The 218,078-nt window shown below is 37.2% G+C and overlaps 27 protein-coding genes, 2 long non-coding RNA genes, 4 other non-coding genes and 13 pseudogenes across 49 annotated transcripts; 23 read left to right on the forward strand and 23 right to left on the reverse strand.

Moving 5' to 3' along the window:
- Positions 1 to 1,164: 1,164 nt before the first annotated feature.
- LOC104698910 (uncharacterized) lies at positions 1,165 to 1,607 on the reverse strand (annotated as a pseudogene).
- Positions 1,608 to 4,769: 3,162 nt separating this feature from the next.
- Positions 4,770 to 12,396, forward strand: LOC104698911 (putative receptor-like protein kinase At3g46340; annotated as a pseudogene). The gene is made up of 12 exons (XR_015560429.1): positions 4,770 to 4,851; positions 5,065 to 5,608; positions 5,690 to 6,168; positions 6,248 to 6,392; positions 6,477 to 6,548; positions 6,634 to 6,705; positions 6,785 to 6,862; positions 6,966 to 7,456; positions 10,500 to 10,626; positions 10,706 to 10,771; positions 10,973 to 11,161; positions 11,541 to 12,396. The product of XR_015560429.1 is annotated as a putative receptor-like protein kinase At3g46340 (transcript).
- A 377-nt stretch (positions 12,397 to 12,773) lies between these two features.
- Positions 12,774 to 13,234, reverse strand: LOC147942582 (uncharacterized). Its single transcript, XM_087453753.1, has one exon. The coding sequence runs from the start codon at positions 13,188 to 13,190 to the stop codon at positions 12,807 to 12,809; it is 384 nt and encodes a 127-aa protein (XP_087309879.1). The 5' UTR covers positions 13,191 to 13,234; the 3' UTR covers positions 12,774 to 12,806.
- A 4,716-nt stretch (positions 13,235 to 17,950) lies between these two features.
- On the reverse strand, positions 17,951 to 18,445 carry LOC104790862 (histone H4). The gene has a single exon (XM_010516659.3). The coding sequence runs from the start codon at positions 18,387 to 18,389 to the stop codon at positions 18,078 to 18,080; it is 312 nt and encodes a 103-aa protein (XP_010514961.1). The 5' UTR covers positions 18,390 to 18,445; the 3' UTR covers positions 17,951 to 18,077.
- A 310-nt stretch (positions 18,446 to 18,755) lies between these two features.
- On the reverse strand, positions 18,756 to 23,241 carry LOC104790863 (putative LRR receptor-like serine/threonine-protein kinase MEE39). The gene is made up of 12 exons (XM_010516660.2): positions 22,990 to 23,241; positions 22,064 to 22,598; positions 21,411 to 21,889; positions 21,133 to 21,280; positions 20,977 to 21,048; positions 20,774 to 20,845; positions 20,604 to 20,681; positions 20,379 to 20,533; positions 20,058 to 20,263; positions 19,839 to 19,965; positions 19,427 to 19,685; positions 18,756 to 19,323 (listed from the first exon to the last, which is right to left on the reverse strand). The coding sequence occupies exons 1-12, from the start codon at positions 23,072 to 23,074 to the stop codon at positions 18,903 to 18,905; spliced, it is 2,637 nt and encodes an 878-aa protein (XP_010514962.1). The 5' UTR covers positions 23,075 to 23,241; the 3' UTR covers positions 18,756 to 18,902.
- A 1,505-nt stretch (positions 23,242 to 24,746) lies between these two features.
- On the forward strand, positions 24,747 to 29,919 carry LOC104698912 (putative receptor-like protein kinase At3g46340). Its single transcript, XM_087453008.1, has 10 exons — positions 24,747 to 24,861; positions 26,945 to 27,486; positions 27,588 to 28,066; positions 28,156 to 28,300; positions 28,453 to 28,524; positions 28,613 to 28,684; positions 28,799 to 28,876; positions 28,971 to 29,137; positions 29,218 to 29,468; positions 29,571 to 29,919. The coding sequence occupies exons 2-10, from the start codon at positions 27,185 to 27,187 to the stop codon at positions 29,613 to 29,615; spliced, it is 1,611 nt and encodes a 536-aa protein (XP_087309134.1). The 5' UTR covers positions 24,747 to 24,861; positions 26,945 to 27,184; the 3' UTR covers positions 29,616 to 29,919.
- A 5,830-nt stretch (positions 29,920 to 35,749) lies between these two features.
- On the forward strand, positions 35,750 to 35,856 carry LOC147942583 (small nucleolar RNA R71). Its single transcript, XR_015560532.1, has one exon. It is a non-coding gene; the product is annotated as a small nucleolar RNA R71 (small nucleolar RNA).
- A 17,081-nt stretch (positions 35,857 to 52,937) lies between these two features.
- On the forward strand, positions 52,938 to 58,115 carry LOC104698913 (putative receptor-like protein kinase At3g46340). 2 transcript variants are annotated; one of them, XM_087453009.1, is made up of 13 exons: positions 52,938 to 53,133; positions 54,091 to 54,634; positions 54,730 to 55,205; positions 55,295 to 55,439; positions 55,536 to 55,607; positions 55,682 to 55,753; positions 55,834 to 55,911; positions 56,020 to 56,180; positions 56,312 to 56,529; positions 56,644 to 56,770; positions 56,858 to 56,923; positions 57,175 to 57,364; positions 57,524 to 58,115. In XM_087453009.1, exons 1-13 carry the CDS (start codon positions 53,049 to 53,051, stop codon positions 57,930 to 57,932), a joined length of 2,643 nt encoding a protein of 880 aa, XP_087309135.1. In that variant the 5' UTR covers positions 52,938 to 53,048; the 3' UTR covers positions 57,933 to 58,115. The 2 variants fall into 2 exon arrangements, with proteins under 2 accessions (XP_087309135.1, XP_019102058.1); XM_019246513.2 differs by having other exon boundaries at positions 52,976 to 53,133; positions 56,020 to 56,176; positions 56,284 to 56,529; positions 57,524 to 58,054.
- A 1,670-nt stretch (positions 58,116 to 59,785) lies between these two features.
- LOC147942584 (uncharacterized) lies at positions 59,786 to 63,442 on the forward strand. The gene is made up of 7 exons (XM_087456129.1): positions 59,786 to 60,046; positions 60,192 to 60,404; positions 60,581 to 61,193; positions 61,279 to 61,725; positions 61,812 to 62,834; positions 63,013 to 63,164; positions 63,263 to 63,442. The coding sequence occupies exons 1-7, from the start codon at positions 59,786 to 59,788 to the stop codon at positions 63,440 to 63,442; spliced, it is 2,889 nt and encodes a 962-aa protein (XP_087312255.1).
- Positions 63,443 to 64,771: 1,329 nt separating this feature from the next.
- Positions 64,772 to 66,153, reverse strand: LOC104790864 (uncharacterized). 2 transcript variants are annotated; one of them, XR_768827.3, is made up of 4 exons: positions 65,914 to 66,153; positions 65,313 to 65,527; positions 65,176 to 65,240; positions 64,772 to 65,074 (listed from the first exon to the last, which is right to left on the reverse strand). It is a non-coding gene; the product is annotated as an uncharacterized LOC104790864 (long non-coding RNA). The 2 variants fall into 2 exon arrangements; XR_015559011.1 differs by having other exon boundaries at positions 65,989 to 66,136.
- A 311-nt stretch (positions 66,154 to 66,464) lies between these two features.
- Positions 66,465 to 76,600, forward strand: LOC104698915 (putative receptor-like protein kinase At3g46340; annotated as a pseudogene).
- Positions 76,601 to 83,628: 7,028 nt separating this feature from the next.
- LOC109133430 (putative receptor-like protein kinase At3g46340) lies at positions 83,629 to 85,252 on the forward strand (annotated as a pseudogene).
- Positions 85,253 to 86,743: 1,491 nt separating this feature from the next.
- On the forward strand, positions 86,744 to 87,804 carry LOC104790865 (ATP synthase small subunit 6-A, mitochondrial). Of its 2 annotated transcripts, XM_019246714.2 has the most exons (3): positions 86,744 to 86,980; positions 87,145 to 87,187; positions 87,510 to 87,804. In XM_019246714.2, exons 1-3 carry the CDS (start codon positions 86,860 to 86,862, stop codon positions 87,511 to 87,513), a joined length of 168 nt encoding a protein of 55 aa, XP_019102259.1. In that variant the 5' UTR covers positions 86,744 to 86,859; the 3' UTR covers positions 87,514 to 87,804. The 2 variants fall into 2 exon arrangements, with proteins under 2 accessions (XP_019102259.1, XP_087309140.1); XM_087453014.1 differs by lacking the exon at positions 87,510 to 87,804 and having other exon boundaries at positions 86,775 to 86,980; positions 87,145 to 87,194.
- Positions 87,805 to 88,062: 258 nt separating this feature from the next.
- Positions 88,063 to 90,787, reverse strand: LOC104790866 (UDP-glucuronic acid decarboxylase 5). Its single transcript, XM_010516661.3, has 11 exons — positions 90,551 to 90,787; positions 90,347 to 90,449; positions 89,843 to 89,929; positions 89,670 to 89,757; positions 89,416 to 89,572; positions 89,247 to 89,335; positions 89,085 to 89,162; positions 88,890 to 88,983; positions 88,658 to 88,788; positions 88,522 to 88,562; positions 88,063 to 88,436 (listed from the first exon to the last, which is right to left on the reverse strand). The coding sequence occupies exons 2-11, from the start codon at positions 90,422 to 90,424 to the stop codon at positions 88,254 to 88,256; spliced, it is 1,026 nt and encodes a 341-aa protein (XP_010514963.2). The 5' UTR covers positions 90,425 to 90,449; positions 90,551 to 90,787; the 3' UTR covers positions 88,063 to 88,253.
- A 1,188-nt stretch (positions 90,788 to 91,975) lies between these two features.
- On the reverse strand, positions 91,976 to 95,382 carry LOC104790867 (uncharacterized). Of its 2 annotated transcripts, none has more exons than XM_087453010.1 (7): positions 95,044 to 95,382; positions 94,502 to 94,955; positions 93,822 to 93,973; positions 93,541 to 93,636; positions 93,180 to 93,436; positions 92,873 to 93,093; positions 91,976 to 92,751 (listed from the first exon to the last, which is right to left on the reverse strand). In XM_087453010.1, the coding sequence occupies exons 2-7, from the start codon at positions 94,844 to 94,846 to the stop codon at positions 92,365 to 92,367; spliced, it is 1,458 nt and encodes a 485-aa protein (XP_087309136.1). In that variant the 5' UTR covers positions 94,847 to 94,955; positions 95,044 to 95,382; the 3' UTR covers positions 91,976 to 92,364. The 2 variants fall into 2 exon arrangements, with proteins under 2 accessions (XP_087309136.1, XP_087309137.1); XM_087453011.1 differs by having other exon boundaries at positions 95,073 to 95,214.
- A 327-nt stretch (positions 95,383 to 95,709) lies between these two features.
- Positions 95,710 to 97,402, reverse strand: LOC104790868 (ubiquitin-conjugating enzyme E2 13). 2 transcript variants are annotated; one of them, XM_010516665.3, is made up of 6 exons: positions 97,013 to 97,402; positions 96,824 to 96,926; positions 96,546 to 96,643; positions 96,354 to 96,454; positions 96,156 to 96,233; positions 95,710 to 96,022 (listed from the first exon to the last, which is right to left on the reverse strand). In XM_010516665.3, the coding sequence occupies exons 1-6, from the start codon at positions 97,233 to 97,235 to the stop codon at positions 95,945 to 95,947; spliced, it is 681 nt and encodes a 226-aa protein (XP_010514967.2). In that variant the 5' UTR covers positions 97,236 to 97,402; the 3' UTR covers positions 95,710 to 95,944. The 2 variants fall into 2 exon arrangements, with proteins under 2 accessions (XP_010514967.2, XP_087309138.1); XM_087453012.1 differs by having other exon boundaries at positions 96,136 to 96,233; positions 97,013 to 97,252.
- A 4,878-nt stretch (positions 97,403 to 102,280) lies between these two features.
- Positions 102,281 to 102,387, reverse strand: LOC147942585 (small nucleolar RNA R71). Its single transcript, XR_015560579.1, has one exon. It is a non-coding gene; the product is annotated as a small nucleolar RNA R71 (small nucleolar RNA).
- A 478-nt stretch (positions 102,388 to 102,865) lies between these two features.
- Positions 102,866 to 107,227, forward strand: LOC147942586 (uncharacterized; annotated as a pseudogene).
- A 22,060-nt stretch (positions 107,228 to 129,287) lies between these two features.
- LOC147942587 (E3 ubiquitin-protein ligase RSL1 pseudogene) lies at positions 129,288 to 130,370 on the reverse strand (annotated as a pseudogene).
- A 4,277-nt stretch (positions 130,371 to 134,647) lies between these two features.
- Positions 134,648 to 136,408, forward strand: LOC104698916 (uncharacterized). Its single transcript, XM_087456130.1, has one exon. It carries the CDS (start codon positions 134,648 to 134,650, stop codon positions 136,406 to 136,408), a length of 1,761 nt encoding a protein of 586 aa, XP_087312256.1.
- A 1,877-nt stretch (positions 136,409 to 138,285) lies between these two features.
- On the forward strand, positions 138,286 to 138,933 carry LOC147942588 (secreted RxLR effector protein 161 pseudogene; annotated as a pseudogene).
- Positions 138,934 to 140,941: 2,008 nt separating this feature from the next.
- LOC104790869 (kihadalactone A synthase LFS) lies at positions 140,942 to 143,318 on the forward strand. Of its 3 annotated transcripts, none has more exons than XM_010516666.3 (11): positions 140,942 to 141,232; positions 141,348 to 141,543; positions 141,631 to 141,729; positions 141,805 to 141,856; positions 142,039 to 142,160; positions 142,250 to 142,347; positions 142,428 to 142,486; positions 142,589 to 142,645; positions 142,754 to 142,799; positions 142,899 to 142,978; positions 143,069 to 143,318. In XM_010516666.3, the coding sequence occupies exons 1-11, from the start codon at positions 141,125 to 141,127 to the stop codon at positions 143,151 to 143,153; spliced, it is 1,002 nt and encodes a 333-aa protein (XP_010514968.1). In that variant the 5' UTR covers positions 140,942 to 141,124; the 3' UTR covers positions 143,154 to 143,318. The 3 variants fall into 3 exon arrangements, with proteins under 3 accessions (XP_010514968.1, XP_087309145.1, XP_010514969.1); XM_010516667.3 differs by having other exon boundaries at positions 140,994 to 141,232; positions 141,817 to 141,856; XM_087453019.1 differs by lacking the exon at positions 143,069 to 143,318 and having other exon boundaries at positions 140,990 to 141,232; positions 142,899 to 142,993.
- A 3,275-nt stretch (positions 143,319 to 146,593) lies between these two features.
- LOC104790871 (uncharacterized) lies at positions 146,594 to 147,904 on the forward strand. The gene is made up of 3 exons (XR_768829.3): positions 146,594 to 147,054; positions 147,480 to 147,551; positions 147,632 to 147,904. It is a non-coding gene; the product is annotated as an uncharacterized LOC104790871 (long non-coding RNA).
- Positions 147,905 to 148,315: 411 nt separating this feature from the next.
- LOC104790872 (kihadalactone A synthase LFS) lies at positions 148,316 to 150,747 on the forward strand. 2 transcript variants are annotated; one of them, XM_010516671.3, is made up of 11 exons: positions 148,316 to 148,560; positions 148,667 to 148,856; positions 148,963 to 149,064; positions 149,130 to 149,181; positions 149,375 to 149,496; positions 149,588 to 149,685; positions 149,757 to 149,815; positions 149,932 to 149,988; positions 150,107 to 150,152; positions 150,275 to 150,354; positions 150,430 to 150,747. In XM_010516671.3, exons 1-11 carry the CDS (start codon positions 148,444 to 148,446, stop codon positions 150,473 to 150,475), a joined length of 969 nt encoding a protein of 322 aa, XP_010514973.1. In that variant the 5' UTR covers positions 148,316 to 148,443; the 3' UTR covers positions 150,476 to 150,747. The 2 variants fall into 2 exon arrangements, with proteins under 2 accessions (XP_010514973.1, XP_010514972.1); XM_010516670.3 differs by having other exon boundaries at positions 150,444 to 150,747.
- A 2,818-nt stretch (positions 150,748 to 153,565) lies between these two features.
- LOC104698917 (U-box domain-containing protein 13) lies at positions 153,566 to 157,024 on the reverse strand. Its single transcript, XM_010414294.3, has 4 exons — positions 156,194 to 157,024; positions 155,814 to 155,930; positions 155,135 to 155,578; positions 153,566 to 155,042 (listed from the first exon to the last, which is right to left on the reverse strand). Exons 1-4 carry the CDS (start codon positions 156,461 to 156,463, stop codon positions 153,906 to 153,908), a joined length of 1,968 nt encoding a protein of 655 aa, XP_010412596.2. The 5' UTR covers positions 156,464 to 157,024; the 3' UTR covers positions 153,566 to 153,905.
- Positions 157,025 to 158,475: 1,451 nt separating this feature from the next.
- Positions 158,476 to 160,808, forward strand: LOC104790874 (actin-12). Its single transcript, XM_010516672.3, has 5 exons — positions 158,476 to 158,818; positions 158,987 to 159,056; positions 159,143 to 159,536; positions 159,631 to 160,244; positions 160,336 to 160,808. Exons 2-5 carry the CDS (start codon positions 158,997 to 158,999, stop codon positions 160,399 to 160,401), a joined length of 1,134 nt encoding a protein of 377 aa, XP_010514974.1. The 5' UTR covers positions 158,476 to 158,818; positions 158,987 to 158,996; the 3' UTR covers positions 160,402 to 160,808.
- Positions 160,809 to 161,258: 450 nt separating this feature from the next.
- On the reverse strand, positions 161,259 to 164,505 carry LOC104790876 (disease resistance protein RPP13). Of its 2 annotated transcripts, XM_010516676.3 has the most exons (2): positions 161,846 to 164,425; positions 161,259 to 161,755 (listed from the first exon to the last, which is right to left on the reverse strand). In XM_010516676.3, the coding sequence occupies exons 1-2, from the start codon at positions 164,069 to 164,071 to the stop codon at positions 161,507 to 161,509; spliced, it is 2,475 nt and encodes an 824-aa protein (XP_010514978.2). In that variant the 5' UTR covers positions 164,072 to 164,425; the 3' UTR covers positions 161,259 to 161,506. The 2 variants fall into 2 exon arrangements, with proteins under 2 accessions (XP_010514978.2, XP_010514976.2); XM_010516674.3 differs by having other exon boundaries at positions 161,259 to 164,505.
- A 597-nt stretch (positions 164,506 to 165,102) lies between these two features.
- LOC104790875 (uncharacterized) lies at positions 165,103 to 166,599 on the reverse strand. Its single transcript, XM_010516673.3, is given in 5 exon segments — positions 165,103 to 165,251; positions 165,253 to 165,715; positions 165,824 to 165,985; positions 166,137 to 166,259; positions 166,348 to 166,599. Coding segments are annotated over 5 exon segments (933 nt in total). The 5' UTR covers positions 166,494 to 166,599; the 3' UTR covers positions 165,103 to 165,212.
- An 822-nt stretch (positions 166,600 to 167,421) lies between these two features.
- LOC104790877 (fasciclin-like arabinogalactan protein 4) lies at positions 167,422 to 169,395 on the reverse strand. The gene has a single exon (XM_087453020.1). The coding sequence runs from the start codon at positions 168,910 to 168,912 to the stop codon at positions 167,635 to 167,637; it is 1,278 nt and encodes a 425-aa protein (XP_087309146.1). The 5' UTR covers positions 168,913 to 169,395; the 3' UTR covers positions 167,422 to 167,634.
- Positions 169,396 to 170,792: 1,397 nt separating this feature from the next.
- LOC147942589 (mitochondrial import inner membrane translocase subunit TIM9 pseudogene) lies at positions 170,793 to 171,118 on the forward strand (annotated as a pseudogene).
- Positions 171,119 to 171,274: 156 nt separating this feature from the next.
- Positions 171,275 to 172,514, reverse strand: LOC104698918 (glucan endo-1,3-beta-glucosidase pseudogene; annotated as a pseudogene). The gene has a single exon (XR_015560317.1). The product of XR_015560317.1 is annotated as a glucan endo-1,3-beta-glucosidase pseudogene (transcript).
- Positions 172,515 to 178,686: 6,172 nt separating this feature from the next.
- On the reverse strand, positions 178,687 to 179,516 carry LOC104790878 (plant UBX domain-containing protein 12 pseudogene; annotated as a pseudogene). Its single transcript, XR_015560191.1, has one exon. The product of XR_015560191.1 is annotated as a plant UBX domain-containing protein 12 pseudogene (transcript).
- Positions 179,517 to 181,069: 1,553 nt separating this feature from the next.
- On the forward strand, positions 181,070 to 182,631 carry LOC104790879 (methyl-CpG-binding domain-containing protein 5-like). The gene is made up of 4 exons (XM_087453022.1): positions 181,070 to 181,219; positions 181,317 to 181,581; positions 181,924 to 182,049; positions 182,154 to 182,631. The coding sequence occupies exons 2-4, from the start codon at positions 181,405 to 181,407 to the stop codon at positions 182,406 to 182,408; spliced, it is 558 nt and encodes a 185-aa protein (XP_087309148.1). The 5' UTR covers positions 181,070 to 181,219; positions 181,317 to 181,404; the 3' UTR covers positions 182,409 to 182,631.
- Positions 182,632 to 182,835: 204 nt separating this feature from the next.
- Positions 182,836 to 182,907, forward strand: TRNAG-UCC (transfer RNA glycine (anticodon UCC)). The gene has a single exon. It is a non-coding gene; the product is annotated as a tRNA-Gly (tRNA).
- A 1,887-nt stretch (positions 182,908 to 184,794) lies between these two features.
- On the reverse strand, positions 184,795 to 186,022 carry LOC104698919 (putative F-box protein At1g50870 pseudogene; annotated as a pseudogene).
- A 755-nt stretch (positions 186,023 to 186,777) lies between these two features.
- TRNAG-UCC (transfer RNA glycine (anticodon UCC)) lies at positions 186,778 to 186,849 on the forward strand. The gene has a single exon. It is a non-coding gene; the product is annotated as a tRNA-Gly (tRNA).
- A 2,375-nt stretch (positions 186,850 to 189,224) lies between these two features.
- On the forward strand, positions 189,225 to 192,891 carry LOC104790880 (telomere repeat-binding protein 2). Its single transcript, XM_010516680.3, has 10 exons — positions 189,225 to 189,770; positions 190,218 to 190,376; positions 190,475 to 191,075; positions 191,145 to 191,288; positions 191,379 to 191,441; positions 191,541 to 191,620; positions 191,700 to 191,896; positions 191,990 to 192,289; positions 192,374 to 192,437; positions 192,528 to 192,891. The coding sequence occupies exons 2-10, from the start codon at positions 190,296 to 190,298 to the stop codon at positions 192,705 to 192,707; spliced, it is 1,710 nt and encodes a 569-aa protein (XP_010514982.1). The 5' UTR covers positions 189,225 to 189,770; positions 190,218 to 190,295; the 3' UTR covers positions 192,708 to 192,891.
- A 61-nt stretch (positions 192,892 to 192,952) lies between these two features.
- On the forward strand, positions 192,953 to 195,457 carry LOC104790882 (scarecrow-like protein 30). 2 transcript variants are annotated; one of them, XM_019246719.2, is made up of 2 exons: positions 193,409 to 193,704; positions 193,797 to 195,457. In XM_019246719.2, exons 1-2 carry the CDS (start codon positions 193,634 to 193,636, stop codon positions 195,322 to 195,324), a joined length of 1,599 nt encoding a protein of 532 aa, XP_019102264.1. In that variant the 5' UTR covers positions 193,409 to 193,633; the 3' UTR covers positions 195,325 to 195,457. The 2 variants fall into 2 exon arrangements, with proteins under 2 accessions (XP_010514984.1, XP_019102264.1); XM_010516682.3 differs by having other exon boundaries at positions 192,953 to 195,457.
- On the reverse strand, positions 195,426 to 197,731 carry LOC104790881 (protein LOW PHOTOSYNTHETIC EFFICIENCY 1, chloroplastic pseudogene; annotated as a pseudogene). Its single transcript, XR_015559014.1, has one exon. The product of XR_015559014.1 is annotated as a protein LOW PHOTOSYNTHETIC EFFICIENCY 1, chloroplastic pseudogene (transcript).
- A 1,838-nt stretch (positions 197,732 to 199,569) lies between these two features.
- Positions 199,570 to 200,228, forward strand: LOC147942590 (uncharacterized; the record flags this gene model as incomplete). The annotated part of the gene is made up of 1 exon (XM_087456131.1): positions 199,570 to 200,228. A coding segment is annotated over one exon (471 nt), but the record flags the coding sequence as incomplete, so codon positions are not given.
- Positions 200,229 to 201,720: 1,492 nt separating this feature from the next.
- Positions 201,721 to 203,706, reverse strand: LOC104790884 (E3 ubiquitin-protein ligase RDUF1). The gene has a single exon (XM_010516683.3). The coding sequence runs from the start codon at positions 203,080 to 203,082 to the stop codon at positions 201,859 to 201,861; it is 1,224 nt and encodes a 407-aa protein (XP_010514985.2). The 5' UTR covers positions 203,083 to 203,706; the 3' UTR covers positions 201,721 to 201,858.
- Positions 203,707 to 204,092: 386 nt separating this feature from the next.
- On the reverse strand, positions 204,093 to 205,694 carry LOC104790885 (protein DCL homolog, chloroplastic). Its single transcript, XM_010516684.3, has 3 exons — positions 205,160 to 205,694; positions 204,635 to 204,749; positions 204,093 to 204,407 (listed from the first exon to the last, which is right to left on the reverse strand). The coding sequence occupies exons 1-3, from the start codon at positions 205,471 to 205,473 to the stop codon at positions 204,237 to 204,239; spliced, it is 600 nt and encodes a 199-aa protein (XP_010514986.1). The 5' UTR covers positions 205,474 to 205,694; the 3' UTR covers positions 204,093 to 204,236.
- A 492-nt stretch (positions 205,695 to 206,186) lies between these two features.
- On the forward strand, positions 206,187 to 210,798 carry LOC104790887 (transcription factor LUX). The gene is made up of 3 exons (XM_010516688.3): positions 206,187 to 207,534; positions 208,349 to 208,543; positions 209,200 to 210,798. The coding sequence occupies exon 1, from the start codon at positions 206,455 to 206,457 to the stop codon at positions 207,481 to 207,483; it is 1,029 nt and encodes a 342-aa protein (XP_010514990.1). The 5' UTR covers positions 206,187 to 206,454; the 3' UTR covers positions 207,484 to 207,534; positions 208,349 to 208,543; positions 209,200 to 210,798.
- Positions 209,034 to 210,797, reverse strand: LOC104698920 (flavonol 3-O-glucosyltransferase UGT76E12-like; annotated as a pseudogene). The gene is made up of 3 exons (XR_015559015.1): positions 210,657 to 210,797; positions 210,139 to 210,558; positions 209,034 to 210,052 (listed from the first exon to the last, which is right to left on the reverse strand). The product of XR_015559015.1 is annotated as a flavonol 3-O-glucosyltransferase UGT76E12-like (transcript).
- Positions 210,799 to 210,880: 82 nt separating the features above from the next.
- LOC104790886 (UDP-glycosyltransferase 76E6-like) lies at positions 210,881 to 212,518 on the reverse strand. Of its 2 annotated transcripts, XM_087453023.1 has the most exons (3): positions 211,945 to 212,486; positions 211,720 to 211,871; positions 211,485 to 211,643 (listed from the first exon to the last, which is right to left on the reverse strand). In XM_087453023.1, the coding sequence occupies exons 1-3, from the start codon at positions 212,423 to 212,425 to the stop codon at positions 211,629 to 211,631; spliced, it is 648 nt and encodes a 215-aa protein (XP_087309149.1). In that variant the 5' UTR covers positions 212,426 to 212,486; the 3' UTR covers positions 211,485 to 211,628. The 2 variants fall into 2 exon arrangements, with proteins under 2 accessions (XP_010514987.2, XP_087309149.1); XM_010516685.3 differs by having other exon boundaries at positions 210,881 to 211,871; positions 211,945 to 212,518.
- A 2,172-nt stretch (positions 212,519 to 214,690) lies between these two features.
- On the reverse strand, positions 214,691 to 216,311 carry LOC104790888 (UDP-glycosyltransferase 76E6-like). Its single transcript, XM_010516689.2, has 2 exons — positions 215,753 to 216,311; positions 214,691 to 215,656 (listed from the first exon to the last, which is right to left on the reverse strand). The coding sequence occupies exons 1-2, from the start codon at positions 216,231 to 216,233 to the stop codon at positions 214,797 to 214,799; spliced, it is 1,341 nt and encodes a 446-aa protein (XP_010514991.2). The 5' UTR covers positions 216,234 to 216,311; the 3' UTR covers positions 214,691 to 214,796.
- Positions 216,312 to 218,078: the final 1,767 nt, after the last annotated feature.

Consider the following 218,078-nt stretch of genomic DNA (forward strand, 5'->3'; position numbering starts at 1 on the left):
TTAATAAGATAAATCAAAAGTTTTAATGGTTCATCAAATAAACAAAATTTGCCGTGGTGTAATTAAAAGGTTGCAACAATTCATTTAAATATATTTTAGTTATTTAAAACTAATAAATAATAATTTATTAAGAGTTTATCCAAGTGATGTGATCTTAAATATTAAATATACCAATGTTGTAATGGTTCAGTTAAACGGCTAAAATATATTTTTAATATATTAAAATTAATAATTTATGAAGATATATACCTAGAGACTGAATATAATTAAATATAAAAACGATTACCAAAATATATCAAACTGTAATAAATTTCTCCCAGTGATAATACGTCATTTCTAACAAATTCTCTTTTAACTAATACAAATATAAAGAAAATTTGAATACAATGATGAGAGGTTATTTATATATAAACTTCTAAAGATGTGAACATTTGAATAGACACAACTGTTTGTAAAATACACAATTCTATATTCAACAGACACAACTTTTTAGAGAGACGCAACTGTACAAATTTTCTATCAAAAAATTAAAATAAAGAAAATTTGAATACAATGATGAGAAGTCACTTATATATAAATTTATAAAGATGTGAACATTTGCATAGACACAACTGTTTGTAAGAGACACAACTCTACATTTAACCGATGAAACTTTTTAGAGTTACAACCGCTGAAAAAATATATATATTTTTACGAAAAAGTACGACGAAAAAACGCAACTGTTGTTGGCATTTATTCAGATTGTTAATATTATATAGATTAGGGTTTGTCTTGGAACAGCATAGGTCCGGTTCCGTTGGTTTGTTTGTTTCATTCAACCACGACCACGTCTTGAACTACGGTTTCTTCTTCTCCAGTTTCAGAGTTTAGCTAGTAACAAACTCTGTTCATCCGGGAAATCAATGGGTTACCAAGCCGACTTGGTTTAACCGCGGGTCAATGAATTCTAATTTTAACAAGTTCAGCAAAAGCCAAGATAGTTTCCGATTACGTTAAACACAATTCACTACAACAAAATTATGAATTAATTCAAATTTCTTGATGTTTTGAAGCAAATTTTCATGAATTATAACATTTGTGAAACACGTAAATGATTATTTGGTTTACTTGGTTTTAACGCGTAGTATAATATAACCAGACAGGATTAATTTACTATGTTATTCTCATCTCTAATGGATAGTTTTGTATCAATCGTCGATATTGGTAACCTTAGTAGTGGACGCACAAGACAAACATTTCCATACTAGTCTGAAAACAAACCCCCTACACGACGACCTTTGGTTCTTCTTCATAGCTTTGTTCGCCGTCTTCTTTCTCCCTCCTAAACAACTCCGATTGTTTCTTCGGTCGACGGCTTCGCCACCACCTTCACCACCGGCCTCTTCGGTCTCTTTTGTGGTAAAAGTGTAGCTTCTAAGGTACATTTGTCTACAAGATATGCTGTCAACCACCGTGGAGCGACGCTTGCTACCGCCGTGTGTGATTGACCGTAGGAACTCTGCCTCCGCCATTGGCCACTTGTAAACATTTCAGTAAGTCATAAGCGGCCGGACGCCAACGGTGTCGCTTGTGATAGTTACACAATCATCTATGCATTTGGAGGCCATGGTTGCTTTTTGGAGGGTACTTCTAACTTGTAGTGTGTACTCGTTATTTTTGTTGTGAACGTGTTGGGTTTATGTAGCTTTTATATATATTCATAAATCCTTATCTTTATCAAATATATACTGTATAACTTTTATTTTATTGTAGAAAATACCAAGTCAGAGAAAAAACTTGAGAAGTTTTCTCAACTTGATTCTTGTATACTTGTCAACTATATAAGAAGAAGCATTACCCAAAAAAGAGAACGTCTCTAACATCCCTAAAATATCTCCCCATATCCCTCTTGCATTCTCAAATCCGTTCACTCTTCCGGCTTAAAATCTCTATCTCTCTCTCTCTTAATCTTTCTATATACTTGTTGTAATGACCCTCGCCAAAGGGTAAAATCTAGAATGAAAATTCTTGGGCCAAGGACGTGCATTGGACACGAATGGGAAGGAAATGAGGAGAGTAGCGGAATTACAGAAGTAATGTCCGAGAAATTCTAGACGGATCGGGAGATGGCCGATGGTACCATGTACCATGTATCAAGTGCCGTACCGTACGTATGTACACGGACGGACATAGCGGACGAACGCCGAACGGTTTAGGAAGCGTATGGACGTGGACTAAAGACGGAAGAGGATCCACTAAGAGAAGTGATTATTTTAATCAAAGTGGAATCTCTACTAAGATTATTTTAATCAAGTGGAGTTTAGTGGAAGATTATTTAAATCTTGAAGAGATAATGGGGTTTAGTGGCCAAGTGTTGATGTTAGAAGCTCACACTTGTGAACTCACATGCACTAAGAGGAGAAGAAGAACTCGCATGCATTGGTTGCTTCCACCACCCAAAATTCTCTATTTAAGGGACCTCACTTCTCTCATTTTCGCACAAAGTTACAAGGGGTAAGGAGAGACTTTGAGAGAAAGAGTGAGCGAGAGAAGAGAAAAGGTGGCGAGTTGTTAAGGAGAAGAAGAGAGAGTTCAAGACAAGACTATCGACCGCAAGTTGAAACGATAAGGAAATCGTTTTCAAACCAAGGAAAGGATCAGGGTATGCCGTGAGAAGAACTCAACAAAGGAGGCCGATCATCGCCAGTTTACTGTGAGTTCAGGCACATGTCTTGCCGGCGTAGATGGAGAGTTGAAACTCCTATCTAGTGCGCGGATCTGCATGTTTATTTAGTTGCATGTTTTACCGGTTTAGATGGGGGATTAAATACCACCATTTAGTACGCGGATCGCATGATGGTTGTGTTGCATGTTTTACCGGTTTAGATGGGGGAGTAAAGACCACCATTTAGTACGCAGATTGCATGATGGTTGTGTTGCATGTTTTACCGGTTTAGATGGGGGAGTAAATACCTCCATTTAGTACGCGGATTGCATGGTTATTGTTGTTGCATGTTTACTTGAATGTCTTTGTGATTTTCTTGTTTAAACACAAGCGCGGTGAGGTTACACTGGTTGTTAGTTCGAAATGTTCTAATAACCAGGGTGGTAACATGATAGGATACTTGTGAAATTATGGGTTTAAAAACCATGTAAATTTCAAGTATCAAAAATTGGTGAAGTCTTAATGCATTTGTCCTTGTGAAATTCCGGCTAAGCATGGTAAGACTTGGTATGGCTGTCCTTCCTATTCCGTACCACATGCAACCGCGACATGTAACCCATGTGCGTGTGTTGTAGGGCTGGTTACGAAGAGCTCGTAGGTCATTGGGTTCGCTACCCTGGCCGAAGCTGTCTACACGATGGTGTGACTTGAGAGAAGTCCGGTTACATGCTTTTGTGGCTGTAACGCGGTTGTTCTAAATGGGGTGAAGGAGAGGAAGCATACCGGGCCCTAGAAATAAATTTGTTTAAAACTTGCGTGTTTTAGTACAAGTTATGTGTTGTTGTTGATGCATGTTTATGCATGTTAGTGAGAATTGCATGATAGCTTATTTGTTTAGCTCATTGTCTTCCGCATGCTATCTCTGGTTGTTGTGGTTGTTGTATGCTTGCGTGCATGTTGTTTGTTGATGGGGTTATAGAGTTGGGGATTAACTCTCTGCAGGAACCCTGAGCTCACTAAGTAATCTTTGATTACTTATGATAAATTTTTGTGCTGCAGGTAACCCTAGAGGGAACTAGAGGCCGTGGTGAACGATAGGAAAACCGGAGTAGTTTTGTTTTTGGTGTCTATTGTAAAATACAAGTACGTTTTCTTTTTGTATCAAACTTTGGCTGTAGGCCTGGTGCAAAACTTTAAGACCTTCTGTTTAATCGGTTGTAATTAATGTTTTTTTTTAATCAAAGTAATCGGTTTTATTTTAATCGGGCGAGTGGTACTGATATAGACTTTGTCCGAGTCGGCTCAACACACGGCACGTCTGTAGGGTTGTAAAGCCTTAAGGATAGGCCTTGTGGTCGGGAACCTCACCGATGGACTGGCCAAAAGGGTCTTGATTTGTTCTTGTACTCGGCCGGACCGTCGATGAATGTTCCCATAGTAGCGTCCCGGTGCGGTCCGTGGTCCACCCGGCCATACGGCGGTCTGGGGGCGTTACAATTGTATTTATGAGTCACTTCACAAGCATCAATAGTAGACTACAAATTGTATTTTTGAATCACTTCAGAAGCATCTTTCTATATCAAGTATATATATAGTAGTTTAGAATTGGCAAAAAAATTAAAACCAAAGATAAAAAGGACTGTTACTCGGGAAAAAATTGAGATATGTTGAGATGACCAAAACTTTGGTGAATTAGATGTTCAGCTTATTCCATGAGATCCACAACAAATAACACCTTACTGTGTACCATCAAAAGTTTGGCGTTTTCCTTGATACTCGGGTTCAGAAGAGTAACTATGCTAAACTCTTCATTCGTTGGATTCCCACTAGAAAGGCTAGCTAGTTCCATGATTCCATCTCTCTTTCTCATAATTTATTCACGTATTGAAAAGTTCTTTAAAATAAATAAAGAAGCCAAGTTGAATATTTTTCTGACCAAAAAAAAACTAACAAATAAAAAGTGTTACCCACTATAGGACTAGGAGACGTATAACGTATTGACTCATTCGTCACCTGAACAAAGACATGTTTTCACGTTTTCCGAAGCGTTACTTGGTAAGCTCTCTTGAAATGTCCTCCCATTGTTTATAACCTTTTCTGTTATGGTTTTCTCTTCGCAGAGAATATGGAGAGTTCCCATAGGTTTTTGTTGATGGCACTAATAGTACTAGCCTCCTTTTTTGCTCACCATGTTCAAGCACAAACAGGTAACCCCACATTTTAATTCAAACGTTTAGGATAATTTTCGTATACCTTTTGAAATGAAGAAATATGTTATTAGACCCGTAAAATTATTTGCATGGTCTGTCGTATTAATTGGTAATGCTTGTAAACTATCTACAAAAAAAAATCTGATACGTAAACTAATTAATGCAATGGGTTTGAACAATACAATTAATCTCCTCTATCTCTTTCAACAGAGTTCATCAGTTTGGATTGCGGATTATCCCCAAGTGAACAGTCTCCTTATATTGAGGTGGAAACTGGATTAAATTTCTCATCAGATTCAAGCTTCATCCAAAGTGGGAAAATTGGTAAAATTGATGCAAGCTTAGAGTGGAAGTACCCAAAATCACAGACAACGTTGAGATACTTTCCAGACGGTCTACGAAACTGCTACAATCTGAGCGTGCACAAGGGAACAAATTATTTGATCAGAGCTACAAGTAACTACGGAAATTACGATGGTCAAAACGTTTCTCCTAGATTTGATTTGTACATAGGCCCTAATTTCTGGGTAACAATAGATTTGGAGAAGCATGTAAATGGTGATACATGGGAGGAGATCATTCACATCCCAAAGTCAAACTCGTTGGATGTGTGTCTCATTAAGACAGGCACATCAACGCCAATCATGTCGGCCTTGGAACTTAGGGCTCTACCAAATGATACTTACAACACAGGGTCAAGTTCTTTGAAGTCAATACTGAGGTCCTACCTAAGTGAATCAACAAAAGTTGTAAGGTAAATCAGCTTTAAATATTGATGGTTACTAATTCGGTTGTTGATGGTTACTAATGCGAGATTATATGAACCGCACTGCAGGTTCCCAGATGATATACACGACCGAATATGGGTTCCACACTTTGAGTCAGAATGGAAGCAGATTTCCACAGCTCTCAACGTCGATAACTCCCTTAATAGCTATTTTGTGCCGAAAGAATTGCTCATGACCGCCGCAATACCTGCTAATGCCAGTGCACTTTTGAGTTTTACTAAGGATCTTGAGTTCCCTAATGATAAATTAATCATATATTTCCACTTCAGTGAGGTACAAGCTTTACAGGCCAACCAGACTAGAGAGTTCAGCATTGTGTGGAATGGAGAAGAAATTTATCCCACTATGAGGCCTCAATATCTAGGGGTCACCACTGTTTACACCCGGGTACCATCTCTTTGTGAAGTAGGAAAATGCTTGTTACAGCTTAAAAGAACTCATAATTCAACTCTCCCTCCTCTACTTAACGCCATTGAAGTTTTGACAGTTATGAAGTTACCACAGTCTGAAACAAACGCAGATGATGGTACATTTTTTAAAAATTAAATTACTCAAAACATAGTGTATACTAAAATTTACATGTGCGTCGGAAAACTTTATGACAGTGATTGCTATAAAAAACATCAAAAACGCCAACAGATTGAGTAGAATCTCATGGCAAGGAGACCCATGCGTACCACGGCAGTTTCTATGGGAGGGTCTAAGTTGCAACGACACGAATGTGACTACGCCACCAAGAATCACTTCCTTGTGAGACCTCTATAACATAATAGAAAACATTTTTCTAACTATCTCACACTTGTTTATTTTTTTTTTACTTGGACTTTTAAACAGAAACTTGTCTTCAAGTGGTTTAACGGGGAATATAGCAACTGGAAATTAAAATCTTACCCATCTGCAAAAGCTGTAAGTATGTTTATTAGATACCGAAAGGAAAACTATTTAGACATGCCAGTGACATTTTTTTTTTTCGATTTATTACAAACTTCAGGGACTTGTCAAATAACAATTTGACCGGATTGGTGCCAGAGTTTCTAGCTGACATGAAATCTTTGCTGTTCATGTAAGTTTGTAGTATGTTATAGTGGGTATTCTCATGGATCATGTTCACCTAAGTACGAGAATTTTTCTTTTAAAAACAGAGACTTAAGGAAGAACAAACTGAATGGTTCAATACCAAAGACCCTACGTGATAGAGAAAAGAAAGGACTACAGCTATTGTAAAAGCAAATCCGTCCATACATTTTCATTCAAGATCCCTTGACTTGTGGCACAAGGCTTGTGCATATAGAATACTTAAAGATCAGTATATTATTTTTGCAGTGTTGATCGAGATGACAAGAAGGGCGATGGCAATAAATGTTTATCCAGTTCATGTGTCCCAAAAAAAGAAATTTCCAGTGATGATGGTTGCATTGGCTGTTTCCGCAGTTGTGGTCATCGGAGTGGTACTGATTCTCATTATCTTGTTCAGAAAGAAGAAGCAATCAAGTCCAGGTTTTGGCAGAGACTCATCAATCAATCAACAACTATAAACTATAAGGTGTCAATGATATGGTTGTTTTTACTAAAGTTTTCTCTATACATTATCTTTGTTCCCTTTGCTAGTTGCTATATCGGAACAGTTGATTGAGACAAAAAGGAGAAGGTTTACTTATTCAGAAGTTATGGAAATAACAAAAAACTTCCAAATAGCTCTAGGGGAAGGAGGGTTTGGCGTCGTCTATCATGGTTATCTGAATGATTCAGATCAAGTAGCGGTTAAAGTACTCTCGCAGTCATCATCACAAGGCTATAAACACTTCAAGGCCGAGGTATGATATGCCATAGATCTTCTAACAAAATAGCCAAAAAAAAACACACACAATATATGAAGTATGATCTATATACCGTAAAACCTCATAAATTAATAATATCGAGACCACATTATTTTTATTATTTTATAGAAATAGAAATGATCGATAAACTAATAATTATTAATTTTAAAAGATTAACCTAATTTTTGTATATATTTTTTTAAAACAAATCTAATCAAAATAGGAAACTCTGATAAAATTTGTATTTTTCTAAAGTTTCTCAATTTTTGGATGTAATTCAAAATAAAAACACCAAAAGTTTATGATGAAGTAAAAAAGAATAAATATGAGTTACAACAAGAATACAAATTTTAAAATAAATAAAAACAACACTAGAGTCATGTTTACTTAATTGTCTTAGTTATCTCTGAATAATCTATATAATAATAGCAATCTGAATAAATACGAAGAACAGTTGTATCTTTTCGTTATACCTTTTCATAAAATATTTTTTTTTTTTTTTTTTTAAATTATATGGTTGTGTCTCTTTAAAAATTACATATGTTGAATCTAAAGTTGTGTCTTTTACAAACAGTTGTGTCTATTCAAATATTCACATCCTTAGAAATCTATATATATGTTATTCTTTTGTGAAAATTTCATACTTTCTTTTCAATTCAAAGGTACACATCTTTAGAAATTTATATATTTATTTCTCTTTTACAAAATTTTCAAACTTCCTATTCAACAAAAAAATTTCATAAATCTGAATAAATTGCAAAGAACAGTTGCATCTCTTCGTTATACACTTTCATAAAATATTATATATATATATATATATATATATATTTCTTTTTAGACAGAAACTTCTATGATTGCGTCTCTTTAAAAAATTGCGCCTGTTAAATGTAAAGTTGTGTTTCTTGCAAACAGCTGTTTCTATTCAGATGTTCACATCTTTAGAAACCTCTATTTTTTCCTTTTTTGAGAAATATTAAAAAATCTATATACATGTTCTTCTTTTGTGAAATTTTCAAACTTTCTTTTCAATTCAAAGGTACAAATCTTTAGAAATTTATATTTATTTTTCTTTTACAAAATTTTCAAACTTCCTATTGAACAAAGATTTTTCATAAATCTGAATAGATACGAAGAACAGTTGCTTCTTTTTGTTACACATTTTCATAAAAAAATTTTAGATAGAAACTTCTACGGTTGGGTCCCTTTAAAAAATTGTGTCTATTGAATGTAAAGTTGTGTCTCTTACAAACAGTTGTGTTTATTCAAATGTTCACATATTTTGAAATCCATATATATGTTTTTTGAGAAATCTTTAAAAATATATGCATATTTTATTCTTTTGTGAAATTTTCAAAATTTCTTTTCAATTTAAACATACACATCTTAAAAAAATTATATATTTGTTTTTCCTTTACAAAATTTTCAAACTTTCTATTCAATACATATTTTTTCATAAATCTGAATAAATGTGAAAAACAGTTGCATCTTTTTGTTGTACATTTTCATCAAATATTTTATGTATTTATTTTTTCACATAAACTTCTACGGTTGCATCTCTTTAAACAAAAGAATCTCTTCATAATATGATGAATCACAATAATTTGAAATTCAACTTTTAAGGTCATTCTCTACTCTATAAATTATTTATCAACATACATAATTTTAACAATGATGTAAAAATGACTTCTCATCACTGTGAGAAATATTGTAATTTTGATTTATTTTATGAATCGTTGTACTCCCACTGTCTCTACTAGATTGATGTTTTGGCCATTTCTCATATATTAAGAAAAAGTTAAAGTTTTATCTATAAATTAATTTCTAATTACTTTTTGGTAGAAAGAAAAATATAAACCTCAGATCACATGCCATGTGGAGAAAATTATAAAGTTAAATAAAAACTATTTTAGGTTTTTAATGTACAACATCAATTTTTTAGGAACAAGAAAAATATTAAATCATCAATCTGTTAGAGACAGAAGAAGTAATTTTTAATTATATTCAGTATCTGAGTTTAATTCTTCATAAATTCTGAATTTTTATTTATTAAAATATATTAAACTAAATTATTCTAACCTATTTAATTGAATCATTGCAACATTTGCTATATTTAATATTTCAAATCACATCACTCGGATAAAATCTTCATAAATTATTATTTATTAGATTTTAATTACAAAAATATATTTAAATAAATTATTACAACCTTTTAATTAAACCTCAGAAAATTTAGTTTATTTGATGAACCATTAAAACTTTCTATTTCTATTTTGAACCGTTGCAACTTTTGGAAAATTTGATATTTATGGTTGTGTCAATGAAACTAAAATATAATTAAATAATTGTTTGTTATTATTTAGTTAAATTAAAGTTATTTGTCAAAAAAATGCAACTTTTGGTTTGTTTTTATCGTATATTTATGTTATGATTGTTTATATTTATAACCGTCTAACATTTCTTTTATAAAATGTCATATTTTCATTACAACTCTTATTTATGTTCTTTTTTATTTAGATATGTGGATTTGAGTACATCAATTTTTATTTTAAAAATGCAATTATGTTTATAGTATTAATCATTATTTATTTAATCTTAAAGAGTTTTCAATCATATGTCTATAGTTTTAATTATTTATTTAATTACATGTGAAGGTAAAGTTATTTTTAAGAATATTTATCGATAAATATTTGAAGAAAGTTTCAAATTTTTTTTTATTTTTTGAGTTTATTATTAAATAACTTAATAAAGATAAATAATTAAAGAAATTTTGTAATAACTATTTTATTAAAATGAGTTCCCTGCGATATCGCGGGGGCTCAATACCTGGTTTATATAATAATTAATTAATGTTAATAATAAGACCATATACAATTTACATATGATTTTCAAAAGAAAAATTTATCTTATTATTTTATCTAATTCTGTTAACTTTTACAGTGGCCCAGTTTGGGACTAAACGAACTTAACTAATTTATAGAGAGTTTTTGTATATGTTTAGCATCATGTTCAATCAATGTGTTTTTTCATTGTTGGTCATTAGGTCGAACTTCTTCTAAGAGTTCACCATATAAATTTGGTGAGCCTTGTCGGATATTGCGATGAAAGAGATCACTTGGCCCTCATTTACGAATACATGCCCAATGGAGATTTAAGAGATCATTTGTCAGGTGAAGTATGCACACACGTATATCTAATAATCATTTGAATCAAAATATATGATTCATACGATAACTAATTCTAATACAGGAAAAAAAGGTGACTCTGTTTTGAAATGGACCACCAGACTACAAATAGGTGTGGATGCTGCACTAGGTTCGGGCTAACTCAAAACAGTTTCACTAACTTGTTTTCATTACAAAAGCGTTCATGTCATTAGTGGATATCAATGATTCACATATATGATTATACATCTTAATATTACAAAAAAAAGTATAATGCTGATTAACAATTTCCTACCAAGTCTTCATTCACCCAAATTTCTCACATCAATTAACATGAATGGGTCTTGCATAGGATTGGAGTATTTGCATTATGGATGTCGACCGTCAATGGTGCATAGAGATGTCAAAAGTACAAATATATTGTTGGACGATCACTTGAGGGCCAAAATCCCAGATTTTGGCTTTCAAAATTGTTTCAAATTGGAGATGAATCTGAGGTTTCAACGGTCCTTGCTGGTACTCACGGATATCTTGATCCCGAGTAAGTACTATTAGGGCATGTCCAACCGAGAAATGGTTGGAGATTCTCAAAAAAATAATAATAATACTTTAATCATACAATAAGCAATGTTGCTTCAATGAAAATTGAACTAATGAAAATGGTCTATAGCCTATAAACAGTAAAGAAACGTTGCTGCAGTAAGCAATTCCAGAAACGTTTCTTTTTTTAGTGGGCCAGCTTTTGAATTTTTTAGTTAAAATTTGGCCCTACAAAAACATGAATAACCCAATAAGTACTCCCAGTGGACTTGGTCTTTGTTCACTCCCTTGATATATACATGTTGTCATTTAAGTTGACATTCATCTTTAGTTCTTTACTGCTTTTACATATAAATCCTACTTCATCTTCTTGTTTCCAGATATTATAGAACATGTCGGTTGGCTGAAATGAGCGATGTATACAGTTTTGGGATTGTATTACTAGAGATGATCACAAACAACCATGTGATTGACCAAGCCCGGGAAACGCCTACAGAATGGGTGGCATTTGTGCTTAGTGAAGGAGATATTACTAGGATTGTTGATCCTAACCTTCACGGTGAATACAACTCTCGTTCAGTTTGGAGAGCTCTTGAATTGGGTATGTCATGCGCAAACCCTTCTTCAGAAAAACGGCCAAACATGTCCCAGGTTGTTATCGACTTAAAATAGTGTATAACTTCTGAAAATTCTATGAAAAGTAAGAACAATGACTCAGACTCCCATGGTTCCCTGGAACTTAGCTCGAGCTTCGATACTGATGTGGCCCATAGTGCAAGGTAGTATTTGCATAGGCCCCTTGCTCGCGTCCGTGTATTTCTGCTGGTGGTATTTTTTCTTTGGTGAGAGGAGTGCTTGATTCTTTTAGACATCACAAATTCACAAGTAAAGAACATACTGCATACCAAATGTTTTGACAGACTTTGCTTCTCTCCGGTTATCTTCCTCACTTGGGAAGTTTTGTTGGCTTGGAAAAAAATTAAAACAGTCTTCTCCTTCCATCTTGAGGATTGAGGAAATATGAACACTATGACAGCTAGAAGGAACCGAAAATCTTTTCCTTACTTGATGGCTCTTAGGATTCGATAAAAGTGACTGCTCAAACAAACAATACACTTGTTCCCCTTGTTTTTTTTTTTAATTTCTTTTCTTGGCAAGGAATCATATTTAGGTCTATTACACTTGTAAAGCCTTAACATTTTCAATATATGGTCATGAATTGATGCTGATTTTTAATTAAGTTTTAAGATTTGTTTTTATAGTTTTTAGATTTTAGAACTTAGTTTTTGATTTTGCTATTAGATTTGTGTTTTAAAAGCCCCCTAAAACCACTTTTTTATTCTAATAATTAAACAACAATGATTATATTAGATGAGAGATTATGGTGAGAGATCCCCATTGCACATGCTCTTATAATACATAAGCAAGCTGCTGTTGAAAATTGGTTAATATCTTATACGTGTGTTGTGTACGATAAAAATTAGTAAACCAGAATATTGTGAAGAGAAATGAAGGATGTATAGTATTGGAACAATCTTCATGATACATGTATAAAATGCTATAAGATTTCATTTATATTGAAACCCATCACTGATAAAATTTTCCAAAACTTAGTTATTATTCATCTCTTTATTGATAAAATTACTTCACTCATTAACATTAATCTTATTAGGGTAACTACAAGGCAAATATTTCTTTAAGAATCTGACCACCAACGCCCTACGCGATGTGGTTTTACTCCTCCTCGTACATTTTTTCGCAACCTTCTTCCTACACCCTCCAAAATATCTTCGATCATTGTCCTCGTTTTCCTCTTTTCTTGAGAACTCATAGCTCCTAAGGTACATTTGTCTACAAGATATGCTCTCAATCGCTGTGGTACGACTCTGGCTACCGCCGTGGCTGATTGATTGTATGAACTCCGCCTCTGCAGCTGGCCATTTGTGAATTTTGGCGAAAGTTGTACCCGGCCGGACCCAAATGGCATCATTTTCGACGTTTACACAGTCACTTGTGCATTTGGAAGCCATGGCCGCCTAATCTTTTTTTTTTCTCTCTCTTTGTTAACGTTAGGTTTGGCTTTGTATAATTAAGATGTAATGTTTTGGTATAATGGGACATATGGATGGATATATATATATATATATATATATATGTTATAATAATGGCGAGATATTTTTGGTAATAAAATTAGTTGACTGAAAAAGTATGACTCAATTAGAGTGACTTCCATAATCAATCCTCCTTAATCAAGAATTGTGTGTATTTACATGTCATCCATAGTCAAGGATGTTTTTTTCAAAATTATTAATTATAATCAGAATTTTGGGTATATTAAAGGAAAGATTGGAAACATTTGACTGACTCCGAACAGAAATGGAAAGATGTGACAACAAATTTATGTCCTGCTAATATTTTGTTGAATACAAAGTATCCAACAACCATACTATATGTGCTGTACACTGACTCACAATAAGAGACATTCTTATTACCCAACCAGATTACTGAAGTTGCTCGGTCAACCCGAAGACCTAGTTATGATATAACTTAAACTTATCAGTCCATCCGAAACATAATTACACAATGACCGTGATTAGTATTTAGCACTAATTGAAAGAAGCATCAGTGATGATATCACACTAGAACTCATTTATGACTGTTAATTATCTTAGTTTCGTCAGAATTGGACTAGCATCATACACAATACTTTTATGACATATTCATTCTGCATAATTACATTGATTTGAAAACTTAGTGGATAGATAAGATTTTAGATTCTTAACCATGTATCTAAATCTTATGTATGTTATGTAATATGTATACTAAAAAATGAAATAAAAGTTGTTAATTGGGACAAAGGCCCTGTTCTTTTTCTTGTAGCTAGCGATCACAACCAGTGACCGATAATTACTCTCTTTTTTTTTTTAATCGCTGGATTTTAGTTTGAGAAAATATCTTCTCCAGATTTCCCTAGATTTTCAGTTGCAGGTGTCGCTCGATATTCTGGCGATCAATTAAACGGTCGCATCGACTCCCAGATCCTTGTCTCTCACCTGAATATAATCGCTTGTTTCCGATCCAAGTTGAAAACCAGTTATTTTTTCAGTCGCTCAATATTGTCGCAGCGACTAGGTAAAAGAACAGGGCTAAAATACATTTAACTTGTCACTTGTAGCCGTTAGATAATAACGGTTTTCTCTAACGTCTATTTATTGTTATCACTTCGAACCTAAGTTTACAAAGTTACAGATAAACCATCAGTATACAATACATACATAATCAATAAATACTCGTCTTAATCAATAACCAACAAGTGTCTTTGTAGGGTAGATAGTTATTTCTGATGGTCAACTGATACTCCTATGTTTCAAACTATATGATGGTTTAGAGATTTTATTTTGTTTCATTATACAAGATGTTTTACAAATTTTTATGCAAATTATAAATGATTTGAAATTTTATGGCTATTTTGATTTTACCGTCATTTTGTAATATATATTGAAATAGAGAGAGTATTATTTAATTACGGCAAGTCTATAAATGGTGGTAAGTGGTTATTTATGAGGGTATATGGATACTACTAATGGTAAGTTATTTCCTAGAAACAAATTGTTTCCTACATTTTTAACGATATTTGCCGTAAGAAATCGATCATTTTCTTATTTACAGTAGCCCAATGTTGATAATATTTCAGTATTTGTCAATTTACCATGCTTAGACGGATCTATTTGTAACTATAGCATTGATACAAAGTAACAGTCTAATAGGAGATACCATTTCCTAATGTCGGCAAGTACCAAAAGAGCAGATATATGACATACAAAGCTATCTAAAACATTGAATATCTAAAAAAGTTGTGTCCCTGTTCTAAGGCAACTAGGATTTGGATTTTGGATTTTGGAAGCGATTATGTTGGATATGGGTTTTATCCAATCTTAACAGGCTTCCGCTCGACCCATATAAAAAAACAGTCAATGAAGTTTATGGAAAAGTTGACTAGCCGAATAAAATCACAGGGGCCGACAAATATGCTCCAGTGGCCCATTAAGCGATCGGCCGACCTAAGCGACGGCCCAAGTACAAATGACCGCTGCCAAGATGGTTAGAATGGGAAACGGTACCACATCAATCCCAAGGCAAAGGAAATGGTATGCCCCATCAACTATAAATAGAGGAGGGCCCGAACAAGCAATGACATGAAGTTAACTAGAATAGGAGTCAGGATATAGTCCGATTCTAATTCTAAGTGCTTAAGTTGGATTAGCGAATTTACAGTTTTGTAATTAGCCGATCGACTTTAATTGATATTGCTGTAATTTTGTCGATCCTTGATAGTTGTAATAAAAAGTCCTCAGTTTTAATTTTTAGCCCTTATTATCTGTCCCGACTAGAAGGGGCAGCGAGAGGGGCGAAAGCCTAGGAACCACTCCAAAATTTGGTAAAAACATTTGAATAGAGGGGACAAAAAAAAAATATTTCTTGGGAAAAGGTCCAAAAAATTCAGTTTATCTACGGTCTAAAATTTATTTGAGACGGGACTCCTTATTGCTAAATATTTCCTTATTCGACAATCTCTCAATCAACGAATATACATTAAAAAGGTCATTAGACAGAGAAAAAGGACAAGAGTAGACAACAGCCTAAGAATAGGCTAAGAGCGATAACCCTCCCCACTTTCAAAGAATATCAACGAGATCATCATTATTTGTTATTTAAAAAGATAATCATCGTTAACAAAAATCATCATTACCCAAGAGTTCATTGTTAGCGGTGACCAATAAACCGGCAGCGAAAAAAATCCCCAAACAGTTTGGCGCTAAAACGAGGGGGCTGAACCTTCGCCCTTCTATTTAGGAAATAGCTATTATGTGCATCAATCCCCTATATATTAATAGAGAAGCATTTTGTTGAAAATGCTGATGTGTCGTCGATAGAGCGATTTGGAGATTTAATTATAATTAAGCATCTAAAGATAAACAGATTTACAAAAATGAGTCTTTTGATTTATTAAATGTGTCATTAAAATATATAAGGAAATCTTTATTTTATTATTATTTACATAAATGTGTGTCATTAGAATATATAAGATAATGTTTCTTTCTATTTGTTTTTTAAAATGAAAGCTTTCATCAACTATTAATATATATATATATATATATATAGTTAATAATTTAATTATCATTTTCATAACATATTTAATGATTTAAAGTAAATTACATTTCATAAACTATTTAAAAACTTATTCATCTATTTAACTTTTTGAAATACAAAACTCATTCTCCGATTTTAAAAAAATTAATGACTATTCAAGTACTCCATATGTTTCACAATAAGTGTCATCCCCTATATATTAATAGAGAAGCATTTTGTTGAAAATGCTGATGTGCCGTCGCCAGAGCGATTTGGAGATTTAATTACAATTAAGCATCTCAAGATAAACAGATTTACAAAAATGAGTCTTTTGATTTATTAAATGTGCCATTAAAATATATAAGTAAATCTTTATTTCATTATTATTAACATAAATGTGTGTCATTAGAATATATAAGGTAATGTTTCTTTCTATTTGTTTTTTAAAATGAAAGATTTCATCAATTATTAATATATATATAGTTAATAATTTAATTATCATTTTCATAACAAATTTAATGATTTAAAGTAAATTACATTTCATAAACTATTAAAAACTTATTCATCTATTTAACTTTTTGAAATACAAAACTTATTCTCCGATTTTTAAAAAAATTAATGACTATTCAAGTACTCCATATGTTTCACAATAAGTGTCATTTTGACACATTTCACACAAATTAAGAAAATATTAAAATATAAATATATGCCCTTATTTAATAAATTTTTAATGGGTTAATTTATTCATAGATTAAGGGTAAATTTAGAAAATCTAATGAAAAATATGCATTGAAAATATAAAATAGTGTATTGGAAATTTAAAATGACACTCTTTGTGAAACAAAAATAAATTTCTAAAATGAAACTCTTTATGAAATAAATGGAATATATATTAAAAATTAATTATTACAATAATCTTAAAAATAAATAACATTATCACAATTATCACAATAATTAACATTATATTCCACATTTCACGGGTGAAATATATTTTTACACAAAATAATTAAATGTAAATTTGAATAAAATAATAAAAAAAAATTATGTGTAAAATTATTATTATGACACTTAAATTCCAAATAATAATTTTACTTGTAATAATTTTATTTAAGTCGATTTATCCTGCATATAGTGCCGTAGAATGATAATGGAGCATCCTAAGTTTGCAACCGAACAATATTGATGCAATTATGCTAAAAATTATGTCAAAGCCTAAAATATTGATGCAATTATGCTAAAAATTATGTCAAAGCCTAAAATGTATCTTCATATATTTCGTATTTAAATTTTTTGGTGTAACTTTTAGGCTATTGATATCCCTTTTGCATGTTCTTTTTACCAATGGACATAAAATGTTCAACCTATAAACGAATCAGGCTCTATGTCATTATTGGGCCTTATACTGGCCCATTAATCGAGCTCGCTTTCAAGAATCGAAAACATGTGTGCCGTTGTTAGTAAGTTAGATAATCTTCACTCAGTCTCTTTGTAGAAGCTACTACATGCGTGCCGTTTGAACATAAATTAATTAACTAAAATCCTTTCATTGTTTAAGCAAACTTCATGTCGTTCTCTTTAAAAAATGGATTTCGAAGCGTTTCTCTCTAACTGGAAGAAGCAATAGCTAAATCTAAAAAATTCCCAAAGTTCACTGGAAGAGAGGTAACAACGCAAACGCATATATTTATCCCAAACAACACTACAAAGCAAAACGCAAACGCAAATTCCAAATGATATCAGCTAAATCGTTCCTAGAAAAAAAAAAAAAAAACAAAACGCTAAAATCCTTAGCCGCCGAATCCGTAAAGGGTCCTTCCTTGTCTCTTGAGAGCATAAACCACATCCATAGCAGTCACCGTCTTCCTCCTCGCGTGCTCGGTGTAAGTAACAGCATCACGGATAACGTTCTCCAAAAAGATCTTGAGAACGCCACGTGTCTCCTCGTAGATCAGACCGCTGATACGCTTGACGCCACCTCGACGAGCCAATCTCCGAATCGCCGGCTTAGTGATTCCTTGGATGTTGTCTCTCAGAACCTTCCTGTGACGTTTGGCTCCTCCTTTGCCCAAACCTTTGCCTCCCTTTCCACGACCTGACATTTTCTCGAGAAGATTTGGATTTGATTTTACAGTGTTTGAGATTGTGAGATTCTGTGAGAGGAGAGGTGGCTTTTATATACAAGACGGATCTAATTAATCTGAGCCGTTCGATGTCTTTTTAGATCTGACGGTTATAAATATCGATCCGCGTGAAAGGTGAGACTACATATGAGCCGTTGATTTATTTTAATCGACGGTTAGTATTATCGATCCGCGTGATGCTTGTAAGTGAAAATTTATGACTTTTCAGTTAAGCGCCATGGACTGAGAGAATAGCGCCAATATTTTTTCATGGCTTTTTCATAAAACTCTAGTAACAAACAAATCATAATATGAAATTTTTTTCCTTATCTAACATTTCACGTATATATTTTACGAACGGGTAATATTCATATTTAATTTTATTCTTTTTTACATTGGAAGAAACAAAATAAAATAAAATTATAACAGAGTTATACATTGATAGGTTTCGACCGTTTGGTTTATATCCCATTAGAGAAAATTTCATATATGCTACCTTGCTATAGGCTTCACGTTGTCGGTATCAAACGTTACAGTCACATTCAGGTCAACCGAGCTATGACTAGACTCCATGTTTTGGTTCCTATTTATCTTCGCGTTTTCAGAAGCAAGACACTCTTTGAGATTGATGATAACTTGAGACATGGTTGGTCGTTTGGCTGAAGAAGGATTTGCGCATGACATTGCTACTTCAAGAGCTTTCCATACAGAGCGGGTGTCGTAATTCCCGTTAAGTTTCGGATCCACGATCTGGCTAGTATCTCCTTTAGTGATCACAAATGAAACCCATTCTGCTATGTTAGGGTTTTCTCGGGTTTGATCAATCACTCTTTGGTTTGTGATAATCTCTAGTAGTAATATCCCGAAGCTATAGACGTCACTCTTCTCAGACAACTCACTTGTTAAGTAATATCTGTTAAGGCAAGAAAATGGATTGAGATTCATATATAGTTTACACTTCTTGAAACACTTACAAGAAATGATTACATAGTAAAGCCATGGTGTAGGTTACTTACTCGGGATCAAGGTATCCTAAAGTACCAGCAACATTGGTTGATACTTGAGATTGATCACCTCCAACTTGAAACGATCTAGAAAGTCCAAAATCCGCAAGTTTGGCCTTGAATTCTTCATCCAACAGTATATTTGTACTTTTGACATCTCTATGCACCATTGCTGGTTTACATCCAGTATGCAAGTATTCTAATCCTAATGCAGCTTCGATAGCTATTTGCAGTCTAGTACCCCAGTTTAAAACAGAGCCACCATGTTTTCCTACATCAAATGATTTTTATTAGTACCGTAAAGCTACACTAAGCATAGAATACACAATCTTGTAAAAATACCATTCTAATTTAATTATTGTTTAAATAATTATCTTCATTTGGTGATCCATAATAGATTCCTATGAGTTATATATGTGTTCACCTGATAGATGCTGATGTAAGTCTCCATTAGACATGTATTCATAGATGAGAGCAAAATGATCTTGTTCATCGCAATATCCGACAAGGCTTACCAAATTTATGTGGTGAACCCTTAGAAGAAGTTCAACCTGGCGGCAATGTAAAGCAAACACACACACATACATACAAACATTGGTATAACATAACATAACATGAGGAACGGTAAAAACATTTCGTATACCTCTGCCTTAAATTCTTTGTAACCTTGTGCTGATGTTTGGGAAAGTAGTTTGACAGCTACTGGTTCTGAGCCATTTAGATCACCATGATAGACAATGCCAAACCCTCCTTCACCAAGAGTTCTTTGTAAGTTTTTAGTCATTTCCATAACCTCAGAATAAGTGAACCTTTTCTTTTTTGTTTTGATCCACGGTTCAGACTTATTTCCTGCAGGCAAAGCAAATTCAAGTATATATATATATATATATATATATATATATATATATATAAGCTAATATATATGAGTGTTTCTTGATTTAAAGAGGTTACAAACATTCCATACTTGATGACATTTTCTTTTTGAACACAAAAAGGAGGATCATTACAACAACGATGGTAGCAACGGAAACAACCGGTGCAACAATCCTCACTGGAAATTTCTTCTTTGGCTTATCTATGCATGTATTGGATAGACAAAAATGTTTGTTTCCAAGGACACTAAAAAAGAGAAGTTAGAATTCATAAGATATTAGGCAGTATAAAGAAATTACGTGAGAATCTTTCTTACTATAACTTTAGTCCTTTCCTTTCTCTATCGCGAAGAGCTTGAGGAATTGAACCACTAAGATTGTTCCTGCTCAAGTTTCTGTCGAAGTAGAGGAAGAAAATTTCATATACACAAAAATAGTTCGTGTGAATGTAAATGTAATTAGTAGATAACTTGAGAAACTTTAGTACATGACCAACAATGATTTCATAGAGGCTAGAAACTCGGGTACCATTCCACTCAAAGTGTTATTTGACAAATCCCTGAGATGTTAAAAAATGAACCATTATTTGCTTTGTATGAAGAACTACGATGGTATCCGTATATAGATTAAACATCTGTGAGAAAAGAAACTTACGGACGTCTTTAATTATTCAGTAATGATCATACTTACAAACTTTCTAGATGAGTCAGATTCTGAAGGTCAGATACTATGGTGCCACTCAAGCCACTCGAAGATAAATTTCTGGTTATTGTAAAGCATATTAAAAGTTCATATTATATAGAAACAAGATCTTTGAGTAAGTGTAAAAGCAAGATTATAACTTACAAAGAAATTATTCTTGGTGGTGAAGATATATCATCTGTGATGCTACAATTTAATCCATCCCACAAGAATTGCTTCAGGGCACATGGATCTCCTTGCCAAGTGATTCGACTCGGTCGATAAGTAGATTTGATTTTCTTGATAGCAACCACTAGCATAACATTTCATGGACAGCGAGAAAAATATTTAATGAATTAGATTTCATGGTTATGTTTAGTTAAATGGTAATTTCCTTAAAACAAGCTAGCAAAGAAAAAAAATAACTAAACTATTTTTGATACCTTCACTTTCAGTTGTTTGAGATTGTGGAAGCTGGAGAACTGAGTAAACTTCAAAAGCATTAAGTAGAGGTGGAAGTGTCGATCTTTGGGTTTTTATCAACTGCATGCGGCAAATACCTCCTTTGCATTGCCTAGGATTTGTTGTAAGCCTGGTCGTTATTTCAAGATACTTAGGACTAATAACTCCGGTTTTAATTGTTTCTCCATTCAATACAAAGTCGAATTCTCTAGTTTCATTAGCCTTTAGGACTTGGATCTCGGAGAAGTGCATGTAAAAGTAAATTTGATCGTCAGGATTCTCCAAACTCCAAACCATCGTTAGTGGCGCATCAAGATTTGTAGGTGTTGCGGCCTGCTTAAGCGCAGCTTGCGGTGGATCATAGTGATTTTTATTGGATACATTTGCAGTTGTTGATATTTGTGTCCATTCGGGTTGAAAATATGGAATCCATGAACGATCATAAACATCTTTCGGGTACCTATTACAACTCACAATCTTTCTCTTAGCATGGTTGTCAAAGAGTAAAATGAGTAAGAATCTCAATTTCCCCAACCTTCTTTTATATCTAAAATTTTAAATGTATCGTGATCATGCACATATTATTATTTAAGATAATAGACTAGTTATGATATATTTAAAGTTGAATACGTACCGAAGAAGAACTGAGGCATTGGTAAGATACATGCGAAAATAATGCTTCAGGGAACCAGATCTAGCGATGTAAGTATCACTCGCCAAACGTCGTAGTTCCAAAGCTGATTTTGGTGTAGTTGCCCCTGTCTTAACAAGACAAATTTGTAAAGAGTTTGATCTTGGGATGTGAATGATCTCCTTCACTGTACCAGCTGGCACTATTTCCATATCTATTGTTGTCCACTTATTAGGCCCGATATGCATATCAAATTCCGGGCTAACGTTAAGCCCGTCAAAGTTCCCATAGAAAAACGTAGCTCTAATGAGATAGTTCCTACCTTCTTCGACCCTTAGATCATAGCAGTTTCGTATTCCATCTGGAAAGTATCGTAGGGTTGCGTACTGTTTTAAATTTTCCAGTTCAAGATTTTTCGGGATTCTACCGGTCTTTCCACTTTGGATGAAATTCTCATCCGATGAAAACTGTATTCCGGTTTCGGATTCTACATAAGGGGGCTCATCTATAGGTAAGCCACAATCTAAACTGATAAAACCTGTTAAGAAATGAAACATATGAATGATAAAAATAAAAAAAAAGTGTTGAGTATATGCATGGGTATATAGCCGTATAGGGAAACAGGTACTAGCTATGTTAGTGGTGCTCAGTACTCTCTACTTCCATATCATAAATCCATGTTGGAATATGGTCCCTCTCCTTTCAGGGGCTTATATGACAAAAATAAAATAATTAAAATGTCACTTCATGTGTTGTGTTAGTAGAAAAACAAATACTAACTAACAAAAATAGGGAAAAACTAAAGATGATAATTGATTAAAAATACCACATTTAAATCAGAATATATTTGTGGCCTCAAAATTTGTTATTAGGTGACGGAAAAGTGTTTATTATGCCTTATGGTCGGACGGGGAAGGAGGCTCGCATACCTTCTTGACTTTGTGCTTCAGCAAGAAGAAGAATGAGAAAAACACCAAACCAATACGCCACTAGAAGCCAACGAAGCCTCTTCATGATTCCGATCACAATACACTCAAAAAATTAAGATCAACGCACACTTATGTACTCACGTTTCACTTGTACACTATATGTAAGGACACACGAATTAAGCTTCTCTTATATGGACACTAAGTTAAACCGAGCTAAAGTCAACCATATGAGAAATTGAGTGACCATGGAATGAATTCTTGATTCAAGAAAAACCAAGTGAAGGAGTGAGCAATGATGTCTTCTAGTTATAACATCACTTTCGCAAGATTAATATATTTTGAATCAAAGCACGCGGAAAGTCTTCATACATGTCTTACGTGCGTATACGACCAGGTCCTATCATAACCTTGAGTAGAGAATTTTCATTGGTGCAATTAAATTTATTTCTTAATTCTTAACTATACAAAATGCAACTTGCTCATATAGATTTTTTACCAAAGACCTTGACAATCTGCGAAATCTTTTTGGGCTTTAATATTCACCACCATTACGCATGAAGAAACGTTAAGAGCGACTTGATTTTAATTAGGGTTGTCAAGACTTGGATATATACCATATTAAAAAAATATCAAGAGCATTATGATTAGATTAGATTAGAATACAAAAAAATAACTTATATAATCTACAAGTCGATCAAACAGTCTACTCATCCAATTAGAAAACATTCATTATAGGGTTGGCACAATTGGCAGTTGTTCGTTACGACTGCCAACTGGCCATATATCCAATATCATACAATACTTGGATTGTAGTTGTGTAATTCATTAGAGAAAACATAAAGATGTTGGCTTATTTCAGTCTCTGCATTTAAATTTTCATTCGGGCCAAGGGAACATGTCAATATGTCATAGCCGAAACGGCATTTTTTGTGTTTCGACCTTTTTCTTAGTATTTTTTATTAACAAGTGAAGTGAGATATTCTTTATGTATTCTTTTCTTTTTTCTCTCTTACATGAATACCATTTGCAGTGTAATATACTTTGAAGTATCTAAGAGAAGAAGGAGAGTACGCAAATGAACGAAATACATGAATTTAACAATCTAAGCTCAAAAATCAAGAGGGTTGGAAATAAGTAGAAGTTACCAAACCATAGAGATATAAACGATACTCGATCAACTTTTAAATGTATCGTAAACATATTATTACCATATAGTCCAGTCTGAAAACAGACATTAATAGATAGACTAGTTATGGGTTATACTTAATTATAAGTTAAATATATGTACCGAAGAAGAAGGTGGTATCAAAGTGGTCGTTGACATGCAAAAGCTGGTTTTCTTTAGACTTCTATAAACCAGGCTGAACAATCAAAGTCAATTACCACTTGAAAGCCTTCCCTCTCCCTCGCTTCTATTAAAACATACTATTATTCCATTAATTAAGTATAGGTTCATATAATTAATTATGACAAGTCGAATCTTTTCTGACCAAGAAACTAGTAACAACTAACAAAAACAATTTCCACTACAAAACGTATTATACTAATGTGTATATTTAGATTGAGATATTGTCCATTTACTAAATTTCATTTCGCCAGTTAATTTTTTTCTTTTTGGGTTTGAACTATGACATGTATTCACGTTTTCAGAGGATTGACTTGGTACTTGGTATAGGGCCATTTGCTTGAAATGTCTAGTGTAGTTTTGTTCCCCTCGTCGCTTATAAACTTGATTTATAGTTCATAAGTTGGAGGCCGTGACTTTCAGAATTTTCTTTGGAAATTAAGAGAATATGGAGAGTTCATATAGGCTTTTGTTGGTTGCCCTTGTAACTTTCGCTACAGTTCACTTTGTTCAAGCTCAGGACGAAGGTATGTATAACCATTTTTATGTTCTAGGAAGTATTCTTTTCTAGTAGATTAAACTTGTCTCTTTTCGCATTCCTATATATGGTCATCTTAATATATATATATATATATATATATATATATATAAAGAGAAGGAATTTTGAGTTCTATGGATTATAATAGTTTGAACACGTTTCTTGGATCATATAGACGATGGATAAACCCTTTGAAGTAACCCAAGATTATTCTGTTTTTTTTTTCTTTTTTCTTGTGCAAGTAAAGAAATTGTATTTTTAAATTACCAAGAACTAGGTGTTGTCCCACGGAAAATATTTTAGAAAGATGTGATTGAAGTATATAATTTTAATATACAAATTATTATGTTCTAAATTAGTAATTAACATAATCAGAACAAGTACTATATATCAATCAATCGTAACAAGTAACATAATTACACATGTAAACCCTTGAAAATTTGTTTTCTTGATAAAGTTTTAAATGTAAGTAAGTGTATAAGATGTGACAAGTATAAAACCAAATATATTCAAACATATAAGTAACAATGCAATTTTGTTAAGTTTTTTTTATTGGTGGGTGAGTTGGTAGTGTATTCATTATTATTTATATATTTGCATGAATAATTTAACTATATTTTAAATTTTTAGTCTTTCAAGAGTTTTAAAATATTACAATTTAATCCCGTGTATACGGGATACCTTATCTAGCCTAGTAGTAATATATAAGTAATTATTAGTTAGAGAATTTTGTGATTGCACGTTTTGTAGTTTTACGGTATGATTTTGATATATAGTTTTAACTAGCTGTGGGCATTCGGGTTCCCGAATACGATCGGGTTCGGGTTTTTGGATTTTCGGGTTTAGGCATATAGAACTTGTTTGGGTTTTTTGTACTTTCGGGTCGGTTTCGGGTATTACCCGTTCGGGTTCGGGTTATTCGGGTATACCCGAATTCAAACAAATCATGATTTTTTTTTTTAATTTTTTTATAAATTTCAGAACACATGTATACATATAAATATTTAACTTTTTGCATTAAGACAAAGAAACTAAGATGGCAAAATGGTTTAATATGCATCCTTAATTGTCCAAGGTACTGGGTTTGATTCCCCCTAGATTTATTTATACATTTAATTCGGATTAGTTCGGGTCTTATTTCGGGTTTGGATATTACTCAAACCGACCCACCTACTTCAGGTCAGGTTCGGGTTCAGGATTCGGGTTCGGATAATATGTCCAGGGCTAGTTTTAACTTTTATCTCATTAAAACTGTTGCTTGAAACTAATAACATTAATGAGATAAAAATTCTTGATATATAAGTAAGATTTTTAAAGAGACAAAACTCATGTTGATATATAGTTTTATCTCATTATAACCACCACTCAGTTTTTTTTTTTAATTAGCTTCTTTGATATGTTTGGGATTGTGTAATATTTACATTTAATTCGGATTAGTTCGGGTCTTATTTCGGGTTTGGATATTACTCAAACCGACCCACCTACTTCGGGTCAGGTTCGGGTTCAGGATTCGGGTTCGGATAATATGCCCAGGGCTAGTTTTAACTTTTATCTCATTAAAACTGTTGCTTGAAACTAATAACATTAATGAGATAAAAATTCTTGATATATAAATAAGATTTTTAAAGAGACAAAACTCATGTTGATATATAGTTTTATCTCATTATAACCACCACTCAGTTTTTTTTTTATTAGCTTCTTTGATATGTTTGGGATTGTGTAATATTTACATTTAATTCGGATTAGTTCGGGTCTTATTTCGGGTTTGGATATTACTCAAACCAACCCACCTACTTCGGGTCAGGTTCGGGTTCAGGATTCGGGTTCGGATAATATGCCCAGGGCTAGTTTTAACTTTTATCTCATTAAAACTGTTGCTTGAAACTAATAACATTAATGAGATAAAAATTCTTGATATATAAATAAGATTTTTAAAGAGACAAAACTCATGTTGATATATAGTTTTATCTCATTATAATCACCACTCAGTTTTTTTTTTAATTAGCTTCTTTGATATGTTTGGGATTGTGTAATATTTCCATAATTCTTTCTTTTGATGAATGTGGTTTTAGATTGAAACAGGGTTTATAAGTTTGGATTGCGGGTTATCCCCGAGTGAACAGTCTCCTTATACTGAGTCTGCAACTGGATTACAATACTCATCAGATTCAAGTTATATCCAAACAGGAAAAATTGCTAGAATTCAGAGAGATCTTGAGGAACCTCACTTACAGCCTCAAACAACGGTTAGATACTTTCCAGACGGAATACGCAACTGTTACAATATTACAGTGAAGCAAGGAACCAAGTATATGATCAGAGTTAGAGCAATATATGGGAATTACGACGGTCTTAATACTTATCCTAGATTTGACTTGTACATAGGCCCTAATTTCTGGATAACACTAGACACTAAAGAGTATGTCCGGAAGGAGATCGTTCACATCCCAAGATCAAACATGTTGGACCTGTGCCTTGTCAAGACGGACACGTCCACGCCATTTATATCGGCCATAGAAATGAGGCCGCTACCAAATAACAGTTATATCACCACATCGGGTTCGTTGAAATTGTTTTCGCGGTATTATTTTAGCAATTCAGAGGACGTACTAAGGTGAGTTTACTTTGACTAAGATTATATAAGTCTTTGATATCTTTTTATCATTGTTCATTCAATGGTGGCTTATAAAGATTTAAAATTGTGGAAAAGAATAGGTACTCCGAGGATGTCTATGATAGAATGTGGAATTCATACAATCAAACAGACTGGAAAGAGATATCCACAAGTCTTACGGTAAACACTTCCGATAGTTTCCGTCTTCCCCAAAATGCTATCAAAACCGCTGCAACATCTGCGAATGCCAGCGAGCCATTGATAGATATCGAGTTTCCAGAATCTGCTAATGATAAAGTTTACATTTACCTCCACTTTGCTGAGGTCCAAGCCTTAAAAGGCAATGAGACTAGAGAGTTTGACATTTCTTTAAACGGAGAATCCATAAAAGATTCGTACAAGCCTTTATATCTTCAGTCCGAAACGTTAAGCAACCCGTCGCCAGTTATCTGTACAGGCCAAAAATGCATCGTAAAGCTGACGAGATCGGGGAAGTCTACACACCCACCTCTGCTTAACGCCATTGAAGGTTTTGCGGTTGCCGATTTTTTTTTTCAGTCTGAAACTGATGAAAATGATGGTACGTACGTAAAAACGCTATAGTGAATGTTTTTGTATATTACAAATTACAATATGCTAAACCTAATGTATCATTAAAATTGTTGGCAGTGATTGCTATCAAAAACATTAAAGCTGTTTATGGAGTGAGTAGAATCTCATGGCAAGGTGATCCATGTGTTCCTAGGCAGTTTATGTGGGACGGTCTAAATTGTAGTAACACGGATGCGTCTACACCACCAAGAATCACTTCCTTGTGAGATTTTTTTTTTTTTTTTTTTTTTTTTTTTTTTTTTTTTTTTTTTTTTTTTAATAAGACACCAGCTTTTCATTTTTTACAAAATACTTTTTCAAAATGTATTTATACTTCACTTGTTTAAATTTTCTTATCTCTGACATTTAAAACAGAAACTTGTCTTCAAATGGGTTGGCGGGAACTATAGACGCTGGAATTCAAAATCTTACCCATCTAGAAAAGTTGTAAGTATACGTATGATCATTTTTGCCTCCAATGCTAAAATCTCTTACATAACAATTTCAATGAATTTTGTTATTTTCCAAATTTCAGGGACTTGTCAAATAATAGTTTGACTGGTGTAATCCCCGAATTTCTAGCTAACATGAAATCCTTAATGATCATGTAAGGTTCTTCAAATTTTTTTTGGCCGTGGTAATCCTTCGAGTAATTTTTTTTTAAGGAATTTTGTGGCGTAGTTATTCATGTATGAGCATTTCTACTTTTTTTTTTCTACAGAAATTTGAGCAAGAACCATCTGAATGATTCAATTCCACAAGCTCTCCGCGATAGAGAAAAGGAAGGACTGAAGTTATCGTAAGCAAAGAACTCTACCCACCTACACAGTTCATTCAAAATTCCCTTGCCTTGTGCATTCAGATAACCTATACAATCTTATCCTTTTTTGTAGTGTTGATGGACATGCTATATCATGTCTACCTGGTTCATGTATCTCAGAGAAGAAATTTCCGGTGTTGATTGTTGCACTAGTTGCTTCAGTGGTGGTTGTGGTCATAGTTATGGTACTGGTTTTCATTTTCGTGTTCAGAAAGAAAAAGACATCAGATCATGTGGAAGGTACCTAAAGACATAAACTCATGTTTAAATCAACCAACTATAATAGGTATCATTCTTTTATTAACCTTTGCTCTCTACAGCAATACCCCGGTCTGTAGTTACTCCACGGGAGAATTTCGCGTCCACTAATACAACTGAGACATCGATCGAGACGAAAAACAGAAGGTTTAGTTATGCAGAGGTAATGGAAATGACAAACAACTTGGAAAGAGCTCTAGGTGAAGGAGGGTTTGGTGTCGTTTATCATGGTTATCTGAACGGTTCTCAGCAAGTAGCTGTTAAAGTACTTTCTGAATCATCATCACAAGGCTATAAATACTTTAAGGCAGAGGTATGAAATGATTAAATCCTCTGTAAAAAATCATAAAACACAGAAATGTGATCTATTTTTGGAAACTAGTATGTAATATGTTACATTATAATTACTTTGCAGGTTGAACTTCCCCTAAAGGGTTCACAGTACTTGAAGATAGTTTAATGGTGCTAAGATCAATCAACATACTTACAAATATTTTTCTATGCTTATTACCATGCATCGATCTAGTTCAACCTCCATCTAAAAGTAAAGAACATCTCTTTCACATTCAATTAAGTGTTTGGCGAATTCTTGCAAATGGAAGGTGAATCAAACTCAATCGGTTTCAAGGGTAAGGCTTTTTAGTAAGGTGGTTTCAAACAAATTCTTTGGGTGTTTTTTTTTTCAAAAGAAGGAATGCTAGACAATTGTGAAAACTATCTAAGATTGAGAACAATTTGGGCATACAAAGCTTAACTCTTGATAATCTACCCTTTTCTCATTCACTTTCTTTCTCTTTTTTTTTTATCAAACCCCTAGAATTATACTACCCACATCCTTGACTTTAACTCTTCTTCTTTTTTTTTTTTTTTACTTCCTAAGGTTTAAACTTTAAACTTCTAGCTCTCTTCGCTCTCTCCTTTTTTTTTTCTTCCTTTGCTAAACTCCTAATATGTATATATGTTTTTTTTTTGTTTCTTTCTAGGAGACTATAACAAACACTTTTTCTCTTATTATATTGTTTTTTACTTAGAGACTTAGAGCTAATTGATTCTAACCTTAGGGACTTCTCTTTTTTTTTTTATATATTCCTCAACCCAACCCCAAATAAACATACTAACCACCTATCTTTCAAAATCGAATCTATTAGCTAGTTCAAATTCTAACTTAGCTAAATCAAGAGGCAGTTCTTTGTCGTTCTCAATACTCTCAAGGTTTCACAACCTATAACACAATGAAAAAGGCCTCACTCAACAATTCATAACAAGGTTTGAAAGAAAGGTTTGGGTTCATGGGTAGGACAAATAAATCGAGTTAAACGAAAAAGATGTGTAAAATGGAGTGCTAACCCGAATTTAGAGTTACTATGAGCAAGTATTCAAGTTCCATAAGCAAGACAATTAAAGTTCAAATTTAATCCAATAATATAGAGATGTTCCAGAGTTCAAACAAGTGGAGGAAGCATTCAAAAAACACAAGGTTCTAAGCAAAGATTTTTTATTTTTTTCCAAAGATTGATCTAGCAACAATGAACTGTGATTAAGAGCTATAGTTTCAATCCTAAGATTTGATTTTAAACAAGGTAATTTTAATCATTGTCCCCTAAGATGCATATGCAACAATCCTATATGAAGCAAACTAGACTCAATCCTAATATGTAAATGCAACTACATGAACACCTTTTTTTTTTATTCTTTTTTTTTTTGGGTTTTTCGATGCACATAGATGCAGACTCCAATGAATAAAACTAGCATGCAAAATTTTGAAATAAGAAAATTAAGAAAATAAAATATAATGTTAAAAATATTCTAGGACTCTCCCCCAAACTTAAATTACACAGTCTCTGTGTAAATAAAAGTTGGAAAGAGAATCCAAAAATCACACAAAATGAAAGAAACTAAATGCAATGTTATTTACAAAGATCGGATGAATTGGGTACCTCATGGGTTGGTGAAGAAGGAGGTTGCAGCAGCCTCCATACTCGCCAACGTGTAGCCAGGATCGTCTCCAGCTTCAGCAGGTGCCGGTGTTTGCTCGTCAGAGAGCTCGATGATATGCACGGACGACTTACTCGGACCAGCATCCGAAGGGTTGATCGAGGGGGGTACCGCGTAGCTCATCGGGTAGGGCATCGAGTAGTATGATGGGTATGGCGGAAGAGGTCCAGAATGATCACCCGTATAGCCACTCGCAGGGTGCATCATATAAGGCATCGTGTATGGCATCTGGTAAGGCGGAGGGAAAAATCCTGAGTGATCACCCGATTGTGTCCTCGATGGGTGCATCGGGTAGTGCATCGTGTATCCCATCGAGTTAGGTGTCGGATAGGCGTCTAAATGGCTTTTCCGTGATGCTTCTGGTCGAGTGACATCTCCCTCTGCTTGGGGTTCGTATGATAATGCTCGGTAGGGCTCTGGAGGTGGCAGTCCTCGAGTTCCTCCTAGCGGTCCGCTCCTCTCCATCCAAGTTGGTGCGTATGCCGAGTTAGGAGATGAGGCACAACTTGCCTTGTCTTGCAGCTCCTTGATCTGACCTCCCATAGTCTTCACCGAACCGGTGAGATCCTTCACCTTTCTCACCAAATACTTGTTCATCCTCTTCAGCCATCCGATTCTCTTGTGGGCTTCCCTCACCCCAACTGGTTGCTTTTGAGAGCACACATACTCCTCAAAATCGAAATCTTCCGAGCTCTTCTCAGCTTCGGACTCCTCCTCCGGGTTGTACAACTACTCCAAAGGCGGTGCAAAGTCGATGTTGTCTCCTAGCCGAACCTTGGTGCATATTACATTGGGTAGGATCATTTGGGCGGCTCTGGCGGTTGGGTGGACGAACTTGAAGAGCGTCATGTCGTTAGGCCTCTCATAGGCCAGAAATCTTGCCAGCAAGAGGTAGTCTATGTCCACCCATCTCGGATTGTGTACCACTCCTTTCAAGGGCACATCGCATGCCACCAAGATCGGTGTGACCAATCCTCCAATGGAGATCTCTCAGCCTCCTTCTCTTCTCTTAACGGCCCATGACTTGAGGTAGAGGAACTGATCGAGCAGCACAAACACCATGCTAGTATCTGCAACATCTCCAACTAGCGGTGTACCATCCCTAGCATTGTCCAAAACTCCACACAATGCAACATACAACGGCTGGAGCTCGTGGTCATTCACATTCCCAGTCTCCTTTCTAGCAAAAAGAGTGCATGCGAGGGACTTGTGAAAATACCTCAAGACAGGGCTCCTTATTTGAGCGGATTTGGAGCTTGTGGACTTGTAGGGGAGCTTGTCTCCTATTGTCAACCATAGGGACCTCATTTCCTCCTTGCTAACCTCCATTCCTTCTCCATTACCAGCGTTGAAACCATACAACTTCTCCATCTCCTTGAAAGTGAGCCGGTACTCCTTGTTTCTCACGGAGAAGGTGATGAACCCGATCCCCCCATCGGGTAGCAAGGTCGGGTGGTCCTCAAAGTAGTGCAGCTTCAAAGTGGAGAGAAAGTGAACCGTCTCCTCCTCATAGGCTTCAAGGTGGGATCGCATCATTTGGCCCAGGTGGCACATGTCAAACAAGAACTCAACATCTCTAGCGATCCCCAACTGCTTCATGGTCTCACGATGAGGGTATCGGGTACCAACAAAGCTCATCTTTCGGAAGACTTTGAAGAGTCTTGCCGGAGTCTCCACCTCCTTTTGCTTCAGCCTCCGCGAGGCTTGGCTTGTTCTCTCTCTCTCGTCCTCTTCTTGTTGATCCTCTTCCTCAGCTGCTCTCTCAGCTACCTTCTCAGCCTTCTTTGAAGTCAGTCTCTTCCCTCTTGTAACCGCAGGTCTGCTCCTTGATTGAGAGGTTTGGATCTCCCTTTTCTATTCTCCACCAGCATTAGAATCGACCTCCATGGGGTCGGTAAGGGTTCTTTCGGACGTAGACAGGTCCCTACGCCGAGGAGATCGGCGAACAGCACTCGCCATTGGACTCGGTGAGCGAACTCGGTGAGCGAACTTGGTGGTCTACTTGATCGGTTGCTCGAGCACCGGATCAGGTTGAGCATCGGGTTGGGGAAGCAAAATGTCCAGCCTACAGTTGGGAATGCGGAACGTTTCCTCTCCCTTGGGACTCTTGAGGTTCAGCGGTATCAACTCCGATTGTAGCAGCGGTGGAGGTTGATCTTCTCCTCTTCCTTTGGTAGGTTTTCGCGTTTGACTCCATGTTTGAATCCTTGAGAAGAAAAAGCTAAGCCTCGAGGTTAATAGGGTTAGTTCCCAAAGAAATCGAATGAGACTTGAGATCGAGAGAGAGTAGAAACTATGGAAACTTAAAGCTTTAGGGTTGAGAGAAGACTTATCGGTGATAATGAGGGAGAAGGGTTTCAAAACCCTTAAATAAGCTAGGGTTGGTGGTTGGGCTTTGCCGAGAGTGGGCTTGCTTGTGGAATTTGGACTCCACTCGCCACCCGAGCAGGGACACGATCAGGCGCGTCGAGTACGGTGTCGGGCTGACCCTCGGGTTCCTCAATTTCCCTTTCTAACTTTTCCATTTTTTTTTTTTTTTTTAATTCGTAAAAAGAGAAAAATAAATAAAAAAATAAACTAGAATTAAAAGATACCTTTGGGACTTCCTCCCAAGTGAGCTTGTTTAAAGTCACTAAGCTTGACTCTTCATGCTCCTTAAGCATGGATCCTTTCAGGGAGAGGTTCTGGAATCCTCTCCACTGTAGTAGGCTGGTTCAACTGATTCTCCAGGTTTTGTCCAGGTTCCAAGGCAAATGCGGTTTTTGACTTTTCTCTGCTTTGTCTTAGTGGAAAAAGCTTGACCATCAATGGTTGGCCTCTTAATCCCCTTCTTCACATCAACCTCCATCTTGAAGTGCTCACCATGCTCAATTCTGATATTTCCTAGCTTCACCTCAATCACAGCGCCTACTGTTGCCAAAAATGGCCTTCCTAGAATTAGTGGATCGTCTGGTTCCTTGTCCATATCAAGGATCATGAAATCAGTAGGAACTTCCACCTTGCCAATCCTGAGTGGCAAGTCTTTAATGATCCCAATAGGATGCCTGACTGTTTTATCAGCTAGAACCAAATACAGACAACTTGGTTTAAAACTGGTGAATCCCATCTTGTTGGCAACTGACAGTGGCATAATGCTAACTGAAGCTCCAAGGTCGCACAAGCAATTCTTGAAAATTCGGAGTCCTATCGAGCATGGCAAAGTAAAGGAGCCAGGATCCTCTAATTTTTCCTCGATTCGCAGATCAGGATCTAAGCACACTCCACTCCTGAGAATTTCAAACCCAATCTCCTTAACAGCCTCCTTAACCTCATTCTCCAGCCGAGCTGCCTCCTTGGCGGATTCCTCTCGAAGTTGGTGTGGTGGCATAAGCTTTGGAGGTGGAGTTCTACGCTTGGCCATACGCTCTGCAAGCTCCTCCAGTTGGATGTTAGTGCAGCATTGAAACTTTCCTCTAGTTCCCCTTCTGCTGCTACAGGTGGTTGAGGCTGACCTCTCGTTTCAACATCTACTCGATGAATCATCCAATCACCCTCATCGGGTAGGTCATCGGGTTCTGCTTCGGGTGGTTCTTCGATTTGTGATCCCCCAACCAGTGCTCGATCATCAACTCGATTAGTCTCCTCGGGTGAAGGCTCGGGTTCATACTCGGATATGTAGTACTTGGCCTCATTTATCATTGAGTGATCCCTATCCTTCCCATCTTGAACATCACTGTCCTCAGTGAGGTAATCCTCATAGTCATCATCAAGGAAGATGGCTTGGGCAGTGGCGTAATCCTTAGGGTTTTGAACTGCTTTTCCTGGGAGTTGGTTGATCTTTGGAGCCGGTTGGTTGTTGCGGTGGCCTTCTAGGTATCTAACCTTAGTATTGAGCGATTCGTACTTTGCGTTCAAATCATTGTATCCTGAGTCGATCTTGTTGCTCATCTCTGCGAACCGTTTTGCAATGTCCATAGATGCTGAAGCCTGATTCTGAATCATTTGCTGAAGTAGGCCGCGTAACTCAGCTTCTTGTGATTGGTTTTGCGGACCTTGAGGTTGTTGGAATCCATGTGGTTGGTTGTAGTTGCCAGAGTACTGCTGCTTAGGTACATAGCCTTGATTGTACTGGACGAAAGGCTTCTGTTGTACCTGGTTCCCTTGAACCGCAGATGGGTAAGTTTGGTCCTGAGGATTGGCAACATTTGGGTTCCGATAAGACAGATTCGGATTGGGCTTGTAGTTGTTGTACCCTTTATTGTAACCTCCCTGATTGTTGATGTAGTGAACATCCTCTATATGTACACTCTCCCCATCTTGTTGTAACTGCTCTTCCTCTGATATTGCATGAACATGCTGCTGCTGGTTGAGGAGCTTGTCGAGCTTGTCATTGAGGGCTTTCATGTCCCTCTTGTACTTGGCATTTCCTCTCCCGTAGATCGCACAGAGCGATCATATTCCTCATTGTTATTGCCATCAGATTAAGCCAAGTTCTCCACTAGGTCCCAACCTTCATCAACATCCTTGTTGAGGAAGTTACCATTGCTTGTGGTGTCCAGCAACATCCGTATCTTGGGGACCAATCCTCTGTAAAGTGTACTCAGAAATGAAGCATTGCTGAAACCGTGATGAGGACATCTGGTAGTGTATCCCTTGAAACGTTCCCAAGCTTCACTGAACGTTTCATTGTTCTTCTGAACAAAGCTGGAAATGTCATTTCGCAGCCTTGCGGTTCTGGAGTTGGAGAAGAATTTGGCCAGGAATGCCTTCTTGCACGCTTCCCAAGTGGTGATGGATTCCTTGGGCAGTGATTTCTCCCAGATGTGTGCTTTGTCTCCCAAAGAGAATGGGAAAAGCCTGAGTTTGAATCCAACCTCACTAACTCCATTTATCTTTGTGAGGCTACAAAGCCTATCAAATTAATCCAGATGATCCAATGGGTCCTCCATTGGCAATCCATGAAACTTATTACTCTGTATCATCTGGATGAGACTACTCTTGATCTCAAAATTGTTGTTCTAGACAGCAGGTGGCACAATGTCATTCCTTTGAGTGTGAGTAGATGGAGCATCTCCTGCTCCTATGTTGGTCCTTGCTTGAGGAGCTGGTGGACCGTTTAGATTGTTCATTGTCTCGTCAATGATTGCTGGTTGCGGTTGAACTTGTTGTTGTCTGAGTAGCCTTGGTCTGTCGATGTTATCAATGAAAAGACTCAGGTTTTGGCTACCTTTGGATCGTGTTTGCATGCACAGGAAAGTAACCGAGTGTGTACACGAGGGTCTACTCGATCCAGGCGATCGAGTGACGGGTCGGGTGGGTGCTCGGGTTGTACTTGAGATTGAAAACAAACAAGAACGAAAGCAAACAAGTCAGACTCCGAACCAATATAAACAAAAGAACTTGATCTAGCGAGTGCTGAAATCCTAAACGTAGCAAAATAAAATCAACCAAATGGCAACGACGCCAAATTGATAGTAGGTTTTTCACCCAGGGTATCAATTCCCTATGCAGTTGTAGTAAAAATGGTTATCAATCCAAATGGTTGTTTATGCTAGCAGGAAGGATGCAATAAGAACAATGCAAGTCAAGCCAAGCAATTATGGGTTTTATCTAACAATCCTAAAATAATAAAAGAAAAGAGTATAAACAAAGAACCACACGACCTAAGCACTCGATGCAAGCATTCGAGTACAAGATCGGGTGGGGGGGATCGAGTAAGCAAATGAAATATGAACAACTCAAGGGGTTACTAGATGCAGGGTATCGTGTACCTCATCGGGTAACAAATCGAGTGATGAATGAAAATGCAAGCAATTAAAATACTAAAGCTTCTAAGGATGGGGTAATCGAATCCTAAGTGTTCCTAACCAGTACAGATGCCTTACATGCGTCAAGCAAATATTTCCTAGACAATGAATCTCTAAAATCTTGTTAAAACACTCTCGTGATAGAAATAATCAACCTTGATCACTCCCCTACCCAACTCTCGTTAGAGAAACATGACCAAGCAGGCATTAAGATCCGGTTCATTATTGTCACCCCTTACTCATCTAATCTCTTAGGCTAAGTGAGTAAACCTCTACCATTGATTGATTCAAGCATCTCATCTACACCTCTCGGTGGTAAAACAACTTAGATCTAATCTCACCCTCTCGGTTTGTTGACAGCATTAAGAACACCAATCTAGAAGGAAATGTATTAAACATATTCAATCAACTAAGACATCCTAACCGATCAAGAACACAAAATCATCTATCCCATCCCTAAAAACTTTACTTCACCACTCGAAAATCATAGCAAGAAACAAAACAACAAATATGAAGGAAAATTGCATTATATTAAACGATAAAGTAGAGGGATAAAAGTACAAGAAAGAAATCTAAAGAAAATGATTAAAAGTTATGAAATAAAATCCAAAACAAAATGGAAAAGTGTTTGAGTCGCTCAGTTCTCTCACAGAAGCTCTCGCTCTCTGGTTTGAGGGTCTGCGGCATGCTCCTTTGCGAGGAAGAGGAGGAGGGGTTTATATATGGAAACCCCTTTGACCTAGCTTCCCAGTGCTGCCCGAGGGTCTACACGATGTGGTACACGAGGATGTGGTCGAGTTCGTCCTCGGGTAGATCCTCGGGTTGTTCTTCATGCTCTTGGATCCTCCTCGATCGTGTTGGGGATCCTCCACGATCGTGTTGGAGACTCCGAAGAAGAAGGACAATGTTGTGACACCAATGTCGGATCAGAGACCAATGTTGGAGATGGAGCCAACGCTAGTTCGAACGTAGCTGGGAGTGATGAGAACCCGAATTCAAATGATAGTGACCATGAGCAGTATCTGGAAGTGGTTGAGATGTTGTCCAATGCTGAGGAGGGAGTACCAACTCTCATTGTGGAGACAAAGAGAAGGCCAAGAGAAGCGGCTATAGAGGGTACGTGACCCAGAGTTGTAGCGGTACCATTACCAGGTCATTTTACATCCATCCATGCCTCCAGCAGCAGCCCTAGAGACGACCAGAGACCCCTACACAGCCGTCAAAGCTTGTTCTCTCTCAGCTCTTCTTGGAAGCCATCGTCGTTCATCTTTGAAGTCACCATCTCACTTTCTACTCTTTCTAAATTATTTCGTTAGTGTTCTCTACTTGTTTAAGGAAGAAGAATCATCTACTTTGTATTCCAGAGAAGATTTCTTAGCCCTTTTCTCATACTCTTAATCTTTTATGCAATATCTTATTCATATAACTTTGATTTGCATGAGTATGTCTGAGTAGTTCTCTTGTTGGGTTTAAGGGGTTTCAAAAGGGGATTCATGGATTGTTGACTAGGGTGATTAGATTTGGGTCTGTTCGTTTATTGTTCTCCATCTAAATAAATCTTTGTTGCTTACTGCTTGATTGACGCCCTAGCTACTGCTTTTAGGATAGATTTAAATCGCCTAAAGTAATTTAGATGAGCAAAGCGTCATAACCAACCAAAAGTTGAGTTATGGAGTTTTGTTTGTGAACTTATCAAACTTGGATTATTTATGTGTATTTAGCTCCTATTTACCTACGGAAATAGAGTAATCTAGGTTGTCTAGACATAGTGATTAGGTTACATGGGAATAGGCCAGTTGCTTAGTCCAAATTTGAGTTCTTGAACGTTAATAATCGAAAATACCCTGTTTAATTTATTAGTATGATTCGATCCATGATACCCTGAGAATTCCCTATTACACAACACTTTGTCTATTGCTATTTACATTGCTTTATTTCTTATTTGCTTTCTATTTTGGTTCATAGGAAAACCAACAACAAACCCCCTCTTTTATTTTGTCTTAGCCATATTTCTTCTTCATAAAACTCGTCGCGTAACTTACTAGTCTATGTGGGATCAATACCTTAAATACTACAATTGATTTACTGTGCACTTGCAGCTTTTTCGTTGTGTTATTCTAGGTTAAAACCTGACACACATCAAGTGGAAATCAACAACGAGGCCTTGACGAGGCGATTGGGATTAGATGATACCGAGAAGGTGAATGAGCATGAGGGTATGGCTGAGGCGGTACTCGAGAGTGAAAGTGTACCTATGGCCGAGGATGAGCCGAGCCAAGATCAAGATGATGCAAACGCGAGAAGTGGTGTGATAAGAATCGGGAGTGAACCCAAAGGGCGTGATGAGGAAACCACATAACGTGAGGAAAGTGTGGCCAATGGTGAACCAAGGAGCCAAGAGGTGGCACATGAACATGAATCAAGAGATGAGATAGTGGGAGGAATGGTCCAAGATCTTAAGGACTTCATGATGGATTTAGTGGAGAAGTTAGCCGAAGAGGGTCGGTTGAGAAAAGAGGTAGTCCATTTGGAACAAAGACAGCCAAGTGAGAAGCGGACCAGGTTGATGAGTGACATTATCGGACCCATGGAGCGTGAGGAGATACAACCACGGAGGGGATTGGTGAGAACCCGTGCACAAGCTAGGAAGAGAGTGACTAACCCTTCCCGAGTGCAGCTGAGAAACACTGTCCATTGCGCGGCATGCGGTGAGAGTGGACACCAAGCTCGTTATTGCTGGAGAGCAGCCTTGTGCGCTCCAGGACCGGGATATGTGGTAGTGTGTTGGGAGTGTGGTGCATTTGGGCATCAACTACAAGACTGTCCGACCAGAACCGTGAGGACGGATGATGGTAGACCGAGTGAGAGTGGAGCCCCAGAGCCTGCGACCTCGACTTCTGTGAACCCGCCTGCTGAACAAAGTGCCGACCAGCCGTCTGAGAGATGCGAGTGCAACTGTAGAATGTGTAAGTTCTTGAGAGAACCCTAGGCACCTGTTAGCCATGTTATAGGGTCTTGTGTAAACCTTTTGGGGAATGTTTGAACTTATTTCCTTTTGGTGTGTAATATTCTATCTAGGTCGTGAGGACTAAATATTGTACCTGGTCGTGTGTTGCTTGCTTGCGTTTTTTTGGTTGTGGTTTTGTGTGATTGCTTGGTTGTGCATTTGTGTGTTTGCATGCATGTTGGTTTAGATTGCATATTGGTTGCATAACTAACCCATTGTTTGAGTTGTGTTGTTTTGGCATGATTGATTAAGGACTCACCTAAACACCGTAAAAATGCGATCTGACAAAAGCAAGACAGCATGAGAGTCATCGGGAGGATACTCGGAGACGCTGAGACAAGATAAGAGAATTGGGTTAAGGAAAAAGAGAGAAGGAGAATTGTTGCAATGACAATATCTATTAAAGGCAAGATGACTGATCCAGGAGGGACGATCAGATTAGGAGAGAGAAAAGAGAGAAGACATTGTTGCAAGGGCAAAATGTAAAACGTCGAACGATTGATCCGGGAGGGACAATCTGATGGGAAAGAGAGAATGCTAAGAAAGTGATGGGCAAGAGACGAAGGATAATTAGTGGAGTAGTTTCAAAATAGAAGGTGTGGCGACACAGTCGGATTCGATAATCGACTAAGTCAAGAAAGAGAGTGCAAGAAAATAATGTGGCAAAGAAAAGAGGGTGCAAGAAGATCATGGATCGAGCACTTAAACCCTATATATGGAGTCCAGTACCAAGGGAAGTTCTGATGAACCAACTTGAGGAAAGAATGGAAGAAGTTCTCAAGAATTCTTAATAGCGACTAAGGAGTATGGAGAAGAAACTCGGTTATGAAAATGAGAGAAGTATGGATCCAAGGAAGAAAATGCTGAAGATGAAGAAGCTCAGATGATTCAAGACAAACAAGTCAATGTCATGTTGTCAAATGAATGATCATTGCTATAATAATCAGGGAGATTTTTAAAGGAGAAGACGCAAGTAGCGATAAGTCATGGACATCACGGTAAGGTGATCGAGGCACTGGAATTCGAGGACAAATTCTTTTAAGGGGGGTACAATGTATTGACCCGTATCACAAAGTACGTATCGGACGTGTACGAAGTACGTGGAGATGTCTCGGACAGACAGAGAAAAGGAAATTTCGGAGAATGGCCTAAGTAACTTGTACCTGAAGTTACCAAGACACAAAAGGTCCAGAACCAAAGAACGGATGGGAACTGTTGGGACATCCGGACCAGTGGTGAATGAATGATCGAGAAACTTGGTGAAAAGACCAAAGGAAGGAAAAAGGAAAGTAATGGCCGTGGAAAAATGGGACGTGGGACGTAAGATGGACCATGGGAACGGAATGGCCTTGTACCAGATGGACGGAAGATGTACCATGGAATCACGGACGGATCGAACGTACATGACAGGACGTCTGAAGAGAGCCGTGAAATACTGATGGCATGGACAAGAGGTCCAAAGAGAGCCAAAAAATACGGGAGTCACGGACAGGAGGACCGAGGACTGCCGAGGAATTGGACTCGCGGACGAGTGAGTCGTCTTTGCGGACAAGCACGGCAGCTTGGGACGCAAGAGATACGAGGGAAGGACGAATAAGTGGAAGAGTCTCTCCATGGGAGAGAAACGCCACATGTCGATGGATTAAGCCTCCTTCGCCAGCGAATGAGATGCACGCGCGAGTGGGGGAGAGTACATGCAAAAAATGTGACACTTGTCACTCGATTTTTGCCACTTGCTAGTCCATGAGATAGATTGAAGTGCTTATAAATAGCACCTCTATTCTCTCATTTTCGACCAAAACCCTCTCTAAACACCAAAGCTTTGCCAAAATTTTCTCTCAAACTTTTGTAAAGAAAATCAAGAGATTTTCGAGTGAAGAGGAAGAAGAAGAGAAGATCTCGGCGGTGAGAGGAGTTAAAGATCAAGGAGAGGTGCTGTCAGATCGGCGTGGTGTGGTGGAGTTCTAATCAAGCCAAAGATCTTCAAAGCTAAGGTGAGTTGTGGTTTTAAGGGGATGGGAGGTGTGTGAGCTCTCTAGCTCTTGGCAGGATAGATTTGGGTCTAGCTAGCTACTAGCCTTAACCGCATGACGATGCGGCACGGTTTACCCGATTGTGTACCTGGGATGGCTGATTATTCAGATGATTTGGGGTGTGTCCGATTGGTTGCCTTTGTGGTATCAACGCGGAAGAGTGTTGGGACAGGACAGAGGATCGATGGGCCCAAGGTTGTGGATTTGTATTGGTTGTTTCCCTAGGTGATTGTGATATCCCTATGTGAAGTTGGAGGGTCAGTCATGGTGCGGTTACCTGACTTTAGGGTCAAGCATGATCAAGTTATCTTGATGCATGGCTAGCTCTTTCAGATTTGGCAGTCATTGCAAAGTAAAGTGACGTGGATGCCAAGTTAGAGTCAAGGTCTAGGCGAGCCGGGTCTTGTTTGTTCCTTGATTGCTTGCTTGATTATTTGGGTGTTACTTGATTGCTTGTTATGCTTCCGCATTGCATGCTTTGATTGTGGAGTAGTTGTGGGGTAGTTGGAAGATTTGAGATAGCATGTTATAGGGAAATAGCATGTTACGGGAAGATAGCATGTTATAGGGAGATAGCATGTTATAGGAAGTTAGCATTTTAAGGGGTTAGCATGTTAGAGGGTTGCCCAACTCACTGGGTAATACTAGATTACTCACCCCTCTCCACAATTGTTTTTCTTGCAGGGAAAGTTAGGAGGGTAGTACCGAGTTTAATGGATCAGATAGGATGTTTTCATGCTGTGTTGCAAAGTCCTTGTTTCTTGTTGTTATTTTTAAATTCATTGTTTCTTTGTTAAGTTGGATCAAACATTTTTGGTCTGTGTTTTTATGAATTTTGTAAACTTAATTCTATATATAATAAATCGTTTATTTTCATATATAATTCGGACAAGTGGAGCTGTTTTCGGAGATATTCTGGGTCCAGCAACGCCGCGTACGGACCGAGGGTTGCAAAGCCTAAGGAATGTACGTAACGGATAGACGGATGCCAGTGGACTGGCTGGGGAACCTAATTCGTTGGTGGAACCTCGGCCAGATCGCAGGCAATTGTCTAGTGTGTGACGACCACCGAGCCGGTCCTCGGTTAGTCCGGCCGTGCGAGCGGTTCGGGGGAGTTACAATCAGATTCATTCTTCATTTCCACTGCCTCTCTCTTAGGTCGTATAGATTGGAAGCGTTTAATTCAAACCACTCAACCGCCCTTCTTTCTCCGCCTCTGTTTTCTCTCCGTATCTCCGATTCACAAGCTTTAGACAACAAAATATTCTCACTGCCGTTTGTTTCGTCATTGAAGAACATAAACAGATCCGACGCCACGAGACCACCGAGGAACCTTGGCGGAAGAAGCATAGCAAGCAACAGGAATCGTTGGCAAATGGAATCTGGTTGCGGCGGCTGAGGCCTCGCTATGGTGATTAGGGTTTTTTTTGGTTGATTTTAGCAGCCGGTTCAACCGTGATTTAGTGGCCGGTTCAATTCTGTATCAATTATTCAATTCTTGGTTTGGGTGGTTTATTAAATATCAATATATATATATATATATATATTAATTTAAAGGAAATTTGTCAAGAAATAATTTAAAAAATATATATATATATATATAAGAATTATATTTTGTTTATTATTTTAATTAATTTTTTGTAATTTTTCTCAATAATGTCGCTAATCTGTGATATCATTATGGTCACAATTTAGTCTCTAATACATGACCATATTATGCTGTCACAAAGTGGTTGTAAATTTAGGACTATTTTGAGACTTACTTATTTTGCGACCATTTTTTAGCGACCATCTATAATAGTTATTAAATAGTCGCAAAGTAGCTGTTTGCGACTGTTTTCTGACGTTTTTGGGAGTTGCAAATCGTGTATTTTCTTGTAGTGTATGCATTAATAATAAGAGGTTAAATTATCCAAGATGCCAAACCCAAAGACTTAAAAATCCCCCTAACAAATTCTTTAAAATAATAAACCATAATAAACTACCAAAAGCCACCATCCTCTCCCTCCCTTGCCTCCGTCACACGAGCTGGTCAGCCACTAAAATCTTGGTCATCAGACCTATCCTTTCCTACGTCCATAAAAGGAGGTGTAAACAAATATGTTTGCTAATTGGAGCACTCATCCCGTCTCACTAGGCTCAGTTCTACAATCTTATCTAACAAAGGGCATATTCAATCGAGTCATGCAAGTCAAAAAATTCACATTGGGTAGTCGCCTAATTCGTTTAGACCAACCACCTTTCATATTGCAATAGAAATCATTAACCATTAACCATGACAAGCAATCAAACAAGATAAAATAACCGCAAGTCAACAGTCCAACCATGGAACTCGGCCACAGTCACGCACTAACCTTCGGTGCTAAACTCTTGGTTCCTACGCCCAATTCTGATCCCCAACTCTACACGGACAGACCAACATTGTTATCAACCGATGTATCAACCATAAACTATCAACGGTTCAAGATGGGAGAACACTTACAGTTCTCTTCTCGATCTAGACTTAGGATTCTCTCGGCCAAGGTCTATGGAAACTCTTCTCTTCTTTTTGCGGCGGTTTAAAGGTTTTTGCGAATACTCTCGAGAGAGTTTAGGGTATATTCTATATATATAGGGTCGACTACCGCCTCGAGTTTCCTCGAAACGATAAGCCCTATCGCTCCCTAAGTTCCCATATTTTTCGCATCTATCCTTATCCGATCAACTTTTCCTTTTTCGTGAGTTTCCATTTCTCTCGGATTTACATTCCTGTGAGTCGGCTTAAATCTCCGCAAGATTTCTGAGTTCCCGGGCCATCCATCGGCCCATAGTCTAATCGATCCATCCTTGTCCATCGGCCCAATCTGTTGTTCACCGACGCGACCATTTCCGGATAGTCCTAGTTCACTATCACTTCCACTATCACTATCACTATCACTTTCACTATCACTATCATCATCTCTAGGACTTCCGTTCCCACTTCCCATTCGGCAACTTACATGCCTGCATCATCTACATGAAAGCCAAGGGTCCCGTTATTCTTCAATTCAAACATCTGCTCACTACTTTGGTAGTCTCGAACTCTCCATTCTTCGGACTCATGGTCAGTGCCCTTCTATCCCATTTATCCGTCCCACGTACGTCCGGATACCGTCCCAATATCCTCCTACTCAATACCGAGGTTCGTACCAAGTACGTCCTGATACCGTCTTGATGACGTTCTAATACTATCATGGTGACTTCCAATTAGCATACCGCTATCGACCCTCTAGTTGTACAGCTATCGACCCATTAGTGTACCGCTCTCGACCCTCCGGTCGTACTGTTATCGATCCATTAGCGTACTGCGATCGACCACGCCTTACGTATCACGTACGTACCAGCTCTCGTACCGCGTACGTACCATCTCTCGTACCGCGTACGTACCAACTCTCGTACCGCGTACGTACCATCTCTCGTACCATGTATGTACCATCTCTCGTACCGCTGCAGCGGGTCGTTACAGGTTAAAGGGTGCCTATGCCGACTTAAGGAGTTCGGCCATAGCGGCTCTCTCTTCCTTGGCTCTGGCGAAATAGATGGACCTATGAAGCGCGTCGTCGAGCGACGAGGGTTGTCGAATAGTGAGTCCTTCTCGGAATTTTGAGGTGTACCACAGGCCGTGTCGGACGGCCGTCAGGGCAACCTCGTCGTTTAAGTTTGCTATCCTGGCCTTCGTCCTTCCCCTGGACTAGAAGCAAGAGGTTCGACTCGGTTACCTTCGCATGGAAGAAGACATAGTACTGTTTCAAAAATGCCGAGGCGAGTTGGTCAAAGTTGTCGATGGAGTTAGATTCAAGAGAAGAGAACCATTCCAACGCAGGTCCGACAAGGTTCTCGGCAAAATAGCCGCAATAGCCGGCCTCGCACTCGTCATCGGTGTGGTAGGCTTTGGTTATTGCCAATCTGAATGCGCGTAGATGTGCTCTGGGATCCAAGACTCCCGCATATTCGGGAAAACACAGCTTGCCCACGTCCTGAAGGTGAACTTTTGCGATTCGATTGGTAAACGGGGTACGGCTCGTTTCTGCGATTGTGCGATCTATATCTGGGGCCGCGCTGGTGGCCAGATGGACTTTGGAGCGTATTTGGGCCATTTTGGCGCCAGTCTTGTTCATGTACTCCATGAGAAATTGGGCGCTTACCGCATCATTCCTTGGCGGGTTGGGGAGGCCATGATTATTGGTCAACGCGAGACGGGGTGTCCCGCTAACGAGTTCCACAGTTAACGTCGGGTTTACCCAGACCAAGGATCCCTGGGCGCGCTGGGAATGGTTGCATCTGGTGCCGCTGAGCTCCCATACCCAAACGATGGCTGGTCGGTAGGTCGTGTGCTCGTATTATCGTTTCATCCCGACAAGCTTGGAGCTCGGGGATGTCCAAAGGAGACAAAAACGGGTAACGTTCTTACCCCAGGTGGTGTAACGGGGACCGCTGCAAAGTCCAAACGCGTCCGAGGGAGCGCTCTTTCCGTGGAATCAGTGAAGAAAGTGTCTGAAGGACACGCGTCTCCCTGGCAGAGATCAGGATTTGAGCGGAGTACGAGCTCTTGCTCATGCCACTCGATCCTGCTCATAAGAGCTTGATTTGTGACGTCCTGAATTTGAGTCTTATCGATCAAGATGGCGAGCATTCCCCGTATCTCGGAGAGATTGGTTGCGCCGTGCACCCCCGGATCGATTTGTTCTGTTATTTTCGGTACGGGGCCATTCCCGAGACACGTGGGTGTAACCCCAATGAGGGCCCCTTGGTTCGAGCTGCCGAGATCCCAAAGCGAGACGGGTCTCTGGCGGGTGAGATCTGAGCAACCCGAGGAACCTAGGTCCGGTGTTTGAGTGTCGCAAAGCAGCGGGTCTGTCCCGGATCTGATCGAACTCGGGACCTCATGCCCGGACTGGATTTGAGTTTGCTCACCCTGTGAGGGGGCGTTGCTAGGGACGAACCCCTGGTGTGTTACTGGTGGTGCGATGTCGCTGGTCGCGTCGCGGCCGACATGTGATTTTACGCTGGCATGTTCGCGAGTGGTTTCTAGCATGGTTGTGTTTGTTGCAGATGGATCCATTTCGCCTTGATTTCTTCAAAGTTTTTTTGAGAATAGAAGAACTAAGTTGGCAGAGGCGGCGTCAAATTGTTGATATTAGAAACAACAATTTAAAGTATTTAAGTGTCATATATGATCTGGGCAGGCTTTCGGTAGAAATCGATATGAACTAAGAAGAAACAACGAATTGGAATTGAGATTAATATATTCTTGGTTGCTTAGTAGGAAATTACACATGTGTTCTCTTAACCAAAACTCTAGTATTTATACGAGAATGGTTTCGAAACTATCTCCTCCGTATACTCGGAGATCTCGCCTCGCAATCCCGTGATCTTTTCCCGGGTTTGATTCGACGTTCTTCCCCGTCGGATCTCCTTACTGGGCTCGCAGCAGGCCCATTACCGCATGCAGCATTCACTTCCTAATGGGCTTCTCCTACGGGCCTATCAATCGTCGAAACCCAACACCAAAAATTACTAACCAAGAATGTACCTCTCCTTTGATCTTGTATATTTGATTATTTTGTAGTATACCTTCCACATTCATTGACTATCATCATGAAATCAGAGCCAATAATTATGGTTACAAAAGCAAACTGTATGGATGGTTTTGTGTATGATGAAACAGAGGGAAAATAAATGATTCCCTTGAACACGATAAAAAGAAAAGTGGCTACAACTCGCACTTGAATATATGTAATTATTAGATTAACATACCTGATGAAACAGTAGTAGAAGGAAAAAATCTCCAATGATGATAGTCACAAAGGATAAATTGGCAAACGTTATAAAAAAAAATACAAACTCACAAAGGATAAATCGGCTCCAAACTCTAAAAGTAAAACCTAGAAACTGGCTTTCAAAACGAATGGGAATTCGCATTCGCCTTTCTCATGGACGATTGTGGACCCTATCTCAACCATTTGAAACCGTTAAATTGTCGTCCACATGTAAGTTAGCGATCGTAGTTGCAAAATCGCTCCCAATAGTAATATTCAATTTTTTTCTGCCAAAATAATTTTTCTGACTAGTGAGAAGCACACATAAAAAACATAAATCTTTGATATTTGCAATACCTGAAAATCATTTCTTGTGAACGTTCTTAAAATTAATGAAAGACAAGTTGAATTTTTTTGACCAAGGAAATAGCAAATAAAAATTGCATTAATTGTCCCGTAGAAAACATCTTTACTCATTCCTCAAATTGAATTTCTTTTTGTAGAAACTGGGACATGTGCTCACGTTTTCATAGGACTGACTTGGTAAGGTGCTTTGCTTGAATAGTTCAAAGGACTTTTGTGGCTCCATTGGTTATAAACTTTATTTATGGTTCAAAAAATTGGGGCAAGGATTTTGTTTGGGAAGTAAGAGAATATGAAGAGTTCCCATGAGCTTTTGTTAACTGCACTTATAGCAACTTTTGCTAATTTTCACCTTGTTCAAGCTCAAAATCAAGAAGGAGATCAGCATATTAACGTTACAGTTTTTTTTTTTAATAATTAAGAGATTCTTAGTCTAGACCGGTACGTCCTTTCATGTTAGAGACCAAAAAACTTTATATAGTCTTCTTTCAAATGCCACTCAAATCGGCGAACTCTAAGCTTTGCCTGATAGTCTTTACTTTTTTAAATTAGCGTTCTTAGTTTTCTTATGGATGGATGTAGTTAATTGAAATGTTTCTACGACTATAGGATCATATACCCTGGTTTGCAGAGACATTTAGAAGAATTGATTTGTTTATCTATGTCACCAAAGTGCAATTATCTTTTTGATCAACGGTCTTGAGAGAACTTCACATTTAAACTTGTTTATGCTGGAATAGTTTCAGAACTGGTGACCTTTTGGAAAGTGATTATCGGAACTGCGCAAGTGTGTAAGAATAAAACAAATAAAAGAACATGTGGTGATTTGTAGGCTCGGTAAACAAGTATTTAAAACCTTCCGCGCGTAGCAAACCAGTCGTCGGATATGGGTGAGCCACGGACCGGGACTAAAAGAGTTGGGTCCATAGGCCGGGAGTGGATATGGGGCCCACTAAAAGAATCGACGGTTGAGGTGTTACATATATGTTGGAATGGTTGTATGCTTTAGAGAAAAGGAAGATTTTATTTTCTAGAAACTAACACTTATTTTTTGGGCTAATAGCACTATTAAGGCCTTGAATAGTAATAGACTTTAGCATGGTTTTTGGTTTATTTTCCAATAAACTTCTTAGAAAATGTAATTTCCATAAAAAAAGATAGGAAATCTAGATTTTGAGAGTTTTTACAAATTCCTTAAAAATATTCTATGAGTTTTTGAAAGTGATACGAGATTTTATTTATTTGCGAAATCTAAAAACAAAAAAAAATCAAAAAAAAAATCTTGAATCTAAGAACGAAAATCTATAATACAAAAACCATTTAAATCTTTTTAACTTTCATGGCTTAAGATTTAATTAGTGAAAATCTTGTTTTTAACTTGTATAGGACAATTTTATCATTATACATAAAAGAATCTATTATTATTAATATGCAATCATATATCGATTGATTACCAAGAGCCATAGCTCAACTAGTAAATCGTTAGTTAATATGCAAAGTTGCATACATAACTAACGATTGATATATGATTGCATATTATTAATATGCAAACATATAATGATTGATTACCAAAAGCCTGAAAATCGTTAGTTCGAGTGCTTTGTGGGACGAGACAATACAACTGCTCTAGTCTGGGATGTACGGGCCCTAGACCTATAACCTCTTAATTATTAATATATATATATATATATATTGATTTGTTATGAAATATATAATTTCTCGGGAGTGATATATCATGATTTTTATGGTTTTTAACCATGATATTAGGAGTCTTTTATAGCCTTTTGATTTGTTTTGTAGGATGTTTTAAAGTCTTAACAGGTTTTCTAGGATTTTGGCAATGAAATGAGCAAAATGGAGCAATTAGAAGGGATTTTGGAGCAATTCAGTTAAAGAGAACTTGGAGCCGAGGAAGGATGAGAGTGTCGATCGACACTGCCTTAGCATCGATCGACACCATGTTTAGCCGAGAGAGAAGCAAGTTTTGGAAATTTTACAAATCAGCCCCAAAGTTTTCCATATTTGCATCATTAGTCCATGACGTGTTTTTGGACATATAAATAGTATTTTTAGGTTTTAGAAACCCTTAAGTTTTATTATAGCAAGTTATTTTCTAGCAGTTTTTTGAGAGAGAGAGATATTGAGAGCTTTTGGGAGAGAGAGATCTGAACAGCTTTGAGAGAAGAATTCATAAACTCCCTCTTTATTCTTTTAATCTCAATTGCTTATTATTCAGAATTATGTTTTGTTCTTCATTGAATATGTCTGAGTAGTTTGTTTGTTAGGTTCAGGGTTTTTCACCGAGATTTTATGATTTATTAGATCTGTTTATTTAGGATTCATTATCTTTCTAGATCTTCATCATAGGTTGTTCTTCATATTAATCCTTGATTGGCCATCTAGAATTAATAACCTAGGAAAATAAATTGATATAAGAATATAATTGATTTTCCTGATAAAACCTTTTGATGAGCAAAATTACTTCTTGGAAAGAGATTTGATTTAGTAATTTTGTGAACAATGTAAACTTGTTTTTAAAGCTGATTTTTAATCTAGAATTTTACAAATAGATTTGGATTTTCTGGTTTTAAATTTAGATAATATTTGCAGTGAGAACTGATTTATTTTACAGACGAGTTTAGAATTCTAGATCTGATTTTTAATTGTTTGAATCCTATTTAATTATTGATTTAATATTTTGTAATTTCCTAAGAAATTCCCTGGACATAGCTTTTTGATATTCTGAATTTGCAACAGTTTTATTTAATATTTTGCATTGCTTTTCTTTATTTAAATCCACTTGTTTAGCTTAATTATAAAACTTTATAATTTATTTTGTAGACTTGAGTACTTGTGGAATTCGACCCCTAAATATTACAGTGACCTCTTAATTTGAGAGAGTAGTTCTAGGGCTTAATTTGAGCATATCACGGAGTTATGAACCAATCCGAATTTCTCTAGTATCTCGCTTCTTAGTATTTTCTCCTGGTTATGAATAGATATTTCCTTTGTATCTATTTGTCCACCAGTCGTTTTCTAGTTATTGTGCCGGTGAAAAGAAAGAAAGAACCAATCCGAATGCATGTAAAATATTTCTGTTGAATTGCATAAGACATCAACTTTACAAACTCTGTTAAGGCCTAGTGGGTAAGTAAGTAGCCTTTTACAGAAGTTGAGAACCAAACTTAAATCATAAAAGCCCCAGGTGGAGTAGGCTAATAGACAATCGACATGGGAGTACACATTTATAATTGCCATTAATTAACATTTTCTCTATAACTTAACAGGATTCATCAGTTTGGATTGTGGGTTATCTCCAACCGAGCCGTCCCCTTACACCGAGCCGGTGACGAAGTTACAATATTCACAGAGGATCTTCTATTTTCCGGATGATTTAGTCGTCATCTTCAGTATAACGAAATTTTTTTTTATCAACAAAGCAAGTGAAAAATGTGCAAGTTTTAATCAGTTTAAGAAAACAAATTCAAAACTAGAAAAAAAAATAACATTATCCAAATAGAAAGAAAAATATTACAAAAGAAGCACAACCATAATTTTTTATTAATTTATCACAAATCTTGGAGATAATGTCAACTCATCCTGTATAGAAATGAGACTTAACTAGGGATCGAAAAAATTATGAATTTATAGTAAATATTAATTTATAGAAGGTTTATTATACTATTTTTAAAAGAGGTTTGATTCAGTGTTTTTAGTCAAGTTGTTATAGCACTATTTCTGCGACCGATTTCACCAAAATTCGATTCCACTAAGTCGAATTACCCCTTGTAGTAGGGATTGGTATTTGTCGATTCAATAATAACAACAAAAAAAAAAACAGGCTGGTTAAGTTTCCAGCTTAATCACCGTCTCAAATCACTGCTGCAGTCATGGTATCCGTCTCACTCCGGTGCATCAAAAGCTTCAGCGTTGTTTTATACAAGCTGATAACAGTTAATTTTTTTTGGACCTTAAATGGTTAATTCAAATCAATTTTAGTAAGATTTCCGTGCATAATTAAATTGAAGTTTGAATTGGAAAATTAGCCAAACTTTAATTTTTGTTTGAATTAATTTCTTTTGTTTCACAAAAGTGCTTTATAATTTTTTTGGCCGTTGCTCTCATTTGCCAACATGTTTGTTTTTCTTACATTTGAACTTAATCACCATTTTCTATATTTTTTTTTTAATCACCATTTTCTATTGTTGTAGAGCGAGGAAGCAAAAAGGAGAACAAATATTGTAAAACCTCCAAACATGTATCATGAATTTTGGAACAGTTAAAAGAAAAAAAAATTGGAGCAGTAGAAAGGAGTAGACGTCACGTAACTCTTACGTTGAACATGAACCAATATAAGTCGTATTTATTTTTATTTCTTGCCTTTATATATCTTTTTCCTGAGGGTCGGATAATTTGAATCCAAATTCGAAACCCGAGAAATTTTCATCATTTGACTTTGCTACGTGGTGAAGGACTTGCCAAATGTGTAAACTATTGGACTGTGAGTTACGTACGCACTGACCCAAGGGCTTTTGACACCCTTTTGAAGTATTTAAACATCAGAACGGTCTAATTCAATGACCAATAGAAAGGCCACTCCCATCTCTCTTTCTCAAAATATCTTCACCCGTCAAGTTGATAAGTTCTTCAAATAAACAAGACAAGTTGAATATTGTTTTGACCGAAAGAAAAACAAAGGAAAGATGTTGCCAACTAAATAACGTATTTACAAATTCGCCAACTGAATTATATTTATAGAACAAAGACATGTTCTCACGCTTTTAGTGGCATGACATGTTTTCACATTTTCGTAGACGTGACTGGGTAAGCTCTTTTTCTTGAAATGTCCAAATGAGTTTTGTGCGGAAAATGCTTATAAGTTATAGCGGCGGTTAAGTGTTTAATCAGTTTTTTCTTGGGATTGAAGAAATCATGGAGAGTCCTCATAGGTTTCTTTCGGTGGCACTTATATTAGTACTGCTTTCCTCTGATATTCACCGTGTTCAAGCTCAAGCAGGTACCGACACTAGTTTTAATGTTCAGCATATAGGATTTTCAAATTTTCATATAACGTTTGAAAAGAAGGATACGTGAATATACCTTCTTTTGATAAAGAGGGTTTATTGATTATATTTTGGAGTTGTTATCAACGAATTTTTAGTGTACCTATCTTCATTCATTTTGAAATACTTCAAATTAAGTTACGGCACCAAACAAACCGTGAATATAATTACGCTTTATTCGGTTAACTGAAATAACCAAAAACCGTGAATATCAAAACGGCACCAAACAAACTAGTTACATATCCAAATGGGTCCTAATAGCCCAAAAAAATGAACTGAACACAAACGGTATCCTTAGTTGACCCATTTTGGTCGACTGGTCGCAGGTCGTAATGTAAGGTTTTTCGGGTTCATGATTATTGGATCTAGAAGTTTAGGATCCCTTCAGATATTTTCAACACTCGGGTCAAAAAAATTTTAATCTAGTACTAAGCAAAATTATTTGAAAATACCTAAAATCTCCCAAAAATAACCAAGTAACTTTTCCTGACTTCACCCAAAAGTAAATGAAATACCTAAAAATATCCAAACCCCCCCCCCCCCCCATACTATTCTGTTAGGCTATTACTAACATATTATTAGTATGTACATGTATATTTTGGTCTTTGGGTATGTTCGAGCACCTGTCCAGATTCAGATACGGATCAGGACCCGATTTTGAAGTTTAGGAACCGTTCAGATGTTTTAAAATGTTGGATTTAGATTTAGACTGAATCAGATCTTTGGATCCTGATATTATTCCCAGACCTAATTTCATGGCATCTTTCTTTCTCATTTTGAGATAGAAGAGAAGAAACTGAAAAAACATATTTGTAAACCACTACTTAGGAGGTTAGATACCATCAGTTCTGAAAATATGTGACCCTAACCATCTGTTAATTACCATTAACCCTTTTTATCACTTTAAACAGGGTTCATCAGTTTAGATTGCGGGTTATCCCCGAATGAACTGTCTCCTTATATTGAGCTGGAAACTGGATTACAGTTCTCATCAGATTCAAGCTTCATCCGAAGTGGAAAGATTGGTAAAATTGATGCCAGTGTGGCGTGGAAGTACCCAAAGTCACGGACAACGCTGAGATACTTTCCAGACGGAATACGAAATTGTTATAATCTTAGCGTGCACCAAGAAACAAAATATTTGATTAGGGTCACAAGTAACTATGGAAATTACGATGGTCAAAACGTTTCTCCTAGATTTGATTTGTACATAGGCCCTAATTTCTGGGTAACAATAGATTTGGGGAAGCATGTAAATGGTGATACATGGAAGGAGATTATTCATATACCAAAGTCAAACTCTTTAGATGTGTGTCTTATAAAGACGGGCACATCAACGCCAATCATATCGGCCTTGGAACTAAGGTCTCTACCGAATGACACTTACAACACAAGATCAGGTTCTTTGAAGTCGATATTGAGGGCAGTTCTAAGTGAATCAACAAAAGTTATAAGGTACGTCACCGTTTAAATTGATATTGAGGCTTTTTTTTTTCTTTTACTCATTTCCGTAGGCCATTGTTGATAATACAAGAGTTTGGGAAGCCCAGGTACCCAAATGATTTCTACGATCGAATATGGGTTCCACACTTTGAGACGGAATGGAAGCAAATTTCTACCAATCTCAAAGTGAACAACTCCAATGGTTATCTTGTGCCGCAGGATGTGCTCATGACCGCCGCAATACCTGTGAATACTAGTGCTCCAATGAGTTTTACGGAGAATCTTGAGTTCCCTAATGATGAACTTTACTTCAACTTTCACTTCTCTGAGGTTCAAGCCTTAGAGGCCAACCAGACTAGAGAGTTCAGCATTTTGTGGAACGGAATAGTTATTTACAGCCCTTTGAGCCCTGAATATCTTCACGCCATCACTATGTTCAACCCGTCACCATCTCTTTGTGAAGTAGGGAAATGCTTATTAGAGCTTCAAAGAACTCAGAACTCAACTCTTCCGCCTCTTCTTAATGCCATTGAAGTTTTCACAGTGATCAATTTTCCGCAGTCTGAAACAAACGATGATGATGGTACTTGTTTTTTTTTTTTGGTCTTTACGAAATACTCAAAACATTTTATATGCTAAATCCAACATGTAAGTCGAAAAGTTTTATGACAGTGATTGCTATAACAAACATCAAAGACACCCACAGATTAAGTAGAATTTCATGGCAAGGAGATCCATGCGTCCCACGACAGTTTTTGTGGGATGGCCTAAGATGCAACGACACAGATGTGTCTAGCCCACCAAAAATCACTTCCTTGTGAGTTGTGAGACCTCCATAACACAACCCCCTTTAGACTTTAAACTTTTCCTAACTACACTTGTTAATTTTTTTCTTGTTTGGACTTATAAACAGAAACTTGTCTTCAAGTGGGTTAACAGGAACCATAGCAACTGGAATTCAAAATCTAACCAATCTCCAAAGGCTGTAAGTATGATCATTTGAGGAAAAAACATTATACACGTCCGCGACTTTTTTCATTGATTTCTTACAAACTTCAGGGACTTGTCAAATAACAATTTGACAGGAGTAGTGCCGGAATTTCTAGCTAACATGAAACCGTTGCTGTTCATGTAAGTTTCCTGACATGTTTTGGTGCTTTTTCTAACGGATCATCTTGACTTAAGGACGAAGATTTATCTGGTTTTTACAGAGACTTGAGGAAGAACAAACTGACTGGTTCAATTCCAAAGGCTCTACTTGATAGAGAAAAGAAAGGACTAAAATTATTGTAAGAAGGAAATTCATCCACGCAGATTTTCATAAGATCCCTTGGTTATGTGTCGGACAAGGCTTTTTATTCAAAATATTCACAAAGATCGATATATTCTTTTTGTAGTGTTGATGGAGATGATGATAATAAGTGTTTATCCAGTTCATGTCTCCCAAAAAAGAAATTTCCAATAATGGCTGTTGCATTATCTGTTTCTGCGGTTGTGGTCATTGCAGTGGTAATGATTCTCATTTTTCTGTTCAGAAATGGAAAGCGATCAAGTTTAGGTATTTGCAAAGAAACCAAAATTAATCACCAAACTATATGATTATAAAGTGTCACTGATATTGTTGTTTTACTAAATTTTTCTCTATATCTATTGTATATCTATTCCCTTTTCTTGTTATGCCACAAATAGGTATTACGTCAACTAGTATATCCGAAGAATCAATCGAGACAAAGAGGAGAAGATTTACTTATTCTGAAGTTGTGGAAATGACAAAAAAATTCCAAAAAACCTTAGGTGAAGGAGGTTTCGGAACCGTGTATTATGGTAATTTAAATGGTTCAGAGCAGGTAGCGGTTAAAGTACTCTCAAAATCATCATCACAGGGCTATAAACACTTTAAGGCAGAGGTATGATTTGCCACATATCGTATTTGAAAATTGCACAAAAAGAAACAAAACAATTATGATCTATATATTTAGCATGATGTGAAACCAATATGTTTTGTCATTGTTTGTTTGTAGGTCGAACTTCTTCTAAGAGTTCACCACATAAACTTGGTGAGCCTAGTTGGATATTGTGATGAAAGAGATCACTTGGCTCTAATCTACGAATGCATGTCTAATGGAGACTTAAAAGATCATTTGTCAGGTGAAAGATGTATATATATATATATATATACATATATACACATATATTTGTAAATATACGACGACTAATTTTGACAACATAATACAGGAAAACATGGTAACTCTGTTCTGAAATGGAGTACTAGACTAAGAATAGCTGTCGATGCTGCGCTAGGTTCGTACTAACTGAAAACAGTTTCATTTATACCCACTACTACTTGTTACTACTAATTAATAATATATCGACATACATATATGTATATACATCATAATATAAGTTAAAACATTGAATCTATATAAACTTTTTATAATAAAGTAATTGCATCCACAACTTACATTTGTTATACACTTAAATTATTTCCCACCAAATTTTACTCTCTCGAATTTCTGACATCATCAGCTAACATGAATGAGTCTCCTACATAGGATTGGAATACTTACATTATGGATGTCGACCATCGATAGTGCATAGAGATGTCAAAAGTACCAATATACTGCTGGACGATCAGTTCATGGCCAAAATTGCTGATTTTGGGCTTTCAAGATCGTTCCAAATCGGAGAAGAATCACAAGCTTCGACAGTTGTTGCTGGTACTCTTGGATATCTTGATCCCGAGTAAGTACCATTAGTTCACTCCCTTGATATATATAATTTGTAATTTAGGTCTCCATTTATCTTCATCGTTTATATTTGTATACATATAAATCCTACTTTATCTCTTTGTTTTCCAGATATTATAGAACATGTCGGTTACTTTATCTCTTTGTTTTCCAGATATTATAGAACATGTCGGTTGGCTGAGATGAGCGATGTCTACAGTTTCGGTATTTTATTACTAGAGATTATCACAAACCAAAATGTGATTGACCAAGGACGCGAAAAGGCTCACATTACAGAATGGGTGGCACTTGTGCTTAAGGGAGGAGATGTCGCTAAGATTGTTGATCCTAACCTTCACGGTGAATACAACTCTCGTTCAGTTTGGAGAGCTCTTGAATTGGCTATGTCATGCGCAAACCCTTCTTCAGAACATCGACCAAACATGTCACACGTTGTTACCGATCTAAAAGAATGCATCTCTTCTGAAAAACCGATGCAATGTATGGACCACGACATGAATTCTAATAGTTCCCTCGAACAAAGTTCAAACTTTGATACTGAGGTGGTCCCTAGTGCAAGATAGTATTTTGCGTAGACACCTTTCTTGCATTGATATATTTGTGCTTGTGGTATTGTTATTTGGTTTGGATCGGAGTGCTTAATTTTGTTTTTTTCAGACATCATAATTTCATTACTAAACAAGAGATGATAAATGCACCACTCCTTTGGTTTTGTATTTGATTTTTTTTGTTGTTTGGAATTTGAGTAGTTTATCTTCCACAATCATTAACAATATGATCATTACGAAATCAGAGTCAATAGCAAATTGTATGTATGGTTTTGTGTATGACTAAGCAAAGGGAAAAAAATATGATTCCCTTGAACATCACAAAAAAGAAAAGTGTTCGCACACATCGTAAAGGGCAGAAAGCCGACAATGATTTCAAGTTTTAATTAATAATCTTCAGGAGTTGTGTGCAATACAACGAAATCATTCTCTAGTGGTTGACATTTTTTTAACCTTGGGGGAGTGATTCTAAATAAGAAAAGTGCGACACAATAGGCAATTCTAGGGTTTTGAGAGTATCCTTCACGCTAGAGTTTCTGTGACGGCCACAGCCGGTGTGCGTACATGTCGGAGTTAGATCCTTCGGGTTCCCCACCGGGAGATGAGTCTTCTTCACAAAATAAGCAACAATCTTATGCAGCTGTGGTGAATAAGCGACCATCGCTTAAAAAACACGAGTATGAAGTTAGTTTGAATGATGTTGTTCTAACAATTGCGGTTCCTGATGCGGTGCTTCAGGATTCGGTTCCCTTATGGGATGATTTTCTGGTGGGTCGGTTCCCTTCTGCGGCTCCACACGTAGCGAAGATTCATGTGATTGTCAATAAGATCTGGCCTCTTGGTGATAAGTCTGTTCGAATAGATGTTTACGAGAACTCTGCAACCTTGGTCCGGTTTCGCATTCGTGATGAGACTATGAGGCTGCGAGTTTTGCGTAGAGGAATGTGGAATATTGCGGGTGTACCTATGATGCTGGCTAAATGGTCTCCCCTTCCAGAAGATGCGCAGCCAGTGATCTCCTCGATGCCCTTGTGGGTAACTTTGAAGAAAGTTCCCCACTCTCTTTTTTCATGGGAGGGCCTTGGCTTCTTAAATAGTCCAATTGGTACTCCTATTCGGCTGCATCCAGACACTGAGCTTTTTCGTAAGTTCGATGAGGCAAAAGTGTTTGTGGAAGTCAATCTAACCAAAACCTTACCTGCTACGTTTAAGTTTCAAACGACAAAGGAGGAGGATGTAACTGTGGAGTTTCTGTATCCATGGCTCCCACCGCGATGTTCTCACTGTCACATGTGGGGGCATGCTAATGATGGTTGTGTGACCGCTCCAGTATCGCCAAAAAAGGTTTCTGCAATTGTTCTTGAAGATGGGGAAATAGCTTCTCCAAAAAAGGTTCAAGAGCTAGAGGTAACACCTTCGGTTCCGGCTGATTCGTCTACAACTCCTGCTCACGAGGGAACGAGTTAAACCACTCCTCCTCAAGAGGATGGTACTGCAGGTTGGTCTGTTGTATCCCCAGGAAAGGGATGTAAGGGTGCTGACAAAGCTCGTAGTCCGTCTGCTGCAGGTCAAGGTCCTATACTCGGTTTTTCTAGATTCTCTGTTTTGGGTGATACAGAGGATGTTGGTGAGTCAGATACTGCAGTTGCAGTGACTACGGTTGACCATCAGATCTTGGCTACTGGCTTGGGTACTGCAGGAACAGCTCTTGTTCCCGTCAAGCAGGTTCCTGCGGTGGACGCCCCAATTCGTGCTTCATTACCGCGGCAATCGAAACAACACAAGGCTACTTCGGAGTCTTCTTCTTAGCAAGCTAGGGGGTTTCCTTCTGGCATATCGAGCAAGAAGAACTCCCGCAATCGTCATTAATGTCAGGTTTTTTCTGGAACATACGTGGCTTTAATAAATCAAAAAAGCATTCTATTGTTCGTGACTGGGTGCAAACAGAGTCCCTGCAGTTTGGATGTTTGCTTGAAACGCGTGTCCAGGAAGATAAGGCCCCTCGGATCATTTCTTCAGTATTTCGTGGCTGGTCGTCGATGACAAATTATGAGTTTAATCCTCTAGGGAGGATTTGGGTGGTCTGGAAGGATGATGTGAGAGTAACCCCAATTTTTAAGAGTGGTCAGGTTGTAACCTGTTTTGTCTTATTATATGGGAATACTATGGATTTTTTTTGTCTCTTTTGTCTATGCATACAATTTGGCTGAAGCAAGAAAATAGCTTTGGGAGGATCTCAGACATCATTTTGATTCTCCCTTGTTTGCTAATAAGGCTTGGTTGATTGCAAGAGATTTTAATGAAATACTTGATGGTGATGAGCACTCTAATTACGAGAATGATCCCTCTGTCACGACTGGCATGAGAGATTTTCAGAATGTCGTTCGACATTGTGCTCTAGTGGATATGCATTCACACGGTCCTCTGTTCACCTGGGAGAATAGGAGAGATGAGGGTCTCGTTTGTAAGAAACTGGATAGTATATTGGTTAGTGAAGCTTGGTGTCGGCTTTTTGTGGATGCATATGGGGTCTTCGAATCTGGGGGCTGCTCCGACCATCTAAGATGCAGATTTTTGGTGGGGAATCAAATTGGTAAGCCAAGGGGACCTTTTAAGTTTCAAATGCTATCCTGTCATTTCTAGAGTTTATGCCCACGTTGCAGTCTTTTTGGGGCAACACAAGCAGTCTATACCATTCTACATCTGCGATGTTTCTTTTTTCTAAGAAACTAAAAGCACTAAAACCACTTTTGCGGTCTCTCGGTCTTCAAAGGCTTAGTAACCTTTCTGAGCAGGTGGAGGATAAAACCCTTTGCGAATGTCAGCTCTCTACACTCACCAACCCAATGGTTGCAGCGGAGGAAACTAAGAAGCAGGCTTTCCAGCTATGGGATTTTGTCTCTGACTTGGAGGAGAGATTTCTGAAGCAACGATCCAAGTTGCATTGGCTACTGGTTGGTGACAAGAACAAAAAGTTTTTTCACAATGCTGTCAAGTCTCGACAATGTCATAATGCAATCCGTGAGATACTCTGTAGTGATGGTACCAATGTCAAAACACAGCCAGAGCTCAAAGCAGAGGCAGTACGTTTCTTTGAGGAGTTCCTACGGCATACACCACCAGATTATGTGGGTATGAGTGTTGATCAGCTAGTGGAATTGGTGACATTTCGCTGCTCCACAGTTGAGCACGAAGGCTTACTGAAGGTGGTCTCAGCAGATGAGATTCGTCAAACACTGTTTAAGATGCCAGCGAGTAAAGCACCTGGACCGGACGGTTACACGGTTGTATTCTTCAAGCAAGCATGTCCGATCTTGAGACCAGATTTTATCACTACTGTTCAATCTTTTTTTCCTCAAAGGTTTCCTTCCTAAAGGTGTCAATTCGACTATCTTGCCTCTTATACCTAAGAAGGCTGATTCTAAGGAAATGAAGGACTACCGCCCTATTTCTTGTTGTAATGTGTTATACAAGGTTGTATCCAAGATCCTTGCTAATCGTCTAAAGGTTATTTTTCCTTCCTTCATTGCTCCAAATCAGTCAGCTTTCATCAAGGATAGACTTATGATGGAAAACCTATTGCTAGCATCGGAGTTGGTTAAAGACTATCACAAGGACTCTATTTCTCCGCGATGCATGATGAAGATTGATATCTCCAAGGAGTTTGACTCAGTGCAATGGCCTTTTTTAATAAATATACTCAAGGCAATTAATCTCCCTAATGAATTCATTCACTGGATTGAGCTCTGCACTGGTACGGCTTCATTCTCTGTACAAGTGAATGGCGAGCTAACGGGTTATTTCCAAAGTACAAGAGGATTGAGAAAAGGTTGTTCGCTGTCTCCATATCTCTTTGTAATCTGTATGAATGTCCCGTCTCTTATGCTCGATAAGGCTGCAGCTCACCGATACATTGGCTACCATCCTCGCTGCAATACTATGAGTCTCACTCATCTCTCTGTTTTGCCGATGATATTCTCGTTTTCTCCGATGGAAGCTCACGCTCTGTTGCAGAAATTTTAGTTGTTTTTAACAAGTTTGCAGTCATCTCTGGTCTCAAAATCAGCTTGGAGAAATCTACCCTCTTTATGGCTGGTTCTTCTCTACAACATCAACAAGACATCCTCCAGCATTTCCCGTTTACGGTTGGCTCTCTTCCTGTGAGGTATTTGGGACTTCCCCTCCTCACATGTTCTATGACACATTCAGACTATTTACCTCTCATTGAGCGTATCCGCCTACGAATCACCTCTTGGACGAGTCGGTTCTTGTCTTTCGCGGGTAGACTTCAGTTGATCAAATCTGTGCTTTCAAGTCTCACCAACTTCTGGCTTTCTGCTTTTCTTTTGCCAAAAAAATGTCTTCAGGAGATTGATAGCCTTTTCTCGGCTTTCCTGTGGTCTGGACCGGACCTTAGCTCGAGGAAGGCTAAGATATCTTGGATTGATGTGTGTAAACCAAAGTCTAAGGGTGGTTTGGGGCTTCGTCGGTTGCGAGACACAAGTACAATGTCCATTTTGAAACTCATTTGGCGACTTGTGTCGGCTGGCAGCTCCGTTTGGGTAAACTGGGTCAGGCGAAACTTGATTAGAACTGGTTCCTTCTGGTCAGTTAATGAGAAAGGTGTTGGGGCTTCATGGATGTGGAGGAAGATTTTGAAATATCGACCAATTTCTGCGAGTTTACACAAGAAGGAGGTTACAACATGCCATGGTACATCATTCTGGTTCGATGATTGGAGCCCCCTTGGTCAGTTGTTTGGGCAGCTCGGGCAACGTGGTAGTATTGATATGGGAATCCCGCAGCAGAGTACATTGGCAGAGGCACTTTCATATCGGCGACGTCGACACCGGCTAGACATTCTGAACCAACTTGAAGATGTGCTTGACTCCTTTCGTGTATCAGTGCAACCAACATGTTATGATCGGCCTCTTGGGAAACAGAAGAACGGCTCTTTTAAGAGCAAATTTCTCTCGCACGATACTTGGGTTTTTATAAGGCAACCAAACCCCACCTGTGACTGAGATGCTGGTGTTTGGTTTCCCCAATTAACGCCTAAGTACTCTTTTATAACTTGGCTTGCTGTCCAAAACAGGCTCTCTACTGGTGACAAATTGGTTCAATGGAACGCTACTGCAAACGGGTCTTGTGTTCTCTGTTAGGGGCATAGGGAAACAAGGGATCATATTTTCTTCTCTTGCACGCACTCCTCTCAAGTCTGGTCTGTGCTGGCTCAAGGGTTACTTGGTGTCCGGTTTACCACGAACTAGGCCGATTTGATCTCTCTGCTTCTTGACTCGTCCATTCCACGGCTTCATCTATTTGTCCTCCGGTATGTTTTTCAGGCTGCTCTGCATAACCTTTGGCGAGAACGTAACGCTCGACGACATGGCAAAGCTCCAACACCACCTTTCAATCTCCCCAAGCTCATTGCAAAGCACGTCCGTAATCGCTTGCTCACTCTCGTAACTGCCTCTGGCTGTGAGGGTGGACTTCAATATTGGTTTCCAACCCATCCCATTTAATCAAGCTCTGGCTGTTTTTCTTCAAATGTTTTAGCTAATTACTTTAACTTTTAAGATGTAACTCTTTTGGACTACAGTCTTTTTTTGGTGAATATATTTTAACATTCATACAAAAAAAATACAACGAAATCGATCAAATGGGGTTTCACCTGACTATATGAACTGCACATAGTTTAAGTTCTCTTCGGATGCAACTTATATAATATGGAGTATTTTTACGAGAGTTATCTAAACGAATTTAGTAGGGTTTTTTTTTCTTTTCTGTTGGTAGGTTTGATTACCAGCAGTTGCATATGCAAAATTTCGATTATAAAGTTGAGAGTAAACAAGGGTATCAAATTGATACTATCAATGAAAGACTTCAGATTTTCAAATTAATAGTAAGAAAATAATAGTTTTAAACATTTTAAAGGAATTTAATGAATTTTGTCCAAATGACAGGTTAAATGGTCGGAAGACTCGGAATTGATACTTCACATGGGAACTTTCTATAATTTTTTTAAAAATGACATTATTATCGAAAAAATCAATATTGAACCAATATTTAACAAAATTTCAAAACTTGATTTATTGGATAAGATTAGAATTTAAAAGAATGTACAAGATTGAATAACACTAAAATTTTACCATGTAACGATTTACTCAATGGTCTTTCCCACCAGAATTTGAATCCACTAAATCACATTACTTTACATAGTAGAGAAATTGGGCCATGCATCGAGTTTTATCGATCCAAAAGGTGTAAAGAAGAAAATAACACTAAAATTTTATGGAAACTTGAATTAATGAACATGAATTTGTAATTTGATTGGTTTATAATATTTATTTCTATTAACATGTACCAGGTTTAGGTTATTGTCCTACAGTTATTTGGTAATTCGAAACTGATGCTTCCTATTGTTATTTTGTAACAAATAAAGTCAAATGTAAATACAAGCACTTAAACATGCATGGGAACTATTTAAGTCAACGACAACTAGACACCCTAACTTTTCTTTCTATATGAACATTTCTTGCGCCCTTCACGTTGGTGACAAGACAAGCTCCTACTTTATACTTATTGAGAAACAAACTAGAAATTTAAATATTATGTGTAAAACTTATGCATTAGAAAATGTATTTACTCATTCGTCAATTAAATTATTTTTGAACTCTTGTCGAAGTAAGACATGTTGATGTTCTCACGTTTCCAATGGAGCAACCCACTAAACTAATGATAGCAACCTACTAAGTACTTAAACCAAAATCATTCCTGCACTAGAGAAACTTTCAAAGTTTTTCAATCATTAAAATATTTATTTTTTAAATTATTGTTTATTAATTATTAAATTTCAAAAGTTATTAAATAACCAATTATTCAATTACTTATATTACATAAAAAAAGAAATCAAAAAATATTTTACAACAAAGAATCCAAAATACAAATATGATATGGTCAAGAAAAAAAATTAGAAAGAAGTTCCGAGTATACCACATACCATCCGTGGCCGTACAAACCTCTTTTGAGTTCAACTCATGAGAAAAGCTTTTGATGTCACCAACAAACCTCTTTCGTGGAGCACTTGTCATACGAAGTAAGGCTTGATAACGTGGTGATTCTGACTCTTTGGGATTTTCCCATTCATATGAATTCTAGAAAGATATATGTCAAGTCACCAAGATCACTTAAAAGTTAAAACTAATACACATAGGAAGAACCACTTAAGAAAATTATGTGATGGAGAATGGGGTACCTCCGGGGTGCAAAAGTCTGAATTTCTGAGAGGGCCAGAGCGACCAGATGACATCTCAGAGCGACCTGTGAAGTACCAACAAAAGAAAATTTGAGAAATAAGAACTAAAAAGGCAAAACTTAGAATCTAGTGTGTACCTGTTATTAGAATCTAGTCTGAATGTTGAACCCATCTCCACACCTCTCTTGTTGTGTAATGTGGCAGATACTGCTTCAACCCTATACCTGCTGCTTCACTAAAAATTCTAGTATTCTTTGGTTCCGCTTCAAGATGTGTTCAACTCCATCGTCCTTGCCTAGAACTGCCGATGTTAGGATCGCCACTAGGTAGAATATCTCTTCCTCCGGTGTTACTGCCGCCAAAGAACATGAGTATGAGCACTAAGCAGTATTAATTCTAAGTAAGCATTAACTCCTTCAGAGATCGAACCAAAGAGTCAAAGGCATAATAAAGCAGCCATTTGTATCTTAAAGCTGAACAACAAAGGAGCTCCAATCTCCAACAAAAAAATCACCTCTGTTCCCAAAACAAATCACAACCAACAAAGAAACTAACCCAAAAAAATGTAAGAGCTTCCTACTCCAAATCAAGAACTAAACAACACCAAATCCCAATTTTGCATGTACTTGTAGTCTTTTTATAAGAACATCAACCAATCCAACATAATCCAGTAACAACAATCAACAATTCCAAACAAAAGCAAGCGGATGAAACAACAATCTAAAACCTAAATCGAACCTATGAAACAACAATCAAGACAATGGACAGAATCACAGATTTCCAAGTTGGTAGTCCAATCATGAGCTAACACACAAGATCGTTGGTAGCTTTATCAACCGCCACCGTCGCCAAAGTTGAACAACTTCTTTGCGAGGCAGCGAGAGAGAGAGACGAAGTTATCGAGAGGATTCCGATTTGGTTCTATTCGGATTCGTTGGCTCGTCGAGGGAGGAAAAAGAGAGAGTCGGGAAAAGGAACGAAGAAAATAAGGGAAAAAAAAATATGTTTTATATTTTAATAACATCCAACCACAAGTGGCCACGTACCGTTTCTTCAAGGGTTCCTCCAATGCTTCTCAGAGCAACGGTTCTCAATTTTTGTGGGCTAATTTTTTAGTTTTTCTTTTCTTTTTGGCTGAGAAATTGTATGAGCACCCCTTAAAAAACACTACTGGACTTGCTCGTAAGGTTTTTTTTGCTTGAAATAGTTTCGAGGAAAATTTTCCAGACGATGTATGTATAAACAATAAAACGAGGACTGTCTTAACTTTGGTTCGAACAAAAGTGAATATGGAGAGACTCAAGAAGCTTTTGCTGGTCGCACTAATAGCGACTTCCGCCATTCACCTTGTTCAAGCTGAAGATCAAGACGGTACTATTATATATCTCAATGTTTCATTAGTTTCGTTTCTTAATTTTTACGATATTCTTTTTATAAGCTTTAGACACTACTGGTGGATACGGAACAAATATTTCATTTTTCTTTTTGTAATTCGTCCGTGCCGCCACCGCCAGGATTGATCTGATCGGTATCTAAACGTTAAAATCGACATATTCAGCTGTATATCCAACCTGTTCGTAAAAAAAAGTAAAAAAAAAAAAAAATCAAAACACGTAGGAAAAGAAGCTGAGATAAAATAACCAAAAAAATAAATGCAATATGCATACCAAATTTTTTCTTAAATTTTAAAATTCTGTCAGCTTAATAAGGTAGGTAGAGAAGATATGAAATTAGATAGGTCAAAAAGAGCTTTACTCAAATGTAAGAAAAATAAATAAAGGAAAGATTAATTTGTGAACAGAAAAGATCAAAAGATAGTAGATTTGATATTTCATAAATGAAAAATAGAGAAAACAACTCTCAGCTTATGTACATTGATGTTACAAACAAAAATTTAGACAAATTTTTACTTGCTAAAATATCTAATTACATGAGCTAATAAACGTTTTCTGAACACTATTATAGATCTACTAAGATGGAATCCAACTAATATATTTACGTTCAAATTAAAGTACGTGCGTTTTACTTTACTACGCAGAACTACTGTTATCCAAATTTTCGGATCAATTCCAAAAAAAAAACATAGTAAAGCGAATAGAATATTTTGACCAGCGTTGCTAGCACATATCAGTTACCATATTTGTAAAAAAAAAGTAATGGCAGAATACAACGTAATAGATTAAAGTTTGATGAGGACTTTAATATCTCTTTAGTTATAGTAATAAGAATTTTATTTCGTAACAGGATTTATTAGTGTGGACTGCGGGTTATCTCCGAATGACGTGTCTCCTTATATTGAGCCATTTACTGGACTACAATTCACAACGGATTCAAATTTCATTGAAACTGGAAAACTTGTTAGAATTGAGGCAAGCCTAGAGCCCATGTACCTAAAGTCGCAAACGACCTTGAGATACTTTCCTGATGGAATACGCAACTGTTACAATCTTACGGTGCAGCAGGGAACAAATTATCTGATTAGAGCTAGAGCTGTGTATGGAAACTACGACGGTCTTAACATTTTTTTAAAATTTGACTTGTACATAGGCCCTAATTTCTGGGTAACAATAGACCTAGGAGAGTACGTAAATGGTAAATGGGAGGAGATCATCTACATACCAAAATCAAATATGTTGGACGTGTGTCTCGTCAAGACAGGGACGTCCACGCCGATATTATCCTCCTTAGTGTTAAGGCCTCTTGCAAATGCTACTTACATTACTCAATCTGTTTGGTTGAAGACTTCAATGCGGGTTTATCTAAGCGACGACTCAAATGGTTTCATACGGTAAGTCTGTTGAGAGTTAAACTTGATTTTTAATCAAAATTAATTAAATCCAAGTTCTAGAGTTTTCTCTAGAAATATCAAGATCTCCACCTCCTTAAAAAAATATCTAGAAGTTCTAGAAAAATGTATCACCTCCTTAAACATAAAAAAAAATCTAGATATTTAATTAGAATTATATAGATAATTATAGTATTATAATCTAAATATTTTGATAGAATAATCTAGATTAAGGATTAAAATATTCTAGATATTTTGTAATATGGAGGCTATAAATACCTCCTCCTACTCTCATTTGTAACCAAGATGTTGTGAAGTTGTTCCAAGTTAAAATCAAAGTAATAAATGCTTTATTTCTAAACTATTCTCTCAAATACTCAAAACACTTTCTCCATCACTTCTAAAAGAATTTAGTTCCAACAAAGTCATCTTTCAAAAAAAAAAAAAACGTTGTTGGGGAATAGGAGAGTCACCAACCGATTGTTGCATGCTCTCTTGAACGTTTCTCTTAGCAACTTTTATGGCTACTAATTCGAAACCGTAATAATTGCATGTAGATATCCGGATGATGTCTTTTATCGTATATGGGGTTCATACTTTGAACCGGAGTGGAAGAAGATTTCTACTACACTTGGAGTGAACAGCTCTAGTGGATTTCTACCTCCACAAAGGGCACTCATGACTGCTGCATCTCCTGCCACTGCTAGTGCACCATTAGCTATTAGCGGTGCACTAGAGAAACCAAATGATAAACTGTACTTGTACCTTCACTTCTCTGAGATTCAAGTCTTAAAGGACAAAGAGAGTAGAGAGTTTGAAATCTTTTGGAATAAAAAGCTTGTATACAACGCCTATAGTCCTGCATATCTACAGACGACCAAGACTCTACGCAACACGTCTCCAGTTACTTGCGTAGGGGGAGAATGCACATTAGAGATGATCAAAACTATGAGGTCAACCCTCCCGCCTCTGCTTAACGCCGTTGAAATTTTCACAGTGGTTGAATTTCCTCAGCCGGAAACAGATGATAATGATGGTAAGTTTTCACTAGTGGCTTTACAATATTTTTATATGGTAAATCTAAATTTTCAAACATTGTTGAATTTATGATAGTGGTTGCTATGAAAAACATCAAGACATCTATGGTTTGGGTGAAGTCACATGGCAAGGAGATCCATGTGTTCCTCGACAGTTTTTGTGGAACGGTTTAAATTGCAACGAAACGACTTCACCTCCAAGAATCACTTCTTTGTGAGATTATTAAAGATATTTTCATAGTATAAGAAAACATTATCCAACTGCATTCTTACATGTTTTTTGTGCCATGACGTTTCTATAGGAACCTTCCTTCAAGAGGGTTAACGGGAAGCATATCAGTTGTTATTCAAAATCTCACCCATTTAGAAAAGTTGTAAGTATGAGGTTTGAGCCTTAGGCAAAAAAATAAAATAAAAACCCACCTACTTTATGAAGGTAACTAATTGAAGTAACTTCTAATTTCTTCCAAACTATAGGGATTTGTCAAATAACAACTTGACCGGAGAAGTTCCCGAATTCTTAGCAAACATTAAATTTATATTGTTCATGCAAGTTACTCTACATATAACAATATTTTGATTGGTGATATTCTTTTTGATCATGGTTACCTAATATATATATGTATGAATATTCCTCCGGTTGAACAGAAACTTGAGCAAGAACAATCTGAATGGTTTGATTCCTAAAGCTCTTCGTGATAGAGAAAATGAAGGACTTAAGTTATTGTAAGATGGAACTTGTCCCTCCTGAAAATTTCATTCAATATTTTACTAAATATCTTTTCCACAAAAATCTGAAATCTTTTTCTTTTTGTAGTGTAAACAAAAATGTGAACAACTGTTCATCTGGTTCATGCAACCAAAAAAATAAATTTCCTGTGGTGATTGTTGCGTTAGCTGTTTCTTCGATCGTTGTCATTACCGTGGTATTGGTTTTCATTTGTATGTTTAAGAAAAAGAAGACATCAAATGTGAAAGGTATTGCCCACACACTCATCATAATTAAAGTACACAAAATTTGTTCATGCACTAAACTGGGCTCTCTAGCTACAGCTCTACCCTCACATTCAATTCACCACAAGCAAATGATACATCCAACAGTATATCAGAAACATTTATTGCGACAAAAAGAAAAAGATTTACTCATTCGGAGGTTTTGGAAATGACAAATAACTTCCAAAGAGCTCTAGGTGAAGGAGGGTTTGGTGTCGTCTATCATGGTTATTTGAATGGTTCAGAGCAAGTAGCTGTCAAATTACTTTCACAATCATCAGCACATAATGAATGGCTATAAAGAATTCAAGGCAGAGGTATGAATTTTTTTCTTAAAAAAATTCAAACACATAATTATTTTTATATTTGTTAGACTAATGTGCTTGATTCATTTTTTTCTTAATTATTATTATTTTAAAAAAACACCTGATTCATTTTTTTTATTTGTATTTTTTGGTTTTTTAAACACTTGATTCATTGTTGTTTTAGGTTGAACTTCTTCTGAGGGTTCACCATATCAATTTGGTAAGCCTTGTTGGATATTGCGATGAACGTAATCAGTTGGCTCTCATCTACGAATACATGTCCAATGGAGACTTAAAACATCATTTGTCAGGTGAAACATGATCTATAACATTAACATTTTAATTAACTTTCAAATATTTTTATTATTAGAAACAGTTTATTTTGATGACTGATTATGAAGATCAGTTACAGGAATGCAAGGTGGTTCTGTTTTGAGTTGGAGTACTCGACTACAAATAGCTGTCGATGCTGCATTAGGTTTGTGCCACCTCATAACGATTTTAGTGACATTTTTTTCATGTGATCACCAGATGTAAATTTTTCAAATATACAAGTAGAGAGGACTCATACGTAAATAAAAAGGACATTTGCAAATATTGATAGGATTGGAATACTTACATATCGGCTCCAGGGCCGGTCCTATAGTTTATGTGGCCTAAAGCAAATTTATAGAAGTTTAATTGTTAAAACTTGTAAAACTTTAACATAGTAAATAAAAAAAAAATTGTTTCAGTAATATTTTTCAAGTTGTATATGTGATTAATAAAAGAATGAAGAAAATGGCAAAAAAAAAACTAAATTTGTGGAGGGAGAAGATTTTGGAAAATAAGAGGTGAAAAGAAAGAAAAAAACAAAACAAAATAGAAGATGGAAACCATGTGGAATCGAAACTGGGTGACTTCAAAGCTGCACCTAATGGTAATAATGTCACTAGACCAATAACATATTCAACATTGTGGTATAAATTTTTTACTTAATAATGTATGGCCTAAAGCATAGGTTTTGCCTGCCTTATGGTAGGGCCGGGCAATGGTGCATAGAGATGTCAAAAGTACGAATATTTTGTTGGGTGAGAAGTTCACAGCCAAGATGGCTGATTTTGGGCTTTCAAGGTCTTTCCAAATTGGAGATGACTCAGATGAGTCTCACAGTTTGACTGTTGTTGCTGGCACTCCTAGATATCTTGATCCCGAGTAAGTATTGTTACTCTACTCATAGATGTTAATGTTTTTTCTTCCATAACTAGGACTTTTACATAGACGTCTAAGTCAAACTAATGCTCCATGTAATCTATAACACGTAACAAATTACTGAAATTTGTGTCCGCATTTACTTTTAGCGTTTAAGAGTGAATCTTTTATCTATTTTCTTACCTTGCCAGTACTACAAAACAAGTCGGTTGGCCGAGACGAGCGATATCTACAGTTTTGGGATTGTGTTATCGGAAATTATTACAAACCAACCTGTGATTGATAAAACTCGTTTGAAGCCTCACATAACAGAATGGGCGGCATCTGTGCTTAGTAAAGGAGATATTACTAGAATTAATTGTTGATCCCAACCTTCATGGAAATTACAATTCTCGCTCTGTATGGAGAGCTCTTGAATTGGCTATGTCATGCGCAAACCCATCTTCAGAAAAACGACCAAACATGTCACAGGTTGTTATCCATCTAAAAGAATGTCTTAGGACTGAAAATTCAATGGGAAGTAAGAATGACATGGATTATCATAGTAGCATGTGCAACGAAGCCTCCGTCGCTTTGATGTATTTATGCTTGTGTTATTGTTCTTTCTTCGGGGAAGCTAGACCAATCGCTTCACAATCGCTTTGATGTATTTATGCATGTTATTATTTGATAAGATTGTGAGTTACAGTTCTCACTCTCTTATCCTCTGAACAGAGACGCAGCTCTGAACCCTAACAAACACACAGGTTTGTTACACACCTTTACACAATGATCACACAGGATGATCCTATATTTTTCCTCTCTACCTTTATTTATACTCTATCCTTCACATGCTTCTTCTCACTTTTAACATGTGCCTCTCACATGTGCTCTCTTATCAGGAAGTGTCATAATTTTAGTTTTTTATAACTATAGTGCTTAACTTTTTTTTAGACATCACAAATCTGTATACTGAATTTGATAAACTCATCGTCGTGATCTGTGTATGATTGGAGGAGCATTTTGGCGCCAGGGAGAGTATCACACGACTTCAAAATATGTTGTTTTTTATATACAAGTGTTGTGCTGAAATGACAAAAAAAAAACTTAGAAATATAAATTAAGGTCGAAACTTTAGTTAAATATGAAACAACAATGAGCCTCATGTCAAGTGAGTTGTCAAGTTGTGAAATGTAATAACGATGATATGTATTAATAGTTATATTTTGATTGGCTTTAGTTTTGTAATGAGGTGTCAACGTCTTATTCTTATAACACAAAATAGTTGATGCGTCGTTACAAGAGAGACACATTCGTTAATGAGAGGACAAATATTCTTTTGATCTCATATTCTCATGTATCTAACGTTATTATTTGAAATTTGAGGAGTTACCGTTCCACATTTCTTAGCTTCTTTATATCAAAAGCAAAGTTTTGGCTACTTACTCAACCGATGCACAGTAACTATTTCTACTAATATAGTTATCTAATTTTTTAATAATGATATATTAGTTATGACTTATGATGCATCATTTATATTTTTGTTGATAACTGTAGTTTCAGATCAAAACATATTTTTGTTTTGTCACAAATAGTTTGATTAGTTTTCGTAAGACAATGAAAGAATGCTTATATGTGTCAGATTAACTTATGCTAGATACTAATCAGCATTTTATACACATCCTTACAAATTAATTTTAAAACAAAATGTGTTATTCTTGCCAATGTCCTTTGAAAACTGAATATAATAATTGTTCGGAACATATTCAAATTATTGCAAAATCGGAAACTAATAAGACTTCAAAGAAAAAGTTACATTAACTTGACTTTTTCTTTTAAATCGGAATATAATAGTTGTTTCCAATGAGGCTTGACTTTTTTTCTTTAACCTTTTTTCTAATAAAAGCTATAAGGCATGATGGCTTGGTAATAAAAGCTGAGATATGACTTAATCAGCTCTTCCACTTAAAATGTCGAAATGACCGCACATAAGCTTTTTTTGTTAACTACCGTTCAGATCTTGCTTGGGAATTTAAGAGAATATGAAGAGTTCTCATAGGTTTTTGTTAGTGGCACTAATAGTAGCTTTTTCTATTATTGGTCTTGTTCAAGCTCAAGCAGGTAACCACATTTTAACTCAAACGTTTAGTATTTTTGTATACATTTTGAAACGAGTGAAATGTCTATCGTATTAATTGGCAATTCTTGTAAAACAGGATTCATCAGTTTGGATTGCGGATTATCCCCTAATGAGCAATCTCCTTATATTGAGCTGTGAAGATACATTGTGTTGACAGAATTGTAAAACTGACAACAAGGCGTAAAAGAGAAACTAGTGAAAAAGATAAGAGAAGACCACGATGACAGAATCCTCTCAAGGTAATGAAGATGCCAAAGTCTCAGTTACAACATGAAAGCTTGAAGATCATCAAATGCAAGTATAAAGAAAGCTTGAGTTCTATAACTCAGTAACAAAGGGAGAGATTGAAGATATATTGGTGTTGTTACTGGTTATAAGACTCAAGAGAGATGATAAAGAAGCAATGGGTAAACCTGATACAACTGAAAGTACAGACACAGATGCAGTGAACGTTGTAGTAAACAAGTCTGACACGATGCAGTGAACGTTGCAGTGAACAAGTCTGACACAAACATATGTTGAGACACATAAGCAGTGATCAAGTTGGAGCATGTTTAACCAGCTACAGACACAGATGCAATGATTCCTCATAGAGAATCAGAGAATCTACCACAGCCAAGACAGCTCAATGTAAAGTCACATGGAATGAAGTGATGTGTTGAACCTTGGAGTCTTATTGAGAAGATCCAAGAAGTGAGAGCTCAACCAATCATGCTTTAAGTTCATGAGAACAAGTCTTCCATTAGCAGCTGAGTAAACCTCAAAGCACAACAGAGCAGAAAGGAGGTAGCAGCTGCATAATACAATAGAGCAGAAATATGTTTTAGCAGCTGAGTTTACTTGAAGCGCAACGCAGAAGAAAACATAACAGACAACATGGAGTGACTGTGTAGTGCAACAGAGCTGATAACAGAGCAGACATTGTGTAGTGGCCGTGTAGTGAAATAGAGCGGAAAAGCTTTAAGTTGCAGCAAACATTGGAGCGGCTGTGTCAGAGGAAAGGCATGCTTGTGTTAGGTGCGACAGGAACAAAAGCATGGGTCAAGTTGACAAAAAGAGAACAAGCTTTTACCCAAAAGACAATAAGAAGAAGCTTGTGGAACCTAGGGTTTGTGGAGAACTCTAAGAGATATAAAAGGAAGAAGTGGTAACAAGAAGCAGTTCACACACCCTAGACCTAAAATTGAGAGAAGCACACATGTTGTGTGTAGTGTTCTCCCACCAGCAAGATAGGGAATCTGCTGGTGGTTTTTGTAGAGGTTCACACTCGTCAGAAAAGACAAAGAGTGATGGTTCCTTTAGTTTATGTAGATTAGAGTGGTAGGCACAAGTGTGTGCTAGATATCATTGACAAATGTGACTTTTGCGTTCTAATTCTAGTGAATGATTCTGGACTTGGTCCCGGAGATGTAGGTTATCTGAACCTCGTTAACAAATCTCTTGTGTCGTCTCTTCACTATCCTTTCATCTCTCTGTTAAGCATCACACATACAGATCTGTCATAAAAGTATGTAGATCTAGCACGCATCTCATTATTTCAAGCTGGAAACTGGATTACAGTTCTCATTAGATTCAAGCTTCATCCAAAGTGGAAAAACTGATAAAATTGATACAAGTCTTGAGTCGAAGTACCTAAGATCACAAATAACGTTGAGGTACTTTCCAGATGGAGTAAGAAACTGTTACAATCTTAGCGTTCATCAGGGAACAAATTATTTGATCAGGGCTACAAGTAACTACGGAAATTATGATGGTCTTAACATTTCGCCTAGATTTGATTTGTACATAGGCCCTAACTTTTGGGTAACAATAGATTTGGAAAAGCATGTAAATGGTGATACATGGGAGGAGATCATTCACATCCCAAAGTCAAACTCTTTGGATGTTTGTCCTATAAACACAGGCACATCAACGCCTATCATATCGGTATTGGAACTAAGGTCTCTACCAAATAGTACTTACATCACATAATCAGGTTCTTTGAAGTCGATACTAAGATCATACCTAAGTGAATCAACAAAATTTATAAGGCAAATCAACTTTAAATTTATATTAAAGTTATGTTACACTTTTTACTTATTCTCTTGTCTAGAACCGACCCAAACCCCAAGATGATGAAGCATTGGGTTGTGGCCATTTATTATATGAGTTAAATTCGGCCCTACAAATATTTACATACAAATAAAAAATGATGCAGTCAATTTTTTACACCTACCTTGTGACCTTGTTAAACTCAGAACTGGCAGGCTAATGATACACAGAATTTTGGTTACCGCAGGTACCCAGATGATTTCTATGATTGAAAATGGGTTCCAGACTTTGAGTCGGAATGGAGGCAAATTTCCACCACTCTCAAAGTGAACAACACCATTAATGGTTTTTTTGCACCGCAAGATGTGCTCATGACGGCCGCAGTACCTGCCAATGCTAGTGCACCGTTGACTTTTACCAAAGATCTTGAGATCCAAGCCTTGCAAGCCTTGCAAGCCTACCAGACTAGAGAGTTTAGCCTTTTGTGGAACAGAGAAGTTATTATTCCAAGTCTGAGCCCTAAATATCTGAAGGCCAGCACTCTTTACAGTGTGTCACCATTTGTTTGTGAAGTAGGGAAATGCTTATTAGAGCTGAAAAGAACTCAAAACTCAACTCTCCCGCCTCTACTTACCGCCATTGAAGTTTTCACAGTTATTGACTTTCCACAGTCTATAACAAACGAAGATGATGGTAAGTTTTTTGTTTTTTTAATGTATATTTAAGTACTTATTACGTAGTATGCTCTTTTGATGAAATACTCAAAACTTCTTACATGCTCAATCTAACACTAACGTCAGAAAAGTTTATGATAGTGATTGCTATCAATAACATCAAAGACACCCACAGATTGAGTAGAATCTCATGGCAAGGAGACCCATGCGTACCAAGACAGTTTTTGTGGGATGTTCTAAGTTGCAACGAAATGAATGTGTCTACTCCACCAAGAATAACTTCCTTGTGAGACATCTATTATTATTACTCAACCCTCGTTAAATATGTCAGAATATAATTTCTAACGACATTAGATTTTTTTCTTTTTCTTGTTTTATTTTGAACCTATAAATAGAAACTTGTCTTCAAGTGGCCTAATGGGAACCATATCAACTGTTATTTAAAATCTTACTCACCTCGAAAAGTTGTAAGTATCATCATTATTAATTGAAAGGAAAATGGTTTGTACATGTCAATGATTTTTTTTTTTAATTGATTTCTTACTAACATTATAGGGACTTGTCAAATAACAATTTAACAGGACTGGTGCCCGAATTTCTAGCTAACATGAAAACATTGATGTTCATGTAAGTTTTCCCACATGTTACTAAAGGTTTTTTTCATGGATCATGTTCACCTAAGTACGAAAATTTATTAGGTTTTAACAGAGACTTGAGGAAGTACAAACTGAGTGGGCCAATTCCAAAGACTCTTCGTGATAGAGAGAAGAAAGGACTAAAATTATTAGAAATAAATCCATATTTATACATATTTTTCGGTCAATATCTCCCTTGTGCATTCAGATTACTAAGAGATCCATATGTTTATTTTATTTTTGTATTTTGTAGTGTTGATGGCGATAATACGTGTTTATCCAATTCATGTGTCCCAAAAAAAAGAAATCCAATGATGATAGTTGCATTAGTTGCTTCTGCAGTAGTTGTCATCATAGTGGTAGTGATCTTCATTTACGTGTTCAAATAGAATAAGCGATCAGTTTATATGGAATGGAAGGTATTTGCATAGATTAATTACTAAACACTAATTTATGTACTGGAAGGTCAAAGGTGTCATCGTTATTGTTGTCTTACTGGATTGTTCTCTACACATCTTTATCCCCATCGCTAGTTATGCCAACAATGGATATTACGTCAAAGAACATATCGGAACAACTGATCAAGACAAAAAGGAGAAGGTTCATTTATTCAGAACTTGTAGAAATGACAAAAAATTTCCAAAAAGCTCTAGGGGAAGGTGTAACGACTGGCTCCCTCGGTACCGACGGTACATGAGATGGTACATACGCAGTACATGAGGTGGTACGTACGCGGTACATGACGTGATACGTACGCGGTACATGAGAAGGTACGTACGCAGTACATGAGATGGTACGTACGCGGTACATGAGATGGTACGTACGCGGTACATGAGAGTGGTACGGCAACCAATGCCGAGAAGTACCGAGAGTGGTACGGCAATCAGTGCCGAGAAGTACCAAGAGTGATATTGTAATGACCCTCACCAAGAAGTGAATTTCAAAAATAAAAGTCCATGGCCAAAGGATCAAAAAGGGCGTAAAAGGAAGGTAAGAAAGGGAGGTAGAAAAAGTACAGAAGAAATGTCCGAGAGATTCTGGACAGATCGAAAAATGGCCGATGGTACCATGTACCATGTGCCATGTACCATGTACTGTACCGGACGTCATGTACTGGACGTACCAGACGAACGCCGAAGGAAATTTGAGGAAGTAAGGACGGACCAAGTGATGGCCGAGCACCGGACGTACTGGCCATGTTGACCGGGACGTACAGGCCGTGTTGTCCGAGACGTACTGCCAGACCCAAGCGGGACGTACCGAGCGATAGTACCCGAGGAGTCAAGAGAACTGTCCGAGTAGTGCCGTAAAGGGAGCGTCCGGGCGAGACGAGAAAGGTCGAGGATGGACGAGGACACTGGACGAAGGGACGCATTCTGCCGGAAAAAGGAGGAGACGTACGCTTTGCGAAAACTGACCAATCGCGTTGCATGCATTCATGCAGAGATAATTTTGGTGTTTTGCATGGAGTGTCGAAAGCTCATTGGGCGGTGAATTACACGCGCCACATGCAAGCAAAGAAGGAGACACTTGTCGAATCGCACTAAGGAGAAAGGAGGAAGAATCGCGCCTATAAATAAGTGGTTTGCGACTTCATTTGATCATTTTCTTCCTTTTGCTCTCAAATTTCTCACGCATCCAAAGTCGTGTTTTCTCTAAAAATCGAGAGAGAGACCGTGAGTAATCGTCGAGAGGAGACCGAGGGAGAGATCGAGAAAGAGATCATAACCGTTCGCCGAGAGAAGACCGAGGAGAGAAGGAGTTGTGTCGAGAACGAGACGTTCAAGAGACGGAGTCTTGTCGAAAGAAATCTCGAGAAGAAGAAGGAGATCCTGTCGAGAAACCCATCGTTAAAGGACGGAGTTTGGTGGAAGAGATCGTCGAAAAGAACCGGAGTTCGTGACAAGAAAGAAAGATTAAGAGCAAGGTGTATCTGGTGATCGAAGAGGGCCGCGGACGAGTTGGCGGTTCCAGACCACGAAGCGAGACGCGGTACGGTTGAGTAAGGACGAGAGCGAGAAGCGGTCGTCGCGAAGATTGTCTGATCGAGTGGTGCGGTGAAGTCCGGCGAACATCAACGCGTAAAAAGGTGAGTTCTGTGGTGATGCATGTAGGTAAGTTCTGCATGTAGGTGAGTACTGCGGTATTGCATGCATGTAAGATTAGTTTAATTTGGTTGCATGCGGTTCATGGTAGACTTTATGAGAAGATAACCATGTGCATGTGAATTATGCGGTAGTGCATGTAGGTGAATCCTGCGGTAGTGCATGTAGACGAGTTTTGCGGTGATGCATGTAGATTATATGCATGAAAAACTGGTTAAATAGGATGCATGCGTAATATGGTAGGAATCATGTTGGTGAAATGTTTAAATGCACATCTAACATGAATCACCATGCGAATGAATTGGTTGCATTTTAAGTAAGATGGACACTTAAAATCTGGTTAAGAGGATTGCATGCATGATTGAAATCGGCGAAGTTCATTTGTTTTATTATTGCGTATTTTCGCGAGAGGTTAGCTTAAAGGCTTAGCGAATCATGAAGGATTAAATTGGTTAAACCGAAATGAACTTGCATGTTAAACCGGACAAGAAGATTTATGAGTTTAAATCGAAATGGCCATGCACGCTTAATCGGACTAAAAGAATTCAGTAGATTGAATTAAAAATTGGCCTTGCATGTGTAAATTGGGACTTAAGGATTTTAAATGGTTAAATCAAATGGTTGCATGCGTATTAGGACTTGTTGCATTTATTTTGCCTAAGTCGCTTAATTTGGTTGCATGCATGTAGAATAATCTTAAGTTGCTTGATTATATTCTTGCTTCTTGTTGATTAATGTATGCTGTAATTCTTGCTTGAGTTCAGGCTTGTTTGCTTGACCTAGCATTGCTTGATTTGTTGTGTGTTTTATTTTAGCTTAGTCTCTTGAATCTGTTTCTCGAGTCTTAGCTACAATAGAAGTCGATATCTGTTTCCAAATGCGGTTGTCACGCGTGAGTTCCCGACGACCACTCACGCGGGGACACTGTCACGGCTAGCTCGCTACTAGCGTGACCGCTACATGACGATGTAGCATAATTGTAGGCTCATTGTTGGTGACCTTTGTGGTCTCGGCATGGGAGATGGTATGGAACCGGAACAGATTATCGAGGGCCCTTAGGTGAAAAGAGTCTAGGGTATTCCAAGTGATCCTTGTAGTATTCTAGATGTCTTTATACGGTGGTAAGGTTAAGGAGTCTAGCGTATTTCAAGTGTTTCTTGTTTATACTAGTCGTCCTTGCGAGTCGTGTAAGAGCTAAGAGTCTATTGTGTCCAAGTGAGCATGCTTACGAGCAGTCCTTGCACCTTTAGTCATCTTTCTCTGTGAGTAGCGAGTCTAGATCGTTCGAGTCGAGTCGTAGTGATCTAATCCCTCTCGCTTGTGTATGGTTTATTTTTGCTTCCGCTATTGTTTCTGTTGCGTTGCTTTGATGTTTGGCTGTGTTTATTTGCTAGTTGGTTTAGCTGCTGTGATAGCTTGCTTGCTTGTTTATTACCTTGCTGGGATAGTCGGGTTGGGAAGTAGAATCCTGTTTAGGATAAAGGGTACCCAGGCTCACTGAGTAAACTTAGATTACTCATGATAATATTGTTGTTTTGCAGGAAGCCTAAGTGAGTCTAGAGCTGGAGCAAACGTTAGGGTACCGGATAGGGTCTTTCTTGTGTTCTTTGTAAAAACCCTATATTTTCATAAGTGATTTATGATTAATTTTCCGACTATCTCTATGTATTGCTTTAATGATTTATTTTAAATGTAATAAACTATTGAAGTAATATATTCGGTTTTCGGAAAAAGCATGGCAAGTTTGCAGATGGTACTCGGCCTTGTCCGGGTCAACACAACGCACCAGGCCACAAAGGTTGCAAAGCCTAAGTAGTCTCGGTTGCGGGTGGAATTGTGCCAGGGAGGACCGGTCGGGAAGTCTGCAGCTTCCGTCCCTCGACTGGATCACCTCGGTACAGTTCCCAAAGTAGCGTCCCGTGGCTGTCCGATGACCTGCGTGGTTATAGAACGGTTCGGGGGCGTTACAGGTATGGTAACTAGTGCCGATATGGATCGATAGCGGTACGCGAATGCGATCAATAACGGTACGAACCTCGGGCCAGAAATAGAACGAATCATGGTCCATAAAGGACGATGGCCATGGATCGCTAGTCCTTGGGACTTGGATAAAATAGAGAGTTTGAGACTACCAAAGTAGTGAACAGATGTTTGAACTGAAGAAAAGGAAGTCTTCGGCTTACCTTGTAGATGATGCAGGCATGCAAGTTTCTGGATGAAAATGGGAAGAATTCTGTACTTAGTCGGAGTGACAGTCCGAGTGATAGTGGGAGTGAAAGTCCTAGTGATGGTGATAGTAATAGTGAGAGTGATAGTGAAGTAGGACTATCCGGAAATGGTCGCATCGGTGAACGATGGACTGGGCCGATGGACGAGGATGAACCGATTAGATTTATGGGCCGATGGGTAGCCCGGGACCTCGGAATTTTGTGGAGATTTAAGCCGACTCACGGGAAAGGAAACCCGAGAGAAATGGAAACTCGCGGAAAAGGCAAAATAAGTTGGATAGGATAGATGCGAAAATATGGAAGTTGGGGGACGATAGTTACAAATTCAGTTTTGATAGCTTTGTCTTTGGTCCTTAAGCGTCGTCTTTTGATTCTAATTAAAATAACACAGTAACAAAATTTTCCTTCAACATTTTCTCACCAAATTGATTCTATCAAACTTAAACTGTAGTTATATATTTTTTTTCTTTTCTATTTATTCTGTTTGGTTTAATGTTCTTTTCCTAAAATTGCAATGTAATAAAAAAAATGTTTAAGAACTACAGTAGAACCTCTATAAATTAATACTCGCTATAAATTAATAAATTTTTCCGATTTCGGGTTGGGCCGGTGTAAAAAATGATACAATTCGATAAAATAATAAGATAATTATTTTTTTTGGAATCCTATGTAAAAATATGGTCCCATAAATATTATAAATTAATAATGATATAAAATAAATATATATATATATATATATCTAAGAAAATTTAGTGAATGTGACTCTATTGTTGTTTGTTTATTCTTGAATTTGCATTCTTGTTTGAGCTTATCTATAATCTTTCCCATTACATCAAAAACATTTTGTGTGGTTTTCTCAAATTGCATCAAAAAAATTGTGGAGCGTCCTAGATGCGATAGTTTCTTCGTTACATATAATTGGTTCTAAAGATACCGCAATATCTTCTTGTAATTCATCATGAAGGATAGTAACAGCGATTTATTCTAAACTTTGAACTTCTACACAATTATCATTTTCACCTGCATAATCTATTAAACTATTGACACCCATTATATTACGATAGCCAAAATTATAAATTAAGAAAACTTTATAAAAGTGTGAATTATAACAAAGTATCTTATTTTTAATAAAAACTGTTCAAAAATATGAAAATGGAAAAGTTCTTCGTAAATTAATATTTTATTATTTTATCGATAAATTAATAAATTAAAACTTCTATAAATTAATAAAATTTTGTGGTTCCGACCTTATTAATTTATAGAAGTTTTACTGTAATATTTGTTTTAATTTTTTTTTTTAGTTTTGTTATACGAAGATGTGATTAATTTTTGTGGACATTTTTATTTATTTAAAACTAAGGTATTTTATTTTTGTTAGCTTCTTATACTAATTAGTCTTCGCACGGTTCTGAGTTAGTGGTTCCGTACTATTATAGCATATACTTTTTTGTTATAAGTAGTATGATAGTATCTTTGTGATAAACTAGACCACTTGTATAAAGTATAAACTAACCAAAAACTGGCTTATCGGCCACTAGAACGTACTTAATCCTTAAATATATTTTTGCATTTTAATCATGTTCTCACGTTTTCAGACTTCACTTGGGAAAGTCTTTTTTTGATATCTCGAAAAATATTTTTGTGCTCCCCACTGCTTATATGTAAACATCATTGATTGTTCAAAACTTAGGCCATTGCATGTATTTTGCTTCGGAACTACGAGAATATGGAGAGTATCCAAGGAAGTTTGCTGCTCGCACTTATATCAGCTTTCTCTCTTATTCACCTTGTCCAAGCTCTAGATCCCGAAGGTACCGACGCTTCTATATTTCAATTTGAAAAACTTTTTTTCTTATAAAAAGATAGTTATATCGCTTTGGCGCCCCCTGATTATGAGACCTATGGGTGGTCGTAGTTAAAAATTATGTTTGCTAAGATCATCTAACACATTGTGTGCTTACTTACTAGCTTCTCCAAATTCAAGCTATAGTTATTTTCAATAACCATTGACATCTTTTAACTTAAACAGGGTTAGTAAGTCTCGAAATTCCGGTTCTCCAAATTCCAATGAAATTCATTGTACTTGCTTCTGCTATTGTGATCATTCTCGTTCTACTAGTTCTCATTTGTGTGTGCAGAAAGAAAAAAACACCAAGTCATGTCAAAGGTATAATTTTAAGAGACTCTCATCAACAAATTATATGTTACAAGGTTATCACATGTATTGTTTTTGTACTAAATATTTCTTTCTACAGACATACCCCCTTCACCAATTCCATCTACTTGTAGTAAATCAGACGACTCGATCGAAACAAAAAGGAAAAAGTTTACTTATTTAGAAGTTACAGAAATGACAAAGAACTTTCAAAGAGCTCTTGGTGAAGGAGGTTTTGGCATTGTCTATCATGGTTATTTGAATGGTTCAGAGGAAGTAGCTGTTAAAATACTCTCCCAAACATCATCACAAGGGTATAAACAAGTCAAGGCAGAAGCATGTAATCCTTTAAACATTCTGCAAAAGTTGTAACAAAAAATATGTATATTTTTATGCATCATGCATGCTAAGTTAATGTGTTTTATATATTTGTTAAATTGTTGGTATCCAGGTTGAACTTCTGCTGAGAGTTCACCACATTAACTTGGTTGGCCTTGTTGGGTATTGCGATGAACGAGATCACTTGGCTCTCATCTACGAATATATGTCCAACGTGGACTTAAAACATCATTTGTCATGTGAAAGATGCATATATGCATATATAACATTACTATTCCTTCGTTATTACAAGAATCATATACAATAACTTATTTTGATGATTTATTGTAGGAAAACATGATGTCTCTATTTTGAAGTGGAGTACTCGATTAAGAATAGCCATTGATGCCGCACTAGGTTTCTACTAACTCAAAATAGCTCTTAGTCACTTACCTTATTTAAACCAAAAGTTTATTGTAACCATTGAACATTCAACTAATACATCTTAACCTAACCTAAACAAGCCATATAAAACATTTCTAATGAAATATTTTCTAAACTCTTATTAATCAAATGTTAGTCACAATTTCAAATTTTTGTTATTGTGGTGTTAGTGTTGAGTTTCAAAATATTTGCATTGTGTAAATCTTAGTTATATGCGCGTTTGCTAATATTTTTAGGACTGGAATACTTACATATTGGTTGTCGACCATCAATGGTACATAGAGATGTCAAAAGTACGAATATATTGTTGGACAAGCGATTCACTGCCAAAATTGCGGATTTTTGGCTTTCAAGATCCTTCAAACTTGGAGATGAATCTCATATTTCAACAGTTGTTGCTGGTACTCCTGGATATCTAGATCCTGAGTAAGTATTTTAGATTACGTACTTTTCTTTATAAGCAAAATTTTTTAGTCGATGCTTAACCATCCTAGATGTGAAACTCACCATTCCATGTTGAATATTAGTTGATGCTAAACCATCCTAGATGTGAAACTCACCATTCCAAGTTGAATTTTAAGTCCATATTCATATTAGTTGGTATACTGATCACATATGAATCATACTGCATATTCTCTTGCCTGCCAGGTATTATAGGACAGGTCGGTTGGCCGAGATGAGCGATGTCTACAGTTTTGGGATAGTGTTATTGGAGATGATGACAAACCAACGTGTGATTGAACAAAACCGCGAAAAGCGACATATAACAAAATGGGTTTCGCTTGTGCTTAACAGAGGAGATATCACCCGGATCATGGATCCTAATCTTTACGGAGATTACAACTCAAACTCTGTATGGAAAGCTCTTGAATTGGCTATGTCATGCGCAAACCCTTCTTCAGAAAAACGACCAAGTATGTCCCAAGTTATTAGCGTACTAAAAGAGTGTCTAACTTCAGAAAACTTGATGAGAAATAAGAATCAAGACATGGAGTACACTGATAGTTCCCTTGAAATGACCATGAACTTTGATACTGAAGTCCCTAGGGCAAGGTAGTTATTGTAAAAGAAGCCTCATTCATCAGGTAACCCACGTTGATGAATTGTTGTATAATCTTTCGTCAATGTTTTTGTTTGAGACATCATAACTAAAATTAAACGAAAAAGCAAAACTCTCTTTTGATCAGTATTGATATTTGTGTGCTGTATTGATATTTGCATAGTTAGTTATCTTCCACATTCGTAAGCTGGTTTTAGTTATAGGTTTTGAACCGATTAGTATTAAAAACATTTTGGTTAACCAAAAAATTCAGTTCAGTCCGGTTCTCGGTCAACCGATTCTTATTTTTTTGAGTAACTAGATTTTTTTTTTTTGAACAGAGAAAACATATAAGACTTGGTAGTTGGTTCAATAGCTAGCTACGAATGAGACTATTCCAATGATGGTGATCGCCCAGAGCAACACACCGCTGTCTGCCCCGGCAAAGGGGTATAGATCTGCTCTGCATATTCTTATTTTGAGGTTGTGTGATGCACCCCCTAGTCGACAAGTTCTGATGGACCAGATCCGGTAAACCAATTCCGGTGGACCGCCCAACTTGTCCACTTTACTAACTAATTTTGTCCATCATGCATATCTTCTAAAGCCGTAAGTGATCGATCAGAAGATAAAACAAGTGATACGTCTATGAAAGACATTGTCCACGATCTAACCAGGTTTACACTGTGGACCACACATTTGGCTGTAGATGGACCATATCCGGTAAACTAGTTCCAGTGGACCAATTATCTTCTTTATTCTGGTTTCATTTAGGGGGAAATATGCCAAAAGAGAATCTAAATTATATTTCAAGATAGTACTATACAAGTCATAAAACTTAGTATCTAAATGTAATTAAGTATAATTTGTCCACAAACAACAAAACCAATTTATCTACTAAAAAAATCAACTTGTCTACAGATCCGGACAAGTAGGAACTTGTATACATACTAATCAATAACGATGTGTCCATAGATCCAACAAATTAGAACTTGTGCATCACAATGAACTTGATAACTTGTCTATATGTTCAACTTGTCTACAGAAAATACCTTCTCTATAAATTCATCAAAAATAATTTATCTACAACCTTAACAAATCGGAACTTGTCTCTATCCATATTAACAAAGAAATTTATCTACATGAATAAACCAAAAAATAATTTGTCTACAGACGCATTTTACAAAACTTTTTTCTTTTTCTCAGCCCAGCGCTACAGTACATTAATAAATGCCAAGTTAGATATATTACAATCTAACCGTATGTTCAATTTTGTGCTCATATAAAGCAACACATTTTCTTTAAATTTCCATCTACTAAACAGAAGGATATTTTCAAGATTTGCAATGCCACTTGTGGTATAATGGAAAATGGCTGGAAAGTTTTATAACAAACTTGGTAGATTAGACTAAATTCTCATTAAAAAAAACAAAACCATGAGAAAGATTAAAATACCTCTGTATTTGAAAACTTATCATGGGCTAGGTATAGGGCTACAAAGCCCACTAAAGAAACGAGTCTTTTTACACAAAAACTGATTCAGATTTGACCTCTCTCCCTGACGCGAGAAGCAGTCATCAGACAACAACAACAACCTGAGAGAAATCGCTTCTGCAGAGAGAGAGATGAGATTGTTCGATCCATGGCCAGTGTTCTTCAAGAGAGAATGGAAACGCTGCTGGCCATTCCTCACCGGTTTCGCCGTCACCGGTGTCCTTATCACCAAGTTAACCGCCGGATTCACTGGTAAAAGTCGTCTTCCTCGGATCCATTAAATTTCTCCCATTTCAGCTGTGTTTACGGATTCAGATCGAGATTTATGCGGTTACTTTTTGTTCATCATATCTTAAATTTTGATTTTGGAAAAACCCTAATTTCCCGTAAAAAAATGTTTGCTTTATATAATGCAGAGGAAGATGCCAAGAACTCCAAGTTCGTTCAGCAACACAGGAGGTACTAACACCAAATTTGAATTACTAGTTTTTTTTTTGGTTAGATGATTTGATCTTTAGAGCATTTTGGAATCAAAAGGGCTGTTGAGGTTTCTAGGGTTGTTGTTATCAATGGATGATTTATTTCGTATTTAGGTTGTCTTATGATTGATTCATAGTGAGAAATGCATCTCTTACCACTAGTTATGTCTTGTTTGTTAGGTTTGTTCTGTTGTTTTTGCGTGATATCGTGGAAGCATTTGGTTGGTTACATTGCTTATTGACTATGCTTAAACTCGTAGCAAAACTCTAAAGGTTTTATCAACTTGTTTTTGTATTTTCAGGTGATGATGATGATTCACGAAAGTGTAGAAGCTAAGAGGCATATTGTTGGATGCTTTAGCTTAGAAACTTGTTCAATAACAAAAAAAAAAAAAGAGCATTCGATATACTCTTTTTCTTTTCTCTGAGTTTTGCAGTTCTTTTTCTGAAACTTAGCGATGCTATGGTTTTGTTCACTGTATCTTCTTCTTCCCATTGGAAATGGATTCAATAAGGCTTTGTCTCCCCCAATGAATATTAACTTTTTGTTCTAATAATCCTGTCAGTGGTTCCAATCTTAACCATTGTCTTTCAAAATGCTTTGCTTTTAGGTAGACTTTAGGTTGTGGCATAAACTAGATTCAGGTTTAGCTTTGGCCTTTGACGATCAATTACATTGCAAATTGTTTTTTTTTTTTGTAACATAGTCTCTACTGGTTTGCTGTGGTGATGAGTGGTTTCACCAAAGTTTTTTTGATGTCTAGAGATGAGTGACTTCACCAAAGTTGTTTACCTCATTTCAAGTTTTGAATTTCAAGATATGAAGAAATGGCTTCACTTTAACAGCGAACACTATGGCAAGAAAATATATATTTTTCCTTAAAATAAAATAAGCATTCGTTCATAATCTTTATTTTTCTCTACGGAGTTTTCCACTGTGGAAAGTGGATAAATATTATATGAAACCAGTCACCTGCGCAATGGAATCTGAAAAGTAGAACTGACTTGTAGGGCATCCACGTTTGCTTTTGATCCGTGACCAAGTTTTATTCTTTGGGGACTCCGAGCCTTAGCCTAAAGTCTTCTTCCATAAGGGGAAGACCTTCACGGAGTTTCACCTTTGGTTCCCATCCCAACACTTCTTTAGCCTTTGTGATGTCCGGCTTCCTCTGTCTTGGATCATCTGGTGTGTCCTCAACCATCTTTATCTCTATGCTCGGGTTAATCAGCTGAAAACAAAGCAACATGTCATTACCAGACACCCAAGATTTTCAAAGCACCTACTCATATCAATCAAGAGACCAAGACACTCACCTCCTTCACTGTCTCAGCTAGTTCCACCATGGTAAACTCACCTGAGAAACCAAAGATTCAGAAACTAAGCATAAGTTCAAGAGATAGGTTGGGTTGAGTTGTATTTTGTGTAATGGAGGACCGTTAGGGGATTTACCTGGGTTACCAATGTTGATGGGACCAGTGTCATCTCCTTCCATGAGGCGCATAAGTCCATCAACCATGTCAGATACATAACAGAAACTGCGAGTCTGTGTCCCTGGTTTCTGAACAGTCAATGCCTCACCCCTACATATTCATGGCAACAACAAGGCCAAGAGATGACTCATGAATCAGATTATAGCTCGCAAAGGAAAATTTGTTAGATGGATTGGTTAAAGTGGGCTCACCGTAGTGCTTGAGCAATGAAGTTGCTTACAACACGGCCATCATCGATGTTCATGCGTGGACCATAAGTGTTGAAGATTCTGGCAATGCGGATTTCTACAACGAACAACAAATACAAGGTAAGCAATAAAGGAGAGAGTCTTGATGAAATTATGAGAACAATGTTGACTCAAGAGCCATGAGATAATACAACTAACCAATTCCATGTTGCCTGTGGTAGTCAAACATCAAGGTCTCAGCCACGCGCTTGCCTTCATCATAACAGCTCCTAACCCCTTTTATCATAGCAACCACGTTATAAGACAGTGAATTGATACAGATAATATATTTATTTAAAGCTAATGAGTGTTTGAGCCTACCAATTGGGTTGACATTCCCCCAATAGCTTTCAGGCTGGGGATGGATCAGAGGATCTCCATACACTTCCGAGGTTGAGGTAAGCAAAATCCTGTTCGGAAGAAGGGTTAGTTAGTCACAAAGGTGAAGATCAACAGAAACAAGGTATAAACAATGGATCAATCTGCAAACCTTGCTCCAACACGTTTGGCAAGACCTAGCATGTTCAGTGTACCAATCACATTGGTCTTGATTGTCTTCACAGGGTTGTACTTGTAGAAGATGGGAGAAGCAGGACATGCGAGATGGTAAATCTGATCAACCTCGATCAAAAGTGGCTCCGTGACATCTGTTAAACCCAAAGCCAAATATAAACGAGGACAACAAATGACAGGAATATTCCATTCTCAACTGAAGCAACAAGCCAGAGAGTTTCGAGACCATACCGTGACGAATAAGCTCAAATCTCGGATGACCGATCCACTTCTTAAGGTTTTCCTTTGAACCAGTGAAATAGTTATCAGCAACAATCACCTGGGGAAAAAAGGTTTACACATCAACCCAAATCACACAAAAAACTATTTATGTATAGGATGGATACATGCATTTCAATGCTAACCTCATTCTTTTCATTTTCCATCAGCTTATCAACAAGGTGAGAGCCAATGAATCCAGCTCCTCCTGAGATCAAGATCCTCACATTGGACTGCACAAATGAAAAAAAAACTAAATCAGTTACCACATCTTATCAATACAAACTAAATCATAGTCATCCGGATGTAGAAGATAGAAGAATCAGAACATAGTACAATACAACTTAACAAAGCTCTCTCACAGACTCTTCCTGTTCTCAGTACAAGATTGTGACAACCTCAGATCTAAGTCAAATATTATCCAAGGAATTCAATCTCAAATGATCCTTGTGACTAATCAAAAGATCCCTAAAACCGTTTGATTCAATACAATGTCAACGAGATCAAATGATCAATTAACAAAACTGAACAAGGATCAAAACACGTGATTCATTCTCCAACCATATAAAAGTAGTAACACCTTTCACATGATTCAACGCATGAAATATAAATGGGTATGGCCAGAATCGAATAAAAATCATAACTTTTACCGGACAAAACTTGGAATTACGGAGAGGTGAAGGTGAAGGTGGAGGCTTTGGGCTTGTTTGTTTATCACTTGACGCCATTGATGAGAGATCACTCCACACAACCCTGAAATTTTTAGATTACAAAAAAAAAAAAAAAACGCATTAAAATTTTAGAAAAATGAAATCTTTCAATAAGAGAAAGAGATGAATTGAGGAGATCGGTACCGAATCGATGAACCCTAAAAAAAGAAAAAAAAACGAAAACTTTGTGATCTGAAGAGTGGGAGAAGGATCGTATTAATACTCTCACACAAGTGTCGGAAACTTCTTTCTTATGTCAAAGTTTGAATATATCTTGTAATTAAGATATTTGTTTTTTTCTGTTTATGAATCCTTTTTTTAGAATTTGTTTAATTTTTTTGTTGGATGAGATAAAGATTATAAAACAGACTTCAAAAACACGAAACGTGGATTAAATACAAAAGAGTAATAATAATGAGTGGTTTAGCTTACTCGATTACAATAACAACGTTTGACCCAAACGTATTATCTGATGTGGCAGTTTCTAAAACTTGTCAAGAAATTATATTTTATTTTCCAATTTTAGCAAAAACAAATTGATTTTCTGTTATACACGTTCCAATTTTTCTGTCTTATATCCATTTTTTAAGATTTGGGTTACGTATAAGCTGGGATATTTATTAGTCGTATTATCTCTTTAGATATTTATTTTTTTTTATAAATCGAAACTTGTTCAAAATTAATTAGAACTTTGGGGAAATATTTATTTTTGTTATATGGTGAATTCTTACATATTTCAAAATTTACTTGTGAAAAGACTGAAATAGTTTTTAAATTGATTTTTTGATCAAAAAAAAGTTTTTTAAAGTTACATATTGAGAAATCTACCATGTTCATATTATTATTATTACTGAAAAATTCTAAAAAATAAATTCAATCATCTAACTATTTTGATTTTGTTTTGTAATTCGAAATTTCTACTTTATTAGAAATAATCTGGATAACATTGTCATTTTTCATTTCAATTTATCAATTTTTTTCAATATTTTTCTTTCAATATCAGAAATATATTTATTGACTATTGAATATACAATAATTTATTTTATTAACATTTAACTTGAAATATAATAAACTTGTTGATCTATCAAAGAAACCTGGTAAAAAGATCCTAAGCTAAAAACAAAAATCTTGAGATATGATCCTTCAGATAAAAAAATTATTACTATTTTAGTATTTTTGTTTTGTTTTTAGAATTAAGAAAAGCTTGTTTTCTTGGCGACATAATCACTACTGATGACTTCAGTTTTGTACATTACCAGTTTAATAATATTTTTGCATCAGTTCTTCGGTTAATCATTTTAAATCGAAAACGTAAACGTTTTTAATCAAGGTAAACAATGAATAATCATTTTTCTTTTAAGAAAGGACAAATGTTAAAATAAAATAAATAATCGATTAAACAAAGTTTATGCACTAACCTATGATAATTTGCAGAAAGCAAAAAAACAAAATCTAATTTGGAAAGGAAAATAATCTTGGATTGAAAAACTATCATGAAATGATCCATGACTTTGGGTTAGCATGAGCTAATCTACTGTTTTACATAATCTTCAATTATTCTTTTCCTAGTTTTACAAAACTACTATTTATTTTTCTTATATATATTTATCATTATAAAGTTTTCAGATACATATTTCTCATCTTGGACAAATCTGACTTTTACAAAACATTACCAACAGTGACCAAAGTCTCAACATGATACTGAACCATAGTTTACTTAACTTACTTTCTCCCAAACGCAAAAATGTACTGAACCACAACCATTATCCCTAAATCAAGACCCATAACTAAGTTGAATCAATTGATTCTTATTACCCCTCCAGTGTAGATGGTTTATTCACTAATGAATATGTATATAACAACGCATATCACACATATACTATCACTATGTATACAGAAGACAGACGCATTTGCCTAAAATTCACTACTAACGACGATGGTTTTTACCTTATGGAAGCTTAAAAGGGTCTGCTCTCAGGATCGGCGAATCCAGCTAGAAGTGCACCGAAGACCCAAATCATGAGCACGAACACTACTGCTGTTCGAAGAACTTGGTTACATATGTTCAGGCTCGATTCATCCTCATATGCTAAATCAGGTGTCTGGACATTGTAACTCCAGTGGCCGTCTTCTAGCTTCTCTGTTTCTCTCGAGCTTCTACTCTTGCTTCTTTGGTGTGTTTGTGTTTGTGGTTGTGGTGGATCTTTTCCGTTGAGATTCGAGCATCTTTTGCAATTGCAGTCGCTGCCAAGGTATGAAGGAAGCGTCTGAAGATACTCAGAGAGAACTCGATGGAAAGTTTCCCCTTCAATTCTCAGCTTCTTGCGTGTGGTTGGTCTAAGAATCTATGAGAGAGGAACAAAATTTTAGGCAGGGGATATGCACCTATCATAGATCCAATTATAGATCCAAAAACGGAGACTAAGAAATCTGAAAAATTGAAGTTAGCTCAGGTAGATATTTTACTTGGATGAAAGTCTGGGAAATGACTCGGACAACAGGAGGGAGGCGAATGATGAATAGACAGCCAAGACGGTTAGGGAAGTGATCTTGAAGAATGGATGAACAAGATCTCATCATCTGCATGGGAATCCTCAGAGGAGATAATCCTTCACAATCGACTAACACTGTCAGTTCTGAATTCTCGGGGGTCAGAAGATGCAAAACGCCGTGCTCTACCTGAGATACTGAAACAATCGCAATACTGGAAAATTAAAAGGATGTCACAGAAAAGAAAATACTGGAAGATGTAGTAGAGCCACTAAGGACGTACTGATTGCTTGAGCAAAGCGAGGTCTTTCATGAGATGGCAACTTTAAGAAAGCAAGCCCCAAGCGGACAATGAGGCAAGGTCGTTGGTTCCTGTCATATCCATGCCAAAAGACTAAACTTGACCACGTCTCAAGTTCTTCTTCAGATAGGATTCTGTAAGTCTCCCTCCACTGGATTGTTTTTTTTATAGAAGATAGTAAGGATGTGAAGTCTCCATTTGACACTCTATAGAATCTATGGAGCTCGTCTTCATTGACTCTACATTAAAATGAGACTGGATGGTTATGATTTAATGCGGAAAATTTAAAGTTAAAACTCAAAGAAGGTAGCTCTTCTTCATATAACACTAGATTTGAGAGTACCTCTCGGGCAAGTTAAGTCTCTGTTTTTCCAGTTCTTCATAGAGTTGTCTAAGCCAGTCTTGTGAAGTTACAGGAAGTGGAGTCTCATCTTCAATTCTACATTTACAAAAAAAAAGTCGAGATATGTAGGAAGATAGAAATATGTAGATAATACTAAAAAAAGACGATGGAGCTTTAATAATTTCAAGGGATCTGCAACACTTCAAGTGCTTTAGATTAAAGTTGTACAGGGTCAGACTATTATAGTACAATACAACATGTAAGACTTTTAGATCCCATACCTTATATCTGATGGAGACTTTGACGTCTGTGGGTCAGATAGTGATTCTGAAGATGCATGAGAAGTGTTACCACCTGGGGTATCTTGCTTTAACTCTGACTGGTCTGTGAGAGCCTCAGCTATCGTGAGGACCAATAATGGCCGAGACAGCATCTGCACGAAGAATACACACAGTTATTGAGACTCACGGCAGATCAGTATGGTGAAAGAAATACAAAACAAGCACATCAAAGGACCCTACACATGTGATATGAGATGATATCTGGCATGACACATAAGCAAGGTTAAGAGTAAAAAAGATCACATAACTACTTGTGAACAGGATTCATCAAACTAGATTATAACACCAATCAATGTGTTGGCACCAAAGCATGATGTAGGAATAACTTCTGATTCAATCAAGTTGCAAAGTACAATGTGAGAAGGACGATCTTTGAAGCACAGAGAAGAAGACAATATATGTTAATTTCATCCAGAAAAATATATTATAAGTGACACATGTAGTTAAAGCGTACCTATACTCAGCATGTCTAACATAATAAAGTTGAGACTAGTGAAAAAAAGCCCAAAGACTTAGGACCTTCGATTCATTTAACAATGCTATGCGTTTCGAAATTTTCATGCTTTATAAACAGTTAGTTATAAAAAGCGACAAACGGAAGAAAAAGCACAGTAGCAAACCTGCATTGCCTTGATCAACTCCTTGAAAGGAGCCCATCTCTGAATCCACTTAAGAGGAGGATAACAAAGACACTGCAACGCCTGAAGACTAGTCCACAAATGAGGACACTTAGCCTTCGAAACCCTTCTAACAACTTCCAAAACAGCAACTTTAAGCAGAAACACAGCTGCATTACCCAAAGCCCCACTTCCTACTCCTCTACCATCATTCCCAAACGAAACATGCTTACAAATCGTCTGCTGAACCGCTCTTGGAATAGCAGCTACTAAGCTTCTCGTAGGTAACAACAACTCTTTCCCAGTTGCCATCATAGAGCTCCTACTTCTACCAGAATTATCTCCCATTATAATAAAATTCAAATCCCACAACACTGACTTCAACGATGAACCAATACGACACGAAAACTCAGAAATAACTCAGATCACACCAATTCCATTTCAAAACAACATCAATCTGCATTAATAAACACATTCCGATCATATGAAACGAAACCAAATCACTAATTTGAAGACGCAATTATAAAAAATTAAACAAAACGAACCACGAAATCTCTGTGATTTCTTCATCAACCTTCGAATTAATCGACGAGCATCAGATCGGTAAGCGGAATCGATGTAGTGATCGGAGAATCACATTCTCACCGGCGAAAGAGAGATTTCATTTTTCTCTCCGAAGTTTTCACAAAGCTCAACGAAGCTTCGAAACAGAAAAAAAATAAAAATAAACACTTAAACAAGAGCAATACGGTGTGGGACACGTGTACTGCTCAACTGTTTTGATAACGATTGATAGGTAAATCAACGGTCCAGGATCGACTGCGTCACAAACCTATTTAATAACGTAGACCCTTGAGAGGCTAACATCATGCTGTTTCTTTATTACTCTACAAAAAACAAAAACGAACAAACTGTACGAAGTTTTATTACGGGAACGTAAGAACGGCGTGGAGTTTTCAGCGTACAAAACAAAAAAATGTAAAACACAAAGGTGCAACAAAGCTTCTTCAGTAGAAAACGTATGAATAATATTCTCTCCGTTTCAAAATATAAGATGTTTTAGCCAAAACATGCATAATAAAAAATGTTTACTTTTAAAAAGTTTAACCAATCAGAAACAAAACTGCATAAAATAAATAATAAGAAAATATAAAAATAATCTAAAAATTGCTTCAAAAATTAAAAACATCTTATATTATGAAACAAGCAAAAACCTCTAAAAACATCATATATTATGAAACGGAGGGAGTATAAATTTTAATGTCAGTTTCCTCAAGAACAACACCCTTTTTTCGAACAAACACTTCCATTTCACGTTGAGGAAACGCGATTAAAAGATGCAAAGACGGGTTTATTGCAAGTAGTGTTTGGACAGTTTTTAAATGAACTTTATGAACTCCAGAAGAAATTGGAGTTCAAAGTGTGAAATTGTTGTTTTTGTGTTGATCACAACATTTCTTGAGATTTTCTGACACAACGGCTCACTTTCTTCTTGAACTCGTCTCTCTTCTCTCTCCATTCTTTCTGCAAGAGGAAAAACACAGCGAGAATGGTTAAACGAGCGCAACCTCTAGTACATAAACCATATGCAAATCCAATGAGACGCAGTGTATAAATCTCATGAGATTATAGCTAACCGATAGAAAAATATACTCACAGCAGCTTCAACGTTTGCTGGAGATTCATCGTTTGGACCAGAGAGCATTGATATGATACTCAACATAATACTCTCAACCTGAAATAAGCATTGTGTTTTCAACTCATCATCAAATCTAAATGACATGATTCTTGTTCTTTAGAAAGTGAGATATGCATTTACAAACAATCATCATATTGGATCATTGTTAAAACGTACTGTGTGAACAGGTGTCCAACGCTCGCTAGCAAGCTCATACCCGCTCGGATCATCACCAGGAGGATGTAGAATAGATATACAAACACGCCCATCAGGATAAACTACAAAAAACCATAACAGAAACAAATTTCCAAATAAACACCTTAGCTATATCTCAAAACAAGATCAATGTCCAAGAGAAAAAGAACTAACCATTCGGATGCCAAATATCTGAAGTAAACCGCACAGTAGGTGGGCTATTAGGATAGTTTTGTGGGAATGACATAATGGCATTGAAAAAACCTCCTTCACTGCATTCATAAAAGTTACATAAAACTCAATAAAGAAACAGATATATAAAGCAATTCAATTTCAATTACAAAACAACAACAACAACAACACTACTCCAATGTATTTACAACTAAATCGATCCATTCAAAAGCTCAAAATCACAAATGGATCATCGAATCAAGAAGATAGAGAAAACGTACTAGAGAGTATCAGGAGGACCGATGATAGTAACGCTCCATTCGAATATATTCTTTTCATCAACTAGACCAGCAGAGAACCCATCTACAGGATGCTTACAAAGATCTGGAACACACAAATCGAATTCAATAACAGAGAACAACAACAAGAAACAGATTTGGTTAAAGAAAGATTCGCGGAGGAGATGGTACCTTTGAGCTGTTTCTGAAGAAGAAGACACGCTTGTGAGGTCATGGTGGATGATTTTAGAAATCGAGCTTGGAGCTTCCCCAGTGATCTGAGAATGAGAGAGATTGGTAAAATTGAATTGAGAGTTTTTTTTATTATATCGATAGAGAAAGGTTTTAGAAAAAAAAAAAAGATGGGATTTTTTTTAATTTGTTTTTCTTTTTTTTGGTTGGCATCGATGTTCATCAAGGGGAACACATGCGAGTGCAGAGATCTGCTACGGACGTGTCTTGTCTACTTTTTAAGATTCTATCCAATAGAAATTGTAATGTTTTTTGGTTCAAAGGTAAAAAACCAAAGTGGCCGACTAAAATCTTTCATTCACCTTTCGTGAACAACTTGCTTCTCTTTTCGTTCATTTCATACCTTGTTTAGTTGTTTATATATATATTTTTGCTAGCTAGGTACCACAAACAAAGAAAATTATGAAACAAAATATTCAAAGTTTTAATCAAGTTTCTCCTCGAAAATTAACCTAAACCCTTGACATGAGACTACTAAGTCACAAGTATTAGTAGTACCAACATAAAGCATTCCCATGGGTTTTGAATTTGACATTCATTGTTTCCCTGCTTTTTCTCAGGGATGATGAAGACATATTCCTGTTTTACATCTATGTACCACCAAGCCTGAGGTTTCTACGCTTCCCAACTATGAAGGTGAAGTCACCATTACTTTGCTCATGAAATGTCACTCCAAACTAGAAGTCTGGTGCATATACAGTCTTTAATTGTCTCCATCTTTATTGATATATATGGCTCTCTCTCCTCCGACATGCAAATACACGTTATAAATATATAGTTTGTTTGATTTGTGTTTAGGCTTTCTGAACAAACGAAAAGAACAAACGAAAAGAACAAACAAGAGCCGAGATAATTGAGGGTAGCCCTCGGCGTTCGGGTACCCGAACCCGATCGGTTTCGGATCTTCGGATTTTCGGATCTTTAGAAATAGTACCCAATCGGGTATTTTATAGAAGCGGGTCGGGTTCGGATTTTATCCAATCAGTTTCGGATAATTTCGGATACACCTGAAGTTCGAAATGAATGTCGGATACCCGATGTATCTCGGGTATTTTTATCCGAAATTGATAAAAATACCCAAGAAATTGGCCTAAAAACCCGAACTCATAGTATAATACCCGAAGCATAATTAACTTAACTATCGAATATCAAAAATTTATGAGAATGAATAGAAATGAAAGTAGAATAACATAAAGATTGAAGTTCTAAATTCTGAAATTTGAAAGAGAGAAACAAGTAGAGAAAGCTAAAGTCATCTTCAAATATCCAAATAGACCAAAACACATAGTCCACACTCCACACTCCAGTCTCAAATCCAGTCTTCTACTCCACTTCTTCACATTCAAATTCTGAAAATAATCAAAGAAAACATTACAAACAATAACTAACTTGTCAGTAAGTAAAGAGATAATAAAAGTTACCTTTTGAAGCTCATCTTCAAACTCAACTTCTGCCAGAATTTGTACATTTGTAAGCACCTTTTCTTCAAACTTATGGGCTGTTATTGGAGATGTAATTTCTAAATCCATATGGAATTGTAAATTCTAGAAATCAAAACACATGGATTTTGAAATAACATGTTTTATCCTTGGATTTGAATCCTTCCATTTTACACTATCAAATCCATTTAAAACATAATGTAGATTTTGAAATCCAAGAACAAATCATTAAATGAATAACATTGGAATTTAATAAGTATTTGTAAATCATAGAACCAATAACACATAATTTTGATAAGTATTTTAAAATCAATGATTGAATAACACATGATTTTTGTTTAGATTTCTAAATCCATTAAAATCATAGAACCAATAACCCCCTCTTAATGTCTTGTTATAACCATTGTTCAGTACACATCAGAACCTCCACCATGTACTGCGTTAGAAAACTTCTATATGTATCTATTATCCTACCACTAGTACTAAAAGCACTTTCAGAAACAATAGATGATACTTGCATCGCAAATAAATCCTTAGCCATATGAGATAGAACAGGGTACCTTGCACTATTGACTTTCCACCAAGAGAGTACATCATACTCAACTCCCATCATCAAATCCGGATTCTCAACTTCTTCTCTCAGATATGTATCCAATTCATTAGTATCTCTAACTCCAATAGTTCTAAGCAATGTATCATATTTCTGCTCCATCGGGTTGTATCCATCAAACTCATCTTCGAGTGAGTCAAATACATCTTGATGTCTCTCTCGAGTACTTTGAGATGAGCATTGAGACTGAGTTTGTTCCGTAGATGTTGCTGCTTCTGCATATCTTTCACTATACTCCTGATACATATCATGCAATATAGCCTTAACTGAATCTTTCATCGCCACATCTTCTACAATATCTACCCCATACAACAAGGTTGCAAACTGCATCTTTTTCTCGGATCAAAAACACTAACAATGATCAACATCCTATTAATGTTCTTCAAGCCATCCCAATACTTATCAAATTTTTGAAATATTTTCTCAATATTTATCTTCACATCTTTATCCCCAGTAGCACAAAGTAACTGAAGCTTTATAGCTATGTTAACTATTTCACCATAACATTGATGTGCATTCATAGTTGTAGAGGTGGATACTACCAATGTAGCCTTACAGAAAACATTAAGGAACTTAACTAACCTCTCAATTTTACGCCAATCCGAGGTTTGAGGAGGTCCAATCCTTTTTACACCGTTCTCATACTCCAAGAAATGATCATTAAAAGGCTTATCTTCAAACTCCATTTTATCAAATGCGTCTTTGAACTTAACTGCCCTTGTCAGCATCAAATACGTTGAATTACATCTTGTTTGCACATCTAGTGGCATGTTACCCCTTGTGAATCTAACACCTTCCACTCTTCGCTGAAACGCCTTTCTTCGGATTGGTCCTGATCTGACATAGGAGATGCCATTACGGACTGTAGTCACACTATCATCGATTTCAGTCATCCAATCTTTCACTATCAAGTTTATAATAGGCCTGGGCACTAATACCCGTTACCCGTATTCGACCCGTTACTCGGTTTGTACCCGTCCCGAAAAAGGGTACCCACAACTTTAGGGTCGAGTAAAGGGTATTATAATTATATTACCTGTGAATAAGGGACGAATATAGAGTATTAGTCTAGTTTTCAATACCCGTCCCGTTACTCGTCCCTTTACCCGTTTTGTTACCCGACCCGTAAATACCCTTTAATATTTTGTATTATTATTATTTATTATTAATTTATAAATATATTATAGAGTTAAAGTTAAAGCCTAAGTTCAACTTAGTCTAACTGAAAATGATATATACGACGTCCAATTGAATTAATATTTTATTTTTATTTTTTAAGTTTGTAATTTTGTAATTTTCTAATTTTTTCTTTTAGGATTTTGGAATATGAAATTATTATTGCGATTATTGACAATTTTTTTATCGGATATTCATTTTTCCGGGTAAGAGTAAAGGGTCGGATGATATGTTACGGTTTTGACTCACTTTGACCCCGTTTATTTGATAGTTTTGTAGTTGTTTGAGTCCTTTTCAGGTTATAATAAGAGGCTAGGAAGCTAAAAGCAAGGATTGGAACAGCAGGAGCAATCAGAGTAGAAAGGAGTTGAATTGGAGCAGAAAAGCTGATTTTAGACCCAGGAGCACATGCTCCCGATTTCCGAGCACATGCTCCCAACTCTACGGTTTCATGACGACACGTGGCAAGCATCTAGGCGCCGATTTCCTGCCTAATTCCCCTTATTTTAGGCGATCCTTTGTGAGAGAAAGAGGGCTGAGATCGCTTTTTAATAGGGAGATTTGAATTTGGAATCTTTCCTTATTTTTCTCTACTTGTATGCTATTTAACCTAGGGTTTTAGGGGAGAGATACTTACCTTTTCTTTTGGTTTTTGGGGGAGCGACGTTTTGTGAGGGAGAGGAAGAGCGGCTACGTTAGAGAAGCGATTCTGAACCCTTGTGATTTTTATATTTTTATGCTATTGAATTTCTCATCTATGTTGGCTATTCATTTCTCTATGTCTGAGTAGTTTTCTTTGCTAGATTTGGGGTTTCAAAAGGGGTTTCATGGGTTAGCAACAGAACACAAATAGGGCTTTATATAATCGATTGTCTTCACTATTGTTAGACTTAATGCTTAGGTTGATTTGATCACCCAATCTATGATTCTAGGTTTATCTATTCATCAAAAGTGTAATAGGTTGCTAGAAAAGACATTAGTGGGCAAATTATCCTAGACCTGTGAAAGTTGATGTGTAGGTGATTTGTGAACTTATCATTCCTGTTCTTTAATGCTTGTCTGCGATTCTGGGCTCAAACGACAGTTTAGGGTTTATGGACCGCCGAGCATGTGCTCCGGATGTCTGAGCATGTGCTCCGCGTTTCCGCACAGAATCGATCAGATAGAGTTATTGATACCACGACAGTGGATCAGTTTATATTTATGTTTGAGTTTTAGACTGGTACTTAATCTATGCCCTGAATAGTTGTTTAGTTGCTATCTCTGAAATTCCCGAGAATTACCCCTGATCTAGTGTTTTGCTTATTGCCTTTTTATACCGTTTTAATCGCGTTACTGTTACCAAACAAACCCAACTTTGAATTGTCTTAGCTTGAAATTGAACCAATAGAACCATAGAGTAAAACTTGGTCTTCGTGGGATTCGACCCCTAAGTACTACTTCTTTGCTGTGCACTTGCAGTAGGAAAATAGGGTTTAAAACTCTGTGTATCATCGGGTATTTAAAGGATCAACTATTCTTTTCCGGGTACCTGTTTTTCCAGGTACTCGTTATTTAAGGGTCGAGTACAAGTAACTTTTTTCTATTACTCGTTAGGGTCGGGTCGGGTCGGGTCAACCGTCCATTGGGGACAAGGACAACCCGCATGTGTTCTACACCAACCGAGCGGCGATTGTTCCTCCCACCATCCAGAGACAAGATTTTGAGATCAAGCCACAGATGATCTCTCTAGTGAAGCAGCACCTATTTCACGGTCTCCCAGCTGAGATTCCGATGGACCACATCGAGAATTTTGAGGAGATATGTAGCACCACTGGTTCAAATGGGATACCGCCAGACTTTCTGAAGTGCAAGCTCTTTCCCTTCTCTCTTGCGGATAGAGCTACACGTTGGCTGAAGTCATTGCCACCTGGGTGTCTGACATCATGGGAACAGTGTAGATCAGCGTTTCTGGACCATTTCTACACCAAGGCTAAGACCGCTGCCCTGAGGAACAAGATTTCATCGTTCCAACAGCACACTGGAGAAGCCTTCTGCGAGGCTTGGGAGAGGTACAAAGAGTACCGTAGAGAGTGTCCGCACCATGGATTCAGTGATGAACAGATTCTGGGCATTTTCTATGATGGAGTTAACTGGGACTACAGAAACGCTCTCAACTCGGCCAGCAATGGGGATTTTATGACAAAGTCTAAGGAAGGAGCATATCAGTTGATTGAGAACCTAGCTGCAAGCTCCAGCAACAAGGCTCCTGAGTATGACAGGTCCGTGAAGGTCAACAGTGTCGATACGCAAAAGATTGACGAGTTGACAGCCAAGGTGAACCTTCTTCTGAAGGGGAGCCAGAAAACTGTCCATTTTGTCGATGAGACTGGAGACATGCCGCTAGCTCAGGAGATTTGTGATGGAGAGGATGAAACGATGGAGGTTAATTATGTGAGTGGGCAAGGTTTTGTGCAGAACAGGGGTTTCAACCCGAACTACAGAAGCCATCCGAATTTGTCCTATAGAAGCACCAACGTGGAGAATCCTCAGGATCAGGTGTATCCGCAGCAAGGAGCTCATAATCAGATGGGTTATCAGAAAACCTTCTCAAACAACTTCCAAGGCAAACAGTTTGTGCCCACTCAAAACCGTTTCCAAGGGGGGAACCAGCAGGCATATACAAGCGCTCAGCAAGCACTGCCTTTCACCAACCAGCAGTTGGGATCTTCATCTGCTAGCAGCTCTCAGGATGAGCTGAAAAACATGATGCAACAACTCTTGGTGAATCAACAAAAAGCTTCAGTGGAAATCAACGCTAAGGTCGATACCATGTACAATGACCTTAATGGGAAGTATGAGGCAGTAATGTCACATGTGAAGAAGCTTGATGTTCAGGTTGCACAGACTGCTGAAGCCGTGAAAAGAACTTCTGGGACTCTGCCCGGAAAAGGGGAAGCAAACCCGCGGAACGAGTATGTCAATGCGATTGAGCTAAGGGGAGGAAAGAAGTTACCCCCTAGAGAAGCACCATCCGCTAGGCTTGACAAGGGCAAGGGTATTGCTGAAGAATACCTTCCTCAACATGCTGCTGAGACTCCACCGTTGAGTCAAAAAGAAGCCGAAGCATCCGGCGAGCATGTGCTCCCACCCAGCGAGTACGTGCTCCCGACTCCCGATCAGACCGTTCCTACTGAGGTACCTCCTGCACGCGTGTACACCCCTAGGGTTCCTTACCCTGTTCCTCCTAAGAAATCTCGCAAGGATTTGGAGGATGCAAAGTGCAAGGAGATGTTGAGAGAATTGACGGTAAAACTACCCCTAGCTGATGCTGTTCAGATGATACCTTCTTTGAAGAGATATGTGAAAGGGTTAGTTTCTGGGAGAGTGTCAGAGGAAGAGAACGTGATGATGGTTTCAAGAGAGTGCAGTGCTGTGCTGCAAAACAAAGTGCTAAAGAAGAGAGATGATCCAGGGCGATTTGTCTTATCCGTGAGAATCGGTAAAACGATTTTTGCAAACTCCCTCTGTGATCTAGGTTCCAGTGTGAACCTTATGCCATATTCAGTGGCTAAAAGGCTGGGATACACGAAGTTCAAGTCTACACGGATTTCGTTAGTATTCGCGGATAGATCCACCAAGCGCCCCATAGGAGTGTTGGAGGATTTACATGTCCAGATAGGGGACACGCTTATACCAGCAGACTTTGTGGTTCTGGAACTTGAAGAAGAACCACGTGACCCCCTGATCTTAGGTAGATCATTCTTATGCACAGCTGGTGCGATTATAGATGTGCAAGGGGGAGCGATCGATCTCCAGCTGGGGGATATGATCGCAAGGTTTGAGATGAATAAGCTGCTCAAGAAACCTATGATAGATGGTCAGACTTTTGTGGTTGATGATGGTTCAGAGGTTGCACATGAGGTTACCGATGAAGTTCTCACTCTCGACCCGTTGGAGGTTGCCTTGACAAAGGCAGAGGGTAAGTATGGATTCTTGAATGAGGAACCTGATGGTTTTACACGCATTTTGGATGCAGGTACACGGTTCCAGCAACTGGTAGCTTACGCCAGCCTAGACGATGAGAACCAATCAGGGGAGGAATCCGCCGAGGGAGCACCTGCTCCGGATTCCGGAGCACATGCTCCAGTAAAGTCAGCGGACAGTCCTTGGAGCGAGTTAAGAGCTCCAAAGGTAGAGCTAAAACCACTTCCAGCCGGGATAAGGTACGCGTTCCTAGGTCCTAACTCTACATACCCCGTGATAGTGAACTCTGAACTAAACAATGTAGAGACCGCTTTGCTCCTTTGTGAACTTAGGAAGTATAGAAAGGCTCTAGGGTATTCACTAGATGACATCCCAGGAATCTCACCAGATCTTTGCATGCATAGGATACATCTAGAAGATGAATCAATGACTTCGGTAGAACATCAGAGGAGGTTGAACCCGAATCTAAAGGATGTTGTTAAGAAAGAGATAATGAAACTTCTAGATGCGGGTGTAATTTATGCTATTTCTGATAGTTCCTGGATTAGTCCAGTTCATGTAGTCCCTAAGAAAGGTGGAATTACAGTGGTTAAGAATGATAAGGATGAGTTGATTCCTACTAGGACAGTTACGGGACATCACATGTGCATAGACTATAGAAAACTTAATGCTGCGACCCGTAAGGATCATTTTCCTTTGCCGTTTATTGATCAAATGCTTGAGAGATTGGCTAACCATCCTTACTACTGTTTCTTAGATGGCTATTCAGGTTTCTTTCAGATCCCAATCCATCCCGACGATCAAGAGAAGACCACATTCACATGTCCTTACGGCACCTTTGCTTACCGCAGAATGCCGTTTGGCTTGTGCAATGCACCAGCGACCTTCCAACGATGCATGATGTCCATTTTCACTGACCTGATTGAGGATATAATGGAAGTTTTCATGGACGATTTCTCCGTCTATGGGAGCTCCTTTTCCGTTTGTTTGTCTAATTTGTGCAGGGTGTTGCAGCGGTGTGAATTGGGAGAAATGCCACTTCATGGTCAGAGATGGGATAGTGCTGGGACACAAGATTTCTGAAAAGGGGATTGAGGTTGACAAAGCCAAGGTTGAGGTGATGATGAGTTTACAACCGCCTAATTCGGTAAAAGGGATCCGCAGTTTCCTTGGTCACGCCGGTTTCTACAGACGGTTCATTAAGGATTTCTCCAAGATAGCAAGACCACTTACCCAGCTGTTGTGTAAGGAAGTGAAGTTTGATTTCGATTCTGCTTGCTTGGAAGCCTTTCACACGATCAAAGGAGCTTTGGTTAGCGCTCCGGTTGTGCAACCACCTGATTGGGACCTTCCCTTTGAGGTTATGACTGATGCGAGTGATTATACCGTGGGAGCGGTTCTGGGACAGAGAAAAGACAAGAAGCTGCACGTGATATACTATGCCAGCCGCACCTTGGATGAGGCTCAGTGCAAGTACGCTACAACCGAGAAAGAACTTTTAGCGGTTGTGTTTGCTTTTGAGAAGTTCCGATCATACCTTGTTGGTTCCAAAGTGGTTGTTCACACTGATCATGCAGCATTGAGGTATCTACTGACCAAGAAGGATGCAAAACCAAGGCTACTCCGTTGGATTTTGTTGCTTCAAGAGTTTGACTTGGAGATTAAAGACAAGAAGGGTATTGAGAACGGAGTTGCAGATCACTTGTCAAGAATGAGGATAGAAGAAGAGCTACCCTTAGATGATAGCCTTCCTGAAGAACATGTTTACTCGATCGGCATCTTTGATCCCGCCGAGCACATGCTCCGCCTGGGAGCACATGCTCCGAAAACCCCGTGCAAGGCAATCGATACCAACAAACAGCCGAGTTTTCCTTGGTTTGGAGAGTATGCAAACTACCTAGCAGCAGAGAAAGAACCTACTGAGTTTGTGGGGAACAAGAAGAAGAAGTTCCTAAAAGACATAAGGCGGTATTTTTGGAAATGCCACTTCATGGTCAGAGACAAGGGAACATCAGCAGGAGGAATGAAATGCCTCAGAATTTCATCTTGGAGGTTGAGGTATTTGATGTTTGGGGAATTAACTTCATGGGACCTTTCCCGAACTCATTCGGCAATGAATACATATTGGTGGCTGTCGATTACGTGTCCAAGTGGGTAGAAGCTTTGGCCAGCCCCAATAATGATGCAAAGACCGTGCTCAAGATGTTCAAGTCGGTTATTTTCCCACGGTTTGGTGTCCCACGGGTAGTCATTAGCGATGGTGGATCGCATTTCATTAACAAGGTCTTTGAGAGTCTTCTCAAGAAGAATGGAGTGAGGCACAAGGTTGCCACCCCTTACCACCCACAAACAAGCGGCCAAGTTGAGATCTCTAACCGGGAGATTAAGAGCATTTTGCAAAAAACAGTGAACACAGCAAGGAAGGATTGGTCTCAGAAGCTAGATGAGGCTCTATGGGCTTATAGAACCGCCTACAAAACACCCCTGGGGACTACACCGTTTCACTTGGTGTATGGTAAGGCGTGTCACCTTCCTGTTGAGCTAGAGTACATGGCTGCTTGGCCAGTGAAAATGCTGAACTTTGACACTAAGAGCGCCCATGAAAGGAGGAAGATGCAACTGCATGAGCTAGAGGAGATTAGGCACCTCGCCTATGAAAACTCAAAACTCTACAAGGAGCGTACCAAAGCCTACCATGACAAGCGGATCCTCACTAGGACCTTTGCTCCTAATGATCAAGTCTTGTTGTTCAACTCTAGGCTGAAACTGTTTCCCGGAAAGCTAAGATCACGATGGTCCGGACCCTTCACCATCAAGGAGATTAGACCATATGGGGCTGTTGTGTTGCTGGACACAAAAGGAGGAGAATTTGTGGTGAATGGACAGAGGTTGAAGCCATATCTTGCTGCCTCTGAGCACGCAAGGGGTGAGACCGTCGCCCTAGGCGATCCTCCTACTGCCTAAGGAGCTTTCGAGTCAAGCTAATGACTTAAAAAAATCGCTGGGTGGGAGGCAACCCACCAGGTATATATTGCTGAGTTTTTCTTTTTCTTTTTAGGATTTGTTTCTTCTCTTTTCGGTTTTAGGAATATTGGAAGAAGACGCGGAGCACATGCTCGCAGGACGCGAGCAACCCGAGCACATGCTCGGCGAACTGAGAACCAAAGAAAAAGAGAAGAGCGATTGGGCCAGGCGATTCCGACGCCTGATCGCGGTTACACACACCATCATTGTCCTATCCGCCTTATTTTATTTTCATTTTTATTGTTATCTTTATTTTTCTTCTTGTCTAGGTCTCTCTTTGGCTTATTTTCACACCGGAGACGGTGTGAAGTAAGTCCGGGGGAGGGTCACCTATGACATTTGTTTTCTTTATTTTTCTTTTTATTGAGTCAGTTTGTCATGTGAGTCGAACCAAAAATTGTGGGAATTAGGACCGAAATCTGTGATGTTTTTAACCATTTGTGAGTTTGACCGTTTTTCCTAGTGACCATTGTTGCAGAACTAAGAGTACAGAGACGAGCTAATACCTCTTCACATTCGGACCCTTCTCCTGGCCAGAAAAGCTTCATCCCATTAAGGTTTCACCGGAAAGACTTAGACTCTACTTTATTGGAACCTAACCGGATTTAAATTCTTCTCGTTTTGGGCATTAGGATAGGGAACGTGTCACATATTCAGGACTTCTTATTCATTTTGCCAATCTTGTTGATCCTGAATAGCTAGCTCGTTTTAAGTTAGTACCCACCCCGAGCCTAACCTCCTTTCAAACCACTTGCACTTGTATTTTTGTTTTCTCATTCTGTGCAGCTATGTGCAAAACGGTCGGGGAGAGCAGGACTGACACAATCTCTAACTCGCTCTTGCTGGAGAACCAAAGAGGAAAGAGCCGGACGGACAGAGCACGTGCTCCAACCCAGCGAGCACCTGCTCCGAAATTATATACATCCGAGTCCGCGAGTTGTTTTGAGCAGAGAGAGAGCCTAGGATACGGTCCGCATGCTCCAGGGGCAATATCAGAAGAAGATCCCCCATCATCCTTCATATGTCTAAAAAAAAAAAAAAAACGTTTAAGGATGATGGAAAGGGACCAGAGCTAGAGTTACACACCCCCGAGCATGCGTTATACCCTGAGGAGAAAAGAGAGTCTGAGTTTGAGAAGATAAGAAGAGGAGAGTGATTAGAGGTTGTGGACATCAATGAGTCCACTCTCCCTTACCATTTTGTGCGATATCCTGCATCTCTTTCAAAGTAATGGTAACCCCTAAACACTCTATAGCTCCACCATTAAAACAGCCTTTTATCTACCAAGCCTCGATTTCACTAGCTTAATGCCCTTAATGAGAAGCTCACGCCAATTTTAATTGAATGTAAAGAGTCTTTGTCTGGAAAGTGATCTTTTTCTGGGTTTGATTGCCAATTATGGTTCTGGTTTTGGAGATGTTTGCTGGAGAAGTTTTTGGTGAGAATCGGTATAGCTTGTTCTAACACATGTGGTCTGCAGGTCATGGTCTACTCACGGTTTCTGAGATTTTTGCGAGTTCCCACCTAGGCTCTCTTGGCGCTTGGTTTGAGTTTGTTTAAGGACAAACAAAGATCTAAGTCTGGGGGAGTTGATATGTTACGGTTTTGACTCACTTTGACCCCGTTTATTTGATAGTTTTGTAGTTGTTTGAGTCCTTTTCAGGTTATAATAAGAGGCTAGGAAGCTAAAAGCAAGGATTGGAAAAGCAGGAGCAATCGGAGTAGAAAGGAGTTGAATTGGAGCATAAAAGCTGATTTTAGACCCAGGAGCACATGCTCCCGATTTCCAAGCACATGCTCCCAACTCTACAGTTTCATGACGACACGTGGCAAGCATCTAGGCGCCGATTCCCTGCCTAATTCCCCTTATTTTAGGCGATCCTTTGTGAGAGAAAGAGGGCTGAGATCGCTTTTTAATAGGGAGATTTGAATTTGGAATTTTTCCTTATTTTTCTCTACTTGTATGCTATTTAACCTAGGGTTTTAGGGGAGAGATACTTACCTTTTCTTTTGGTTTTTGGGGGAGCGACGTTTTGTGAGGGAGAGGAAGAGCGGCTACGTTAGAGAAGCGATTCTGAACCCTTGTGATTTTTATATTTTTATGCTATTGAATTTCTCATCTATGTTGGCTATTCATTTCTCTATGTCTGAGTAGTTTTCTTTGCTAGATTAGGGGTTTCAAAAGGGGTTTCATGGGTTAGCAACAGAACACAAATAGGGCTTTATATAATCGATTGTCTTCACTATTGTTAGACTTAATGCTTAGGTTGATTTGATCACCCAATCTATGATTCTAGGTTTATCTATTCATCAAAAGTGTAATAGGTTGCTAGAAAAGACATTAGTGGGCAAATTATCCTAGACCTGCGAAAGTTGATGTGTAGGTGATTTGTGAACTTATCATTCCTGTTCTTTAATGCTTGTCTGCGATTCTGGGCTCAAACGACAGTTTAGGGTTTATGGACTGCCGAGCATGTGCTCCGGATGTCTGAGCACGTGCTCCGCGTTTCCGCACAGAATCGATCAGATAGAGTTATTGATACCACGACAGTGGATCAGTTTATATTTATGTTTGAGTTCTAGACTGGTACTTAATCTATGCCCTGAATAGTTGTTTAGTTGCTATCTCTGAAATTCCCGAGAATTACCCCTGATCTAGAGTTTTGCTTATTGCCTTTTTATACCGTTTTAATCGCGTTACTGTTACCAAACAAACCCAACTTTGAATTGTCTTAGCTTGAAATTGAACCAATAGAACCATAGAGTAAAACTTGGTCTTCGTGGGATTCGACCCCTAAGTACTACTTCTTTGCTGTGCACTTGCAGTAGGAAAATAGGGTTTAAAACTCTGTGTATCATCGGGTATTTAAAGGATCAACTATTCTTTTCCGGGTACCTGTTTTTCTAGGTACCCGTTATTTAAGGGTCGAGTACAAGTAACTTTTTTCTATTACTCGTTAGGGTCGGGTCGGGTCGGGTAAAGGGTATGAAAAAATTCAAGGATACCCGTCTCGTGCCCAACCCTAGTTTATAATATGGCCAGCACACCTCATATGCATAAAATCTCCATCCATAACCAGAGAATCCTTTGACATCTCAGAGAAGCTACATTTAAACTAACTCAAAGCATTGCTATTAGCAGTAGTGTTATCAACAGTGAGACAAAACACCTTCTCTATCCCCATTCAGCAAGACATTCTAGTAGTGTATTTATGATTGTCTTACCTTTGTGATCTACCACATTCTTAAACCCAATGATCAGCTTCTTCAATCGCCAGTGTTTATCAATATAATGCGCTGTGATAACCATGTAGCTTGAACCTGTAAGATTAAAAAATAGCATTAAGTATAGCATAAATAAGAATAAAAAGCTAAGATCAGAATATTAGTTTAAAAAAAATTGCATGTTACCGATGAAACCCAAATGTCAGTGGTGATTGAGACTCTTTGCTTATTAGCCAGAAACCATTGTTTAAGAGTTGCCTTCCTCTCAACATACATTTTAACAATGTCTCTTGTTGCTGTCCTTCTTGAATGTGTTTTATATAAGTTTACCTAAATGAATAATATATAAGAAAAAAAATTGATTAAATCAAGTGTAAAAGAAACATGTATTAAACCACAACACATAAGAAAATACTAACTAAAATACTAGCTAACCTTTTCGCAAAAGAATTTCAATGTCACCCCTTCAACAAAAGACAATGGCAACTCTCCTATCACCAACATTTGATTACACGCTTCTCTGAAAACATGCTCAGGGACTTTTGCATTTTGTAAATTTCCTTCCTTATTAATCATTTGTTGTCCTCCGGTATCATCTTGAGCTTCTTTCCATGTCTTGTGTGCCTTACATATTTTCATATGATTCCACAATTTCTTCGTCCCTGCTTTTGTATCACATCCTAAATCCTTTCCACAATAGTTACACTTACATCTGTTACGGCTGCCTGATAATCGTGTGAAATGGGTCCATACACCAGACCTTGTGTCTAGTGTCCTTGGTGTCTTGTTTTGCTCAGCATTAGTGCCACCATCAGATCCATGATTTTTTTTCCTTTTTCCTCTTGCTTTCGTTGTCTCCATTTCTTCTTCATCGTTTAAATCATCATCGATATAACCTTCGTTCACTGGTGATGACGAACCCATCTGCAAATCATATAAACAGAGAAAGCTAAGTCAGAGTCTAAACATTAAGAATCAAATTAAGACAAGTATTATCAATGAACCATATAAGAACCTCTTGCTTTCGGTGTCACCATATAAGAATCAAATTGGTTTTGGAGTCTACAATCTAATCATTACAATGGAATTTTAAGATTCTACAGTCTAAACATTAAACAAGATGAAACATACAACATCTAATCAAACCAATTGCGGTTTCAGTTTAAGATTCTACAATTTAAGATTCTAATCAAATCAATTGCAGTTTCGGATTCTACAATTTATAATTCTAATCAAACTAAAGCACTGTTTCAGTTTCAGACAAGTATAAAGTTGCAGAAAACGATCAAAAAATCAAAGGACGATGAGTTTCAAATAAAAAAAACTAACATGTGATATCCTTCGTGAAGTCGCAGAAGGAGGGGAGGATGCTATACGTTTACGATTTCCAACTTGAAGAAATTAGATTAAACTCTGCTTTTATTGGGTAAAAGCAAAAAGTAGCTCGATTTTGAAGCTTGGTAGTCGAGCAGGCTATAACAAGTTCTCAAATCGACAAATACAAACAAAAGAAAAGGGGATTAGGTATTAAGGGGTTAATGGGTTACAAAATAATGTTCGGGTATCTTCGGATCTGATTTGGGTATCGAATATTACCCGAACCCGATCGGGTATCCGATCTTATGAAACATTAAACCCGATCGGGTATTTTACCCTATCTAAAGCTGAACCGAACTGCTCACTTCAGGTCAGGTTCGGGTTCGGGTTTGGGATTCGGTTAATATGCCCAGGACTAATTGAGGGGATATCCATGATTAGAAGTAACACTATGTGGATGGTGGAACCACAAGCTCCATGTAATTTGTGTTGGGCTTTCCAAGCCCAAACCAACTCTCCTATTAGTATTATATTGTCCGTTTTGGGTTCATGTGGCAAAACCCGCATGAATTTGTTATCGGGGTCTTTACCAAAAGATTTTACACTAATTGGAGTTGAATTTGACTTATATGTTAGAAACTTATTTTCTAATCTACCAATGCGAGACGTTCCCAACAATTTGATGTGTCTCTATGTTGTGATTTCACTTGATCTACCACTGTATATATAAAGATCAAACCAAATTAAAACGATTTAACTATATATATATATATATATATATATATATATATATATATTAAACAAGAATTTACATAAGTTCATTTGTAGAATTAAAAGGTTTAATAAGATTTAATCATTTTTATTGGGTAGTTGATAACTTATCATTATAGATTCTGAATAAGCATCATCTTTTAACTTAGTTTTTGTGAAAATTGTGTTAAGCCGCTAACTTTTAGTAATTAAACTATCATACATAAATCCGAATAATCCAAATCAACATGGAGAAGATGAGCCACGAAACGTAAAATTGACAAACCCTCCACATAAAATAAAAAACGACTGTTGTACTAGTTTATGGAGAACACAACAAGGAAGAGATTACCAAAAGACTACCCCAAAAAAAAAAAAAACAAAGAATCAGTAATGTTTTGTCTCTTGTATTTTTCGGTATAAAAATAGGAATTATTGCACTCTAGCAAACTTTTCATACATTTTATTGCATCCTAACACAATTGTTGTCCACAAGGCATTTATTGCCTTGCTTTTACACTGTTCACCCCTTATCTATACAATTTTACCCCTCAACTCCTTCTAACCAAATTATACTTTCTAACTAAAACTGTTAGACCAAAAGAATCTCCTCCTTCCATTGGTAACTAAACATATTTGATCCTGTGGTTGTATGACTTTCACGTGTATTGTTCCTCCAAGTTGATGTTGGCATCCGTATATAATCTTTTGTGTGGATAAGGGAAACACAAAAGGAATAGGGTTTTGGTGAAAAGAACATGGCGGCCCTAGTAATAAATGTCTTTTCCGTTTTTTGGTTGTTTACCGTGGATTGCATCTTTGTTTTTGTATCTTTTCTGTGGTTGCAATTATGTGTTTGACGAAAAACCAATACCCGTTCTTTGTTGCAGGTTGGCCATTGTATTTTCCTATGTGGTGAGTGGGCTTCTTCTGTGGATGGCATTTGGACGTTTGAGGTCGACAAGTTTCTGGTTTTGAGGGTCGTTCCCCTATCCGACAATGTTACTTTAGCTGAACTTGAGGAGGCTGCAAAACTCGAATTCGGCATTTTTAAGAAGAAGGCTTCTTTCAGCTTCTCTCCTCCTAACAGCATGCTTTTCACCACGGGTGAGAGAACTCCTCCTGTACTTGTTACTACTGATGTTGGCTTAGACTACTTCAAGCAATTGTTTAGGGAGAACCGTCATTTAAATATGTTTGTCAACTTCCAAGAGTCTAGAAACAGAGATACAAACACAGATGAGTTTGAAACATGGGATACAGTTTATGATATTTCTGGTTGTCGCATTCCTCTCTCCGGTAAGTCACCTGGATGTATTTTTCCAACAAGTGATGATGAGTTGGCACCTGGAAGCCAACTGGATGATGTCGTCCTCGAACGTATTTCTAAAATGGGGGAAATTTTTAAAATTGGAGTTTCTAATGGTAAAGGTGGGAAGGGTGTGTCTGCTGGAAGTTCAGCTGGTTGTAGTTTCGATAATAGTGGGAAGCGTGGGAGGTGTAGTTTTGATACCAATAACACTTTAATTGATGTTGATGTTGAAATGGAAGGAACTGTTGGGAGGAAATCAACTATCCCCATAATACCTACCACCCAAGTTGATCCATCGCTATTGGCTGAGGTTGATGCAATAGAGTCAAAGTATTGGGAACAAGGTTGTAACAATGAAGACTGGAGAAGAGGTATTGGGTACAAGACTGAGGGTAATGTTAAAGACTGGGGTCATAGTTCTGAAGAAGAAGAAGACGCAGAAGAAGAGGAAGAAGGACCAACTCAGGAGATTCTTACTCCTACAGGCTATGATCGAGAATTTTGGGGAAACTTTGTGGGAGATCATTTTGGTCGTGCTAATCCTGTAGAAATTATGTGTACCACGAATGACTGCTTTGACCATAGGGTTGTCATCAACGGTGGGACATCGTTACCAAAGGATGAGAGATTTGGTATGGATTCAGGTGGGGTTTTCGGTTTGAGTGGTGTCCCAACGGGCAGTGAACCTGTCCATAGTACAATAACCTCGTGGACACATAATGGTGGACAGGAACAGATTCCATCTACATCGATAAGGAGGTTAGAAGATGTTGATGATGAGGAGTTTGATATTCCTCCTCTGTTTGATGACATAGAATATGAGAGGGATGAGATTCCTGATCTTAACATTGACGACGATGATAAAGGCATATACAAGGGCAGAAAATTTGCCAGCAAAGAAGATTGCCAGATAGGTTTAGCCATATATGCAATTAAGAAACAGTTCCATTTTAAACAAACCCGGACGAAGCGAGACTACTTTGTTCTTAATTGTTCTTGTGAGCGATGCGACTGGAGGATTATGGCTAAAGAACTGAACAATGGATACTATGAGATACGTAAAGCATGTTTGGAACATACATGCCCAGTTGAAACAAGGTGCAATTACATGAGGAAGGTGTCATCTCGAGTTATTGCTGCTGTCTTCAAAGCACAATTTATCGACCCATCTAAAGCCCCAATACCAATGGACCTGCAGCAATTGGTCCTTGACGACCTAAAGGTGTCAGCATCATACAGTAAGTGTCGTAGGGCTAGGGGAATAGCTACAGACGATTTTTTTGGCTCTGATGAAGGTTCATATGATCAACTAGCTGAATATTTGCATCTTTTGAAGCTCGCAAACCCCGGTACTGTAACAGACATCAAAACAGAAATCGAGGAAGATGGTAGTGAAAGGTTCTTGTACACGTTTTTGGCGTTTGGTGCATCAATACAAGGTTTTAGTAAGCTCAGACGTGTTCTTGTTGTGGACGGGATGCATCTAACTGGTAAGTACAAAGGAGTGTTGTTGACAGCAAGTGGCCAAGATGGTAACTTTCAAGTATTCCCTCTAGCTTTTGTTGTTGTAGATAGCGAGAATGATGATGCGTGGACTTGGTTTTTTGAAAAGCTTGAACGGATAATCGTTGACAGCAATACCTTAACCATCATTTCTGATAGATGTCAGTCCATTTACATTGCTAAAAAGAGGGTTTTCCCCCTATCTCATCATGCCGCTTGTATTGTCCACTTGGCGCGGAATGTAAATGCCAAATTTTACAACAAAGGTCTTGCAAAACTGGTCACTAATGCTGCATATGCCTACACAGTTGGCTCTTTCCGGACGATGTATGGACAAATTAGAGGAAAAAACATGGTATGTGCTAAATGGCTTGACAAAATCGACGCTGCTCATTGGTCACACGCATATTTTCAGGGAGACCGTTACAATATGATGACCAGCAATATAGCTGAATCGTTGAACAAAGCATTATGGAAGGGTAGGGCGTCACCAATAGTGGAGTTGCTTAAGTTTATTAGGGCTATGTTAACACGCTGGTTCAGTGCAATGAGGAAAAAGTCTACCACACACAACGGGTTGGTAACTCCGAAGGTTGATAAACAAATGAAAAAGAACATGTTACTAGCACAAGGAAGCAAGGTTGCAACTGTTTCAAGTTGGAGTTATGAAATTGTGGGGTTGTTCAACGGGAAGCACCATATCCTTCTGGACCTGAAAAAATGCACTTGCAAACAATACGATCGTGTAAAGATCCCTTGTGGACACGCAATGTTCGCTGCCAACTACCAAGGTATTCCACCAACAACACTAGTAGACGAGTACTATAGGACTTCCACATGGGTAGCTACTTACGCAAGAGTAATCAATCCTGAAGTTAACCCCAATGATCTTAGCATGGCCGATGAAGTTGTTAGGAGGAACATAATCCCTCCAAAGTCCTGACGGCCATCTGGTAGGCCAATCAAGACCAGAATTCCATCTGTTGGTGAATATCCAGTAAGAATGGGCTAAGCTTCATCTATTTATTCAAATGTTTCTCATGCGATTGATCATGTATTAAATTGTATATTTTTTCCCCCCATAAACCTTCAAATGGCACTGCCAGGGTTAATAGGTGTTCAAGATGCAAGCAGATAGGATACAACATTTCTACGTGTACCAATCCTATTTGATGGTGTTTTGCATCTTTTGGTGAAGAACATTAGGTTTAGAGGGCTATGAGTAATTTTTTGGGGCCTTCTTAACCAGACACTTACTTTTGCTCAATTTTAATTGACATCTATTTTGCCTTCAAGGCTGCGGTAACCGATAAGAGTTAGGTATGTGCTGAGTAGCAATTTTTTGGTCCCTTCCAGGTGAGTGCTGGATAAGTGTCGTCAGCAATATTAGTATCACTTTAAGTATTTCATTGTCATATCCATATGGCGTACTTACTTAATGTTATTGTAAACGTTATGAGTTATGAAACGTTCCACTATATATCTCTTTTCCCTTCTTTACATTATTACATATGGACAGCATAGTATAATCCATATGGATACCTAAGTGTGGACAGCTCGAGATGGTCAACTATTTACACCCCTGCTTATACTGGATTGATCGTTCAACAATGGACATCAATAGCTGTTAGTCAACTTCTAATTACCGTCTATATGCGGAATAGGTTTCTACCATAGTCCATCCATGAGGATACCCAATGCTACGAACCCAAAACAATACAATTGTGGCCACCGTCATATACATTTATTACAAATAATCTGCCAAAAATCGGTGGATAGCTCTGTGTAAAGTGGCCCAAACTCATCTGCCAAAAAAACGTATCGTTTCGTTCATGTAGTCTCATTGCAGGTTTTGTTCGACTAGAATCATTGTAACTAGAAGTTATCGTTTGGTTCGACTACTTTCATTGTACCATTTGGTTATCTGTACATTCATTGTGTCGTTTCTTCATTTTCCTTCTCTACAACTCCTTCTTCGATCATTTTATCTATAAATATCCTCTCATTCATCACTGAATATCATCAGTTCTTCCTACATCTTCAACATCCACCTCTTCACGCCGAGTTCTATAGGCAATCACGCCTATTTCTATAAACCAACTTCTCTTCAATTTGTTAGTTCCTTTTTTTTATTTAACTTCACGTCTTGTTTTAACCAAAGTTGGTTTCGGTTGTTTCATTTACAGAATCAAGTTATGGCCGGTGAAAGTTCCAGTAGACGTCGGCCCTTCGATTCAGAGTGGGAAGACATGGACGGCGCTAATCCCGATAAACGTCCAAAACTCAATTCCGACTTCGAGTGGGAAGAAGAAGCACTTGAGACCATTTCTGAGGCCTTTAGTAAGACTAGAGCAGTGGTTGAGGCGGAGACAAAAGATCGCTTCACATCAATCCTCCATATGCTGCATGAGCATATGAAGAAGAAGGAGGAGGCAACTGCACTCCAGCATCAAGTTGAATTAATTGACGCTCAACTCTCCCACCTTAATCAGATTTTGGGTCAAGAACTAGTTGATTTCGAGACCCAAGAGTTAGCGGCGGCTGATGTCGAACAGTGCAAAGTTCCACCTCCGATTGATTGGTGTAAACTGGAAGTGCATTTCCCCGATGTTTAATTTTCTTTTACTATTCACCTAGGGAATACCTATTGTAATGTCATCATGACACCACATTTTTGCTATCTATGATAGCATAACCACATCACCAAACTCCTACGGATACCTAATGTACTTATGTACTTATTTCCTATTTTTTAACAGTTGATACGTAATGTACTTTAATATTCAATATATGCAATATTTCCAGATTCCTATGAATGGATACATTTTCTCGTTTAAATTGTTTATGTTCAATACCTGTATGGTCAATATCTGTAAATTAAGAAAGTACATCCAAGCTAATAACCCAAAAAATCACAATCGTGGACACCTCCATATACAATATCACCAAAAATCTATCCACATAGACAGCAATCTTTTACGGCTAAAAGACATTTACAACATCGCATTTCTTCTCTGCTCTTACGACTGGATTTCTCGTTTAATGATGGATACATTTACCGGGTCATCTAATTTTCCAAGTTTTAAATTATCAAATTAGGGTTCTAGCCACTATTATCTTGTGGATATTCACACATAACAATTTCATACGAGATTAGCATATTTGCCAGGTCATAAATAGAGATCTTACCACATCTTAAAAAGATTTTACATTTCAGTAGTTTCAGAGAATGATAATGCAAAATACAAAATAATACTAAAACCAATATTATTTGATCCTAAGACAAAAGCAGTATATCTCTAGATAGGAAGAAGAAAATACACTCTATACATCTCTCCCCATTGAATTCCTGCAGTGCCTCGTGGTCAAAACAGCACATTGGCACATCTTCAAAGTGCCAAGTATCAGAATATGTCCCCCATCGCTTTGGCCGCATTTTGTGGATGTGGTACATTAGAGAGTCAGCCAGCCTATCAACATCCCCAAATCGAGACTTCTTCTTGTAGTTCCAGTAAAAATCCATATCCAAAGTCCCTTCGCAGCTCTTCAACATTATCCACAACAACTCAGCAACTGGGTACACATGTTTAATGGTACTTACCACTGCAATTGCCTCTTTCAAATTACAGCATTGAAAAGCTAAGAATAAGCTTTTCACATACAAAGCATAAGGATTCTTGGCGTATAAACACATCCCAAAAAAGTCATAGTACACAGAATCGGGTCTTGACCAACTAACAAAATCGTAATCGCCATCCAGCCTAACAGCGGAAAGTGTTTCCGTAGAGTGAACTGCTACTCTACCTGCACGCCTCGCGACAAGCCAGCTCCTCAAATGTTTGATGCCATCCTGAGCTACCAAACTCACAATTTTCGCCAGAATTGATGCTGGAATGTAAAGATCTTTACGTGTAGGAATCTGTAAAAGCAATAACGAGTAAATTCAGCATATCTACCAGATCTATTAATTAAAATCTTTAAAAAACAATAAAACCAACAAAAAAACAAACCTCAGGATTCAGTCGGACAAGAGGCTCAGTGATAGGTTATTCAGTTGGGTAGCGGTCACTCATACGTGTCCGAGCACTATGAGAACGAGGGAAATGTCTTCGTGGTAGTATTCGACCATGACCGCATTTACCATGAGAGCAGTTCTCACAAACGATTTTGTATGTCGGAACCATTTTCAGCAATTTACTAACAGATACAATCTACGTTTATATAGACCAAAATACATTATTAAGACAATACCCAATATACCCCCAAAATCGTTATGTTTCCATGGATATCTCCACGTGGATTATGTATTGTTGAATGCCACGAATCCATGTGGATACTAGATAATGTTCGACTAATCACCTTATAAAGGATTTTCTTAAGCTAGTACAATACACACCCAATAGCTGCACACTATAAGTTTAAAATAAATTGCTAAATTAAGTCAAACATACACTACCACATCCTCAATCCTCAAATTAATATGTCCACATCCTCAACACAATACTCTTTCCTCGCATTAATACTCTACAACATCCTCAATCTTCAACATTTATGTATTACACTTTAGAGTAAGTGGGTAATATTCAGTCTTGTGTTTAGTTACTAGGTGTTGGGGTTATTGGTTAGTGTTTAGGGTTAAGGGTTTAGGGTTTACCCTTTTGGGTTTAGGGTTTAGGATTTAGGGTTTAGGGGTTAGGGTTTAGGGTTTAGGGTTTAGGGTTAACTGTTTAGGGTTTTGTTTTTTTTGTTTACGTTTAAGTGTCCATGGTTTATGGTTTAGTGTAAAGGGTTTAGGGTTTACCCTTTTGGGTTTAGGGTTTACGGTTTAGGGTTTAGGGTTTAGGGTGTAGGGTTAACTGTTTAGTGTTTTGTTTTTTTGTTTACGTTTAAGTGTCCATGGTTTAGGGTTTAGTGTAAAGGTTTTAGGGTTTACGGTTTAGGGTTTATGGTTTAGGGTTTAGGGTCTAGGGTTAACTGTTTAGGGTTTTGTTTTTTTTGTTTACGTTTAAGTGTCCATGGTTTAGGGTTAGGGTTAAGGGTCTAGGGTTTACCCTTTTGGGTTTAGGGTTTAGGGTTTAGGGTTTAGGATTTATAGCTTATGGTTAATGCAATCACTGTTTAGGGTTAATATAGTTCAAGGTTTAGGGTTCATACAGTTTAGGTCTTCTTGTTCATTGTTAGCGATCTATTAATACTTAGTGTTTGACTTTCCTTCAAATAATATACTACTCCAGTCTCCTCGTGGACAACATTAAATATTCTTTGTCCACACATTTGTGAACAAGGAAATATACTTGGACAGATTTACCTCATGTCCATGTTATTGGCTATCTATGTTAACTCTTATAATAACCATTAGGGTTTTCCTCTATACAATAGCCTAAAAGCGGAAGCCACACAAACCTTGTCTACACGTTTTTCAAAATGTTATCCACAAAACTGGACAAAACAGATATCACCTTCCCCTACAGATATAACCTTCCCCTACTGCTGAAAGAAACTCATAAATGCAAAGCTGTCACCTACTTCCCCTACAGTTGATGTACTATACTTTCCAAACATTTTCAAACTACTGGCGGAAAACATCCCACCCTCGATGCAAATAAGTAGCTTTTTAAACTAATAATACTTTATGTCTTCCTCTTCCTCTCCTACATCAAAAATCATAGCCGTCAAGTCCAGTCTTTCACCTTCACTTATTTAGACAGTCTCTCACCTTCTACGTAAACCGTAGAGAATTGTGTTTCAAATGGAGGTAACAACAACTTATTTCTTCTTTCATATCGTCTTTCAATTATTTTTTCCTTAACTATTTCAATATCGGTGCAGGTTACGACCACCACCGACTTTTATATCCCTCCACATTTGCTTGCAAAAATTGTAAGCTTTGTTGCTCAGGATGGGGTAGACGCTTTGAAAAATTTGATACAGGCTGGGCCTGAATGCAAGGATGCAGTCCTCTCCAACGAAACCATGTCAACAGTTCGTCTAGACAAATCAGATCATTTCATCTGGTAAACCATGCCACAGTCAAGCTACAATGCTTTTTTCCAAAAATGCCTTGAAAAACGGAATCCGTACGCTCTGTTGGCGGAGCTTAACAAAGGGTCAGCGTTAGATTTTCTGGTCCATCAATACACTAAGGCGGGTCAATGGGCCCCAGCTTATGCCTTCCCCACAGAAACAAATCTACCAATCCATGATAGCCACATCGATCTACAAGACTTACACCCACCTAAGAGGCAGCCGATAGTGGGTAAACCTAGATGCCCACGATGCAGAAGACCCTCACACCAGCCAAACACCTGTCAGCAACAGTCCCCTTAGGAAAACCACATCGTTGTACTATTATATGTGATATTAGTATGAAAATGATGGTTCTCCCTTGTTCTTTCCATTGTGTAACCTTGTTATGTTTCCAATGTTTCATTATCAAATATACAAAATCTAATCCTAATTAAGAACTTCTATCTAGAAAAATTATGAACACAATTCACTTATGTGATCTGTAGATATGGCCACGTATTTTTGTGGATACCGTAATATATACCCTGTCCACACACATTGTGTTAAACAACCTATCCAAATTTCCGTGGACCTTAAACGTTAAGATCTATCCACACATATTCTCGTAAACACGCAACAAACTCTTAGCTCGTATCCACACAACCTCGGTACTGTATGGTCATCAATGGTGTGGATAAGTCCAACATTTCTAAATTCCTCTCCATGTTAATTAACAAAACAAAATATTGCTTTTACAGATTTTTCGACATAGAAGTTACAAATCTAAAAATAAAGCTTACAGATTTGATTCAAGTCATACATGTTATGAGTAGAACATCATAACAAATAAACACACAAATTAACTGTCTCTAAAGACACGATACACATGATGTACATTAAACTACACAGAACAGCCCAAAAACAAATGCCATTTACTCGTTCTGTGATGTATAGATAGGGGCAACTAATTCAGTGTAGATGTCCATTGCATATTGAGCCCTGAATTCATCAAGAATCTCGTCTGTGATGGCCGTCATTTGTTCTGGTCCATTGTCATTCGCAAGAATCTCGAGAAACTTCATAGTTACCAGGCCACAATCACCGCACCGGTTGTTCACATAAATTCCTTCAAATCTAACCCACTTGAACTTCTCAAATCCATGAGTCTGTGACATGGGTGGCTTGCAAAATTTGTGAATGATGAACGGTAACATCTCCACAACCGGAGCCACGAACTTCTGCACCTTTCTGATATCATACAAATCCACATTTGGAACAAGGATGTAAACGCACCAATTTGGTAGGCTTATGGCGAATCCTACCCAATGCTCGTTTTTCCAGATCATCGACATATATATCGTTTTGATATTCTCAAACCAGTCTGAAGGACTACCTGGGAAATACCGGTCCAATAATCCTCTCCACTGCACTCTATTCTTGTTCTTCGCAACTGAAAAACTTTTGTACTTCTGCAAGAAGTAGTTCCCAAGCCAAGGTGAGGCAAACGTCGAACGCTCCTTCTCTTGCACATATCTATGTCTTTGTCTTAAGAAAGACACCATGACCTCAATATGCTGTTTAAGACAGTAAAACAAGATGTAAATAATCTCAAACCATTAGATATACAGACTAATCCTTCTAAATAGAGCAGGAATTACCAAAGTAGACACCCATTTCTGTGGTTCAGCAAGTTCCAGAAAAAACTTGTTGTCAATGAGGTGACTACAAGGTCTAAGGTGTTCACTGCAAGGCGTTGTCTAATTAGTATACGCCATACATTAGTATCTATTAGAATATTATACCCAAAAAAATCAACGAAAAACATGAATTATGTGTTAGGTGCTTCCTTCAACGTTTTCTCAAAGCATTTAAACAGAGTGGTGTCCAGTTGAGGTAACAAATCATGCCCTCTCGAAGGACTGTAAGGGTCCTTCTTCAAGAACTCAACAACAAGTTTTTGTTCCCCTTCGGTCAATATAGCAACCTTTCTCTCCTGTGGCGGAGAAAAATCACTTACATCTAAAATATTTTCAGGTCCAACTTCTCTCTCCTGTAGGATTATTCAACATATGTTAGCATGCATCATCCCCTCAAACTAAGCATTCAGAGATATATGCCCATTATTTATACCTCCGCTTCATCACTGGACGATCCTTCAACTGCCTCAAGATGTGTCAATGGAACTTCCGGAACTCCCTAAAACAACAATATCAAACAACCTTAGTTAATCCGCATACACATCCACATGTACAGCGCCAAACATACACAATGTACCTGATCGTCGAGCTTTCCTGACACTATTCTCAGTATGGTCTCCGATGCTACCCTCACCTAATTGTTTTATTGTTTTTGCCATTAACACCCACAATAGTTACTTACTAAACATTATAAATATTGAAACATTAAGATTACTGTACCGAAGAAATGTCATTACAAACTATTATTCACCTTATCTTCATCAAACTCCCCTTCAACGTCTGATACATGATTCACCTATACACATACCCATATCCATGTGGACAGTAAAATTGATTTTCGTATTATATCTAAACAATCGTATAGACAGATTAATGCTATGACACAACGTTCTTTAAAATACAACGCTGCATGATATACATCATTGCATACATTCTCTGCGGCTACGCTCATTATAGTCTATGATGCTTCGATGACCTAATAGTTGATAAAAGATAAAACTTAAACGGTATAACAAAACACAATTACAAGGTACCATAATGATAATAAAACCACAATATAAGGTTCCTTAGGACATTTCTACACCTTCTCTTGACAAAGGTGCAGCAGCCGTTGAAGCATGAACCTGACCAAAAATTCGTATCCATATGTTCAGTAAAAAAAACTAACTATAACTGAATGAGGTGTTCATGCTTCAACTAATAAAATGATTATCCCTTGTCCATGAATAAAACCATAATTATGTGAACCCATAAAGCTAACACCAACTAATAAAATCATATTATATGACTACCAATCACCTTCTCTTGACCACTTTCTGCTTCAACGGCTGCTGCACCTTTTATCTGCCAACAAATATGTAGCTATATGTTCAATAACATTAATCAAAGCTATAACTTGTCATATTTATTACTCACATCCATGTGGACATCAACCCCGCTAACTTAACAAATCAAAATGTGGTTCAAAGCCAACTATTCACATTCTCCTGACCAGTTTCAACTACTACTAACCCTCTAACCTATCCACAAATAAATATCCATATGTTCAGTAACACACAATCAAGCTACAACATGTAACTTTTTCCCACATCATAGTTTCCTAACATAACTATATAACACACAATCAATGCTACAACATGTAACTTTTTCCCACATCCTAGTTTCCTAACATAACTATATAACCACATTTAGATTACTCTACAAAATACAACACTTGTTTACCAACTACTTACCACCTTATCTTCACCAAATTCTTCATCACAGTCTTGTAACCCTTCACCCCGTCCACAAATCATTATCCATGTGTTCAATTTCATGAGATCTAATCTACAGCTATTGCTACAACTTCCGAATTTATTATCTTCTCCATGTAGACAACCATACATATCATTCATTATCAACATAGAGAAAATTTACGGAAAAACTATTCCTCACCTCCTCATCGGAAGTTTCTCGATCAGCAACTTTTCTCCGTTCTCCCTGACCACTGAATCGTATCCATGTGTTCAGTTGAATTTAAACAAAACTACATATATAACAAGTCATACTGGTTCAACAAATTTACCTCAATATACACACTCGGCGACGTCTCAATGTTCTCATGTTGTTGTGTGTCATTGTTAGGATCAAATAATGACCTAAGGATTGTATTCATATTTTGGCGCCCATCTTCCAATGTAGATTGTGCTGCAGATCCATCATCCTTTGCTTTCTTCTACACTAAACATCCAAAAAATTAGTAACATTTTGCTTAATTAAGAAATTGAATGATTGTGATACTTGTTTTACCTCATCTACAATGTCTTTCACCTCTGTATCATAGATAGGCTTTACATCAGATAAATAGGACACACCATGAGAGTCCTGCGACATATACAATAATATCTACGACGTTTTTCCATTACAAAACGAATCATAATTTATCTCAAATGGTTTGTCTCCTTACAATGAATAGAGGTTTGCTTTCGGTGTCATATCGGGGAATGTCTACCGAACACAACCTCTCCATGCTACTGGCCCCGATTTGTATGTAAGTATTACAACCAGATTGATCAATATACGTACATTGATACTAAAATAAAATTTGAAAAAACCACAACACACTAACCCTTTCTGGCGAAGGAGTCCTTAACACATCCATCATATCAACAGGAACATTGTCTCCCTGTTCCGTCTGTGAAAGTCAGTTGGGGATTTAAGCAATGTAACAAATAAAACTCTTCTAACCATGTATCATGAAACAAAACAGAAATGACGTCAACCTGAAACTCGTCTTTCGTCTCACCGTCTCTGTCTTCTACACCATTGTCTCCACCACAGTTGCTATCCTTTGTAAAGTCATAACCGCTATCAACCTGCTATTACAGATCGATGTCAACTAACACCATAGTTTATTTCTTCATAACAATACTAACAAGAATTAAAAAATAAATATGTATCTCACCTCTAACTCATTAGCTCGCATATCATTCTCATCATTCACATCCACCTTCGATCCCGAACATTTTTTCATATGACTTCCCGTCTGCTATGACACTATATTCTGTAAGGAAAACTACAGCTAGTCTACCCAATACCAATAAAAAAATGGGATAACTATGGACAAACCTCTATTGCCTTGAACGTCAGTTCAGGACAAACATCTACGCCAAACTTCCAATCAGATTCATTCTAACAAAATGAATTAAACAAAAAAGTTTATGAGCAAATCAACTAGGTTAATTCATACTATGGGAAATTATTACTAACCTCTGGTGGTAATTCAGCAACATATTGATGCCAATTGTGACGACCTTCGAGAATATCCTCACCACTTTGGTCGACCTCTGTCGCGAAAACATCCTCTGCCCCATCATTGACCTTCGCCGTTGAATCAGCCACATTATCAGCACCAACGCCATCAACATTGTCCCCCTTCAATGATATATCTTCGTCCGCCGATATACTTTCACTTTGCTTTTGACTGGAGTAACTAATACTTTTCCTATTGTTCCGGTGAACTTGACGAAACTTTCTGCCCAAAAATCTTTTCTTTTTTGTCTCTTTCAACTTCCTTTGCATTTTCTTGAACTGCCCCTTTAACTTTTTGAACTTCACTTCATATTCGGACCTAAGATCACCTAACTGCTTCCCGAACCAACTCTTTAGTTCAGACAACTCAGTACCTTCAACGTCGTCCACCACTGTAGGACTTTTCTTCTTTTTGAAACTCCCTCGCCTTACGGAAAGTTTTTGCGACTGAACTCTTTGGCGGGAGACAATGTGCTTTCTGTGCACAGTCTTCTCTTTATTGTATCTAACGGTAAGTAAAGGCAATGACATATCCCCTCCTGGCCACTCCTTTTTCGATAAAACATGTCCTCTTACTATCTGTGCCTCCAAATACATTACCTTTCTGTCTTTAACTTCATCATCCCACTCTCCCCAGCCCTCTTCCGGTGGATCAACAACACGATACGGATTAACCACCAACTGTGGACACGGATATGTTAGTAATCATACAATCCACGTGGTCACCTATTGAAAAATATACTATCCACGATTCCAAAAAAACTAAGAAAAACCAATATACTTACTTTGCCTGCTCTTTCCGTAACATGAATGTCTCTCAAATTAAGGTTGTTTTTGGGAAACACAAGTGAATCCCAGTCCAATATGGTCCTCCTGTCATTAGCCCCTGGTATCTTCTCCAGCAGGCCAGATATATTGCTATAAGCAAGTAACTGTAGTGCCAAGGGAAAACCTGACAACCGGATAGTCTTCTGCTGCAATTTCTTTGTAAATGTAGCAACGACGTCCTTGCTTTTATCCACAACTCTCAATCTCTTGTTAACATGAGTTATTGGCAACCTACTTTCTGGCCTCATCGACGCTATTGTCTTCAAGAAAGCTTCTCGCCCCCAAGGAAAAGCGAGGAATTCATCAACGTCTTGCAACATCTCCACATACTTGAAAGTCGGACGATGTGTCTGGGTTTTGGCTATTAGGATACCATCAACAATAAGAAGCAATGCAAGCCTAAGTTTCTTGTTCCCATCTTTGATTAATGGGTCTTCGAAGACTTCACTAACATTCTCCAATGTCTTCTTCCGATCTTCTCCGATCAACTCATCCCAGAAACTTTTCTCCTCTGGTTCAGGAACATGGTCGTAATCTCGGTCGTATTCTTCAGGGAACTCTCGGCAATCCAAACCAGTTACAGCACCAAGCTCAACCAAAGAAGATCTAAGTGGTTGTCCACCGAACACTGTCCACAATTCATACTTCTGTTTGGATATTACCTGTCTGCATAGTAGAGCGTGAAGTAACTTGCAAGATATTGGACATTCAGCAACCGGTAAACTAAACAAGGCTCCCAATGGTGAATCCAAAATCTGATCCATTTCATGTGTCCCTTTCAGCACATCGCGTATTAAATTGAGAATGTCGGGTTTTGAGTATATCTTAAGCCTTGCATCTGGGTAGCGGTCGGTTGCAAATAACCGTGGAGGAAGTCGAATGTCCCACTCCGAATTACTTTCCTCCGCCATTTCTACACTAGTTTTTGTTGGTGACGAAGGTTTCTCAATTGATGGACGTTTGAAAAAACCAGTGATACGAAGATTACCTGTCATCGGAATAGATGCACGAACACTGATGACAAGGTCGACTGAAACACGGGTTGCTATTTTTCAAGACTACGACGGAAGGAATTTCCATATAATCGCCGGCGGCGGATCTAGGTTTCCAAAGTGACGGAAGAAGATAAAAGACTTTTTACTTCGAGGTCAAAAAAAAAATTAATCGATCCCAATAATAAGTCTGTAAAAAAAAATAAGGGAATTATCTCCTCAACAACAAAAACGATGTCGCTTAGTCTTCTAGTTACGATTTCAAAGATACTAGTTAAAGGGTATGTCAGTCTTCTTACAGCCAAAAAGTGCCCTATGGACAAGAAGTGTGTCATAGGGGTAGAGTATCTACGTCCAGTTTACGTAACCGACAGTTTATGTAAAGAGGTAGAATATCTACGTCCTGAGACAATCTTTGAAGCTATGGAATATGCAAGAGATAATGAATATAAGATTGATGGTGACAAGCGAACACGAACTTTTGGAGGACACTTGGCCCCAACAGCTCAACAATCAATCTTGTTAGAGAAGCGTAGGGTGGCGGGGTATCAAGATAGACAAAGCGCAAAAGAGAAGGAATCTCTATTGCCTCAACAAACAGAAGTGAAACAAGCACCTCAACAACTGTATTTGAAGAAATTGACCACCACAGAAATGGAGGAGCGACGAGCAAAAGGTCTCTGCTTCAATTGTGATGAAATCTTCACAAGAGGACATGTTTGCAAACCAGTCCTTTTTCAAATTACAGTAGTCAATGATGGGGCTAATCAGGACAACTAACCAATTGAAGAGGAGGACATGCCATGAGCTGAAGCTTGAGGACAAGCTTCAAGTGGAAGAGGAGAGTAATGATACGATCATTGGGTTTTGATAGAATTATCTAACTATGGTTTCATTCCTTTTTAAATTAGATTTAAGATTTTATATAATTTCCTTTTAATAGGAGAGATAGGTCGGTTTGTAAGGTTCTATATAAGAACCTCTTATGCTAATGAGAATTTCAAGCTTCCAACAATTAACCTAATTCTCAAAGAGAGACTTGGGTTAAAGGGAAGTTAGCTTTCAATCTCTATTGTTCTTTAGTTTAAGCAACGGGTGTGATTACTAGGGCTAAGGCTAAGGCTTTGGCTCATAACAACTGTGACTTTGCAGTTGACGCAAAAGGGTTCACCGCATTCAAAACAGCATCTTATAGTTTCATCTCCCGTTATCGACATTAAAGCCGAGCACCTCGGATTTGGGCAATAAACTCTGTCTGCCACAGGAACTTGTTCCTCTTTGTTCCTTCATTCCCACATCTCTCTTAGTTTAGGCATCAAAATATTTGCACAGGTTGTAAGAGTTACGTTAGACTTGCATTGATAATGTGGACACCTTGGTACACTTCCCTCGAGTAGCCTCACTTCTATATGTCGTTTCATGGACTCCACACAGAATTCATCATGACCGCATAAAGACAAAGAAAACATATTCTCAGCTTCAAAATCATTGTAACAGATACAATAAGTCTTCTTCTGAAGAGTATGCTGATTTCAGAAACTATTGTTTCCATTGTAAGCTTATAAGCAAACTTAGCTTGATTTCTAGTCATTAGAACAGGGATGCTAGACGTCATTTGTTGTCTGATACATTTCACATCATCCAAAAGAATGGCAATGTTATCTTGCTCAGGCTTCAATATCCCCAAGACCTACATACATTCAAGGAACGATATACATGTAATGAAACAATAACACATTGAAATTAATATATAGTATGACAAAAAAATATATAAGTCACAGTCTATTGTCTCTTTAAAATATATAATCGAAACTTAAGAATACAGAACTTTGATCAAAGGTCCGTACACGTTAGCTTCCAAAACAAGTAAAAGTAAAGATTACCTATTTCATTAAGCATCTGAACCTTATTAGTCAAAGGAAAACTTACCAATTCGAAAATTTGATCATGATCACAGTAGAATGATATATGATTGATCCCCAAACCCAAAGCTTGGTTAGCACTGGCTTCAACGCAGTAAGCTCAGCCTCCAAAACTGTTACGGCGGAATCATGATGACGTGAACCCTTTTCATGAAACAAGACATTATCTTCTTGGCCGCAAATTGCAACTCCAAATCTTGTCGTTTCCTCACTCACCAAACCCTTGAAGTAAAGCCTGTGTGATATGTATATATTTTACACTCTTTCATCATGCATTTGTTATTCATTTTGGTCTCTTAACTCATTGTTTTGCATTGTTTTTAGTCTCTTTTGCATAATATGCATATCTAGGTAGTCTTTGCATTGGTCTTGCATACATCTTGCATATTAGAGTTATTTCAGGTGTTTAGGAGATGTTCAGACTATTGGAACTGAGTGGAGGTTGAGACATGCGGCTCGACCAAGCATGCTCGGAATGTACGTCATCAACGCTCGAGCCATGCTCCAACATCACCACTCGAGCCACCACTCGAGCCACCATTCGAGCCACCAGTCGAGAGATTCAGCTTTTGACGTCTTCATCAAAGTTTTAGGGAATTGAGTTAGCTTTCCAATGCCGTTTATTTCAAGCCAATCGGAGGTGTGGTTAAAGAGTTATCATTGTTTTAGTGGATGCGTATACACCCAGCTCGAGCCAACCTCCCCTCACCTCCGCCGAACTCACACGTTCGAGCCACTCTCGTCGCTTCCGTCGAACTGACCAACCGAGCCACTCTCGTTGCTTCCGCCCAGTGCATTCGTCCGAGCCATGCTCCCCAGCGCATCCGTCCAAGCCATGCTCCCCAGCGCATCCGTCCGAGCCATGCTCCCCATCGCATCCGTCCAAGCCATGCTCCCCAGCGCATTCGTCCGAGCCATGCCCCCCAGCGCATCCGTCCGAGCCATGCTCCCCAGCACATCCGTCTGAGCCATGCTCCCCAGCCATCCGTCCGAGCCATGATGACATTGCATTCCATTCGACGCGCACGGACTCGTACGCACATGTTAGGAAGAAAGACGTTTGGTTTCACACGCTTCAGGAGATTACCAAACCGACTCCTTACCTTGTTGTTTTAAGTTTTAGGGCTTTCCATGTTGGACTACTATATATACATTTTGTTAAGTCCTTGCTGAGACATCTTATCTTTTATCTCGTTCTTTTCCTGAAGGTTTACCCTAGCCACCAAAAACGTTTTCAGACTTTGTATTCCGACACGTTTGAGTTTATTCAGTATTTTCATTTGATTTCTTTTACAAGTTGTTATTTACTTTTCAATCTATCTAAGAATGCTTGTTTCTATATTTTCTGGGTTTGCATCCTTGATAATGATTTTCGGATCTGAGTAGTGTAGTAGTCCTTAAGGATGGGATATATTAGGTGGAGGATCTTAGGATGTAGAGTGTTTAAGCTTTGATTTTTATGATTCCCTTCTAGAGTAGTGTTAGAAATGCTAGTTTAGCTCTGATCAATTGGAACTAGGTTCGAGACATTTCCACACCCAAAAGGTGTTTGATGAAATGTCTGACCAACTAGTTCCAGAGACTTACGTTCCTAGCCTAAGAGATTAGTTGTCTAGGATGTTTGTTGACATGAACGAACTTGTTTGTCATGCCTGCTCAACCATGTTTCTCTAGTGAGAGCTGGGTATGGAAGTGGTTGAGTCTGAGTAGCTTTTGCCAAGAGATTGGATTAGCTAAGTTTTGTTGTTCGTTGTTTAGGGATAGATTTCTTGTGGCATGTTAAACACTTTGTATGGTAGGAGACTTCACCGACATCAATTAATCCCATCCTTAGGACCTCTTTCTTTCTGATTTTTATTACATTCCTGAGACTGTTTCGTTTCTTGCCTTTTAGTTCATGCTTAGAATCGTTTATGTTTTTATTCATTTTCGCTTTTTGTCATGCATTTTTGTTTCTAATCCTAGAACACATTTCCGTTTTGCATTCTAATCATTCTAGGACTGTTAGACAAACACTCTCTTTGAATTGGCTTGACTTGTGATTTCTTGATTGCATCTTAATTGTTAGCGAAGTTTCCCAACTGGATTGACACCTTAAGTATTACAATTGCATAAGGTTAATTGAACCTGCTAGGAGACACAAAAATCCTAGTATCACTGTGCATGTGGAACTGTGAGGGTTTTAGGTCATCCATAGATACAATATGATGCAAAATGTCTATGAAGATTCTTCCCATATATATAGAGGCCAATATTTTAGGGTTTTAGGGGTTTAAGCCCCTCGTGAGTTCTATTAATTAGGATTATATTATTGTACAGTATATGTTTTTAAAAATAGAGTTATTTGGGGAATGATACGTTTTTGAAACAAAATTGGCAAATCAATACATTCACTATTTACAATTAGAAAAAACAACTTTGACCACTATTTCATCTAATTATATTGTCTTTTTGCCATTCAAGACCTTACTTAATTACATCTTATGCCATTACTCTTCTTTTCTCCTATTTTCTTGATTTTTCAAATAATTGTTAATATATTTCTTTTTTTTAGAAAATTTCTTAGATACATAAATATATATATATTTTTCTTTACAATTTAATATGAATTTTATTTAATAATTCTTTTAATATATTATATTATCCATACACTATTTTAAGTGTACAAGTGTTTATACATCTTATTAAGTGTACATATGTCTGTACACATAATTAAAAGTACAGATTAAACAAATTACATCAGTACACTAGATAATGTGTACATACATCTGTACATTCAATAAAGTGTATGGATACAAAATTCGTAAAAAATAATTAACATTATCAAATAAAACCATCAAACAATATGCATATCAAATTATAAAGAACAAAACATAGATTTTTATATATCTGAAAAAAATTCGAAAACCAATTTTAATTTGCTAGTATTTTTGGTTTTAGATTATATAAAATATAATAACGAAGTAAAAAAAAAACTTTTATACCCACATAACCACTCTCTTCCTTCCCTCTCTCTCTTGTCTTTCTTCCCCATAACTCTCAATGCCCTTCTCGTAATATTCTCTCAATCACTATGTCCCACACACTTTGCTATCTCTTACTACCTCTATCTCACACCTCCCTCTTTTCCCAATTATAAATAGTGATTGTATCATTCTCCTAATTATGTTTCTAAAATGTACTAAAATGCTAACAAACCCTTAATAAAAATATCCCCAAAATTTTGGGGACGCATCTTTATCAACCAGTTGGCTAAAATTTTAAACCCTAAACAACCCATGGTAGCGAATTATTTTTTTGGATTTTCAACTCACAATTTTAGAAACCTGTTCAGAAAGTAACGATCTGTTTTTTTTCCAAGAAGTTACAATCTGTTTAAAGAAGTTTTCCTACTTGAACTTTTACAGCCAAGGATCGTGTTTGAATATATCTATTCGAGAAATACTGATTTCGAATGTGAAGATGCAATCATTTGAACAAGTGTTTGAACTACTCCAGAAGGACATGACTTTAATACGTAAACAGAGTATCGATGATCTATGACGGCTATTATCAAGACTCATACAGATTTAGAAGGCACGAGAAGCTTCTAGAAGATTGAAGAGCTTCATGTTTACAATTGGAATGTAAACATGAAAAAAGTGGACAATTTCCTAAACCATAAAGAAAAAGGAAATTGTCCAATTCCTATTAGGATTAGATTAGGTAGTTTGCTAATTAAATAGCTAATACCTAGATCTATAAATAGGGATGCTAAAGCAAGGTTGAGCTTTCGCACAAACAAGAGAAAGTTAACCTAGCTATTAAGTTTTTAGTCTTTAAGAAAAGGAGCTAAAAACTTAGAGAGCGCAAGAGGTTTCTTTAAGAGAGTTTTGAGAGGTTAGAAAATTGGTTAGAACAAACTTGTAAACAGATTTTCTATCAATCAAAAGAGAGTTTAAAGAAATCAATATTTTCATTGTTCAGATCATAAGTTCTCACACTTTCAATTGGTATCAGAGCAACACTTGTTCGGATTATTATAGGTGAGATTCTGCGGACAAGATGGAGAGCTACGGAGATCTGATCAACAATAACAAAGTTGTCTTGGATGATGGAAACTATGGGTTTTGGAAATCAAGAATCAAATCTATCATAGGAGGTATTGATCGTCTTGCTTGGAAGACTGTTCTGGAAAAGTGGGAGGAACCGACGATCAAGGACGAGTCAGGCAAGCGAATTCCCAAACCCGAAGCCGACTGGACTGATGAAGAACAGAAGAAATCCAAGTACAATTCAAGAGCATTGAGTGCTATTCATTTCAGTGTAGGAAGGAAGCAGTTCGCTCTAATTCAGGGGTGTGAAACTGCTAAGGAAGCTTGGGATATTCTGCAAATCTAGTATGAAGGAACCACAAAAGTGCAAAGCTCAAGAAAAGACATGATGGCTTCACGATTCGAAAATCTAAGGATGGAAGAACACGAATCAATATCAGACTTTAGGTCAAGAAGTTTCTAAGTTGTCTACCTTCAAGGTTCATGGGATACAAGACTGCACTAACTGTTTCACATGATCTAGACAGTCTTAGTTATGGTGAAGTGGTTGGAATGCTTCAAGCTCACGAGATGGAGCTTAATGGAATTAAGAAACCAAAAGGTATAGCCTTAACGGTTAGCAGAGACACATCAGATCAAGGAGAAGAAGATGTTGTGAGTTTATTAGTAAGAACATTTGATCGTGCTTTAAGAAGAATAGAACAAGGTAATTCACAAAAGAAGACTGGAGTTTTCAAAAAAATCAGTGAAGATAAGAAGGCTGATATGCAGTGTCATGAATGCAAATGGTTTGGACATTTCATTCGTGAGTGTCCAACGATTAAGCTTCGAGATGCAAAGTGCACTATTTGCAGAGGTACAGGACATACACAGGAGGGATGTGTGAGTAACCTTACACACAAGAAAGAGAAGTCTATGATAAGTATTGAAGATGATTCAGATGATGGTAGCAGTAGTGAAGAAGAACTCATAAATCTAGTAGCGATGGTGGGAATTACAGAATTTGAGAATGGAGAAGAGGTAACTGATTCTGAATCGGAAGATGAGGAAGTTCTTGATATTGTTCAGAGTTACAAAGAAGTTCGAGAAACACTCATTACCTTAGGGAAGGAAAATCAAGACTTAATCAAAGAAAAACTTCATCTTGAAGCTGTGATCAAATCACTGCAGAATGATTTGGTGGACGAAAAGAAGATTGCTAAGGAAGTTGTGGATTTAATGAAAGAAAAATTGGTGTTATCTGCAAAAGCAGACAAGCTAGAGGAAGAGTTAATTAAAGAGAAGAAGAAATCCACAGGACTTCAATCTGAACTTGATCAGCAGTACAGAAAAATTCACATGTTTGCAGGAACAAAGCAACTTGATAAGATTTTAAGCTATGGAAGAACTGAGAAAACTCATAGAGGGTTGGGTTTTATTGAGAACCAAGGAGACAAGAAAACAACAACTAACTTTGTTACTGCTAGAATGCACCAATCTGATTTGAAAGCATCAACATCCGCATCTGAGAAGTTTTCAGGCTGCTATTTTTGTGGAAAATTTGGACATTATAAACGTTATTGCTCTAAATTCTGGGCAAGAGTCTATGGTTTAAAGCGACAAGGGAGATTTTTCTGGAATGGGTTTAGGAGACAGGTTTGGATGAAGAAGAATGACATGTATCAAACAGAAGCAATATCATCAGGATTTAGATGCAACATGGCTATGATTACTGAGGAACATGAAGATTCTGAGCCTTGGTTCTTTGATAGTGGGTGTTCAAGGCATATGACAGGAACTAAGAGTAATTTGCAGAATATTAAGAAACTGAAAGGAGGCACAGTAACCTTTGGAGATGGAAGTAATGGTTACATTCAAGGTAAAGGCACAACACGTGATACAGAACTTCCACCACTAGTAAATGTCTACGTGGTACAAGGATTGCGAGCGAATTTGATAAGTATCAGTCAGTTGTGTGATGAAGGCTTGACAGTTATGTTTACAAAGATAGACTGCAAAGCGGTTGATGAATCAGGCAGTGTCAAGCTCTATGGTGTAAGGTCAGGGAACAATTGTTACATGTGGCAGAGAAATTCGTTCAAATGTTTTAGTGCACAAGGAAGTCTAGATCTCTGGCACCAACGACTGGGTCATATGAATGTAAGGAACTTAACTACTCTTGTTAATAAAGAGATCATTCGAGGAGTACCTAAGCTTAAAGGAGAAGAAAATATGGTTTGTGGACCTTGTAATCAAGGAAAATAAGTCAAGATTCAGCACAAGAAGGTGCATGAAGTTCAGTCAAAGTCAGTTTTAGATCTGGTTCACATGGACTCAATGGGTCCAATGCAAGTTGAGAGCTTAGCTGGGAAGAAATATGTGTTTCTGTTGGTAGATGATTTTTCTAGATACACTTGGGTTCGTTTCATTCGAGAGAAGTCAGATACAGTGGATAGCTTCAAGATCTTGGCTTTGCAATTTCTTAATGAGAAAGGTGGAATTAAGAAAATACGAAGTGATCATGGTGGAGAATTTCAAAACGAATCAATGAGAGAATTTTGTGAACAGCTTGGGATTTCACATCAATTCTCAGCTCCCAGAACTCCTCAACAAAATGGTGTAGTGGAGAGGAAAAACAGGACTCTTCAAGAAATGGCTAGAGCAATGATTCATGGGAATAATGTGCCTAAGAAATTTTGGGCTGAGGCGCTCAATACAGCTTGCTACATAGTAAACAGGGTGTATGTTCGAAGAGATACATCAAAAACTCCATATGAGTTATGGAAAGGCAAAACTCCTAATTTGAGCTACTTTCATGTTTTTGGATGCAAATGTTATATCTTGAATGACAAGGATTATCTTGGGAAATTTGATTCCAGAAGTGATAAAGGGATGTTTCTTGGTTATGCTGAGAGTAGTACAGCATTTAGGGTATTTAACAAACGCACAGGGACTATTATGGAATCAGTGAATGTGGTGTTTGATGATCGGTCTGTTGCTTTAAGAGATAATGATGATTCAGACAGTGATGCAGAACAAGTAAATATTATTGAAGGACAAGAAGAAGATTTTGGACTAGACACCTCTAATCATGTTCCAAAATCTGAAGAAACAAAACAAGTACACAAGAATCATTCTGCATCAGATGTTATTGGTAACATAAATGAAGGAATGAGGACTAGAGGAGTGCAGATTGATTTTAAAAAGATGACTAGTTATTATGCAGCACTAGAAACTGTCTACTTTGAGTGTTTTGTGTCAATGATTGAACCCAAGAATCACATAGAAGCTGTTCAAGATGATTTCTGGATAATTGCCATGGAGGAAGAACTAGAACAGTTTGAGCGTAATGATGTTTGGGAGCTGGTTCGTAGGCCAATAGATGTGAATATCATTGGGACTAAATGGATTTTCAAAAACAAGATTGATGAGAGTGGAATTGTGATTCGAAATAAAGCAAGGTTGGTTGCACAAGGTTATACTCAGATCGAAGGAGTGGACTTTGAAGAGACATTTGCTCCGGTATCAAGACTTGAATCGATTAGATTGTTTTTGGGAATGGCTTGTATCCTGAATTTCAAAGTATACCAGATGGATGTCAAAAGTGCGTTTTTAAATGGGATCTTACAAGAAGAAGTATATGTTGAGCAACCCAAGGGTTTTGAAGATTCAGTTAAGCCTGACTATGTGTACAAGTTAAAGAAGGCTCTTTATGGATTGAAGCAAGCTGCAAGAGCTTGGTATGAAAGACTAACTAGTTTTCTTATGGAGAAGGGCTATGCTAGAGGAAGTGTTGACAAGACCTTGTTTGTCTTGGAACAAGATGTTGATATCTTGATGGTTCAAATTTATGTTGATGACATTATTTTTGGTAGTACATCTAAGACGCTGGTGGATGGTTTTGTGAGTCATATGACACAAGAATTCGAAATGAGTATGGTTGGTGAACTCAAATATTTTCTTGGTTTGCAGAGTACTCGGTCTGATCAAGGAATTTTCATTTCACAAAGTACTTATGCAAGACATATTCTGAAGAAATTTCATATGGATAAGTGTAAAGAAGCCAAGATACCTATGAGCACATCTCTGAAATTGTCAAAAGACATTGATGGAAAGGAAGTGGATGTCAAGCCGTACAGGGGATGATTGGGAGTTTGTTGTATCTCACTGCTAGTAGATCTGATTTGAGTTTCAGTGTTGGAATGTGTGCAAGATATCAATCGAATCCAAAACAATCACACCTAGAAGCAGTCAAACGGATCATTAAGTATGTAAAAGGGACTGTTGATTTTGGAATTTGGTATTCTAAAGGCTCAAATCAAGGTTTAGTTGGATATTGTGATGTTGATTATGCAGGGATTGTGACAGAACGAAAAAGTACTAGTGGAGGATGTTTCTTTCTGGGGAATAATCTCATTGCATGGTTAAGCAAGAAACAAAATTCAGTTTCTATGTCTACAGCTGAATCAGAATATATAGCAATGGGAAGTTGTTGTACTCAATTGTTATGGATGAAGCAGATGTCAGCAGATTATGGTATGGATTCAGGAGTTTTACAGGTGTATTGTGATAACAAAAGTGCAATTGATATTTCTAAGAATCCAGTTCAACACTCAAGAACCAAACACATTGATGTAAGAAACCACTTTATCAGAGAACTGGTTGAGAGAAAGCAAGTTCAGATTGATCATGTTAATACTGAAGATCAGCTAGCAGATATATTCACAAAGGCTTTGGATATTAATCGATTCGCAACATTGAGGAATTCAATTGGGGTGTGTGAAATGTGATTCTGAGTTGATGTTGGTCAAGAACGAGTGTAAGGAATTAAGTGTGTTATTTAAACCGGGTTATTTATGGTTTTGGTTGGACTTTAATTTTTAGGTTAAAGGTATGTTAGGTATCGACGGATTAAAAAAAACAAAAAAAAAAAAAAAAAAAAAAACAGCGATGGTGAGAGCGACTCGACAAGGTTTGGTAAGAGGAGGAAGGAGATCGAAGGTGAATCAAGATGGTGATTCTCAACGACCTCATCTGATCGACGAATCAAGCAGTGATGATGATCGATCAGCTCTTGATAAATCGGGGGGTGATGTTCAAACCAATTCAGTAGGAGTTGAAGATTCCGCAGAAGACAAATCGGAATCATCTTGTAATGATGAAATCGCATCTGACAATGTGGAAGAAGAGGTTCGAGATAAGGGCAACGGAGTTGATTCGGATTCTGAGGATTTCAGGGTTGAGGAAGTCTCGGTGCAAGAGCAGACTGAGCATCACACGGTTAAAAAGAGGAAGATGAAGCGAGGGACTTCTTCCATTGCCAAGCGGTCTAAATCTGCAACTATTAGTGCTAAGAGTGTTCGTGCACAGGAAAAGTTTAGGTCTGATGTTTTTGTGTCCAAAGCAGCTCAAGAAAGGTATGCAGAAGAAGAAGTAGCTGCTGAGTTTTATACTAAAGATGTTAGGACTGGGCGAGCTTATGCGGTTAAACACAATTTGCTTCCTGTGAATGAAGACCCCACACCAGTTCGAAGACAAATGGATGAGGGATCTTCTTCGACTTCTGAGGTAATTTAGTTGGGTAGCATTTGTATGCCACAGGTTGGTCAAGGAAATGAGGAGAGTTCATATGCAGCTTTGGTCGACACAGCACAAGCTCTACAGAGACTTACTGAAGTAGTTCAGAGGCTCATACAGAATCATCCACTTTCCAAGATGATTTGAGTTGTTTTTAACTGTTGTTTTCTCAAGCAGGGGGAGAAGGAGAAGAAGCTGGTCTGAGATTCTGGGGGAGTCTAGCTAGTCTGAGATTCTGGGGGAGCTTTGTGTTTTCATTCAAACTTTGGAAGATTTTCGGTGATCATTTTAGTTCATTGTGTTTGGATATTTGACTATGGCTTGATGATCGTTTTTGGTTTATGTTATGAACGTTTAAAGATGTTTGTTTTATATCTAAGCCAAAAATTCTTATGCTTGAGAAGCACAAAGTTAAAAAGGGGGAGATTGAAGATGCAAGCATTTAAACAAGTGTTTGAAATACTCCAGAAGGACATGACTTTAATACGTAAACAGAGTATCGAGTGATCTATGACGGCTATTATCAAGACTCATACAGATTTAGAAGGCACGAGAAGCTTCTAGAAGATTGAAGAGCTTCATGTTTACAATTGGAATGTAAACATGAAGAAAGTGGGAAATTTCCTAAACCATAAAGAAAAAGGAAATTGTACAATTCCTATTAGGATTAGATTAGATAGTTTACTAATTAAATAGCTAATACCTAGATCTATAAATAGATGCTAAAGCAAGATTGAGCTTTAGCACAAACAAGAGAAAGTTAACCTAGCTATTAAGTTTTAGTCTTTAAAAAAAAGAGCTAAAAACTTAGAGAAAGCAAGAGGTTTCTTTAAGAAAATTTTGAGAGGTTAGAAAATTGGTTAGAACAAACTTGTAAACAGATTTTCTATCAATCAAAAGAGAGTTTAAAGAAATCAATATTTTCATTGTTCAGATCATAAGTTTTCACACTTTCAGAATGTTGTGGCAAATGAGATTCAGTAACATTTTAATTACATCAATTAAAATTTGGAGTTTCAATCATATTCGAAGATTTACTAATTAAATGCGTACATATTCTACTTAAAATTTGGAGTGCAAATGAGATATTTTCAATCAATGTTATATGTGAGTATGTGACTGTACTATGATCATGATTCATGACCAACGTGACATGTTAAAAAAAAAAAAAACCAATTGAACTGTTTTAAGCAATCATGTATTCAATTATTATTTCTCTTTAGTTTTTGAGTAACAATAAATAACCTTAAACAAACATACTATTAACTGGATATATTATTTTCAAAAGATGTGGTTGGTAGGGTGACTAGCGTTTGTGGCTCTTTGCGTAATATTTGGCCTCTTTTCTTGAAAAAAACCGTTCTTCTAATTATCCTCAAAGAATTAACATAGAGAGTGGGAGAGATGGAGAATAAAACTCAGGAGGAAGCTTCGACCATCAGAGTTTCATCCCTTACTTGCATAGATCTCGCCAATACTAATCTTCATCAATCAGCGGTTTCGCTTAAACAGGTCTGTCAAGATTTTTTTTTTTTTTTTTTTTGCTCAAAGTTAAAGATGATTACGATATGACCCTTATTACTCACATATGTCAAAAACTTTGACCTGTGGGTTATACTTAATCAAGGCATGTCTAGATTGTGGATTTTTCTATGTCAAAAATCATGGTATAAGTGAGGAGTTAAAGGACGAGGCGTTCGAGCAGAGCAAGAAGTTCTTTGCTCTTCCTTTGGAGGAGAAGATGAAAGTCTTGAGGAACGAAAACAATCGAGGCTATTCACCTGTCTTTGATCAAATCTTAGATCCTGAGAATCAAGTCGATGGTTTGTATGACCATCTTTTACTTGCTTGATCAAAAATTTGCTGTTGATGATTATCTCAATCTTGACGTACCTAATGATGGTATTCAGGGGATTACAAAGAAAGTTTTTTCATTGGAATCGAAGATTTCAAAGATGATCCACATGGGGATACACCATTCTATGGCCCCAACCTATGGCCTGACTCTGGTTAGTTATTTTTTTTCTCTATATATTCTAGTTAGCTTTTATATATATATATATATACTTTGATTTTTTTGGCAGATGTTTTGCCAGGATGGCAAGCGACCATGGAAAATTATCATCAAGAAGCATTGTAAGTCTCATTCAACTAATTAACAAAAGAACTTCTAGGCAAGATTAAATTCTTGACTCTACTAGACCACATTAGTGAGTATGTTTTTACTATATAAGACCGTACATTTTTTTCTGTGAAAAGATTTAGAGAAAATTTTCCAAACTGTATACTTAATTATGATGAGCCTTCCACATGGTCAGGAGGGTTTGCAAGACTATTGCTAAATTATTGGCATTAGCGCTAGACTTGGAAGCGGATTATTTTGATAAACCGGAAATACTGGGAAATCCCATCGCAGTTATGCGATTAGTGCACTACGAAGGTGATGTATTTTCTTAATTAAGCTTCGTATGTCCGTGATATGCTGATCCCAAGTAATATAATTGTGTTCTTCTTTCTATTATCTTTTAGGGGTGTCGGATCCCTCGAAAGGAATATTTGGATGCGGGGCACATTCTGATTTCGGAATGATGACTCTCTTAGGAACTGATAGTGTAATGGGGCTCCAGGTATAACACAATTTTTCTAGTCCTATAACTTAAGATGTGACCAAGTTTGGTAATGAGAAATTACTAATGTATGACCGCAGATATGCAAGGATAAGGAAGCGAAGCCTAGGAAGTGGGAATATGTACCATCTATTAAAGGGTATAATGAGAATATAATTTAACGTTTTTGGATCCATGATATATATTAAACATCAAGTCTTATATAATAAAATTCTGTTTTTATATATGTTTACATCTTCAGAGCATATATTGTGAATCTTGGTGACTTGCTTGAGCGTTGGAGCAACGGCATTTTTAAGTAATTTCGATTTGTTTACTCTCCCTGATATTCATGTTTAACCCTCTGCGTTGTGATTTTGGCAAGTTTTCTATATAGCTGACATTTTTTTCACATACATATATACAGATCAACATTGCATCGGGTACTTGGGAATGGTCAGGAAAGATATTCCGTAAGTCTCTTACTATTACCCTTATTGTTGAAAATGTTCACAAATGACTTCGAGATACTATATAACACTGGACATATTTTCAATATGATCTTGTTATAGATTCCATTCTTTGTAGAACCGAGTCACGACTGTCTAGTAGAGTGTCTTCCTACCTGCCAATCCGAAAACAAGCCTCCTAAGTAAGGCTTTATATCTTCATCTTGTTACATTGGGACCTTGGACATGTATCAAAGTCTCCTAAAAACGTCAACGATTGTTTTAATGAACAGATATCCAGCTATCAAATGTTCAACGTACCTCACCCAACGTTACCAGCAATCACATGTGGATTTGAGCATCTACAAACAGATTTAAGTGAAAGTCTTTGGTTTCTTCTAGTTTGGTTAAACGCCCCTCCCATTATAAACGCCCCTCCCATTATAAACGCTTGTTCACATAAGTTTATACCCTTTTATAAATTGGACCTATTTGATTTACAATTTTTTTCTTTTATTACAATTACAACCTTCATTACAAAAACAACGTCTTTGTTGACAAAAAAAAAACAATTAAAAAAACGTCTTTTAATTGAGAACAAAACTGGTTCAACTCATAATTTGAGATATACTATCTAAAGTATAACGAAACCAAACACGCATGCTAAGAGAATTAATAAATCTAGTGTCTTCAGTACATAACCACAAAACAATATGTAATGACCTGATTCCTCAGCCCATGTCTCTCCTAGGTGACAATTCCGTTTTCCGGATTGAAAAAGTCCTAGTTGCACCCACTTCCTATATCATTAAGGTTTGGTGTAGTTACGTTTACGTTTGTACGTACGTACAAATTGCATATATGTAGTACTAGAGAAGTGAATATATCAGAAGTGGTTTCCTTGACAGAGTTTGTGCATCTCTTGGTGAAGTTACAGCAAACTGTTATTGACGTTGCCCGTACTGCTTTTGGTGTTGTTGTTGGTGTAATGAAATTTAATGTTCACAAGCTGCCTTGTCAGTTGCTCCTTCGTGTCATCCATATGAATTTGCAGAGGAAGGTACCTAAGTTTCATAAGACTTGGAAATTCAGGTTTAAAGATTTGAATTTGCAAAGGATTTTGGCACAGTTTGGAGTACAACAGCTGGGGTGCCGAGTGATGCTGCTACAGTTGACGAACAAAGGGGGATTTGGGTTCCTACAGTCAATTTTGGGGCTGGTGTTGTTGATTTGGGTCAGTCCTTGGGATTGTAAGGGGTATGAATTCTTAGGATTGATGCAGAATTCAAGCAATGATGGGGCTGGGAGTCTTCCATTTCTGAATGTGGCTGCAAAACAACCTCTCTTGAGGGCAGGCCTGCAGAACAACTCTCTGAACATGCACAAAATTGCAGAGCCTAAGAAAAGGAAGAAGAGAATATGTTATAAGACATGGGTGTTCAAATACAAATATGTACAAGAGGGTGTCAAGCAACTGTTTTCTTCCTATTTGGGCATGACTTACTATTTGGCGGTGTGGTGTCATTGGAGATTTAAGTTCAGAATGTGCTTGTGTTGTCTCTCTGTTCTGCTGCAGGAGGTAGTGTCGTACAGCTTATCAAGAAGGGAATATCAAGCAGAGGCATTTTTATTTGACACAAAGGATTGCAGGGAACAACAAATACCAACTTTACAAAACCTGCAACAGTTCACACTTGGTGAAGTGACGCTCCAAGACAAGCACAAGTGGAGGTTTAAGCTTTTACTTATAATCTCAGAGTTAGTATTCAGTTTGGAGAGTGTTGCAATTTCAACTGAAAAATATCATGTGGAGAAGACTCTTCGTCAAGTTTGGGATCCTGGAGGTTCATTTTCAATAATCTTTGATTCAAACTGAAGTTACAATGGAGTTATTAGTTGCAGGTCAAGCTCCATGGACATTTCTACATCTGAACCTTGTGGTCAAGGTTCTCTAAGGAGGGGAGCTTTGATGTAGCAAATGAGAGTAGCAGCCGTACGTGTGAAGTTTGGATAAGAAGAAGTGAATCACGTGTGATGGTGAGCTGGTGGAAATGGGAAAGCGATGTCAACGTAACGGCAAACGAATAATGTTAATTAACAGTGTTTGTTAGCTTAGTATAAGAGCACATGTTAGCTCACATTTCTCATTATGCAAAAATCTGAATTGTTGTTTCTATTTTCTGGGTTTGGTGACTTTGTTCCTCATCCTTTGCTGGAGCTTCTCTCTTGAGACTCTTGTAGATGAGAAGTTGATGTTGCATTTTCCTTGAATGTTATATCAAGTTTATCGGTTTGCGTTGTTTAATCAAACTCAGTTATTTCCTCTGTTTACTCTGTTTTTGTGGTGTGAAGTGAGATTGTTTAAACGTTAAAAGAAATACAGCTATTGATACTTAAGTTAACGAGATATACACACGCATGTTGCAAAAACTAATTACACTATATGTCAGTACGTACTGATAAATAAAAAAATGTTAAACATCAATCAGAGTATTAAAAAAAAACTCCATATGAGTCAGGATATAAGATTTATAACCAAACTAGATGAGTATATCCACATTACGCCACAAGAATTATGTTTTTTTATGGGAGACTTGCAAAAATAGACCTCTAACTTGAGTCAATTGCAATGTTAGACCTCTCTTTTTCTCTCTCCAACATTTGCCACTTTCTCTTTATTAAATCTTCGTTCATTCATTGTATTCACAAAATTGCCATTATTTCTGATTTATTTGAATTTCTTGTGAAAATGTTTATTACATTCATATCCTCATCTTCTTCTTTTATTTACGGTTGTACCACCGCCATCAATTTTCCAACAACCATGAACAACCAAATTTGAAGCTCTTAAAGCTTTAACAACCTGAATTTGTAAGCTTAAATAACACTCAATGCTATGAGAACTTCATTTTCTTCCATCTTCTCTCCATTTTAATCAAAGAAAATTTGCAAGTGCATTTATCTTGTTATATGTCATGATTCTCTCTAATTCTCTTGGTAAAGTCTGTAAGTCTTTACCAAGAGACTATGTAAGTCTCTTGGTAAACTGGAAGCACATTCGAAATGCCATTGATAACATTTCTCATAAATCTAGTTTCATAGAACATGTTCGCAAGTGAATTCGGAAAATTACATACCATTTTTATTTAACTAAAGTTTTCTTTTGACAGATTCCATTCTTCTTGAAACCGAGCCACGACTGTATAATAGAGTGTCTTCCTACCTGCCAGTCCGAATACAACCTTCCCAAGTAAGTCTTGAACATCTTCCACCTCGTTACATTAAGACCTCCGACCATGTTTTTAAAGATATTTATGGTTTTATTTAATGATCAGATTTCCAGCGATCAAATGTTCAACGTACATCTCCCAACGTTACAAAGTAGCACATGCGCACCTAAAAAAAGCCTAGGTGAAGTTTATGGTCCATGCGGACTACCAGCCCCGGAAATCCCACAATATATGTAAATGCTTTTGTTTTTCGAGTCGGGTTCGTTGTCGAAAGTCTTTTGTGTTTGTTTTTTCTCACCAAGGTTTAATGGGGACCTATTGAATTTATAAATCACTTTGTTACCATGAATAAAAAATCACACTCACGCTTATATTCTTGCTTTCTAGCTAATTTGGTTCATGTTTTACTCGGCCTACTGTTTTATTTCAGAGAGTCTGTGACTGCTGCGTAACAATAATGAGTGAATTACTACTACTTAGACCTTCTCCATCGGCAGGTTCATAGGGGAGTCCTTAACATTTTGGTAAAAAAAAATAAATCAGAACAAAAGAAAACCTCTTATATAGTATACCCATTCTTGCTCTAATAGACTAAACGTGTCAAACGTTCTGTTGGCCAGACAAAAAAATAGAAAAGGGAAAAAAAATTTGTTTTCATCTCTCTCTCTTTCTCTCGCCATCGAGAGCCACATGATCCCTTCCTGTTCTTGATTCTCAATGAACCCAACACAGACCCTTTACTCTCCCGGCGGGAACTCTCCGGCGACACACTCTCGCCGCCGCGGAGATACTCCGATTCTGTGCTACCTCCGATCTCCATCACCGTGACCTCGATTACGCACATAAGATCTTCAATCAGATGCCTCAACGAAATTGCTTCTCTTGGAATACAATAATCAGAGGTTTCAGTGAGAGCGATGAAGAAGACAAAGCTGTAATCGCAATCGCATTGTTCTGTGAGATGATGAGCGATGAGTTCGTTGAACCGAACCGGTTCACGTTTCCTTCTGTGCTTAAGGCTTGTGCGAAAACAGGGAAGATTCAACAAGGTAAGCAGATTCATGGGTTGGCTTTAAAGCTTGGGTTGAGCTTCGTGATGAGTAATCTCGTTAGAATGTATGTGATCTGTGGTTTGATGAAAGATGCTTGTGTGTTGTTTTACAAGAACATTATAGAAAAAGATAGGGTGGTGATGGTTGGTAGAAGAAAGAGAGATGGTGAGTTTGTGTTACGGAATGTTATGATTGATGGTTAGAGTTAGAGTTAGGAGAATGGTTGCATTGTTATGCGGTGAATAACGGTATCAGGATTGATGATGTGCTTGGCTCTGCTTTGATTGATATGTACTTGAAAATGTGGGATCATTGAGAAAGCGGTTAAGATTTCTCTGAATCTTTCATGCTGCATATATTTCTAGCGTTTGATCTTATGATTATGTTCATGTAATTTTTGCCTCGTGGATCTGTTATTTTAGATTGTGGAGGATGCTTTGCTCTGTGGGTGATGGTTCTGATGGATCGTTGTCTTCTCTGAGCTACATCTTCAGGTAGTCTTCTTCCTCTTAATTGATTTTGTTTTTTTCTTTCTGTATAAGTAACATTACATATCTCTGTTTCTTTGATGCAGACCATCGAGATTAATGTGTGAGGGTTGGAAGAGAAGAAAGAAACATTGTGAAAGTGAATGGTTTGCGTATGAAGGTAGAACCATACACGGAGATGTTCATATTAGTTCTGTAATTGTAAATTTACTCAGATTTTTGTCTTTTTTTTCTTCAAGATGCAAGCTTTTTGTAATTATAGTTTAATCATTTATACTACTTCTAATCTATTTAAAATTTTAAAATTTCAAAAAACTATATTTTCAAAATAACAGATCCATAATTATATACTACCATTGGAGAATACAATTTTAATTAAGAGCAAGAGTTCTTAGAATTTAAACAGTATACAATTAATTCTTAAAAAAATCAAACAGTATATAAAATCCTCAATATATGAACCCCCATTAATCTTGCTCTTAAACCCACAAAATACAAAGTACTTGACAATACACGTATATATTAATAAACAAATAATATCTATCTAAGAGAAATAAAGCTCTAGAAATGAAAGTCAACTTGAGAAAATTAATTAAACTGTTGTACTTACCAATAGATTAAAAAAAAAAAGTTAGATGAAACTGAAAGACATGGAATATAGCATTAGAAATAGACTTGATCGACTCAACACTTGTTCACACCAAAAGCAATTATTAAAACACTTATTATATTGGTAGTATTATTGATGAGCACTCAATAGTATATGAATTTTGATAATTTGTCCTCTTGATATTTTAAATTATGGAGCAAACATATTATATGAATTTATGGTAGTAGAATCTTGGAAAAAGGCCATTTCTCCTTCTTATCCGATCCTGAAAGAGTCAACACATGAGAAATGAGAAAGATGGAGAACAAAACTCACGAAGAAGCTTCCATCATCAACGTTTCATCCCTTACTTGCATAGATCTCGCCAACCCTAACTTTCATCAATCAGCTGCTTCGCTTAAGCAGGCTTGTCTCTTCTTCTTTTCGTTTTCCCTCAACATCAATGATAATGACGGTCTGACCTCTTTATAATTACTTATGTTTGGCTCGTTGTGGGTTATTCTTGTTCCAGGCATGTCAAGATTGTGGATTTTTCTATGTCACAAATCATGGTATAAGTGAGGAGTTGAGGGAGAATGCTTTTGCGCAAAGCAAGAAGTTCTTTGCTCTTCCTTTGGAGGAGAAGTTGAAAGTCTTGAGAAATGAAAAACATCAAGGCTATTCACCCGTCCTTAGTCAAATGTCCGACAACCAAATCCACGGTTCGTGTGACCAGCTTTCACTTTCTTGACCAAAAAGCTTTCACTTGGTTGATCAAAAAATTGTTGTTAATTGTTCTCAATCTTGTTGTAACCTCATGGATTTTAGGGGATTTCAAAGAAAGTTTTTTCATTGGAATCGAAGGCTCCATAGATGGTGGTCTGCATTCTCATATACCATTTTGTCGCCCCAATATTTGGCCTAACCCTGGTTAGTGAACACTTTTTGTAAATTTAATGTTTTTTTCTTTGAATAAACTTTAGTGAATCTTGCAGATGTTTTGCCGGGATGGCGGGATACCATGGAGAAGTATCATCAAGAAGCATTGTAAGTTTTTGTTTTCGTCTTCTAAATTATTGTTTCATGTTTGCTTCCTTACATAAGTAACAAATAACTTTGAGGGTAGATTCAGTTTGACTGCAATACAGCTGTAATAAATATATGGATACTTTTTGGAAATTATTGGACAATAAAGTTTTTCAAACCGTATTACCTATGATGAAACCTTATGCATTGTCAGGAGGGTTTGTAAGGCTATTGCTAGAGTATTGGCATTGGCTCTCAACGTCGAAGAAGATTACTTTGATAAACCGGAAATGTTGAGAAATCCGCTGGCATTTATGCGCTTGATTCACTATGAAGGTGATGTATTGTGTTCATCACATTAAGCTTTATCCCAATTCTATATATACTCATCCCAAGTAATTCTCTTTCTTCTTCTATTACCTTTTAGGGATGTCTGATCCCTCTAAAGGAATATATGGATGTGGGCCACATTCTGATTTCGGAATGATGACTCTCTTAGCTACCGATAATGTAATGGGCCTCCAGGTATTACACGAGTTTCACTAGTTATATAACTTTTGATGTGACCTATGGAAATTGCTGACTTCTCATGGCAGATATGCAAGGATAAAGAAGTGCAGCCTAGAAAGTGGGAATATGTACCACCGATCAAAGAGTAAAAATCAAAGAATTTTGTATTTTTGGGTCCATGCTCTGTTTTTTTTTTTTTTTGTTTCCTATACTAACTCCCATAACAAATTTTGATTTTGTATGGTTTGTTTTCCTCTGCAGCGCATATATCGTGAATATTGGTGACTTGCTGGAGCGTTGGAGCAACGGCATTTTTAAGTAAATACTTGTTGTTTGTCCTTATGTTCCCTAGCTGACATTTTGATCACTGTGATATTTGCAAATAGAGTTTTGTAGTTGACATTTTTCGCACACGTTTTTATTTTTTTACACACAGATCCACATTGCATCGGGTGCTTGGGAATGGTCAGGACCGATATTCCGTAAGTCTCTAATTGGCAAAACCTATCCGCGTTTATCTTTACAAATTTTTCCGCATGACCACTTTTTTTAGTTAGACATTTAACCTAACACTGGAAATGTATTTGATGTGTTCTCGCTGCAGATTGCATTATTCTTGCAACCGTGTCACGACTGTCTAGTAGAATGTCTTCCCACATGCCAGTCCGAAAACAGCCCTCCCAAGTAAGGCTTTTTAACTTCTTTACCTTGTTAGTTGTTACATTAAATGGACATATAACAATGTCTTAACAACGTTAGTAATGTGTGTTTAGATATCAAGCTATCAAATGTTCAACGTACCTAACCCAACGTTACCAGGAATCACAAGTGGATTTGAGCATCAACCAAAAACAGACCTAAGTATAATAATAAGTTTTTGGTTATAGTTTGGTTTTCCAAACCCTTTTCCACGATGTTTTCCAAACCCTTTTCCAAACCCTAAACCATAAATCTGTGGACCTCGAATGGCATCGTTTAATGTTTGGATTGTATCGTCTTTTCTTTTTTATATGTAGTCATGTACTTTTATATTTTATAAAATATTAAAAATCTTTTTCATTTTAAGTAAAATAAAAAGTTTATAATACTCGACTGAGTGTGTCATCATAATAAGTTGACTAAAAACAAAACCAGACGAAAATACTAATCCTGTATAATCTTTTACTGGCAATCTTATATAATTAATAAGTATAAAAGATTTGGGCCCTTGGCATATAATATAACATAATCATATCTAACTTTAGAAAAAGAAAATGTATTATGTATATTTTAGATATTCAACGTATACAGGGTGACAAAACCAAATGGTCTTCAGATTCATCGGGTTCACCAAATAATTAGCATAGTCAATTTCGAACTGCTAACATGTGATAATGTACACTGTACAGCATGGAATACCTAAGAGGAACAGAACCACACGAACAGAGGGTTAAAGCGTTAGAATTTGTTGTGGTTTGTGTTAGTTGCTCCAAAATCAGTTTGATTGATGAGTGTTTCAACTATTATGCAAACACCAACACTGAGTTTAATTTGTAGTTACTTAAGAACCCATCGTATCATCACTCATCACGGATATAGATAAAAGAAATATTGAGAGCAAGTGCCATATATCGTGTCGCGTGATTGACTTACTCATATATGAACTTTTTTGTTTTGGCAACTGGATATATATTGATGGATAAGCATAGTTAGTGGGAGTTACTCATATAATTGCTTTAATTAAAAAAAATAGCAAAAAGAAGAGAGAGAAGAGAAAACAGAAAGAACCGTTGCTTGTGGAAGAATGGGAAGAAACGTTTCTCAGATACGTGTTATTTACTTATTGGTGCATATATTAAAAAATTAAATAAATAATGAATATGTATAATAAAAATACTTTTTTCAGTTTTCTGAGAAACGGGTGAACGTTCTCTGTTAATGATGGTCTAAGGAGTATTACATGAACTTAAGGATACAAATTTGTAATATAAAATAATTGCTTTATTTAAGGGTAAACAAGTGTGATAACTAAACAAAAACATTACTTTATTAAAGTTACATTTTCAAGTAGAGAAGGATGTAAGTAAAACATGAAACGCATGCCTTGGAGCAATAATGTAAGAGAGATTATTTGGAGAAGCTTATAAAACGTTCTGTCGAACAAAATTTAAAATCAACTCCATCCTTGGAAAATTTCTGAAGAAATGGGAGAGTGCATCGAGAATGACACTTGGAGCAATGGGGTCTACATATAGAAGTGTTAGGAATTACTTCAAATGGGCGAATCTCACCTGGCAGGGGCGGTGGCTGGCGTCGTCTAGGCCTATCCAGAGAGGTCTAGGTAGCAGGGGTTCAGGCTGGTGATGGGAGAAGTTCCTTACGACACACGGAACATGTAAAGTGACACCACATGTCACAAGTATAGAACCACTTCGTTGGATCTACTTTCTCTTCACATACATCACACCAGTATTCACCATTTACATTGTTATCACCAAAAACTAGGTAAAGAGGATGATGTCGCACCTAAGTTTCATAACCTTTTTTGGTAAAAGAGCACATCTGAAGTCCAAGTAATACTCTTATCAATGGCTGTGAAATTGAACCACATCGGACATCTAGAGTGATATATCCAGACTTGTACTTGAAACCAGTGAAACTTTGATCACAAAGATAACAAATAGAAGATTCCCCGGGAGAATCAGCATTGGTTGTGTGAAGACTAAACAATTGGTTGTGGCATACATGTCGCTTCTTTCGGAGAGAATTAGCGCATGATTCATGAAGGAAAAACGCACATGGTGCACAGCTGTAGAATGAATCATAATACACCGGATAGGTACATGCTTCACAATGTGCGTTCGTCACGACCCATACCATCTTTGATGAGCATCAAGTTATGAGGATGGCTAAAACATTACCTCAGTGGTGTAGTCTTCTACAGATTGGCCTGCTTTCTCCATTTTACTAGGTAAGTTTCGTTTCCTCCGTTCTTATTTTTCTGATTTCTTGCTTCTTAGTATAGCTCGTAGTTGTAATCTAAAGGCTTTTCATATCTTATAACAATTTCCATAGATTCATCCAAAATCATCTGAATTTGTTGAGAAATCAAATCGCCAAAAAAAAAAAAAAAAAAAAAAAAAATTGGACTATGTTTGGGAGTTTTAATTTGTTGCAGAAGGTATGACCACGGTTACGGTTATCACTGTTACAGTTAATTAACAACCGGTTACGGTTAGAAATTTTGTTTAACCTTAACCATAACCGTTTAATAAACGGTTAAACTATTAAATGGTTAAACAGTTATGGTTAAATATGGTTTTGGTTAAGGCGGATACGGTTATATACGGTTACGGTTATTTGATAATATGATACAGTTGATATTATTTGATGATATAATATAATTGATATTATTTATTTATAATTAATATGTTCTTTTAGTGTACTCATATTTCTTCATATTATATAATTCATATTAAATAAACAATTATTAGTATATTTTATTATGTTTTTGAAATGATTACGGTTAACAAATTATGGTTTAGCTATGCGGTTAACCAACGGTTTTGATATGGTTACGGTTAATTAACGGTTATAATTAATATAATTTAACCATATATTTACGGTTAACGGTTACGGTTTTAAACCATTTTATAACGGTTACGGTTTTAAACCATTTTATACGGTTACGGTTCGGATACGGTCCGGTTACGGTTTAATTTTGGTCATGCCTACTGAACTGTATAATATTGAGTTTTTTTTTTAATGTAGAAGGTTCATTTGAAAAGAAAACAAATGGCGGATTTGAAGGTTTTTAAAACAATTTTTCGATTTGAATGGATTGAGGTTTTGAATCTGTTCATGAAAAACAAGAATCTGCATTTTATACAATCAATATCTCCAAATGCTATTAAGAGGTGTGAACAGAGATCTTCTTGTATTGAAAACAAAAAACCTCGTGGAAATGATTACAAACATAAAATGTTACAATGATACAAGTTGACGTGTATGTATGCATATTTGCTTTCCTCTCCTGTGGACCGGATTGCTCCGTCCACACAAAGGTATCACCATAAAGTTAAAAAAAAAAAAAAAAAAAAAATAGATCGGAGGAGGAGGCCATCTTTCCTCTTCTGCATCTACAGTGAAGCCTACCTCGAGGGAGGATCGAGTAGCGGAAAAAAGAAAAGTGAGAATAATAAACATACGTACGTAGAAGCGATGACCAGAGCACCAAAACAAAGAACAATCTTTTTTTAAGTATCAGTAGCTTCTGTAGTGGATGCTGGTTCAGCAGCTTCTTCGGTTTGTGACTGAGCCATTTCCTTCTGCTGTTCAGCGAGACGGCTGATGCGTTCAAGTAATTGTGCTGCTTTTCGTTTCCCTCTATCTGTCCCATTTTCAGCTAAATCTATCAATGGACCCATAAGGCCAAGTTTCTGTGCTTCGACAAGATGTTGTGGGTCTCCAGAACAGAGGTGGACTAGAACCGCAGCTGCGTTCTCTTTGTTTCTAGGCGAGCCAGTTCTAATAAACTGAACTAGACTCGGGACTGCATCAGAGGATCCTATGATAGCTTTCCCTTCGGGATGGCTAGAGAGAATCGCCAAAATTGCAAGCGCCTCGTCAACCATTCCGCTTCCGGGCTCTGTCAAGAGTCTAGTCAACGTGGGAATCACTCCTGCACGTATGGCTTTTCCTTTGTTTCCTTGGTATATGCAGAGGTTAAAGAGTGCAGTAGCGGCATCTTTCTTGCCTCTTTGTGTCCCTTCATTAAGCAGAACAACAAGTGGGGGAATCGCTCCCAAGGCACCAATAGTCACTTTGTTTTCGTCAATCACTGATAGACTGAAAAGTGTAGCCGCCGCATTCTCTCTGGCTTCCATGCTTCCTTTCTTGAGTACTTGAACTATACCAGGAATAGCTCCAGCAGAAACAATGGCTCCTTTGTTGTTCTCACATATGGAGAGGTTTAAAAGGGCTGTTACTGAATGTTCTTGTATACGAGAATCAGGAGTTGAGAGGAGGCCTACGAGAAGAGGTATGGCACCAGCTTCGGCTATGGCCACGCGGTTGTCTGCATTTCGTTTTGCAAGAAGGCGGATTTCTCCAGCGGCAGAACGTTGGTCCTCGGGGTTTCCGTAAGCGAGTCTCCACATTAGATCTTCGATCTTGTTTGCTTCTGCTGGAGACGAGAAGGACGAAACTTTTCTGGGTCTGTAACTGCTTGGTGGCTTTGGAGGCTCAATATCGTTGGCCTCGCACCACTGAGCTATGAGACTACGGAGAACATAGTTTGGTGTGAGGGTTGTGCTTGTTAGCGCCTGCTGTGTTTTTGGACATGTTGAGTGTCCACCTTCTATCCACTTCTCAATGCAGGTGCGTTCGTACGTCTGTACATAGAAGAGAACATGCTTCTATAGTTAAATCTTAGAAGATCGCAGGGATAAATTTGAAGAAGCTGAAGTTGAAGTGAACTATATACCTGCCCTGATGAAACAATAACTGGATCTCTCATCATTTCCAGCGATATCGGACAGCGGAAATCATCAGGAATCACGGGTATCTTCTGACTTGCTGCAGTAGAAGTTTGTCCATTACTTCTGAAGTTAACTTTTTGCTCCTCGCCGTTGTCATCCTCAGTCTGCACAAAATCCTTAATCATCTTCAGAATCATTGCCATCTCCTCAATGTTTGCACCAACGTCTCCACCGCTCGAAGCAACCATTTCATGCAGAGCCACTGATTCTTGAGCTAGGTCAGGAATCTCCATAAGATGTAACTTCTTTGCAACCCGCTCTAGGGCAGGCTGATAAGAATCTACATCACTACTTTTATTACACAGCAACTGAAGATCTTCATATAGTTCATCATCTGATACATCTACTCTTCCTTTCGCTCGCCTAAACTGGCTGAGAACCAGCTCAACCTACAACACAACAAATACGCTATGAAATACGCAAACATCCGAATTTTTGAAACCCGCTAAAGTTCCAATCCAATACTAACTACAGTTGATTTCAATACACATCCATGTGTTAATTGGTGGTAGTTTCTAGCATCTCAGCTCATTTTTGTACCATGTAAATAAACTGATATCAAGAACTCATTCTACGTAGGTACTAGTCATATCTTCAGAACTGATCATAAGGACACTGGCGTACCTGTTCTCTAACTTCATCAGAAATGTCGAGATCCTCATACTGAATCTGGCTCAAAGACTGTTCTAACTTAACAGACACCTCCAGCAATTTACTTGTCACTTGTTCCCTCTCCATGACCTACAAGAAACATCTCTCGTGTCAAAATCTTCACTATCAGAACCACAAATTCTCAACAACTTCCACAGATCAAATCTAACAATCTAATCAAAAATTCAAGAAGCATTGATATCATCACTCAATACTATACCATAAGCAAAAAAAAAAAAAAAACAAAGCACATGGCTCAGGCTCATTCAATGACAACACCAAATTCGTCAAATCAGCAGATCTAATCAAAACTAAATGCCAAAATAAAAAAATTGGAAACCACAAAGACGAACCAGATAAATCTTGCTCCCTTCGCTGCAGAATTTGAGATAATCCTTAGCAGAACTCATCGCTTCTTTCAAACCAACCAATTTCGCCAAAGTAACTTCGCTGATCGGCTCGTTGCTTTCTCTAATTTCCTCAAACATAGGAACAAGCAGCTTCAATCTCCTCGCTAGATTATAACAAAGCTTCTTCACCGTAATCCTGTAATCGGAAATCGCCGCAATCTCGTTTACTACATCGATTAAGCTCTGTGCAGCAGTAGCTTTCTCTTCCTCCATTTTTATTGATTCTTTTTATAAAAAAAAAACTTCCGATTAACGGATCCGATCTAGTCTGTGTAGATTGGTGAAGCTTTTCTTCTTTCTTCTTCCAAAGATGGTGGAGAGATCTTTCCCGTTTTGGAATCTAAGTGGAGAGATTCGAGCTTAGACGAAGAAGAGAACCATTTGCAGAAGTGCGAAAGAGAGAGATTTCTGAGAATGAGAGCAGAGAGAGAGAAGACTATGACTTTTCCAAAACGACGTTGTTTAGCTGACGGCTTTTGGTTTATTTGCAAGTTGTGCGCTTCTCTCTCTCTCGACTTAATCTCTTAAACCGGAGTTAAGGTTTCAGACCGGGATCGGTTAAGATTGTATATGTTTATTTCTTGTCATTAAATATATCAAGTACTATCTTTTAAATTATTTTTATACAAATATTACAATTGATCTTGTGAAAAAATTGAATACTTTTTAGTTATTCAATTCTATAAAAAAAATAAACAGATGGAATTGAATATATTGTATGTTTATTTAGTCCATTTGTGGTCATACTAAAAAAACCAAACCGTGGGTGATTTGGTTCGGTTTTGGTTTTCTTCAAAAAAATTTGGTTACAAAATTATCAAAAAGTAATTTTGGTTTGATTAGTTTCAAAATCGTAAACCCGATTATTTTGGGTTTCTAATTTTTCATTATAGGACCACATATTGGGTTAGTGTTTCATCATTTTGGGTTTCTTATTTAGCATTTTTAAAATTGTAAACAAATTATTTTTTGGTTTTCGTAGAAGAAGAAAACTGTTAATGAATTTAAATCTTTTGGATTTACCAATAATGGAAGAATAAAAAAAAAACTAATACCTCCTCTCTCTGTCTCTCTCTAATCATGCAAGAAAATGTTTTCTTTATAACTAAAAATAGTTATGAAAACATTGAAACGAAATAATCCCGATACTTTTGATCTAATCCATCTTCTTTTAAACCTTTTCTTTAACATGTTTCTTTTTATTAGGTAAGCTTTTTAAAAAATGTGTAATTCTGTAAAAGATATCTATAAAAACGTGATTACCTCGAAAAGGGAAAACACTAGTTAGACTTAGATAAGTGCATCGATCAACATGACAACATGGATGAATGTTCGCTTTGATTGTGGGCTGACAAAAGTTAAATACACTAGAAAAGTCAAAATCCAATCTCAAAATCCCCCCCCCCTTGTCTCCAAAATCCCGAACCCCTATACCAAAAAGTCAACTTTATTTTCTTGATTGAGATTGATTCACCATATAATTAAAATAAATACTATTTTCTCCTAAAAATCGTTAAGCCACAGAATAGAAACACTAAAAGACACACAATCTGGAAATAAAGATTTTATTTTGTGACCGTTTTCATTAAAGTGTTGAATATTAATTATATCGATATGCCAATGGTGTTTCTCAAATAAAGAAGCTAAGCTGATTCGAAGTGACAAAAAAGAAATTTAATGTAGGCAAGTTTTTATATGGTGTTATGTTGTCAAGTAATCTTTAATAAAACAAAATATGTAGTAAATTAGCATTAAGAATAGTTCTATATAGTAAAAAGAAAAATAGATTATTATCAACAGACACAGTTATTTGTTATTTTCATTGATTTCTTCGATTCTTTTGTAAGAAACTATAATAATCAAAACTATAAGAAGCAATAGCAATTGAACAAACACACACTAAGGTCTCATGTCAAATAATTAAATCTCATGCACATGCTTAATTATTTTACTTTCACATATCTCCATCATCATTATCACATTTGTCAATGACCGCTATCATCATTACTCCCAGTCTTCCCTAACTTTTCAGCAATTTTCACATACCCACTAAGATCCTTTTTACTTTTTAAATTATAGTTTTGGAATTTTGGATAGCACTCTTTTACTCAGAACACTTTAATATTGGAAGAAAGAATAATTACAAGAAAGAGATGTTTATCTAAACTTTTAAAGAAAATGAAATCTGACTTTTTTTAGTGAAGGAAACACAAAACTGTTATGATGATGGTTTTTTAACTTATTTCTTTTTTCCAAGGCCCAAATGAGCTCATGGCTTGTTCGGTGACCCGATTCTTCCGGTAAAACAGAGCCTGAAACCATATTCTTCGGTCAGATTGGTGGTCTTTTATAATTTTCTCAAGCCAAAAATAGCTGGAGACGTGTCAATAGTGGCTGAGATATTGGTTTTTAGAAGAAAAAACTAATGGCTCAGATTAGTTTATGGTCAAACGATATTAAGGGGCTAAGTTGTTTCCCTTCTGCAGAAATTTTTGAAAACCCATTTCAGGACGGGGCGTTTCAAATATTCCTGAAGCCTCTTTCTCTTCTTCAACGTAAATTCATCAGGTAATATAATGCTATTTTCTTTGTTTATTTGGTGTCGAAACGTTCATATCTTGAACAAGGCATAACCATAATAAAATGTAACGTTAATGTGTTAGATTAATTGTGATAATTTAGATCTAAATATGCAATAGGCTTTAACCATATTGATTTTTTTGTTATTTTGTCTAGAGATTGAAAAATGGCAGACGGTGAAGATATTCAGCCGCTCGTATGTGATAATGGGACTGGAATGGTCAAGGTAAAGCATCTCCAGATGATTAACAAAAACAAGATTTGAATGTTATTGTGTGCCATAAGTGATACAATTCAAATCTTTGCATATAGGCTGGTTTTGCAGGTGATGATGCTCCAAGAGCTGTATTCCCAAGTATCGTTGGTCGTCCACGTCACACGGGAGTGATGGTTGGAATGGGACAAAAGGATGCATACGTTGGAGACGAGGCACAGTCGAAACGTGGTATCTTGACTCTCAAGTATCCAATCGAACATGGTATTGTTAACAATTGGGATGACATGGAGAAGATTTGGCATCACACTTTCTACAACGAGTTGCGTGTTGCGCCCGAAGAGCATCCGGTTCTGTTAACCGAAGCGCCGCTTAATCCCAAGGCTAATCGTGAGAAGATGACACAGATCATGTTTGAAACTTTTAACACTCCTGCTATGTATGTTGCCATTCAAGCTGTTCTCTCCCTCTATGCCAGTGGTCGTACTACTGGTCAGTACACTCATTTTTACTGTTTGGGTCGATGTTCACATCCCTAGTTATTCTCTATTAATTTCTCTCGTTATTTTTTCATTTTGTTGGTTAGGTATTGTTTTGGACTCTGGAGATGGTGTGAGCCACACGGTTCCAATCTACGAGGGTTATGCGCTTCCACACGCAATCCTGCGTCTTGATCTTGCAGGTCGTGACCTAACCGACCACCTCATGAAAATCCTGACAGAGCGTGGTTACTCCTTCACCACAACTGCTGAGCGTGAGATTGTTAGAGACATGAAGGAGAAGCTCTCCTACATTGCCTTAGATTACGAGCAAGAGCTCGAGACTTCCAAAACAAGCTCATCCGTCGAGAAGAGCTTTGAGCTGCCTGATGGTCAAGTGATAACCATCGGGGCAGAGCGTTTCCGGTGCCCTGAAGTTCTGTTCCAGCCATCCATGATCGGAATGGAAAATCCTGGAATACATGAAACTACTTACAACTCAATCATGAAATGTGATGTGGATATCAGGAAGGATCTTTATGGAAACATTGTGCTCAGTGGTGGAACCACAATGTTCGGCGGGATTGGTGACAGGATGAGTAAAGAGATCACCGCGTTGGCTCCAAGCAGTATGAAGATCAAAGTGGTTGCGCCACCGGAAAGGAAGTACAGTGTTTGGATCGGTGGCTCTATCTTGGCCTCCCTCAGTACTTTCCAGCAGGTAAATTACTTTATACATACAAATCTTACTAATAAGATCTGTTAATGTTTTGATGTATAAAATTGCTACAAAAATGTGTCTAAATCTGTAGATGTGGATTGCGAAAGCCGAGTATGATGAATCTGGACCGTCGATCGTCCACAGGAAGTGCTTCTGATCAAATATCACCAAGTAAAACAAGTGCGGTAAAAATTTTGATAATCATTTTTCCATCCTGAAGCCGGTTTCTATAATTTACTTGCAACTTTTCTATTTGTGTTCTTTTTTATTCTTCTCTCCCTCATTGTTCATTTTAATCTTGCTTTTGAAGCAAATCAAGTTAAACAAAACAGATCAGTCATTAACAGAATGTTATTATTCTATATATGTATATCTCCTATTGAGTTTCCTTTCTGTCTCTGCCAATTTTTTCTAAGCTTGGACCTCGATTCCATTAAAAAATTTTCAATATGTGTTCTCATCAAGCAATGAAACGAGCTGTATAAATTACTCTCACCATCCGTAAATGGATGGTTCCCGTCTTCTTCGGCTAGTTCTGGAAACAAGCAAGAAGTGGGTTTATTATCTCTGTGCATCCTCATCATCTTTAATAAACTGTGATAATAGTCAATGGCACTCTTTTCTCACTACAAAAACTCGCAATAATCAAACTTTCAGAATTAGGAAAATTACTTCTATTAGAATCCACAGCCGGCTCAATTAAGAAATTTCTAACAAAGATCATCATTATCATCGGATTCTATCATAGCGAAATTATGATAATTTCGTTCTTGAGAAACCTTGAAAAGGAGATTAAGAAGGCGTAGAATAAAAGTCTTTAAGCTTTTTATTAAGAATTAAGATTCACTCATACATGTTGTTGTCTATTAGGTAAGAAAGTCTGTAGATATATAACTCATAAAGACTCTGACCTGAGATTCCTTCTGCGAAAGGCTGTATATAAACATCGTGATCATTTGTTTCCTGATAAATCTTCAGCCAGAGAGCACAAGTGACATGATCAAGATTAGGGTATTTCTAAATAAAGGTAATTATCATATAAAGATAGGATTCTATAGAGGAGAAGTTTAAAATCATAAAATTTTCAATTACACTAAAATTTAATCATTCAAAAGCTTCAAATTAAAACTCTAAGACATTTTATGTAGCAGACTTATATGTTAAGACATCTAGGAGAAAATGACTATTTAAAGACATAAATCTTTAAGGCCAGGCTGGTTCACATGTTCCCCTGTTTCTTGTAGCTCATAATTCATCAACAGTTACGTTTCGTAGATTTGAATAAACGCTCGGAATCGATTTGGAATTACCAGGTGGCAGTATTGTACTTTGGTGCTTAGTTTCAGCTGGATCAAATTGGGCATGGCCTGTTCTTCTATCTGCAACTCATCTAATTTTTCTATGAACAATTGAAGCTTCCTCAACCGACCAAAACCTTGTTCGCTGATGCTCATCTTCCCTCCCACTAAATCACAATCTTTCAAGATCAGATCTTCCAATCTCGGCAATTTCTGCAAAAAAGGCATTGGGTCTTCCCTGAGAGTTATTCCAACAAGTGTTACAGATTCAAGACTGGGTGATATCACATCCATGGACCTCACCACTTCTTCTGATTCCAACGATAAATAGATGGTGGCCGTCGCCTCCAGCTTCAGAACACGAAGGTTTCTCAGTCTAGTAATGGAACCCCAGTACACAGGAACTGTTCCCAAAAAATAAGAAGTACGTACCCGACCATTATCTACCCATGGGTAATTTTCATAGATCTTCAAGTCCCGAAGATTTATGAGCAACTCATGTTTTAGTTTGCTCCAGTTGTAGGATGAGATAGACCTCAAGGTTTGAAGGTTCATTGCGTCGCCTATTAGAAAGTCTCCCAAGAATTTTCCTATGACATGCCTCAGTGATGTGAGCTTACGGAGATCGATTTTTTGTATGAAGGAATCATTGCCAGATGCATCTAGCGTTTGTAGAAACCGTAGATTGGAGATGAAACCTGGTAAATTTTTGACACGAGTATCAGCAATCCCAAAGTACCTCAAGTGGATTAAATCCCCGACCACATCTGGGAAACTCAATGTAATATCTCCTTTTTGAATAAAATGAACCCCTCCAAGATTAAGCACTCGAAGTAGCTTCATGTTCAAGGTAGTCGTTTTAACATTAACCTTCGATTCTCCAAAGAACAGGAAGGATCGCATCCTTTTGTTCATACGTTTCTCAGAAAAGTATTTGTTGATGATCTGATGGTGAACCACTTCCCTTCTGCAACAAGTATGTTGTGCCGCCACATGATCGTTATAAACGTTTAAAAAGTTTAGCTCTTTAGATTTCTTGATAGCCACGTCTCTCAAAAGATCATGGATTCTACAAGACATCACTTTTCCTCTTTCTACTCTAACTGCTTCCACTAAGCTTCTGCCTATCAGCTCTTCGATGTAATACCGAACCACATCTTCCATCATCATCTCTTCATCCCCTTGTATAATTCCTTCTGCCACTAGTAACCGTATCAACTTCTCTACCTCAATCTCATAGTCCTCTGGGAAGATACTAAGATAAAGAAAGCAAAGTTTCAACTCATGTCGCATCTCCTTGAGGCTTAGATCACACAAAGTGGAAACATGAATGGAGTTATCCTTTAGGCGTCTCCATAAACTGTTACACACATCATTCCACTCGCTTGGACTCTTCCTCGACAAAAGCCCCGCAAGAACGACTATAGCAAGTGGTAATCCACTGCATTTTTGAACCATTTCTTTTCCGATTTTCCGCAGATCTTCATCAACCCATTCCATATTTATGAATGCTTTCCGTTCAAACAACTTCCAGCTTTCTTCAAACGTCAAGAATCTTAACTTATGAGCATAGAATCTCCCGTCCACGCCTTCAGCAACAGCTCTAATACGGGTAGTGATGATTACTATACTTCCTTCTTCATGGTTGCAAGGTAACGCTCTCTTTAAACTCTCCCACGCTTCTCGCTCCCATATATCATCTACTACCACCAAATATTTTTTCCCTTCTAAAATACCATGAAGGTAAACTTCTAATTCCTCCTCTGTAAACTTCCTAATCTTCTCCAACTCTTTCGCAGAAGCCACTCCCAAAGATCTAATGATCCTCATAAGTATATCTCCAGTTTTATACTCTTGAGAAACATAAGTCCAAGCGCGGTATTTGAATCTTCTCTTCACTTCCTCTGAGTTGTAGAGCTTCCTAGCAAGTGCAGTCTTTCCGAGACCTCCCATACCGAAGATCGAGATAATAAATCTATTGTACTCTCTCTCATCGAGAAGCTTTGCCAAAAGAATCTTAGCATCATCTTCCAAACCAACAACAAGCTCTTCTTGATCAATAGATCGAGCACGCCGAAGCTCCCGTACCCTTAAACTTAAATTACTCTCTCCTCCTCGACGCTCACTGAAGTTTCCTATGCCATAAGTCTCCCGCTTGCGAGTAACATCCAAGATTCTTCTCTTGAGGATTCTGATATCATCAACTATGTTGTACGCATCTATCTTCCTGCCTATTTTGTTGGTCAATCTTTTCAAACCACGCCTTTGTGATCTTTCCTCGAGTTTCAGAAAATAGGTATCCAAAACATCCTCCACGTCATAAGCAAAATCTAAAACCAGTTTTGTCCACTCTTTCGAAACCTCATCTTCTTGTTCTCGCGCTTCAACATCCTTGAGAAAACCTTGGATGCACGTCAACTCTGTCTTTAGGTCTTCTAGATCATCTTTGACTCCCATCAACATGGATGCTTCTTCAATGAGATAGTTGCCTATCTTTCCCACAACGAATCCCGTGATAGCATCTACCATATTCACTATATGGAAATGAATCCAATCCACGGATATATCACAGTAAGCACAAGACTTTATTGAATGTGAGATTTATCTAAAAACTGGAGAAGATTTTTCTAAAGAGCATGAAAAAAAATCAACTCAGTTTTAAAACTAACAAAAGAACAGAGCAAACGAGAATACTTTGGGAATTTGTCAATTTTGGCTGCTAAAGGAGATGCACCGACAATTTAAAGACAGAATTAACCCTTATGGCTTTTTATTTCTTTGTGTCGTCGACTTGATTTCGGAAACATTCATACTTGACTTGTAGACATTTAATGAAATTTGAAATTTCTTCGTCTCCTACATTTTATCTTTGCAATCATGCATATTTTGTCGTTTATGTCCAGAATAATTCAAGTAGACCTGGGTGGAAGACCTGGGTGGAAGTTTCAATCATGCATATTTTCTCGTTTGTGATCTCTCATTTCTCAACTTGTCATACTATCTTTCGTGGAAGTTTCAATTTTTCGTATGTATGTTCCCACCTCACATTTTACCTGAGATGTAACTGTTAAAGTGTATATACTTTAGGGATTTAGAGTCTATAGATTTTTGTTCAAACCAAACATATATAATCTTAAAAGTTACAACTCTAAAACAACTACTCTTATCGATCCGTTGGAAAGTTTGCTTTTTGAGATAACATCTCTATCACCTTGAAACTCATGAGAAACATTTTTCTCTGAGAAAAATGTTCAAAAGCTACGAGTGAGTATACTTGTCTTAATTATATTATAGCTTAGTGCTTTTGTGTATAATATTACTCTGTGATAAATTGTTACAAAATGTGTGTGATCCAAATTTGCAGATGTGATTGTGAATTGCGGAAGCCGAGTATGAACGGATATGGACCACAGGAAGTGCTTTTAGACCAAAATACCAAGTAAAACAAGTGTGAGCAATAACTACTTACGACTTTTCTATTCGTGTTCTTTTATTCTTGTCCCTCATTGTTCATTTTAATCTTGCTTTTGAAGCAAATCAACTTAAAAACAGATCAGTCATTAACAGAAGTGTTATTATTATATATATGTATGCATATTGGTATACACACATTATCTTCTTCTTGAGTTTTCCCTCTTTTACACAACCGCGATTTCATTTAAAAAAATTATCAATCTACGTTCTCATCAAGCAATGAGACTACTACTGTAAGCTTTAATTTCGCCATCCGTAAATGGATGGTTCTCGTCTTCGTCCGCTAGATCTTGACCATCCCGTTTATTACAACCCAAAAGTGGGTTTACCTCTGTGTTCTCATCATCTTCAGGATCCATATTTTCTTTCATACCTGTCCTAGACTCCTCGTTCTGATCAGTTACCAGCGGCTGAGGAAAGAGACTGGTTTCATTAGAAGAACCCATTGAGTTGTTCTCTTGATCATCCTCATTGTACTTGGTAAAGTTGGAATTGCATTTCCTATAGACTGGAGAATCTTGTAAGACTTCATTATCTGACATACAACGAGATGAAGACTTGTGGTCAAAGCTACCGAAACCTTTAATCTCTCGAGATAACTCACGAGCACGCTTCCTCTCTTCCTTGAGCAATTCCCCTTTCTCAAGTAGCTTTAACACCTTCTCTGCTTTCTTTCTAACAGCTAATCCCCAATTGAACCTGCCCCACAAAACAAAACCAATTGTCTTAAGAACATTGACACTGCAAACGAAGTTCTGTTCAAACCAAACATGATCCGCCTTAAAACCTTCTAAGTAAAACAAGTACCCTTTCTCATCGATGTGTTGGAAAGTTTCCATTTGAGAGATAACATCTATATCGCCTTGAAACTCATCCGAGACACTCTCCGGTCCGTGAGTGAGCAAATGCTCAACAACTATGAGTGAGTTATAAGCTATTCTCCAGTTTCTCTTATCAAACCTTGCCAATCTAATATACACCAAACAACAAAGTAACAAACAGATCCATATCTCAGTAATAACACAAAGCTTGTCCTACTATTAAGTAAAAAATTATGGACTAATCACGGATTTGATCCAAATTTGGCTAGATTTGAGATCTGAATTAGGAATAATGAAACCTTTTGTGCAAAACTTCGACGATCCGCAAATAATCTTCAAACTCGAAAGCAGCCTTAGAAATGGATCCTAAGGTTTGTGTATTTGGCCCCCATGACTCACCATCCGTAGCTTCCTCGGTCATTCTTCAACCAAATTTGTTCAAATCATAAATAACTTACACATAAATCAAGAATCCTTAAAAAAAGAGATAAGAACAGAAACAAAACTAACAGTTGAAGAGGAGTGACATCAGTGAGAGCTAAACGTGCCGTTTTGAGCTTCTCTTTGAAGAAGAAAGAAGCTTGTTTCTTCAACTCAAGGAACGATGGTGTTGCCATGGCGATGCTGCTGCTTCTGTTTTTGCTCATCATCGACATCCCTTAAGAGAGAGAGAGAGAGAAAGAGAGACGGGAGAGATGTTTTTGAAACTACTATTTCATAGTGTTGGGTTAGTTCAAAAACCATAGATATATTCAAGATTGGTCATTGAATATAGGGACAACAAAAACTTAAATTTAATCAAGAAAAGTCCAAATATGTGATCCAAAAAGGTCTTCATTCCTCAAGTTTGAAAATTCGGAAGATCATTTACTTATTTGTTACGTCAGAAAAGTCAAGCACTATGGTACCACCATATTAGTATATTACCATAAATTCTAACATCAATTTCCCTAACCGATTCGATAGTGAATCATTTTTTATATATATATAGTAGTAAGACAATAAAAAAGTTCCAAAAAAATTAACATTTGAAAACGAATACAATAATTTATTCTGTTAATAAAATATTTTTTTTTGAACAAAGTTTCTGTTTATAAAATTCATGCTGATGTTTTTGGTCGGCTATAAAATATAAGTCTATAAAAAAGAATTATAAAAACACGGTAGTAGAGTGTGGACAACCGTAGAGTATTGTGACTCTCATCTTTTCACCGAGTCAGTGAAGTGAATAAGGTTAGAGTTAGATCTGACCGTACACCCCACACGCACGGCTAAGTGAACTAGATCTCAAGATCCGACGGCTCTGGATAACCTGTAAATCTAGCGAGAACTTGACCTGAAGAGATAGCAGATCTGGACCGTCCGGTGTCAACTTGGTACGACCCACACAAGACACAACTCAACCTGTCACGCACTTACTGTTTATTATTCCTGCTGAGCTAACTCACTGATTTATTTAGATTCCTCCATTCTTATTCTTATTCACTTCTGTAGTTCTGTAGAAAATTTCACCACTTGATAAAATAAAAATCTAATTGTATTGGTAGTAGAATACCAAATATTTTAGGTTGACAAAAGAGAAAATAGAAAATAAAGGATTTTTATATAGACATGGGTTTTTACCCAAAATTGCCCAATCAAATCCAAATTTACATGGGAAAGTGAATTTGTTTTTTTCTCAGACTCAACATTATGACGTAGAATAAATATATAAACCCTCGTGAAAAAAAAAATCCAGTAAAAATAAATAAAAGCCCTAATCGAAGGCAAAACATTTATGTGATTAAAAAAAATATATCATACCAAAAGATAACAAAATGCTATACACCAACAACAACACCACCACCACCACAAGGCTAAGGAACCAAGTGGTCTTTTAACCGCGCCGGAAGAAACTATCTCACGCGGTGGTGATACTAATCGCGACGGTTGCTCATCAGAACTCTCCGGCGACAAAGAGATCTCTTGTGGAGGAGCCCGGGCAACGGGTTGACCCGATTTTGGAAACAGTTCTTTAGGCAAAAGAACTTTGGATACTCCGAAAACAGAAACCGGGTTTTGATCAAATGCCGTTTGTGTCACGACAGCTAAAACCACACCCGAATTGATCGTTACGATTGACCCGTTAACCCGGGAGATGTTGAGCGTGTATGAACCGGCTCCCATTTCTTCGGTTGCTAATGTCGGTTGAACCGGATTGGTTATTGATTCTAGCGAACCGAGAGTGTAGTATGAATGTAGCACATGGAACTTTAACACGAAGGCTTTTTGCTCCGCCGGTAAAGACTGGAGGTTAACGTTGGAAGGGAGATCGGAGAAAGCGGAGTCGGTGGGGACGAAGACTGTGATTCCGGCGCCGCGTTCGTCGTTTTCAAATTCTGTTATGACTCCGGAGGCGACGAGGAGGGAGAGCGCGACGTTGAAGTTGTGTCCGTTGATAAGTATCTGAGTGAGGTTGATTCCCGCCGGTGGAGGGGAGAGAGACGTCGATGTCGGCGGTGGAGTGAGAGTCTCCGATGCGGTGATATCGATTCCGGTGGGGACGATGAGTGAGTCGACGGAGAGGACGGTTATGTTTGGAGGTTTCGTTTCGAGAAGCTTTAAAACGGTGACGTTTTTGGTGCTCGGAGATCCGATCGTGACTGATCCTGAAGCCGGGTCACGGGTTACGTTAACGGATCCGGATCCGAAGAATGTACGGCCGGAAGCTTCGTAGAGAGTGGTGACGGCGGAGCCTGAGGGTGGGATACGTCGTAGATCGGAATCTGAGAGGAACTGGAGGAGGACATGGAAGCGGAGGAGATCCGCGAGCGTCGAAGGAGGTAAACGGCGCGTGAGGTCGACGGAAGCGGAGGAGAATTGAGAATTGGGAACGGCGAGGAGGGTTAGCGAGTTTCTACCGGAGAGTTCGGCGGCGATGCCGGAGGAGACGAGGAGGTTGGAGAAAGAAGAGAGGTTAGGAAAAGATGAGAGGACGGCGGTGACGTTGATAGCGGCGGCGGTGGAGGATAGGAGGAGAAGTAAATAAGCTAATGCGGGAAGGGTAAAATGGGAAATTGAGATTACGTTCGCCATTTTTTTTTTTTCGAGTTAGGTCATGAGATTGAGTAAAGGAGAAGAACAGAGAAGTGAGTGGATGATGGATAGAGAGAGAGAAGGGAGTGGTGTGAAGAGTTTTGGTGGAGACGAAAATAAAAATTAGAGATACATTTTTGGGGAATTTTCTGACGCGCGGTGTTAAGGGGAGTTAAAGTTCACGCGCAGGACAAAACAGATGTCATTGTGTCAGAGAGATGCTTTTGTAGACACTTCTAGTCTTGTAGTGATTAGATTTTGGTGAGCAAGATTATTTAGATATGAAAAATTTATTTATATAATTTTGGGTGGTACCCACGTGGGGTATAGTTTTTTAATAATTCATTAAAGTTTTTTTCGTTTGCATGTGAAGTTTATTTATAGCTGTGCAGTCTGTTAAAATCTTCATCTCCCACTACAAACATTTTTAGTGGAGTAATTGATTTTGTTTGTAGTATTAATTTGTATAGTTAGACGAATTGTTTGAGCTTGTGGTCGATATATTATATTTTGTCATCCAACGTCCGTCGGCAATGATCAAATGATTGTTTGACAGATAAAACTCATTGATGATGAAATATTGGCTTCTACTTCGACATCATATTTACGATCAATTATATATAGTTTGGGTGGATCTGTCAATCAAATGTCATCTATGAATAAGAAAAATTCTTCGTTTCACTCTGAACCTCTTTTATTCATCTTTCTAAATTAACCAATCAAAATACAAAAAATGTCGTGTTGTATTATAATTATAAAATAAATCAAAATAAAATAAAAAGACAAAACAAATTAAGGAAACAAATTATATAGATTTTTTAATAAAAAAAATATGTCGGTTTGGGTTTACAAAAGAATGATTAGAATCTAAATTTTACAATTAAACAAAATTATATGTCGGTTTAGGATTATAAAAGAGTGAGTAGGGTTTAAATTTTACAATTAAATAAAATTATATGTTAGTTTGGGTTTATAAAATAGTGGTTAGGGTTTATATTTTATAAGTAAATGAAATTATACGTCGGTTTGGGTTTACAAAAGAGTGATTAGGGGTTTAGGGTTTAGATTTTACAATCAAACAAATTTATACGTCGGTTTGAGTTTATAAAATAGTGGTTAGGATTTAGATTTTAGAATTAAAGAAAATTATATGCTGGTTTGGGTTTATAAAAGAGTGGTTAGGATTTAGATTTTACAAATAAACAAAATTGTATTTCAGTTTGGGTTTATAAAAGAGTGGTTAGGTTTAGATTACACAATTAAACAAAATTATATGTTGTTTGGATTAATAAAAAAGTAATTTGGATTTAGATGTTATAATTAAAAATTATAATTTAATGTTTATAATTAAAATTGAATGATATACAGATTTTGTTTTTTTAATTAATAATTTGTTTTCTTAAGTAAGAGGGGTGAAGAAGAGAGGTTCACCCGAACCCAAGAATTGTTCTATCAAGAATTAGTAAAATTGGTATTTCAAAATATTGATCAAGGCGATTCTTCCTAACCAAGTACAATTACTATACTAGGCCCACCTGGTATAAAAATTAGGCTTTAATAGAGATATAAAAAACAAAGCCCATCAGGCCCATAAAAATTAGGTTGTATTGAATTTTCTTGAACTAGATAGATCTTTGACCAAGTTCTTATGCATCATTGACCAAGTTCTTAGGCATCATTGACCAAGTTTTCACCAACTGTATCTAGTGAGTAGTGACATTATCTATTTAGTCTCGAACTGCTCTGTTCTAGTTGGTATTGTTATTGTTGTCTGCTCTTATCAAGACCAAGAATTATTCTTAATTTGCAATCTGCTTTGACTCTGTCGCTTGTTGTCTGACATTGAAGCGTGATCTCCTTTAAACCAGTGCAGCCAATTAATGTTGCAACTGGACGTTTAAGAAATAACAACGTATGCACTGTCTATTGGAAATGAGAGTTCATTGTTCTGTGTTTAGACCTTAACTTATGCTTTGTGTTATGGCGTTTTTTTTTTTGCAATTACTTTCAGCTTGAGGATGTACAATTCATTGGTCGAGAGGTGCTTTGTGTACTGTGTTGATAGCTTTACACGCAAATCTCTACAGAAAAAAGAGGAGACTTGTGTTATGCGGTGCGCTGAAAAGTTCCTTAAGCACACTATGTCTGTTGTTATGCGTTTTGCTGAGCTCAATCAGAACGCACCAACCCAAGACTGAAAAAAACTCTGCTTTCTTCAGTTTTTGTTTTTTGGTACGGTTTATGAGTCCGAAACCAGAATAAACCGGTTGTTAGTTGTTCAGGTTTTTACTCTGATACTCTTCTTTGAACACTAAACTCCTGTACTGTGAAATTATTTTGACTAAATCCAAATTCTGATATTGAAATTTATTTGTATTTTCATTGGAGTCTACATAAAACCATATCATATCATTTTTAAATTGTAGTGATCATTTTCCGAATTTTCATTATACTCTTTTTGTTTCTTATACATAAAGATTGTTAAACATCTTGAATCTTAGATTACAAAAGTTGAACTTTGACATTCTTAGTACTGAAGCACCTAGATGACGTTTATATCAGTTTTTCATGATACCTACATCGTAAACCGGGGTGAAGTCCGGTTTAAACAAACCAAAGTTTTGCTCGGAAATCGAAGGTTTGAGATTCTCGTTGAAGAGAGCGAAAATGCAAGTGTCGATCACACGGTTTGGCATCAATGGAGTGCCCTTACCCGAACTCACATGCTTTATAAGGTTCCGGTTGTATGTAGCGGCATAATCTAAACCGACGCCGGTCTGGTTCGGTTCACCAGCTGAGGGCCAACCGGTTTCAGCCACAACGATGTCCACGTCTCCGTACCCGATTCGTTTCATCGCGGAGTAAACAGCGTCAAGCTGAGCGTCGAACATGTTAGTGTAGTTTAACTTCGTAACTGTGTCAACGACGACTACGTCGTTTGAGTTAAAGAGTGCGTAGTTTAATGTTTCGGGTCCGAACCCGAAATATGGGTATGAATTAACCATAAAGGGAGATTTCGTGCGGTTATGGAAGTCGAGGATTGGAGCGAAGATGGCTTTGTCGTAGCCTCTACGAAACTTTCCGGAGCTAGGTGGTTCGGAGGAGCCTGAGAGGACACCTAGCGAGTGAGGCGTAGAGACTAAGATCCCAGTGACGTTAGCCAGGTGTAATGCTAACGTAAGTGCCTCCATGGCGGGAAGGAGATGACCGATAATTGTTTTGTCGGATGTGGCGATGACTTCGTTTCCGACAGCGATGTAACGGATCGAGGTTGCTGGTAGGAAAGGGAGGAGGTTGTACGAGAGCCATGAACGTGCGTTAGGAAGCTTGGAGAGGGAAACGATGTCGGAGTTTGGGATCGTGACGGTGAGAGAGATCCCGGTGATGCCTGAAAATACGGCGAGGATGCCGGGGTTTGCGTCGAAGATTTTGACGTGGTTGATATTTGTTTTTGTTTTGATGAAGTTGACGACTTGGTGAGGCGGTGGGAGGTTGTTGGCTACCGTGCCGTAGTTTACGCCGACGTGATATGCGGCGGAGAAGGGAAGGATGAGCGAGAGAATCAGGAAGAGAAGTACATGAACAACTTGACCTCTCATCATGAATTATCGTGAAATGATTTATTAGAGTAACTTCCACGTTTAGCAAACTTACTACTAGGAGTTATTTTTTGAAGAGCAGGTCATGTTCGGTTTGATTGTAGAGCCACGTGAGCGAGTGGCTGATTAATTGATGATTTTTTAATCATTAAAATTAGTGATTTTAAATCTATATATACATTTTTGGAAACATTTAGCAAATAAATTTTCAAAACAATAAGAACCACTTCCTTTAACATTAAGTGTTAATTTATAATTAATTTTATTAATTTTTAATTTCTAATTTTAAAAACAATATCAATTAATTCTGTAAACACACAGTATTTAATTGTATGTTATAGTTCCTATAATATAAAACAATAAACCTCAAACAAAATACTTTCTACACTAAATAATATATATTTGTATTTGTAAGGTTGTACATTTTTTAAATATCAGTTATTAATATAGTTAATCTACAAAACAAATAACATTTTATTTTTCTTAAAAAATAGCCCCGCCCGCGGTATACCGCGAGTGAATATCTAGTTAATTACATAAGCTATTTTAAAAACGGAGATGTATATATGTAGGTGCTTAGAAATATGAGAACTGCTCTGAAGACTCTGGATCCACCCGTAAATCAGGCTCTGGCACCGACGTTGTTATTCCAGTGTGGATTGCATTTCTCTAAAATCCAAGTTTTAAAACCAAATCCGACTCGATTTTCTTGGGTCAACTGAAATCAAAAGCTAAAAACCAATTTGAAAAACCATTCCAGGCCTAAAGTGTTTTGTTTTTTTTGGGAATTTATATATGCTTGTTTTAGATTTTTTTTATAGCCTCATAAGTTTTTTCTTCAAAAACACTTGTATGAATCTTTGTCATTTACTTTTTTTTTAATATCATTTTTTCTCTTTTAGATTTCTTAACTACTTCCTTTTAGTCATGTTAAATCAAAGATCAAACCTATATTGTTTGTATTATCATGATTCTTAGTGAGTAGTCCCTTAAAACCTCTTGGGTATATGGTAGATTTAAGATGATTAAGAGTTGAATTGTGGAGTTTATTTTTATGTTATACTTAACTTAGGTATTGATTGGTTCTTCCGCTATCACCCGCGAATGTTAGTGGACGGTTGAAGTTGTTAATTAGCGATTAAACCAATCACAAAACCACTTTATACCACTTTAAACCGGTCGAAATCGATAGATTTGAATAGTTCACACTTGCTGACAGTGGGTATGTAAAAAAAGAAAAGAACATAAAATATAAAGAAAATTAACAAATTAAAATATATTATCAAGTCATACATTTTTTCAAGTTAATTCTCAAACAAGAATCATTCTTTAACTTTAGTTTTCCAACATGAATAATTATTTTTGTTTCACTATAAAATCTATTTATTTAATATTTGAATACTTATTTAGTAATTATTTATGATTTTTCTTTGCTAATCATGTTTAAATTTTGTTATAATTTTTCATAGTATTGATGTTTTATACATTTTCGTAATTATGTATTATATTTATTTTGGTAAGTTTTGGTTTAACCGCTACCGTGTGATTAGCGATTATTTAGGTTTGTTATTAATGCTCACTAGGATGTCGGTCCGTGCGTTACCGCAAGGGAAAGTGAAAACTTGAAATGACTAACATTGTTTTTTTTCCACATTTCGAGTGAAAAAATTATGGTAATTCTTTAACTGCATAATATAAAAGTTATAAATAATGACTAAGATGAATCAACTAAATTAGTTAAATAAAATATTTATTGTATATATAAAAATGAAAAATCGATTCAGCGACAATAAGATAATAAAGTTAATGATATATAAATCTAGGTTTACTGAATCATACTCAGATAATCAATTTTGAAAGATATTCACATAAAACAATTAAATCATTATTCTATCAAAATTTATAAAAAATAAGAAAAGAATCAGGGAGAAAAAGTTCATAGCTGCAATGTTGATTAATAAATTAAAAAAATAATACTCACAATTTTAAAAACTTGGATGTGTGAAAGAATACCCAAAGAACAAAAACTCTTTTCAAAGTCCATAAAAAATCTGTATATATAAAAACAAAAAGGTGTGAAAACAAAGAGGTCTGAAACAAAAAAGTGTGAAAAAATGTGTGAAAACTAACAAGTGCAAACATGGAAACACAACTGTTGGATCAAAACATTGCAACTTTATATAAACAAAGAGGTGTAAAACAAAAAGTTGTGAAAACTAACTCGTGCCCACATGGAAAACTGGGGATGCGACGAAGAAACGCAATTGTTGGATTGAAACTTTGCAACTTTTGAGATCATTAACAAAGGGTGATATCATTAATATACAAAAACTCTTTTGAAAGTTCATAAGAATTTGTATATATATATAAACAAAAATATATGAAAACAAAGAGGTGTGAAACAAAAATGTGTGAAAACTAACATGTGCAAATATTGAAAGCTAGAGGTACGACGAAGAAACACAATTGTTGTCTCAAAACATTGCAACTTTATATAAACAAAGAGGTGTAAAACAAATAAGTGTGAAAACTAACGGGTGCCAACATGAAAAGCTGGGGGTGTGACGAATAAACACAATTGTTGGATCGAAACTTTGCAACTTTTGAGATCATTAACAAAGGGTGTGATCATTAATAATACTCAAAGAACAAAAACTCTTTTCAAAGTCCATAAAAATCTGTATATATATATATAAAAACAAAGAGTGTGAAAACAAAAAAGTGTGAAACAAAAATGTGTGAAAAGTAACAAGTGCAAACATTGAAAGTTAGGGGTACAACGAAGAAACACAATTGTAGGATCAAACATTGCAACTTTATATAAATAAAGAGGTATAAAACAAAAATGTGTGAAAATTAACAGGTGCCAACATGGAAAGTTGGGGGTGTGACGAAGAAACACAATTGTTGGACCGAATATTTGCAACTATTGAGATCATTAACAAAGGGTGAAATCATTAATAATACTCAAAGAACAAATTTTTTTCAAAGTCCATAAAAATCTGTATATATATATATATATATATATATATATATATATAAACAAAGAGGTGTGTAAACATAGAAGTGTGAAACAAAAATGTGTAAAACTTAATAGGTGCGATTTATAAAAGATGGGGGTAACACGAAGAAACACGAATATCAGAAAACAAACTTGCAACTATTGAGATCATTAATAATTCTAAACCGTTAGATGAGATAATAGAAACAATCTCATACGTTAGATTAAAGTTGACCCCCGAAAGGCCAAAAGTGAGTTTGCTATTATATGTAGATGCTTATTATTATTATTTTTAAATAGTTCAACGGATGAGATTTTTATATTTATACCGTTTGTTAAAAAAATTAAATAGGTTAAATAAGTCAATAATAGAACATATATAAAATTATACCATGTTTTTTAAAAAAAATTGGCTTATTCGTAGCTCTAGCATCACTACATGTCATCATGCCTCTCGTATCTTGGTTTTGGTTTTTCCGGTTATCGTCGCTGAGTGACAACGAGTCGGGTCGTACTCTAGGCGAAAAAGATGACGTTATTGATATTTTTGACTTTCTGGAGGGTATTGTCCTGTAATAAACTTTATATGCTTGAATGTTATACTCTTTCCCAACTTAATTTAAAAAAAAAAACAAAATTGTGACTGAACAAAAAAAAATAAGAAAGCCACGTACACTCATATTTTGTTCCACCGTATCTAACAGTAATAATAATCTAACTAAAAAAAATTAACAGGTTTGGTGAAGAAACAATAACAGGTCATTCACAACGAAAATATAAAATTACCTTGAATTAGAGATTGATGCTTGTTAGTTAAAAAACACTTCAATAAAACAATTATTTAGATTTTATTTATTAACTTGTAAGTTTTGAAAATACTCACAAAACAATTTTTTGAAATTTGTTTATGTAGTCTAGAAATTTTTTTATATATAATAAACAAAAAGGTATAAGACATAGATGTGTGAAATAAAAAGGTGTAAAAATTAATGGATGTGATTTTTGAAACATGGAGGTACAATAAAGAGATGCAAAATTAAGAGGTGTGATTTTTGAAAGATGGGGGTGCGATAAAAATACACGATTAATAATTTGCAACTGTTGGAGTCATTAATAATTAGTTTATATATATAATAAACAAAAAGGTGTAAAACATTGAGGTGTACAATAAAAATGTGTAAAAATTAATAGATGTGAAACATGGAGGTATAACAAAAAGATGCAAAAATTAAGAGGTGTGATTTTTGAAAGATGGGGGGGCAATGAAAAGACACGATTAATAATTTGCAACAGTTGGAGTCATTAATAATTTTAAACCGTTAGATGGAAAAGTAGAACTAATATCATCCATTGGATTAAAGTTGACACAAAAAAGTGGGTTTGCTATTATATATAGATTGACCATTTGATTATCTTTGGAAATTTTTTATGATTAGTGAAAGAATTAATATCATAGAGATGGATTAGTATTGTTTAGTGATCTAAAACTAAGGATTAGCTTCATTTATTTGCATGAACTCCACAAGTGAGCAAAATATTCATTCTTGTCAATTACCTTATCCCAAGAGTTCGTCTTTTATTTCTTGGTTTAATCCATTTGCTTATTTTGCGCCTTATTTTGCGTCTTGTTAATTAAGCTTGTTACAGTTTATAACCAATTTTGTTTGATTAGATGGAATGAATGCATGAATTCTTAATGTGTTGGTCTTTGTTCCTCGTGGATTAACACTTTTATACTCAATGACATAACCATATACTTGTTGGGAATTTGATTCAAGCAAGCAAGCAATGAGGTAAATGATTCTTCATTCTTAATTATGGATATTTGTTGTTGATTGCATAACTGGTATGTAGAATTTATGAAACACTGGTTTAGGTTTCCGTGATCTGTTATCATTGGCTTACACTTTCAAAATCACATGGTGCACAAGTCAAAATTTTGGCTGGGAAGAAGATTGAGCTTATCACGTATAAGATGAATTACATAGATCCTAGGTTCACCGTTAAATGGTGCAAACGTTATGGAATACCAATTGAAATAGGTAAAAAGCTTCATAGAATAAAACTGTCAAGATGATTCTTTTTATTCCCTTATTCAACAAATCTCTTGTGACAAAATTCGCTTGGGCAATGGATGAAGAACCGAACTTCATGTTCTAATGCATTTGGAGAGAAATATCATCATCATCTTTCTTTTGGTATGTTTGGTTTTTACCATGACTTGCTACTCTCATATGATTTTGCTTTTGTAGTGATTTTGTAGCAAAAAAAAAAAGAAAAGAAAAAAAAAGAGAAATTTGTTACTCTAATTTACTCTACGAAGAAATTATTAAAACCCCAGTTTATAGACTTGGCGTTGAATTTACAAGAAATATTCTATATTTTATAATTTGAATTTAATTTATTTTAATTTTGGTCAAAAAGATTTGCATTAATAAGATTCAATAAAGGATATACTCCTATTTGGTCATCAATCAATACAATAAAATAAGAAGGTCTCACCAAAACATGACATCTCAGGCTTAATATTAAATGAGGTGTCAACACCTCACTAAAAATTTCTACCCTATCAAATTATAACTCATCTTATTTTATGTTTACTTGGACTAAATAGAAGAGAACCGAACGTGAGAGTATTTTATTTCTCCTGGATTTCTTTACTTACGGTTCGGTTTGGAAGCGTACAACAGAGGAACTGGAAGCGTTAAAATTTTTGTCAAATCACTTGAATCTGAGTGTAATTAGTTTAGAGCTGAGTAAAATCTATGGAAATATATGTGTTTTGAGGTTAATCCGAGAAAAACAGAATCTTATCTTACCAAAAAAATTATACGCGGCGCTGCAACCTAAAAAACTAACGAAGAAGAAGAGCAATAAGGTTTTTTTTTTTGTTTTTTAGTTACACGTGGCTTAAATTTTTTTAAAATTAAAAACTGATTATTGAGCTGTGTTTTTCTGGACCTTTCGTTTGGGCTTCTTTGTTTAGCTAACGAGGATGTCTTTCTTTGCTTATGTATTTTGGCTTTGTGTAATGTATTTGATATCAAAAAAACTTAGTGTTAAAAAGAGATGGGAACAAAAAAATCTACATTTAAATTAATGAAATAAAGATATACTATATGACATACTCTACAATTTTTTTTTTTCACTATTCCAACAAAATCAAGAATCCAGTAAGAAAAGAAACCAAATCATTCCCCATGAAATTTTGCAATTTTCCAACAGAAACAAAACAAGAAATCGCTACAATTTTGACATTTTTTTTTTTGTTTGTTTGCTAATTACAGATCCAAAATAAAAAAAAAAAAAAAAGAAAAAAGAACCCAAACAACCATCAATCACTTCAGACCCAAGAAACCGAAACAACAGAATTAGCAAGGCCAGATTGTTCAAAAGTCGTATTAGATCCATAATGAAGAGTCTTGTAATCCCCAGGAAACGCTTGGATCAACTTAAACAGCTTCCTCTCCGATTCATCAATCTGCGAATTACAATACGACCAAAGAAGCTGAACCGATTCACTCTTCAAGAAACTCCTCTGCGTTATCCTCCCGTCAGGTAACCGAACGCGGATTCTACACAAAACGCTTTGATCGAAATCGTGATTCGTCGGTTCTTCGGGTAAGTGAGGGAATCCGAAATACGCGTTTGATGACGAAGACGACGTCGTAGACTCCTCCGATTCTTCTTTTTCTTCTTCTTCTGCTTCATCGCGTTTGCTGCGTTTGATCCTTCGCAAAGACTCGATCTCTAGTGAAGCCATGTCCATGAACGGTGATAATTTCTCCATCATCGATTGACACTCAAGCATCGTTTGGTTGAAATCGATGATGATTGATTTTTAAAACCCTAATTTTTTCTCATAGTTGAGAGTCTGATGATATGTACATACTCTACAATTTAAGATATGATATTTTGAATTATTCATAATTATATAAAAACATATATATATATTATATATATATATATATGCTTCCTAATTTTTAAAAAAAATTCGTGAAAAAAAAAACACTAGGAATCCAAATATGTTTTGGAGATTATATTTGGAGATTAAAATTGAGGACGAAGAAAAGAGGAAGTAAGAAGCTTCTTGGTGGGTTTATTTGCAAGTTGCGGAGGAGAGAATCAAGGAAAAAGTTGTGAGTACATTGCATCAAGCTTCAGATTTCGAAGCATCACTGGACCGAGTTGATTTATCTGGTCGGAAACTGATTGCTCTCTGAAGCATTTGTAAAAATTCAAGGTCTTTTTGTCCCAAATCTCTATAACAATCAACTTGCGATCTGTTCTAAACAAAATAAAATAAATTGTGACATCTGATCAAGTTTGTTAGTGTCATAATATTTTATGTGTCAAAGATGTAAACTTTTTGCTTTTGATTTGTAATTTTACGTAATTGTTTTTTTACTTTTGCATATGTTCTTTAGCTTTTGGATTGGTTATTGTCAAAATATAAATTTTATCTGGATTTTGAGTCTTTAATAAATAATATATTTTGATCAGGTTGATGTGTAGATTGAGATATATATTTTAAAGTGTATGTTGTTATGTCTTGTTAACGCCTAAAACCTGCAACAAGAATAAATGACGACAAAGAGAGAAAGAGACAACATATTGATGAACAATTAAAAAACATTAAATATCAGTTGTTGATAGATCCCAAAGACTTTTAATAACAGTTGTTTGCTCTTCAGTTTTATTGTAGAGCTTTTTTAACTAACAAAATCTTTAAAACCAAATCTTGGATTTTTTTTTTTAATTTTTTTATGTGTGTGTTGGTTTTTTTTTACACATTTTTAGAAACAAACGATAATAATTGTGGTCTAAGATGTGTTGGAGGAGTCAAAAATCTACATAACCAAAGTGTGTCGTGGTATTTTAATTTCTTTTGCAAAATCTTAGAGCTTGTCTAACCCACTAGAGTGAATGATGATTAGATTTGACTTCAAGAATTTTGACTTTAACTTACCAAACCACTAAATAATGGAAAAAATAAGAATTGGTGGTTTTATTGTAGTTGATTTTAAGACTAATATTATTCCATAAGACTTTCACTATTCTTTATCGTTTAATTACTCTTCCTATTTGCAAAGTTTAAGAGCACTCTTATTGATCATTTGTGTGGGTGTATTTAAATATAAAACTAATAATAAAAAATTAAAAACAAATTAATTGATGAATTGGAAAGATATGTGTCTCTAGAGACACTTTAGATAGTGTCTTTAATTTTTAATATTTCTTAGTTGGTTTTACAGTTAGAAAAATTCTTATCTTCAGAAAAAAATAAAAAAAAAAATTTGTAGATTAGTTTGGTTTTGGTTCTAGTTGATGGAATTTTTTTTTTTTTTTTTGGTTGAGGTCTAGTTGATGCAATTTATAGTTTTGAGTTGGTTTTAGTAATAATATAATCTTGAAAATATTAATAATATATGCAATTTGTTTTGGTTAAACAAATTCCAATTTGCTTTCCCATTGATATTCCGGTTACACAAATTCCAATTTGATTTTCCGGTTAACAACAAGAAGGATATTAAAATTGCCAAATGACCCTTTAAACTGGAGTGGACACATGTATAAAAAAAAAAAAAAAAGGCCCAAAAACCCAGAAAACAACAAGAGAAAACGGCGACGTGGCTGATTAAAGCCATTCCTCGGAGCTCAAAACTTTGAAACAGAAACCAAAACACGACATTTACGTTTTTACGAAGTCTTATTATTATAACCTCTGCTGCGTTCAATTAGCTGTCGTCGTTACATCTTCTTCTAACTCACAAAGCTGTTGTACTTTTGTCTTTTTTTTTCAGTAACTCTGATTCAGTCAAATTAAATCTTCAACTCTCGACCAGATTCTCTCATCCGGATTTGGATTGAAACCCTTTTGCTTTTCGAGAAATGTCGAACGGCACAGATCAGGCTCAACCACCGCCGGAGAACACTGCTAATCCGGTAGATCCGTCGAAGTCACGGAAGCGTGCGACGCCAGGGGATGATAATAATTGGCTTCCTCCTGATTGGAGAACCGAAGTTAGGGTTCGAACCTCCGGCACTAAAGCTGGTGTTGTCGATAAGGTAATAAAAAAAATCCTCAGGCTCTTTCATTTCTTGAGCTCTGTGTTCTTCAAGATTTGCTTAGTCCTTTAGGAATGGAATCTTATGAAAAAGTTTATTGAGAATTGTCTGTACAAATGGATTGATATGTTCTTTCTTGATTTGAAATTGGGAAAATTTGATTATTTTGGGTATTTTAGAGATCTCTTCAGTGAAATGTTGCTGTAATGAAGATTATAGATACGTAGATTTAGTGGGTTCTTACCTAAAATGCATGCTAGTTTGATGAAGATTTTGCTCTGTGTCTGTGTGTGTGAAGGATGGCCATTTTGTAATGTTTGAATGTCTGGTTCTGTAATGTAGTTCTACTACGAACCTATTACGGGTCGTAAGTTCCGGTCCAAGAACGAGGTTTTGTACTACTTGGAACACGGGACACCTAAAAAGGCCGTCAAGAAAGCGGATAACAACGGAGACTTGCATCCTGAAGTGAGTCAGAAAACGTTTCTCTCTCTGTTAGTTTAAAGTTTAAACCCTTTGTTTGCTTCTTCCTTTACTTGAACTGTTTGTCTTTGCACATTTTTTTTTTGTAGCATTCTGAAGGTCGAGGAAGCAGTAGTAGGCGGCAGACCAAGTCCAACAAAAAAGCTAATGAGCCACCTCCAAAGCATGTGAACTTTGATTTTATGAATGTGCCGGAGAAGGTCACTTGGACGGGGACTGATGGCTCAGATAAAGCTTGGTGGCCTTCCATTGGGGACTACAAGATTCAAGAATCTGTCAGCCAAGATTGGGATAAAGCATTCACTCTTGTCACAACCCAAAACCCTTGGAAACAAATGTTTTAGAAGAAGATTGCTGCTGCAGCTCAAATAACAGAAGCGCTAGAGAATCATATCTATTTAGTACTTTGGATTTTTCTTTCATTTGTTTAACATGTGTAATGTAGGTCAATATAATTACTCATGTGATAGTTTAGCAACAGTTTAATTTGGGTTGTAATATACTTTTTAACGTTTGTCGTAGAGATTTTGAAGGCAAGGTATGTCAATATTATTGCCTTTGAGAGAATCATTGAGTAACAAAGTTATGAAATCTGAAATTTAATGGGTGGAGTTAGACGAGCCATGTTACTTCACTTCTCAGTTCTCTCTGCTTTAAATCAGAGAAGCATCAGCTTTGTGCACAGACTCTACCTATCTAGGCTGCTTCAAATCTAATATCATTTAGAAATGTTTACGCTTGGTAAAGGATATTATGAAAATCTAGACAAAAGCGTCTGTAGTCCAACGGTTAGGATAATTGCCTTCCAAGCAATAGACCCGGGTTCGACTCCCGGCAGACGCATTTTTATTTTTAATTTTCCCCACCAAAGCATTCATATGTCTCCAAAACCATCTGAACCAGGACTATGTCTATAATGATACAGATGGAACCGGTCATTATTGTACTTAAATTTTTTCCATTGAATAATTTTCCAATAAATAACATATATATTAAGTTTCCAAGAATAATAGATATCCAAGCAATTTAAAAAAATTATCAGTAGATTATATTATTATATGTTAACTGTAACAAACATGCTAATGTTGTAATGTAAAAATGGCATGTCAATGATTCTCGTTAAAAGCTAAATAATGTTTTCTTCATGTTGGAAAGGGATTATTATGGATTTTGCCACTTTTTCACGCCAATTATTTTGAATCTGCCATTTTCTTCAAATATTTTCGATTTGCCACTTTTGATCACTTTAAAATCTATACATTTGTGAATTTTTTTTGCTAAAAAACATACTTCATAACAAATACTAAACCCTACAAAAAAATGGAACAAAACAAACCCAAACATAATATGTAAAATTATGTTTAAAAATCTTGAAAAATGGCAAAATCCATAAATGCCACAAAAAAGTGGCTTTTTCATAATTAACTCGGTTGGAAAAGCTGAGCAAAACATGAGTTCTTTATCTTGCTTGAACAAAAGAAATACCACTATTTGCCAATTAAAATATGTACACAAGATTTTTATAAGGAAACATAATACTGTAAATACTTTGGTTTTGTATTGTGAGATAATGTACTAAAAATATAGAAACGTTTTGGTAGCAATTTTAAGATGTTTGGAGTTTTAAGTTTTTAGTTTTAGCATATAAGAGATTGAACAATTTTTATGTAATCACTAATTTGATTAAGAACTAATATTTATCTTTGCACAATGAAACTATTTACCTTATGTTATGTGACTTCAAAACCTAAGTAAGTAGTAGTTGATATTTTTGTCTTAATTTTTTTGAATTTTGTATTTGAAAAAAAAATTTCGACTCTCAATAGCAATTTGAAAATTTGAAAGAATGAAGCAGTTACAAATTAATTTGTATCTTTGATGCATATTATTACTAAAACTAATATATATATAAAATATTTTTAAAAATAATCATTAATCGTATATATTTCACCAAAATATATAAAACAAATTAAACCCACGCTCGTGTGTTCAAAACCTAGGGATATATAAACTTTAACAACATAATGAATTTAGGGCACTTGTCATAAATACCACTAAAATATGTTTTTATTCCAAAAATACCACAATTTAGTTTTTTTTTCCAAAAATACCACTAAAATGAATTTTTTTTTCCAAAAATACCACATAATTGAATTAAAGTTTTAATACTAAAAATTAATTCCTAAATTCTAAATACTAAACCATACCCCTAAAAACTATACCCTAAAACTAAATGTGTCAACCGAAACCTAAAAAAAAAATTCTACATCCTTAAAAATTATTTTTTATTGTGTTTGTGGTAATTTTGGGAAAAAAAAATTTGTGGTATTTTTGGAAAAAAAATTAAGATGTGGTACTTTTGGAAAAAAAAACTTTTTAGTGGTATTTAAAGGAATTTCTCATGAATTTAATGCCTAATTGTATAACATTTGCACTAATGAGGTTCAGTCAAATATTTCTTAATATTTATCTGATACTACTAGGTTCATATATATTATTGAAAGATCCAGATAGTTTGGTTTGACGATGACCTTAATATGGATAAGTGGATAGTCATGATCTTTTAAGGAACCTATCGTTTTCGCATTGTACATTTTTGAATCCAAAATACAAGTATACAACGTGTGCTAAGGCTATCTAACTAAACCAATTTCTTATGTGGGCGGTCTATCAAAGAAAAAAAATCCACAAAGCCAAAAACAAAAAACAATAAAAGAAACGTTTGCAATTTTAAAATGACAAGAAATTCTCCATGTGATTTGCATAAGTAGATATGGTGCTGAGAAGTCCGTCTCCGAGTCCATTCCGGCGTCTAAATTGGTCATCCACAACTCCTTCAACCACAACCGTTCTGTAGCTGTTAGCCTTGGGATCAAAATATAGAATCCGAAACGGATTCTCCAAATATGATGGTACGTAAATAAACTCGCCGGCATCATTGACACCTTTCAAGTGTAATCGGGGTTTTGAAATCGGATTATTACGAGTGAAAGGTAAACAAAGATGTTTACAAGACCACTCCTCTTTCTCGGCATCTTCGAGAATCCACATGGTAATATCATCAGCTTTTGAAGAAACACTAACTAACTTCCCCTCATAAACAATGAGGAAACTATAAGAATAGGAGGACCATGGTACTTTTATTACACTCAATTTTTCTGACCGGACATGGAAGCTCACCGAAAACTGAGAAAGACAATCATTTATAGGAGAGGCTACATAGTAGAAAACCCCGTCAATGCATCGTCCAGAGCCAGAAGCGAAATGCTCAGGGGTACCTTGGATGACTCTCCATGATTCTTGAGGTCCTCCTCCCAGTGTAAGAGTAAGAGCCCGAGGCTGATGATTGTTACACTTAGGAAAAGGACAAGCAGGGACAGACAACACTTTGTATGTACCACCTATCGGATCATATCCTAGAAAGTTAAACGAGAATATCCAGCGACAGTTGGGTATGGGTAAACTCGAGAAACGTCTTGTGGTTGGGTTCCAGATTTGGGGTTGTCCTGATATATTATGGCTGATCAGGCCATTGACCGACTCGCCGCTTTTAAAGACACCAAATTGAGGATATGTTATCGAATAACTGTCTGCCACTACTAGAGGGTTCTTCTCCTTCGAACTCTGGTTTTCTAACAAGGACAGAACCAACAGCTTGTCGTTTCCTCTTGACAAGATGACAAGACAGGGACTTTTCGATCGAGCTGCGAACGACCTAATGAAATATGGAAGAGTGGTGGCTGATGAACACAGCTTCGACACACAGCGCGACTTGCCAACAGATTTTGCAGGAAGCCGTACGAGTACCTCCAAGATTAGATCCATAGGAATTGAGGTTCCTTTCGACGATGATGAAAAATTCCCAATTGGATTGACACCTTAGTACTGCAAGGGTTAATTGAGACCTTCTAGGGTAAAAATTCTAGTATCAAAAGGTGAAGTCGTGAAGAATGCCCATTGTTTCGAAAAGAATATGATTTTGTAATGTTTGAAATGTCTGGTTTTGTAATGTAGTTTTGCTACGAACCATAACTGGTTCGTAAGTTCCGGTCCAAGAACGAGGTTTTGTACTACTTGGAATACGGGACGCCTAAAAAGGCTGTTAAGAAAGAAAAAAACAGAGAATTACATCCCGAAGCGAGTCAGAAACGTTTCTCTCTTCCCAACTTTATTAGTAGACAGACATCACCTTAAAAGTTCAAACCCCTTGTTTGCTTCTTCCTTACTTGAACTGTTTGTCTTTGCACATTTTTTGTAGCATTCTGAAGGTCGAGGAAGCAGTAGTAGGCGGCAGTCCAAGTCCAACAAAGAAAGTAATGAGCCACCGCCAAAGCCTTTGAACTTTGATTTTATGAATGAACGGGAGAAAGTCACTTGGACGGGGACTGATGGTGGCCTTCAATTGGAGAGTACAATATTCAAGAATCTGCCAGCCAAGATTGGGACAAAGCATTCACTATTGTCACAACCTAAAACGCTTGGAAAACAACGTTCTAGAAGAAGATTACTGACGCTGCAACTCAAATCAAATAACACAAGCGCTAGAGAATCATATCTATCAAAGTTATGAGCCATGTTACTTCACTTTCTCAGTTAACTCTATGTCTCTGCTTTAAATCAGAGAAGAATCAGCTTTGTTCATAGACTTTACCTATCTATATCATTTGGAATCGTTAACGTTTGATAATGGATATTATGAAAATCCCAACAAAAGCGTCTGTAGTCCAACGGTTAGGATAATTGCCTTCCAAGCAATAGACCCGGGTTCGACTCCCGGCAGACGCATTTTACCTTTTTTTTCCACGCCAAAATCGAGCCAAGAATAGATGTGTCCAATTAAACCATATTAAAACGAGAACACTAATAAATGTGAAATGTAAAAACCATCTGAACCAGAGGTCAAGAACATAAGTAAGTTCAATATTTTAATCAATCCCTTTATATATAAAAACACAAAACCTTTCTATCGCATAAATCATAACTAAATTCTGATAAGCCTACCGACAAAAAAAAAAAAAAAAAAAAAAAATCTGATAAGCCTAGTTTCAAGTTTATTAATTAGAGAAGAAGTAAAAAAAAAATATGATGGATTTTTTTTTTTTTTTTTGTAAAAGCGTATCACCTTTAATTCCATATGCTTCTAGAGATATAATTAAGAACATTTTTATTCACGCACTATAGTTTTTTCCTATCTTATGTGTGGGATACAAACTGGTCATATTACTGTACCTAAAATTATCCATTGAATAATTTACCAATTATGCGTCGACAATAACGGTGTTTCAAAGGAAAACGTAACAAAGAGTAAAAAGCTCGTGTTGCCACGAATATGAGCCCACAGATAAAACGAATTGGCCTTTAGAGCATACACATTGGTTGAAAATAGATATAATAATACTATTTAATTTAATTTTGTTTGCTTTTAAAAAATTAACCAATCAGCTTATGCAGGTAGTGAGAGAAATGTCTTAGAGGGTCTGTTAAATGCTGGGCAGAGACACAATATCTCTCTCCTCAACTTTTTATTATTTTTATATTTTTTATTGTTCTGATACTTACCAAAAGATGAACAATGTGTGTGCTCTTAGTATTTGACTGAAATAGTGAATTCTCAAAGCAAAAAAAAAAAGAAAGTTATTTAACGATTTTAGTTTTTAGAAAACTGCAGTGACTATTTGATGTCTCTTAAGTATTCAAAGTTCAAATAGATGTAAAAACCAACAAATGTCAGATGCTTTTTTTGGGTGAAAGAAATGTTCGACGTTGATCGGACCATATCACAAATGAGAAAACGAACTTGATTAGTTTTCATAGTGAACTTATTCTTATTCAAAGTAATTCATGAAAAGTCTATCACAATCATGATCTAGAAATGTTTGAGTAATATCTAGTATACCACTGTTCTCTAAATCCTCATAACACATATAAATGTATCTTTGTTATTACGTATTTAGTTGAAGTATACTATATAGTCTATATGCACTCATTTTTGGGTTGAAATATACCATCGATCTTAGCCTTTTAAAACTAAAATATGCATGAAATTGCGCATATGTTTAGGTTGTATATGTATGTTAGAATAGTATTTTCCAAACAAATTTAATATTGAACGGTGGTGTTTGAATGATATAAATTCAAAACCACCCACCTTTTATCCCTTTGGAACTTTTTCGAGATAGGATAAGATGACATTATTATTTTATTGTAATTTAAGAAAAGAGGTAGGCCTTCCTTTTATTTTTCTTTTAAAAAAAAATAATGATTGTGGGGCTAAATGAAATATTTTGTAATTGTATCCAACAAAGGATTTATAAATATGTCGAACTTGTTGTACGTAAATGTTGACTTTTTAATTTATTTTTCTCAACACACGATAAAATTCGTTAAACGTTAGAAACATGGATGTATGAAATTAATTAGTTATGAGAGTGTATTGAATTACACATGGAAAATATTTAGTTAAAGCTGACAAAACAAATTTAAAACACAAGTGGATTAGATTTTTTTTTTTTTTTTTTTTTTTTGTCGACTGATTAGATAAAGATAAACATTCTCATAATCTCATCTTTGTTCAACCGCATGTAATTACTTATGTTAACTCTTCTTTTTCTAATTGGTTTGTTTGAGTCCATTTTTGCTTGTTATTAAAAGAAAAGTTCATAAACTGATGGGGTTGTTTGCTCTTTACTAATGGCAAATTGGATTGAGTACAATGTAAAATGGTACATATTATAAATACTAAATAGATTACATTCATGATTGATTTTCAATATAAATTTTTTAAAATATTGTTTCTGTTAAAAATTTGGAATCAGGTACTGTACCATGTTCAATTTTAATTTATACTCCCAATTAATAGAAATCGAGTACCTCATAATTACAATATAACAAACTAGGGACCATCTTATCTTTATACGTGATTCCTAAACATAAATATTTCAGGAAAATTTGATTATTTTCTCTTACCAAAAATATAAAAGCACAAACGAATATTCCAAATAGAAACTAAAATATTTATTACCCAAAAAAAAAAATATACATTTTCTTTGCCCGAAATGAGTTTTGTTTTTAATAAAATCAGTGACAAGACGTAATTCACTCAAAAAAGGCTACGGACCAAAGCCATCATCTTTAGTTCTTTACCAACGTGTCATAAATCTAAGGACTTTACGAGTGTGTGTGTCATGGGCCATCTCGACCATGGAGTAAAAAGTAAAGAACCGAGTCTTTAGGGTGAATGTTTTTTTCACTGGTTATAATAACCCGGTAAGAACGGGACTGGTAATACCGGTAGCTCCGGTGGTTGAGTTATTTTTACATATGGCTCTATGAGATTGAGAAGGGGTTTAAGCAAGAAAGACGTGGTGGTGGTTCACTTCACTTCACTTCACTTCTTTTTAAGGGTTTTTGTATAATTTGGTAATCGCAAAAAAAAAGAAAAAAAAAAGAGAGATTTGATCAAATCATCAAATCCTTTTGTGGTGAGAGAGAACATAATCATATAGGTAGCGTTTGATACAAGTAAAAAAAAAATAAAAAAAAAAAAGTTTCAATCACTTTCTTGGGGTTAAAAAACATGGGTTAGAGATTTGATTCACTGTGTGTTAAAGAATTCTGATTCCTTCAACTCTGATCCTCTCATTTTCTCTGAAGAATTTCAATTTCCTTTACAGTTCTTGCAAAACTGAAGATTGATTCATAGAAAGGTGAGAAAGACTTTTGTTCTTGATGGGTATTTGTGTTCTCGATTTTGTCGAAAGTTTTGTGTTTTGGTCTTACAATTTTCAAATTCGTTGGTTTTGGGTTTGGATCTTGAAAGGGTTTTTGTGTTATCTGTTTTTGAAGTTATCGTCATCTTCATCGATTGATATTTTGTCGTTTTGTTTATACAAACCAAGAAATTCTCATTCTATCGATCTGTGAGTGTCTCTCTTTGTTAGCTCAACGTTTGATCTGTTATGTTCTTTTAATTCAAAGATCGAAGCTTTTATTTGAATTACGCTTTCTGTGTTCTTGATTTGGATCTTGAGTTGATCAGGGTTTTAGGATGGTTTATCAGATTTTTGATTTGACAGAACCCAGATCCTTACTGATCTGTGAATTTTATATTCCCAAATTCTTATGGTTCTTGTTTCTGTTTCTTATCTACACAGATCGTGGTGTGAGTTTCATTCATTGCTTTATCGCTTTGTGGCAATCACTATCATTGTGTTGTGTTATGCATCCAAGTAATGGTGTCGCATAAAGTCTTGGAATTTGGAGACGATGGTTACAAATTGCCTCCTCAAGCTCGAGCTCCCAGATCACTCCGGGTAAAATGGGTCTTTTGCTATTCTCGGTTCGTAGAGTTGCGTGTGTGTGTTACATGGATGATCATTTCCGCTTACATGATGTTCACTTTTGTTGACAGAAGAGGCGCATTTACGAGAATAAACTGTGCGCGATTGACTTACTGGCCACCGTAGCTGGAACCTTGCTGCTCGAGGGAGAAAGCTCGGTGAATGCAGGTGGAGATAAGTGTGTAGTTGTACAAAATACTGTAAAGAAGGAAGTCCAGGCTGAAGAAAGCCCTGTAAAGACGGCGTTACCAAGATCCCCGAGCTTATTTGACAATGGCAAGTGTGGATTTAGCTCTGTGATAACAACAAATCCTAATCACTTGTTGGTAGTAAGTGACAAAGTAGAGAAGGAGGTTGTTGAGGGTTTTAGTAAAGTCAGAAACTTTAGTAAGAATCTTAATAATCCGGGTGTGAATGGTGGGCATGTAAAACCTGATGTTGTAGCTAGTATAGGTAGTAACAGTAGTACCGAGGTAAGAGCATATGGGAGCGGTAGTCCCAATTATTCTCGGGATGATGATATACATTTATTTAGTAGAAATGATAATGATGATGATGATGAAAACTTCTCTGGGTACATTCGCCCTCGTCTGACTAGGCCTGTGCCTCGTATTGGAGACAGAAGAATCAGGAAGATATTGGCTTCTAGACATTGGAAAGGAGGCAACACAGGTAATATTGCCTAACTGGTGTTTTTGCTTAGTTTTGATTGTCTTAATTATTGTGATTTGGTATTTGCAGATGCAAAGCCATGGTATTGCTCAAAGAGGAGTTATTACATGCACCATCATCAGAGCAGTTATCCCATTAAGAAAAGGAAGTACTTTGACAGTGTTTCTGATTCGAACTCTGATGATTACCGTTTGCAAGGAAAGACACATAAAGGTTCAAAATATTGTCATCTTCTCATTCTCTTGTTAAGATGTTTGTAAGGCTCTGCTGTTAGTAACGTGATTTCACAAAATTTATGCGCAGGAAACAGAACAATATCTTCCATGAAAAGTCGAAATGCATCTTTTGTGTCAAGGGACCATCATGGTAAGTAATAGTGTCTCAATCTGTATTTTTTGTTGGCTATTATTGTTTCTTTGAAAAAGGTGTATAATGTAAAAATGATTTTCTTTTGTTTGTCTTTAGTGAGGCTGCGGATCAAGTCTTTCAGGGTGCCTGAGCTTTTCATAGAGATTCCAGAAACTGCTACTGTTGGCTCCTTGAAGGTGCAATACCCAAATCTTGTTTTGCTGAAAATCTTGATCAAACTTACCCTTTTTTTTTGTTTTATGTTGGGATTGTCAGCGGATGGTGATGGAAGCAGTGACAACCATACTAGGTGATGGACTCCGAGTCGGGTTGATGGTTCAAGGAAAGAAAGTTCGAGATGATAGCAAAACCCTTCTTCAGACTGGGATCTCTGAGGAGAACACCCACTTGGATTCTCTCGGTTTCAGCCTTGAGCCTAGCTTAGGAACCACCTCTCAACCGCTTTTATCCAGGTTCAGTACTCTTCTCTTCACTCTCAGAGATGCCACATCGATAAAAAAAACTCAGTCTATTGCGGCTTAAGGGCCTCATTTTCTCTCTGCCAGTTATCTGCCAGAGAATGCCTGTGATGATTTGATGTTATGCCGCGACAATGTGTTGGTGGATTCTAATCATGATGACTCAACACCATCCCCATCTGACTCATTTGGCAAACTAGGATCAACTGATGATTCTAGAGCTTTGGTTCCTATTGCGTCATCAGCGTTGTTGGCTCCTCGGACTCCTAACCGTAAGTTTAAAAGGACTGAGCAGCAGCAAGCTGCACATCGCAGAATTCGTCGACCTTTCTCAGTTACTGAAGTAGAAGCACTAGTCCAAGCTGTTGAGAATCTCGGAACCGGAAGGTAAGACACAAATAAATAGCATTCTTTTCTCATGTTTCTTTAAATAGTAACCATGTTTTGTATGTATGTTTTTGTTAACTTCAGGTGGAGAGACGTTAAGGTTCATGCTTTTGTGGACGCAGACCACCGTACTTACGTTGATCTCAAGGTTAGTTAGTTTTTAAACTAACTGTCTTAGTTTTGACATATTGGAAAGTTACTATCATTGTTGTTGGTATTGAGTCTCTACCTTTTGTAGGATAAATGGAAGACGCTGGTCCACACGGCAAGGATATCCCCACAGCAGCGGAGAGGAGAGCCGGTGCCACAGGAACTTCTGGACCGCGTTCTGAAGGCACACGCTTACTGGTCACAACACCTAATGCATCAACTGCAGATTGAGCCACCACCATCCTCTCAGGTAGAGGCTCTAATCTGAACAGGTTCTTGTTCTAAAGAACCTTTGTGTATTATTATGATCATCAATATTGTAAGATTCTGACATACTTGAAGCCCTGGTCTCAGTCCTTGGTTTTTTTCTTTTTCTTTCTTTCAAGTGTAAAGTTTTGTAATTGGAATAAGGTTGAGTTTTTTTCTAACAATGTGAAGGATTTGGTTGTAAATCTTTGGTGACATTTTTATTCTCTCTATGATTAGCAATTAGAATCTTACAACTATTGCAACCTGACCCAACTAGTTAAAATCTGGTCTCCCTACATAAAACACGTTCCTACGAATGTCTCTTCACTATCTCCAACAGAGAGATAGAGCGATTAAAGGATCAACATATAGTGTTTAGGCGATGACATACACAAACCATACGCTAAAAGTTGTTCTGGTCTTATGTTAAAAAGATATTCAAAGTACCCAAGTCAAATTTTTGACCAGAAAAGTGACCAAAAAGGAAGACAATAACAAGAAAACAAATAGCATTATAGTCACTTGGACCCACGACAGTAGATAAAGTCTTTGGACATATCATTACTAACCTTTTGTGGCGGCGGCTTAGTGTTTATCTCAACCCCCACACATTTCTCTGTTTCCTCGAACCTTCATTTTTCTTCTTTGCCAAGACAAGATAAAACAAATAACCAAAATAACAATACCTTATTATATATATCAACATCTCTCCACCTGTGTGTTCACATGAATCTTCCCACTAGTTTAATATCTCATTTCTTCTGTTATTTGACTTATTTCTACACTTTCTTTGTCTCTCTCCTCCTCTCCTTCTTCTTCTATAATCTTCCTTGAGATTCTCTCAGGAGTTTTGATCCTTTATGGATGCTGTTTTGCAAGTAACCGTTGACGGGTTCAAATTCGAAAACGGTTCTGGATCTTGCTGCAAACCAATGAACAATCTTGATGAATCTTGCTTCACTTGTTTCGATGAATCTGAATCTCAGAGCGACTCTTCTTCTCCTACCGAGTCTAAGGTATGTTCAGATTACCTTCCTGTCTTCAAGTACATCAATGACATGTTGATGGAGGAAGATCTTGAAGATCAGCCTTGTATGTTGGTGGACAGTTTGGCTTTACAAGCCGCCGAGAAATCTTTTTACGAAGTGCTTCAAGATCAATCTCCTCCTACTTCTGATCAAATCTCCAACGATTTAGAGGATGGTTCTCTCGGAAACTTCAGCTCTATAACGAGCTTACATCAACCAACCTCAGATATCATTGGATCGCCTGAAGTAGTTTCAGAGGAATCAACGAGAAGGTATCACCATAGGGATGATGATCTTGAGGGTGGAAGGAAATCGAAGCTCCCTGCAATATCTACAATGGATGAGCTGGCTGAAAAGTACGAGGAAGTGTTGTTGATATGTCAAAAGAATAATCATGGAGAAGCATCACCAAACAAAACCAAACCAGCAAAGGGCTCATCGAACCGATCCAAACAACAAAAGTCAGAACAGCCAGTGGATATGCGAGATCTCCTGATGCAATGCGCGCAAGCAGTGGCGAGTTTTGACCAGTCTAGAGCTGCTGAGAAACTGAAGGAGATAAGACAACACTCTTCTATCCGCGGCGATGCAACTCAGAGACTTGGTTATCACTTAGCCGAGGCGCTTGAAGCACGTATCACCGGAACCATGGCTACACCAATATCTGCTACTTACAGCAGAACATCTATGGTGGACATATTGAAGGCTTACAAGGGGTTTGTTCAAGCTTGCCCCACTTTAAGAATGTGTTACTTCACTGCAAACAGAACAATCTATGAGCTTGCTTCCAAAGCAACCACACTTCACATCATTGATTTTGGGATTCTCTATGGTTTTCAGTTGCCTTGTCTGATACAAGCCCTGTCAAACCGTGACGGCGGGCCACCACTGCTCCGTGTGACTGGTATCGAGCTGCCTCAGTCAGGTTTCCGTCCATCAGAGCGGGTCGAAGAGACAGGGAGAAGACTGAAGAGGTTCTGTGACAAGTTCAAAGTCCCGTTTGAGTACAGTTACATTGCCAAAAACTGGGAGGACATAACTCTTGATGAGCTTGTGATCAACACTGGAGAGACAACAGTTGTCAACTGCATCCTCCGGCTACAGTATACTCCTGATGAAACCATGTCCCTCAACTCTCCGAGAGACAAGGTTCTGAAACTATTCAGAGATATCAATCCTGACCTCTTTGTGTTTGCAGAGATTAACGGGACGTACAATTCTCCCTTCTTCCTAACAAGGTTCCGAGAAGCTCTGTTCCATTGCTCGGCTCTCTTTGACATGTATGAGGCCACATTACCAGAAGAAGACGATTGCAGGACCCTGGTGGAGAGAGAGCTAATTGTAAGAGATGCAATGAGTGTGATAGCATGTGAAGGGTCTGAACGGTTTGCAAGGCCTGAAACTTACAAGCAATGGCAGGTTAGGATTTTAAGAGCCGGGTTTAAACCGGCGAAACTAAACAAAGAGATCATAAAGCACGCGAAAGAGATAGTGAAACAACGTTACCATAAAGATTTTGTGATCGACAATGATAACCACTGGATGCTTCAGGGCTGGAAAGGAAGAGTCCTTTATGCTGTTTCCTGCTGGAAACCTGCTAAGAAGTAGTAAACAATTTTGCAATCATTTGTATAATTTCGTTAGCTTTCCATTTCTTTGTTTTTTTCTTTGGTTTTAAAGTGTTTGTAGAATCTGTTTGCTCTCATATATATGGAATGAGTCTCTCTCTACTTTCTTGAAACTTGAAAGTACATATATGCCAACCAAGATTAGGAAACAAGTTTTGAAGATTACAAATCACAATTAAACAGTGAGACTAGACAAACTAAAAAGAGTATTAAAGAACAAGAAGGAGATCATGAAGATGATTACTTGGACACTTTCTTCTTCCCTGCAATGAGAATTTTCTTGCCTTCAAGAGTCCTGCAATTGCTCTTTGTTCTCTGTCCCCGACATGGCAATCCTTGGATGATGTGCCTTACCCCACGGTAACATTAGATTTTGTACAATGTGTTTCATCAGACTAAGCTTTCTTCTTTTTGTCAGGTCGAGGACCCAAAAGATTAAGATCAATGGTGGCTCCATAAGTCTCAGCTGATTTAACAACCGCATCGTATGGCTTAGAAGAGAGCTTAAGCCCTTCGTTATGAGACTTCAAATGTAACTCATAAGCAAGCCTTGGCTTTGCATCATTTGCAAGAGCCTCGATCAACATCTCGTAAGTTATCTCATTAGGCTCAACATTCTCGCTTTTCATTCTATGAAACCACTCATAAGCCACACCACTTAACCCGTTCCTCGCGCAACCACTTATAACCGCGTTGTAAGTCACAACGCTCGGCTCAATACCCTTTGAAGCCATTTCCTTGAGAAGGGTATCCAAAAGATTGAACTTTTGCTGTCCTGTCAAAACTGAAGCCATTGTCGTGTACGCGTAAAGATTTGGCTCAATCCCTACCTTAACCATATGGTTCCAAACCCGAAACGCCTCATCATATAACTTCCCTTTCTCAAGAGCACTGAGTAGTGCACCGTATGAGATCACCGTTGGCTTTTCGCCGTTGTCAACCATTGCTTTAAAGACTTGGATCGCAGCTGCAGTCTCAGAGGCTTTTGAACACGCTACAAGAACCGCGTTCCAATGTCTGCTCTGCGGTTTCAATCCTTTATCTTCCATTTTGTTAAGCAACCTAACTCCCCATCTCCATATCCCTCTCTTGCTAGCTGCACTCAGCAAGATACTGAAATGAGAGACAACTAACTCGTAAGACAAATTGTTAGGTTCAGGTCCTTCGTCAAGAAGATTCTCATAAATCTCTAATGCTGCCCACCATTTCTTAGCCTTTCCCATCAGCCAAATCAAATGGTTGCAGACAGACAGACTTATTTCAGGAAACCTCTCTCTGATTCTTTTATACAACTCTTTACCAACAATATAATGCTCTTCACGAGTACATGCCCATATAAGCCTCTCGTGCTCTTCCCTACTCGGTTTAATCCCTGCACTGTCCATTGCATTCAAAAGCTTCAACACTCTAGTACTCCAGTTTTCATCTTTCACCAGCCACCGCCTCATCACTTGGTAACATATTCTACCAATGAAGTTTTCGAGCTTAACAAATTCATATTCCCAATCGTAACTGGAGTCGTTCCCTATCTCCCTCTTTGAGTATTTTTCTCTCAACTCAACAAAGAACTCGAGAGCTCCCATACCGTCTTCCATTCTTCTGTAGACAAGCAAAGCCGTTGAATATGTTATCGGGTTAGGCTCAAAACCTTTTTCTTTGACTAAATCAAGAACCCCAAGGGACTTGAGAAACTCCCCTTCTTCCATGTAAATAACCATCAAAGTATTGTAAGTAACAATGTTTGGAACAATCCCTTCTTCCTCCATATCACTCAGTATCTTCTCTGCTTCCCTCAACTGTTTCATCGCACCCAAAAGACTGTTATATATGAAAAGGTTTGGACCTATGACACCTCCTGATTCAATCTTCTTCCTCTTAAGCCAATCTACTACCGCTACCGCAGGCTTCAATCTCTTGTCCTTGCCAAAACCCTTTATCATAGCACAAAAGACTTGTAGAGGCAATTCTCCTTTATCCTTGAGAACATCATCAACATCATCAGCTGTCTTAGCAGCTCGTAAACTAAACGCTAACTCTCTAACATTAACTCTTGAACTGTTCTTTTCTCCTCCATTTACGGCACTTGAATCTTCCGTAGAAACTTCTTCTTCTTCCCCGAGCTCTCGTTGCTCCGTGGCCCATCCTACCCCAACCGATGATCCCAACAAACTTCTCTTTGGCTCACACAAAAACAGAACTTTTGAAGTAGGATTAATGGCAAAACCGCTAGAGATACTAGTATTACCAAAGCAAGCCTGTTCAAGAAAACAATGTCTATTTCTAGTCTTAGGGCTAACTACAACAGAACAAGAACACTCCAACTCAAATTCAAATCTTGAACCAACCAAAAGACCAGACTTTAATGGCCAAATGCTTAAAGCTTGCATCTTTTTTTCCAACCCAATCTTACACAAGCTCTATGTAGCATGGAAGCGTCAAAAGACACACGAGATTCACGCTTCAGAAGCGGAAAGGGAATTGTGTGGAAGCGTGATGGAAGAAGCAATCGCTTCCAATTTTACGAAATGGGAAGCTCAAAGATCTCGTGAGGAAGAAACGACTTCAATGGCGGATTCATCGTGATGAAAGGCGGAGAAGAGATAGAATTTGTCGCTATTGGGCTTTTTTGGGCTTCAATCAAGCTTAGTTTTCCTTTTTTAACGGCAAATCAATTATAATATTATATTATACGAAAAGCGTTTACATCATTACATGAATACATAAAACCAAACAAATACAACCATTTGGAACAAATATTGGAAATTGAACACACTTTCACTTTCGATCGATGAAGAAGTGGAAAGTAACCCTGCTTTCCAAACAGAAGCCTTATGGACAACAGAAAAAAATCTGTTAAATCACCTCTTCATACACTCGTGACTCGTCAAAGGCTAACATCTTGTAGATGAGACTCCTAAATGCTTTCTGCATTACCATAATTAAACGAAAAATTTGATATGTTGTTTGTGATGGTTTTAAAACATGCCTTTTGAAACGCCAAACACAATGCCGGTTAGCGACCATGGATTCCCCTTTCATAAGACCAGTGATTTCAAACAGAGGGACAGCGAGATCACCATCATCGGACTGTGGCCTTAACAAGAGGGGATTATCGCGTGACTCAATTCTTTTAAGCGGACAAGATAGTATAATAATTCCGGGATCAAAAACCCAAATGAAATCTTCAAATCTTTGCTTAGGAGAAGATTCATCGGTTGATAACGCCGGTGAGAGAGTCCACCAGAAACAAACCTTATGTAAAGGAAGATATCACGATTCCACTGAATCGACACCGAACCGACGCAAATTAGAGAAAGAGTACAACCCCAACATCGACAAAAGAAGGCGAATCCTGCCTCGCATGAACCCGACACCCACCCAATATGCAATTGAGGACAATATCCAGTCCGCACCAAAGATTAGAGACATCAAAATCTGACTTTTCAAATTCATCGTCGTGAAGAACAAAAGCATATTTTGATTAGAAATTGCCGTAACTATTACTAAAAACTATATGAATAAGAAGTTGAAACAAATTAAATAGAAAGAGAAACCCAACCGACGCCGGAAAACCAGCGCCGGCCGGTGAAAGCAAAAAAATGGAGGTTTTTTTTTTTATTAAAGAGGCGCTTTGGGGGAGTCGCTCTCGAGAGAGGGTTTTTTTTTTGCATCTGATATTTCTTATTATGAATTTTCAAGCTTAGTTATTTGTCTTACAAAAAGAGGAAAAAAAAAGAAAGAAAGAAAAAAAAAACCTTTACGATTCATAATTATTTGTCTTCTATTTTTTTTTTCTTTAATTAACTACTACTACTAAGTTACCTATTTTTTTAGTTTACCAATTAAGTAGCTATACATTAACATGTACAGTATGCAAAAAAATTAATATTTTTTTCGACAAAATAGAAATTTATTTATGAATTAATAAAATCATGATATAAACAATCCATGAACCATATAAGCTTAGCTAAAAAATGTGCTACATTATTATAATTTGTCTTACTAAACCCAAATTCTGCTGGTTGGAATCTTGATGCCCAAAGCATAGTTTATTGAAAAATAGTGGCAATAGATATGTCATATATTTTTCTATTGATTATTTTTGTGAACAATTCACTATCTTATCTAAAACAAACATACGTCAAGAGGCAAATTTGATATATGTAGAACTCCAGATCCCCTACCAACAAACCTGCCCAAATAACCCTAATATAAATACTTTCTCGGATTCATCCAGCCATTATTGTGTGATTTTTTGGATCAAAACTCGCATCATAATTACATTTCTTTTTTCAATATTTTATTTTGTTTTTTTTCACAAAAATGTTTCACAAGAAGCTTCTCAACAAAAGCTTCTGCTTCTCATCCTCCATCATCCAAATCCCATTTCAAGAGAAGCTTCTCAACTAAACCTTCGTCTTCGTCGTCTTCTTGTTCTTCGGAGCCCGTTTTCAGACGGAGTTTCTTAGCAAAGCCTAAAGATTCGAAGTCTTTGCTCTTGTCTAGAAGCTGTTCCACGAAATCTTCAGCTGATCATTTCTCTTCCAAGTCTTCTCTAGATCTCTCTGGAAGCTTGTCCCAGAAAGGAGCTTCGGTGACGCGAAAATGCTTGAAAGTGGCGAAAGAGCATAAGTCCCGGTTCTACATAATCAAACGCTGCGTTTTCATGCTCGTTTGCTGGCACAAACATTCTTGAGATTCATTTGCATTGGATCCAGATATTGAAGAAAAATCTTTGTGGAAGCAAAAAACAATACATATATATATATATATGGATTGCCATATATATGTTGAAGTTCTTGTTTTTTTTATATTCACTATATACATTTGTCCACCGATTAACTTCAAACACTAGTTATAAATGAACTTGATTGTAAAGAAAAACAACCGAATGGGTTGCGGAGTATTTTTCTAGTTCTAAGTGAGTGTTGGTAACTTTTAGAGTATTCTGTTTTTAGATAAAATTAGATTTCAATTGTTACTTTGATATGAATTTACAGAATGTTTATGTATATCGTTTAACTTTTGCCGGGTATTGGATACATGATCACAAATTTGTGAGATAGATAGATCACAGACTCACAAGTAGGGCGAGGTAGAAAACTCGTGGTCCAAAAGACAATGCCGCTCCCACAGTGAGACTCCAGTAGTCCACAATGAGAAGTAACAAATACTACTAGGCCCGTCAACTTCCTTATTAGCAAGTGATTTAGAAGAGGGAATATCCAATATGCAACCTCCGTAAACTTAGAGATTACATATTCCTTAGAGAATATGATAGTAAAATCTCCTGTGGAATCGCCATGTTCTTTACAAAGTCTCTCCATATAGGAGAAATTTTTTGTCAAGTGTCTCTCATTGAAATGAGGGAATTGATGCATTTTCGTTGGAGTAATTTGGCTTTTGAGTCCTTATAGAAAATTGGGCCAACAATAGCAACTTTTCTTGCATTAACAACATTTACATTGTTTTTGTTGCAACTAGCAGAGTTATGTTTACTGTTTTATATGCTTTCCACAGGACCACACAGTGATATAATCGGTTTATAAATATCCGAATCTAGTTTATTGGACCGCATGTATAAAAATAACTTTCCTTAGTGGAGGAGAAAAAAAAAAAGAAGAAATACGTTACTTCAAAAGAATGTAAAATAGAGAACAAGTGGTCCGCTCAACTCCTCGTAGCTCAACTCCTCGTAGCTTCACATTCAAGCATCTAGATCTCTTTGGTTACATATTTACAAGGACTTACTGTTACAAAATATCTAACACAAAATTTCTTGAATAGTTCCAACAATTATAGGACCACCCATTTAGAGTAGATGAGAACCTTTCACACATTGTTTTTGTCACAAGATAAAAAAAAGAAAGATATTATTAATATATAAGACCTTGTCTATGAATGAAGTCTATCCATTCGTTTATTTTTGTCAAATTAAATGTTACAATAATTTCAAATCATCAGCTTGATGATGTATGTATGTCATGACGAATGCCAACTACATACATACATATCCATTTCAACAACAAAAAATAAACAATGTAAGGATTATGTGTTAAATCGGGAAACTCTTTTTTTATTTCTTGAGAAATTTGTTGTATCCACGTAACTCAATCTAGTCTGATGGAATTGATGTTTCGTAAAGTGATCCAGAGACCATTACCCAATTTGCACAAAAATGAAACTACTGACTCCCAAAATGAATTTGAATTCGAATTTGGTGACTTTGAAACAATCAATTTCACAACCGTGCATTCATGTCATGTCTCACCATCCGAGGAACACAAAAACAAACACAACCCTTTCACTTTCTCAGAATCCAATAAAAAAAAAGTTTAAAGAATTTGGTCTAAAACAAAAGGCAAACCAATACTACTACTTAGAAATTTGTTTTCCAATAAACTTTGATTGTAACAAAGAGATTTCCCAATCTGAATAAATATATATACATTACATTGTTGAATCAACAAACCAAAAAATCTGAACTTTGTTTTCTTTTTTTTTTTCAACCTTATCAGAAAAATCTTCTGATCAACGAAGTCGATCGATTCATTACTCTAGTTTCACCATCACTATCCAAATCAATAAGATTCGAATTCGCATTCGAATTCGAATTGGAAGAAGAAGAGCCACGATTTGGTCTCACTCTTCTCATAAACGAAACCATTCCACGAACAGCTCTTCTCAATCTACCACCATTACCTGAACTCCCACCGTTTCTACTCATCTCCGGTGTCTCATGTGCTCTAACCCACGAGATACGTCTCGGTCCTTCATTACTACCAAGTCCACCACCATCCATCTCCGTCAACACCACAGGCAAAACCCTCTCTCCTTCCCTCATCGCCGCGTTAAACCTCCCAACAGCGAAACCACCGCCTGGTAATCTCCAAATCGTCATCCCAACAGCGTTTTCTTCCTCGTTACTCCGTTGAATCGGATCCGAAGGTAACTCGAATCTACAAACCGGACACGAGTTCCGAATCGAGAGCCATGGAACGATACAATCCCCGTGAAAAATGTGTTTACACGGCATCTCACGACCTTCGACACCTGCTTCGAACACCTCCGTGCACACGGCGCAATTAGCTTCCGCTTTCATATGACAATCTGAGATCTCGACTCTAGGCAAAGACTCAATCGCCGATTTAGACGCCGGCGGGTTCCCAGATCTACCGATTCCGTTACCAGACGCTTCGATCTGACTCAATTGTTCAAGCAACCTTTCAAATCCAGATCCCATCAAGATCTCGGAAACAGAATCAGGAAGGGGTCTAAGACCTGAACCAGATCCATCATCGTAATAAAACTCATAAGCGCGTCGTTCTCTAGCAGCTCCGTCTCCTTCTTCGTTCTCAACTCTCTCACCAGCTCCTCCTCCTCCTCCTCCTCCTCCGTGTAAAACGATAACCGGATTAAACGACGTCCGGCGATTGGATCTACGGCGTCTAATTACAGATCTATGACTATCTCCAACCGATCTAACTTCCTGATTCGTCGTCGTCGCCGGAATCGCCGCAACGGAAGAATTATTAGAGGAAGAATCTTCAATCTCTTCGATGAATCCACCGTTGCAATAAGGACATAAGACTCCAGCGTTTGCGTCTTGGTCTTCCCAAACGCTGATGAATCGCGTACAACTGTAACACCAGTACGACGTCGTAACCGTCGTTGTGGTGGTGGTGGTGGTTGGTTCGGTCGCCGGAGTTATCGTCGCCGATGTAGAATTTGGCATCATCTTTTGAAAAAGGGAGAAAAAAAAACTTGTGTTGCTGGTGAAAAGGATCTGAAGTTTAATGAGAGGAAGGAAGAAAACAAGTTTTTGTTTATATAGCGTTGTTTTGTTTAGTGTTAACGGTGTTAGATTTAGACGGTGATAACACGTGACAGTGTTTTGACTAGGGGGGGGAGATGATGACGGCGTTATTAACGGTGTGTGTTTTTGTAGTGAAGAGCGTCATTGACGTGTGCGAAAGATTTGACCCAAATGTGAAATCTGTGTTTCCTTCGAAGAAGTTTCAGAAGAATCAGCGTGTGGCCCACCTTTTGTTTCTTTCTTGGTAAGTTACTAAACGTCGTCGTTATTGGGGGTAAGTATGTTTTATTTTGTAATTTTGTATAGAGATATTTTGGTTTTAGAAGGTAAAAGATCTATTTTGAAAAAAATAAAATAAAAAAAAGGTAAAAGATCTGGTTGTGTTTGTCTTGACGTGGAAATATATAAAAGTATCTTTGAATATTGGAAATCATGTGATTGTGCAGTTCTTGTATATTATTATCATCTTGATCATCAACATAATGTTGAATTTTTCTTTCTTATGTTTATCAAATTTTATAAAGGTAGGGACTAAATTGTTTTTTTGGTTTAGCTTTTATTTTGTCAACTAAATGCTAGTAGCTTGTTTGTTAACCAAAACATGACTTTATGAGTTGCATATATAAATATGGATGGAGTCAATTATGGGTTGTGGAATAAGGTAGATTCGTCTCTTATGGCTGACTCAACATTTGGACTTTGGACACACAAAGGCATACTGGTTTGTGTTTCCTTTTGAGGTTGTCCATCTTGGGCTTTTGTCTGAACTAGTTTATTTGACTTTGAAATATTTTTACTTCGATATTGCGGAAAGAGTTTGTGATAAAAACAAAAAAGAAGTTTTTACAATATTCAAATGTTTCTTTCTCCAAAGACTGAAATTTTTAGTATCCAGAAATGTTCTGAACCAACCAACTACTACTATTCTGATATTTTCCTAACTGATTCAGGCCTTTCCAATAGATTTGAGCAATTATAAATTTTGTACAACAATGCTTCAGAGCTGATTGTGTGATTTCAGCAAAATTTATATGAGAAGTTGCTGTGTGATGATGAGAGGGGCGGTATTACAGATTTTAGCTACTAGCACGTTTAAAATGTTCACGAATAAACCTCTCAGCGTGCGAAGGGTACCTATCTCGGACATAGGCTCGAAGACACTTCTGGTACGAGAAATCTATCCATCCACCATCTGTTCTGACAACAAAGAGGCATCTCGAGTGCCTGAATTGAGGATGCCGATCAACCTGCCATTAACAAGTAGCCCCACTCATAAGTATTCCCAAGCACAGACAGAAAGCATATGAAGAGATATACAGTATAAACATGTATTTCTCTCACAACTTTAGATAAAGCATATATGTGAATCATTTATCTCTCATGATGGTCCAAGAATATGCACAATAACTCCAGATAACTCTACATGCGTAGAGCTAAAAGAAAAAGAGAGATCGATTCTCTCGAATTTACGTACCATTATAAAATCAAGACCGCAGCCAATTTTATCTTTCGAGTAGGGGTGATAAGCAAGAAGCTTTTCTATTATAACCTTCTCATCCTCAAATTCTAACCGTTCTCCATCAAAATACCTGTTTATCAAATAAGGAAAGCAGTTCACTCGGACTGTAATACTACTAATCTACACAAAAGGGCAAGTATGCACTGCAGCTAGCTTCAAATCTCAACAGTTCACTACACAACAGTTATGGTTCCAGTATACTGAAGATACAAGAGCATCTGTCACTAATTATGCAATGAACATTACAATCCGATCAAGCTCCGAAGCAATAATAGCGGCAACAGGGGAAACTTCTCTCACAGCAGTTTGGTTACATCAAAGGCTAAATAGTGTCTCCATGTTCATTAAGTATATTGGAAGAATCTAAACATGGAACAGCTACTGTAGAACAATCAGAGATGATCAACCACAACCTAAAACTTCGATTGGAATTGTAATTCTTAACATTGACACAAAATACACCGTGAAATTCGGAATTACCTATCCGAATGAAGAATTTCTTTAGCGAGAAGAGAAATAGGTTCAATATCTCGGAGTATCTCCGCTTCTAGATTCTTCCATTTCCGATAATCAGGATCTTCAAAACGCCAGCTGTTATCAACAACCGGTGACGCCGTATTCATAGCCGCACTGGATTGCTCCGCCGCAGAATCATCCTCAAAAAACTGTGGTTTCTCAGCAAGCGAACACCATAAACGCCGACGCTGAGAGAGGAATCCACCAGCTACGTTACGGTGGTTTAAAAAACCATTACGGAGTAGCGGAAGAGTTCTGAGAAGGAGTAGCGAGGTCATCGACCACAATCAAGGAGAGAACAATAACGAGTAAAAAAACCTAATCTGTACAAGTCACTCGAAGAAGATGAGTTGGAGAGAATCTCAAAAAATCAGAAATTTGGGAAGAAGATAACGTTTTTACAGATATTTTATCTCAAATTATGAAATTTGGAATCGAACCCGAGACGTTAAAAGAAACCAACAGAGTGGCTAAACCATCTGACGAAAGAGATTCTCTCGGCTTTTCCACAATAATTGTTTTCCTTTTTCCAAAATTGCTGACAAATCTGTGCCGTTAGATTGATCTTTAGATGCTTCTATAAATATCTAAAACAAACAATCCAACGGCTCAGAAAACGCCACTGCGTGTCAGTACCATACATTAGTCACCACCGAATCTTTTTCCTCTTTTCACTCTCCAGCTGGCCGAACCCACCGGGCTTTGCCCACTTTTTTCTCCTTCGCCCCAGAAACGCAACTTGCTAAGTCGTTTAGTAAATTACTAAAAAATACCCACGAAGATAGCTGACTTGGTCCTTCTCAATCCACGTGACTGCTCCTTTGTGCCTAATTTGGTAATTTCCCTTGGCAACTAATCACCTACAACGCGATTACTGTTATAGAACGTGAACTCAAGACGTGTCGTCAAGAGATTCGTTGATTTTAACACACGTGTCAAATGTACGGTTGGAGAGATATTTATTAGAAGATCTAAAATATCTTGTTAACTCGTCCACGTTGGCACTAACACAAAGGCCGATTTGGAATTAGATATTACGCTTTTTCACTTATCTTTTTGCTTTTTTTTTTTTTTCCACTAAATTTTTTTTTATTTCTCTCTTTTGAACCTTTTTTTCTTCTCATCGTCCGTCGTCTTCACAAACCAAACTTCTCCACGAAATATCTATCTTAAGCTTTTTTTTTTCTCCGACGAATCTGAGCTTCGAGAGGAGCTTAATCTCTACCTGAATTTCGAGGAATTAGAGAGTAAAACAAAAAATGGGAGAAGAAGTGAGGATGAGCGATTACGATGTTTCCGGCGACGGAGATAGGGTTCTTGAATGGGAGATGGGATTACCAAGCGACGATGATTTAGCATCGCTTTCTTACTCTTTGATTCCGGCGAATCTGGCGATGGCGTTTAGTATCACACCGGAGCGGAGCCGTACGGTTCAAGATGTGAATCGCGCATCGGAGACGACGCTCTCGTCTCTACGAAGCGGATCTTCAGGTCCCAACACATCGTCGTCTAACAATAATAGCAACGCGGTGGAGGAGGAGGAAGATCGAGTCGGATCGAGTAGTCCTGGATCGGATTCTAAGAAGCAGAAGACATCGGACGGAGATGGAGACGGCGGTGGCGGTTTGGATCCGGATACGGAGATGGCGGCGGAGGAAGGAGATTCAGGAACTGAAGATCTATCTGGGAAAACACTGAAACGACCTCGTTTAGTGTGGACGCCGCAGCTGCACAAGAGATTCGTTGATGTTGTGGCTCACTTAGGGATCAAAAACGCTGTTCCGAAGACGATCATGCAGCTGATGAACGTCGAAGGATTAACTCGAGAAAACGTTGCCTCTCATCTTCAGAAGTATAGGCTTTACCTTAAACGGATGCAGGGATTGACTAACGAAGGTCCCTCTGCTTCGGATAAGCTCTTCTCTTCAACACCTGTGCCTCCACAGAGCTTTCAAGACATCGGTGGTAGTAACGGTAACGGTAACGGTAACGGTAACGGCCAGGGGAATGGATCGGCTGGACAAGTTAGAGTGCCAATTCCGGTACCGTATGGAGGGCAGCCGATGATGCAGATGCCAGTTTATGCGCATCATATGGGTATGCAAGGATATCATCATCAAAATCAAGGTCATGATCCTTATCATCAGAACCATCATCATCATCATCATGGAGCTGGTGGTGGTGGATCTGGTGCGTTTGAATCAAATCCTTATATGATGCAGCAGAATAAGTTTGGATCCATGGCTTCTTATCCTTCTGTTGGTGGTGGTAGCGCGAATGAGAATTAAAAAAACTTAAGTCTATAAGATGGATTCAATGTGGGGAAGAAGAGATGATAGGTGAGCTTGTTTTTGCTCGTGGAACTCTGATAAATAGTGTCTTTTGAGTACAGTTGGATTCTTACACGATTTGATCGAAATTTCATCAAGTTTCCGTGTTTTTTTTTTTTTTACTATTAATGGTATATAATATAAGTCTTCAGGCTTTTTTAATCACTTTGTTTGGTGGATTTAACATCATCAACTAAGTAGAATTTGATTTTTAAGAGTCTCGTACTATGTTGAACTGTTCTTGAGAAGTATAGTATTCAAATTGCTCTCTTGTGACTTGAGACCTAATGTAAATCCAGATCAGGTTTGATTCATCTTTGGAATTATAAACTCGTTCTGCAGATTGTTTCTTGAGAATTATGTATATTTATTATTTAGTTCACTCTTCAGAATTAAGTAACTAACACTGAATACCTGTAAATGAGTTATGCTCTTAAGTCTTAACCCAAGAGAGCGATATGTGTAAATGTGGCTTGATATTGTTGGGTGCTGCACAAGTGTACTTTTATAGTTTGCTTATAGAAAGATAGTCACCAAAGTGGTAGTTTTATACTTTCATGTTATTTGGTTTTGGTTTTCCTCATTGGGAAAGTCTTATGATGATTTTCCATTTAGACAAGATATATTACCAGTGAGCTTCTAGGTATAATGAGCATCTCTCAGCTTTCGAAATCGTTAAGTTTATGTCCAATTATAGAATCGTTTTCTCTCATATGTTTCGTTTTCCTCAGTTAAATTCCATGTCTTCAGGTAGGTATCGTTATACTTTTCGAAGTTATCTGCGTCTTTACAAAGGCTTGATCATTTTTGATTGTTGGTACAGGTTGTTGGCATCTCGTACTTTTTCCACTTTGTCACATCTTTAGAAATTTCTTATCTTATGCCGAGTTTTCCCACTCCAAGGAGAGATCAAACAAACATTTCATTTTGAAGCTAAAGCAGTCAGTACTCTTGGAGCACCAATGCATACTTGAAGACTTCTTGACAAGTTTCATATACTCGTTTACTTTCTTGTGAGGTAACTCCCTTTTTCTGTAGGCTTCTTGTAAAGATAATTGAAAGAGCATCTGGTTCGCATTGTTGTTAATTATTTATTTCTTTGAGGTGGCGTCAGACACAATCCTTTTACTTTTTATTTACTTTAATTTTTTTATAAACCAATCAAATGTTTCTAAAGAGGCCATTTTTAATACAATCATATTCATATGACGATCTTTTCTCTTTACTGATAACCTTACGATTGATTGGAGAGCCACAAACCAATGAAAGTTCCAACAAAAAAAGTAGAAAGTGACATTCCAACAAAAGCAATAGCCTTTTTTATTTTTATTTTTCTTGCTGACATAGTGTTATATTGGTTTTAGCCACGTAGGGTTCTACTTTAAGCCCTCTTCGTCTCCAATATAAGATCGTAAATCGTAATCTATTTATCACTTATATATGATTCTCAGAGCATCATACATTCAGTGACAAACCTTATCCTCATATCACTTTTGTCTCCCCTTTGATTTATTTCTTATATAGTAGCAAGATTCTTCTAGAACATAAAGGTGCATTTATTACATAATATATCCACACAAGTAATTATTCTCTTCAACGTTACTTTTTACCGTTGTGTGTTCAGTGTCAGATATGGTGAAGTAAAACAGAGACTAATTTCTTATTTTGCTTCAGAGTCCTCATCAAGCGTACAAACTCTTCCAGCGAGCTGTATGAAGAACCTCCACTTCTAACAGAGGCTCTAAGCTGCTCTTTCAAACTGAAAGCTATCTTCCTCATATCCTCTCCTTCTTCGTCCACCATTAACCTCTTCACGGCTCTCTCGACCACTCCTCTGTCTAGCTCACCCTCCACTTGAATCCCAATTTTCCAAACACACTCCAAGTACCTCGCGTTCACCTTTTGATCGGCCAGCAGATCATAGGAACTCCTTAGCTGATGCTTTCTATTGTTGGGTTCCATCCACAATGGCTCCAAAATCCTCCTATTGCGTGATGAGCAAGTACTTTCTTCTGTGGAGTCCATTTCACAATGTAACCTCTATCCGAGACCGTCTTACTAAACTCTTCAGGCAAAGACTCTGTCCATTCTGAACCATGTATCGACCCTGGTGGGATCACCTATAAAAAGTGTTGGTTGCTAGCAGCCAATCCCAAAGCCGTTTCCATCACCTCACTGATTTCCATCAAAGCTAAGCTTCCCATGCTTATGTATATCACCGAGTTTGCACTTTGTTTGTTCAACCATTCGATACAGCTCTTGTTCTCTTCAATTAAACTCGTAGAAGCTGAGGCCACCATGTGAAAAGGGCCTATAGGATACACTGGAATCTCTAGCTGTTTTTGCAGAAAAGACAGAGATGAGCTCTCTAGACAGCTCGCTGTGTTGATTATCACAGTGGAAGCTGTACGTTTGTCAACAGAATTCGTATACAACTTCATTGTGCTTTCTAGTGACGCAAATCGTGAAACCGGAAAGTCTTTATATCTCAGGGGATGAAACTCTGGAACTAGCTCATCATGTTGTCCTTTGGGTTCAGCGAAAAAGTTAAAACCATAGTGATACAACATTTTAGAGGCTTAGGAAAACCTGAAACAGAGACTTTTAGAGTACCTTTCAAGTCAGCCAGGTCGTTGTTTGCATAGAGTTTTTCAAATACGGAGCGACAAGCAAAAGCCGTGGCACATGTTGTGCTGAAAATGACAGTTGGAAGCTTAAATTCCTTGGCTGCAGCTTCAGCAAAGTACATGAACTCATCGTAGATAACACATGAGATCTCATTACTTTGTTGCAGCAGCAACTGGCACAAACAGTTCTTGAAGCTCACCTGACACTCTTTGTTGAGCTTAAGCAGAAAATGTAGTGCTCCGAGATCCTTCAAAGACTCCGGTAAGCTTTCTGGGATAGGGACAAACTGAAAAACAGTGAAGTCATCTGAAGGGATAAAGTGATTGAACTTGGTCTGAACAACTGTGATTGAAAAACCCTTAGAATGAAGGGTTTCCTCGCCTGCTTCTCCTCCATTACGGAAAACTGCAAGAAAAACTAAGAATCAGTTCTCTGAGCTCCTTGAATGTACCTATGAGATTTATTCAAAGAAGTATGTTTCTGATATATATAACAGATTATACTCGTGGACATTAATTTATCTGTGTTATGTGAAGCATAAGGTAGATGGTGTATGCTTCATCTTCTCGGTGCGCCTCTTGTTTCAACACTTCAATTATTTTGTTAGAGAGTAATGAAAGACAAAAGAAAAGATGATTTCGTCCTCTTGTTTCATTTAATTGGCTCTTTTGTGATGCAACAATTATATATTGAGCAAACTGCCAAGAAAGATACTTGTGTTTGATACTTTGATGCAACAAATTATCTATTGCTTTTTATTCGCATAAAGAAACCACATACTTTAAAATTTTGCAAGATCTAACTTGATCCACACAATTCAACCATCTTTAATAATACATGTAGTTCAACATTTTATTTTGTCTTCAAGTACTTGACAAGCTCATCAAAAGCATTGTATGAGGTACCACCACTTTTCACAGAGGCTTTGAGCTTCTCTTTTAGAACGAGGGCTCTCTCCTGCATCCCGGCTCCTTCCTCGTCCACCATCAACCTCTTCACAGCCCTCTCTACCTCTCCTCTATCCACTTTACTACCTTCCACCTGAAAACCTATTCTCCAAACACTTTCTATATACATTGCGTTCAACTTCTGCTCGCCATGAAAGGGCCTACAAATCATTGGAACTCCTTCTGCTATGCTCTCGAGTATTGAGTTCCATCCAGAATGGCTCCAGAAGCCTCCCACTGCTGGATGTCCAAGTACTTTAATCTGTGGTGCCCATTTCACAATGTATCCTTCTCTTTCTGAGACCATCGTACTGACTTCCTCTGGCAATGACTCGGAGCCATGTCCGATGACCCATAAAAAAGGTTGGTTACTATCACACAACCCCCAAGCCATCTCCAAAAGTTCCTTGGTGACCATTTCATATATGCTTCCCAGGCTTATGTATATCACTGACCTCGGTTTCTGCTTGTTCAGCCATTCAATGCAGCTCCTGTCCTCTTCAAGTAAACTAGAAGGTGGGGAAGGTGTCATGTGCAGAGGGCCTATAGAGTACATCGGAATTCCAATTTTAACAGAGGTGTCTAGGCATGATAGAGACGAGCTCTCTAGACAGCTCACCGTGTTGATGATAACAGCGGAAGCTGATCTTTTGTTCGCTACTTTCCTACAGACCTCAAGAACTTGTTCTAGTGGCCCCATTCCTGAAATCGCTAGGTCTTTGTATCGTAATGGATACAAACTTTCCACCACCTGGTCTTGCATTTCAGGATCTACAAAAAAAAAAAACCAAGGTTAAGTGAAGCAAATGGTTTCGGGATGGGTTATTAAGCTGGTTTTGGACACCTTCCATATCGACCAAGAACTTGTCGGCATTGAGTTCGCTTAGTACACGTCGGGAAGCGTAATTTGTAGCACTAGTAGTGCTGAAGATGACACTCGGAAGGTTGAACTCCTTAGCTGCTGCTGCACTGAAGTACATGAACTCGTCGTAGATGATACATGCAATATCATTGCCTTGTTGCAGCAACAACTGAGCTATAAAGTCCTTGAAGCTTGCCTCACTGGTTCTGTTGAGCTTCATCCCAAACTCGAGTGGTCCAAGTTTCTCGTATTCAGACTCTGGTAAGCTTTCTTTGATGGTGACGAACTGAAAACCAGGGAAGTGTTGAGAAGAAGAGCTTGCTTGATTGAAGTGTCCCTCAACAACTGTAATCGAGAAGCCATTGGAGTAAAGGGCTTTCCCAAGTTGCATCATTGGAGTTACATGACCTTGTGCTGGAACTGGAACTAACACTATCCTTCTCTTAGCTTCCTTATTCCCCATTGCTTAATCTATTTGGCTATTTCTCTCTTGCTCTTTCTATCGTTTCATGTTGCAATGCGCAACATCTTTAAATAATTGATCCAACTTACACTTATTGAAAAATAATTTGCATGGGCGTTTAGTAAAAGGAAGAAAGTGACATTTATTTAACTCTTAAGAAAAACGTGTATGTTTCTTTTTTGTTGGTGGAAGCCACCTAAGACCATGGCGAATGGAGAACTGCCTCATGTTACTCAAAATAATATATTTTAATCATTTTCTTTTAATATTAATAAATATTTAAATAATAAATCTAAAAAAAAAAATCAGCTTATAGTAACCTGACACATAGTAAGAAACGATTCTCAAAATGCTTAATGAAGCAACGTTCCTTTACTTTTGTTTTTCTTTATTATTATTTTTTTTATTTTTTACTGAGAGTACCCCTAATAAAACTACCGGTGGACATACTCTAAGCTAACTCAATTATTGCATGAGACTCCAAAGAGTTGATAATATACGTATTGGTGCGTTTCTATCAAAAAAATAATATATACGTATTGGCGCGTGACCATTTTCCACACTAGATATTTTTCTACTACTAGAAACATTTTCTATTAATATTTCATGAAATTGTTTTGGTGTGTTGAGAGCACAGCAGACCAGCTAATGTAATTTTCATTTAAATAAAGAAATTGACATAAAAGTGTCAATTCAGTCTCCAAAGAATTTACACAATGATTACTTACAATCAATCTCATACTAAATTATAATATGTGTATATATAGTTCCAGTGTCGAATCCAGAAATTAATTTGACCCAAGGCAATAATATTGTGCCTTAAAAAAAAAAAATTAAAAATCATGTTTTTCTAAAAACTTAATAAAATAAGAATAAAAAGTGATATAATATATAGAGTTTATACTGTTGTCGAAAAAAAAATAGTGTTTATACTGTTACCAAAAAAAAAAATTGGGATTTGTATATGTATGAAATGGACTTTATAATTTTGGGGCTGTGCTTAGTTATGTTTTATCCATGATTATGCTTCTGTCTTTAACTAAGTGCCTACTTATGGGGTCAGAGCATTTGCAGCCTACTTTTGCTTAATTTACATTTAAGGGCAAAGGCTTTCATATTACTTAGATTTGATGTTTTCTTATAATGATGTAACACGAAAAAGACAAAAATATTTTGTTTTTTTAGTGAACAAGTATGTGAAGAGATGGAACTTGATATATGAAATCAACAAAATTTATCTCTCGGAGTACATAGCTTGTAAGCAGGATGGGAAGGCTTACCGTAGGAGTGCAATATGAGCCAGTATGTGAGTTAGATCATATACTGCTTTCTTGTGTATTCTGTTAGACGAAAGCAAAGACACCGCAATGCAGAGAGATCTTTCGACTCACGCCGGACGCGAGGAGGAGATTCGTCACAATCTTCTGCAATGACCTGACAGACAGTGTCTGGTACGTGGCAAGCAGACGGGTTTGGCAAGAGACTGCAAAGCGTATTAGAAAAAGTGGCTTGGTACTCTCAGGTTGTTGAGGGAGGTGGCAAAAGCCTTCTAACATATACTAGAATGTACAGAGCATGACCACCGCTGACTGAATCTGGGAGGGCAAAAGGCTGTTGATCCATTTGTTTTGTTCCTTTGTGTTCAGGTATCTTTATATATATATATATATACAGTTTCTAGAGTTACGCAAGAGATTATGGTAATTATATTTATACTAAATTGATTTTGTAAACTAGAGTGAGTGTGAACAACAAGAAAAATGACATGTTATTTCTTCATTCATATTCGATTTTTAGGATATGATACTTTCTGAAACATATGTCGGCTTTGTGTGGGTTTAGGTTCTTTAATCACTGCACTCGTTAGGAAGGAGTCTGCATATCTTTGGCTAGAGAGAAACAAAACTTGAATAGTTTACAAAAGAATTGTGATATTTTGGGTGTTGAAGTAGAGACAACTGTCTTCATAGACTTCTTTATGAAGTTTCAAACTCCTCTAGCCAGTTGTGTGAAGAACCTCCACTTATAACCAGAGGCTCTCAGCTCCTCCTTCAAGCTGACACCATGAGATGTGTGCGTTGGTACGTATCCATTATGCTTTCTAATGATGCAAATCATGAAACCGGGAAAGTGTTTGTATCTCAGGGGATGAAACTCTGGAACTAGCTTGTTGTAATTATAACAAAAGATGCATATCATATAAACATGATTTTTTTTTGTTTGGATAAATTTTATATTCATTCGAAGAAGAAAAAAATACTCGTGTTTATTTGTACTGCTTTTTTATTTGAATAGGAAAAACAACATACTTTTACATTTTGCAAGATCAAACTTGATCTTTATCTCTAATAATACATGAAGTTCAACATTTTCACATTGTTTTCAAGTATTTGACAAGCTCATCCAAAGCGTTGTATGAGGTACCCCCACTTTTCACAGAGGCTTTGAGCTTCTCTTTTAGATCAAGGGCTCTCTCCTGCATCCCGGCTCCTTCATCGTCCATCATCAACCTCTTCACAGCTCTCTCAACCTCTCCTCTATCCACTTTACTACCTTCCACCTGAAAACCTATTCTCCAAACACTTTCTATATACATTGCGTTCAACATCTGCTCCCCATGAAAGGGCATGCATATCATTGGAACTCCTTCTGCAATGCTTTCAAGCGTTGAGTTCCATCCACAGTGGCTCCAGAAGCCTCCTACTGCAGGATGTCCAAGTACTTCTATCTGCGGTGCCCATTTCACAATGTATCCTCCTCTTTCTGAGACCATCGTACTGACTTCCTCTGGCAATGACTCAGAGCCATCTCGGATGACCCATAAGAAAGGTTGGTTACCATCACACAACCCCCAAGCCATCTCCGAAACTTCCTTAGTTCCCATGTCAAATATGCTTCCCAAGCTTATGTATATCACTGACCTCGGTTTCTGCTTTTTTAACCATTCGATGCAGCTCCTGTCCTCGTCAAGTAAACTAGAAGGTGGGAAAGTTGTCATGTGAAGAGGACCTATAGGGTACATCGGAATTCCGATGTTTTGTTCCAGCCATGACAAAGACGAGCTCTCTAGACAGCTCACGGTGTTGATGGTAACAGCGGAAGCTGTTCTTTTGTTGGCTACTTCCCTACAGAACTCGAATAATCGATCTAAAGGCCCCAATCCTGAAGTCGGTAGGTCTTTGTATCGTAATGGATACAAATTTTCCACCACCTGTTCTTGCATTTCAGGATCTAAGTTAAAAAAAAAAAAACAGTTTAGTTATTATCTAAATCCTCAAAACAACCTTAAACCATTTCGGGATGGGTTGTTAAGCTGGTTTCCAGTACCTTCCATGTCGACCAAGAACTTGTCGGCATTGAGTTTGCTTCGTACACAACGTGAAACATAATTTGTAGCACTAGTAGTGGTAAAGATGATACTTGGAAGGTTGAACGCCTTAGCTGCAGCTCCACAGAAGTACATGAACTCGTCATAGATGATACAAGCAATATCACTGCCTTGTTGCAGAAGCAACTGAGCGATACAGTCCTTGAAGCTTGCCTCACTAGTTTTGTTGAGCTTTATCATAAACTCGATTCCTCCGAGTCTTTGGAATTCAGACTCTGGTAAGCTTTCTTTCAGGGTGACAAACTGAAAGCCAGGGAAGTGTTGAGAAGAAGAGCTTACTTGATTGAAGTGTCCCTCAACAACCGTAATCGAGAAGCCCTTCGAGTAAAGGGCTTTCCCAAGTTGCAGCATTGGAGTAACATGACCTTGAGCAGGAATTGGAACTAATACTATCCTTCTCTTGGCTTCCCTTCTCTCCATTGCTTAACGTCTTTCTCTTTCTTGTTGCAGTGCGGAACATATCTTTATTTAGTTGATCCAAATGATTATAACAAAAACTAATTGCATTATTGTTGAGTAGATAGCAAGAATGTGACATTTATTCCAGGAAAAACGTGTAAGTCAGTAAGAGTTGGTGGTTATTGCCACCTAAGGTAGGTTCTGTTTTGGGATTAAGAGGTTATATTATATACTTGGAGTCTCCAAATATAAAAAAATATCCTCAATAGTGAGTTCTCGAATCTTGGTGCAATTATTGCATCAAAGTCCAAAGAGTTTGTATATTATTGGTACGATTGGAGGGCGCTGTGGACATGAGAGCAAAATTTTCTCACGACCGCTAGAAATCACTACCATTATTTGCTTACTCTCTTCCTATCTTATTTTAGATGTTATTACAATATACGTTAAGCTATGACTTTGGAAGCATAGCTTGAAATCTAGTAATTTAATACTATAGTTAATATGACGGCAATTTGCCGTGGTTTTGTACCGTTGTAACAAAATCAGCCGGAGCGAATCCCATAAAAGATGTAAATTTGACAATAAAAAAAAAAAGTTGTTTAGGATGCAAATGGGTATACCAAATCAAATATCTTGCCGACGGGTTTGAGTGAGGAAATTTATATAAAACTGCCTCCGGGTTTTCATCTTGAGAATGATGAACGCAACCTTGTCGTCTTCGGAAATCTCTTTATGGCCTTCGACAGGCGCCTCGATGCTGGTTCGAGAAACTGCAGACAGCATTAATTCGGTATGGTTTCAAACAATCTTATCGAGATTACTCGTTATTCACATTACAACGAGGTGCTATTCAGCTTTACGTTTTGGTTTATGTGGATGAATTAGTCATTACGGGAAGCTGCTTAGAAACAATTTCAGAGTTCAAAGAGTATTTGAGTACTTGTTTTCACATGAAAGATCTCAGGGCTCTCAAATATTTTTTGGGTATAGAGGTCACAAGGAGAACCGATGGGATTTTCCTCAACCAAAAGAAATATGCACTCGATATTCTCCAAGAAACTGGTCTTCTCAACTATCAACCTGAAAAGTTCCCCATGGAACAGCAACACAGTCTTGGTCGCGTCAACAGCCCTCTGTTAGCTGAACCCGCGCGGTATCGCCGCCTGGTTGGACGCCTGATCTACCTTCTTGCCACAAGACCGGATCTGACGTACTCAGTTCACATCCTGTCTCAGTTTATGCAACTACCAACACATGCTCATTGGGATGCTGCTCTTCGCGTGGTACGCTACCTACAGGGTTCCCCTGGCCAAGGTATTCTTTTAAGTTCAGATAATGACCTGCAGCTCACTGGTTGGTGTGATGCAGACTGGGCGGGTTGTCCTGTTAATCGCCGCTCACTCACTGGCTGGTTTGTCTCCCTTGGCAACTCGCCCTTATCTTGGAGATCAAAGAAACAGAATGTTGTCTCCATGTCCTCGGCGGAAGCAGAGTATCACAGTATGTCTTTAACACTTCGTGAGCTCAAATGGTTAAAAGGTTTGTTAGAAGATTTAGGCGTCCAGCAAGCCCAACCGATTGATCTGCATTGCGACAGTCAAGCAGCAATTCATATAGCTGCAAATCCAGTCTTCCATGAGCGTACGAAGCATGTCGAACTCGACTTTCACAACGTGCGTGACGCAGCTAAAGCTCGACTCATTCGACTTCATTTTGTTCGTTCAGCGTCTCAGCTTGCGGATGTTTTCACCAAAGCCTTAGGACGTCGGGATTTCGAAGGTCTCATTGGCAAGTTGGGCCTTCACGATCCTCAGTCTCCAACTTGAGGGAGGGTATTGGAATGAATACAACCTCGCTATATAA

This window comes from Camelina sativa, chromosome 6 (assembly GCF_030686135.1).
Source record: "Camelina sativa cultivar CO46 ecotype springtype chromosome 6, ASM3068613v1".
Lineage (NCBI taxonomy): Eukaryota > Viridiplantae > Streptophyta > Magnoliopsida > Brassicales > Brassicaceae > Camelina > Camelina sativa.

Coding starts and splice junctions, on each gene's coding strand:
- LOC147942582 (XM_087453753.1), bottom strand. CDS start 13,190: ATGGCTTCCAAATGCACAAGTGACTGTGTAAACGTCGAAAATGATGCC.
- LOC104790862 (XM_010516659.3), bottom strand. CDS start 18,389: ATGTCAGGTCGTGGAAAGGGAGGCAAAGGTTTGGGCAAAGGAGGAGCC.
- LOC104790863 (XM_010516660.2), bottom strand. CDS start 23,074: ATGAAGAGGCTTCGTTGGCTTCTAGTGGCGTATTGGTTTGGTGTTTTT. Junction 20,682..20,773: donor ATGAAATCATTGTTGGTCAT/GTACTAAAGTTT, acceptor CTACTTCGACAG/AAACTTGAGCAGGAACAATC. Junction 20,264..20,378: donor CAAAAAGAAAATGTCATCAA/GTATGGAATGTT, acceptor CTTTGCCTGCAG/GAAATAAGTCTGAACCGTGG.
- LOC104698912 (XM_087453008.1), top strand. CDS start 27,185: ATGATCAGAGTTAGAGCAATATATGGGAATTACGACGGTCTTAATACT. Junction 28,301..28,452: donor CCACCAAGAATCACTTCCTT/GTGAGATTTTTT, acceptor CATTTAAAACAG/AAACTTGTCTTCAAATGGGT. Junction 28,525..28,612: donor CTTACCCATCTAGAAAAGTT/GTAAGTATACGT, acceptor TCCAAATTTCAG/GGACTTGTCAAATAATAGTT.
- LOC104698913 (XM_019246513.2), top strand. CDS start 53,049: ATGGAGAGTCCTCATAGGTTTCTTTCGGTGGCACTTATATTAGTACTG. Junction 55,608..55,681: donor CTAACCAATCTCCAAAGGCT/GTAAGTATGATC, acceptor TACAAACTTCAG/GGACTTGTCAAATAACAATT. Junction 56,771..56,857: donor CTTAAAAGATCATTTGTCAG/GTGAAAGATGTA, acceptor AACATAATACAG/GAAAACATGGTAACTCTGTT.
- LOC147942584 (XM_087456129.1), top strand. CDS start 59,786: ATGTCAGGTTTTTTCTGGAACATACGTGGCTTTAATAAATCAAAAAAG. Junction 61,194..61,278: donor TAAAGCACCTGGACCGGACG/GTTACACGGTTG, acceptor TTTTCCTCAAAG/GTTTCCTTCCTAAAGGTGTC. Junction 63,165..63,262: donor GCTGGCTCAAGGGTTACTTG/GTGTCCGGTTTA, acceptor TATGTTTTTCAG/GCTGCTCTGCATAACCTTTG.
- LOC104790865 (XM_087453014.1), top strand. CDS start 86,860: ATGAGATTGTTCGATCCATGGCCAGTGTTCTTCAAGAGAGAATGGAAA. Junction 86,981..87,144: donor GTTAACCGCCGGATTCACTG/GTAAAAGTCGTC, acceptor TATATAATGCAG/AGGAAGATGCCAAGAACTCC.
- LOC104790866 (XM_010516661.3), bottom strand. CDS start 90,424: ATGGCGTCAAGTGATAAACAAACAAGCCCAAAGCCTCCACCTTCACCT. Junction 89,930..90,346: donor GTAATTCCAAGTTTTGTCCG/GTAAAAGTTATG, acceptor TCATTTGTGCAG/TCCAATGTGAGGATCTTGAT. Junction 88,984..89,084: donor CCACAGGCAACATGGAATTG/GTTAGTTGTATT, acceptor TGTTCGTTGTAG/AAATCCGCATTGCCAGAATC.
- LOC104790867 (XM_087453010.1), bottom strand. CDS start 94,846: ATGGGAGATAATTCTGGTAGAAGTAGGAGCTCTATGATGGCAACTGGG. Junction 93,437..93,540: donor AGACTTAACTTGCCCGAGAG/GTACTCTCAAAT, acceptor ATTTTAATGTAG/AGTCAATGAAGACGAGCTCC. Junction 93,094..93,179: donor TCGCTTTGCTCAAGCAATCA/GTACGTCCTTAG, acceptor CGATTGTTTCAG/TATCTCAGGTAGAGCACGGC.
- LOC104790868 (XM_010516665.3), bottom strand. CDS start 97,235: ATGAACATCGATGCCAACCAAAAAAAAGAAAAACAAATTAAAAAAAAT. Junction 96,455..96,545: donor AGATATTTGGCATCCGAATG/GTTAGTTCTTTT, acceptor GGTTTTTTGTAG/TTTATCCTGATGGGCGTGTT. Junction 96,023..96,155: donor CAGCAAACGTTGAAGCTGCT/GTGAGTATATTT, acceptor TTCCTCTTGCAG/AAAGAATGGAGAGAGAAGAG.
- LOC104698916 (XM_087456130.1), top strand. CDS start 134,648: ATGGGATACAAGACTGCACTAACTGTTTCACATGATCTAGACAGTCTT.
- LOC104790869 (XM_010516666.3), top strand. CDS start 141,125: ATGGAGAATAAAACTCAGGAGGAAGCTTCGACCATCAGAGTTTCATCC. Junction 141,730..141,804: donor CAACCTATGGCCTGACTCTG/GTTAGTTATTTT, acceptor TTTTTTTGGCAG/ATGTTTTGCCAGGATGGCAA. Junction 141,857..142,038: donor AATTATCATCAAGAAGCATT/GTAAGTCTCATT, acceptor CCACATGGTCAG/GAGGGTTTGCAAGACTATTG.
- LOC104790872 (XM_010516670.3), top strand. CDS start 148,444: ATGAGAAAGATGGAGAACAAAACTCACGAAGAAGCTTCCATCATCAAC. Junction 148,857..148,962: donor GTCCGACAACCAAATCCACG/GTTCGTGTGACC, acceptor CATGGATTTTAG/GGGATTTCAAAGAAAGTTTT. Junction 150,355..150,443: donor TCCGAAAACAGCCCTCCCAA/GTAAGGCTTTTT, acceptor ATGTGTGTTTAG/ATATCAAGCTATCAAATGTT.
- LOC104698917 (XM_010414294.3), bottom strand. CDS start 156,463: ATGGAGGAAGAGAAAGCTACTGCTGCACAGAGCTTAATCGATGTAGTA. Junction 155,931..156,193: donor AAGGGAGCAAGATTTATCTG/GTTCGTCTTTGT, acceptor TGTTTCTTGTAG/GTCATGGAGAGGGAACAAGT. Junction 155,579..155,813: donor CTGATGAAGTTAGAGAACAG/GTACGCCAGTGT, acceptor GTTGTGTTGTAG/GTTGAGCTGGTTCTCAGCCA.
- LOC104790874 (XM_010516672.3), top strand. CDS start 158,997: ATGGCAGACGGTGAAGATATTCAGCCGCTCGTATGTGATAATGGGACT. Junction 159,057..159,142: donor ATGGGACTGGAATGGTCAAG/GTAAAGCATCTC, acceptor CTTTGCATATAG/GCTGGTTTTGCAGGTGATGA. Junction 159,537..159,630: donor TGCCAGTGGTCGTACTACTG/GTCAGTACACTC, acceptor TTTGTTGGTTAG/GTATTGTTTTGGACTCTGGA.
- LOC104790876 (XM_010516674.3), bottom strand. CDS start 164,071: ATGGTAGATGCTATCACGGGATTCGTTGTGGGAAAGATAGGCAACTAT.
- LOC104790877 (XM_087453020.1), bottom strand. CDS start 168,912: ATGGCGAACGTAATCTCAATTTCCCATTTTACCCTTCCCGCATTAGCT.
- LOC104790879 (XM_087453022.1), top strand. CDS start 181,405: ATGTCGAACGGCACAGATCAGGCTCAACCACCGCCGGAGAACACTGCT. Junction 181,582..181,923: donor AAGCTGGTGTTGTCGATAAG/GTAATAAAAAAA, acceptor TCTGTAATGTAG/TTCTACTACGAACCTATTAC. Junction 182,050..182,153: donor ACGGAGACTTGCATCCTGAA/GTGAGTCAGAAA, acceptor TTTTTTTTGTAG/CATTCTGAAGGTCGAGGAAG.
- LOC104790880 (XM_010516680.3), top strand. CDS start 190,296: ATGGTGTCGCATAAAGTCTTGGAATTTGGAGACGATGGTTACAAATTG. Junction 191,442..191,540: donor TGTGTCAAGGGACCATCATG/GTAAGTAATAGT, acceptor GTTTGTCTTTAG/TGAGGCTGCGGATCAAGTCT. Junction 192,438..192,527: donor GTACTTACGTTGATCTCAAG/GTTAGTTAGTTT, acceptor TACCTTTTGTAG/GATAAATGGAAGACGCTGGT.
- LOC104790882 (XM_010516682.3), top strand. CDS start 193,549: ATGGATGCTGTTTTGCAAGTAACCGTTGACGGGTTCAAATTCGAAAAC.
- LOC104790884 (XM_010516683.3), bottom strand. CDS start 203,082: ATGATGCCAAATTCTACATCGGCGACGATAACTCCGGCGACCGAACCA.
- LOC104790885 (XM_010516684.3), bottom strand. CDS start 205,473: ATGACCTCGCTACTCCTTCTCAGAACTCTTCCGCTACTCCGTAATGGT. Junction 204,750..205,159: donor GAAATTCTTCATTCGGATAG/GTAATTCCGAAT, acceptor TTTGATAAACAG/GTATTTTGATGGAGAACGGT. Junction 204,408..204,634: donor GCGGTCTTGATTTTATAATG/GTACGTAAATTC, acceptor TGTTAATGGCAG/GTTGATCGGCATCCTCAATT.
- LOC104790887 (XM_010516688.3), top strand. CDS start 206,455: ATGGGAGAAGAAGTGAGGATGAGCGATTACGATGTTTCCGGCGACGGA.
- LOC104790886 (XM_010516685.3), bottom strand. CDS start 212,425: ATGGGGAATAAGGAAGCTAAGAGAAGGATAGTGTTAGTTCCAGTTCCA. Junction 211,872..211,944: donor GTTCTTGGTCGATATGGAAG/GTGTCCAAAACC, acceptor TTTTTTTTGTAG/ATCCTGAAATGCAAGACCAG.
- LOC104790888 (XM_010516689.2), bottom strand. CDS start 216,233: ATGGAGAGAAGGGAAGCCAAGAGAAGGATAGTATTAGTTCCAATTCCT. Junction 215,657..215,752: donor GTTCTTGGTCGACATGGAAG/GTACTGGAAACC, acceptor TTTTTAACTTAG/ATCCTGAAATGCAAGAACAG.